At 36.9% G+C, this 288,358-nt stretch overlaps 1 long non-coding RNA gene across 1 annotated transcript; it reads right to left on the bottom strand.

Moving 5' to 3' along the window:
- Positions 1-77,971: 77,971 nt before the first annotated feature.
- Positions 77,972-258,337, bottom strand: LOC108582697. The gene is made up of 3 exons (XR_001896484.3): positions 257,407-258,337; positions 100,558-100,704; positions 77,972-80,824 (listed from the first exon to the last, which is right to left on the bottom strand). It is a non-coding gene; the product is annotated as an uncharacterized LOC108582697 (long non-coding RNA).
- Positions 258,338-288,358: the final 30,021 nt, after the last annotated feature.

Below are 288,358 nucleotides of genomic sequence, written 5' to 3'. Positions count from 1 at the left end.
GGAGAGAAAGTCTTGGAAAAAAAATCATAATGCTGAGGTAAGAACTCAGAGTTCTGGGGCAGAGAACATGTACATACTCAGGTCAGAGAATAAAATACACAAAACAATTCAGTGGGTCTTCACTATGAATAAGCTATTACCAAATGTCTAATGCTACCATTAGAATTATATCCTTAGAATTTTAGATATGAGGAATAATAACATATTCCTTAATTATATATATATATATACGTGTATGTGTATATATATATTTTATATATGTGTGTGTGTATTGCATATTCACTCTATGGCAAAGTCTTTACAAACATTTATTATATTATTCAATCCTCAAAACATCCTTACAGACTTTTTACCATCTAATTATACAAGAGGATAAATGTAGTATCAGCGAGATTTCATAACCAGCCCCAGGTCACCCATCTTGTAAAGTGATGTTTGAACTGAGTTTTCTCTGACTCTGCAACCCATGGTGTTCTAACTATACATCCGACTACACTATGCTGGAAGAATGGAAATTGCTGGGATACGGAAACAGTTCGTTATTTTCCTTTGCTCTTTTCAAATCAGTCAATTTTAGATTAAGTTGTGTTATCTCTACTGAGCTACGGACTGGGCGTCCTAACAGTTCTACTCCTTCACAGCTGTGTGAGCGAGATATATCTCTCAGACTAGATTACTTCCAAGTCTCTATTATCTTGAAAGAGATAAGTTAGAACATATTTATTATATTTGATAAATATATAAATTATACTTGAGGTATAAGTAGATACATATTTTGACACTCAACAGCATAATTCAGTTTATGGAGAGGAAAAGACAACAGAAAAAGAGAAAAACCTCATAAGCAAACACAAACAACCTTCACATCCAAACTAAATATGGGTGGGAGACTCAATAATGATCACTGCACTGACCAAAAGGCAATCCTTAATTTTGCAAAAATATTTGCAGTGTAAATTTTTGGTCAGTTGGAGACTGGCTGCATTTTTCAAAAGCCACAAAATCATAACCATAGGAGTATTTTAAATGTCTATGATAACTACTTAGTGGTTCAGAAACTAAAACTTTTTAATTCAGACTTCCAAGGAAAATGGTTTGTTCTAAGTTTAAAAAAATCACAGAGGGTAAGCAATACAGGATTTTTTTCAAATCTATCTATTTACAAAAAGAAAAAATATATAAGAAATATGCATTAAAACTTTTTAATTTATAATTTATTTTAAACTAGTATTTTCCCTTTTCTCAGTAACATACTATTAAGTTGTAGAGTGGGATAGTGCTGAGGCAGATATTTACATAATTTAATGTGCTACATGAATTGATTTGTAGAGAGAAAACTCTCTGCCATTTTTATTATTCAAATAATTTGGACAAAGTATCTCTGATCAAATTACCTAACTGAATTAGGATGTCTATATCCAACTTGCAAGATAATTTTGAAATCTACATTTCCATCTTGGCACAAGTATTTCAAAGAAAACCCTCCCTTCCATGATAATTGTATTCCTCATCTCATTGAACAGTTTACTCTACAAATTTGTTCTTCACTAAGCACAAATGAGAGACATGGCTTTGAAGACAAAGGGAAAAAATCATAATGAAATTAACAGATCAGAAAGTTAAGTCTTGTTTACAGAGAAATCTCAGTAGTTTAGAATGGAATGGAGATAACTCTCCAACTTTAGTAAGTTTTACTTACACTTGAAAGTATAAAATAACCTTCCACCACCATAAAATGCTTGCTGAGGAGGTAATTTAAATGTTAAAAACAAAATGCCTCACACTTTATTTATTTATCAACAAATTAAATAAAGGACAAGAACATCCTGACGTTCCTCTAATTTCTCCACACTTGAAAGATCCTGAGAGTAAGTGGTAAGTATAATTTAGCTCCCATCCTTTGTTGTAAAGGCAGTTATTTAAGCCATGAGACATATTTGTTAGTTCTAAACATAAAACATAACACATTGGCTTGTTTGAGATTCTATGGTAATCATCCAACCAGTGCCACTTAGAATCACGCTCGGCTTTGAAGCCAAGAAGAGAAAAAAACACCAAAATAAGAACTGAATATAAAAGATGGGTTTGGAGCCAAGTCATCAAGAATAAATGTGAAGAAGTCATCTGAGGGCTACATGCAAACCTATAAACATTGTACATGTGCACGGTCTTATATTCCTTGGGTTAAATAAAATAATAAACAAATGTTGGTAAAGAAGTTTCAGGTCTTGGGTTGGCAACTAAGGGAAAGATAAAAGTGAAGAAACAACAACAAAAAGAATACTAAGATTTGTACAACACAACCTTTAGTTTAAAATGCTGCCTGGCTAGAAAAGAACATGCAGCCTATTCTAATTTACCACCACATACTTCAGAAAACAGTTAAAGCAACAAAACAAAACAGAAAAAATGACAATGCGTATCATTTAAAAATTAAGACTGACAGTAACACTAATACAAGGAACTAAGAGGGTTTTTCATAAAATTCAAAATCTGTTGCTACGTAGAGAATTATAGGCGAGTCTAATAAAACAGACCAAATCCTCAGACTTCAAAAAAGGGAAGCAAACTCTTTTTCTCCTCTGTATATTGTCTCCTTGGTTCTGGTATCTCCATTTATGATTAATAGTTACACTAACATTTTCCCATCATTGTTAATGTAGAGATATCATTGCTAAAAACTTTGTCATTTCAAACATAATAAAGTGCTGTCAAAAAGATATTTCTCTTAAGTTTGTTATTAACACTTGGAGTAGACATTTAAGGGTTTGGCAAATAGTTTTGCAATAGAGGAGATCTGTAAGTCACTGTAGTCACTGGCTGCCACGTATTTGCTGAAGACCTACAGAAACTTAGACCTGAATATACCTAGCAAGTTCTCCAGTCCTGCCATACCTAATGGTACTCAGTTAAATGATAATAGACAATAAATAAATAAATAAAAGTAATAGTCCATTCTGAATTAGAATGCCTTTGATATTGGCTGAAATGTATTAAAAGATTAGTAGACAAGTTCTGAGACCACCACATACAACACTGCCTCCTACCTCTGCCAGGTGGGCAGGAAAATTGTTACATGCTTTAAGGGATTGATATTTGCAGCAGATTGGAAGTAATCTGATTGCATCATCAGAAAAGCATTTGAACATTCCCAGTTTCTGCCCCTTTACCCCTCTGAAAAATAATAACACTAATAAATAAAAATAACAAGGTAAAGAAACGGGAAACTTGGGGCGGCGGTGGGAAAATGGGAAACTTGATGTCCCATTGGAGTTGTCAGTATGAACGAGCTAGACCAAGAAGAAAAAACTACAATCAAACAACACTTTGAGCAAATGAGTTCTCTCACAGACACACACACACACACACACACACAAGAATATATTTCACAGGAAGTACAACAGAGAGGTAAGAGAGACCTTCAGAGAATTAGAAGGAGCTGTTCCTTGCATAAAGAAATGCAATAGAAATTTCAAGACTAGAGAGGAAAAACTGGTTCCATGCCCATCTAATTTATGTAGGCAAAATTGTATCTTGACAGCAAATATGACTTCTGGAAAATAGAGTTAATTAGACTTTAGATTTTATCGTAGACAAACTGAAAAATTTTTTCTACTTACCTCCTTCTCTTTCCCACCGCCCATTTTGACTGCGTCTTTTCAATCAGTTTCTTTCTTTCCTTCTGCTTCTCTCTTCTTCATTCATGGGTCTCTTAATAGAAAATGTAGATAATTTAGTGATCTTCACTATGTATTGCCTGGAAACTACCAGCCTAAATTCATTACTCCTCTAACCCATTTAATTTCCTTCCAGTTCTATGTGTCTCTGTTTAGCTTATAATCTTCCAATTATCATTCAATTTCCTGGTACTTTGATACTAAGAAGAGAGTGCTCTGCATATCAGACATAAAAATAGGGTCACTGGAATGTCTACCCTTCATAAATTCAAATGCTGACCTTTACCTACCCAACTATGTTTCTGAAAACTCACCTGGAAATTTTTATCACTCAAATCACTAAGGACACAAAATCCTGCCCTTGGCTGTAGTCAACTATATTGAGAGTAGATCTATTTTAACCCGGTACCCCGGATATTATGGTCTTTGATACTCAGGTTCTCCCTTGATGAGCAAACACAGTTTCTGCACTTATTTCAGATGTCTCTCCCTGTACTATACATTCCTGAAGAGAGTGTTTGGCATTTGCTCTCTATATGAAGTACCACAGCTTCAACTGAGAGGTAGCCTCAGCTTCTCTGCTCAGTTACAGCCAAATGCATATACCTGGTTCCCCTTCTCCACTTGAGCGGAGGAGCCAGTGTCTTTTGAATTTGAAACAATCTTATGTGAGTTTCATTTCAGAGAATTATGTCCTTATGGTACCTAGGGATAAGCTTAGACTGTCTCCTGAGGTAAACATCTTTTTTTTTTTTTTTGAGACAGTCTCACTCTGTCACCCTGGCTGGAATGCAGTGGCACGATCTCAGCTCACTGCAGCCTCTGGCTCCTGGGTTCAAGTGATTCTTGTGCCTCAGCCTCCCGAGTAACTGGGATTAGGGCACCCGCCACCACATCCAGCTAAATTTTGTCCTTCTCCACATGGTGGCAGGAAGGAAAAGTGCCTAGCAAAAGGGAGAAAAGCCCCTTATAAAACCATCAGATCTTGTGAGAACTCACTCATAACAACAGTAGCATGGGGGTAACTACCCCCATGATTCAATTACCTCCCACCAGGTCCCTCCCACAATACACAGGGATTATGGGAACTACAATTCAAGATGAGATTTGGGAGGGGACACAGCCAAAATATATCAGGAGCTCAAACAGCTCAGTAGGAAAATACTCTGGCGAACATATGGCAAACAGATATGTGAAAAGGTGCTCAACATCATTGATCATTAGAGAAATAAAAGCAAATCAAAACTGCAATGAGCTATCATCTTACTCCCATTAAAATGGCTTACATCTAAAGGACAGGCAACAACAAATGCTGGCAAGGATGTGGAAAAAACATAACCCTTAGACAATGTAGGTGGGAATGTAAATTAGTACAATCACTATGGAGAAGAGTTTGGAAGTTCCTCAAAAAAACAAACAAACAACAAAAACACACACACACAAAAAAACTAAACTAGAGCTCCATATGATCCAGCAATCGTACTGCTGGGTACATACCCAAAAGAAATCAGTACATCAAAGAGATATCTGCACTCCTACATTTGTTGCAGCACTGTTCACCATACCTAAGGTTTGGAAGCAACCTATGTGTTCATCAGCAGATGAATGGATAAAGAAAATGTGGTACATAGACATAATGGAGTACTATTCAGCCATAAAAATGAATGCGATCCTGTCATTCGCAACAACATGCATGAAAGTGGAGATCATTGTATTAAGTGAAATAAACCAGGCACAGAAAGATAAACATTCCATGTTCTTATTAATTTGCGACAAAACAACTGAATGCATAAACACAGGTAGAAGGATGGTTCCCAGAGGCTGGGAGGCATAGTGCGGTGTTGGGGGAAGGTGGGAATAGCGAATGGGTCCAAAAATAAAAAAGAAATAAGACTTACTATTTGATATCACAGCAGCATAACTATAGTCAATAATAATTGCCCATTTTAAAGTAACTTAAAGGGTGTAACTGAATTATTTGTAACACAAAGGATAGATGCATAAGGGAATGGATATTCCATTTCTGTGAAGTGATTATTATGCACTGCAGGCCTGTATCAAAACATCTCATGTGCCCCCTAAATATATAATCTACTATGTACCAACAAAAATTCAAAATTTCAAAAAAATTAAAAATCCTTAGAAACTTAATATGAACTTCCTTTTTGGATTACAGTATTTGTGGAACTACGCTCTGTACCACTTTTCTGCTACAAATGCTTACTCCATTAATTGGTTCATACTTAGCCTAAGGAATTTTGACTGTATGTTTTACAAAGTATTTTTTAATTTCTGAGACACCTATCTGACCATCTAAAGTCAATGGACCATCCAGTTTGACCTTACCAATTACATCTATGTTAGAAGCATCTCCACAGTGGAATTTATACTGTTTATTTGAATGGTCTATATTTCTTAACAAACACAGCAGGTTCACACTGATTGTGATTAGAACAAGAATCTAAATGTTCCTGGTTCTTTTGTACAACGTGCTCGGAGAGTTGGACTGTTTGTTATTGTTATGAATTATTTCAGATTAATTGTGACCCTAAATTAAAGGTGGTAATTTTAAATAGAGATGTTTTCCGTATTAGAATACATATTGAAGAAATTGCTCTTTTCTTTCTCAAAGTCAGTGTTGTTTTCCCAATTTTTCTTACATTAATTACTTAACTGGCAATAAGAAAAATCTAGAATAAAACAATTATCATGCTCTAATCTTCTTCAGAAATGATAATTATTATATCTAATCAACATGATTCACGTTACTATGGATACTTGAAGTTATGGGATACAGAATATGCTTGTTTTCCTGGAGATGAAGTACATTATTAACATTCTGGTTGAAGTTCTTTACATGAACTAAGCAGTTATCCCCAAAGACATTGTATCTATGAACTCACTTTATATTAAAATATCATGTACATATTTACCTATTTTGTCCATATTAAACATGGACATGTAATTTCCTTAGCCCAGAATTTTTTATGAAGCTGTTGGGACATTTCATGGAAAACTGACTTGACATCTCATAATTACACTATTCTAAAAGAAGTCCTCCTTGATGTTACTCTCAATGATTTAGGCAGTGCATTAATATCATAGTGTCTCTTAATATTGTGTTATAGCTATATAAAGCAATATGTGATTGAACAAGGGGTTCCTCATCTGAATTTCGATGAGCTATTGCTGTTGCCTTCACATTGATCCGCCACATGACCATAAGCTCCCTTTGCGATTTACTTTGCCATTCTTTTTCTCCATACAGCCTTTTCTCAAACTGAGAAAAACTATTTGCCACTGTCTGCATACAACCCACATTGTTTTATCTTCATGCCTTTGCTTGGTTTTCCTGCCTATGTAAAATACCTTTGTTCACTCAATCCAAAATTCACTAAGCTCTACAATGTACTAAACAGTGTTCCAGCTTGAGAACAAAGCAGAAGGAAGATGCTCAAGGTCCCCACTCTTAAGGAGATTTTCTTCTGGTAAAGGAGATACACAATAGACAAATACACACTGTAATTTCAGATAGAGAGAATGCAATGAAGACAATAAAGCACAGGAATAAAGCAGAGGAAAACAAAGCAGAGGAGATGAGAATTTCTGGTCTAGCATGACTTTGTCAGGAATGGCTGCTCTGAAAGAGTGAGAATTATGCAGACGGCTAAGTTGTAAAGGAGGGCTAAGTAGGTATACTAAGTCAGGGTTCTCTAAAGGGACCAAACCAATAAGACATGTGTATATATGAAGGGGAGTTTATGAGGAGAATTGACTCACATGGTCACAAGGTGAAGTCTCACAATAGGCTGTCTGCAAGCTGAGGGGCAAGGAAGCCAGAGTCCCAAAAACTCAAGAGTAGGGGGGCTGACAGTGCAGCTTCAGTCTGTGGCCGAAGGCCCAAGAGCCCCTGGCAAACCACTGGTGTAAAGTGCAAGAATCCAAAGGCTGAAGAACTTGGAGTTCGATGTTTGAGGGCAGGAAGCACCCAGCATGGGAGAAAGATGAAGGCCGGAAGACTCAGCAGGTCTGCTCTTTCTACCTTCTTCTGCCTGCTTTATTCTTACCCATACTGGCAGCTGATTAGATGGCGCCCACCCAGATTGAGGGTGGGTCTGCTTCTCCCAGTTCACTGACTCAAATGTTAATCTCCTTTGGCTACACCTTCACAAGCACATCCAGGAACAATACTTTGCATCCTTCAATCCAATCAAGTTGACACTCAATGTTAACAATCACAGCAGGGTAAGGACTGAGACTGAGGAGGGAAGAGCTTGCTAGGCAGAAAGCGAAACATGTATAAAGCTTGTAAGACAGGAACAAACTTGATATGGTGGATAACCAGTCAGAAGGTCAGTGTAGCTGTACCCACAGTTAAGGAGAGAAAGAGTCAAGGGAAATATTTGTGTATAAAATCTTGAAGGCCACACTAAGGAATTTTCTTTTTATTGCAAGTATAAACGAAAAGCTTTAGCAAGAGACTTAAGCAATCTGATTAACATTCTTAAAAGACCATGTTCATTGCTGTGTACAGAATAGAATGGTTGAGAGATATATTAAAATACGGTGAGTCTAGATGGAGAGATGGTGGTGTGAATTTAGGATGATACCCAGAGTTAGCAAGAGGTGACTAGATTTAAGCTAGGCTTTGGGGATAGAGCCCACATAGCTTGTTGGTGTATTACATGTGGGAATTACAAAAATAGACTTGATAAGAATTATGTTGATTATTTTGCCTGAGTAAACAGATGAATGACAGTTCCCATAACTGCCAGAGGAGGAGTATATTTTGTGGATGGGAACCACGGTTCTATTTTGTGAATGCTTATGAGAGATCAATTAGCCATTACCTCAGTATAAGTTAATTATATATCTATATTCACAAATATCTACATGGAACGCCTCTCTCTCTCTCTCTCTCTCTCTCCCCCCACTCCCCCCACCTCCCTCTTTTTTTCTGTCATCCATTTCCACTTCCTACTGAATTGTTTATTTGTATATATGTCTTATTAATCTGTATTAGAAAGTATTCATTAACTTCAAGTCTTCAATACATGAAAGTCAGCCAATATATGAAGAAGATTAAGAGAAAAAACGATGGCTTCATCTAAAAACACAGAGATATTTGAAATGACTGGCTCTCAGGAAGACCTAGAATCAGTCATTGAAGTCCATGATTTCTTTCACTAAAATTCCCTTTGTGCATTTGCTTCATTGTTCTTTATTAGAAGACCAGAAGATTCTTGTCGGTTTTTTAAATACTATTTCTACTGCAAATGTGGAAGATGTTTGCTCATAGCTGCAAAGCGCGCATATTCAAAATCTCAAAAATAGACTCAGAAAATAAATCTATTTCTGTTTCAATTATAAATTCTTAGAGATAGAATTATTTTGCTTTGGTTTTCATCAATTGCTCATCCCTGACCCAAATAACACTGTAAACACTTTATGGTTGGAGATATGTTTGCTAGAACTGTGTAAATCCTCTAAAGTTTAGTGAGTATACCATGGGTAATTTTTTATGGGACGGAACAAATTAATGAATAAACTAATGATCAAATGAATGAATGGATGGATGAATGAATGGCTTCAGGACATCTATGATACAATTGGGGAGAAACATGGGAAATTCACTACACTAAAAGGCAACAGAGTAAAATTTTAAATCCTTAATTACGTTGAAAGGTCCACTTACAGTAGAAAGTAGAAGTTTGGTAGAGACTATTACTTCTATCACAATACCAGATTAACAAACAGTCATACTTTTCTTTGAAATTATCAAAGAGCAGTGGATGCAAAGGAGCCTGAAATAACTAAATTACAAAAAAGGATGAGAAGTCCTTCATACCTGAGCACAAAGCAGGGGCTTCTTTTGTACGTGGAGCAATATTTTAGTCTTAGCATGAGTAGCAGAGGGAGAGGCAGGCCTGATAATCAGAAAATAGTCCATGAGACGATGAGAAACCAGCTGAAATTTAAGAACTGTATGGGTTGACATGATGGATTAGAATTTAAAAGATCTCCAAAAGCAAACATAAATCTCTCATCTGACAATGATCTCTCATGAGGATTTTGTTGAGTATATATCAATGGAAAGAGTGAGAGCGCAGAGAAAAACAGTCTCACATAGTGCCTGAGCCCGGGCACTGCGGAGTTGAATAAACTAAACTAAAACTCAGGCTGCAACTCAGCTCTCTGCCAGCTCAAATCTTGGTAGGATCAAAATGCTCAATCCCCTTTGCTACAATACAGGGTGTTATAGACTGAGAGGAAGGAGAAATATAGATCTCTATAATTGCAATTTAAACTTTACACTAGTTAAATGACCCAGTGCTAGTCTAGCTCTACTCATGGTGAAATCAAAATGATCTATCCCTCACCCTAGCTGCCTGAAAAGGAAAAGGTATGGAAACTCTGGAAGCAAGAAAACAAAATGTGTTGTCTAGTTTAGTCTATTCTATTTTTTTGTTCAAAATGTCCTGCATATAAGCAGAAATCAAAAGATGCAAAAAGACAGGTTAAACTGACTCAAAAATGAAAACAAAAAACAAAAAACAAAAAACAGCAAATACAGGCAGACACAAAGACGAAATGGATGTTTTTATTAATAGACAGGACTTAAACAAATCTAAATATGTCAAGTAACTAAGAGAAATAATTTACCGAATGGTAAAAGCCCTAAAAAATGACCGAATTGAAATTCTAGAAGAAAAAATGTAATATCTGAAATTAAAAATTTATCGAATGATTTTAAATAGTAAACTTGAAGACAATTTAATACATATTACTCACGTTGAAACTTTGAGACAAAGAAAAAATAGCTAAACAGAGCATCATAGACATGTTAGGACCAGGTCAAATAATCTAAACACTTAAGTGGTGTCCCTGAAGCGAGAGAGCATGGGCAAGGAAGTATTTGAAGACATACTTGTGAAGATTTTTCCATACATAGTGATTGAAATCACACATCTCAGAAGCTCAGGGAATCCCAAACACGATAAATACAAAAACAAAACCAACAAATAAAAACCCGGCATTCCTACATGTAGCATAGTCAAATGCAGAAAATCATAGATAAGAAAAATATTTTGAAAGAAATCTGAGAAAAGTAGACACATTACATTTAGGAAATAACAATAAGAGAGATAACTGATGTCTTATAAACCCAAAGTATTTGCAATCTAATTTTATATTTAATTAGCTAATACAAAAGTGTCATCACATTTTTTTTTTTTTTTTGAGACAGAGTTTTGCTCTTGTTGCCCAGATTGAAGTGTAATGGCATGATCTCGACTCACTGCAACCTCCGCCTCCCAGGTTCAAGTGATTCTCCTTCCTCAGCCTCCCGAGTAGCTGGGATTACAGGCACACATCACCACACCCAGCCAATTTTTTTGTATTTTTAGTAGACATGGGGTTTCACCATGTTGCCTAGGCTGCTCTCGAACTCCTGACTTCAGGTAACCCACCGGCCTCAGCCTCCCAAAATCATGGGATTACAGACATGAGCCACTGCGCCTGGTCTCATTGCACTTTTAACCGTATTTATTTATAAAAAGTAATAGAGACATAGCCCAAATTAGATGAAATTTTATCTTGGGAATCTGCCTCACTTTTTCCCCCATTATCTCCCTCCCACCAAAACATACAAAATGGGTTTAATATATGCAGATGTTTATTAAAGAGAGATGATATTTAGTTCATATTACAATAAGTTCAGGAGACTGGTGGCAGAGAGAAAAAAAAAAAAACCTCCAATGCCTTAGTTATGCTTTCATTGTAGTCATTAATTTAAGCTTTTACTTGAAAGATATTACCTTAATTTTTCCATTGAAGAAGGGTGGAAATATTTGAAAATAATGAAACTTCAGGTGGAGAAATTGTAGAACATAGAATCAATGGCTATAGGTTTGAGCATTTTGATGGTGTTTTTGATGTTTTGACATTAACGTTATTTTTTTCAGGGGACAGTGTTGACCATGCTATGAATGATAGTATATTTCATAAGGTGGAAATCTTGAGTTCTGTACTTTTTTTGTATAGTGTTTTTGAAAACAATAACAACAAGTGACACTGTTTATTCTCAGCCTATTACCTTCTAGGAGTAGAAAGTAAAACAGTGAATTCTCATTTTGATTTTTTATTTTTTCATATAAATATGCAAAATTGGGCATTCTTTACTCTGAGGGGACAGAAGTAATTTTATTGTTTTATCAATGAGGTATTGGCAGCATTATGTGTTTTGATGGTATGAGCTATATTTGTGAAGCATGTGGTTTTTAAATCCATACTATAACAAATTTGGTTCTAATCTGTGTTTTAACAGATTATAAGTATTCTACTTTTTCTTTTCCTTAAACAAGATTATTCTTCTAGAGCTGTTTGCTATTCCAGATATACTCTATCTAATTATTATATTAACTTTGCACAGTATTTCAACTGGATCAAGAATTAAGTTGACCATTTCATTTTCATTTAGAAATTTGTTAAATTTTTAATGTTCATGATCAAAAATCAAATGTATAAATAAATATGTAATTAAATAATTTAGGAAGACTCACTACCACGTTCCCAACCACCACCAAGCTTGTCCAGTGTTTTGTAGACTGAATTACATTATATTTACATATATGTAATTCACCATATATTATGACTAATTTTTATGTCTCAAGCTTTACCCTTCTTCAATTATCTAGGTTATGAAAACTAAAACCAGCACTGTCACCAGAACAAAATAACTATTAGAGGGCCTAGAGAGAAATATATAAAAAAAAAACAAACAAAAATAAATTAAAACATATGAACAGTTATAGATATGGGGAAATACAAATAGAAAAATAAAGTACAATAAAGGACAAAGTTCACAGGAAAGAAAAATGTCAAATCAGCTTTTACATCTAGTGGTTGATTACAAATATGGCTATGAGAATCCCACCAATCAAAACAAAGACTTAAATAGGGTCATAGTGTCCATTATTTAAAAATAAACTTCTTTTTTTTTTTTTAAATTTATTATTATACTCTAAGTTCTAGGGTACATGTGCATAACGTGCAGGTTTGTTACATATGTATATTTGTGCCATGTTGGTGTGCTGCACCCATCAACTCGTCAGCACCCATCAACTCGTCATTTACATCAGGTATAACTCCCAATGCAATCCCTCCCCCCTCCCCCCTCCCCATGATAGGCCCCGGTGTGGGAAAAAATAAACTTCTAAGAGGAGTACAGATATTGGAACAACAAAATTAGAAAGAAATACTGCAGAGTGGCACTAAGAAAGGAGCCACTGCTGTACAGTCACAGATGATACACTACAGTAAATCGCAGTATAGTGGACCCTGTCTTTCCCATACAACAGAGGGCTGTATTTTTCTAATATTCCTCAGAAAAGCACAGAAGTGTACATTCAATGCTCAGCTCAGTAAAAGCAATTCTACGAGGAGCCAAAATTATTGGGTGGAAGAATATAGACGTTCCCTAGACTAACATAATTCAAAGATAAAATATTGGGCCGGGCGCAGAGGCTCATGCCTGTAATGCCAGCACTTTGGGAGGCCAAAGTGGTCGAATCATGAGGTCAAGAGATGGAGACCATCCTGGCCAACATGGTGAAACTCCGTCTCTACTAAAAACACAGAAAATCGCCGGGAGTGGTGGCACATGCCTGTAGTCCCAGCTACTTGGGAGGCTGAGGCAGGAGAATCGCTTGAACCCGGGAGGTGGAGGTTGCAGTGAGCGAAGATTGTGCCACTGCACTCCAGCCTGGTGACAGAGTGAGACTCCATCTCAAAAAAAACAGAAAAAAGAGAGAGAGAGAGAGAGATAAAAGTTTAAATACTTGGTGAAATTGAAGTAGTCCATGCATTATAGGTTATCATCAATAGACTCATATTTATTTTTATCAATAGTATTATTTTTAATTGACCATTTGATAAAACACTCTTGAATGAGATTATATTTTCTGGCTGGAATATGAAAGAGGGGAAACTTTATTCCCAAATAAAGGCAAATCCATATTCTTTGACTATCAAATTAGTTGATGATAGAGTTAATATCAATTTATAAAATAAAGTGCTTACAGGTGTCAGGATTAGATAGTAAACTATGCTGAAAAATAAAGATGCTGACTCTCAGTGGGTCAGCACAGTAAGAATTTCTTTCGATGCCAATCTGGATGCTTTCCTAGTGGATTTCTTCCAAGACCATGTTCCTACAAGGCCAGATGGAAGTCTTGGCTTTCATGGACACTATGGAAGAGGAAGAGGAGTCTGAAAGATTCTGAAGAATGATTTTTACATGTTGCCCAATGGGATTAACATCACTTCTGTACACATTTTACCTGCTAGGAAAATTGTTCTAACAAAAATACAAGGAAGGCTGGGAGGCTCAGAAATGTAGTCTTCCAGTGGGTTGTGGGAGAGGAAACAGTGTTGGGAACATAAAGTGTTTTCTTTGTTGTTGTTCTTAACCAGAAAATGTGCCTGAATAGATTTTTAACTCACTTTAAAAAAAAACTAAGATGACTTCTATGCATAGATGATGTTGATGAACAAGTCCCCAAAGATCCACATTAACAGGTTTCTATAACAATGGCTACATTTTCCCTAAAGAGGTTTTTCAAGCATAACAGAAAAGAGATGAAATGTTGCCTCAGTAACCTCTCCAAAAATAGGATATGTAATTTGTCTAGAATATTTAGGTAATAAGTCAATAATCTTAATGTGTAACTGAAAATAAAACACATTGTTATAAACTTCAGTTTGGCTTTATTCATAAACTGAGATACAAAGATGTCTTCATGTAAGTTTTGTACTTGTAATCACTCTTATAAAGCTTATAACAGTAACCAAAGCAGCTATTAAATAATGTCAACATTATGTTAGAAGATTCTGATCTGCCCATTTTTCCAAGCAGTTTATTGCAGAATAGTGTTTAAAATAAGAGCAGAGATTCCAAAATAACTATTGTTAATGTTCTGGTAGGGAATCGCGCTTCTTCTGATACTGGAAAGAATAAAAACTCTTGCATCCAAATAATGAATAATACGAAATTTCCAGAAAGCACCAATGATAACTGATTTATCAAAAGTGAGGAGTATTCATTACTCCAATGTCTCAACATTTCATGAGATTATTGTGACCACAGAGCTCACTCTTGACCATAGATAAAACTGCCGTCTCATGTTACTGTATGTATGTATGTACGTATTTAATCTCTTTGTGTTTGGTCATGAAGGTTATTGTAGAAAACCTGCAAACACTTAAGAAAGACAATCTGACAAATATTCCCACAATCGCACAGCCTTCAGAGGCAACTGTGGAGTTTTGTTTTATCTGATAATTTATTCATAGTTTATATCTTGATGATAGATATTATTGCTGGCTCCTAAATATTGGCTAAATATTTTGACACAAATTTCCTACTTCATTTATATAATTATGTAAATCTTACTCCTGTGTAAGAAACACCATATAATTGTATCCTAATTTCCTTAACCATTCTCCTAATATTGGACATGTAGATATTAAGATACTTTATATTTATTAAGATAGTATTCATCATGGTAGTCTTATGAGAGCTCCCAGAAGAAAAGTCCTGGCTCCAAATGTATGAGCATTTTCAAAGTTTGGAGTATGTATTGCCAACTTGTATTCTATTCATGTTTCTCCAACTTCTTTCTGGAATTCTTAGTGGGTTTTTTTTGCTCTTAAAAAGTGTACAAATCTTAAACTAGTTAACGTATCTTTTCTGTCCTTTAGGTGTAGAACTTTTCATGCTCTACAGTTTATGACATAGCTTTGTATATGATCTAATTTATGCTTCATAAACATGCTTTGCAAGATTAGGATGATATTATTTCCAGTTTCACAAGGGAAGGAAGAGGGATGTTAAATTTCTTGCTTCTGGTTCTAAAACTAATAAGTATCACAGTCAGAATTTGGATCTCTAGCTCCTGCCTCCTACCCCAAGGCTTTTTCAATTACGACAGGACTACAAGGTACAGTGATTCATGGGAATTCATACTGTTTACCTTTCATAATAAAACGCAGCAACATTGGTCCTCACTTTCAAAAGGGAAAGCAACATTATGTCAGACATGATTTAAATGTAGTAACAACTGCTTAACTTGCAAGGCAGTAAGAACATGTGGTACCCTTTTGTGGAGACTTTCTGTTTTTAAAAGTTAAACTACATCAGCTTTTTCTCAGCACTGTATCTGTGATTCCTGAGGAAAACTTAGGATCAAAAATGCTTTTTAAAAAAATCAAGTACTTTTTTTTTCATGTTTTGTAGATTTTCTTTGAATTATAAAAAGAAAATCCTTCTAATGTACGCGTAAGCAAAACCGGCTTTTGTCACTAGCACCCTGTAGAAACCAAAGATGAACATTAAATTACTCTGAGCACATGGCTACTTGCCAGTAATTATTCAATACGAGGTTTAAGCAAGTTTATCTAGAATACGAGGTCCATGTATACACAGCTAAAGGGAAAGACATGGTTAAAGTAATTATTTGGCATATTCCCACAGTATAGACAGTCAGTCTGGCTCATTCAGAGTAAAGAATAATGACCCAGCACATTTCTTTTGCCATTTGGCAAATCACCTCAATGTGCCTCAACAGATGAACATTAAATCTACAAGATGCCAAAAGAGAAAGAAAACATAACTTCCTTGGGTATTGGAAAGTCTGCAGAAAGCACAGCCTACGGGAAGGACGCTCTAGAAGAGAATGGGCCAGAATCGGGGAAATTGCCTTAACACTCTGTGATCCTTTCTGGGGCTTATGAATTAAGTAAGATTCTAGAGTCTCTTCATCATACCTCTCTTACTGCTCCATCAATTCTTCCTATGAAGCTTCTGGTCTTTTCTTAAATGTCTTTTTCTCTAGGTAATGAAGATCTGACTTCTCTACAGACAGTAGTGTCCCTTTATCCAAAACCCCCAGTGGATGCCTGAAACCGCAGATAATACCGAACTTTATATACAGAGAGTCCCTAACTCATGATGGTTCAACTTCATGATTTTTCCACTTTACGATGGTGCAAAAGCATTGTTTTTCTTTACAATATTCAATGATTCATGAGCTAGTCAACATTTTATTATAAAGTATGCTTTGCACTAGACGATTTTGCCTAACTAAGCTAATGTAAGTGTTCTGAGCACATTTAAGGTAGGCAAGATTGATCTATGATGTCTGGTAGTTTAGGTGTATTCAATGCATTTTTACTTAACAATAATTTCAGTGTATAATGGATTTATCTTGACATCACCCCCTCATAAGTCAAGGAGCATCTGTATACATGTTTATTTTGATCTGATAACCAAGACACTGTTAAGTGACTAACTTGAAGATGACCCATACAACATGGATATGTGGGACAAAGGGATGATTCACATCCTGGGCAGGATGGAGTGGTGTGGCATGAGAGTTCATCACACTCTTTAGAATGGCACACAATTTAAAACATATGGTGCTTATTACTGGAATTTTCTATGTAATGTTTTTTGACTATGGTTGATCACAAGAAACTGAAACCATTGGAAGCAAAATTGAAGATGAGGGGTGGGATACTATAATTCCAGAGCTATAGCTTATCTGATGACTAATTAAATCCACTGTATAATCCCATCTTGAAATTTTCTTTTGTGCTGGGCATGAGAAGAAGAGACTGGTTGAGAAGCACCAGGCTTGTTTACTGTTGACAACAATAATACATATCTCAGTACCCTCTGCAGATAATCAGTACCCTTTTTAGTTTGTTTTCCCCTTTGCTCCAATTTCCTTGAGATTATTTTTAAATGAAGCAACATTGATTTACTATAGTATAAATGTTACTTCTATGGACAAGAGTGTTATTCATTCTAAACATAAGAATTTTCTTAAGTTCAGGGGTACATAAACAGATTTGTTACATGGGTAATCTTGTGTCATGGGAGTTTATTGTACAGATTACTTCATCACCCAGGTATTAAACCTAGTACCCAATAGTTATTTTTCCTGATGCTCTCCTTCCTCCCACCCTCCACTCTCTGATAAGACCCAGTGTGTACTGTTCCATTCTTAAAACCAAAACAGAAATGATGGCTATTCTTTTTCTTGCTTAACAGACAGATATTTCTGAAATATTCCATTAGATTTTTCTTTGGCTGTTTATTTTAGTATAGCAGATTGATCAACGGGATGGATTCTAGAGGCAATTTCTCCAGGCTCATATATTTCCTTCACTGTTTATTAACTATATGACTTATCTTTCTTGGCCTTAATTTTCTCATTTTCATAAGAGAGATAATGGTTTCTGCCATGTAGGAGTTCTGTGAATAATATGTAAGATGATTTATACAAAAGCTTACTACTGAGCCAGATGCATGGAAATGTGTTAATACATATTTATGATTAGAGGGAATAGCATGTCAAACATACACACTCACTAGACTTAGATTTATTGTGGGATCTTAGGCAAATAACTATTTCATGTTACTTGTTCTACTTTTCCTTGTCTATAACTTAGAAAGGTAGTCCTGACCCTATAGGTAGTTAGGTGTTACGAGGAATGAGTCAATTCATATAAAGTATTATTATAACATTTTGTGGCTCATGCATGGCAAGTGCTCAAAAAATTAACTACTACAAATATTATTTATCCATCCATGCTAAAAGAATTTTCCAAGACAAACGGAAAACAAGATGGAAAAGCCTGAGACTCTACATTAAAAGGGGCATACTTAATTGTGAATTATTTATAAATATTGCTACATTTGAATATATATAAAAATCAAATTTAAATATCTAAACACAGAAAAAATTATCAGCAACATAGCGTCAATGTCTCCCAGGGGGTGAAATGTAAAAGACCGTACATGATTATCAGTCCCAACCTCTGCATTCTGCTTCTAGAAGCTGATTTCAGGCTTGAGTTATAAAAAGCGTTTAGAAACACTTTAAAGCCCACTTCTCTAATTTCCATTGAGTGTCTATTTACCCAAATTTTAAAGAAAGGCTACTACGCACAAAGTCATTTTAAAAAAATAATGAGTTTGATTTTTTTTTATCACAGTGTACTTTTTGGCTTCTGACTGTACCTAGGCTGATATGCGTATCTTTTGAGATTCAAATGAGGATTGGAACACAATTCCTTTTGAGGAGGGGTTCCTAATATTGTTTCTAGCCCCTATGTGGAATCAGGTGTTGGGACACACTTTTTGCTTTCCCAATCCCTATTCAGTTTTTAGATCCCGGTTCTACTGTCTTGGTTCAGTGTGTAGATGGGCCGCCACCTTGGTATATGGCCAAATATTAAGTTCATGTTTCTCATCTCCAAGTCCACCTTTCAATATTCTGCCCTATGATATTGTGCAGATCACATTTCTCCATTACCATCTGCCTCTCTGGTACATATAATGCGGTTGACGACACTAAGGGGAGATTGGAAGCCTGGAGACTCATGCCTTCTGTTTGCTCCCTGTTGTCAAAAGTACCACTCCCATAACAGGTCTTCACACCAACAGCAGCATGTGTTCACAGTTTCCAGCTTCATCTAGCTTGATGGGTCTAGTTTCCACCTTCATTTAGAACTCCAGGCTGGGCACAGTGGCTCACACTTGTAATTCCAGCCCTTTGGGAGGCCGAGGCAGGCGGATCACCTGAGGTCAGGAGTTTGAGAGCAGCCTGGCCAACATGGTAAAACCCTGTCTCTACTAAAAATACACACACACACACACACACACACACACACACACACAAATTACCCAGGCTTGGGGGCACACGCCTGTAATCCCAGCTACTTGGGAGGCTGAGGCAGGAGAATTGCTTGAGCCTGGGAGATGGAGGTTGCAGTGAGCTGAGATCATGCCACTGCACTCCAGCCTGGCCAACAGGGAGAGACTCTGTCTCAAAAAAACAAAAACAAAACAAAACAAAACAAAAACAACTCCCAGAATCCGTTCAGAAGGTTCCCTTAGAGGTAGTATCCACCAGAGAAGACCCTTTCTCAGAAGTTTCAGTAGAGCTTTCAGTCTCAGGAGCTCTCTCCTATGAATTCCAGAGGTATAGAGCTGAGACACGTCCTCTTCTTGTGTCGGTCCCAGCTGCCCAGTCCTCTCCTCCAAACTTCTAGCGCTCGAAAATATTCAACAACTTCTTCCCTTTCTTTCTGCATCTTGACCAAGATGGCCTTCACATTCCTCTCACCTTCACTAAACTTTAGACAAATTACATCGTGACCGTATGCTTCTGACACGGTCAGAAGCATATGGTCTTTCTTAGAGTATTTACTGTAAAATACTCTAAGTATTTCTTTCTTAGAGTATTTACTGTAAAATACTCTAAGTATTTCTTTCTTAGAGTATTTACTGTAAAATACCAGCAATGGTAAATTCTTTCTCTACCCCTTTTACAACCCAGAAATGTCTTTCTCAAAGACCTGGGAGCCACCCCCTTTGAAATCTAATCATTAAGGAAGACAAATGTATCTTTTTCCCATTCTTTGCGGGAGGGTAGGAGGCTAACCTGAACAAACAACAATTAGCAAACACAGATGCTCTAATGACTTGACCAACTTCCCCTTCCAGTTGCATTTCCACTAGTTTATCCCAGAAATTAAAAACTCTCCTGTTTCTGCAGAAACAAAAAGTGGGAGGGTTGAATTCAGTCCTGTTCTGAAGTCTCTCTCCTTTATTGCTATAACTCGAATAAAGTCTGTCTTGTCCATTTTACCAAGTGTTTAGTGCAATTTCACTTTGACAATCTTTTCTGACAGTATCATCTCAGTGTTTCCCCTTTGCCTTTTTCATCCTCCAATGCCTGAATAATTGATTCTTTATATTACATCCTGTTAAAAAAAAAAACAAACAAATATTCCTGTCTGGAACCTGCCCGATACAGTTAGCCCTCCTTTTTTAGCTGTCAACAGGTGGAGGACTCATCATTTATCACTAATTTCTAAAAAGAAAAATGGACTCCCCCTCCCCACAAAAATTAAATCACATAAAACTAAACTGGTAATAAAAGGTTGTTTTATATGATAAGCTTTAAAAACATTGGGTGGGTAGAAATGTTTGTATCATGCTGATGCCAAGAACATAAAACTGAAGCGTATTAGTGATACAGTTTGGCTCTGTGTCCCTACCCAAATCTCATGTTGAATTATGATCCCAAGTGTTGGAGGTGGGGCCTGGTGGGAGGTGATTGGATCACAGGGGTGGTTTCTAATGGTTTAGCACCATCACCCTAATGCTGTCTCATGATAGAGTTCTCATGAGATGTGGTTGTTTTATTCCTATTTCAAAGTCTTTAAACTTTTTTCATTAAATATTTTGTTTACTGAACTAAAATTACTTATGCATACAAACATTTCTGAACTTCCATGGTACTTTCAGTTAGTATCACATCATTTACCACTTGCTTGGACACTCCTAACTCTATTATTGATTCTTGCATATATCTTGCCCCACACACTATGTTGCAATTCCTCATTTTAAAATTGCCTTCTATTCACTCCATTGGTGAGGAAAGGATTTCTCTATAGTGTTATGGGAATGGCACAATACTAATACTTCACACTCGACAAGTGAGATCAACAGCAGTGTGTTAGTCACATATACTCACAGACCGGGGAAAGGGACACCATGCCACATAGGGTCACATGGAGCCTGCGCTCAGGAAAAGAGCTCCTTCATTCTCTTTCTTCCTCCAGCTCCCACCACCTAAGATGTGCTGCTTCCCCTTTGCCTTCTGCCGTGATCATATATTTCCTGAGGCCTTCCCAGCCATGCTGCCTGTACAGCCTGCAAAACTGTGAGTCAATTAAACCTCTTTTCTTTATAAGTTACCCTGTCTCAGGTATGTCTTTATAGCAATGTGAGAACAGACTAATACAACTAGTTATGTGTTTCAAAGTCCCTTGCTGATTTCAATAAACTTGACCTCCAGGTTCCAATGGGGATAACTGGCTTGCTTTTCCCCTCCTTTCAGGAGGACAACAGAATACACAAATATGTTCTGATGCAGCACAAGTCAGCTCTTGGATTTGTTCTGCTCTTGCCTTTCTGTCTCCATCTGACACCTCTTTTCTCACCTAAATGACTAACCACTGCATTTGCTGAAAGAAAACCAGAGTCCCAAAGGGAAATTTTAAGAAGACAAACCCGGCCAGGCACGGTGGCTCACGCCTGTAATCCCAGCACTTTGGGAGGCCAAAGCAGGCAGATCACAAGGTCAGTAGTTCGAGACTAGCCTGGCCAACATGGTGAAACCCCATCTTTACTGAAAAAGTACAAAAATTAACTGGGTATAGTGGCAGGCACCTGTAATCCTGTGTCCAGAATTGGTTCCTTTTGGTGAATTCTTGGTCTCACTAACTTCAAGAATGAAGCCGCTGACCCTTGCGGTGAGCATTACAATTCTTAAAGATGGCGTGCCCAGAGTTTGTTCCTTCAGATGTTCAGATGTGTCCAGAGTTTCTTCCTTCCAGAGGGTTCGTGGTCTTGCTTGACTTCAGGAGTGAAGCCACAGACCTTCACAGTGAGTGTTGCAGCTCTTAAAGGTGGCACATCCGGAGTTGTTCCTCTGGGTGGGTTAATGGTCTCCCTGACTTTAGGAGTGAAGCTGCAGACCTTCACAGTAAGTGTTACAGCTCATAAACGTAGTGTGGACCCAAATAGCGAGCGGCAGCAAGATTCATTGTGAAGAGTGAAAGAACAAAGCTTCCACATCATGAAAGGGAACCCAAGCAGGTTGCCGCTGGTGGCTTGGGTGGCCTGCTTTTATTCCCTTATTTGGCCCCACCCACATCCTGCTGATTGGTCCATTTTACAGAGTGCTGATTGGTGCATTTACAAACCTTTAGCTAGACACAGAGTGCTGATTGGTGCATTTAATGATCCTTTAGCTAGACAGAAAAGTTAACCAAGTCCCCACCTCATTAGCTAGACACAGAGCACTGATTGGTGCATTTACAAACCTTTAGCTAGACACAGAGTGCTGATTGGTGCATTTAATGATCCTTTAGCTAGACAGAAAAGTTAACCAAGTCCCCACCTCATTAGCTAGACAGCAGAGCACTGATTGGTGCATTTACAAACCTTTAGCTAGACTACAGAGTGCTGATTGGTGGGAGAATTGCTTGAACCCAGGAGGCAGAGGTTGCAGTCAGCCGAGATGGCGCCACTGCACTCCTGCCTGGGTGACACAGCTCCCTCTCCAAAAAAAAAAAAAAAAAAAAAAAAAAAAAAAGACAAACCCCATACAAATAAAGTCTTGTCAGTAAGCAGGCAATTCACAGAAATGTTTGATTTGTTGTGTAGTCACTATCATTACCCTCCAGCTGTTTTCTAAAGGAATGATGAACCAACTATTGTGGTTTTAAGTCAACTGGTGGAGAGGAAGTTCTACTGCTATAAAAAGAAAACCGATCATAATGTTTCTAAATTTTGCTTCAGTTGTACTTTAGACCAGTTGATACAAAGCAGAAAGTAAAATGTTCAAACTCCTGTAAGCTCCCCACTCCGTTTTTTTGGTAATGCAATTTATGTTTCCTTTTAGCTCCTCTAACTCTCCTGTGATCTGAAACCTTTCTAATTGACTTCTTAGAATCACCGTGGTGCAATTTAAAGGCAACATTTTGCAGTTAAATAAAAGAAAGAGGAATTGAAAGGGGTGTATTTATAACCTTGGTCATTGGTATCCTAGGAGTGTTTCTGTTTTAATAATTAATTAGCTTATCAGTTCAGAAATGTTAAAATGACTTTTGGAATCCTGTGCTCTGAGGCTGTTGGCACCATGCATATTTCCTGACTGGTTTCCTTAACTTTCCGTTGAATTTTTTTCTCCCTGAAACTAAAATCATTTAATGAAATCTGACACTTCAAGGCCACCGACTGATCTTCTGAGCAGAAGGTATGCAAAGGTGGCCAACTTCATTAAATTATAGCCCCTGTCCAGGTTAGGAGACATCATTTTAAGGCAGACAAAGTGCAATGCAGCCAGGAATGCTAAGAGACATAACTAATAACATGGAAAAAAAGAATAATGTGAAAAAATCTGAAGGGAAAATAAGTTCAACACACAGAAAAGCGAAGATCAGGAGGTGGGGGAAGGAAAAGGCACTCGTGCAATTTTTTTCCCACTTATTCTATTTCCTTTATGTTCCCTAGTTCAGGGCTGCTGGTAGAAGATTGATACATTTATTAATTCTCCATGCAGAAAGACAAACAGTGGACTCAGTCCATTGGGATTGCAATGTCTGGCCCCAGGTGTCCCTGTGGAATCTTCCAAAGTTGCCTAATGGTCTTTGACCAACACAGACCCATTTAAGAAATACAGTATCCATTTTCTAAAATCTCACTCAGACTCATACATAAAATAAAATCATCCTGTCACAATGCACTGGCTTTCTCTCCAGTTCTTCCTTTTATTTCTCTTGGTTAATTTAAAACACAGGGCTGGGAAAAGAAAAGGAAGAAAAAAAAATTTAAAGGATGTTCAAGGTAGTCTTTGTAATACGATTTTTTTCCCATTCAAATTGCAAGAATGTAGTCAAATACACCATTTATTTCTGTATAGAGTGATAATTTTGCTTTCTCTTTTAGAAACTATTTGAGCAAACATTCATACAGATATTTTCACTTATTTTACCTGTTTTTTAAACTTAAGACCTGACTGAGGGCACTGCAAATTATGAAATCTATTTTATTAGGGTGAAAATTGACATCATAAAAGTGTGGAAATTTTGGTTTACCTGTTTAATATTTTTTGGGGGGTAGAGTCTTGCTATCTTTCATTTTTAGAACTCATCTTGGATATTAGATGCTTATTAGTTTTAATAAATTTCCACATATTAGATGAAGTATAAATGAAATAGTCACATAGCAGGTATTTTTCTATAGTTCCTCGTACAATTCTAATAAAGAGAAACAAGAAAAAAATTTCAGATGATCAGAAGTTACTCTGATTTTAGTTTAAGTCTTGAAAACAGGTAAATTTAGTTCAATTATTTGAGATAACTTTATGTAAAATTCTGGAAGTTCGTCAGCATAAGATGAGAATAACTGTTATGTCTGTGTTACAGAGCACCTAGATTTTGTGAAGTATAATCTATTAGGATATTATTAGAAATTAAAAAATCATCTTTTGAGATCAATTTATATGTGAACCCTAAAAAAATAAACATGCTTTTAGTTTGCATTTTGGATGATGAATTGGAAAGGTTGTTATTTTACTAATGTGTTCTGTTATGTCTGTTTATGTTATTGAGATGAGATAGCATATATACAGTATCCAACTCTGTTTTAAAAGGATAAAATATATCATTTCAAGTAATAAGGTCCATTTATCTAAATTTTATATTTGTTTGGGATAGTTCCTGAAATAGACCATGAAACCAACTTCCTTATAAGATTTGAAAAAACAATCATAATTGAACGTAGACTATCTAACAAATTTTTAGTTAACTACATTAAATATAAAATTATAAGACTATAATTTTATGTATAAGTTTATTTTACCTTTTTCATTTTGTAAGACCCATATTTTGGTAAAGAATGATACATTTGGTGGATAGATGAAATATCGTATTTGTATATATATGTACCCAAGCCTATTATAAAGTAAAATATAACATTTTTTATATATATGCATATGTAGTTATATGTATTTGTATAGTTATATTTGTTAAATATAAAATAAATATTCACAAAAAGACTTTGTGAGGTTATCCACCCTAAAATATAGCTTGTTGAGAGAGTACTGTACTGGTTGTAAGCCCTTAGATTTTGAGGATAATTGTGTAAAAAGTAAACATGTACAATTTTTTAAAAAGTTTGAATTCCTACCTCACTCCATATGCCAAATAGTTAAATTCAAATAGAAATCATTTAATGAAATAAAAGCAAATACAGGTGATGTTGTAAAATAAGCTCTGAGTGAAAATTTCTATTTGAGAACATCATTAAACCAAATAATAAAAACAGAAGTTTAAATTCATAATTCTCACTGAATTAAAACTTAAATTTGTATACAAAAAAAATACAAGAAGATTTGGTAACGAGGACTTTGATGCTGAGCAGGTGTTCCAACCTCACTGCGACCACAACGTAAGAGTCACTTAACCATTCCCCACCCTGAACTCCCAGATATATTCAAGGAAAAGGTGCCCTGCCAGCTAGAGGACTTTCTCTATTGTAATAAACAGCATCAAACATACCAAAGTCTTCAGAACACAGGAAGAATTCAGGGAGGAAGATAGTAACATAGTGAACAAATCAAAGACCGAGGCCAGAAAGAGATGAACATTTGTCCAACCTCAACTCTAACAATGATCAACTCCATCACAATAATATATGAACATACATTATCTCTGTTTCTCATGTAATCATTCATAAATATCTCCAAGACGTTTAATAGATAGCTTTGTATAGGTAACATAGAAGGATGGACATTGGAGACATAGCCCGGCATCTCCTGAGTGATAGGAGTTTAATGTATTTTAGTGACCAGCTGACCCTTGCCTGAGGTTTCTGATTTGCATTAAATGAATAGAGAGTAATTTTAGGTATAAACAGTATCAAAGAGACAATGGGAAACATGTAAGGAAAGAACTAGACAAAATCCTGAATCAGCCAAGATGTAGTAACTCAGCTTTTGGCAAAGGGAACAAGACAGATGTGATGGAGTTTTGAAAAATGGTACAGAGTTTCACAGCAGGTCGACATGATGGTGTATGTTGAGGAGTGTGGCCTTGGCTTCCCTCAGCCTCATTATGTTTACCTGCCTGAAGGAGCAAGTGATAAATGATCCATAAGATAAAGTAGCATTGTATTTGAAACATCAGGATCTTAGAAATATTACGTTCAAACTCTCTTTGTATGTAGAATCCAGTACCAGGGCGTCAAGGGTTGGCATGGATTTAGGCCACTCAGGTTGGTATGGATATCTACCAGAGTAAAAATGGCAACTTTCTAGGTCAGGTAAACCAATCTATAGTCTATCAAAAACTCATCAGGCAAGAAAGAATCAAGATGGATCATGGGCTCATAAAGTCAAGAAGAAAACTGACGGGAGCTCTCAATTTGGCAAAGTCGCCATCCTTAACAGAAAGCTTTTGCCTGGAAGCATAAAACAAGACAGAGTTGTTTGTTGTATGGAACTCAGTGTCTCAAAGAACTTTCCCTAGGCATAGCAAAACCAGGTTAATTAATTAAACAACCACTTGTTGACACCTGCTATGCATGGTAGATTAGTGCTGACATAGTTACACTCTTGGCTGAGAGAAAGTGTTGCTACTAAATTAAGAATAAAGACTGTGTGAACTGTTTCCATTTTATTTCAATTTGCAACTGAAATTTTATCTTTATTTTTAAATTATACTTTAAGTTCTGGGATACATGTGCAGAACGTGCAGGTTTGTTAAATAGGTATACATGTGCCATGGTGGTTTGCCACACCCATCAACCCATCATCTAGGATTCAAGCCCTGCATGCATTAGATATTTGTCCTAAAGCTCTCCCACGGGGAGGGAAACATCACACACTGAGGCAACTGAATGTTTTTACTGGGCATGTATTTTCTGCAAATTCTTAGGGACGCACCAGGCATATATCCCTCAGACCTTTCCCTCAAACCTCAGACTACTTTTCCAGAATATTGGTTAGACTACTACTCACCCCAAATATCAAATCATCTCTCCTTCATTATGCATGGTAAAGCAGCACTGATGTTTGTGCTTCAGAATTTGTATATCCAAAACTATTATGATAATCTGAAAAAAAAACTGTGTGCATTATACACACACACATGCATGCGCGTGCATACACTTTTTTCCTGTTAGTTTCTCACTTCACATTTTTGCACATAGAGCCTCATTTTAGATAATGCAGTACATGTTTATTTAGGTCTACTGTATTCAAGGCACCATCTCTTCCTCGGATATAACAGCTTGACGATTCCTCTTTGATTTAAAACCTCTTCTCTGCTAAGTTTAACACAGAAATTTAACCTGTACCAGGTTCCTTGGTATTGGAAACCACGTGATCACTTCTGAACCAAAACACATTGACAATTTTTGGATCCGTCATCATCATCATCACTCACCTGCTCTGTTCACTCTTCTAATGCTTCACTGGTCCTCAGCTACTCTTCTTTCTAGTCTTTCCATAAGCTTCCTATTTCTTCTGACCAGACAGCTCCTTCCCCAGACAAAGCAGGCACTCTCTCTCATGTTCTTCAAGTCCACGTGTTAAAGTTACTTTCAAAGTAAGGTCTTCATAATCGCCTTGTTTAAAAGTGTAAAAAATCTCTTCCCTTAAACTTTTTTATCTTCGTTGAGTGTTTTTATCCATATCAGTTAACATATTGCACCATGCTCTATAATTTGGTTATTTTATTTTTTTCTTTACTGGAATGTAAGCTGCACAAAGGCAGGTATTTTTGTCTTTTATTGTACAACGACGTGTTTCAGTACTTTGAAGTATATATGACAACCTCGTGGCAATTCAATAAGTATTTGTAGAATAATGAATAAACCATCATCAGCCATATCTCAGAAACTGTCTTATAGCCTTAATATGAGTTGAAACAATTGTCTTGAGTTTTGATAATAAAAATAAAAAGTATTGAAATTCCCCACTCTGAACACTATTTTTATTGGGGGTAGGAGTTGGCATCAGGCTTAAATCTACATTTTAAAAGAATAAATTACTTTTGGAAATGAGCTTCTCTGAAATGTGTAATGGATGTATGGAAGAAAAGGCATAATGCAACTGCAGAATTATCCAAGTAATAGAAAAATAACTGGAGGGATATTATCTTGACATTTTAAAATGTGAAGATCTAGCAAAGGAATAAAGATAACAATTTAAAAAGTTGATAATGATGGCCATTTTTAATTTCCAAAAGTGTGGAGGAGCATAACTCAAGAAGGATACCATTAGCTAAAATACTTGCCCTGTGTGCCGACTCAAGCATGCTAATAGAAGTTTCCATGTTTTAGAACTTGGCAGGGAAATCCTTATAAAAATAAAAGTGATCCACTGTAAGTTTACTGCAACTGGAGCCTCTATAAGTTATGTTCTTGTCTCTAAGCCAGATCAGGGTGGCAATGAAAATATTTGGAGGTAGTCCTGGCACATAACTTTTGACATTTAGGTAAAATTCACTGGGAAAAGAGTCATTTTAGGTTAACCTGAATCTGAAGGCTCATTATATTAGAGACATAAGCATTCATTTTTGCAGCTCTATGTTTGGTCTTCAAGCCAAATGTAGATGTGACTGTGGTCCTAGACGTAGAGTCACAGAATATGTTAACCATCTTGCCTAGAATAATGCTCACCTTTTGCTGCTCTAAAGACTGAAATATAAATATATTAGTCTATATAGATAGGTTATATATTACAATATATAGGATATATATATATATCTTTTCTTTTTTTTAATCAAAGGACTCCATTTTACCTTAAAAATGTGAAGTTGTGTATATATATATCTTTCTGTGTGTGTATATATATATATCTCTTTCTGAATGTGTGTGTATATATATCTTTCTGTGTATATATATATCTCTGTATGTGTATATACATATATATATATATCTTCCTGTATGTGTATATACATATGTATATCTTTCTGTATGTGTGTGTGTGTGTGTGTGTGTGTGTGTATATCTATATCTTTCTGTATATTCATTTTGCTGGAGTAGACTTTTGTCCTGGTATCCTTTCCAAATTGGGAACATCCCAGTCAGAGGGTGTGCAGGGCAGAGTCAATGATAGCTGAATCTTTTTGGCAGCTAGGTAAATGTCTTTGCCCTAGCCAGTTAAATGTCCCTACTGAAGGCTTTGCACATTTGTTCATTCTCTCAGGAAGCAGTTTCAGGCAGAGCTTTTTCCCAGTGGCTACAATGTAATTAAGACCTTACAGCTGATGACGGTATCAGGGGCAATGGCACCAACCAAGCTGGCAAATGTCATGGGATGATGATCTGGGGGAGTTGTCCAAATCGTCTCATCACATGTCATGGCATTGGTGATGCAGGCATACCTCAGAGATATTGTGGGTTCAGGCCCAGACCACCTCAATAAAGCAAATATCCCAACAAACAAGTCACACAAACTTTTTGGTTTCCCGGTACATCTAAAAGTTATGTTTGTACGACACCATAGTCTATAAAGTGTGCAATACCATTATGTCTAAACAATGTACATAATTTGGTTAAAAATATTTCATTGCTAAAAATGCTAATAATCTTCAAAGCTATTATTATTGAGTCATAATCTTTTTCTGGTGGACGTCATGCCTCATTGTTGATGGCTGCTGATTGATGAGAGTAGGGGTTGCTGAAACTTTGCATGGCTGTGGCACTTTCTTAAAATAAGGCGACAATGAAGTTTTCTGAATTGATTAACTATTCCTTTCCGAAATGCATGTTTGATAGCATTTTACCCACAGTAGAACTTATTTCAAAGTTGGAATCAATCCTCCCAAACCTTGCCACAGCTTTATTAACTAAGAAGTTTATGTAATATTTTAAGTTCTTTTTTGTTATTTCCATAATGCTCACAGGAGTGGATTCCATCTCTAAAAACTCTCTGTTCATTCATAAGAAGCAACTCCTATCCACTACAATTTCATCATGAGATTGCAGAAATTGAGCCACATCTTCAGCCTCCACTTCTAATTCTAGTTCATTTGCTAGTTCCATCACATCTGCAGTCACTTCCTCCACTGATGTCCCAAACTCCTCAGAGTCATCCATGAGGGTTGGAATCAACTTCTTCAAAGCTCCTGCTAATGTGGATATTTTGTCCTCCTCCCATGAATCACAAATGTTCTTAATGGTATCTAGAATGGTAAAGCCTTTCCAGAAAATTTTCAATTTACTTTGGCCAGGTCCATCAGAGGAATATGGCATCTACAGCCTTATGAAATTTATTTTTAAGTAGCAAGATTTGAAAGTCAAAAATACCCTTTGACATTAGGCTTCAGAGTGAATATTGTGCTAGCAGAAATAAAAACATTCATCTCCTTGTACATCGGCAGCAGACCTCTTAAGTGACCAGGTACATGGTCAAGAAGCAATATTTTGAAACAATTTTTTTTTTTTTCAGAGCAGTAGCTCCCAACAATGGGCTTAAAATATTCAGTAAGCCATGATGCAAACAGATACGCTGTCCTCCAGACTTTGTGATTCCATTTATGAGTGCAGGCAGAGTAAATTTAGACCCTTGGATTTGGTAAATGGGTACTGGCTTCAACTTAAAGGTCACAAGCTGTGCTTAACCCTAATAAAAGACTCACGCTGTCTATCAAAGCTTTGAAGCCAGGTATTGACTTCTTATCTCTAGCTGTGAAAGTCCTCGATGGGATCGTCTTCCAATATTAGGCTGTTTTATCTACTTGGAAAATTTGTTTTTTAGTGTACCCACTTCCATCAACTTCCTAGCTAGATTTTCTGAATAACTTACTGCACCTTCTACATAAGTACCTGCTGCTTCACCTTGCACTTTTATGTTGTAGAAACAGTTTCTTAAACTTTATGAACCAACACTTGCCAGTTTCAAACTTTTCTTCTGCAGCTTCTTCACCTCTTTAGGCCTTCATAGAACTGAATAGAGTTAGGGCCATGCTCTGAATTAGGCTTTCGCTGTAGGGGACGTGGTAGCTGGTTTTATCTGCTATCCAGACCACTCAAACTTTCTCCATATCAGCAATAAAGCTGTTTCACTTTCTTATCAATTATGTGTTCACTGGAGTAGCATTTTTAAATTTCCTTTGAGAATATTTTCTTCGCTTTCACAAACTTTCAAACTGGTGCAGGAGGCCTAGCTTTTGGCCTATCTCAGCTTCTGACATGCCTTCCTCCCTGAATTTAATCATTTCTAGCTTTTGATTTAAAGTGAAAGACAAGCGACTCTTCCTTTCACTTGAACACTTACAGGCCATTGTAGAGTTATTAATTGGCCAAATTTCAATATTGTTTTATTTCTGGAAATAGGGAGGCACAAAGAGAATGAGAAAGATGGAGAAACAGGCAGTGAGCGGAGCAGTTAGAACACATACAACATTGGTCAATTAAGGTCACTGTCTTACATGGGTAGGGTTTGCAGCACCTCAAAACAATTAGTATAACAACATCAAAGATCACTGATCACAGATTACCATAATAGATATAATCATAATAAAAAAGCTCAAGCAATTTACAGATTCAATGCTATTCCTATCAAACTACCAATGATATTCTTCACAGAGCTAGAAAAAAAAAAAAACTATCTTAAAATTCAAATGGAACCAAAGAAGAGCCTGAATAGCCAAGGCAATCCTAAGCAAAAGGAACAAATCTAGGAGGAATCGCATTACCTGACTTCAAACTGTACTACAGGGCTACAGTAACTGAAACAATATGGTACTGGTACAAAACAGACACATAGACCAATGGAACAGAATAGAGAGCCCAGAAATAAGTCCACACTTACCTACAACCATATGATTTTCAACAAAGCTGACAAAAACAAGCAATGAGGGAAGGGGCCTCTATTCAATAAATGGTGCTGGGATAACTAGATAGCCATATGCAAAAGATTGAAATTGGACCCCTTCCTTACACATGCACAAAAATGAACTCGAGATGGATTAAAGACTTAAATGTAAAACCCAAAACTATGAAAATCCTAGAAGAAAACCTAGGCAATATCATTCTGGACATAGGAACTGATGAAGACTTCATGATAAAGACACCAAAAGCAAATGTAACAAAAGCAAAAATTAATAAATGAGATATAATTAAACTTAAGAGCTTCTGTACAGCAAAAGAAGCTGCCAACAGAGTAAACAGACAACCTACAGAATGGGAGAAAATATTTGCAAACCATGCATCTGAAAAAGATTGAATATCCAGCATCTACAGCAAACTTAAACAAATTTACAAAAGAAAACCAACCCCATTAAAAAATGGGCAAAGGACATGAACAGACACTTCTCAAAAGAAGACATACATGTGACCAACAAGCATAGGAATAAAAGGATACTATCACTGATCATTAGAGAATTGCAAAACAAAACCACAATGAGATACCATCTCATACCAGTCAGAATGGCTACTTTCAAAAGGTCAAAAAATAACAGATGCTGGCCAGGTTGTGGAGAAAATGGAACACTTACACACTGTTGGTGGGAGCATAAACTAGTTCAGCCATTGTGGAAAGCAGTATGGTGATTCCTCAAAGAACTGAAAGCAGAACTACCATTTGACCCAGCAATTCAATTACTGGGTATATACCCAGAGTAATATAAAGCATTCTACCATAAAGACACATGCATGAGAATGTTCATTGCAGCACCATTCACAATAGCAAAGACATGGAATCAACCCAAATGCCCATCAGTGGTAGACTGGATAAAGAAAATGCGGTACATACACACTATGGAACACTACACAGTCAGAAAAAAAAAATAAGATCATGTCCTTTGCAGGAACATGGGTGGAGCTGGAGGCCATCATCCTTAGCAAACCCACGCAGCAACAGAAAACCAAATACTATGTGTTCTCACTGATAAGTGGAAGCTAAATGATAAGGAATAATGAACACAAACAAGGAAACCACAGACACTGGGGCCTACTTAAGGGTGGAGGTTAAGAGGAGGGAGAGGAACAGAAAAATAACTATGGGGTATTACTTGGGCTTACTACTTGGGTGATGAAATAATCTGCACAGCAAACTCCCGTGACATGAGTTCACCTATTTAACAAACCTGCATGTGTACTTCTGAACCTAGAAGTTTTTTAAAAAAAGAAAAAAGCTCTAAATAGGAATTATCAAAATGTGACTCAGAGGCACAAAGTGAGCACACGGTATTGGAAAAATGGTGCTGACAGACTTGCTTAACAAAGGATTGCCACAAACCTTCAATATGTGAAAACACAGTACCGGCGAGGAACACATGTAATTGACTTCCCTCTATCTCTGCCTGAACCTTATTCTACCATCTTTCTGTCAATGAGGAGAACTACCTAAAATCCTTGCAATAACTGTGTCGTCCACCTTAGTCAAATATGAATTTTGTTGCCTGTAAGCAAATATTCAGATAAGTGCAATACAATATGAATGTATTTTTCTCTGTACTTAAGGATAAAGCTGTTTATATGGCTTCTGTTGTGAAAATAATGTTATTATATATGTTAAATTATATATATTATATATGTTACGTAATTTAATGTTATTATATATTATTTTATTACACATAATATACATAATTTTGTAGGACTTTATTGTATTTTCTCTCTGAAGACATTCTCATTTTGCATGTTCTTTGAATGATTACTTGTACATTTTCCTAAAGTGTCATAAGCACATTAACTTACCCCTTTATATTTTAGTGATTTCATTGTTCATCATTATTTCTCTTCTAGCATGTCTTTTTCATCTTGGTATATTTTTCAACCAGTGGAGTACTTTCTTCAGGAAGGGTAATTTGGGCTTAGTCTGATCCCTTGCGTTTCTGAAAATGTCTTATATTTTCTTTACACCTAAGCAATAGTTTAAATAAGCAGAAAATTATTGAGTCTCCTTCTTTAAACCTTACATTTCTTTATATTATACTTCATTATTCCCTGAAATTTAGTTCTGGGAGGAGAAATCTCATGTCCAACTACTTTTTGTTTTCATTCGTATTTTTCTTTGACACCCTTATCTGTAGGTTTTTAGATTTCTTTCCCATTAATCGGTGAAATTTTTTAAAAGAATATGATGTTTGTATTCTGTGTCCTGTAGTTTTCATTGTGATTTCTTGGCACTAGCTGTGATTTTTTAAGGATCACATTCATTGTCACTGTGGAGACTATTTTTCTTTTGCCATTTTGTGTATTGCTTTTGTTTTGCATGCTACGTATTTTCCCCTCAGCAATTTCTTTTTGTTTGTTTTGTTTTGTTTTTGAGACAGAGTCGCTCCATCGCCCAGGCTGGAGTGCAGTGGTGCGATCTCCGCTCACTGCAACCTCTGCTTCCTAGGTTCAAGCAATTTTCCTGCCTCAGCCACCCAAGTAGCTGGGATTACAGGTGCCCGCCACCATGCCCAGCTAATTTTTTTTTTTTTTTTTTTTTTTTTGTATTTTTAGTAGAGACAGGGTTTCACCATGTTGGCCAGCCTGATCTCGAACTCCTGACCTCAGGTGATGCACCCACCTTGGCTTCCCTAAGTGCTGGGATTGCAAGTGTGAGCCACCACGCCCGGCCTGCAATTTCTATTATATGTGTACTAGATCTCTTTTGTCTGTTCTTGTCTCTGACTTTTATCTTTATTCTGTAGCACTCATTTCTTCATTCATTCTTCAAATTCTGAGAGAATTTCTTTAGCTTCTCTTTGCTTCACATCTCTGCAGAGTCTAATGCTCTCTACCTGCTTTATATTTTGATTGAGTTATCATTTTCCTTTTCAGTAGCCTTCTTCCATCACAATATTTCTTTTCATGACTACTATCTCTAGTTTAGTAGGCAGAGTATCATTTTGAGTTTTTGTGAAAGGTGAATTCAACATTTTACAAAATTTGATCTTATATCCCAAACAGTCCTTTTCTTTGAAACTGAAATATACTTTCAGTTTCATGTAAATGGTTGTTCAATATTGGGCAATGAGATGATGTCAGAAACCAGTTAGAATCGTTTTCCAAAATGTTGGTTCAGATAAAGGAGGAGAAAGGAAACATTAATATTCAGCCTAGCTTTATTTTGTCAAATTGCACGTCTGACAGCCTGAAGGAATCTGGAGGGAACAAGACAGGAGACTTGAAGTAAGCTGCCTTTTGGTGGCAAAAAGATCTGTTTTCATTAATATGCAGGCAACCTGCAATGAGCCGTGGAAGGCCGCACCTTCTCTAATTTGCTTCTCATTAGGGGCCTGGTATGACAGGTCCTTCAAATCGCTTTAGGTACATCTGTGGAAGTGAAGTTTGAGGCCTGAGTGAAGAGGCAGGGCCAGAAAGCCTTTGGCTCCCTGAAGATTTGAAACAAACAAAAATGTCTAATGCAAAAATTTAAGTTGTGAATTAAACATAAAATATCACATGAATTATATCCTTAATTTAGTAGCCAGGACTTTGAGCAATAGGGCGAATGTATTAGCACTCACCAATCTATTATTTTTATGCATTTAAAAATCTACATAAGGTCGGGCGTGGTGGCTTACGCGTGTAATCCCAGCACTTTGGGAGGCCGAGGTAGGCAGATTACCTGAGGTCAGGAGTTTGAGACCAGCCTGGCCAACGTGGTGAAACCCTGTCTCTACTAAAAACACAAAAAAATAAGCCGGGCTTGGTGATGCAAGCCTGTAATCCCAGCTACTTGGGAGGCTGAGGCAGGAGAATCACTTGAACCCGGGAAGCGGAGGCTGCAGTGAACGGAGATCACGCTATTGTACTTCAGCCTGGGCAACAAGAGCAAAACTCTGTTTCGAGAAAAAAAAAACTACATAAGAAGATATTTTGAAGTATGCATAAAATGAGACTATTATTTATTATTTCAATTCTGCTTAACCCTGTTTTATTTTATAAACAGCTATATATAAATTATTATTCTGTTGGCTTAAGCCTAAATAAAGGTGTTTCCCACTCCTTCACTTATTTGGCAGATATAGTTGCTGTTGGAAAGTTGCAGAATAGACCATAATCTTAACAAGCAAGTGAAGTTGAAGTCTTTAGAACTGAGTGTTTTGAATCAGAGTTTTATATGATGCACTCCCAGAAAAGTGTGACTGCCTAGAGAGTCGAACCTTTTAATTAGTAGACTGATGATGAAGCAAAGATGGGGATTTTTAGTTTCGGAAAAAGTGGACAGACACTATAGCGAAGTCAAGAGCTTGACATTTCCAATGCACTGAGAAACATGGGGAAAAAGCATCTCCATCATCTGACATAATTTGTAGTTGGCGCTGCAAGGAAATGAATATTCTGACAAAAGCCCGTCATTCTGTATTTCAACATTGTGGAACGTTGTTCAAGAATCATGAAATATCTACCAAAGAGAAACGAAACTATAAGGGGTGGGGAAGAGACTTAAGAAAGAGATCACCACTGCTCTGGTTTTTAGATATTTGCATCATGAGTTGTTTGGTCTGGAGTTTGTAAAGGTGAATGTAAGTGACATTGATAAGCTTCCAGGAAGAGCCACAACTGTCCCTCACTTGCTTATTTCATTACTCAGAGCCATACTAGACTTCTGCTGACGTAGATAGACCCATGAATGGAGCATCACACCAACTGTGGGAGCATAAGGCAAAATGTTCAACAAATGAACGATGCTAAAGAGAGCTCTGAGTCTATAATCTTGCTTATGCATCTTCTGTTACTATTCTAGAGCATCGTATTTTTCCTGTTACTGATAACAAAGGTAAGAGTATATTGTGATAGTGAGATATTTGAATGACTTGCTTTTAGATTTAGGTGAAGATGAAATAACATGATCCTGGGGGTTCTAAGGGCACAACTAGGGTGCGTAAAGCCTCCTGCTTCTTTAATTCCAGAAGCAGGAACTATAAGGGGTCTCCAAGACTATTGTGTCATGGACGACGTCTCTAAAAAGTCAACACAATCACTCAGTTTTTTACCTTTGCAAATTATAAGCAACTCCTGATTTTGTTTTTAAAGAAATGCTATTTTTTAATGGCTGTTGACAAAAAGAAATTTTGTGTTCTCCCTAAGTAAAGATTTTATTAATAAAAAAGACAAGATATGATGATGAGTTTTAGAGTTAATATTAAATTTACTGAAGACACAAAATAAACAAACCAAAAGATTCGTTTCCATTAAGACCAGGTTAGCCTCATAAACAAACTTTTCAGGTTAACCTTATACAAACTTTTTGTGAATAAAACTTAATCATTTTTAGGAGGCCCTATGATCAATGCTTCATCAAGTCAAGTTGAAAATTTTAAATTTCCTTAGGCAATCAAGCTATGTATACTTTAATTCCTCTAAATGTATCAAACACACTTACACATGTAACACATTCACTTTTCTGTTGCATCTAAAAAGCAAAACTAAAGAGCAAAACTCTCCAAAATATTTAACAACTTAATAATCAAAATGCATACATATGATGAAACCCAAGTTGGTTTGAACCTCACAATACGGATTAAATACTTAGCCAAGTTATCTTAAAATCTCCGTTCTTATGGAGTCCTCAGCCATAACTAGGTTGCATACAAAATAATAAACTCCCTAAGAAAAGATATTACTGGTACATAAAAAAAAAATAACAACCCACACAGTGTTAGACATAGCAAGTGTTTAAAATGTCTATGAATTGAAAGCCTTGATTTTACTTATAAGAAAACAGAAAAATATCTAACTTCACAACACATAAGCATTTTTATCCAATTGTCTTCTACCATTTTAAAAAATGTAATTTTCCAACCTCAGTGAATCAAGTTCACCATAATGAGTCAAAAATTCTAGTGAATTCAAGGATAAACTGTGATTTTGCAATATGCAGCATTACTATACTTTAAAAAGAAACATGTTAGCATGAAAGTGTTTTCATATAGTTTTGAAATATGTTTTGTAAATATAACTCAATCTGATTTCCTTGCAAATAAATCACTTTAATAAAAAAGAATATAGTAACTGAATTTACTAGGAAACAACTAATTTTCACACTGCAAGGGATCAAGGGCTTTTCTGTACTTTGCTAAGCCGGAATTAGTTAAAATGTCAGGAACCACAACACTTCTAGAAATACCAAGTCTCCAGTTTTGCCTAAAGTTTACTAGGTTAGTTTAGTTTCCAAACATCGCATTCCCACTGTCTCAGCAACTGTGGCTTTTTTCTTGTTCCTCACCCTGAAACAGGGAATTAGTGTGGATATTTTCCCCATAATCCCGGTAACTATCTCTTATTTGTGAACCAATTGAAAAATCAACTTCTGTAAATAGATGTTTGCATATGTTCTAACTTATTAATAAATACAAGAAATAAAATGAATCCATAAAAGATTCTAGTGCAAAGGTCAGTTACTCAATTATTTATTTTAAATTGGAATGCCAAGGCTACTCTATTACATTATCTTAAAAGTCATCTTTTCTTTAAACATGATAAAACCTGTGAATACCAGTACAGGCTATTCCACAAAATGGATTAGCATCACTGGTGCAGTTTACTTTGCATATTTATAGATCTGCTCAGCATTTTCAGAATTAAGAGACTGATCATTTATACAAATGTTTATATCATTTTTAAAATGTTAGATCCCATCTCACTAGGCTGAAGTCTTTCCTGACAGGAGATTTTTGACTAGAATGCAGACTGGTAAGGCAATTATTCACCTGGCCTTTGCTGGAAACTGAAGGTCATTATTGCATCATTGTGAAGATCCAGACTTGAAGTGCACGTCCTCTAGATGTGTTGCTCTTATGACACAAAATCCCAGAATGTAAGTTACAACACTAACCTACTTCCTTTTTAATTCAAATCTGTGCGAGTTATTTATTTACTTTTGGAATGCTACTCATCTAATATTTACTGCCTGATTCTATTCAAATACTTTTCAGAGTATTCTCGGCACGTGGCTCCCAGCTCTTGTCAATAGTGAAATGTGATTCAGTTTAGATTTTGCCTATATTGCTTGTCTTTCTCTGGCTTTGTGAGTCTCACTAATGACATTTAACAGTCTCCCAAATCACCACCAATGTTTTATATATCTTATAAAGGTAATCAAAATTAACTGCTTTCAAAATAGGACTTATGGGAAACTATCCATAGGACATGTGCTATAAATGAATGGTTAGCCATGAATCCCAAAGCAACAGAATCCAGTGTGCAGCTTTTAGCTATTTAGAATTCTTTTTACTTAAATTACTTGTATGGAAAATGATGTTTCATCCAACTCCCAAACCACCAAACCACAGGTGTTTAAGTAAGTCTTGAACTTCTATTATTTTTGTATTCAAATAGATTATTTGGAGTACCAAGCAAATACTAGGGAAAACATATAACACCAATATTTAGGAGGTACATTTTAGAGTTGGCAGCTCTTCTCACCTCTTTTCCCCTCTCCAGGGTATACACACATAAATCACTTTAACTTTTTTTTTTCTGAGAATTTATATGCTAAATTTTCTGCATCTTGAAAATGTTGAACCATTTATTAACACAAGGCATATTTTCATCTTTGGTCTTTCCACCTACATGCCCCCCTGAAATATTCTAATTATAAAATAATGTAGCCAGAACATTTTCATTATTGTTTCTCCATCATCTCTGGCACTATTCTCAGGGTTTGTAGTAAGGGTTTTTTATACAACCATTCTCTCCTTTATACCTAACAATAGTAGTCTTGAGTTCAAGTTGACAATCAAATTCATGAGACACACAATAGTCTTCACCTAACACCAAGTTTACTTGGTATTGAGAAAGAATAAAGACTGGCAAAAATAGAGCTCATACAGAGAAAGCAATGCAGTGGTCATGGAACTTCCAGGCACAATTGCCATCATCACGTCACCCTACATGGAAGACATGTATGACTGGAAAGACCATACAGGCAGGCATGGATCACCTTTGTTCAGGGAAGCCATAAGTTCTAGGTCCCATCAACATTCATACCTTTTAAACCAGTGGTCTTCAACCTTTTTGGACCAGGGACCAGTTTCATGGAAGACAATTTTTCCACAGACTGGGATAGGGGAAGGGTTTCAGGATGACTCAAGGGCATTACATGTATTGTGTACTCTATTTATATTATTACATCATAATATATAATGAAATAATATCTACCTCACCATCACGTAGAATCAGTGGGAGCCCTAAGCTTGTTTTCCTACAACTAGATGGTCCAGTCTGGAGGTGATGGGAGACACTGACAGATCATCAAGCCTTAGATTCTCATAAGGAGCGCACAACCTATATCCCTCGCATGCACAGTTCACAACTGGGCTTGTGCTCCCATGAGAATCTAATGCCACTGCTGATTTGACAGGAGGTGGAGATCAGGCAGTAATGCCAGCAATGGGGAATGGCTGCAAACAGAGAAGAAGCTGCACTCCCTCACCCATCACTCACCTCTTGCTGTGTGGCCTGGTTCCTAACAGGTCATGAACTAGTATCAGTCCATAGCCCAGGGATTGGGGACCCCTGTTTTAAACCACACAGCTCGCTCAACCTCGGGGTACATAACTAGTGGTCATTCTGTGATACAGCTGCATCTCATCAATATCCATCTTTTCCCTTTCATCTCCTAAGTACCACTGGTTTCCATAGTTCTATGTATTTTTTTAATCTCTTCAATTTCCTTATTTTAAATCCCAGTTTCTAAGAGTTATAGGCACATGGACTTTTTTTTTTTTTTTTTTGAGACAGGGTCTCACTCTGTCACCCAGGCTGGAGTGCAATGACATAATCTTGGCTCACTGCAACCTCTGCCTCCCAGGCTCAAATGATCCTCCTGCCTCGGCCTCCCAAGTAGCTAGGACCACAGATGTGTGCCACCACGTCTGGCTGAGCATTTTTTTTTCCTTTTTTTTTTTTGTAGAGATGGGGTTTTGCCATGTAGCCCAGGCTGGTCTCCAACTCTTGAGCTCAAGCGATCCTCTTGTGTTGGTCTCCCAAAATGCTGGGACTATAGGTGTGAGCCACTGTGCCTGGCTGGCATATGGATTTTTTATGAAGGAGCTTCAAGAGGAAGTTTTTATCAGTCATTTGTTTTTGCTTCTAAATTTTGCTCCTAAATTTCTAACTCACATGGAGGCTTAGGTTACTTCTCAGGGTTCCTTGTCTCTTTGTTTCCCTTTCCAGTGGGAGCACACAGGTCTGCAAGTACTACTGCATTTCCAACTAGCCCAGGAAGCGTTAAGCTGCTCTACGTGAAATTTCCCCACAGCTTCATTGCCCAGGTTTCTTCTCAGTTGACTCACCACTCCAGGTATTCAGAAGTGTATAAATGAATGTTGACTACTGGACACCACTCATCCAAATACGGTAAAGGTACCTGACATACATCCCTGGGACTATCTCAGTCTCATTTAGTTGGCCTAGTTATTTCAGCAATCGAGTGCATAAATATGTCCCATCCAAATTAGACCATGTAAACCATTCACACTCAAAAGGGTTTCTCTCATTCTTGCGCTGGGTCAGGCTAACCATAGTGCTGCTTGCTGAAGGCAGCCCCGGGATAAATGGTGTTTCTCTTGCCTATGGGAAGGATAAGTGCCTCCAACACAAGGCGAAGCTCGAAGTAGAAATACGCAGACACAGGACAGGCAGGGTGAATAATGTTCTCTAAACTTTCACTATTCCGTGAGAAGTTTGCTTAGGCAGGATATGTCTAGCCTCATCACGGGTCATTGATATGTAAAGGTAGTTACTAAATTCCTGCCTCCTCTCATATGTCTAGAGGATTTGGAAAGAAACAAGCATTATCCAACATATTTCTGAGGGCTCAAGTTTCCTTTTTCAGGTATACTAGCAGGAGAAACATGATGTTTTTGCAGGCCGAGTTTTGGGGGAAATTGCTTATCAAAGGCCTCGTACCCCTCCCTGGTGATCCAGCTCAGCTCATTGCTGGGCTGCATACAGGAGAGCCATCTAGGTCACCCAGGAAACCAACTAGGTTGGTTTTCCTCAATAATCTCCTAAAGTGTCCATTGTGGAAAATGTGCTGTCCTCTTCAGGAACCTGACCATCATCATAAACTCCCACCAACCCTTGTCCCTGGCACGTGCTGCTTTCTATATATCCTGGCAGCCAAACCAAATATAATTTAATCTGTATGCTCTGCGAGCAAATGGAGACGCTCTCAATTGCTCTCCAGAAATTGTATTGGTTGTTGAACAATTTAGTACATTAAACATTGTATTTTGAGGATGAGACAAACAGGTGGCAAATTATTTTTTCACCTAACGAGGATTTGGTCTTTTCAAATTATATCTCCCAGTATGTAAGATTTGAAAAGCAGCCACCCAGAATTTGCCAGTTAAAAAAATTAGGTATCTCTACATCAATCAGCTAATACTTCATGAAACGCTAGAACAGACCTTAGTATTATTTCCCTGCCTTTTCCCCACTCATATATTCCATAAATTTTTATATTTATTAAAATATCCTATGCAATACATTTGCTAGGAAATTATATTTTCAGTCTAATTTCTTTCATATGTAGTCCATCTTAAGGCTTACAAGTTGCTTTTACATGAATTATAATTTTGTGCCTTCCTCAACTACCCTACGAGTCAATGCAAGGCAACTATTGCTTTCACTTTACGAGAGAGAAAACTAATATTTCAAAGTGACAGACCTGGGAACTAGAACTCAGTAGTGAAAAATAATAATACTGGAATAGAAGATTCTTACATAGTGTATCTAGTGAAACAGACATTACACTGCTTCCTACTGAACAGAAAACTGTAAAAGATAAATGATTATAATTTTAAAAATTTTAAAAAGAAACATCAGTGATTAAAAGACTTCCAGCAAATATGAGTAGATGGCACAAAAAAAAAAAAAAAAAAAAAAAAAAAAAAACCCAGACCTGACCTCAGAAACAGAAAAAAAGAAAGGAAATTGTGCAGCACGGTAAGGTTTACTCTATGCTGCATTTTCGTTATGCCATTGTTTAATTTTTTTAGTCAAAGCCATTCATCTTCCAGGGGATCAAATAAGCTGGGTGGTAAAAAAAACAGATGGAAGCAAGGGAACAGCGTTATGGGGTAGAGGGTGGTGGGGAGTTTGGTAATTCAGGCTGGTGAGATTTGTTGCTTCAATCTCACCACAATGATCAAGGAAAAATATTGCTTTTCATACGAAGTGAAAATCAGAAATGTGGGCTTCCTCTTAGCAGCACTGCGCACTGGGGATTCTGTGAAAGAAAACCAATTCTCCTTTACTCGAAGATCCATATCGGTTTCAAAGCCATTTATTTTTCTTTTCCTCTCAATATAACAGGTAGTACGGATGGGGTGAATTATCAATATAATATCTATTTCTAGAAGCATGAATTTGTAGCTACTTCTGGAATAGTAGATTACAAAAAGGAGTCAGAAGTAACAGATACAAAATTTATTTTACTTCGCCCCACTCATACATACGAATGCTTCTGTGTACTATTAAAATTACTGCAAAGTTCTGTTCTAACTAATGTAAATTTCCCATCTGAAGACTACAAATGACATTCATTATTGTTAAGAGTATGAACACATTTTTCTTCTCTTCCATATTAGAAATGGGGCAGGGTTTTCAGATAAGGCAGATTATTTCCTTAATAGTACCTCCACTCCTTCAGCAATATTATAAAAAGGTATTCTTTTTGCGGGGTGCAGATTAACTGAGGCCTTTTTCCTGGTATGCTTATGTCAATGAATTGGTTTCCTGACCCGCTTTATACATCCAAACACAATTTGAAGAAGTTCCGGCAGAGGTACAGGAAATATGGAGTCTCTTGCCTCCCAGAGGCTAATTTACATGGAAAAGCCTATTTAAACCAGAAAGAATGAAGACATTTTTCATTGGCAAGTTATAATACCCTATTATGAAAGTGAAAATCCTGTATATGATGCAGGATTTTATAATGCAATGCATCTTGTGAGTACTTTCAACATCTGACCAGCTCTTAGAAACTGTCTTAACAAATGTTGCTAAACTAGACAGGGATAAAAGCTGGTTTCAAAAGGGGAAGGGTATTTAAATGGAGACTAATTTTTTCAGTGTCAATAAAAATGTGAATTTATGACTTGAGTTTTATGTTGCTTCCCTAAATAATTGTGGAAATTCTGGTAATGAATATTTGGACATTGAAAAAAGCTCTATTATGACAAAATAGAAAGTAATTTATTACAGGTTTCCACCCAATTAAAACATTCAAGTGTCTGAAACTATAAGCCTGTTATTCATATTATTGCTGTTGTTTATCCCAATTGGAAAGACTGAAACAAGTAAAATTTCTTTAATTAAGAGTCACTGATTAGATCCCTTATGCAAGACTTTTCTCAGCAAATGAGATAAAATTCTCTCAGCCACTAATGTTTAATCTACACCACTCATTCCAATTCTGAGACTGCCATTGACGTCAGTAGAAATCCTTGATACGAAATAAAAATATGTAAAAACGAAGAAGTATAAAAGGACTCTGTATATTCCATGTTTATAGTACGTTACAGATGTATGTACAGGGCTCTTTGCAAATTGGTCTACTTAAATAAAATGTGTGCTTTCGCTTGTACAAATACAGTTTACTTATAAGATGAATTAAGTACCATTAAGGGAAAAAAAAAAAAAAACCTTTCAGGAACTATAAGTACCTTGAATTTTCCTTCTTTTCTGAGTATCATCTCTAACCCTGGAAACATTTTTTCATGAAGTTGCATCCAAATATTTGTTTAAAAGTGACCCACAGTTTCCACCTAATGACACAGTAAAGTATTGGCACTGAGAAGTCCTTATTTAAATGAGATACTAGAACATGGCTCAGTGTTACTGACACATTATTTTTAGAGAGGAAATTTTCTACCTTGAAAAGTACTTAAAATAGTATATAATTTCCTTTTGTTAGGATCAGAGAGAACTATATATTTGAGAAAAATTATACTTCTAGAAAGTTGTTTAACTGAAGGAATAACATGAGAGATAAATGCAAAATTTTAACGTGATGGTACCTTGGCACTGTGGAAAATTAAAGCCTGCATTTATTGTCAAAAGTTTAGGGACATCTTATAATGTCAAATGTGTTCAAACTTAACGGTTGAGATTTTTCTAGAATCGTAATGAACCATTTTAAATCCATCTTCATTCCAATTGTAAGTTAAGAAGTCTCCTTTGCTATGTATGTGATCTCAGAAGTTATTCAACCTCTGATTCTCACTACCCTTAACTATAAAAATAAAGATATCATAATATACCTCAGAGGGTCACTGTGATGATTAGATGGGTAAAGCACACAGCCAGGTCAATTTGTTTATATATAGTATGCATGCATTAATTAACTATGTCTAGTCATATTTTCAGACCTGAGCACATAGCGTATTTTCACATCTCTCAGATAAAGAATGTCAAATGTTGGTATGCTCTTTGACAACGTATTTTAAATATCATTTTGTCTCCATAATCTGAATTTTTCCAGGAAAAGCCTTTTTTTTTTTTTTCAATAAAACGCCCAGATCATTGTCTCCGTTTCCGATTAGTAAAATACCCTTAGTTTAAGCAACAGCCAGTGTCCATAGAGTAAAGCTAACAAAAAATGTTGGTAGCTAACCTATTTCACATGTGGCAACCACAATTACATTTCATACTGGAGTTTGTTTGCTTTATTTTTGCCTGCCCTGAATGGATTCCACGGTAGCTGGGAACTTGCAAAATTATTGCCAGTTATAACTAGAGGAAAAAACATATTGAGTTTAACTTCATTACAGCTACAGCACTTGTATCAACAGGGCCTGGCATAAAATGGGAAAGCTGCCGAAATTCATCAAGTGACGTTACTGTTTAGAATAGGTGGTGGGGACCGTTGCCGCTCCTGGTTCCAGATCTTCTACTGACCCTGCTTCTGTGGTCTTCTGTCTCAGCAGGCTGTCAAGTCAGAGACTGAGTGCCTGAGCAGGCATGGACCATGAAGGAGAGGAATCTAACACACTGAGGTTGGAGCCAGCCAGTCTGAGGAAGTCAGAGATGGCAGGAAGAAATGGTAAGTATGTACGTCTAGGCAGGCTGGCAAGATCCAGGGTGAAACAAGTTAACAAAGGAGTATTAGTGACCAAATGTAAACACTGATTCTAGTTCAGCACCTTTAATTTATACATGTGTTTATTCCTTAAGTATTTATTGAGTGCCTGATATTTATAAGGCACTGAATTTATGGCATTGATGTAGACCAAGGCAGGGTTCCTCAGCTTCAGTGTCACTGATCCTTTGGGCCAGGTAATTCTTTGTTGGGAGAGGTGAAGGCCTTTTCTGTGCATGGACAGATGCATAGCAAGCATCCCTAGCCATTACTCCCTATATGTCAATAACAAGACCACTCCCCAGTTTTGTCAACTAAAAAATGTCTCTAGATATCGTCAAACATAGCTTGGGGGGCAAACTCTTCCCCCACTGGAAGTCACTGGACTGGAGGGACCAAAAATAACGTCCTTACACTGGAGTCTTCAGGAGCGTAGAAGAGCTTTACTTTCAGAGCTCTGGTTGCTGAAGCTGGTATGCCATCCTAGGCCCACATTATATCCAGAAAGTTTTCTGATAAAAACAGGAGAATCCTTTTCCTCTGGGATCCTTAATAGTGACTCATAAAAATTTCACCAGATAAGCAGGTATAACATGCAGAGTTTCTCCTTCTCTCAAGCTAATCTTACATTAAAGATATTTCTTAATGCCGTCATTATATTGTCCACTCGAAATAATTGGAGATCATGTAACGCTGAACTTCGGGATATTGACTTTGTATGAAACTGGGCTTTCAGAGAGGTGAGAAATCACTTGAGTAATTGGAAACGAAAAGTGTAGAAAAAGAATCTAATTTAAGATAAATAGTGTGATCAAATTCGCTGTGATAAGGGGGACTGACTAAAGAGAAATGCGCATGTTGGAGAATAATGAGAAATAACTTTGGAAATAGAAGCTTGGTGAATCCCAAGAAATTGAGCATGCAAGTTAACCAAAACACCTCCACAGCAGTTTGTCCTCTTGATCTTGACACAGAAAATCCCTGAAGGAAACACTTAATTCAGGACATTGACTCCTTGAATTGAAGCTCAACCAGCTTTTAAATCTCCAGACATAATCTCCAAGCAGTTCAGTCAAAACCACTATCACCATGCTGGAGGATCTGATGTCACTTCCATCATGGAGGAGAAACCTGAGCCTGACTGCACTGGACTTTCTGATCAGTTCACATAAGAGGCCCCGGTTCAAGGCTAACAATATCTGACATGTAAAGTAAATACAGTTTGCAGCCTGTTTGTTGCAACAAGCAGGACTGCAAGCTGAGAAGAGTCCATGCGCTGGGATCATGTGAGCACAGTTCTCCATTATGATTAATGAGGAAGTTGAATTGCAGTGCCGCCACTCTGAGAATAGTGGCTGTCAAAAGAATTCAACACAAAAAGCTGTAAAACAGAACATTAAAACAAGCACTGGGCTGAAATGTACCTCCAGGGGCAGAGAAGGGGCGGGTGGTGAGGTGAGTTAATTTGTTTTTATTTGTAGGTCTCATTCCAAAAGGTGATGTTTGGTTTTGCCTCCTGAACTGGTGCTGGAGAAGAGACATGGCCCATGAAACAGCGGTGGACCTTTCCAAGCACAACTAGAAGACATTTGTCAGAGTTCCAGACATTCGCGAACAACTCCCCAGATTCCCTGAGCTTGTTGTTATTAAAAGTAGGTTTAAGGCTGATGAAAGCTCCCAGGTCAGTAGCCTCCGAAAATTGTAGTTTAACAGCAGGGAAGATACAGCAACTACACCCTCCAGTAGAAAGATAACCCCCCTTTCTTCCAGGCGTGGCCCCCTGCTGAGCCCTAGGCTTTTGGCAAGGGATTTCAACCTCGATTTGCTGGATCCTAGGGGAAGAGAAAGTTATTCCAACTTCATGACACATTCATGCTAGACCTTTATTTCTATAAAACGGCCACTGCTTGTCAGTGACCCTTAAGGTGTCTAATGAGGAACAGGAAAATGAGGAGCAGGAGTTCGCATATGTGGAGAAATACACAAAACAGAAGCTGTGAGTTGATGCAACTGCTAATATATATATAACATAACACAGTGCTTCCAATAAGACTAACAGGTCCTTCCTCATCTTAAATGCTCACAACTTCCCATCAGGCTAAAATCGTCCAACAGCTTCTTCCTTGTATAGTCTTTTTTTATTAGTAGATTATAGTTCTTTAGAAAATTACTGATACATTTCACCTTTTCTCAAAAATAATTTATTATTTTTACCAATAATGGCTTTAGAGCTATACAATAACTTGCTAGCAGATTGTAGTTCTTTGGAAAATTACTGATAAATATCACCTTTTCCCAAAAATAATTATTTTTACCAAAAATGACTTTAGAGCTATACAATCACAAATGGTGTTGTTTGCATTTCTTTGCTCTTCTCCAAACTGAAAACTTAGGCGTCAATATCATTTTCTGATTTTTAAAGTCTCCTCTTTTTAGTGTTTTCATTTGAAGTGTTTTTCTTCAGTCTTAATAATCTGTGCCTAACAACTCATGTGCTGTATAAATACTCTGTCCATGTTACTTGACTCCTGGTGCACACTAGGATATATTTCAAAAATCCTTACCACTTTTTTAGAAGGCTATGGTTTATATTATTTATATTAATTGGTTCATTCTTTATTAATTGAATGACTAATGATGGATTGCAGCCACAGGAGAATTGTTTTGGACCTAAATTCTAGAAGTCCCCAACATAGTAATGATTCATAATCTATTTTACTAACACTTGAGCTCTTCCTGTCTATCCTGTGCTCCAATATGCTCAAAGACACTCCACTCCCAGAACACACAGACACACAGACACACAGACACACACACATATACAAAGCCACCTGAGTTATCACTGCTATTGCTGGCATTCTCTTCTTCACACCTCCTTAGAGCAGAAAAATGTGAAATAACACATATTTGACCACTGGGGCAACATTGTCTTGCTGGTGTGAAGAGTGGAAGGGGAGAAATTATAAAAAATATGATGTTTGTGGACATCAGGACAAAAATTAGTTGGGCATGGTGGTGTGTGCCTATGGCGTCAGCTACTCAAGAGGCTGAGCCCCGGAGGTCCAGGTTGCAGTGAACTGCGATGGCACCATTACACTCCAGCACCTGGGTGACAGAGCAAAACCATGTCTCAAAAAAGAAAAAAAAAAAAAAAAAAAAGAGTAGAGGAGATATTTTGTAAGTGAGAGCTACTTAAGAGAAATAATTTCTAGGAACTAAGTCCTCAAAAAATGCTAGCCTTCTCCAAAATATTTCTAAACAGGGCGTGTTTTGTTTTTAATCTAACTTTTGGCGAAAACCTTAGAGAAGGTTCTCCATGTAGATGTAGGCCCATATTTGAGTTAGCACAACTTTAAAAATACAGTATCTTCTAAGACTTTCACTTTAGTGAGAACAAGTTAAATCAATTGTCCGAATAATAACACGAAATCAGCTTGGAGGATTGGACTTTTGATGAGAGAGAAATACAGGTAATGTTCCTGAAATTGAGTAAACATAGGAACCAGAGAACATTTATGGTAGAAGACTAATCACTTTTGTACTCCACAGCCACTCTAGCAAAGATGAGTGTGGGAAGAAGAGTAAATTGGTTCCTTTAAAGCCCTTTGAATCCTTAGTTTGTTGTAAACTCAATTGCTTTTTGGATGTAGTCCTTCAGCATTATCTGTGATGCCCTTAATTAAAGGCCATAGACTGGAAAGGAAACCACGTAAAACCAAGAAACCACTGCTCAGCCTAGAAACAAGTTCACTACTATGTACGTAAGAGTAAGATGAATCAAACTGCATTGAAAATATCATGCGTGTTCTGACATGCTCAAAATTCTAATTTCATTAGCGAAAGGGAAATGTCAGCCAAGTTGAGCTGCAAAGACATTGATATCCAGAGATTTTGTTCATTTTTCTCTAATTACTAATGTTTTTAAAATACATTAACAGGTTCATTTCCTCAAGACATTCAAGATTTAATTACCTCTGGCCATTTATCTATATGAGTCCCTGTACCAGAATGTAGGTAGCCATCCTTTTATTGTTATTGTTTTAATCCATTGTAAGTGATTTTAACAAAAACACAAAAGAAAATTTACTTTTTACACTTACGTAAAATTTTCAGAGAAATACATGAGCATTACGATATGTTCTGAATTCCTTCGGTTTATTTCCTGCCACTTCCCACAATTAGGTTCTATGAAAGGAATGACTTACATGCTAGTTAGGAAAATTTGTTTGATTTATTTATGATGATTAATACTTTACTTTTATTTACTTGTCTCTGATTTTAACAATGTGGGTCTCCCAGGTCAATGCTATCACAATAATCTATCAGAAAAGTTGAAGTCTCCTGGGTTTAAACAAATTGTGTGTTACTTTTTTGCTAGGTTTTTTTCTTTCGTGTTGAGTTCTCCAATTCATAAGTACAATACTCTGTCAGGAAAGAGGAACTTCTCCTTGTTATGAAATGAGTCAGTAAAGATTGCAAGAGTCCCAAAATCTCAGTTCTTACAAAAACTCTTAAATAACCTATTATTTAGTGTTATCCAGATAATAACAAAATATAATACGCATATATTGGCAGTTCAAGAATCTTTAACTAGGACGGCATACATTCAGTTGAGGAAGAAGATGAATCTTGTGCAAAAGAATGAAAATTATTGATGACGGAGCTGGAATAATTTTATGTGCACTAAACACACCTTAAGAGAAAGGGAGCAGGATGCATTGTTATTCACCCAAATGCCTCTGAATGCAAATAATTAAAGTCATACTTCTGAAAATGCACCTTGCCCCAACGAATCTATACTTTCTTGGAAAAGAAGGCAAAATCAAGTGAATGCTGTATGAGAAAAACCTTGAGGTAGAGTTATTCTGGCCACTGGGTAAGGAGGAATGAATTCATTTGTACCATTTAAATGTGAGGAAAAGGATTGCAAAATCTCGGTGGCCTGGGTGGGCTCAATGTATCTGGTATCCATTAAGATCCAAAATTTACTCGAACCTACAGATTAATTCTCCTGCAGGAACTGAGGCAAACCAATAGCAGCTGAAAGTTAATCAAGCACTGATCTCTTCCAATCCTTCTAATCACAGCCAGCTGTGATTTCAAACCTTTGCACTGAGGTTCCCTGGGGCAGTTATCCACAAGCCCTGGAGTGAGCACCCTCAACTTTTGAAGGGCAAGAAAGAAGTTAATAAAATAAAACTTAATGCCTCCAATCAAGGAACTGAAGAATAGGATCGAGATGGTCTACAGTTTTTTCTGTATTAATCTCTTCCCTCTCTTCCAGCTGCCTATCCCTGGAAGGCATATGCTTTCTTCCGAATGTTTGCTGGGAATCCTTTATTTAAAAGGCTAATACAATTGTGTTCAGTTGGTTATTCACTGGGGCTTCTCCAGTTGTCTCAGGAGAAGGGGTTATTTATAGCACCTAAAGAAATTCTCCTAATTTTTATTGATATAATCATGGAATTCTTGAGTTTGTGTAATAAATGCCATCCAAATGAAGATGAACATTCTTATCTAGGCTTAAAGAGGTCAAAATGTATTCTGAGCACAACTCTCTGAGCCCAACCAGTTAGCAAGCTTTAATTAAACACTAACAAAGCCATACAACTTGCAAAGAAGCTTACTGTAAAGTTGGTGGTTTTGTGATTTTTAGTTTATTGATGTTATAAGCACGCAAGATTGTGACAGATAAAATTCTGTAATTATCTAGCTCTGCTTATTGTCTCTTCCTATCCACAAGGCCTAGGACCTACATATACTTCCTTCATTCAGAGCCAGTTCTTTTCGCTGGGACTGATCTTTCCTGCAATTTAGCTAAAACACCTGAGCCTTCTCTCGCTGCTGACAGAATCCTGCAACTACTTGTATATCTTCTTTTCCGAGTATCTGTAACACCTCTGGACACCTTTTATCTCTCTCCTGGTTACCCATTGTCACCTCTGGACATCTTTTATCTCTCTCCTGGTTACCCATTGTCACTTTTGGCACATTTTTGAGTTCGGACCCTAAATATATATATAGCACTTATTGTCTATTGCCTTGAGCTTAAACATGTCTTATCTGTTAGATTTCTTTGTATCATTAAAAATGAATTTATCTCTCCAGAATCAGCGATATTTAATTGTTTGGATTTATTTCGAGTTCTGGCTTTCCTAATATGCCCCATTTTCTCACATTTCACAAGCATTTACAGCCATGTTCTAAGAAATGACATGCTCCCATGCTAAGTCTTCTCAAATAATTCTAGTCCACAGTGACCCTAACAACATAATATAGCAGAATTCACCAAAGCATCATGCAAGCAGACAGTGAGGCCTCTATATCTTCTAATGCAATTGAGGATTAAACTATAAAATGAAGTCATAATGGATAAACTGAATTCTAACCTACCTAATTATAAAAAGAGAATGGATATAAGAGTATTGATTATGTAAACATACCTGATTGTCTGTGAGTGATAGTTCAGGCACATACGTGTAACTCTTGTCTTGAATTCACCCACCGATAATTCTAACAATCAAAGGAATGTACAAAAGATTGAGAGAAGCCCAGTATCTGATTTAGAAATAAGGAAATGCTACCATTTACGTATACAATTTTCAAAAAATTACATCATATACAAATAAAGCACAGATAAATGAACCCATCATTCACTTCATGGACGGAAGCTGATTAAACTGAAATTACATGGGAGATACGACTCCAGCAGAACCACATCAAAATCTCCTATCTCAAAACTGCAAAATCTGTGGGGGCCATGGCAGGATGTGGGACCATTGGTCAGCCACAAACTGAGATCCTTGCCAATATCTCGGAGAGCTCTCCAGCACAGAGAATTGAGAGGAAAGGCAAGATCCCACGGAAAAGCTCCCTCCTGCTTTTTATTTGATACAGACAGAAATGGTAGGGAATGCAAAGGCTTGGCTGCACCTGTTCTTAATCAAAAAAGCCAGACCTGACAGATAATGAGGGCACTGCCCGAAGAAACTTTGATCACCACAACAAACGCAAGAAACCTACATAATCTCCCAATACTTGACAAGTAGCGGTACATGCGGATGGGTAGAGCAAAAGTAATCAAATACGTAGAAAAAGAGCAGTTGAAAACAGCCGTTTCAAGTCCACATGACGGATTGAACACATGTATTTACTTGCTTTTCTTCCCCAAATCCTACTGAAATGACAATAAAGCTGTTTAAAAATAGTGAGTCCCTGGCAGTAGGAAGAATAAAGCGTACCGTTAGTGATTCAAAAATGGGAAAATTTTCTGAAAGCACAGACATGTGGTCTAAGTTAGATAGATAAACTAGAGCAAAAGTGAAACCTGAAGCTGAGTCGATGCTCCTTTCTTCCACACGCTAGAGGGGCTGGTTGTGGGGTTCAATGGGGTTAGCAGAGAGGCGACCCGGCTATGAGGCTGGGAGCATCCGCGTTCATAGAAGAGCAGCAACATGGGCTTCCTTTCTCCCCTCCGGGAATATGAGTCAGGTGCCTGCTGCTGCTGTTCCCAGGTGAAACCCTGAAACCTGCTCTCTAAATTAAGCAGAAGAATTTTGGGGAGTGGCCTGTTGTGTAGACTCAGGCCTGGAAGAAGCAGCAGAAATGAAGATAGTGCTCTATTTCCTAATAGATCAATTGGAAAAGAAAAAAAAAAAGGAGAAAGGTAAAAACAGACAACAACATGCCATCCAGAAGTGAGTTACATTAAAGAAGCCTAATGTCAAGTATATTATCTCATGTCAATTTACCTATTGCAGCTGTAACAAATCACCTCAAATTGGAGGGGGAAGGATTGCATTGGGAGTTATACCTGATGTAAATGACGAGTTGATGGGTGCAGCACACCCACATTGCACAGGTATACATATGTAACAAACCTGCACGTTATCCACATGTACCCTAGAACTTAAAGTATAATAAAACACACACACACACACACACAAAAATGTATTCTCTTACCGGTCTCAAGTCAGAAATCTGAAATGGGTTGCAATGGGCTAAAACGGAGGCCTCAGCAGAGTGGTCCGTCCAGAGGCTCGAGGGCAGATTCTGTTCCCTGCCTTTTCTAATGTCTGCCGGCTGAATACATTCCTTGGCTCATGGCCCCTTCCTCCATCTTCAAAGCCACAACACAGCATCTGCAAATCTCTCTGACTCTAGCCTTCCAGTCTCCCTCTCTGATTTATGAGGACTCTTATGATCACACTGGGCCCCTCCCAGATTATCCAGGATAATCCCCTCTCAAGATCTTTCACTTAATCAGATATTCCATGTCCTTGTTGCCATTTAACTTAATCAGAATTTCCAAGTTCTTTTGCAATTGCCATTTAGGTAATCCACTGTCGGATCCTGGGGTCCAGGTCCAGCCCATGCTGCAGTCCGAGGGGAGTGGGTGGATGGGCAGAAAGAACACTCCAGGGGGGGGGCGGGCCATAGGCAGGTGAATATAGTTTATTCAATAGCAGTTTTCATCAACAGCTTTCTCACTAACAGCTTACTCTTAAACACTGTTTGCCCCATCTAGGCTGCTTGAGCCAGCCACCCTCACACACAGCTGCGTGGCCAGCTCTCCCTTGCTCAGGATCAACAGCTTAACTCTTTTCTCTGGGCACAAGCAAACCGAGCTGTGCCCTGGCTCCCTCCTGTCTGTCTGCATAGACGGAGAGCTTTGGCTCTCTCTTTCTCTGGACACCCTTGCACCCACCATGTTAAGCCATGTTGAGGCTAGCCGAGCCCCAGGAGCCCAAGAGCCATGTAGGTTGTGCACAGCATCAACAGGGCAGTTACCCCTTTTACAGACAATAGTGGCTCCAAGCCAAGTATGAACTTACACAAACAGGTTATATAACAAGAGGAGGTGTGTGCCAGTGCACCAAACTCGCTGACTCATGCAGGCCTAGATATCCACCTCAGCCTACTCCTTGACCAAAGCACATCCAAATACCTTATACTCCACCCCGCAGGCTGAGGGAGACATAGGTTTTGGATACACAGGACACATATTAGCCTGACACACAGGCTTTGGGCACACAGGCTGGATATACACGCAAAGGTTTGACACAGTAGCTTGACACATAAACTTTGGGCACAGAGGCCCATTACATACATAAGCCTCGATAAACCGCCCAGCTATTGGTGCAGATTACCACAGGTGTCACCCTTTTGGTGATTATTATTCACACTGCCCTGAGTTGAGCTCATTAGCTACTTTGTTTACACCTGGTTTCAAACCATATGGTGTTAGTACTAGGCTGGGCTGTGACCACAGTCCAGGCAGCAGAAGCACCCTGGCTAGACCTATCTGTATACCATACGCCATTAGGAACAGGGGTATGCACATCCTAACGGTGAAGGCTCAGGGTCTAGGGGTGCCTCAGGCCCCATGGCCTTATCTTGAATTAGGACTACAGATCCCAAGACTTCTTGTAATTCTGCTGCTAAGGGACTTATACTCAGCATACTCGCTGCTGTAAGTAGGCACCCCACTTTGCTAAAGTGGGTGTCTGTGCCATCCCTGTCCAGGGGGTTGTTACCCATGAACGCACCCATCCCGCTACTACTAACTGCTTCTTGCTTAAGGAACACCAGAGCTCAGCTCCTTTCCACAGCTGAGACTAACAACAGCCTAGAAGCACCCCTAAGCGTTCCATGCATGGCTATAGGCCCTAGCCCAAACTATCTGTGGTTACATGCACATCAAGTTTAAATGGGCACCCCTGGTTAACCACCCATAGGGATTGTGCCTGCTAAAAAGCCTGCTTGGCTACCAGGAAAGACTGTTTCAGCCGCGTCTTCCCAATCCCAGGCAAGAGGGGCGTTGCCGCTTCTAAACCTGCGAATTGTTTCCGGGTCTTCATGTACTGTCCAGTTCCATTGCCCAGCAGTCCATTGAGTTCGTGATAGACGGCACAGCTGCCAAGCCATGCAAAACATCCATCCCCAGAATCTCCTCAGGCATGGGAGACACATACACAGTGCATAAGTGGAGAGCCAAGTGGCCGATGCTAAGGTGCAAAGACACCGGTTTCACTTTCACTGACCAGCTTTCACAGCCATTAATAAATGCAGCTCTGCCTGGAAACTTATCCGGGTTCAGAGACCAGTGGATTGCCGAGCGCACATGTGGCACTGGCCATCCAGTACCCCGCAAGCCAGGCACAACGGTGGCTCTAAGCCAAGTATGAACTTACACAAACAGATTACATAACAAGTGGAGGTGTGCGCAGGTGTGTGCCAAACTCGCTGATTCATGCAGGCGCCTAGATATGCGCCTCGGCCTATTCCTTGACCAAAGCACATCCATGTACCTTACACCCACACATCCCAAAGGCAAGGACATGACCATCTGTGAACACTGATAGCCATTATTCTGCCCATTTGACAGTTTAGAAACTGCCTTAGTTCTCTCCGTTCATACAATATAAATGGAAATATGATTGTTGCTAAACCCACAGTTATTGGGGTAACCAAGATCTGAACAGCATCAAAAGGAACCCAAATAAGTTGCCTATGCAGACATCATAGCTCATCACTCCCCTATGATTAGTTAACAATTGAAAAGAAAAGAAAAAATATTAATCATATGTTGTAAGATAAATTCATTAATGTAATTAGGGCCTACTGTATGCCTGGGGCAGGGGATAAAAGGAGAAATAGAAATACAAATTCTCAGCATCATGAATTTTGTATTCTGTTACAGTATGGAAAGAAAACTAATTGATTAATTCATTTACTTCTTCAGCAAATCTTTATCGAATATCTTTGATGTGCCAAGAGCTGTCCTAGCCAGCAGTATTGTAACAGGGAGCAAAAGAAAGTCCCTGCCCTCATAAATTTATGTTCTGGAATGAGGAGACAGACATACAGTCTAAAATATAGACGCATGTTACGTGTAATATGTTTTATGTATTTCTAGATACACACACATATATTTTAGTATATTAGGTGGTAATCATGGTTATAAAGAGAAATCAATTAGCATCATAGGTGTTTTTGTATTGAAGATTATCATATAATTTATTAGTCCAATTTATTAAATTATGAGAGTAATAGATGTTATGAATGATTATGGCATGATAATGGGCATAATCTGAGACTACCGTGGGCAGATTGGAAAGTATGGGAATTCCAGATGAGTGTGCATGTATTTGCATTTATGTGTGTTTATGTGTGTGTTTAGGAACGTAGCAGAAGCGTTTTTGAAAAACGGTCTGATGGAACAGAAGGAGACAGCCACGCATAAGTTAAATAAGGAAGGAAAGAAAATTTAGATAATTGGTAGCACTACAAGCAGTCTTAAAACAGGCTGCTTGTAATGCTACCTGTGCTACAAGTGCTTGTAGTATTTGTCGTGCTAAAACAAGAGACTGAGGGCTACTTTAAATCAAGGTCAGGAAAAGTCTTAGTAAAAAGGTGACATTTATGTTGGATCTGAGTGACAGGGAGAAACCATCCATGAAAATATCAGGGAAAAAACTTCCATGAGCTTCCTCTTCTAGTTATGGCTGGTAAACTCCCATTGGACTAACTGTCCTACAGATAACAACTATAAACTCTAGACAAAATACAAGAAACAATTCCCCGAAGGCATTGGAAAGCCACAGAAACAAGGAAGAATTAAGTTGAGGTTGACCCTAGAAGGAAGGAAATGATACTGAAAGTGATTTTTAGATTCACTGCTTCCAGCCTGAGGGCATGTATCATTCTTGATCATGGCTATGGGGGTGATGGCTAAAACTTCTACAGAAAAGCCATAATGATTCTTGTTTCAAGATCCAGAGGACAGAGCTGGAGCATTTTACAAGAATTACAAGCTCCAAATGTAAAGTAAATATGCCATGATTTAGAGCAACAGGTGGAATTTACTTGTTCTTAGTGTTTGGGATCTGGTTCCTTTCCTTCTTCTTTCTTCGTTGTAGAGAATACAGAAACTCTAGATAAAGATCACAGTTCCCAAATTCCCTGCAATTATATATGGTCATATTGCTTCTTTCTTTCTTTTTAACTTTTAAGTTAAAAAAGTTAAAAAGTTAACTTTGTACATATGTAATAGATATCTTATTTACAACAAAATAGTTTTGTTACATACGTAGACATGTGTCATGTGTGTTTGTTGTGACAAATTATTTCATGATCCAGGTATTAACCCTAGTATCTATTATTTTTTTGATCCTCTCCCTCCTCCCATCCTCTACCCTTTCATAGGCCTCAGTGTGTGTTCTTTCCCTCTATGTGTCCATGTGTTCTCATCATTTGGCTCACACTCATAAGTGAGAACATGTTGTATTTGGTCTTCTGTTCCTGCCTTAGTTTGTTAAGGATAATGACCTCCAGCTCCATCCATGTCCCCGCAAAGGACATTGATCTCATTCTTTTCTATGGCTATATAGTATTCCATGTTGTATATATACCAAATTTTCTTTATCCACTCTACCACTGATAGGCATTTAGGTTGATTCCATGTTTTTGCGATTGTAAATAGTGCTGCAGTGAACATATGTGTGCATGTGTCTTAATCATACAACAATGTATATTCCTTTGGGTATATATCCAGTAAGGGAATTGCTAGGTCAAAGGTATTTCTGTCTTCAGGTTTTTGAGGAATCATCACACTGTCTTCCACAACGGTTGAACTAATTTAAATCCCCACCAACAGTGTATAAGTGTTCCTTTTTCTCCACAATCTCACCAACATCTGTTATTTTTTTGACTCTTTAATGATAGTCATTCTGACTGGTATGAGATGGTATCTCATTGTGGTTTTGACTTGAATTACTCTAATAATTAGTGATGTTTAGCTTTTTTTCATATGATTGTTAGTCACACATACTACTTATTTCTAATTAATGGGATGTGAGTAGAAGCAGTATGACAATGTCAAAAAGTATCCTTGAAGGGTTAAGAGCCATGTACCCTTCCCAACCTCTGGTTCTGTCCTCATGGCTAAAAAATGAATATAAAACTGAGCATGAATTCATCTACCTATCTCTGGATTTTGCTTATGTAAGCCTCTAAAACCTTTACAAACATATATAGCATATACAAAATGTTTGCTCTTTGGAGACGCTATGTTTGTTTGTACTATGCTATGTTGAATGTATGTAGCATGGTGGAAATCTCACAATAAGATATCTCTGTTATGTGATCATTTTCCTGGAATTGCAGAATAGGAACGTAAAATTTGTTACTGTATATTATTTCGTTTAATAGTCAAGGTTTTCTGGATATTGTACAACTAAATAAAAATACAGGAATAAATAGTAGATTGGTATGTCAGTAAAATTGCCACTATTATCTATAAGCCATGATTTCAGATATCCCTGTTTATCAGAGTAGCTTCATAGTCTCCATGGGAGAGCTCAGTAATAATCTGAATTTATAAACATTAAATTTAAAAAATAAATATATTAATAAGATACTCCTTTGCTTGTTTCATATAGTAGGACTTCCAGTTAAGATTTTGTGTAAATTATGTTTTCCTATGAAGAATTTAAACATCATGGAGGTAACATAGAATAAGTCTTAAACTAAAATGTATCCAATTTTTACCTGATCAAAAACAGGTTTAATATGGAACAAATTTAAAAGATTAACTTTTTAAGAGAAAAGATTTTGTTCTTCAACATTGCAATATTCATATAATATGTTTATATATTAAACTTAAAAATGTGGCTTCTTTTAAACATGTTGATTATGCCAAATCGATAAAGTACAGGGTAGTTGTATTACATTACTTGTAACGAGTATAAAAGGAGTCATTTGAATGATTTAGTTAACCTACTAAATATGCAATCTCTGTGCAAATTTTTCTAAGAAGTTGCCAAAACCTAGTTATGTCATTTAAGGCATTCTATAATTATCTCCCAGATTCCCTTTCAGATAGCCTCTGGCTACATGCTACACAATGACTGTTTCCATTTTGTACAAACGGTTATTAATAAAAACTAAATCATCTTTTTCTCCACACATCAAAATCTCAAAGAAATCAGAGTTATCCATGGTGAACCATCATTTCATACCCATGATGGTAACAAAGTCCTTTTAAATTGTTGTCAGCTAGCTGCCTTTTTAAGTAAAGGGAAGTTAAAGCACATTATCCTAAATTACTTCCTCTTGGAAATGCTACAGCTTTATATTTGATATCACTTAAATCAATTAGGCACATGTAAGCATACTCCATTTTTTAATTTTTTTCCTTAGACAGAATCTCGCTCTGTCACCCAGGCTGGAGTGCAGTGGCACGATCTCAGCTCACAACCTCTGCCTCCCAGATTCAGGCAATTCTCCTGCCTCAGCCTCCCAAGTAACTGGGATTTCAGGAACCCACCACCATGCCCGGCTAGCTTTTGTGTTTTTAGTAGAGATGGGGTTTCATCATGTTGGCCATGCTGGTCTCAAACTCTTGACCTCAGGTGATCCGCCCACCCCGGCCTCCTAAAGTGCTGGGTTTACAGACGTGAACCACCACTCCTGGCCGACTGTAAGCATAGTCTTTGGAACAACCTAAAGTCATAGCGAGGCTATACATTTTATTTCTCTGTCTGACATTGAAGTTGAGAAGGAAATGACAGTGTTTCCAGTGTAACTATTCACTCTTAGTCAACCCAGTTTCTCAATGTGCTGTTGCTTCCTTCTGACTTGGTCAATGCTGACTTTTCTCTCATCAAATATTCCCTGAGGACTAAATAAAAAGAATGGCATGGGACAAATATTAACTAATTAATTAAGCCTCAGGTCCTGAAAGTCCTTAAAATCGTGATGGGAATGTGATCACATCTCAGTGACTTTGAGAGTGAAAAAAAAGAGCAGAGCTTGCCAAGCTCCACTAAAATATGGAAAAAGGAAGCATTTCTGCTTCTCTAGTTCTTTGTAGCCAGCGTGCTTTGTAGTTCTGCCCCAAAGAAGATTGTCTTTAATCTACGAGGATTTAACCGCCTGATTCTGTCCATTGGAAAAAAATTCCCTGTTTCTGTTCATTTATCAGGTTCTGCCAGCCTGATCATTCTTTTAACACGTTAAAAATAAAGGCTACACAATAAGCAGAATAAAGACCTAATAATCAGTTGAAATTATTATTTTAAGAATGTATCAGATGTTGTTGTGTTTGACTAGCATCCACTTGTAATGAACATGCAATGACAATTTTGAATGACAAACGCTCTAGTTTGAAAATTCCAGTCACGTCTCTAACAGATCATACTGATTATTCATACCAAGAGAGGTAAAACTGGGTAAAATCAAGTAATGTGATGTTGCGAAGTGCTAATGGGTGAATCTTTGATAAGCAAGGAAGACATGTCTTAATTAACAGCTAGATTCAAAATCTGGTTTTTTTGTTTGTTTGGTTTTTGTTTTTTGTTTTTTGTTTTTTTCCAGATCTGCTTTCTTGGTATGTTATTATTGTGCTTTGGTACTTTAGAGAAAAGAAAAAAAAAGTTTTCTTAAAAATTTGAAGACCTAGATAACAAAATATAAAATGTCTTTTTATTTTTCTCACCCTCAGGGTTTTTTAGCCTCGTATATGAATTAATCTCTAAGGTCAAATGGCTCATAATGTGTTTTACTGAAATAAATACTGTTTGATTCCTTATAGGGCATCTGCAGACCCAAAAATGTCTAACAAAGCATTCTTGAATAACCTCTAGTGGGTATCAGCTAAATATATTATGATCACAGTTATTTGAAATATGGGAAAAATAATTTAAAATAAAAAATGGCCAATGTGTGCCTTACAGGTAGGCAACGGGATGCAATTTTAAAGCACTGGTGAGAAACGGAGAACCTTTGAAGCTAAGTGGAAGCTGATGATGACTCTTTATCTTATAAACACATTGTATTTATTAAGCCCCCATGGCTTTCTGAAGCATAAAAGAGAATTATAGCTGGATTTTAAGAATTCTATCCTACCAAAGTAACTTATGTTCTACGCCAGAATGCAGTGAGTTTAGGTGATGATATTCTCTCATGGATAAACGGAGCTCATAAGCAATTCAGACCTGTCCATAGGGCTGATAGAACTAAATATGTTCTTAAATTGAAGAAACATCCCAGTTAGAGTATAAGATGCATGTTTTACGTGAGTAGGCTACATTCCAGCATTGCCTAAACATGCCTTTATTTTAAAAAAAAAAAAAATTCTTTTCCTTCAGAATGAAAAAGTCTGCTTCCATTTATTTCAGGCGACTGCAAGACAATGAAGCAGAAGGAAAAATTTAACACTGGCACGGCAGTGTCTTGGAGCTAATCGTTTTTCACCAAACACACACATGTAGCAGCGAAACATCCTTAAAATGTAAAACATCTTGGTTTTTTAATAACCCCTTGTGGTATGTTTTTACTTTAGCAATAATTGTATTTTCTTTTTTGCACATTTTATTTAACAACATTGCAGTGCCAGATAATCGGTTCCATGTGTTCAGGGCACTAGCAAAGTGCCTAACGGAGAAACAATTAACTTTATTGGGCTCCTGTTATTGGCAGACACAGCCTTACACCCTTACTTGTTCATGGTGCTGAGCTACATATGAGCTGCAAAGAATTTGGTGTCCTAAGTAATCATGCAGCAACCTGAATTTAGAGCCAAGTTGTCATTAAAAAAAAAAAAAAAAAAAAAAAAAAATCATGATCATGAACTAGAAACAGAAGTTAAAGTCCATGACAAGATCAGAAGATAAAGTTCACCTAAGTAACAAAAAGTGCAATGATTAGTCCAGGGCCTGGAGCCAGTGGTTGATGAGCAAGCTTGGACTTTTGCTAAAGAAGAACATGCGGTATGATTTGAAGCAAATATGAGCACTGTGACTGTAATGCAAGCATAGCTCTTTTAGTAATAGGCACTGAAACAATGGTTAAATGCAGTTAAGTGCAAGGAGCAACATAGTTAGGTTTTATCAAACATTAACACTTGTACTGGAGAGTCCATAAAATTCTAATTGGCCTCTTCTGCGGAAAGCAGCCCCAAGAGGTTCTTTATGTACAAAGCAGCTCTGACTCATGCCATGAGTGCTATGAGAAAATAAACCCTGCTAGCATAGCTGCCATTCATTTGTCCAGGGAATGATGCTCAAGCCACAGAAAGGATAAATAGGTCAGGCATGTGGTAGCACAACCACCTCTGCAATGACACAGCCTAAAACTCAGCATTGCATTGGACAAATGGACCTGAACAAATTCTCTTTTATGAAAAGTGAGCATGGCAAGTATACCTGGGAAGGGAGTATCGTTTGGGCTCAGACAATATCCTAAATAAATCTGAGATATGAGTCTGTTGCTTCATGAAGCACATGATCTCTCCCAGGCTGAGAAGGGCACCTGGAGTGCATGTTACCCTGCCTTTGTTGTGTGCCCTTATTTTTTAAAAAATCTCTCAATATAGGAGATAAGCTGGAAAGTTCTCTTTTCTTTCAGAATTTACTTAATACACATTATGTCTGCAAGGCATTCATCTGGGCCTCCGCAGAGAAAAAAACTGTCAATGAATGGAACCATAAGATGGGACTGTAGAGTCCAAAGGAGGGAAATGTTTGAAGAAAGTCTTATTCACTCCAATATGTTTTGCTTTGCTGATTCCTTCACAGTTGGGAGCAGCACAAAATTCAAAGCAACTTTGGGGAATTTAAACAGCTACAAGAATATTGGCAGGTAAAGGAGGAAGAAAGAGGTGGTGAAGACATATTATATTTTTATCCTGCGTTGTTCCTCTTGAGCACTACTAGTGGGCAGATAATATATTTCATGATTAAAATACAAGAATTACCCTTTTATTGTTAGAAATGACACTTGTAACCTATACTACTGTTTCTGGAAGTGCAACCCCACTGAGCTCGAATATGCTTGAAGATGATCCAAAGATTGTTGCTGCTAATGCTGAAATTAACAGTCTTTCCAAAGCTAAGAAAAATAATTCACAGGTAAAATTATTTTAGTTTTAGAGTTTTTCATGAGTTAACCTTGAATAGTCTGTACCTGTCATGTATGTTTGAGTCACAATTGTTGAAATCAGACTTGTGATATGATTACACGTGTAGATTCATTTTATGTTTTTTATTTTTAGGATATTGATATTCTATGATACTCCACATACGAGATTTCCAAGTTGTGGTCACCATGAGAATACGAGGCTCAGACTATCCCTCAAGAGAAGGTCTGCTGACAGGATTATAGGAGGCCAATGGCCTCCAGCTGCCTCATCTTGGGAATGTAAGCTATACTCCCTCTGTCCCTAAGCACAATGTGGCTACCAGTGTACACAGTGAGGGTGCCAGAGCTGAGCCATTCCTTTTAAATGCAGGACTCCACTTACAGGCCATTTTTTCTCTAGGGATCCTCATTAGCCTGGCTGAGATTTTCTCAGAGCTGCACAAGCTTTCCCACCATACCCTTCTTCCTTCCCTCTCTCCTTTCACAGATGTCAGACCTGTATCTGCCAACTTGTAGTCTCTCTTCATTTTCTCCATCAAAAGTGTTTCTCCAATAAATCTTTTTCATATCTAATTTCATCTTGACATCTTTTTTATAGAGGTATTAAATTAATACTCTGATACTCAGGTATTCTTTCTCAATTTTAAGAATTACCTATCTGTAGTGTAAGTTTCAAAAAAAAGGATGAGGCCAGGCATGGTGGCTCACGCCTATAATCCCAGCACTGTGGGAGGCCCAGGTGGGTGGACTGCTTGAGCTCAGGAAATAGAGAAGAGCCTGTACAACACGGTGAAACCCTGTTTCTACAAAAAATACAAAAAATTAGGCGGGTGTGGTGGAGCACTCCTGTGGGTCCTGGCTACTCGGGAGGCTGGGGTAGAAGGATCACTTGAGCCTGGGAGGTGGAGGTTGCAGTGAGCTGAGATTGCTCCACTGCACTCCAGCCTGAGCAACAGTGTCAGGCTCTGTCTAATAAAATAAAAGTAAAAATGACATTATTCTATACTATTGAATAAGCTATTACTTGAAGAAAATTGGAAAAATACCTAATGTCACAAATAACTTCAGATGGACTGGTACAGACTAGTTACAGCAAGAAAACATTTTAAAAGAAATATAGGGATATATATATTTTTATATATTTTTATATATATATTTTTATATTTTTATATATATGTATATATTTGTATTTATATATATATTTTTTCAGAGTCACAGGGCTGGAAAACACATTATAGAGGAATCCAGAGTTCCTAAGTGTGTAATTTATATAACATTCTCTATCATACCAAAATAAGATGTAGCTTTCATACCTCAGCAGTCTCCTGTAAGTAACTGATCCTCATTTCTATGAGATAGTCTATCAAGGAAAATAATAAAATGCTTCATATGTTATCTATGTTTACCAACATCCTCATAGTTACACAGTAGTTACACATGAAATATGCTCATATCCCTAGACATAGCATGGCTTATAAACAAGTTCAGTTTAAACTGTCTGCCATGAATCTTTACTATGACACAGTTACCCAAATAGTTACATCATCATGTTCAGAAATTTTTCTAAGTTATTAGGGTTGGTCCTGGCTCATAGTTTAGCATTCTCTTTCTTCAGCCACTAATACCATTTTTTTCTGAAAGTGGCTCTCATTAAGCATAACCCTCTTCTCAAACTACTTCACCCTCTATCTGGAGAAACGATCTTACTTAGACTCCTGTGATTCTTTAAACAGATGAAACATGCACTAAATCTGTCTCAAAATGAAGTGCCTAAACTAATTAAGCTAAAAATATTCTTAAATTCTCTTGGTCTTCTCTTCCAACCACCCGGAAGACATTGGGGTTTCTAGCAGCCCCAGGAAAACAAGAATCTTTTCTTATCCTCAGGGTGATGTGAGAAGGGAAATTGATTTCATATTATATTTAGCACTTCATTGATTCTGTCTCCCCCGTTGAGAGACCCTGTTAGGACTAAACAAAAGACATCACTTTTATGAACTGCCTATAACTCTATGTCTTTGTTGGATTATGGAAAAGTCTGCCAGTGTGGAAAGCTCGAATTCAGAGTGCTCAGTGAGGCTTGCCCAGTGGAGGCCAACTCAGTAAATCATATCTGACAGCCTTTTGTTAAAGAACTTTCTCAGTGCTCACTGTGTCCCCCTGTACTGGCCCCAGTAGCTCGCCCCCACACCATACCCACAGCTATTGGAACTTGTGTTGGTATTTACTCAGGATGATTTCATGGTCCTTGCCAGCACTGACTTACCTAATACTGATGAGCCTAGCTATAGGCCCCAGTCTTTGCAAATAATTTACAGAAGCCTCAGAAGTCTTTTTGTTGGATTTGTTCTACAGTGATGACACTTGCAATTTTCTTTTGACCTCTTGCTGATAAGAGTTCAGTCATAAATGAAAGAAGATAAAACTCAAATATGACTGTTTTCCACGCACTATTTCCATTACCTTTTGATAGTAATAAAATGATGCAAAAATAATGCATGTCCTTGTAAAGACTCAGAAACCATGTCACCATGGCCACTTTTATACATCTCAATAGGTGAGATTGTCAGTGACTCCAGTTAAGGTGCTACCAACTGTACTTAAGTAGGTTATAAAGTGAAAACTATTTCCTTGAATTTTTTTTTTTTTTTTTTTTTTTTTTACAGCCACTAAGATAGTGACTTTACCTCTACCTGGATGTGTGAGGAAATGTGGTCACTCTAAAATTTCTACCCATCTCTCAGTCCCACCTCTCACCCTTGATGTCTGTTTGTAGAGGAAAATAGATCCCTGTATTTGTCTTTCTTTGTTTGTTTGTTTTTCAGTTTTTTTGGAGATGGAGTTTTGCTCTTGTTGCCCGGGCTGTAGTGCAGTAGTGCAATCTTGACTCACTGCAACCTCCGCCTCCTGGGTTCAAGCGATTCTCCTGCCTCAACCTCCCAAGTAGCTGGGATCACAGGCACCCGCCACCATGCCCAGCTAATTTTTTGTATATTTAGTAGAGATGCAGTTTCACCATGTTGGCCAGGCAGGCCAGGCTGGTCTTGAACTCCTGAACTCAGATGATCCACCTGCCTCAGCCTCCCAAAGTGCTGGGATTACAGGCATGAGCCACCACGGCCAGCCTGCTTGTATTTGTCATATTGCCATTTCATTTTACATATCAGCAATACTATCTTTGTAGTGTGTGAACAGCTGTGCCCACTGTCTATACTTTTTCATACAAGTCATATCCACCCAGCTTTATGTTAAAGAGCTGCTTTAATCTTTTTGTTTATTTGTTTGTTTGTTTTAGATGGAGTTTTGCTCTGTCGCCCAGGCTGCAATCTTAATATGTACGTAGTTTTAGCATCACCAGAGCCATCATAAATGACCAATATTCTCAGATTTTATATACATACAACTGTAAAATAGTTTAACTTGTCTTTTTCTAAAAGAGCCATTTCAGAAAAAGTATTGTTAAAGAATGGAAATTGTAAACCCTGTGATCAAAGACCAACATGGAGAAGATACTCGAGGCAGTTTTTCCAAAACATTTTGCTCTTGTTGAAAAAAAACCCATCAACATAGATGAAAGTTAGATGGTAATATTGTAAGTTGGTTAGTTCTTAGGTGGACAGGAGAGCTATGGACACACTCCAGGAGCATGGTTTCCTGTGCTCATAACTCCCTGTCTATACCCAAATTCTTAATGCTATAGTTTGTCTCTCCTTTTAGCTTTTTAACATAATAAAAATTTTAACAATAAAATTGCACAGGGCTGGGCACGGTGGCTCACATCTATAATCCCAGCACTTTGTGGGGCCAAGGTGGGCGGATCATGAGGTCAGGAGATGGAGACCATCCTTGCTAACACAGTGAAACCCCGTCTCTACTAAAAATACAAAAATTTAGCCAGGCGTGGTGGCAAGCGCCTGTAGTCCCAGCTACTCGGGAGACTGAGACGAGAGAATCACTTGAACCCAGGAGGCAGAGGTTGCAGTGAGCCAAGATCGTGCCACTGCACTCCAGCCTGGGCGATAGAGCGAGACTCTGTCTGAGGACCAGAAAAAAAAAAAAAAAAAAAATTGCACAGAAGCCAAAAACATACATAATGGATTTAATTAATGCCAGTTGGCCAGGAGTGAATCATAGAGTCTCTCTTTGAATTTCAGGAGTTCTGCATAAAAGGCTACTAAGGTGTTGTTCCCATGGGGGAAGCACGTGGATCACTGAGAAAATTACCTTCATAATTTGGACTGAGAAATACTGAGTATTTTAGGCTTTTTTTTTCTTAAATTATCCAGTCTTTCTCTCTCCATTAATTTAATAATATGAGAGGTATTTATTTTCTTTGCCACTTCTAACAGTAATTGCACATCAAGGACTGAATTAAGACCGTTTCTGTAGAATCAAAATTACCACCAAGTATCAGGTCCCTAAATGGTCTGCTGCCCCAAATAAAAGCTTTAGAATCCAAATGGCAAAGGTAAAATTCTGATTTAGCACTTAGCCATTATAACATTGGGAAAGCCACTTAACCTGTTTGAGCTTCGTGGGGCTGAGGAACCATACCTGTCACCCTAACTAACCAGGTTGTTACTGAAATGAATGAGAAAATCTACAGGGAAGTAATTTGTTATATGTCATGTAAATATCACAGGTTATATTTATAGAAAATACATTTTGTATTGTTCAAATACTAAATAATCTCAAATCTTTTGTTTTTAAACTATCATCACTCCTTCTCCATCTCTAGAAGTGCTTTGCAGTTTTAATAATCAGGAAGAGAATAACAGCTTAAAATGGTGTGCATTATTTTAAAAATAAAGTATGTTGAATGGTTTTTAAAGCAGACCACGAACCAAATCTTCCCTGCAGCCAGTTTTTGTAAATACGGCTTTTTTGGACCGAAGCTACACCTATTCATTTACATATTGTCTACGGCTGCTTCCAAACTCCGTGGACAGAACTCAGTCATGGCAACAGAGACCATATGGCCTGCAAAGCCAAAAATATTTACTATCTGGCCCTTTACAGAAAATTTTGACCAACTCTGGGATTAATAGCACAAACAGGGAACAAAGCAGTTTCATTTAAAAATGCCCTTTTCATCTGTTAAATATTTTGTAGATTCGTACTTTAAAAATCTTGCTAAAGCTATTGAGAGCTGGTGAGAAAATGCATGATGTTACACACACACAAAATGTGGGTTTGCCTGAAAATGTGCACCTTGTCTGACTGCAAATTTGGTTACATTCAATGGCTTAAATATTCTGACACTGAGCCAGAAGGATTCCATGGTGATACTGAAAGCAGTGCCTGCCTCACAAATGAAACCAATTGCAGCTGTCAGCCACTGTCACTTTGGCTTAATTATTAAAATAAAGACAATTGGTTTTGAGCACACAGAACATTGGAGATTTGAAGATAATTGTTATGAAATAATTCTGCCTAGAAAACTAGTAACAGTACATGATTTTTATTGTGTGCCTGTCAGTGCAAAAATCTGACTGTCAAGCCCACTTTAAATATGGACACAAATAATAGGAGGTTGGCCTGTGCCTTTGAATTGGTAAACTGAAAAAAGAAACACACACACGCACACACACACATACACACACCCCTGCAGAGGAGCAGGCAAATAACCTTTAAGTGCAGTACAGAAACACTATTCCTTTAAGTGAAAAACTCAATATAAAAAAAGAGATTTTGTAGGGGTAGAATTCTGTACAGTTATTTCAATGTTGGGAGAGTATCCGTCCGTGGCTTTTTTTTTCCTGGTTTTTTTTTTTTTTTTCTCAACACAGATGTTCATCTGCATCCCATCTGATCTGAATATTCGGCTTTCTTGGCACACATCTCTTTATCTCCACTGTGTGTTCTTCCTCTGGGCCAAACTCCAGTGTCACAGATGTGCAGAGAGAGAAAGGAAAGAGAATATTAGGGATGGAAAGGCTGAGCTCAAATTAATCAACAGGTCCTTATGAGGACTGTTTATTTCCCTAAATTCCCACCTGCGCTGTTACAATCTAATAGCCAGACAAATCTGGCAACAAATCGCCAATCCGTGAAAGGATTTTTAGAAATTTATACCTTACGGAAGTAAGACTTATAAAAGTTGAGCCCAGGATAAACCATCCATAAATCCTTTATGTATTTACTTATTTTGCATAAAAATGGGGTACCTAATTCAAAATTTAGTGTTCCTTGCAGTAAATGTGAAAATCTGATACAATCAATAGAATCGTACTTTTAATGCCACTTCTTGAATCTAACACTGGATAGTATCAAAGAATCATTCTCCATTATTCTGTTCTGGTGAATGAAAGACTCTAGGCAGTGGCTATTTAGTCAACATTCATAAATTTTCACTTTTCTAATCTCTCATCCAACCAGTGAAAATTTCCAAGTAGCTCTTTTTTTTGTTGTTTAAAGAGATATCTGAATTTTCTCAATGCACACATTTGTGCTACACACGATTATACATTAGTCTTGTTATGTTTTATCATGTCTGCTTTTTTATCTCCTACAATAAGACTTAGCAATTTTTGGCCGGGCGCAGTGGCTCAAGCCTGTAATCCCAGCACTTTGGGAGGCCGAGACGGGTGGATCACGAGGTCAGGAGATCGAGACCATCCTGGCTAACACGGTGAAACCCCGTCTCTACTAAGAAATACAAAAAACTAGCCGGGCGAGGTGGCGGGCGCCTGTAGTCCCAGGTACTCGGGAGGCTGAGGCCGGAGAATGGCGTAAACCCGGGAGGCGGAGCTTGCAGTGAGCCGAGATCCGGCCACTGCACTCCAGTCTGGGCGACAGAGCGAGACTCCGTTTCAAAAAAAAAAAAAAACAAATAAAAAAGACTTAGCAATTTTTCCTTCTGTAAAGGGTGAAATATGATCTCTGTTGAAACTCAATTTGCAATCGTAGGACCATAGTAGTCATAGATAATATATAAATGTATAGACGTGGCTGTGTTCCAATAAAACTTTACAATGCAGTCAGTGAGCTGGACTGAGCCCCAAGGGTCATTGTTTGATGAACAATGCTGTACTAGATTCTATGTTTTTGAGGACAGTTTATTTTCCTGGAAACTATTTCCATCAAGTAATACTTTCCTTCAGCCTGAATAACTTTTTCCAGCATCCTTATAATGTTGATGCCCATTCTCTCAGCTTTTGTGTGACTGGCATTGCCTTCGCATCTCCATCATTTGTGAAGGATATTTTCACTGAGTACAGAAGTCCAGGTCAGCTGCTGTTTTTCTTCTGTTACTTCACATTTGGTGTTTGATTGTTTTCTAGCATCCATTACTACTGATAAGAAGTCAACTGTTTTTATATAATCGTTCCCCGAATTGTCATCTGTTTTGTTTTGTTTTTGCCTTTGGCACATTATAAAATGTTTCATCTTAGCTTTTTATGATAGCAGCATGATTTTGATATGCCTAGATATAGAGTTTTTTTTTTTTATTTAATCTTATTGGCATTTATTGAGCTCCTTGGATATGAAAGGTGGTTTTTTTTTTGTTTTTTTTTTTTTTGCTTTTACAAGAGTAGGAAATTTCTTCAAAAAAATGCTTTCTGCCCCTTCTTTTTCTCCTTCCTAACACACAGTTGCGCGTGTGTCGACCACTTCACATTTTTGCATAGGTCACTGAGGCTCCATTAATTTTATTTATTTTTCTTTTTAATTGCTTTTTAAAGTTATGTATATTTTATTTAAATAATTGTAACAAATAATAATTGTATATATTTATGTGGCACACTGTGATCTTTTGACACACACACACAGTGGAATAATTAAACCAAGCTAATTAACATATGCAGCACCAAACATATTCCTTTTTTTTTGTGGTGAGAACCTTAAAAATCTACTCAGCAATTTTTTAATACGTTACATTGTTACTAACTATATTCACCAGTTTCAGTTAGACAAAAGGAATAAGTTCTGCTAATTTTCTTTCAATCTTTTTCTCTCTGTTTTTTTAGAATGTATATCTTGTGTTGATCTGTTTTTAAGTTGACTAACCTTTTATTGTAATCAACGTCTAAACTGCGCTTAAACCCAGTAAGTGATTTTTTTTTTTTTTTTTTTTTTTTTTTTTTTTTAGATACTGGACTCTTCAGTTCTGTAATTTCAGTTTGGTTTTTTAGTTTTAATTTCTCTATTGAGATTTCTCATCTGTTCACGCACTGTTACTTTTTTTTTTTTCCTTTAGGCCCTTGAACTTTAAATGGCTCTACCAGTTAATTACAGCATCTGGAATATTGCATGATCTATTTGTATCGACTGTTTTTTTTAAAAAGTCACATTTTCACTGGTTTTTTTTTTTCCCCCGCATGCCTAGTAATTTGTATCTTATTCTGGACATTATAGTGATGTGTTATAAGACATCTGGATTGTGCCAACTTTCTTTCTTGACAACATGTTCAATTATGGGCAGATCCTCCTGTCATTGTGAAGCTTGATTTTATTATTTTTTATGACATAATGATTTCAATTTTGAGTTGATACATAGGATGTGGCCTTTATTTTAGAATGTAATCTTTATTAATATGTTGTTAATTTTCTTGGATCTCACTTGAATATATTAGTTTATTAGAGAGGTTTCTCTGCTCTTCCTGGACCAAAATTATATCATCCACACTTAAAAGGCCTTTGTTATCATGATTCTGCCATCATCTCTGTAAGAAAAAACTTCTGCTGTCTCACAGTTGTTTATCCTATGCCTGTACAACTTCTCTCAGTCAAGACCCCATGGTAACTTCTCATGCAGACTTCTGGGTCCTTTACTCTATGTAGCCCCTATTTTCTGGGATCCTGCTCAGCAAATGTCAGCTGTTTTAGTGGCCTGGAACTCATATTTGCCTTAGCAGCTCAGAGGTATTGCTTCACTACTTGAGCTCTCATTTGATCTGCCTTGAGGTATGAACATATCCCCAGGCAGAAAGCCAGGGAATATGTTTACGTTCTCTTAAGAATTGGAGGCTGGGTGTGGTGGCACACGGCTGTAATCCCTGCACTTTGGGAGGCCGAGGTGGGCGGATCACCTGAGGTCAGGAGATCGAGATCAGCCTGGCCAACATGGCGAAACCCTGTCTCTACTAAAAATACAAAAATGAGCTGGGCATGGTGGCACACACCTGTAGTCCAAGCTACTTGGGAGGCTGAGGTAGGAGAATGGCTTGAACCCGGTAGGCAGAGGTGAAGTGAGCCAAGGTTGCGCCACTGCACTCCAGCCTGAGCGACAGAGCAAGACCCTGCCTCAAAAAAAAAAAAAAAAATTGTAGACTTGAATTTCCTGTTATCCAATGCCTGAAAACCATTGGTTTCTACATTTTGCCACTTTTTATACTTTTTTACTCTGGACAGACAAATCATGAACAAAAAATTAAAGGAGGAATCTAGTATCAAATTGTGAATTAATATTCATCTAAAGACAGATGAAATATAAAGAATGCATCTATGTCTAAAAAGTAGTAAGAAATTTAAATGAGAAAATCTAAATTAAAAAATATTGTGATGAAGTAAGAAAGCTCACTAGTAGTTAAAAAACAGACAAAACAAGACATACATGCAGTCACCAAGCATATGAAAAAAAGCTCAGTATCACTGATCATTAGAGAAATGCAAATCAAAACCACAGTGAGATACCATCTCATGCCAGTCAGAATAACTATCATTAAAAAGTAAAAAAAACACATGTTGGTGAGGTTGTGGAGAAAAGAGAATGCTTATACACTGTTAGCTGGAGTGCAAATTAGTTCAACCGTTGTGGAAAGCAGTATGGTGATTCCTCAAACTGCTAAAAGCAGAACTAACATTCAACCCACCAATCCCATTACTGGGTATAAATCCAGAGGAATATAAATCATTATACCATAAAAACACATACATGTGTATGTTCACTGCAGCACTACTCATAATAGCAAAAACATGGAATCAATTCAAATGCCCATCAATCACAGATTGTATAAATAAAATGTGGTACATATACACCATGAAATACTATGCAGCCATAAAAAAGAATGCAATCATGTCTTTTATAGGAACATTGATGGAACTGGTGGCTATTATCCTTAGCAAACTAATGCAGGAACAGAAAATCAAATACCGCATGTTCTCACTTACAAGTGGAAACTAAATGATGGGAACTCATGAACTCAAAGAAGGAAACAACACACACTGGGGTCTACTTGAGGGTGAAGGATAGGAGGATGGAGAAGAGCAGAAAAAATAACTGCTGTGGACTAGGCTTAATACCTGGGGGATGAAATAATCTATACAACAAACCCCTATGACATGAGTTTACCTACATAAAAAAACTTCACAGGTCCCCCTGAATCAAAAGTAAAAGTTTAACAACAACAAAAAACCCTCACACTTTTAGTCTTTTCAAATAGCTTGCTGAGTGTTTATGAGCAAGTTGAGTAATGAGAACATAAGGTTTTGCATCTGTATTTGCAAAATGATTATCATATGCCTATCCTGTCTGCTACATAGGCTTTTAGATATGACATAGCATAGTTTTTACATGGATAGCTAGACTTACAATCTCACTACTACAAGATCTTGGACAAGTTATCTATCCTCTCTGATCCTCATTTTTTTCTATAACTGGGATAATAGTAATTGCCTTATAATGATATTAAATATTAAAATAAATAATTTTTGATAATTCCTTTATCATAATAATTGGTACATGGTAAACACTCAAGAAATGTTAACTATTTTATCAATATACTATTATATAAGTATCATAAATATAAATAATATAAGTAAAGTTGTGATTGTAATAAATGACCATGTATAAGTAAATAATACAATAGGAAATTGAATGTTATTAATATTATATTGTATAATCATAAGACTATTTTCTTATATTTGAAATGACAAATGAAAGTAAACATTTTAAAAAATTATTCTTCTTTATCAGGTGTGGTGGCTTATGACTGTAATCCCAGAGCTTTGGGAGACCCAGGTGGGTGGATCTCTTGAGTACAAGAGTTCAAGACCAACCTAGGCAACATGGTGAAACCCTATCTCTAAAAAAAAAAAAAAAAAAAAAAAATTAGCTGGCCATGGTGGTATGTGTCTGTGGTCCCAGGTAGTCGGGAGGCTGAGGTGGTAGGATGGCTTGAGTCTGGGAGCCGGGGGTTGCAGTGAGCCAAGATTGCACCAGTGCACTCCAGCCTGGGTGACACAGTGAGACACTGTCTCAAAAAAACAAAACATAAAACAAACAAATAAACATTTATTCTGCTTTGACTCTGGCTATCTACATATATAATTAGACCCGAACCTATCAAAAAGAATTTTGATACTACTTATCAAATAATGGGAGTCCTCAGAAAAGTATCTGTAAGACAGGCAAAGCAAAGAGGGAAGAAATCACAGGGTACTAAGTAAAATAATCACAAACAATAAGTAAGTAATAACCAAAAAAAAAAAAAAGAAATGTTTTATTAACATACTTAAATTTTTAAAATATTGTTTTCTTATATTTTATTACTTCTTAAAGAGTTTTTTGTGTTTATTATTTTTCGGCTCTAGTGATAAGGCTTCAGCTTAAACTATTCTCTAGATTTCTTATGGAAACACAGAAATTAAGAAAAAAAATAAAAACATTTGGGATCCATTATTGTGCCCTATTCGTCCATTTGAAGTGTGATGCCTCTCCAGTTGTCATGTTGTTATTCTAATAATTTCCTGTGCTTATTCTCTCAGCTCTCCTTCTCTTTCTCTCTCACCCTTTAAAAAAAAAATCCTCAATACTAATTAAGGCAGAACTTTATCACTGAGAATTTCTGAATTACAAGAGAATGCTGAATTTTACAGGATGAGGGAAGAGTTTGACGTTGCATAAACAAGCAAAAAAAAAAAAAAACGCTAACTCACATAACAGAATTTGTATGAATACATTCTGATGATCTCTTTTTGTACGGGTTTTGAATTTTGCTTTTGCATTATTGAAAACAATCTTAAGCAGAATATAGTAATAATAGTGCTAAATAGCTGTTCACTGAAACATTGTCTATATAATAAACTTTTGAGGATTAAATGCTAAAAGTAAAAGGAAACTAAAATCTGTGAGAATGCCGAGTTACACGTTGTAAAAGCCAAATAGAATTTAGAACTCATAGGATTCATATAAATTTCATTGTAGACCTCCTAGTTCACAGAAGTGTCAACCTAAAGATCTTGCCAACCGTAGAATAACACTTTAAGACTATGGGAGACCCTAGTAATATGACTGAAGGAAAAGCTATGGAATGGCAGTTCCTTGGGCTTCAGTAATCTATCTAAACTTGAAGACTAAAATAAAATGATGTGCTTTTTATTTTGGAGAGCCATGGTTGCTTTGTTTATAGTCAATTTTTTAAAAGTCTCATTAACTTTGTTGTTTTTTGTAGGCAACATCTTTGTTTTGTCAGAGATCCAATGCAATAAGAAGCACTATCCAAGTTTCCAGAAAGTGTGAGCACACACCTTGTACTGATTTAGAGTTGAACTGCATACTCTAAGTTTTAATTACGAGTTTAAGACAAAGACTGAAATTGACATTTTGCATTTTCAGCAAGATGGTAAGAACTGCAAATGCTTTATGCTACACTCATTAAATTGTGGCCACTTGGATGAATTAAATAAGAGTAGCAATAATATTTTATGTTAAATTAAATATTTGAAATGTTAAGACTAACATTTTAATATTATTTTGATTTTAAATACAATATTTAATGTCAAAATATATTTAATACTAGTATATTTAACATTGACATCACATTGTGAAACCACTAACAATGAAAATTTTCTAAATGATATTGTGAAATGGGCATTCATCTTAGTTTTCTCATCTGAAACATGCAGAATACAAAAATGTATTCATCAACACATAACAAATAGCAAAGTCTTCTGATTCCAAACCTGCTTTGTACTCCCATTTGTCTGTATTCAGCAGTCACTATTTACTTTGTAGCATATACAACATCTAGCATAGAAGTATACACAAGGTGTTAGTAAACATGTATTGATTGATGCATTTCCTTTGATAGAGATAGAAAATGCTTGAAACATATGTTTGATTAACAAATACTTATTAAAAACTTGTTACTCAGCAGATTTCAACAAGAAAAATAAATTGTTAAGCTCTGTGTGTAGCTGAAGAGATGGACAAGAAAGAAAATTATAATGCATATAAAATGTGTTTTGATATAAAGGCAAATATAAGGGTGTCTTACTTCGGCTTAGGGATGGGGTGCATTATGTAAAGGTGAACCAGTGTGTTCCTGGAACAAGTCAGTTTGCTGATGTTTAAGGTGCAAGTGGATGAATGGAGGATATGAAACCAGCAGAGAATTTGATTATAAAGTATTAGTGAGCTTTGTTAATACACACATACTTACAGAAATACATACCTGCAACAAAAATAAAATACACCAAAATGTTAATAAAGTCCATCCCTGTATGTCATAATTGGGGGTGGTTTTTAAATTTTACAAATGTTAAATGTTTAATAAACATTTTACGGTGTTTATATTTGTGAAAAACGACGTAGATTATTTAAAATCAGGAGCTGGTGAGACAAAGTAAGTACAAGATTAACAACAAAAACAAAACAAAAATATGTGGAAGGTACCAGCCAAGCTTCAAAACTAAAGTGTTTAGAGAGAAGAAAGAAAGAAAGAAAGAAAGAAAGAAAGAGGGAGGGAGGGAGGGAAAAGAAGGAAGGAAAAGAAGGAAAGAAAGAAAAGAAAGAAAGAAAAACAGACACAGATGGAGATTGGTGTATATTAGCCCAAAATATTCTGCTTTGAGATAAGGCTTATTTTAAGCTGATGGCAATTTAGGAATAGCAAATACAGAAAAAGCTCTCTGCCCTCCAGCTTTCTGTCTAAAAGTGGCACATAAATTTTCCTTTGTAAACATAACACAAATTTCCATTTGTAAAGATGTCTTTCTTTTTTGTATCAGAAAGAGGAGGACAGCTCTGTCAGTGGAGATTCCTCTTATCAATGGAGAAAGCACTTGAGTCTATATAACACATCTTACTCAATAAACTTTATATTCCATTAGTTTTCCTCATACTTACATTTCCACAATTTATATTCCCTAGAGGTTCGGTGCCTTCCCTTCTTTTGTATAGTTACTTCTCCACAATTTATCATCCTTTGTTAAGATGGTATATGAGCCCCAAATTCTAACCATTTCCTTTTGACACATTTCTGTGTGAATGACTGTACATACATATGTAATTAAATATATTTTTTTTCCTTGCTAATCTATCTTTTGTGAGTTTACCTCACAGGTTTGCAACTACTAGATCTAATGAGCTAAAAGTATAAGGATAGTTATCTACTAAATTGCAAAAGCATAACAAAGGGAGGGTAAATATGCATATGCCCATTTTTTCAATTAGGCTTGTTGGTGTATCTGGAAATCTAACACAGAAGTCTGTGATGCAGAATCTTGGTAAGATATTCGCATACCCATGTAAATAGAAAGGCAGAACAATATTTTGTCCCAAAGTCAAAGTTGAGCTGGGGTATCAAGGGATAACTTCATGATGACTAAACTACAATATATGTGAAATAATAGGCACATAAATCTTGTGGTCTGATTTTGAAATCTAACATATAATGAATCTAAAACCCATAAAATATTAATAAGGGCATTTAGAGGGTTGAAAAATATAAAGCAATTGAAAAGAAAAATTTAAAGTAAGTCTCAAGAGATGAGAGAGGAGGGGAAATATTAAGCAGCACCTACAAATATACCAGGTATTGAAAAGAGTAAGACTGGAAGAAAGTTATTTTGTAGGATAGAAAGCATTATTAGAAAATGGTAGACATAAGAGATTTATCAGGTCATCTGAGAAAATAAGAAAGTGATGAAGGTTTGAATCTCATAAATGAAATTTTTAAAGATAACATTAATAAATATCAAAGCCAATATCAACAAACGTCAAAGGACTATATAATATCAATTGTAGAAAATATATTATAATCAAGTGGGTTACTGGATAAGCTGTACTAATTCTATTACACAGAAATTTCCAAGATATTTATTACTGTGGAATTTCCCCACCATGTCTATGAAAAACAGAGAGGGACACAATCAGCATTCAAATAGAAATCACTGAGTCACATTTAAAATCCATAAAACCTTTTATATAAAAAGTCAGACTCTGGTTCACATCTAATGTCCAATTTTTAAGCTATCCATTTGCATTGAGTGCTATTATTTCTTTATTGCTAGGTATGACCATTAGTAAAATGCATTTACCTATAATGTGATAAAAACTATGAAAGATGTCATAGCAATCATGTTTGAAAATTAGTTCTAGTCCATTTGATGAAAACTTCCATTACCGTAATAAACAAAGAAATAGGTTAAAATTCCCAACTGTGAAGGCATATGAGGGAAATGTGGGATGTTTCCTGTTATAGATTAAAATAAGTTCTCTTTTTGTACTCAAAAAGAGATTGCTAAAGTTAAGGTGCATATTTCTGGGGATTATTTCATTCCAGGTCTCTGATTCAATTAACAATTTATTTTAATAACGATAATAATTATATCCAATATTTATTGTAGACTCACTGTGGTCAGGCATTAATCTAAGCTTTCTAAGTAAGTGTGATCAGTTAGTGTGCATGTCTTTCAGTTCTCACAATAATTAAAAGGGGTACATGCTATGATTTTCATAGTTTTAAAGGGCAAAACAAAAAAAAATCAAATAACTTTAAATTGAGGAAGTTAGCTGAGTTGAAACTCAAACCCAATCAACACCTAAATTCATGGTTTTCATCACATATCATACCTCCTCCTCACATATTAGGAAATTTATAATAATAAAAAAAGTAGAAATAGCCTCTCCAGGAAACAGAGTTAGAAATAATTGACCAATACAAATAATTCTATCATTCAGCCTAATACAAACTGCTCAGGATATTAAAAGACTTATATAGAAGCACTGTGTTAGAGAGGTCACAAATCAGATGAATGAAAGAAGACTGGTTTTACCCTGTAGTCAGTAGAATGAGGTTCTGTAATTCAATGTGCAATGGGCCAGTTGTACATGTCCTTACAAATTTAAGCAGTGCACACATGCCATATGTGTGTGCATTTGTGTGTGCGTGCGTGCGTGTGTGTGTGTGTGTGTGTGTGTGTATGCAGGGCAAGGGTCTTCTTTTTTTCTCTTTCTTTTCTTCTTTATTTTCTCCAGGCAAGAGTTTCATGCCAAGCCTGTTTACAAAGTTCAGCTTTGGGGTCGTGAGAATTTTGCTGCAAACAACTGACAGTTTTATGTTCCTGAGACTAACAAAGCTTTCATCCTCTTCCTGGTCTTTCTTTACCGTCATGTCTCTTAACCTCTTCTTCTTGACCTGCCCCAACTATTGTTTGGAATCATATAGGGGAGTCTGGACACAGAAAGCTGGAAATTCACCTTATTACCTGAATTTTATTGCTGGAACACATTTGACAATATTTCAGTCCATTTTTCCTGCAATGGGATCTATTCAGGCAGTCAGATAATGGTCTCCTTTTGAACAAGCTAGATCTCTGGAGATAAATGTAAGTATTAGAGAGAGAAGGCTCTACTGAAGTTTTTCTACAATCAAACAAAAAAAAAAGTAATGAGAAGGGGATGACTTAGTAGTCTTAAATATGATTCCCTGTTTTGTGTCAGACTTCACACACAAATCAGTAAATTGTGATTTCAATTGATAACTTCAAAAATAACGAAGAAATTCTCATGGAAAGAATGGTCTCTGTAAGACAGAGATCTAGAAGGAAGTCTTTCTTAACTAAAGGTCAGGCCACAGTTTCCGGCACTGGGTATATTGTACTCTCAGGCAATTCATGACTTCAAGACACCAACTGGCTTTCAGGAGTGAAAACAAACAAACAAGAAACTGAATAGACAATCTTCAACATACATACAAACTGCTTTGGATTTGTTTTTACACTAGCTGTTTGAAACTTGGAACACATTTTTCCCATGAAAACAATAATATAAATTGTGGCTAGGTTCTTAAGGTAGTTGAAAAGAAGGCTATTTAACCAATACTGTCTTTGAAATAGATCACAAAAGGCATTAACCCTAGATCCAGTTTGTGGTTACAAGTAAGGATGGGGAACCACTAAATGAAAGAATATGGGAAGGGAAATTTTTCCCATTTTGATACGCAGTACTGAATCATATATAGATATAGCAAAATAGCATTTGTTGATGGCTTTTTGTCTTTGTGTTTTGAAGTTTGAAAAAATAAGAAAATTTAGTATCACCATAAAATTAGAAACCAGCAATAACCGCCATTAATATATTGGTAAACAAAGAAGCCAGTTGCAAACAAAATACATGGTATAAATTGTTTGCCTCTCCCTCTCTCTTTCTCCCTATTTGCATATAAAAAATTTTAGAAAGATGAAACAAATTTTATTTAACTTTTTCTTTGTAAAAGTTAAATTCTGTTAAAATAGTTGTTTGGGATATCAATGATGATTTTCTGGGTATGAAGTCTTCAAATTGTATGTGCTTAGACAGAGTATCTGTTATTTAAGCCTTTCGATAGGTATTCCCAAATAGCTCTCTAGGAAAGTGATTGTAAGTTGCATTCTCACCAGAAGGTCATAGAAGTAGATGCGTAAAAATTTTGTAACAGGTTTGTTTGTTTTCAGGACTATTTTCCTTTCCTTCCCTTCCCCACTTTGGCTGCATTTTTTGTCTCCTACCTAAAAGGACCTGGTGCATTCTAGATTCTCAAAGCTTCTCTTCTACCCCACACTGTGGGGTATTACACCCTTACCCTATTACACCATTACTATGACTCTATTACACCATTACTCAGAAATTGCCCCTTATTCAAAACTCCCACCAGATTTCCAAAACTTGCATCTCATTCTCTGTAAAAATTCCCCGATGAAGGGCATTCACAGAGCTAAGATTTGTTTTAGGCATTTGTCTACATTTTGAGGTTTAAATATTTTCTACAGTCTGTTTTATCCATAATTCCATGTATACTAAAAGTACCATTTCAAAGGAACAGCTGAAGGAATGGATTAAAAACTACATGGCGGCTGGAATTGGTGAATTATACTGAGATAATAGTTTTCAATAGCTTTAAGATATTTGTATGTTTTGTTGAGATCACCCATTTCTAAGACATAATCAAGGATGTGATCAATGACTTACGTAAAGGAGTTTCATTCCGGGTTGTTTAAAATATCAGATAAAACTAGACACAAATGCCAATTATAACGCATTTATGCGAAGGAATAAACACTTCTAATCATACCACATAGGAAGGATGCTAATGGCATACAGAATGATAAGGATACAGAATTAAGTAAAAACTACAATATAAGAGTTCACAGTCCCACGAATTTGTTATAATTAAATATATAAATAGATCCATCAAACAGATCCATAGATACATTTATCCTGATTAGTAGTCATTTTGGATGTTGACTATAAATAGCAATTTTGGTTCTCTATTTCAAATTGCTTCACAAAGATTTCCTGTATCTCTCATAATTCAGGCTATGAAATACAATTTAATAAGATTTTATAGTTGATAATAAACTCTCCCAAGACTGTCTCTAAGAATTTTTGTGTAGTGGATGAAAACTTGCTATAAAACAAAAATTCAAGTAGTATGAGTGGATCTTTTTTGCCTTTGCTATTTTTCATCCCTGAATGGGGCAGGTGCTTGTTTTTTCTTTTTTCTTTCTTTTTTTTTTTTTGTTTATTATTATTTTCCTCTCCTCTATTGCATAGAATAAAAATAAATAAATAAAGACACACAAGCTCCTTGTCATTGCTATGCTGGGCAACAGGCATTTCAACTGGGGTTTATGAGGTAATAAATTATTGTTCCCTGTCCTGGCAAGTTACTTTTTTGAAAGGCCACATCCGGTCCTTGGGGCACCAGCTTTTATTATGCATTTCATATTGAACCAAAGGTCAAATTAATTGACCTTATCTATGTGAAAAACCAGCTGGTTGCCTAGAGAAATAAAATCTTTTACAGAGACTTGCAGGACAAGGGGAAAAAAAAAAAACACAGGAAATCTCAATCCCATGGCAGCTGGAACGTCCAATTAGAAAAAGAGAAAATTTGGAGGAACTTAATTTTTTGAATGATGAGTTAGAAACAATAACAATTACATTTTCTCTAAGGAATGGCAGAGCCAATGAGATCCCACATCATCTGCATCTTCACACATATTTTACATACCACAAATTTGAGGGAGGGCAGAAGAGAAGAACCATTCATTTGGTGGACTCTGAGGCCTAATGTGGCAACTCATTTTATGGGAATAAGTAAACCATCCAGGTTCTGAAAGAAATCATTCTTGACCTAAAAGAGTCAAAGTGAGGGCAAATCTCCACCTCCCCCAACCCAAATGCAAAATAGATACTCTGTGCCTTCTGAAACATAGTGACTTAATAGAATAGAAACAGAGACGAATTCACTTTTCTAAAACTTCTATACCTCCACTTCTTCATCTGGTGAATGGGATAATAATTCTTGAATCTCATTATTATACGTACGAATCAAATCAGACAATATAGAAAAAATCTTAGCACTTAAGTTCTGGCAATAAGCAATGAAAATGTTAGTCTTCTACATTACTTAAAAGAAGAGATAAAATAATTATTACTGGTTTCACTCAGAACCACAAAATATTATTTTGCTTTACCTGTACTATAGCAAAATAAATACATTTTTCTCTACCTGCAATAGGCAAAAATAAATAACTAAATAAATAAGCTCATGTCGCCATTTCTTAATTTATTGCTTTATTTCTCTTCTTTTCAGTTATGCATGCAAACATAGCCCTTGACATATTTAATGTGAAAAATGATTTAGAATGGTGAGGATAGGTATTTTGACACCACTGACAATTTGTGACTCTAATATGTGAATTTGATTCAAATATGTAAACTTAGCATGTGTCTGAAGAAATAGTGAGATGAGGGACATTGATTAGGCTTCCTTGAAAAAATTCTGCTAGATACCCCATACCAATCCTTGTGTCTCTTATTTTAATGACTGAGCAAAACTCATGACTCTTCTCTCTGAAAAAAAAAAATTATTTTAAATTAATCATATGTAAACAAAGAGGACAAATCAGATTTGATGAATGAGATTTGTATGCTGTATCAAAGCCCATGTCAGGTGGAGGCCTGCTGTATCATCTAGTATGGAAAAGATTAAGTCACACAACACACATCTGCTTGGTGAAACGCTGAAAAAGTTAATGGCTGTGAAAAAGAGTTTGAACCTCTAGCTGAGGTCAGAAACGGGGTGATTTAGTGACTTCAGTAAACAGACTTTCAATGGGGGTAAAATGAAGTTTGGTTTCATTTGCCCAGTACATACAGAACATCAATAAAACTATTGGTGTCCAAAGATAAGTTCAAAGCCACTTAGAAAGTGAACTATTTGTAAAAATCAGTCAATTGTTATATGAACTAAATCCATAATTAATAACTTCATCTTTTAATCTTATCAAACCCAGGATGTAATTTTAGAAATGGAGAGCTAAAGATGAAATTACTCAGCCAGCTTAGAAAAAAACATAGAAGAGAGAGATGACCCTTTACTCCTGAACACTGAGCACACAAAGGTTGAACCAAACACTCTGAAACTAACAGAGCTGACATTCATGCCTTTTCTAAATTCATATGGAAGGGAATGTGATCTTCCTATGCCAATTCACATGCAAAGTTGATTTAACTTTACAAAACTATGGCAATGGATATGCTCTTTTCGATTCTTAGTTTTTGTTTCTCGGGTGGGATTTGAGGTTCAGGACAAAGAAAGTCAAATCAAAAGAAGAAAATGACAGAAGTCAGTTAAAAAAAAATCAAAAGATTAATTTTGGAACTGAGGATTTGGTGAAGAGCAGGATTAAGTAAAACTAGATGCCTCTGAAAAGAAGGATTTTCTATGATTTCAAAGATGTAATGATAAAAATTCTGTCTACTTGGTAGAAAGGACTGATAACGTATCTCTAGAAACGCATGTATGGATGAAGGCATAGACATATTCTTTAATGAGAGGCTTTGCTGGATCTTGAGCCCTAAGGTAGATCTGTTGGCTTACCATATTTACAGGAGCAATCTGACCCAGTAACAGTGGCTGCTATTTCAAAGGCATTTGTATTTCCTTATGAGTCTTGGAGAAGGAGCAAGCATGGTGTCTTTGGGGGTGTAAAAAGACCAACTTGGGGATCTGGAGCGGATCAGATTTCCTTGGCCTCCGTGTCTCCACGTTTCCTGGTGGAAAGCAGGAACGTGCGTGAGCTGCTTTGACTCCAAGTACCCCAGGAACCGTCAGTGAACCTGAAAGCCCCCACATCTGGCTATGGCTTACTCTTGTTTGCTTTAAGTTCTGCACACAGACGACCACCCTGACTGTGAATTCAGGGATGGCCCAGCCTTCTTTATGCACGGCCAGTGAGGTGCAGAGTCTGAAGGCTCACCTGGTCTGAGGGTGAGGTCCACCACATTTTCAACTTGCCTTTGTTTTTGTTAGTATTACTCCTTTTGAAAGGGATTTTTGCAGGGGAAAGCATACATTCATCATCATCGCTCCTTGGCCTATTCCTTCTCCATTATATATAAACTATGTCCCAGCAAAGAAATGGTCAGTGCTTTACAGCAATACCCCAGACACATAACACTGAAGAACAGAAATTTCTGATTTAGATACCTCCAATAACAATTTACTTCCAAGGAGCTTCATTTAGCTTTATGATGGTTCAGATTTTTTTTTTTGTTCCAAAAAAAATGTTCTATCTAGGAGTATAAATTGAATAGAAAAACAGATTTCCAAAGAATCTTAAACAATGATTAAGTACAGTATACTGCACTTAAAAACCAACATATGAGCATGAGATAAACACACACTGTAGAAAAGAACAGTGACCTGAATGATCAGGTAGTTAATAGTTAGAATAATGAATCACTCTTTAGTTTTTCAGAAACTGATTAGTGTTTTTTTGTTGTTGTGGATGTTGTTGTCGTCCTAGAAAGCCATCAGTTTTTGTTGTTTCTTTTTGTTGTAATAGCAAATAAACAGAACTGAGAAAAAAGTAATTAAGCAATGTCCTTAAAAAAATAAGACAATGAAATGTCTACCATTTTTTTCCTTTTCTTTACAAAAATATTTTCTATGAAAACCCTGAAATTCCAAGGACATAGCATCAAAACTACTAGTAAAAGGTGAAAGTTTTACTTATTATTTTGCCTATCCTAAAACAAATGACATATTTCTAAATACAAATGACAGAATATTTTACATATTAAAACATAATAAATATGTATGTATAATATATAACTATGTATATAATACATGCAATATGTAAATATATAATACTTATGTATGTGTGTGTATATATATATATACACACACATGCTTTATGCCTTTAAGTACAATATTGAATAACCGAAATTTTCTGTTGAATAAAGGAAAACAGAACAAAAATAGAACAACCAAATCACCAACCACGTTTTACACTTTATTCCTTCATATTCAAAATATGTATTAGATAACACAGGTTGGAAAAAAATATGGGTTATGTTGAGGACTCACAGTACTACTGTGTCTTTAGCCACATTTTCAGCATCTCAGTCCTCTCCCTGCTGAATAGTTCAGAACGGCTGTGCCCCTTCTCTTTTGTTGCCCTGGTAGATCCACGGAACTCCACCTCACTGCCTTCCACCTAAAGGGTCCTGGTTGGCAGAATTCGTCCAGAGTTTGATTTCCTTATCTTTCTGGATTGTAAGTGTCTGTAAGTCATACTCCAGGTGTCCTTTGATGAAAAATGCTGTTTTGTCATTGTCCAAAGGTTGGCAAGAATTTTTAACAATTGCGTATGTTCGTTATTATTAGAAAATTGGTAAGGAGAGGCAATGTTCTTTTGAGCAGAAAGGACGAATTCAGAGTGCCCTGAATTCCTGGTAAAGAGCTCTCTCCACACCTAAGCGTCAAAGCACTAGAGGTCTTGATCTATTAGATGTGAGCCCTGGAAAAATGCCACTTATTGGAATTTTTGTTCCAAATAACCAGAATTAAGATTAAGTGGATAGGTATGGACATAAGAAAAGAAATCACGAAGCAGAATGTTGTAGTTGATCACTGATGAGGAAATCAAATGAATCTGTTTAAGATTTGTATCATCACTGTGTCTGTGGTCATCAGTCAACATGGAAAACATTACTCCAATGTTGTCTAAATTTTAATTGCAGAGAATATGTGTACCAATAAGTAAAAACATGTAGACCCTATTCTTAGAAGTAGGGTTGCCTGTTATTATAATCTTTTAGTAATAAAAGTTTTAGTTTTAGAATGATACTTTCTAAAATATTGATGGTAAGCCTTCTCTATTTAAAAGATTATAATGATTCATCCTTTTTGGTCTAATTTCCCAGGCCTCAAAAGTCTTTTTAACTGAAAAGCAGGCAAAGATGCACTTTACACCGGACACATATCTGAAAATTGGTATAATTCAGAAAATGGACAAAGGCAAATCATTATTTGTTTATTTCAGTAGCCTGATGTGCATCTTACAGAATGTGGTATGTGAAAGTAACTCATCAAATTGTGACTGAATCACTAGATTTCACCTTATATTAAATAGTGTCTAATATAATATTTTTGAAAAAATTCTGGTTCTTCCCATACCTGTATCAATCTTTATTGAAAGAGTTTATACAGAATGTTGAGAATATGATTGACATAAAATTAGATATAACAAATGCCTGATTATTCAAATTAATGAAAGAAACTGACAGATTAGAAACTACAAAGCAAGCCTCATTTTTGGATAGAAATACACTGCAATATCATTTTTATTTTTATAATTTGCCTTCCTAATTAGATACTGCATGGGGTGACACAAGAAAGTGCTTGTATTCCCTGAATGGTAGAAAATGTCATCACGAAGGCAGCAGGGAGAATGTAGACTGGGCCGTCAAATGGTAGCATTCAGTCTAAATGGTTCTCCTGTACTTAGAATATCACCCATACTGAAAGCACTGACAGCATCATACTGATCAGTTCAGCTTTCCATGCCTTGGTAGTTTCAGACATTGCATGCTACACTTCTGTCTGGGCTAAGATAAATGTCCGTTAATTCTCCAGATGTTGCTATCTGTTCAACTTTCATCCATGTGCACTTATAGCCATGTCTGGAAATGTTTAAATAAATGGTAAAATTTTTTTTCACTTTCTTTCTGGATATCTCAGTGTCCTGGAGTCCTGTCCACAGCCAATTTATATCTTTCTTGATTTTCATCAAAATACTGGGAATTCTTCCTCTTGTTGTATATAATAACATCATATCATAACATTAAAAACCGTTTTCAAAGGGTAGTTTTTAAACATCCCAATGAAGAACTGATTTTAACTGATGTGCTGATACCTCCACCTGGTGGCTGAAGTGGAGAATACATCCTTCTCATGCTGGGAACTAAAGACAATTAATTACTCATTGGTGTTCTATAATTCAGCGACTTGAGCATTTTCCATGTGCTACCCGCAGTAAACAAAATATGATGAGTAAAGTCTCATTTTTGATGTAATGATAATATAATTAATTTAGAAATCACTTCAGTATACTTACTGAAAAATATAATTATTACTTTTATTTTATTGTTTTTAATAAGCATTTTATTTTTAGAATAATTTTACATTTACAGAAAAGTTGCAGAAATAAAACAGAGAGTTCACATATAAGTATAATCCAGCTTCCACTTATGCTAATTGCTTACATGACTGTGGAACATTTGTCAAAGCTAAAAGAACTTGACTTTGGTTACGTTACTATTAAATAATTCTATTGACTACATTCAGACCTCATTTGTATTTCACTAGTTTTTCCACCAGTTTTCCATTTTTCTGTTCCAGGATCCAGTCCAAGTTAGCACATTTGCACTTTATATAATGTCTTCTTAATCTCTTCTGGTTTTTTTTCAATGTGCCAGATTTTCATACCTTTCCACAATTATTATGTTGATAGTAATAGAACAATAAGATGATCAACAAGAAAGTGAATACACTATGAGTAGTTATGAGACAGTTAATCATTATATTCTTATGTGGTGATTTTCAAGGTTTGAAATATTTTAAGAATATTGGGGAAATGACAATGTTTGAGAATATAGACTAAAACTATGCTGAGTTCATTTAAAACTATAAATCTAGGGAAAAAATAGTCTTTGTTTCTTTCTGGTTGACTTTTGGGCATCTCTAACATGGAGCTGTCATTCAAAGGCTGGAATGAGTCAAGTGCTAAGTGACCAAACTGCTACTTAAAGAAGAAGGTGAATGGGAGGAAGAAGGAAACAAGTATTACATGTAAGGAGATTAAAAGACACACTGACATGTTAAAATACATATATACATATACATATATATATATATATATAAAAACATCATTTCAGTGTCCAAATGTAGGCCTGTATTTAGGGAGACTCAGTCTCTTTAGCCCACAGTGACTTATACCTTTCCAGGTATTCAGAGTCTACACCATTTGTTTGGCAAATTATGATTTCTCACCTAGCGAGAATACATTGTTACTTTTATATTTAACTCACAAAAACTAAGTTGTCCAACCCACCCTTTTGTAATTACTTGTAAATAAGAATAATGCCTCTTAATTTTACCCTGTTATATGCCTAGCATAAATATACACAGAAAGACAAAATTATTTATTTCACTCATTCATTAATTTCATCATTCATCCCACAAATAGTTAACATATACCACGTGGAAGTCATTGCTCTAGTTGCCAGGCATGTAGAAAGAAATATACAACAGCCCTGATCTCATGAAGCTTCACAGATTCTGAGCTGAAAATAAAAACCTTTTGATGGAACATGAAAGAAAACACCTGTCTACACCATTATCTTTCTCCTTTTTCAATGCATTTGTTCTGTCACTACTTTTCATGAGAAAGTCCAAGAGTAGTTTAAAAAACTGTTTTATGATCAAATAGATAAACTGGAAATATTCAGATGTAAGACTACCTCTAATTATATCACATAACTTGATTTTTGAGTTATACAAGATGTGTAAAAGAGACTCTGCCAGCACTTGTATTTTTAGGAAAAAAAAAGATGGAAATGCCAAGAAAATTATTACTAAGTGTTTTGGATAAAATTAAGGTTGCCTAGTAATTTAGTTTATGATAAAGGAGATATTTAAATAAGTGAAGAAAGGATGAACTCATCAATATACATGAACGAAAAAAATTCCTTTCTTTCAGAAAAGAAGTAACAGACTTTTTCTAAACCACAAAACCTACATAAAAACAAGTTTTTGATCAACGAAATAGTGTTCAGGGGAGAGGACACCACTTGACACCTAGAAAAAAATCTGAATTTATTGCTTAAATAAGGGAGAACTATTGTTTTTTCGGCACCATCCCCCTGATTGCAAAGCAGGAAGCTTATGTTGTACGAGGATTTGGAAGAGGAAGAGCTCAGGGATTGGCCGACTTTCAAAGTCAGGAGTTGGTTGATCTCAGTAGTGGAAATGTGCTTACTCAGGTAAGCTATTTGTTGTTTTTTCCAGAAACAGGGTCTTGTTCTGTTGCCCAGATGGAGTGCAGTGATGGGATCAAAGCTCACTGAAGCCTCAACCTCCTGGGCTCAAGAGATCCTCCTGCCTCAGCCTCCCAAGTAGCTGGGACTACAGGTGTGAGGCACTACACCCTGCTCAGGTAAGTTTATTGTTTGGCCAGCTTTCAGAAATGTGTGCATGGAGTAAGGCTTTTGGTTACTGTCTGACTATGAAAAATAGGTGACTTCTGTGATTGACTGATTTTCAGAAACATGACCACTGACTACAATGCTCGTCAGTCTTGAAACAGATTCTACAAATAACATAACTAAGAATGGGGAAAAGATCTTAATAGATACTTAACCAAAAAAGAGATACACAATAGCAGATAAGCCTCAGGGGGGAAAAAGACACTCAACGCTGTTAGTCATTAGAGAAGTGCAAACTAAAACTGCAATGAGATACCACTACACATGCATTACACTGGCTACAATGGAAAAGACTGATCATAATAATGGAAAGGACATGGAGAAACCGGAACCCTCATAAAATGTCGGTCAGAATGTAAAATGCTACAATTGCTTTGGAAAACAATTTAGCAGTTTATTAAACAGTTAAACATATGCCAAACATATGCCAGCCATTCTGCTTCTAAATATTTAACAGAGAAAACCGAAAGCATGTTTATACCCAGGCCCATACACAAATGTTCACAGCAGCTTCACCTGTAATGGCAAAAAGCGGAAACAACACAACTGCTCAAAACAAGTCTGGGTAAAAAAAGTTTGTGCTGTAGCTATAAGATGAAATACTACTAAACAATGAAAAGGAATGAGCTATTGATACAGCCAACAAGATAGATCAATCTCAGTAGTTTAGCTGTGCTTAGTAAAAGATATAAAAGGGTGCATATTGCATGCTTCTATTTATATAAGTTTCTAGAAATGCAAACTAACTTTCAGTGACAGAAAAAGATTGACACTTATCTGTAGACAGGTGTGGAGGGTGGTGGAGGAGATTACAAAGAAGCCTGAGAAAGCTTTTGCAGTGATAGAGACGTTTATCTTCTTGATTGTGATGATGGTTTTACAGGTAGATATCTATTTTAAAACTTATCGAATTGTGCATAATAAATATGTGCACTTTATGTTAATTAGACATCAATAGAGATGCTAAAATTATGACCTCAATTTGATCATTACTCATTGTATTCATGTATCAAAATATCACATGTATGCCATAAATATGTACAAGTACTAGATATCATTAAAAAACTATAGATGAATATATTTATAAGAATATATTGGCCGGGCATGGTGACTCACGCATGTAATCCCAGCACTTTGGGAAGCTGAGGAGGGCAGATCACCTGAGGTCGGGAGTTCAAGACCAGCCTGACCAACATGAAAAAACCCGCCTCTATTAAAAATACAAACTTAGTGGGGTGTGGTGGTGCATGCCTGTAATCCCACCTACTCAGGAGGCTGAGGCAGGAGAATCGCTTGAACCCAGGAGGCGGAGGTTGCAGTGAGCCAAGATCATGCCATTGTATTACAGCCTGAGCAATAAGAGCGAAACTCTGCCATATATATATATATATATATATAGAGAGAGAGAGAGAGAGAGAGAGAGAGAGAGAAGTAAGGACTTCCTAAGAAAGAACCAAAATGCCAAAGACATAAACTAAAAGTATCCTGATTATAAAGTTTTTAAAGTTTAAGTCAGATTTGGATACATAAAGAAAAAAAAGAAAAAATACTGTAAACAATATTAGCGCGGAAAAATTAAAATTGGAGAAAATATTTGCAAAACATTTAATAGACAAATGACCGGTATCACGAATATACAACATGCTCTTATAAATTAGTATAATGGTAAACAATAATAGAAAACGGGAGCAGGATATATCAGAGGAATTCTGACTAACCAATAGCATATGGAAAGATATTCAACATCAGTGGGAACATCGCATAAGACAATATATGTCTATTGGACCATTTTAAAATTACCCAGTTACCTGCTTGTCTTCTTTCAAATAGAATCTAAAGGCAAGGTGTCTTGCTCTTGGTAACATTTAATCCCCACGATTTAGCCCCGTGTCTGAGAAATAGAGATTTAAAAATGATTCATTCAATGAAAACCCCTCCTCCCTCTGTCTTTTATGACATAGCCTCTCTTTATTTTTTGGCTCTCTTCAGGATCTTGTGTTTCCTCTTCCCCTCTTTTCAAAATCTGTGAAAAAGAAGAGAAGAGTTTCTTCTCTTCTTCTATAATACATATTATATAATAAGATATATACATTATATATATATATATGCGCGCAGTATATACACACTGGGCTTCACACTGTTCCCAGTGCAGCAAAAGTTCTTCCTCTTAGCCATTCATTTTTCCCTCTACCCGGTTAACTCTCATTCTTACTTCATTCTTTGTATTAAATGCCACTTTGTCATGGCGGTCACGTTTGACTTTTCCAACCTTCAATATCAGGGCAAATCCCTTTGTTTAAGGACAGTCTACTTCTTTTCATTACGTTCCTCACATTTGTTTCACTTCCCTTGTGAAATGTAACTTTCATGTTATAACATCGTCAAAAATATTCATTAACAGAGCATAATTGCTGTAAAAACCTGACGCTAGTGAAGAAACAAAGAATAAAACAGGTGTGCCAAAGAATAGAAACCCCTCCCTTTTAGTTCATAGATTTTGAAAAGGGGAAGAGGAAAAAAAGATCCTGAAGAGAGGCAGGGATAATATCTGCCTTGTCTACTCTGATATCCCAACACCTAGCAGGATACTTGGCAAATGAGTGGTAAGTACATTAGGAATTGAAATGAAATTTTTACTCCTTATCTCAACCATCATATTCCCTCCTTCCACTTCTTCTACCACTCTACTCCCCCCGCCCGTTTTACTCTGCCTGGCTAATTTCTATCACCCTTTTAATACTCAGCTGTAGTGTTTTCTCTTTTTGTAAGTCTCTCTCCATGGACCACTCTGAGCTAGGTGGTTCAGCCAAAGGATTTCTAGAACATCTCTCAGTCATGGCTCCGATATTGCAACAGCATTCATCATCAGTTCTACCTCAAGGACAGACAATATATTCTTATTAAGCCATGTGCCTCCAGGACCTGACACAGTGCCTATACGTGGAAAGCACTCAATAAAAGGTGGAAATAATCAATTAACGAGTTTCTTCTTAGGAAAATAAAATTGCGTCAATTTATTTGCAAAACAAAATCATCAAACTTGTTGAATACTGTATATGCTAATAGAAAGCTCTTCTCTCTCTCTGTGTGTGTTTTTTTAAATTAATTTGTTTTATTTATTTGCCATGAACCCATGGCATTAGAATAAAATTCATTACACTTGAAAATATAATATAGCTATGCTACCACAAGATGGCAGGGGAGTATCATGCTTGCCATGTGCATGTATATTATATAATAAGCATTTTATATATATATATGCAGTATATACACACATATGTATGTATGTATTATATTTCATGTTTTTCCCTGAATAATCAGTACCTATTAGTGTAGAATAAATTACTAATACATGAATCCTGTTCTAAGTAAATTATATAGAGGAAAATTGTAGCTAACCTTTTTACTCTGCTCTGACCAAAATTCAAGGTATAATGGCTTTCCCAACTCTTTGTTTTCTTTCCTAGAACTCTAGTGGGTACAAATTGATGCATGGCTGCTATGGGCCAGGAATCAGTTCCATAGACAGTTAATATCTATGGTTTTTCAAGGGGAAACTGAAGCTAAGAAATGTTAACTATCTCACCTAAAATCACTTGATATAATTTTGAGCTTAGAATTTAAACCCAGGTCTTTATATAATTTAATTTCAAAACTACCATTATTTCTGCTAGGCCATTCTGCCTCCATAGCTCTCTGTGTGTGTGTGTGTGTGTGTGTGTGTGTGCGCGCGCGCGCGCGCGCACACGCGCACGCACGTGTGTGTATGTTCTCTTCCATAGTCCTATCTTTTTACTATTGTCTGTTTTTGAAAGGTAAAATTACGATCCAACCAAAAGATTTTTCCTCAATCAAAACTTTGAAATGGACTTGTGCTCTCTGTCCCAATCCCAACCCTTTTACATTCAGTAGTCTCATCAAGATGGGCCAAGCTAGGGAATATTCTGTGTCTTTCTCAGAGCTACAGGAGGTCAGGGGTAATGATGACGCCTAAACTGAAGTCAAGAGATCTGATGTTAGATAACTTGAGATCAGCAAAGCTGAGAAAGATAGCACTTTTAAAAGCAATTCTACTTGGACATGGTGAAGTTGGGAAGAATTCTCTTACAAATAAATATATGACTAACAAATTTGATATCCAAGCATTTTATACAATAGGAATGGGATTTTAAAATAAAGATTTAGAGATGAATGGCTTGTTTTAACTGTAGCAGATTTTGGACACAGTCAGTAGTCATTTAGAAATCTGGGGGCACCATTTTCCAGGGATTCTGAATTTTGCCTTCTTATTTTTGGATTAGATGACTCTCAAAGTCTCCAGAACATGGATAAATGAAAGAATTTATATATTAGACAGATAGCAAAGAGCTTGAATCTTTACTTTTGTGATTCTGAGGAATAAGATTGACATATATGAATTTTAAGAGTCTGTAGAAGAAGCACAATCTGGTACAGAGACAATGACAAATGTCTTTACTTGAAACAATTAAAAAGAGATTTCACTAATGCAGCACCAACGTTTTAGAAAGCAGTTGGAAAAGTCTTGTAATTAAGGATAAGTCAGATATCTCAATACAAGCAGACTCAGTCTATCTTCGTTGAAAGCTGAAGTTTAGCTCATCTTACAGTCTGTCAATGGTTAAAACAATTGTCAGGGCCTCTTAACCAGCTCAAACATACACACAAAGTAAGTACAGGGATGCATCAGAAAATTAATGTTTGCAGCAATGTATTATCTACTAGTAAAATTAAACTAATGAATAATGTTGCTTCATCAGTGGTTGGGAGAAGAGAAATAGCCACTCACTGAGAAATTTATTTACTCAATAATGGAAAATTGCATTTTATAGATTTTAATGGATATCTAATAATGTTGCTTTTATTAAATATGTAAATTGCAGATTTAATAATGCATAAGAAAAATAGGACATTAATTATAATTAAAATAGTGTTGAATATTCTAGAAGTTATAGTTGTTTTCTTAGAAAACTAGTAATGTTCAATATTAAAATTTTAATCTTAAAGAGAAAAAGCACCCTTTAATTGGGTCTCAAATTCCCTGAACCCTACCATGATGTAATGCTTTCCCAGGAGCAGATTAAGCCATATTCTCCCATCTGTATGGAGGGAAGCAAACAGATAGTTTTAAAAGCAACATGAAATTACCTGTTCCACACAGAGTAATAGCACAATGTATGAACTTAAGCCTCCAACTGTCCAGCACTGGGCCAGACCCATTCAAGTTGTGCTGTAAAGGTGAAGAGGTACAAGGTGAACTACCACACTCCATCAATTCTCCAAAACCGGGTGAGATGGAACATGTGTCACTGGTAGTTTAATTTTCCCACTTTCCTGATTGCTGTGCAGCTGTTAACAGGCTGACTGTGGCTTTACCTAACCTCCTGTTAGAAGAGGGCACCTTAGGAGAAACCTCAAGGAAGGCACAGAAGAATGGAGGTTGGTTGTGTGGAGATGGAAAGTTCACTGAATCCCTGCAGTATTAAAACGTTTATGGCTTACACGATGCATCCTGACATGTACTGCAGGATGTGATGTTCAAATAAATCAGGCACAACTTTTAAAACTTAAATTCACTGTAAAGAAAATGACAGGCTGAGCAGGGTGGCTCATGCCTGTAATCCCAACACTTAGGTAGGCCAAGGCAGGAGGATTACTTGAGCCCAGGAGTTTCAGACCACCCTGGGCAACATGGTAAAACCCCATCTCTATAAAATAGAAAAATAAATAGCCAGGCCTGGTGGCATTTACCTGTGATATCAGCTACTTTGGAGGTTGAAGTGAGAGGATCGCTTGAGCCTGGAAGGTTGAGGCTGCAGTAAGCTATGATTGCATCTTTGTACTCCAGTCTGGGCAACAAGCAAGATCATGTTTCTATCCACACACACAAAGAAGAAAAAGTATGAATAGGAAAGAGATGCTAATCGTTTTCAGAAGCAGGAATCCTCTGCATTGAGTTATTAATTTTAATGACCTCTGTTTAGTGCCACTAGCTAATGGGCCTCTTCCAAAACCTGAGGGTTTTGCTGTGGTTGTTGCTTAAATAATATAATACTGTTGAAGGAATAAAACAATGAAACAATGTTTTCCTTCGGATCATTAGCATTGGAGTGAATAAATAAAACAAGGCAAAACAAAATCTTAAATATCCTCTGATGATATCTTTTAAACTGTCATTTGTCTGGGATTAGTAAAAGTAACTACTCATTAATGAAAATATTGTTTCTGGGAAAACAGCACATCTAATTTGTAGGCATTTTAGGCTTGAAGGTGAATATGGTCTTTGGCAAAAGGATCATTTAGAGAATTCTTCATCATGATTAAAGTAATGAAATTATTAATACAAATAAAATGATTAAACAGTTGATGGTTTTCTCATGAAATAACAGAACAGCTGGGATTGACCTGGTAAGATTTTAGGCAACGCTGGTCACTAATGACTTTCAGTTTTCCTATTAATAGCCCCAAGAATGATCTGGAAGGAGTAAACTTCTTACAAGTCCATGTTTTCTAATTAAGTCCATTACATACACACACAGTAGCTTGTTGACTTGTTTTCCTACTCCAATATTATTCAGAACTGCATGTTCTAAGCTATACCAGTCTTTTTATGCAAAACCATCATTTAGCATTATCCCCATTTGTGCTTAAAACCACTAGCCTTGTGAAGACATCTTTCCAAGGTGAAAACTTAATAATTCACAGAATGACTATAGACACAGTCCTATTCTCATGATAAATTTTTGGTCCCCACTTTCTCCTCCCTTCCCCTTGTCATCTGTTTCTGATTCTAATACAGTCTTCACTAAGATCAGTATATTTTTGACGCTCTGAATTTTTGAGTTTCTTGGAATTTCTTTTTCTCCCGATCCACAGAGCAATATTTCAGTTAAAGTCTTAATAGGTGTGTGCTTTTTAGTTGGTCTCCAAATTTTCTTAAGAAAAGGCAGAGAAATGTTGGGCTTATTTCAAATTATTTTTTTCAGATAATTGCTATATAATATATTATGCATAATTTTACATAACTTTGCTAGACACTACAGTAAGAATAAAAACAAAACCCTCAGTTCTATCTTGTGTTCTGCATTACTAAAATTAATGGAGGTGTTTTCAATTTAAGAATTTTAAAAATTCTTAAAAAGGATGGGTATTTTCTAGTCATATCCAAGTACTTTCTAAAAACAGTAAAGATTGGAACATTTTTCAAGGCGTCTGAGAAGACTAGTTCACACACTGAGAGGACAGTAAATTTAGCCAGCCTATAGGGGGAAATGAATTGCAGTGTTTTAGGGAACTCATAGTCCTGTAGAACATTCCCTGAAAGCCTTATTTCTGTTTAGAAAAGCTGTATTTCTTACTTTCCATCAGACTCTTTCAGGTATGTTTATCATCATAAAGTCAATCACTAAACAAAGTGATTTTTATGGAAAAGGAGAGAGGCTTTAAAGTGAGACTTAACTGTGAATGCTTTGCCCTCTTATTTGACAACACGGTGCACTGGGGTCTGACGTTCATCCAAGGAAACCTTAAGGGAAAAATATAAAGTTACAGAGGCTGCTTTGGCTGGTGGAACAGGGGTGAGTTGCTTGTTTATTTCAGGAGTAACTGCACTTCCCTTCCATGGTAGGCCAAGGAATATGTCACTGTTTTTCTAGGACCCAGTGCAGACTTTTGTTGCAGAGAAAACTGGCCCGGAGCTATTGAAGTCCTGCCCAAAATGACTATCAGGAAGAGGAAAATGGGACTCCAATAGCTGAGAGGTGAGATGTGCTATGAAGTGAGCCACCCAAGGACCAGGCTTTTGGAAGGGAAATGTCTGAAGAGGAGGCAGGGCACACACCTAGAATTTGAGTTGGAGGGCCCAAGTTGAATCTCCTCCAGTGAACCTAGGAAAGCACCCATGTTAGACATTGTTCATGCATCACATCAGATCCGCTAAACCTCTTTGTTCTCTGATTTTGGCCACAGCTTCAGCGATGAGCTGTGCATGGGCCCCAAATGACTTTCTGCAGGTGCATCTTGGCACCACCATACATCAAGCCCATCCAGCATTCCTGTCGCCCATGCCTGGGCTTTTCTGTGACATGGCAGAAAATTATTTTGTGATCATTCTTGTTCATCGTGGAACTCTAAGGGAGCTAATGTCTCACGGGATGAGACTTTGGATAAATGTGCATAGAAACCAACAAACAAAAGCTTCTCCTTCCTCTGCTGAAGGACTGATCCTAAAGCTCATGCCACTCAGCTTTCCAGAAGATGTGGGAGTGAACATCCAGTCATCCTGACACTGACCATCTTGAAACATCCTTATTTTGAACCTGCCTGGTTTCACTACCCCTGTCCCTCACTTTCGGGGTTACAGTTCCCAATAAATTATGCAGGTTCTACATTCTGAGAACCCAGCTAAAACAGAATCCTTTGAGATTAAGAGAAGTCTGAGCTGGCACAAAACTCATCCAAATAAGAAACTTCTCATCTCCATTCCCACATTTCATGCTCCACACCCCACTTCTCAATTGCTAACCACTCCCATTCAAACTAATAACTGGAGGAAGACTCAAGTAAGAGAGAGGAAGTGCTGTGTCACTGTTGGCAATGGTGTGGCCAATTTCAACAGCCCAGCTAGGGAAGGGAAGAAGATTTAATATTAAGTCAATCCAGACATGTGAATGTTACAGACACCTGGACATTTCAGCTTCCACATTGAATCTGAGTTGTTACCTAAAGTGATTGGAGAAACTATTTGACACCTCCAAGCAGGCAGAAACTCAAGGGCCCACCCGACTTTCCATCTAGAGTCATGGGAAAGCCACGCCACTGAATAGATTTTGAAAGAGAGGTTGGGAACAGAACTCAAGTTCCATGTGTTTATAACTCATTGATCATGCTTTCTCAACACGTAAGTTACTTGACATGGGGTGAGTTACTTGGTTTCTTAAGGTTTTAAGTATCCAGTTTTAAAAATGCATTACACACACCTTGCCTCGTTAGAATCGTAATGAATAAGATCATTTAGGTAAGCACAGCAAAGCACCATGAGCATTCAATCCTTCAACTTGTGTTTCGTAAGTGAGGACCCACGGGACAATGGCGCCTATGTGTGAGCAGAGGAGATACTCACACTTTGAATGTTCCCTGTAGTTCCATACTTTCCCATTGTCTTATAGTATCTACAACGCTGCATAACACAAAATTCTAGTAGCCTCGCCATGCCTGAGAGTCTACGAAGACTCAAGAGTACAGATAAGCATGTACCATTCCCAAGGGAGTGAGCAGGGACTCTGACATCCCTAGAGTCCACATATTCCATTCAAACCAGAAGTTGCTTTCCAGTGGAGAAATAAGACAACAGCCTTCTGGGAAACAGAGAGGAGCAAGGAACCTAGGAAAGCCATTCTGACTCCTGGTACTTCCTTCCATGTGCCAGCCAACCACTTAGGCTGAAAATGAAGACAACATTGGAATATAGGAGCAGCCATGGTCTCCTTACCTTTAAGTCCTTCTTTATTCACCAGTAAACCGAAGATAGAGAGGGTTGATGGGATGTGTATGTTTCCAGAAGTAAAATACAAACAGAAGAGGTGGTTTTCTGTAGCATTTCCTTCTGATAAGAAGGAAATGGGTAGGCGCGTACGACCTACAAAATAGAAAGTGGATAGTGTCAGTGATTCTGCGTAACCAACAAAATGCGTTTACATTTGTATTAAAAACTGGCATTTCACAACATAAAGATGAATAGGGACATGAACACTAATAATTACGTTTTAAATTTTTCTTTGCTTAGAATTACACTAAATCAATAACATGAAGCAAATAAGGACACCATGACAATTTCAGAGAATTCATGGAGAGAGAGAAAGAAAAAAGTTTCTGTTAGTACTTTTAATAACATCTTTTTCTGCTTTCTGAAACAGAGGTCCTTATTTTTGTTCTCTACTGGGTCCCTGGTGTTTGTTCTCTTATCTATAAAATGAAATATTTGTACAAGAATGCCTCTTAGGGTCCCCCATTCTATGCGGGGTTTCCACTAGAAAAATTGGCTTCCCCTCTGAATGACCACAACCCACCAAAAGAAAGCGGGCAGCCCCTCTGTTGAGGTGGCCAACAGATGGCGCCTTTGTGCTGAGAAAAAGGGACCCCTTCTTGGGGAGGTAGTAGCCTGGCTCCTGGGTGCACAGTTGGGTTAGAGGAGACCAAACTGCATTTTAAGCTTCCATTTGCTTCGTTGGCTGGGTGCCTTTATGCAGAACAAACCGCACAGCATTACATGGCAGTTTTGGTTCCATCCGTTCAAATATTTTCCTCTTACTATTGGCAACTTCGACTTTACCTTTTTAATTTCGACCCCTGTTCTATGAATCAGGGTTCAAAGAATTGCTGCTATAAACACGTGTTTTGTTTCTGTGCTAAAAAGAGAACAGAGCCAGGTTGAAACGATGCTTCTTGCATTGTCATCCGAGTTTTGGCAATTCTAGCTAGTCCAAGGGGTAGCTGGATGAAATGTTATTAACTTTTGGGGAAATAGTAGGAATGATATGAAAACATAACCCAGCTGACTTTTATTCTTTGCTGTTGGTGTTCTTTTTTGTTGTTTGGTTCAAAATAAAAATAAAAAAATTCTTCTTTGGAAGTATGTTTGAAACAGAAGGACTCTTTCAATGACAGCAGTTAAATATGTATCAGTGCGTTTCAAGGGAAGGATGAAACAAAAGATTGGGTCTCTTGATTTCATTAAAAATTCACTACGTTCGCTTCCAGAGCAGGTCTGTTGACTAATTAGATGCTCTCGATTCTAAACTATTATCTTCTGCCCTGGTACCTTGCTCTCCCCAGGGAAGTTTAATTTAAGTATATTGCTGGTCTTTGCTTCCCTCCCACACTGTTGTGAAGTGTTGCTATGAGGCAGCTGAACAGCTGCTGTGCCTTTCCCCAGAAGTGGCTGCATTCCAATAGTGGGCAAAGTGAGTTATGTAAAGGCAGTTTTTCAGGGTTTCCTAGGAAACTAGTGATGGTGGTCCAGTTTGGATTTGACATGGAAACAAGAAGATTAAGTCTAACTTTGGAGGGGCTGGGGGTGGTGAGGGGCAGAAAGCTCTGGAGGGTACTTCCACACTAGTTTGCTGCATTTTTATTTTGAAAGTATATAAGAACTTTGGCTTCGGAGGGCTGCGATAGTCCAAACAATAAAATAGCAGCCCTGGACTGAAGTTCATGACCTCACCCACATCTTCACAGTGACCTAAACCGAGTCCATTAGAAATGAGGGAGAAATTAAATCCAGCATGTGTCCCCTACTGAATTTATAAAACCAACCAGAATAGAGGTTGTAGCTACCATTTGATTATTCAAATATGTAAAATGCCAAACTGGGCTAATTCAGCCCTAATGCTCTTGTAATTTACAGATTCCATTTAACTACAATATAGAGAGAACTAACTTTGTACTTAGTACTGTGTTAGAGTTTGAGAGAACAGAAAGATTCTAATGAGAATTTACCTTCTTAGAGCCTAAGGATTAGGGAAAGAAGAGAAACTGAAACCATAGTGTAATATAGTAAACAGCTCAGGAGTGTATGGGAACCAATCAGAAACTCTTTCTAATGAGGTTTCCCTGCTTCTCACTGGATATTTCTGACACATCCAGTGTCTGACACGTGCTATCAACTATAGCATGACACTTGTTAAATGCCGGAGAAGGCCGGGCACGGTGGCTCACACCTATAATCCCAGCACTTTGGGAGGTTGACATGGGCGGATCGTGAGGCCAGCAGATCGAGACCATCCTGGCTATCACGGTGAAACCCCATCTCTACTAAAAATACAAAAAAATTAGCTGGGTTTGGTGGTGCATGCCTGTAGTCCCAGCTACTCAGGAGGCTGAGGCAGGAGAATTTCTTGAACCCTGGAGGTGGAGGTTGCAGTGAGCTGAGATTGTGCCACTGCACCCCAGCCTGGGCAACACAGCGAGATTCTCCGTCTCAAAAAAAAAAAAAAAAAAAAAGAAAGAAAGAAAAGAAAAGAAAAAAAAAAGGCCGGAGAAAAGTCATTTAGATTTGGTTCTAAAAATAACTATCTACATGATACCAGACAACAACAAAAAAAGTCAAACAACCAGTTGCTTTGCTACACTATGCCAAATAATTCATGGTCCAAAATCTATTTTGCTGAAGTGGCTCACCGCAGATGGAATGGACTGGAAGTTTTGGAAGTGCGAACATAACTAATAAGGCAGTCATGACTCTTTTAAAAACCTTCCATCTAAAGAAATGAACACTACCTAGAAACACTGATGATAAAAAAGAAGGTTCAAATAACTTCAGAAATGCACAAAAATTACATTTTTACAAAGGTATAAGAATTTACGATTCATTGTCATTATCAATATTATATTCCAATTTCTTTCAGAACACTTTTTATTACACTGAAGAGAAGAATTTATTTTGGCACCTGCCTCCAGTGACGGACAATCGGCTTTTATAAATAATTCATTTATTCTTTTTCAATATTTTAATAATTAAAATACAAACAAACCTTTATATTTCTTGTTTGATTGGATTTGTTATTTTTCACTCCAAAAACAAAGACGTAGACATTTCTAAAACAGAATTAATATTTGGCCCAGCAATCCCATTACTGTGTATTTACCCAAAGGAATATGCCATAAAGACACATGCATGCATATGTTCATTGCAACAGCATAGACATGGAATCAACCTAAATGCCCATCAATAGAAGACTGGGTAAAAAATGTGGTACATATACACTATAGAAAACTATGCCACCATAAAAAGAAATGAGATAATGTCTTTTGCAGAAACATGGATGGAGCTGGAGGCCATTAGCAAACTAACGCAGGAACAGAAAACCAAACACTGAATGTTCTCACTTATAAGTGGGAGCTAAATGAAGAGAACACATGGACGCAAACAGGGGAACAACAGACACTAGGGCCTACTTGAGGGTGGAGGGTGAGATAAGAGAGACAGAAAATAACTACCGGGTACTAGGTTTAATACCTGGGTGACTAAATAATCCAAAATAATCTATACAACAAACCCCCATGACACGAGTTTACCTGTATAACAAACCTGTACATGTATGCCTGAACCCAAAATAAAAGTTAAAAATAAATAAGTACAGGCTGGAGTGCAGTGGCGCAGTCTCGGCTCACTGCAAGCTCCACCTCCTGGGTTCACGCCATTCTCCTGCCTCAGCCTCCCAAATAGCTGGGACTACAGGCGCCTGCCACCACGCCCAGCTAATTTTTTGTATTTTTAGTAGAGACGGGGTTTCACTGTGTTAGCCAGGATGGTCTCAATCTCCCGACCTCGTGATCTGCCCGCCTCGGCCTCCCAAAGTGCTGGGATTAGAGGCGTGAGCCACCGCGCCCGGCCCCAGAAATTTCTTTTTAATGGATCTTGAAATAGAAGAATTAGGATTTAGTGGCTTTGACTGATAGATTTAGTAAACATTGTTTTCTTCCTATGATCCTATGTCTTCATTTTTGGCAGAAATAGACAAAAAGTAGTTAGCATTTGAATTTATCACATTAGAGTGTAGTGTGAATCATATCTCCTTTGTTATTACTAAGAATTGATCAGGGTCATTTGTTTCCTCCTTTTATTTTCCTCTTCCTGCTTTCAAAACGCACAATAATTCTTTAGGTGTTGTCTAGGTCTTCACATGTAATTTAGGCAGAGTTGAGTAACTCTGTGAGGATGTTCTGGCTTCCCCAACAAAGGTCTCCAGAACTCTCTTCTCCATTCTGTATTTCTTTTGGCAAACGCTCGTGGCCTAAATCCAAAGATTCTAACTATTGCACTTGGGAGATCACATTCTTATAAATTATCCCTTTTCAAAGCAGGCTAGGGGGTGGGTGGCTTCTGGTTTGTAAATACGTACTGTTAGTTCTGCTCATTTTGAAAATATGAATTTGTTCCAGTGTAATTGGTGTATTATCACCAGTTTGAGGATAACATAAATTTTGCATTTGTTTACATGCGTTGTCATCCATGAGAAGCAGTAGGTAAACACAGAAAACTGCACTCAGCTGAAGGGAGCCACCTAGAAGTTACACAAAGCACAGCACACAAATGTACACACCTCACGAGGACCACAAGCCACACCCGTCTACATCTGGCGTTATAGCTTTCTGTCTGGTTTCAGAGGATGCTCCTTCCTTCACTTCACAGTAACTCAGAGCTGTCCACAAGCAAACTCCAGGTGCCATATTGAATGTGATATGTGTTTCTTAACCACTTAACATGGATAAAATTGTGATGCCATTTTTGTTTCAATTCTAGCTTTTATCTTAGATACAGGGTGTGCTGCCATCTTTATTACATTTCTATCTTTTCAAAAAATGTGTCACTGATTATGAGTGTTGCGTGCCTAAGCCGATTTATCCAAAGCTCTGTGGTTTTAATTGCATGACGTTACACAGAACAGCGATTCTTAGGAACACATATGTTGCATTATGGCAGAAATGACTGTATATGCAAGCTGACTAGCCAGGAGTGGGGCAAGGGGTGTGTAATCAATAGCAGGAAAGAGTGGAACTAAGACACTCACTGACCTTTTGTCATATGATGTTAAACATGTAGGTACTGGTGATAGGCTAATAAGCATGCCGTCCTAAGCCTTTTACATGCATTACCAAGTCAATCATCATGGCAAACTTATTAAATGGGCATTGCTGTGTGGGGAGAATGCTTTCTGCCTGCTTTTGAAATTATTGTTCGTGTGAAAGATAATGCATGAGTAGAACACCTCCAGCTTCTCACCATCGAGGTGCTGGCTGCTCATGCTCCTTCCCGAGCCCTGAGATGTTCACTCTGTCTCTTCCCACTCATTCTTCCCTCTCCCTCCAACCTCCATCTGGTGTGTTCTGTTGGACTAGACGACTCTCATCAGCTCTCCCAAGGACCCACATCCAGTCCCTGGGAAGCATTTGTGCTTCTTTGTTCTTGGAAATAACTGGAAAAGCAGGGCAATCCCCATAGAGAAAGATCTCTATAGACCATTCGGAAGATCTCTCATGCGCCAGGATTCTTGGGCACAAGGAGGATTTCAGTCGGCTGTGCCCCTCACCCATGGGAGTAGCCTCTCCAAATTACACTTTGGAAAACAGGAAACCATTGGAAGGATGAGCGAGGTGGATGGGCCGACCTCTCATGTCTGAGATGGAATCAGATGAGACTCATGCCTCCAAAGAAGGCACTGTCATAAATTGATTTCTCCTTATTCTCTGGTTCTTTCCTGTTCCCTCCAAAATATTTCAAAAGAGAATTTGTTATTGGAGTGAAATTGAGTTTGATGTGTCCATTGGAAATCACATGGTGATTTGTGACCTCCTGATATATTCTCTCTCTCAATCTTTTTAGATCAGAGCATATATGGAGAATGAGGGTATCAATTCCCACGTATCCCTGGGGGCTTGAGCAGAAATACTGAGCAATAAAGAAAAAGAGAATAATTAGAGAAGCTGAAGATCTCCATGAAGAGGTTTTTGATGTGGGTAAGAAATATGGTTTGGGGCCATGAGTTTAGTGTGTGGGAAGAACATTCTTATCTTGGTGCTTTGTAAAGGCGTATACTAGCCCAGGCAGATTTTTTCCCTTGAGCCTTGGCTCTTAGCTGCTGTGGACAGGCCATAAGGCTTCAATGAGTTGTGCTAAATGTTTGGTGCTGCTTATTGTGGCTTTTTCCAGAGTGAAGTAGCTATTTTCATAATATCAGGGGTATTTGCATGAGTAGCTTCAAGTGAATGGTGCTCAGGCTTTAAGTGTCTCTGCCAGTGAGGCTTAACCTCTATGCAAGGCCCTGACCTTGAGCAGAGGAGGGCTTCTGAAGATGTGTAGGCAACTTAGGCCTCAGGCAGGGCGTGCAAACAATGTTATAGCTTCTGCATAGTTATGGCTGCCTTATAAGGACCTCAGCAAATGCTGGCCACATAGATGGCAAAGATTCAGGCTGTGTTTGGATCTCAGCAGTCACCAACTTGCATTATCTACTGCAGAAAGCCTCAATGGCAAATTCTTGTAGCTTACCCTAGAAGTACCGCCTGAACAGCATAAAATCTGTCACAAGAAAAACAAACATTTTGTGCACTTGTGTTTTAGAGGCAAGAGGGTTGAGCCACATTTTTTGGTGCCAGACTGAGTTCTATGTGCATTAATAAGATTCAGTCTTTAAAGTGTAGATACTGTGGATACAGACTCCATAACCACCTCCCCACTTGTGGTCTTATGGTGGCTCTGACTGGGGTGAAAATTTTCCCTAGAAGACTGGTGTCTTGGACATAAGTAATTCAAAAATGGGAGGCAGTGGAAAGGGTCACATTGATAAATGCAGAGGCTGACTCAATTTGGAACTTGGGTGGCAAGAACATGAGACTCAAGGTGTAAGTATAAATGAACAGATTTTGAAAATATGGATATAAAAGAAAAAAATAACACAAAAAACGATCTTGGAGCTGGGACTGCACCACTGCGAAAATGTTAACTCGCCAAGAAAGCAATGATATCTGAGAGAACAAGGAGTGATAGCAAATGCACAGTTCCAAGGGAACCATCTGCAAGGAGCTTCCTCCCAACCGAGCAAGGTTACAGATTACAGATTCTGAGCAACTGGTATGAACTGAGAGGCACTCAGCTAAAGATAAACCCAAGGCGTTCTTCTTTTGCTCAGATAATATTGGATATCTTCTCCAGCTTTTGGCAATACCAAGTGCTAGGTTCTAGGAATATAATATTTCTCACAGTAAGTCTCTTGTTTTCTAAATATGTTGGTGATAATCATGTGGCTTTACTTCTATGGGACTCTTTAAAAAGAAAATCATGGGCACCAGAGTCTTGTTGTCGAACTAATTTAACTTCCAAAGCCCTGAAGAAAATTGAACCGATTCCTGAGAAAACAGCCCAGGTTGCATCTGCTGAAGGAACACTAGCTCTATATTGGCATCACATGCCCTTTAGTGAAGTCAGAGAAGAGTAAGAAGCAGCTTTGACATTATGGAAGACAGTGGGGTGATTCCTCAAAGACCTAAACACAGAAATACCATTTGACCCAGCAATCCCAATACTGGGTATACACCCAAAGGAATATAAGTCATTCTTTTATAAAGACACAAGCACGTGTATGTTCACTGCAGGACTCTTTACAATAGCAAAGACATAGAATCTACCAAAATGCCCACGAATGACAGACTGGATTAAAAAAATGTGGTACACATACACCATGGAATATGATGCAGCCATAAAAAGAAATGAGATCACATCATTTGTAGGGACATGGATGGAGCTGGAGGCCATTATCCTTAGCAAACTAACACAGGAACAAAACACCAAATACCACATGTTCTCACTTATAAGTGGGAGCTAAATGATGAGAACATATAGATACACAGTGGGTAACAATACACACTAGGACCTATCAGAGGGTGGAGGGTGAGAGGAGGGAGAGGATCAGGAAAAATAGTAATGAGTACTAGGCTTAGTACCTGGGTGATGAAATCATCTGTACAACAAACCCCCATGACACAATTTTACTTATGCAACAAACCTGCACTTATACACCTGAACTAGTATTATGTACTATACATAGTTGCCTGTGCTAGACTTTTGTAAGACTGGCAGAGCAATAGTTGTGTTTATACCAGCATCACCACAAACATGTGAGTAATGTATTGTGTATGACTACAAAGGCTAAGAAGTCAGCAGTCTATAGGAATTTTTCAGCTCCATTATAATCTTATAGGACTACTTTCATACATGTGGTCCATCCTTGACTGAAACATCATTATGTGGCACATGACCATATATATATATAATCTTTCATTTGCAAAATTATCTGTAATTTGCAAATAAAAAAGAATTCGATGAGGGGTTCTTTTGGACTATTATATTATATACAAGAAACAAACTTTAACAAGGGAAATGCTATTTGAATTAACTTCTTTCTGGAATCTCTAGTTGGGGGAAATTTTATTATTGACTCATGAGGTTTTCATTCAAACTTTTTTGCAGTGCCCTAGTAGGCTACATTGAATAATATGGCTGGACATAGTTCGAGGTTAAGAAAGAGATCAGAGTATGAATTTTCAGCTTTGGGTAAAATACCACCTCAGAGTCCATTTACTTAACATTTTATTGTGACTCATTCCAGAGTCTTCTGAGAACAAAATGTACAACAGCCACTTGTAGGTCTAGAAGACAACCCAGTGGAGGTATGGCTGGTATTGGAAAAGTACAAGAACCTGGACACAAGGCTGTTGTTAAAAAAAAAAAAAAATGCTGCTCTCCTTCCCTGAGTGGGTGGCGCTTATTGACTGAGAGTAAGTGCAATGTCTAGACACAAAGCGTTAAGACCTCAGAAACCTGGGGGAAAATTATGGGGGAATAGTTCTTTCCAGCCCCTAAAGTTTCCCCCGATATAAACACTTCTGTCCTTTTCTAACCCTTAATCACTATTCTACCAGAAGTAATAAGATGATTCATTGAACTACTAAGTTTGAGGACAATAATTTGGGTGTACTGACTTCAGCTCTTCCTTTTTTCTTTTATTTACTTCTCCTCCTCTCCCCTCAAAAAGTCAGTAGGTGACGTACCTCCCTGCCCGATGTGTAACCTTTGTGGTCTTTGCATTTCAGGTCCGGCCTGGCATGTGCAGGTGGTTAAATGTCTCCATCTGATATTTACCTGGTAGGTTTATTTGGCTCAGACACTAAGCTACATCATCTCACTTAGTCGTTATCATGAGTCAAGGTGAAAATTTTGACTCCATCTGCTTCTTTTTTCGTATTTTCTCAATTTTTTTAGAACATGGATGGGAAAGAGGGATGCTATTTATTAAACCTGCTGAATTCCTAGAAAACTGACATGAATCCCAGTTTGCAGATGGAAAGATTGAGTCTTTTAAGTATGAATGACCAACCAAGTTCACGTCATTAGCAAAGGAAAGGAGCCCATATTTGAAGCCACCTGTCTGGTTCTAGAACCTAGCCTCACAGCCACCTTGCTGATTTTTTGTTCTTTTCTTGTTCCTGGGTTGAACACATACTTTATTTCCTCATTAATGAAATCAGGTTCTTTCTTTCAACTAGTTAAGTACTTATTTGGTAACAAAAGGTCTTAGAATGAGTAGAAGGTCTGAGAATCCATTGCTCTTCTAAGCTAATGTTAACTCAAACAGAGATTGAGAAATGGAAAGAGGGAACAGGAAGAAAAGGGCAAAAGAAGAAACTTGGGAGCTGGAGAAGAGGACATCTGGGAGGATGGGGTTTTTGCAAATGTCTGTTTATGCTTCTAACTCCCCATGGTGAGGAAATGATCATGAAAAATGACAACAATTTCTCTTCAAGTAACTTGCGTGGTAAAAGTGGAAAAAAATAAGGGGCTTGGTTAATCATTATGTATGTCATTAATTACCACACACACATATGTACATATATATATAGTAAGTTTGAGGACAATAATTAGGGTGCACTGACTTCAGCTCTTCCTTTTTTCTTTTATTTACTTCATCTTCTCCTCCTCTCCCCTCAAAAAGTCAGTAGGTGACGTACCTCCCTGCTTCATGTGTTACCTTTGTGGTCTTTGCATATCAGGTCCGGTCTGGCATGTGCAGTTGATATATATGTACATACATATATGTACACACACACTCATATATATGTACATATACACATAATTTTTATATATATATACAGGGTCTCACACTGCCACCCAGACTGGAGTGCAGTGGTGCAATCTCTGCTCACTTCAGCCTCCACTTCCTGGGTTCAAGTGATTCTCGTGCCTCAGCCTCCTGAGTAGCTGGGACTACGGGCATGCCCCATCATGCCTGGCTAATTTTTGTATTTTTTTGGTACAGACGGGGTGTCACCCTGTTATCCAGGCTGGTTTCGAACGCCTGACCTCAAATGATCCTCCTGCCTTGGCCTCCCAAAGTGCTGGGATTACAGGCATGAGTCACCATGCCCAGTCCATTTATATTTATTTGTAGTGATGGATTAAAAAATGATATAAGACATCTTCATCTCTGACATAGTTTTTAAAGAACATTTCTTTATGGTCTATATTCACTTTCATGCATTGAATGAGCTAAGGAAAAATGTTCAAACTGAACGCAAGACTGGCCTAAGTCAGAGAATGGGAAAAACCTTTTCAGCCTCGTGGAGCTGCTGATGCCAGATAGCTCATTAGAAGTCAATCAACTAGAAACCACCAAGAATTGAGTAAAGATTTTTTTTTTTTTTTTTTCATTTCTCAACACAGAGGCATGGTTTAGGCAGTTAGAAAGAAGGGCCAAGAAGCATCCTTTCAAAATAACTGGTGTTGTTAAGTATTCCTGCTGTCTTAGGATTGACAGTAAAGGGGAAAAGAAGTCCAGAATTACAGAATCCATGCAGCAACTTAGAAAGGTTTGCAGAAGGCAGGAATGACAGAGTGGGATTGCCCCGTAGAAAATATCCAGCTCATTCCGCGTATGCTTACTTTATAAAGTTCTAGAACTCTCTGGTTTAAATATATGAAGGTTTGGGTTTTTAAGGAACCTTGAAGAGACTACAAGAAGAGATTTGATGATGCTCTATTTTAAAATTTTTCAAGAGTTTTTGAATGTCCACATTCAATAAGTGATGAGACAGTTCAAAGAAGCATCACAAAAACAAGTAATAATATCCACCCCAATGTTTGTTTCTACAGTGTACTGAAAAACAGAAGATTTGGTTAAAATCTTCTTAAACTGGCTTCTTTAGCATATTATATGTCATCTGTTAACCAAGCCAATTTAAGATGCTTTTGACTAAATTTTGTTTATTTGATAGTATGTGTATACACAAAAGCCTTTCAAAACCTTTATATGTACATATATCAATGTACTATATATAGTGTATATGTGCTTACATATACTAATATGTATACTAATGTATACTAATATTAGTATATACAGCATACTAATATATAATATATAAGTAAATTATATAAGATATATTTATATAGAGTTTATGTATGACATATATACTAATATACATACTGATATATTAGTATATATCATATTATTATATAACATATAATATGATATATGTATCATATATCATGTATTATATCATATATAATGTATTACATATTATCATATATATTGTATTATATATAATATATAATATGATATATACTAATATATCAGTATATATATTAGTATATATGTCATACATAAACTCTATAAATATATGTATACTAAGATATATGTATACTGATACATATATAGGTGTACATATATACACATATGTATACACATACATACATATATATACATATATATATGTTTTGAAAGGTTTTGTGTATATATGTAGGCTTTGTCCCATATCCAGAAAGTGACCTACCTTCATATCTGGCAAATCTCTTTTGCACTACAGAACAATTCTGACATGAATTGTTTGTGTTTTGATTTATTCGAGCTTCTCACAGGGAAAATGTTTTAAAAATACATTTCATTTTTTAATTACTGATTGGGTACAACATATACTATTTGAGTGGCAGGTACACTTAAAGTCCAGACTTCACCACTCTACAATTCATCCAAGTAACCAAAAATCCACTTGTACTCCTAAGGTGATTGAAATAAAATTTAAACAAATAAACAATTAAAAAGTACATTTCTTTTTTGCTTGCTGCTACCATGTCATTTGGCTTGCTTGTGCTATGAGAGCACATAGCCAGTTTAATTTCTAAGAATTTGCTGGCCCTGACTCCAAGGAAGGGGAGGTCTCTGAGAGTAAGTCAAGTCTCACTTTGTTGGCTTGTTGTCTCTTGTTCTCACAGGGACACTCGACCAATGTTTTGTTCCTCTTTTCCTATAACCTAGGAAAAGAAGTTTCCTTGATGAACATAGTTTTGCATCCCTTTTTTCCAGCTCAGTCTTACATAGGAAGAAAATATTCTTGTCTAATAGCGCCAACACCCTTGCAAGAACAAAATAGACTTTCGGATAACTTGATTTAGCCAGCATGGTAAGTGTGACGATGTTAATGAAATAATAAATGATAGGTTGTAATACCATACTTAGCAGTTTCTAATCTGACTCATCCTCCTATTAGCCATGAAATCCTAGGTAAGTCATGTTAACCTCTCCATGCCTTATTTTTCCCATTTTAACAACCTTAATAACAATAGTATGTACTAATTGGGTTGATGTGAAGATTAAGTGAGAAGGCAGCTTGGGGAGTGCTTAGAATAAAGTATATATTCACTAAGCGTTAACTATTTTTGCTAAAAAAATTAGTTTACAACATGCACTATGGAGAAAATAATATATCAGACTTCTTCAATACAACTTGTATCTTAAAACTAAACATTTGAGTGAATGAAGGCATTTTATTTATTTGGATATTTTGAAAGGGGTGTAAAGTGATGAATTTGGGGTCAGTTTCTGTATTGTTCATCCATGTTGAGTGATACATAAATGGCTGCTCTGCTCCTGACAGCTCAAGGCAATTCCATACTCCTTTGTTAGGCCAACCTGGCTCTTGTCCCAGCACCTAGTGCTGATCAGCCAGCTGACTGAGGCACACAGAAGATCCCAGTCACAGAAATAAAATAGGATCTGAGACAGTGTCCCATTGAAGAGCACATTATAATTCATCTATTCATTTCAAAACAGAGTGCTTTACTTTCCTTCATAACGACAACAACAAAAAAGACAAAGCACAATAAAGTATTGTTCTCAGTTGTTGATTTGTTTTTTTTTAATAAATCAAGAATTATTTGTTAGGCTATCCAAATTTATTGTAATATTTTGCAGGCTCAAGAAGAATAAAATATAAAATGGGATCACAATAGGAAAGCACATAAATACAGTGATTTGGAAGTTAAGGGAACAAAAAGTCTGAGTTTTTAAAATGAAATCATTTTAAAACATCCACCTTGCTAGTGTAGTTACTGTTGGGTTATCAACTGCATTAATTAACTCAACTCAGAGGCCTTGTACCATCTTGTTATGCATTAATTTTAACTGTTCCAGCTCTATTTTTTTGTCAAGCATCCGGCTTTACATTGGGTATAACTTTCATAAACAATAAATAAGAACATTAGAACTTAAGCTGAAACTCTTATTTTTTATGGTCCCAATGGCCAATGGGTTTCTTCAAAAGTCAGCATGAGGTTCACATCATGAGTTGAATGAGTTTCAGGTACTGATGGGAGGATCATGTTTCAGTGACCGATCTGAATCCAATGAAATGGCTTGTAACAAAAGGTAGTCTATGGAATATTGTGGGTAGGAAGATTTAACATAATAGAGAGATTTGCTTATATGCATAAAGGCCTTCTAGGGTAATGGAAACAACAGGGCAAGCATGTCGAAAGAAGCAAGATGTTGAAACAAACAACAAAAAACACCAGCACGTGGGATAAAAAAACATACATTCTAATCCCACCTTTTTCTTCTTACTAGGGATTAATGATCAAGGGTTCAGTATTTTCTATAATTAACCTCATTTTTCTCCACTGTAAAGGAAGCAGAGAATATCTCAAGTATTAATTGAAGGACCATAATTACAAAAATGTTAAAGTATACTTTAAAACGAGACATTTTCATACAGTAAAGCATGTGAGAGGGTGGAAAAAACATAGTGTTGAGAGCAAGATGAATTTGACTTCATGTTCAAGCCCACTACTTATTTACTGAATGACCTTTCTGAGACTTTTGCTCATCAGCAAAATGGAGATGTTTGGAGGTTTGCTATGAGGCTGAAAAGGCACATGAAGTTCCCAACACAGTATTTATACCCATTAGATGCTCAGTAAATGTCAGTCTCCATTCTTTTATGCCCTTATTACATAAGAAGATCAAGAAAACTATGGATTAAAGATTTGCTTAGTCATACCCTTCTCCTCAGAAATACCTTGCATATTTTCCCTGACCTCAGGAGAAGGGTGACAAAGAATTGGAAGACTCAGAAAGAAGTCTGATATGAAAGAAATGAAAGATACATTGTGTTATTGTAGTTAATAAAGAAGCAATTTAAAAGTTATCTATCTGCAAATCATCTTCCAGTTCATGCACACTGACTGGCTTGGGGTAAGGCTACTCAATGTTAGAGTCTGTAAATGCTTTTGCAAGTAGATAAGAGAGATTTTTAATTAGGATATTAAGTAGTCACAAAAGAAGAAAGAAATTATGACAGTCACTGAATTATTGCTTCCATGATTTTAATTTGATTTCTATATTCTCTTTCACAGATATTAAAAAGGCTAATTTCACCAGATTCCTTTAGCAGGTTAAACTGTTAAAAATTTAGAATTATTGTACTTCAGGTAAATGAGGTTTTGGTATATTAAGTTTAAACTCTTTTGTATATATATAAAATGCACTTGCCACTTGCAAATTTAAAAGCCTACTTTTTTTGTCATGATTTATTTTTTATTCCTCTACACTAAGTGGTTTTTTGGGGCTTTCATTTAACTTATGCTTAAAGAGTTAGAAATAAAATATTTGTTTCTGCAAAAATAAGACATAGTTAAAAGGGACACGTGTCTACATTGAAGTTTAACTGTTATTTAAGATATGAACATTCAATGATGTATTTGCTTCTTATGTGGATATTCTTAAACTTTATAGAAAGAGAAATTATATTTTTATATAAATTTTAAAGGAAAGCATGGCTTTGGTAAATCTCCAGATTATCACAAGTTAATAAACTCTAACTTGATAAAGCTTTTCAAAAATACTTATCCACAAAAGACAGACCTTTTCCCAAGTGCATTAATAGCTTCAAAAACTGTCAAATGTTTGCAAAGAAAGAGGCCCCATGGTCCAATGTATTTGGGAAATACTTCACTAAAAAAGATGAATAAATGTATTCTGCAGAACTTACAAGAACCTTTAATCTGCTTACATATACTTTGATTTCCTAAGTAAATCCTAAGATTCCTAAGATCTAGTGTGTGGTGTTTCCCAAATGTATATGACGATGAAAGTCAATTGGAGCATTCTATGGAGTTAGAAATCAACAGAACATGTCTTGGAAAAGGTTATTCTGGGCCTTTAACTCAAACATTATCAACACATCATAAATATGCAATTACTTTGGATTTATTCTAAATAATTAGAACAGCATTCATGATAATCTGGGAAATGATAATTTTAAATTAATCTCAAAAAGTAACAGGTCAAATCAGTTCAGGTCAGTTGCACTGAACATTTCTCCAAGGAAAAAGTCATGCCCCTTTACATCAGAATTATCTAAGACACTAAGAAAAAAATTAATGTAATTTTCCACATTAAAGTATAAAGAAAAAAGTATAAATATATGAATAGATCTAGAGAAAGCATTTGATAAAATTTAGCACCCACTCACACAAAAAGAAGTAGAAATAGAAGAAAACTTTCATAAATAAATTATATATGATAAAACAGATTAATTTTAAGAGGGACCTACCCCAATCTTGGTGCCTGATATATTCCATAGGTCAAAATAACTATACATCATTTTGCAAAATAATTGAATGAATTTGTATATTAAATATAAGCAACATTTTTTCATGAATTATTTTAGTATAGAAATATTTTTAGAGAAAAAATATAAATGTTAAATTTTGCTTTGACTGTTTTGGATTTTTGTCATCGTTATTTTGTGTTGATTTGGGTAGCTGCTAGGAAAAATCTAGAGTACTCTATTCATGGATAAACTCTTAATTAAAAAATTATGTTCAGCCATGTTGAAAGCCAAGTTCCTTTTTAATTTTCATTTTTCCAAGTATGATATGAGACAGACCTACAATGTACAACGCAAAGGCTGAGCTGCTTTGTTTCAAGTGGGAAAATAGAACCAACCTGGATTACCTCTTGAGAATCCCTGCAGGAGTGATCTTTAAGGATCTTCTGCAAGTCACAAGGTTATAGCTAACAAAGTTTGAGAACTATTTATGCAGAGAAAGTTTTAGAACATGGGAATGGGAGGAGGGAGCTAAAGAGAGGATTGCTTGGCTCGGAGAGTCTTCATTTCCTTAATGGAATAATAATATGTGCTTTAGCCCCTTGGGGATAATGGGAATGAGCAAATTTGTGATTATAAAATACCCTGCAGTTTGAGAGTTTTTGTTTTCAAAGCCTTGTTGGAAAATATAGTACTCAAAAGTTGAATCACTTGAGATACTTTATTTCTTTTCAAGATGTATGTGGGGGGAATGTGATAGAAGGAATATTAAAAACGTGCAAATGAGAAGAGAGAGAAATTTTAAACTAGGACTCTATTTGCTTAAACACAAAACTGCTTCTGTTGCTTTGAAGACAGAAATTAAGCTTGAAAATCAGAACGTGACAGTGTTACCATAGGTGGGGTGCAGACAGAAAAATGACAGGGGTTTGGATTTTGGATTGGGGTTGAAATGGAATGTATATGTAAATTAACTGAGTTATAAAAATATATTTATATCCAAAACAAACATTGTGAAAGGATAAGGGGGAAGCTCATCAGACATATCCAACCACTGTAATTTAACGTTTTTAAAAGAAAATAAGGATTCATTTAGAACTTTCAAAATTGCTTTCGGTTATGACTACATTTACTTTCACATTACAATCCAAAATAATTCATTTTTAAATACAATTGAAATTATATATGAGAGTTTTCCCATCTTCATTTTAAAAGATAAAAAATTGCAAAATAAAACCATGCTATTGGAAAGTAAATACAAGTATATGCACACATGTGCACGCACACACACACACACACACACACACAATGGGAGCAAGGTAACTAATGTGAGACAGTAATAAAGTGGGGTGGAAAAATAAGTGATACGCATTAGGAAGTAATTATTAAGCTTCAGTGATTATTAATGAACAATAGCAGAGGGAGCCAAATGAACCGCAAGTTTATCAAAAGACCTAAGGAACCGGGCATTGCTTTATTGTCCTGAAGGGCATTCACTTCAGTCATTTCTATCTGTGGGGATTTTCAGTTAACTTCCTGCAAGTTGAAGCTGATGTTCTTGCTAAAAAAAAGTGACATTTCTTGAGAAATACATTTTATGCCTTTTTTTTTGTTGGAGGCAATTGTTCTTAGATATTGCATTAGAAGTACATATGTTGCCTGTATTAATATTCTTAATTCAAAGAATTAAAATAAGAAAACATTTAAAAATAAGAAAACATTTTACTTACACTTGAAAAATTTAAAGACAGAGTGAGCTCTAAGTTTGGTTTGATCCAAAGTTTACTAGGATTCTAAGTCCATTTCACTACCCTTTTTCTGAAGTTTGGCTCAAGATGGCTACTAGCAGCAGTGGCGCCATCTGCAGGTTTCCTCATGTGACTAAACAGTGAAGCAGAGAGTACTGTTATTCCAGGGACATTGCAAAGTATTCAAGGGCATAGAGGAAATGCATGTGTTTTTGTTTTTTCTTAGTGTGTTTTTCCAGATAATGTGAAGATGTACTGTCCTATGATTTACGGTACAATAAAGAAAGCTCAGGCATTTAACCAGTGGGAACAAGTCTATTACTAATCATGAAAAGAAGAAACAAACAAACAAAAAGTTCCTCCAACAAGACAGAAGGGATTAGGATATGCATATTCAAGGCTAAGAGGCCAACTTACCAAGAATTTCCATAATGTTCATTGTGATCCAGTTTTACTGATTCACATGAGAATATGCTATTATCAGAAGACCTTGGTCATGCATAGCATTAAAGTTTTGGATAAGAAAGGAAATACTACAAAACAGCAGGTTAAATTATATTTCATTTTTGATGATGTACTATTTGATACTTAAAAGAAGATATGCAGAATATATGTATGTTATCAGCAAAATTCAACAAACATTTACACTGGGATCCATCAGAGGGTAGAGGAGGGAGGAGGCAGAGGATCAGGAAAAATAACTTATATGTACTGGGCTTAATACCTGGGTACTGAAATAATCTGTACAACAAACCACCATGATACAAGTGTATCTATGTAACAAAAACACACTTGAACCCTTGAGCTTAAAGTAAAAGTTACAAAACAAAAACCCTAAGTTTGTTTACAGGGACGTCTAGTGCCCCCCAAAGCCTCTGTGACCTCCCTGACCTCCCCCTTTGCTCTCTCATTCCCTCACTAAAACTTCGCCTTTCCTCACACACGTCAGACATAGCTCCACTGTATGGCACCTACTAGCTATGAAAGGCAATTTTCCCAGATAGCCTCAAGGCTTTCTCTCTTACCTCCTTCTGGACTTTACTTAACCGTTCCCAAGTAAGCTTGCCCTGACCAACTTCTTTAACATGGAACCATACCTATCCACCTAATTCTAGCACTTTACAATATTTTTTTAAAAACTTGGCTCTGCCTTTCTTCCTTTTATTTCTATAGCACTATTTTCCTAAAGTAACATATAATTATCTTTTTATTATATATATTTTTGCTTGTCTGACACTGCCAACTAGAATGTGTACTTCAAAAAAGGCAGTCATCTTTGGCTATTTTGTTTACTGATGACCACAAGTGCACAGAACAGCACCTGACATTTTATACAGATCAGTAAATGTTTGTTGAATAAATGAATGACTAAATTAGGTATCTACGCAAATGCTAGATGACCATCCTACATAGATAATGTACAGGTCATTTCTGAGGGGAAGAGAATGGCTAAAATTCTCACAATCCTTTCATTTTTACAAGTCTATTGTTTCATGACTTTTGCTTCAAATAAACACTAGAATTGCACTTTGACTGGGTCCTCAGTTTTGTTTGTTTGTTTGTTTTTTTGATAAAAGAGTTTAAACTTGAAAGTGATGAATTAATGAGAATAACTGAATGCCACATTCTATATTTTTAGAATGCTCAGTTGAAGACAATCATGGGAAGGAAAGACTGTCTCTAAAAACTATTCTGTCACCTCTGAAAGGCCCATTTGGATCCAGGGAGCCTCAGGGACAACCTAAAGCTCATGCTGTCACACCTAGCAGCTATACAGGGTATGCCTACAAGGACCAATGGACGATTTCCTTTTCTGTGAATCAATAAAAGAATATTAATCAAGTTGCCTTAAAATTGGCCAGTCATGAGGGGTCACCACCATAAATCCTGGGGTGATTTAATTGAATTGTGATATTTACTGAATTCTTTTAACATATTGAAGCACATGGCGAATATTTACTAAATTGTAAAATAACAATTCCTTATGTTTTTTTTTATTCTGAAGACAACTGTGATTAAAAATTTTTTCATCATTTCATATTCTGAAAATAAACTTCTTCTTATTCCTACTTTGGTAACGTTAACAAGAACACATTTAGAGTACCAGGTAAGAACCAAGCATTGACAGATTTTTTATTTTTATTTTTTGAGGCAGGGTCTCACTCTCTCACCCAGGCTGGTGTGCAGTGGTGTGATGTCAACCTCCTGGACTTAGGCAATCCTCTCGCCTCAGCCCTCCAAGTAGCGGCAACTACAGGTACATGCCACCACAGCCAGCTAATTTTTCTTTCTTTCTTTTTTTTTTTTTTGTAGAGATAGTATCTCACTATGTTGTCCAGGCTGGTCTCAAATTCCTGAGCTCAAATGATCCGCCTGCCTCAGCTCCCAAAGTGCTGTGATTACAGGCATGATCCACCACACCTGGCTGGGAGAGATTTTAGTTAACCAGGAAGCAAAGGCTGGAACCTTCAGTCACTCAATGCAAGATCTGAACCCAGACCTCAAGCTGGGATAGAGCAGTGTTTATGTTCATATCCTCAGTCATTGACTATTCCAGAGGTTTCAGTAGAAAGAGATTGACTTGTAACTGAAGAGACCAATTCATTGGAAGTTTTCTGTGTGCTGTGGAGAACACCAGTCCATATACACTAAATAAGGGGAGTCTACCCGGATAGTGTCCTTGAGGTGTGAGTGGTGCTGAAGAGGGTAGTGGTTAGACTTGTAGGGTGGAAATTGATTAAAGCCATCTGATTATGGACTGGAGGTCTTTTGAATGTTCCTGTTGGGAGATTTGGATGTCCCCATTGAAAAAAAGCTTTAGAATGAACTGCATCCTGAAACAGTAGAGTCTGGTTTAGTTGTAACAAATGCATGCACTAATATGTGAAGTTAGGAGAGATGCTGAAAAGGACTCTTATGATTGCTGAGTCCTGACTCTAGCCAGAGGCTTATGTTTGAGGCACACAACCTTAGAAAAACATTGCCTTTCCTGACCTAAGCCACCCTAGTAAGGATTCCAATGCCATCTCTGAGTTCTTTATTCCCTTCAATTGAAGATGAGTTTTGTCTCTTAACATTATTTGGAAAGAGGTATAAGAATCTCAGATTCATCATCAAGTTGAGAAAGGGTCAGATGCAATAACGAAAAAGGGCAGTATATAAACATAAAACTAGGAGCTTACTCCACTTCTAAATCAGCCTTTTAAAATTGCAGACAGTAAATTATCACAGTGGAATGGCTCTGAGGCTTCTCTGATTTTAATCATGTGCTTCTCTTCTGCTTGGATGTGCCTTCTTCAAAATGCCAGCCAGACCCAAGATTCTAGTTCTTAAGGATGTAAGGCAGGGAAGGGTTGTTGAGACTGCACCCTGCCACGTGGCAGGCAGGAGTGCCCCAATTCCAATAGTTTCCATTTGGTTTAGCTTCTAAGTCTCATGTTTAGACTTAATTTTGCTTGTAATTAAAATTAAACAAACAACAATGACCTTTGCCTCAGACACAGCCACCCTCTTCTTTAGCAGGTAAGGACGTTGCTCATGAATTCAAAGCAGGAGTAGCATACAGATAGGGTCACTTCCACCATTTACCTTTTCAGCATATAAAAAGACCTGAAATGGCTCAGATGTGAAGATAAGTGAATTTAAGAACTAAATGGGCCTTCCACTTGGTCAAAAAATGTCATAAGTACCAATGGAGAACAAGAATGTCAATAGCTTGAAGAAGGGGTGAAGCCAATAGCATTGGATACATAAGGTGCTGCAACTCTTATCGACCTGAAAAACTGATGTCCCACAGGAGCGAGCAGTCTTGGTTTGCAAAGGCTTTTCTGGATTAGGAGTCAGAGAGATTCATATAAGCTTTAAGTCTAATAATTAAAAGAGTACAATGTGGTGATTTGTTATGAAAATAACAATCTTATTTTTATGTTACAAATGGGAGACATCATTGCACCAAATGCTATGCTTTGACTGACTGGCACATCCATACCAATTATCCAGGCAATAGAGACAGCACTGAAGTCTGCGAAAATCCTACATGTCTTTTTTATTTGCTTGGTTCCTTACTGATGTTTTGTAGCTCTGTTACACCACAGTTTTATTTTCTTCTTGTTTTATGACTGCAATTTTGTGAGAGCAATGGGTTTTAAAACAGTAGATATCCTTAGTTAAATTTGGATTCTTAGGATTTATTTAATTTTCTACTTTCTTCAACTGAGGACACAAATCCCCTTTGCTCAATGATGTCTTGACACAAAGATGTCTGAACCATGCAGAACAATCCTTTATTTTGCTTGTTTGATTGACAACTTTGTTTTGTTTGTTGGTTTTGCTTTCCAATTTATCTGGTCCTTAGCAAAAGGTGTCCATTGTTAACCAAAAATAAGATCACTGGATACAATTCTCAATGATAAAACCTCCAAAATCGGACTGTTAGATATTTAGTAGGCCTCCATTCCATAAGATGCAATAGTATTAGGCAAGCTAATTGAAAGGGAAATCACCAAGAAGGAATTATATAACCTTATCAAAATTTATCCTAGAATCTTGTTCTTCAGAGGCCTCATTGTCTAATTCAGGAGTTCCCAAACCTTAGGCTACAGACCAGTGCTGGGCCACACAGCAGAAGATGAGTGGTAGGCAAGCAAGCAAAGCTTCATCTCTATTTATAGCCACTCCCCATTGCTTGCATTACCACCTGAGCTCCGCCTCCTGACAGATCAGCAGCAGCAGTAGATTCTCACAGGAGTGCAAACCCTACTATGAACTGCACATGAAAGGGATCTAGGTTGCACGCTCCTTATGATAATTTAATGCCTGATGATCTGTCACTGTCTCCCATCACTCCTAGATGGGACCATCCAGTTGCAGGAAAACAAGCTCAGGGCTCCCACTTGTTCTACATTATGGTGAGTTGTACAACTGTTTTATTATATATTACAATGTAATAAAATAGAAATAAAGTGCACAACAAATGTAATGTACTTGAATCATCCCCAAACCATCCCCAACACCTGGTCTGTGGAAAAATTGTCTTCCATGAAACTGGTTTCTGGAGCCAAAATGAGTGGGGGCCTCTGGTCTTATTTCCATGATGCTATTAGACATCCTTAGGTCAAATAGACTTCCAAATGATCTAGAAAGCTAAACTGGTCTCCATTTTCAATTTGCCCTTCTTAGCCATTGCTACTGGGCAGTGTATATACGTGTAATTGCAGAGCAAAGAGCTCCTGATACTCCTAAGGGTGACTTTGTCTTTGATATGTGTTCTCTCTCAAGAAAATATTAGTTTTGAAGTCTGATATGGGTTTCCTTTTTAGATTTTTTATTATTTTTTAAATTTGTGTGGGTACTGAGTAGATATATATATGTATAAATATATATTTATAAATAAATATATAATAAATATAATTTTTATATATCACATTTTCTTTATTATTAATTAATATTAATATTAATAATATTATTAAGGGCAGCCAGAGAGAAAGGTTGGGTTACCCACAAAGGGAAGCCCACCAGACTAACAGCAGATCGCTCGGCAGAAACTCGACAAGCCAGAAGTGAGTGGGGGCCAATATTCAACATTCTTAAAGAAAAGAATTTGCAACCCAGAATTTCATATCCAGCCAAACTAAGTTTCATAAGTGAAGGAGAAATAAAATCGTTTACAGACAAGCAAATGCTGAGAGATTTTGTCACCACTAGGCCTGCCCTACAAGAGCTCCTGAAGGAAGCACTAAACATGGAAAGGAACAACTGGTATCAGCCATTGCAAAAACATGCCTAAATGTAAAGACCATCAATGCTAGGAAGAAACTGCATCAACTAATGAGCAAAATCACCAGCTAACATCATAATGACAGGATCAAGTTCACAGATAACAATATTAACATTAAATGTAAATGGGCTAAATGGTCCAATTAAAAGACACAGACTGGTAAATTGGACAAAGAGTCAAGACCCATCAGTATGCTGTATTCAGGAGACCCATCTCACATGCAGAGACACACATAGGCTCAAAATAAAGGGATGGAGGAAGATCTACCAAGCAAATGGAAAACAAAAAAAGGCAGGGGTTGCAATCCTAGTCTCCGATAAAACAGACTTTAAACCAACAAAGATCAAAAGAGACAAAGAAGGCCATTACATAATGGTTAAAGGGATCAGTTCAGCAAGAAGAGCTAACTATCCTAAATATATATGCACCCAATACAGGAGCCCCCAGATTCATAAAGCAAGTCCTTAGAGACTTACAAAGAGATTTAGACTCGCACGCAATAATTATGGGAGACTTTAACACCCCACTGTCAACAACAGACAGATCAACGAGACACAAAGTTAACAAGGACATCCAGGAATTGAACTCGACTCTGCACCAAGTGGACCTAATAGACATCTACAGAACTCTCCACCCCAAATCAACAGAATATACATTCTTCTTGGCACCACATCGCACTTATTCCAAAATTGACCACATAGTTGGAAAAAACGCACTCCTCAGCAAATGTAAAAGAACATAAATTATAACAAACTGTCTCTCTGACCACAATGCACTCAAACTAGAACTCAGGACTAAGAAACTCAATCAAAACCACTCAACTACATGGAAACTGAACAACCTGCTCCTGAATGACTACTGGGTACGTAACGAAATGAAGGCAGAAATAAAGTTGCTCTTTGAAACCAATGAGAACAAAGATACAACATACCAGAACTGCTGGGACACATTTAAAGCAGTGTGTAGAGGGAAATTTATACCACTAAATGCCCACAAGAGAAAGCAGGAAAGATCTAAAATTGACACCCTAACGTCACAATTAAAAGAACTAGAGAAGCAAGAGCAAACACATTCAAAAGCTAGCAGAAGGCAAGAAATAACTAAGATCAGAGCAGAACTGAAGGAGATAGAGACACAAAAAACCCTTCAAAAAATCAATGAATCCAGGAGCTGGTTTTTTGAAAAGATCAACCAAATTGATAGACTGCTAGCAAGACTAATAAAGAAGAAAAGACAGAAGAATCAAATAGATGCAATAAAAAATGATAAAGGGGATATCACCACCAATCCCACAGAAATACAAACTACTATCAAAGAATACTATAAACGCCTCTATGCAAATAAACTAGAAAACCTAGCAGAAATGGATAAATTCCTGGACACATACACTCTCCCAAGACTAAACCAGCAAGAATTTGAACCCCTCAATAGACCAATAGCAGGCTCTGAAATTGAGGCAATAATTAATAGCCTACCAACCAAAAAAAAGTCCAGGACCAGACAGATTCACAGCCAAATTCTACCAGAGGTACAAAGAGGAGCTGGTACCATTCCTTCTGAAGCTATTCCAATCAATAGAAAAAGAGGGAATCCTCCCTAACTCATTTTATGAGGCCAACATCATCCTGATACCAAAGCCTGGCAGAGACACAACAAAAAAGGGAATTTTAGACCAATATCCCTGATGAACACTGATACAAAAATCCTCAATAAAATACTGGCAAACTGAATATAGCAGCACATCAACAAGTTATCCTCCACGATCAAGTGGGCTTCATCTCTGGGATGCAAGGCTGGTTCAACATATGCAAATCAATAAACATAATCCATCATATAAACAGAATCAAAGACAAAAACCACATGATTGTCTCAATAGATGCAGAAAAGGCCTTTGACAAAATTCAGTAGCCCTTCATGCTAAAAACTCTCAATAAATTCGCTATTGATGGAACGTATCTCAAAACAATAAGAGCTATTTATGACAAACCCACAGCCAATATCATACTGAATGGGCAAAAACTGGAAGCATTCCCCTTAAAAACTGGCACAAGACTGGGATGCCATCTCTCACCACTTCTATTCAACATAGTGGTGGAAGTTCTGGCCAGAGCAATCAGGCAAGAGAAAGAAATCAAGGGTATTCAATTAGGAAAAGAAGAAGTCAAATTGTCCCTCTTTGCAGATGACATGATTGCATATTTAGAAAACCCCATCGTCTCAGCCCAAAATCTCCTTAAGCTCATAAGCAACTTCAGCAAAGTCTCAGGACACAAAATCAATGTGCAAAAATCACAAGCATTCGTATACACCAATAACAGACAAACAGAGAGCCAAATCATGAATGAACTTTCATTCACAATTGCTTCAAAGAGAATAAAATACCTAGGAATCCAACTTACAAGGGATGTGAAGGACCTTGTCAAGGAGAACTACAAAACACTGCTCAATGAAATAAAAGAGGACACAAACAAATGAAAGAACATTCGATGCTCATGGATATGAAGAATCAATATCATGAAAATGACCATACTGCCCAAGGTAATTTAGAGATTCAATGCCATCACCATTAAGCTACCAATGACTTTCTTCACAGAACTGGAGAAAACTACTTTAAAGTTCATATGGAACCAAAAAAGATCTCGCATTGCCAAGACAATCCTAAGTCAAAAGAACAAAGCTGGAGGCATCACACTACCTGACTTCAAACTGTACTACAAGGCTACAGTAACCAAAACAACATGGTACTGGTGCCAAAACAGAGATACAGACCAATGGAACAGAACAGAGCCCTCAGAAATAATACCACACATCTACAACAATCTGATCTTTGACAAACCTGACAAAAACAAGAAATGGGGAAAGGATTCCTATTTAATAAATGGTGCTGGGAAAACTGGCTAGCCGTAAGTAGAAAGCTGAAACTGGATCCCTTCCCTATACCCTATAAAAAATTAATTCAAGATGGATTAGAGACTTAAATGTTAGACCTAAAACCGTAAAAATCCTAGAATAAAACCTAGGCAATACCATTCAGGACATAGGCATGGGCAAGGACTTCATGTCTAAATCACCAAAAGCAATGTAAACAAAAGCCAAAATTGACAAATGGGATCTAATTAAACTAAAGAGCTTCTGCACAGCAAAAGAAACTACCATCAGAGTGAACAGGCAACCTACAGAATGGGATAAAATTTTTGCAATCTACTCATCTGACAAAGTGCTAATATCCAGAACCTACAAAGAACTCAAACAAATTTACAAAAAAAAAAAAAAACAACCCCATCAAAAAGTGGGCAAAGGAAATGAACAGACACTTCTCAAAAGAAGACATTTATACAGCCAACAAACACATGAAAAAATGCTCATCATCAGTAGCCATCAGAGAAATGCAAATCAAAACCACAATGAGATACCATCTCACACCAGTTAGAATGGTGATCATTAAAAAGTCAGGAAACAACAGGTGCTGGAGAGGATGTGGAGAAGTAGGAACACTTTTACACTGTTGGTGGGAGTGTAAACTAGTTCAACCATCGTGGAAGACAGTGTGGCGATTCCTCAAGGATCTAGAACTAGAAATACCATTTGACCCAGCCATCCCATTACTAGGTATATACCCGAAGGATTATAAATCATGCTGCTATAAAGACACATGCACATGTATGTTTATTACGGCACTGTTCACAATAGCAAAGACTTGGAATCAACCCAAATGTCCATCAGTGACAGACTGGATTAAGAAAATGTGGCACATATACACCATGGAATACTATGCAGCCATAAAAAACGATGAGTTCATGTCCTTTGTAGGGACATGGATGCAGCTGGAAACCATTCTCAGCAAACTATCGCAAGAACAGAAAACCAAACACCGCATGTTCTCGCTCATAGGTGGGAACTGAACCATGAGATCACTTGGACACAGGAAGGGGAACATCACACACCAGGGCCTGTTGTGGGGCGGGGGGAGGTGGGAGAGGGGAGTGATAACATTAGGAGATATACCTAATGTAAATGACGAGTTAATGGGTGCAGCCCACCAACATGGCACATGTATACATATGTAATGAACCTGCACGTTGTGCACATGTACCCTAGAACATAAAATACAATAAAAAATAATAATTATTATTTTATATATTATATATAAATATATAATAAATAAATGTATATAAATAAATATATATTTATTTATTTATGGGGTAAATGAGATGTTTTGATACAGGCCTGCAATGTGAAATAAGCACATCATGGAGAGTGGGATATCCATCCCCTCAAGCATTTATCCTTTCAGTTACAATCCTATCATATTCTTTATTTTAAAATATAAAATTTAAAATTATTATTGACTTTGAGTCATAGATGAGGGTGAAATGGTTTTAACTTTGAGGATTAGGTGAGCAAAGAGACAAATAATCAAATGATTGCTAAAGATTCCATTCCCCTTTTTAAACTCCTTTCTACATGTTTTCTCAGTCTTTCTTGTACATGCAAGCTCATTCCTTATGCTATTTCTGTCTTCAGTAGGAAAACCTTTGGCCTCTTCTACCTTGTAAAAGACAATATTACTCCTCATGCTGTGACTCTCTAGAGTTACCATTCATTTTATTTGACACCCCAATTTCTCAAACATGTGTTTGCCCTAATTGCCTTCATTTCCATGTGTCAGAACCCTGGCTCCATAGCAAGGTTTCCGCTCCCCTTACTTTACCAAAATGATATTAACAAGGTTGACTGTGGCATACAAACTATCAAATACAGTGTCATTTTTTTCAGGGCTTTTTGATCGTTCAATATTTGTATGTAACTTCTTGGAACTATTTTCTTCAGTTCCAACAATGCACTGTTTTATGTCCTTGGAACCTGGCCATTTCTGTTTTATTTTTTCCCCCTCCTTTCAAATTCTAAGGTTCAGCTTGACAAAATCTTTTCTTCATTAAAACTAAATGTATCATGGAATTATCCATCAGCTCAATATCCATAATTCTTTATTGAAATTATTCCTAAATATGATTTTTTCATACAGTGGGAATGAGGACTTCCTTGATTTCATTTTCCTTAATCCATTACTTCACATTGAATTAATCATCAAGTTCTGATGATTTTTTTCTATATACTGTTTCTCATAGCTTTTCTTTATTTTTCACTATTAGCATTTGTTCCAGTTTGTTTTATTATATCATAGAGCAATAAAACTTCTAACTTTCACATTCCACATATGCTGACGATTTGATCATGTTAGAATCATTACTGATTTCTATAGTTACTAAAATTCCTTCTCATCTAGTCAGATTTCCTTATAATGCAAAGTAAACTATTTGTTATTCAATAAATAATTATTTATTGAGTGTATATTAAATGTCCTACCTGGGCATAATGGTAACTTATAATAATAATTACAAACCTAACTTTGGATATAGAAACTAAGACATAATCCCTCAGCATGTAAATACAGATGTCTAGTGACTCATTATGGCACTTATTATTGGTGCGATTACAACAATTATCTTTTGATGGTTTCACATTGGGTATGATCCAACATCTTATGGGAACAATTTAAAAAGGTGGTTTCCAGGAATAGCATGAGGAAGAAGCCATGGATTTATGAAGTTCTCTGGTTAGACAAGCTTTGCCCAGTCATCATCTCCTAGGTAGTTTTCCTTTTATAAACAATCTTAGTTTCAAGTAGAAAGAAATGTGCTTTTCTCTATCTTGCCATAGACAACAATTGCCTCTGTCTTTCCAAAATAGATATCATTTCCTCTGCAATGTTTTATATTAACTATCTAAAATTAAACAAAAGTTATATGTTTAATGTTCTTGTATATAATAGCAAAGATAAATGAGTTTCTTTTTTAATGTATTATTTAATATGAGTAAATCTTGATTTATGAGGATTGTTAGAGAAAAAATACACATTATATCCAATAGCTCAAACTACCCTTAGTAGACTCTATAAATAATTAATTCTCATGAGAAATGTATTTATTTCAGCTGTGCATAATTACTACTCTTAAATTTAAAAATAATATACCAGAAATTTGCTTTCACCCACAGAAAAAGGAAAGTATACTAGCAAAAAATGCTCTTTTAATGTAGAATTCATAAAAATTGGCGTGTGTACAGTGGATTTCCTAAATACCAATCAAACTTATCAGTAACTATTTAAGAAGTATAATGAAGTCTGGATTTTGTATTGTTTTGAAAAGAGTTGATTGACAATAACAATTAAAGTGTATTGTTATGCCAGGCAATGCTTTAAGATGAGGTCAGCAAACTGTTTTTCTGTAAAAGGCCAGCCAATAAATATTTCTGGTTTTGTGAGTTACCCAGTCAATTGCAACTACTCAAATATAGTTGCCTTTTTAATAGCAAAGCAGCCATATTTAATATGTAAGCAAATGGATATGGTTGTGTTCCAATAAAACTTTATTTATAAAAATAGGTGGTGAACAGGATTTGGCCTATGGACTGTATCTGTGAGCCCTCAGCAAAGTACTTTATTTCTAGAATTTTGTTTAATGTAATTGCCTTAACACCTGCCTGTGGTAGAAACGATTCACTTATCTCATTCTTAAATTAATTTTATGATTGATAAACAGTAGAATTTTAATATTTAAGAAACACAGATATGTTAAGTGATCTTCAAGTCTGCAAGTGTTATTTATTATCTTAATTTTACATATAAAGAAACTGAGGCTCAGAAGCAGATAATTTGCCCAAATTGCATGGCTGATAAGGGGCAGAGAGCCCCGATTCACATTCTGACTTTTAGTAGAAGGAACAACAGACAACACAATATTAGATAAAGAGCTGGGTGTTCAAGATTGTAAGTCAACACATAAACAGAATGAGAAATGAGGTAGAACTTATAAGAAATTCACAGGATCGGGAAACTTGGTAAGATGGCACATATCTAATGGAACAAAAACAGAGTTGGAGATTCCCAGAGCCAACTTATAATATCGTAGTAATTTTTTATTTAGGTTCATTTACATAAACCAGAACAGTCAGAGAATTACTTCCCAAAGTATCCTCTTTCCTATTTTTAGTGCATAACTGAATGCTTCGCAGAGTAAACAAGGAAATATCTACTTCTTCCCCCACCCCCAGCTACTGCAATTAGGTCATATTAGTAATCGGGTTCACTGAAAGTGTCTCCATAAATAGAATAAAATGGAAAGTTGAGGCGCTATCTGCTCTAGAACCCTGAACAAGTCTTTTAATCCCTTTGTGACCTCGGAAATTAAAAAAAAAGTGGTTTGAGATAAATCATCCTAGAGAGGCTGTTTGGCTTAAAATATTTCTGATTATATATTTTTAAGGCAGTAAACTTAGATCTACCTCACATTTAAAAGTGTGTTGGAATATTTCAAATAAAAGATTTTTAAAATGTCATCATTTAATACTTCATACTATTTCACTATTAAGCCTTAAGAAAACATGAAGATAATATAACAGGTTCAGCCACTTTTTTCTCCGAATAATGCTAACCCCCTCTTACATTCCCCACCTCATTCTGAGACTCCAATTACAGGTTATTTAACACATTATAAGTATGTTCTATATGTCTCTTACGCGCTTTTCTATTTTTTTCTCTTTCTCTGTGCTTCAGTTTGTATATTTTACATTGATCCAGTTCAGAACTCTTGTCATCTGTGTCTAATCCATTGTTAACCTATCAATTGAGTTCTTAAGTTCATAGGTCACATTTTTGTTTCTAGACTGTTGTTCTAAATCTATTTATAGATTCTAATTTTCCACTGAAATTCCTCATTTTTAAGTCAATATTTTTCCTTTTTTTTTTTCTTTTGTATATTAATCTCAAGTATCTTAAGTTCTTATCTGCTAACCTGGAAATCAGAATCTGCTTGTATCTTTGTTTGTTTCTTTGTGATACTGGCATATGCTCCTATTGCACAAGTAGAATAATTATTAATTGTATGCTATTTATTTACTATAAAAAATGCAGGCATTAGATGATGTAACTTTCACCAGAAAAGGTTTGGAAATTGATCACCTTAATCCAACTGGGGCCTGAGCATGGGTAAGGTTGGTTGCAATCCTTAGGACTCAGTCTCCTTGTGGCTTACCCTTCATCCTTAACACTTGGACCTTTGAGGATTTTGGTTGAGAGTTTGGGGAATGTGTCCGTGTCTCCAGCACACCAAGACTGTAGGAGTTTTACTGTGTTTCCAAAATCGTTTGCTTTAGTCTCTTGCTACCAGAAGCTTCAGAACATGAAGCATGTCTTTGGGAGAAAACCAACTCTGTGTTTTAGACCCCACTAAGTCTCTGATTTTGTGGCTTTGTGACTCTATCTTTGCAAAACTACTAAAACCTCTACTGACTTTTTTTTTTTTTTAAATAGGTCTCGCTCTGTCACCCAGACTAGAGTGCAGTGGCGCAATCTTGGCTCACTGCAACCTCCGCCTCCCGGGTTCAAGGGATTCTCTTGCCTCAGCCTCCAGAGTAGCTGGGATTACAGGCGCATGCCACCACGCCTGGATAATTTTTGTATTTTTAGTAGAGACAGGGTTTCACCATGTTGGTCAGACTGTTCTCGAACTCCTGACCTTGTGATCTGCCCACCTCAGCCTCCCAAAGTGCTGGGATTACAGGTGTGAACCACTGTGCCCGGCCTCTACTGACTTCTTATCCCCCAGGAAATGTCTAATGCCTGGGTAAAGCCAGTATTCTCCACTTCTGCCTATTCTGAATGGGCAAATGCAACCTGGAAAAGGCCAGTGCACATCCTCATTCACCTTTGAACAGCTCTATTCTCTCTGGAGTTTCAGTCACTTTAATCCTCATTATTTCTTCTGTCCTGTAATTCCTTTAGAAATACGACTTTTGTCATTTATTCAGCTATTCTTATTGTTTCAGTAGAAGCCCTGGTCTAGTTAGAAGCAGAAGTAAAATTTTTTAATCTGATAAGGGTTATTTTCAAAATTCTACAAGTACACATCATGCTAATGCTACAGTTTCAAAGACTTAAATCCTGAGATCAAAAACTAGAGTGGGATGTCATTAATCACCACATCTCTTCAGTGTTATATTGAAGGACTTTGAAAGTGTAATCAAGCAATATATGCAAACAAACACTAAAATATGTAAGAACTGGGTAGCAAAAAAAGTCATTTTTTCAGAAGACTTAACAGTGTACAGAGAAAATTCAAAGAATCTACAGGTATTACTCAAACTAATAAATGAATTTTGAAACCAACAATTAGAAAATAAAATGCCAAGAAAAGAGACAGAATTGATCATAGATTGATAAAAACAGATACTACACTTGATCTTAGCCAATGTCCTTTGTAGGGACATGGATGCAGCTGGAAACCATCATTCTTAGCAAACTATCACAAGAACAGAAAACCAAACACCGCATGTTCTCACTCATAGGTGGGAACTGAACAATGAGATCACTTGGACTCGGGAAGGGGAACATCACACACCGGGGCCTATCATGGGGAGGGGGGAGGGGGGAGGGATTGCATTGGGAGTTATACCTGATGTAAATGACGAGTTGATGGGTGCTGACGAGTTGATGGGTGCAGCACACCAACATGGCACAAGTATACATATGTAACAAACCTGCACGTTATGCACATGTACCCTAGAACTTAAAGTATAATAATAATAAATAAATAAATAAATAAATAAATGGGGAAAAAATGAAAAAAAAAAAGAATTGATCATAGATAGCTTGGCAATCTCTCTTGAGAGATGTAGAAGAGTTGTGTACAGAAAACTACACAGTCCTCAGAGAAATTAAAAATCTAAGTAATGTAAACGAATCATGCTTATTCCTAGGTTAGAAGATTCGATATTGTAAAGATGTATCATATCCCAACTTATCTACACATTTAATACAATACCAATTAAAGTTCTGGGAGGGGTTTGTTTGCATTTGTTTGTAGAAACTGACAAGCTGATTCTAAAACTTACAAAGAAGTGCAAAGGGCCAAGAACTTTATAGAGAATCCTGAGGAAGAAGAAAGTTGGAGGATTCATCCTGCAGGATAGCAAGACATATTAAGACTTAATACAGTGTTGTATTAGCAGAAGAGAAGAAAAACTAGACCAATGGAACAGATTAGAAAATCCCGAAACAGATGCATACATATAGAATCAACTTATTCACAGCAAGGTATCATACTAGGGGAGGTGCAGTAAGGGAAATGTAGTCTTTTCAATATATTGCACCGGATCACTTATATATTTATGTTCTACATTTATGTAGATTAATAAACATGAAAATGTTTCCGCCTTACAGTTTAGAAATGTTAAAAAAATTCTATAATATAAATAAATTATGATACTGGAGTTGTACAAGTGTTTCTTAAATAGAAGAGGGAAAGTACTAATCATAAAAGAGAGAAGTGTGAGATTAGACTTTTAAAATTAAGTTCTTCTCTTAATTAAAACTCAATATTAAAAGTAAACATGTAAGCCACAGGTTGGGAATATGCATCTATATATAAATACTATAAAATGTATGATATATCGGTAATAGAGACATACTTCTTATACATTACTTCATTTAAGAATATAAAAAACTCAATTTTTTAGAAAAAGTGAAAATATTGAGTGAGCACTTCACTAAAAATGAATAGAAACCACATAAAAAGATTGCAATACACTTAAAAAAGATGTACATTATTAGTTGTTAGGAAAATAAAAAGTCAATTTTAATTAAGCCACAATAGCAAAAATCAAAAATAAGTGACAATGTGTAATATTGTCAAGATAGTGTAGCAACTATAATTTTCATATACTGCTGGTGGAATTTAAAAACTAGTACAGCCAGTTTAGGAAAACTGATAGTCTAATGAATTTGAACATGTTCATACTCTAAGATTCAGAGGTTCTATTTACACATATAACACACTTGTGCTGTAAATGATGTCTAAAAATATTTGTAGCAAATTTTTCATAATATCATGAAACTGAAAACAATGCAAGTGTTCATCTATAGTAAAATGAATAAATTATAATGTATTCATACAATAGAATATCATACAGGGATGAGAATTCTATGGTAACGTTACATGTAACATGGATGAATCTCACAGACATGATTTTGGGAAAAAGAAGCCAGATACAAAAAATGTATGTACTATAATATTTATATAAATGTCAAATAAAAGAACAAACTAATCTCTGATGCCAGAAGTCAAAATAATAGTCGCTTTAGTAAGGGAGAGGGTGAGAAGGAAGGACTCTGGAGTATTGCTAATAATCTCTATTTTGATTTTAGTGGTTAAAGAATTTGTTCATCTCGTAAAATGTATCAAGGTTGTAATTTAAGATCTGTTCATTTTATTTATGTGTCATAATTGAATAACAAAGGTTTACTAAAAGATGAGCTAGAAAGAGAATGAGTTGCATCCCTGTCACAGACTCAGTGTGTAGTGAAGTAGAATTAATGGACTCAGCCCTCGTTGTGACATTAACAGAAGTGACTCAGATTCACCTGAATACAATCAACTCAAGAACAGGTATGTACAAAAGGAAGCACATGAATTATTACAAAAATGTTACCTGACAGCACGCAACTACGTGATACCTTTCTTTCTTTGTTCCTTTTTCAATAAACGCAGGCAGAATATGTAAAATAAAAGTCGATTTACTTTTAAATACATGAAATTTATAGGCATTGATTAAATAAAGGATTAAATAGATAAGGGAAAATATTAGAAAAGACAGTCATTTTCTTAAACATGTGATTGAGTGTTCCGTGTTTGTGTGTGAGAAAGAGAAAACAAAAAAAGAAAAGGGAGAGAAACAGATCACTCAACTATTTTTTTCAGTGATACATATTCATCAAAGACAAGTACAACTATATGAATATATGAATATGAATTATTAAATTCTGCAATACAGATGTTTTTATTGGGCACAGGTAGACTATATCTTTAAATTCATGCAGATAAAATAAGTGATGGCTCATGAAATTAGCAGAACTCTTTATATTCTTTTCTTTCTATGAAATCAAGTGATTGTGCAAGTTTGCCATTACTCTATTCACTGGGTGTCGAAATAATGAAAATTCACTCATTCTAAAATGCTAGTGTATTTGGTTTGTTTTTAATATTATATTATTATATTCATAGTTTCTTTAGTCAAAACAAATATTTGAATTTTTTTTAGTGCACTTCTCGTCACTTTGACTTAAAAATAATTAATTTTAAAGTGATGACTGTAACACTCTAGAAGATCAAGCTTTTCCGGAACTGCACATTCCAAAATTCCCTATTAATTAAATAAAAATGAAGTCACACTCTTCCTTCTCTTTTTGTCTAATTAATGGTTAAGTAATGGATTTTAAATGAGCATAATTAGATGCAAACTTCTTACTGTTCTTATAAAGTCTTTATCCCAATTTAGCTATCAAATACCTGTTTAATAATTTTTCATTTTGTCTTTGCGTAGAGTATATTGCTCAAATTTTGGAAGAGCCTTCTAGCTTTTCAAATAACATTTTTGCATCCATGGAGACCTGGTAAGACCCAATATGTAAATATCTTTTAAAATATATTATTTACTGTTCTTTTGTAAAATATCCAACAGCCTTTGCTCCCGACCTACTGTGTGAACTCTGTATCAGAAACTTACGGAGATTCAAGTGGAGACATGAAAAAGTGGACTTTATGGACGGACGAGGTGGCTCAGGCCTGTAATCCCAGCACTTTGGGAGGCCAAGGTGGGTGGATCACTGGAGATCAGGAGTTCGAGACCAGCCTGATCAACATCGTGAAACCCCGGTCTCTATTTAAAAAAACAAAAATTAGCCAGTCGTAGAGGCAGGCACCTGTAGTCCCAGCTACTTGGGAGGCAGAGACAAGAGAATTGCTTGAATCCTGGAGGTGAAGGTTGCACTGAGCCAAGATCATGCCACTGCACTCTGGTCTGGCTGACAAGACCGAGACTCCCTCTCAAAAAAAAAAAAAAAAAAAAAAAAAAAACTGGACTTTACAATTTGCTTGCTATAGTAATACTAGCTAACATACATTTCTTATTTTTGTGCCTGGCACTGTTCTAAACATTCTACATATGTTCATTTATTTATTTCTTGCAATAACACATAAGAAACCTACATTTTATAGATGAAAAAATGGAGGCATAATTACATAATTATATACAGGCTCTAGATATTATGTGCTGTATAGTGTGATTATACAACTACGATAAGCCAAGAGAAAATTAGAAAGTGGGCCAGGCGCAGTGCCTCACGCCCGTAATCCCAGCACTTTGGGAGGCCAAGGCAGGAGGATCATGAGGTCAAGAGATTGAGACCATCCTGGCCAACATCGTGAAACCCCGTAAACCCCGTCTTTACTAAAAATACATGGCTGGTGCATGCCTGTAATCCCAGCTACTTGGGAGGCTGAGGCAGGAGAACTGCTTGAACCCAGGAGTTGGAGGTTGCAGTAAGCTGAGAGATCACGCCACTGCCCTCCAGCCTGGCTGACAAGAGGGAAAGAAACTCCATCTCAAAAAAAAAAAAAAAGAAAGAAAACAAAATTAGAAAGTAATATAAGAATATATATAAAAAAAAGGTCTAACCTCTTTTTATAACTTCTAGTAATATGGAAAGAAAAAGTAATATTGAATACTCTGTTTCATTTAACAATTTATACTTTTAGAGTGTTCACCCAAATATTTGATAAAAGCAGAGGATAATATTTATTAAAAATAAATACCTGTACAGATTACTACAGTAAATGAGACTTCTTCCAAAAAACTGATTACGGAAAGTAACTTCCTTTTATTGGAAAACAAGTATTTTGAACAGATTTTATAACCTGAAAATGATTCTATCAGGACACGAGCAGTCTCCTGCATTATAGTTCTGCTTTAGAATTTTATATTAAAATCCTTTTAAAAATTTAGCCATATTACAAACTGCAGTACAATCCACCTTCCATATCCAAAGCTTCCACATTCATGGATTCAACCAACCATGGATCAAAATTAGCAAAATAATAAAAATAAACAATGGCCGGGTGTGGTGGCTCACACCTGTAATCCCAGCACTTTGGGAGGCTGAGGCGGGTGGATCATGAGGTCAAGAAATGGGGACCATCCTGGCTAACACAGTGAAACCCCATCTCTACTGAAAAAACAAAAAATTAGCCGGGCGTGGTGGCAGACGCCTGTAATCCCACCTACTTGGGCGGTTGAGGCATGAGAATCGCTTGAACCCGGGATGTGGAGGTTGCAGTGAGCTGAGATCGCACCACTGTACTCCAGCCTGGGTGACAGAGTGAGACTACATCTCAAAAAAAATAATAATAATAATAATACTAAAATAAAATAAAATAAAAATAAAAATACAATAATAAAAAAATTAAAAATCAATACATCATAACAACTATTTACAGATTAGGCACTATAGGTAATCTAGAAATAATTTTATTTAAAGTATACAGGAGAATGTACATAGGTTATATGCAAATATTATGTCACTTTACATGAGACTTAAGTAATCTTCAATTTTGTCATCCACAGGGGGTCCTGGAACCAGTCCCCCGAGGATGCCAAGGAATAACCATACTTTATGCCTAAGCTACAAAATAAATGCTTACACACACACACACACACATTTTAATGTGGAGATGTATGTGTCTGCATTTTTCCCACAAAAAGAGCTATGAGAAACCAGATTCTTAAACTGAAGTGTATAATCTTGAAACACAAAAAATGTAATTCATGAAATCATGTTAATTATTGGATTAGATGCATTACGTAGGAAGTAGAAAATGACATTTTTCAACAGAAACATTTTCTCTTCTTCCTCTGTGAAGGGAGTTAACACAGTGTTGGGAGACACGCCATGAATCTCTCCTGCTCTTTTGTGTTTTGGGGCCATGGCCGTTCTCAGGATTGTACTTGCAGTGAACAACCTTGAGAGATGAGGCACTGTCTCTCCACACCTCGCACCTCCAAAGTGCAGGCTTGCTTACTTCTTGCTTTAAAAGTACATCAATGTTTTGTAGTTTTCCTTGCAATGACCTTTCACCCCCTTGGATAGCTGTATTCCTAGGTATTTTGTTAGTTTTGTAACTAATATAAATGGGATTGTGATATTGAATTGATTTGACTCTCAGCTTCAACATTATTGATGTATAAAAATGCTACTGATTTTTTTAACATTGATTTGGTATCCTGAAACTTTAGAAGGCATTTATCAGTTCTAGGAGGCTTTTGGCAGAGTCTTTAGGGTTTTCTATTATCAGCAGCGAGATAGCTCGACTTCTCTTTTTGTTGGATGACTTTTATTTCTTTCTCTTGCCTGATTGCTCTGGCTAGGACCTCCAGTACCATATGCTCATGTAACAAACGTGCACCAGTATCCACCAAATCTAAAATAAAGTACAGGTTTTCAAGATCTCTATATTATTGTAGTTTACATTCCAGCAAGAGAGGCACAAGATAAACATACAAAAATAACTACACGAACCCAAGCAAACATTAATTTCCAAATAGTGATATGTTCTATAAAAACAACAGAGTGTAATTCAATAGAAACAAAGCAAAACCATATCGAAGCAGTGGATTATTTGTTTACTTTCCATATGGGCATGGAAGGGAAAATAAAGAAGGTCAAGAAAGCATGGCTTGATCCTGGCAGGGTGACTCACACCTGTAATACCAGCACTTTGGGAGGCCAAGGCAGGCAGATCACATGAGGCCAGGAGTTCAAGACCAACCTGGTCAATATGGTAAAACCCTGTCTGTACCAAAAGTACAAAAATTAGCCATGTGTAGTGGTGCATGACTAATCCCAGCTACAGTGGTTAGTGGAGATTGAGACCATAGATAAGGTCACAGTGGAAAGCTGTTCTAATTAGAGACTGAATGAGGAGAAAGAATGAGTCATAGTTTTCTAGACAGGGGTGCAGTGAGCATAAAAGTCCTAAGTGGTAGAATGAGACTCATGGGTTGGAAGAAAAAAAAACAAAACACAGACCTGAGTGGCTTGAGCCATAACAGCAAAGCATAATGTGGGAACAGAAGACATAGATTAGGTCACATAGAACCAGATGGATGATGAAGGCATTGAATTTAATTCTAAATGTAGAGGAAGGCCATTGGAAGACCAAGCAAGGTGATTAACAAGATTTGATTTTACGTTTCACAGAAGATAACTAGTCAGTCTCAGAATGTACTTTTTTTGTCTTCTCTTCTACCTTTCATCCACAAGGTAACGAATGAATATATCTTTTTAAATTCAGTTAATTCAGAATCACTCCTTTTCAAGATGTCAACAAAATAAAATAATTCAAGAAATAAAATAAGTCAACAGAAAGGCCAAGATAAACTGTTGTAAGTTAGTGAAGTTGTTTTTTATTCCACTTCCTGCCAAAAAAGAGAGAGAGAAAAACATTTCTGCTTCACAGAGTTCTGAGCATGATCATGTTATGTCTTAGCTAAATGGAACATGAACATCTGAAAAATAGTTAAGTCACAAAAGCATCCACCATTTCTTTAAAAAAAAAAAACTTGGCTGGGCGCAGCAGCTCACGCCTGTAATCCCAGCACATTGGGAGGCCGAAGCGGGCGGATCACGAGATCAGGAGATGGAGACCATCCTGGCTAACACGGTGAAACCCCGTCTCTCCTAAAAATACAAAAAATTAGCCGGGCGTGGCGGCGGGCGCCTGTAGTCCCAGCTACTTGGGAGGCTGAGGCAGGAGAATGGCTTGAACCCAGGAGGCGAAGCTTTCAGTGAGCCGAGATCACACCACTGCACTCCAGCCTGGGCGACAGAGCCAAGATTCCATCTCAAAAAAAAAAAAAACCTGTTCATCAAATATAACCTTATTGCTCTGAAAAACAAATCAGAATATTACAATATAATCAATATAAGATGACTATCCCTATTTTTTCCTTTTCAAAAAGGAAAGACATGTCTATACGATTCTCAGTTTTTTGAAAAAAAAGAGAAATTATCTAATTGTCACTCTTACTAAGGCAGAAATAATTTGGGCTTAATATTACAACTAGAATCCCTTACCATACTTACTTACCCTGGTATAATTAATATGCATTGTATATCTGCATCAAAATATCTCATGTACCACATAAAAATTTAAAAGAAAACTAGAAATCTTGACTTTGATTTAATAAAATGCTTCTTGACATTTGTGCAAAACAAAATAGAATAACAACATCCTAATAAAGTTGGAAGGACAAAATAACTGGGTTATAGGCTCATTATGGGATATGTTCATGAATGTAATATCCATTTTTTTCCTGGAGGTTTAGATTTACAATTTGAAAGAAATAGGTTGTGCTTTGTGGCCTCTGGCATTCCATAATTCAAAGTTTGAAAAGAAACATGACTTTAGGGCAGGTAAGAAAGTAGCAGGCCATTTTGGTAGGGAAGTAATGGAAAATTTACCTTTCCCTTGGGGAGCACCATTCTGCAATATAAACACCTACCCACTAACACACAAGATCCAGTTAAACTTGTTAAGATCCAGTTAAACCAGTGTGGGAGCATAATTGTTTAAGGATCCTATTTTATCTGAAAACTTTTACTCTTACTCTTCAGTTCCCATCCTAAAGTAAGCCCAGCCATAGTTCTTGGTCCACAGAGTTACTACGGGGGTGCGAACAATGTAACTCAATAATGCTCAATAATGTGCTTTTTTATTTTCTTTTTTTAACCTGGACTTTAATGTCTAAATAACATAAAGATTCTGAGTTTAGAATAATTATGATTAGCCATTTAATGCTTTAAAAGTGTTGCTTGATTGAATCTCCATTATCAAAATTTAGTGTTCTAAGACTATATAGTATAATCATATCACACAGTGCATCATTTTGTGTTAATCATTTTCTGGCAGGCAGCCTGTGAGATCCGCAGTGATCTCTGCCTTCTGGTATCTGTGCCTTATTTAATCACTTCACCTCACTGTACCTGGTAACTCATTTCTAATGAATAGAATATGAATAGAATACTACAAAAGTGATGGGATGTCATGTCCAAGTGTAAGTTATAAAATGACTGTGGCTTCTGTCTTGTCACTTCCTCTCATTTGCTGCCTCTTAAGACCCTCTAGCTGAGGAAGCCATCTGTCATGTTGCGTGCTCTGTATGGTGGCCAATGGGGGTGAGTTTGCAAGTTGATCCTTCCCTGGTCAAGCATCGAGATGACTGCAGCCTTGGTTGGCAATCTCATTGCAACTTTATGAGAGACTCGGAGCTAGAGATACCCAACAAAGTCATATCTATAGAAGCTGTGAAGTAATAAATAACTTATTTCAGGTAACTAAAACTGGGAGTAATTTGGTACACAGTAAAACAAATGCAGTCTTTTAAAATATTGTTGTTAAAGCATTTTCATTAAGAATTTGCTATATAAATAATAATCAGTGCCTATGTATTCATGGATTCCTAAAATTCCATGAAATTTACCCATTCATTCTTACCCCTTTTGCTCTATTTACTTTCATTAGTCATGGGTTTATTTTGTACTGTAATATTTATTTGGGAGTACAATTTGATGGTACAATTAAATCCCTTAATTTTTGACAACATTCTGCTTTTAATAAATGTTCAGTACAAGGTACTCCTCACATGCTTTCCGAATCTGAATACAGTTCTTTAAAATAAATAACAGTATACCAACAAATTATGTTACCTACTACCAGCATAAGTGTAAATTATAAAAAGAAAAACAACTCGATTTCCTAATGCCTCCTGTTTATCTAGTCACTGCTCAAAAATTCAGAAATAATAATATAATGATTTTGTTCTTGCTTTATAATCTGGAGAAACAGTAATGACCACTCAATTGCAATCAAGTAATAGAAACTTGAACTTGGGAATGGCCATCAAGCCTTCTTGTTTATTATTGTCTCTGCTTTTCATTTTTGGATGATGGATTTGTTCAAGAAATGCATATTTTGTGATTAAGAGCCAGACTTCTCCCTGGGTTGTGTTCCTTTCTGACTACTGCTTTCAAATACAGTTCTGTGCTACATTAAATCCAATGAACAAACTTATTTTTCTAAAGCTTGTAAGGCTAAACTTGCTCCTAAACACAACAGGTTCAAGCACACTATTTTACATACATTTTATCTAAGAACTACATGTAAAAATAATATTTAGTATCAATAAGATATTGATAGTGACAGGAGGCAGCCAATTGCCTAGGTAGATAGGGGGGGTACCCAGTGAAACCCCACCTCCAAGCTGAAGACCGTTTAAAGCCTGAAAGCCAAAATACAAGTGAAATCCTCAGACTTGATTGAGAACTTGTCTTCCTGTTTAGTGCGCTCTCCTCTGATTGACACCCACCCTCCACCTCTTTTACATACGCTTTCCTCTGATTGATGCTCACCCTTTACCTATTTCACATATACCTTCCCTTTCCTAATTAGTTTTCTACACTGTTGTGCCCAACTTTGAGTGATGCATTTTACTTTAACTTTTTTTTGCATACTCACAAACCAATCAGCACGCACTTCCCATACTGTGCCTATAAAGACCCTGGATTCAGTTGGTAGAGGATAAGATGACCTGACTTCAGGTAAGAGACAACCTGACTTTGGGGAAAATGACCTGCCCTTCCCATCCCCTCTCCAGCTCCCCTCTCTACTGAGGGCTGTTTTCATTGCTCAATAAAACTCTCCACCTTCACCATCCTTCAACCGTCTGTAGGGCCTCATTCTTCTTGGACACTGGACAAAAGCTTGGGACCCACTGAGTATGGGTACCCAGAAGGGCTGTCACACCAGCCTTTTGCCCTTGCCCACAGAGGGGAGTTGCCCCACACAATGAGGCAAGGGGTCAATTAAGCTGCTAACACACCACCATCCGCAAACAGTGGAACTAAAAGAACACTGTAACACCCCCTCTGGGGCTTCAGGGTTGCAGGCACCCTCAGCTGGATGCCACCGCATTCCCCTTGAGGTGACACACCTGGTCTGGCCACAGGCCCTGCACAGAGCTCATTTCTGTGTAGGTGCTGGAGTGGCCTGCTGAATTCCACACTGGCTCACTCACATGCTCCCTCCTGCAAGGGATTGAGTGCCAGGGGACGAGTATAGACGGTACCCCTGCAGTGAGTCTGGCAAAGGGCCCAAGAAAAATCCTGCATCAATGTTATTATATATTTTTCTAAAAGTCAAAGGCTATAGGAAAGCCAAGTAAGCCTTCTAGGATTAATCATCAGGAAAATCAAGTCACCTAAACGTTTACGTTTAAATTATCTCCACCACACTCCCTTCTACCTGATGGCCAATGATGAACTGTGAATTTTTAAGATTATATAAATCAGTGTTTTTTCTAGAAAAAAAAAGTTTCAAGGCCTCCAACTGCTCTTCCCTCCAAAACTCTAATTAAATAGATCAAAAATAGACATAAAGAAAAGTTTATGAAGGTGAAAATGGTAGGGCTGGCTTCTAAGTTTATATTTTAAATTCTTGATATGGGAATATATATTTATAGCCAAACATTTTTCGAATTGTCTTTGATTTCCATTGCAATTCACAGTAAAAGTAATATCAAAATAATTTCCACAATATTTTATTTGCTTTTGGCATGAGATTAAAACACAGAGATCAAACTTTCCCCAAACAAAATTTGATCCTGATAATAAATAACTAAACTATAATTTATATGTAAAACAAAATTTATTCAATAATCTTGTGGTAAAATACAAGAACCTACTTTAATCACTTTTAGCTGAATACACAGGTCCATCTCTAAGAGTGCAGGGTGAAAAGGAGATGATGTAAGTGTCAAATGAGAAGTTTTGAGACCTAAAAGTAGATCGTTGAAGAAGGTTACATGATCCCTTGTGCAGATTTCAATCTGCATTAAATATGTTAAATGTAAAAAAAGGGGTGTTGTTTTGGTTTCAAGTGGCAGACAGGATATATGCTACACATTTCAAAATAAGGAAGGAGATATTTGTGATAACTGTCTGTATCACTAAAATCCACTAAAGAAGTCTGGAGAAAGAAACCACAGCACAGGATGAATTTAAGAAAGCAAAGATGCTAAAAGAAGACAGGAGGAATGAGGCCCAGGACCAATGAAAGAATATAAAGCTGTTAAAGAGTTTGGGGTAAGTGTTAGGCATTGTCACTGCCTTGGAGAAGGTGGGTGTAGGGAGATTCCCACCTAATGGGAGCTAGTGCTCTCAGTAGAGGGACACAGCCAACATAGGGAACAAAGAAAAGAGAGAGAGAGAGAGAGAAGAAGGAATCAATGGCCATTTTCTCACTCACCTCTTGCTCCTTGTACTCTCAACAGAGCTTCCCATTGTGAAACCAGCTGGAACCCAAAGAGCAAGGGATGTTGACCTTAGGGGTCAGCCGGGTGATGCCCAGAGGCGAATAAAAAAAGTAGTAGATCTAGAGGGAAAAAGAAAAGAAATCCAGCAAAGTGACCTGACTTGAAGCATTGGTAGGAGAAGCATCAATACCAGTGAAAAGCCTAGCAGAGTATATGGTAAAAAGTAAAGGCTCAATTACTGATACTCATAATATTATTAGTTATCATTATTCTTTTGTGAAAAACAAAAGAGATTTAAAAAACGGAAAAAGAAAAAATAAGAGGAGGAGGAAGGAGGGACTTTTCAAATTCACTGTGTTGCATATTTTTGACTAAGTGTTGGTAAAATCATGAGGCCACAAAATGCATTTAAATCTGTTCAGTCCTTTTATGTACTGAATATTAATTAACTTAATGACTTTCTTAATATCATGAAGGGGAGTTTCTTCTTCTCTGATGCCACAAAGAACAGTTTGTTATCTTGACTCTTCTTGACTATAGCATTTTGAAATGAGAAGAAAAATCTTTCTATGTGAACTAACGTATCTATTTTTAAATAACCACCATTTTAAATGGATTTCATTAGGATAAGTCCTAAATATAAGTTTTCTTAAATAACTTTTAATGACAAATATGTTTTGCTTCTACTAATTCAAATAGAAATAAACATTTTAAAACATCTTTCACAATTTTTGAACAATTAAATGAATGTTTCAGTATGCATAAGCAAGAATACATTTCATAAGTGAACAATATAGCTCAGAATTATAGTTCATAATAATCACTTTATGTAAACTTGGAAACAAGAAACAAAATATGTGCCAGAAAAGCATAGGATTAGAACCCCACACTTGTGAAATATATTTGATTTCAGAACCAGAAACTTTGCATGTGAGAGAAATATTTGAGAAACTTTTGTCTTAATACTTTTGACACTTCAACACCTTATGTTGACAAAATGACTATTATACATTGTTACAAAAGTTCTCTAAAATGAAATAATTGGTATGTGAAAATTAGGAAATATTGTAATCCCTAATGTTTCTGTTATTTCCTTCATATAGAGAAAGCCTGCATGTTAAATTTTTCAAGACCTACTATCTTACTAAAGTTTTGTTTGAATGGAAAAAACATTCTATTGGCACTTGCTAAATTCATTCTTTGTGTCCAACTGTAATATCTCAAGACACACACTTACCTGCTTCTGATAGTTGGTGAACATGCAGAGTTGGACTTGGCTCTGGGGATTAACACCTGTGTATCTACTGATTTAATCAGTGATTTCTTGTGCTGATCATTAGAGTACTGGCAACAAGACTCATCCTTATATCAATGTTTATTTAGAATGGCATCATGGCAATGCTGAATTCTCACCATAAGTAGTTGGGAGACAGAGAGAAAAAGGAACCAGGGGCAAGGGAGAGAGGGAGGAAAAGATTATAAAGGACATCTAAATGGAATAAAGTTTATTGGCTCTTCTCTTTGCTTGGTTTTTGGTACTGTTTTTTCCTCTGAATCTTAAATGACACTCATGACCAATCTGTTTTCTGATCAATGTTTAAACTGAATCAGTGTTTATGAAAACAAAGGAAGTGCTTTGATTTGAAAAACTTCCTCTGTACAGCTGATGGTGTTTTAACACCCAGGCATTAATCTATGCTGGGGCCTCTAATGGTACCAACAGTTAATCTTATATGTGTTGGTATACTTGCTCTTGTTCTTCCAGACTTAACATTCTTTTATTACAGAGTCAATAGAAGGAAGAGAAAGAATTCTCAGTATAGATGCACATTACAGAATTTACTGACTGTATTCCTGGATTATTGTTCTGATACTGACTCTGAGAGTTCATCTCAAATTGTGCTTTTCCTATGTCTTCTATCCCAAAATACATAGATGTGCAAACACATTTTGTTGTTGCTGGTGAGGTGGTTGTTTCGGATGGTAGTAAAGAATAATTTTGGCATTAGGGAAAAATATTTCTGTCTATTGTGAGGTGACTCTTTAAGTAGAGTTCTTGATAGCTTGTTATATACACCAGCTAAGAGGCATCCTTACAAGCCCAAGTCTGGATGGAAACTCAAGATGATGATTTAGTCAGTTTTTGCATTGCTATAAATACATACCTGAGACTGAAACATTTATAAAGAAAAGAGTTTTAATTGGGTCATAATTCTGCAGGGTGTACAGAAAGTATAGTGGCCTCTGCTTCTGGGGAGGTCTCAGGAAGCTTCCAATCATGGTGGAAGGCAAAGGGAAGCAGGCACATCTTACGTGGCTGGAGCAGGAGGAACAGAGAGAAGGGACAGATGCCACACACTTTTAAGCAACCAGACCTCATGAGAACTCTATTACAAAAACAGCACCAAAGGAATGGTGCTAAACCATTCATGAGCGATCCACCACAATGATCCAGTCACCTACTATTAGGCCCAAGCTCCAACATTGAGGATGACAACTTAACATGATATTTGGGTGGGGACACAGATCCAAACCATATCAATGGTCAGTGGCGTCACTATGAAATATCTGTCCATCATATTAGTCCTCACACTACTAATAAAGACATAGTCAAGACTGGGTAATTTACAGAGGAAAGAGGTTTAATTGACTCTCAGTTCCACATGGCTGGGGAGGCCTCACAATCATGGTAGAAGAGCAAGAGACATCTTACATGGCGGCAGGCACAAGAGAGAGCATGTGCAGGGGAACTCCTCCTTTAGATTTCATGAGATCTAAAACCATCATATCTCATGAGACTTATTTACTATCACAAGAAAAGCATGGGAAAGACCCACCCCATGATTCAATGACCTCCCACTGGGACTCTCCCATGACACGTGGAAATTGTGGGAACTACAATTCAAGATGAGATTTGGGTGGGGACACAGCCAAACCATAGTATCCATTCACCCCTCTTTAGACCCATGATGGTATTTGGAGGTGCATTGTATATTCTAGATGAGCAGAAGCACATTCAATGTGTTTTAACTTATGGGTTGATTGATTGTTTCTTTCTTTTTCCAAAAAGTAATTAGGCTCTTTGGAAATTTAAAGTTAAGCTAGAAATAAAACCTTACTTGTTAAATCTTACAGTCTCATGGGACAAAGAACATATCAGTAAATATATAGCTAGCACACACCTATTATGAATCTTAGAAAAAAGACAGGTACTAAATTAATAAATGTAAATAAATAATGACAATATACATGCTAAAATGAAAGTATGTATATGCTAATAGGAGTGATATAGATAGGAGTGAGGAGTGGATGCTTTGATGGGGGAAGAGAAAAGCTCAGAATTTAACAAAAAAGTTCTAAACTAATCTATGGAGGATACAACATTTGCTGGTTGCTAAATTGAGGTAGCTTTTTCAACAGAAGGCATAACATATGCAAGCATGGAAACTCATGATGTGTCTGAAGAACTGCAAATAGGCTAGTATGTCTTATCCGGAGGACACAATAGAGAGTGGCTGTAGACAAGATTCAAGAGGCACTCAAGTACCGAATGATGGAGAGACTTGTTTGTTATCTTATTTGAGCTTTAGCAGAAGAAGATGAGTAACTGTGAAAGGAATCAAAGGAAAACAATGGAATTTTCAGCTTTAAATTTGGAATGATCACTCTGAGAGAATGTGGACCAACGACATGTTAGATAGATCTTTTTTCTCTTTACCATTTGTGGAGTCAAAAGAATAAAGTACAAGGCTATGATGGCTGAAAAACCCCCGTCAACAGGCTCATATAGCTCCTCTCATGTTACACATGGGAAAACTGAGACTTACCAAGGCTGCATATGTTTATGTCATAAACGGGAGAATCAGGCCTCTCTGATTCCAAAGTCTGAATGTGTTTTTTACTAAACCACAGTGCTTCCCTAATGTGACCGTTTCGTCCTCAGAATCACCCTCCCTCTTTGAACTCTCTTATGGTGTTTATTTTGTTCTACCTCGAATTACTTAAAACTGTTGCCTTCTTTTAAGCCACATATTTTGAGAGAAAAGGCTATGTATTGTCCATCTTTTAAAATTATTGGTGTTTTAGCACATTTTCTTATACTAATAGGTGCTTGACATACCTATTAAATAAATATATAAATAAATTTAAGTAAATATAAATGTCATCAAACATGAGCTGAGCAATTCGGCCCTCTCTCATTTGTGTTAGTAAAAATGTCATTAGGTAGAAAGGGATAGGGTTAAAAGCCTTCTATTGTTTAAAAGATCAATAATAAAACTGTCTTGCTTTCAGGCCACAGATTCCTCAGATGGTATGAACACTCCAGTGGTCAAAGTGTCAGGGTGTTAGAGAATCCATCCTCCATTTAAATTCATTAATTCTTTATCAGTTTCTTAAATTCAAGATAACAAAGCAATTTTCTTTCTTCAAATTTATCATGGAGGTAATTACTGTCAGGTGTCTTGAAGAGATAATGTGGATTAGTAGCACAACCGATTATTCAAATTCTGGAAAGACACTCTTAGCAGTAACTTCACATTCCATTTAGTATAAGAAAATGCAAGACAATTTATAACCTTTCTTACATAAGCCAATTAACAAAAAACTATTATTCTTTATTTTTATAACATAATACCATATGTACTTTGGACGATAATGATTCACAAGAGATGCATTTATTCATTTATTCCTTTAGCACATGCTTATTGGGTGCCTATTCTGTGGTAGGCTCTGCTAAGTGAACAGAAATATACTTACTCAATGCCTTAATCGAGCTTATATTATGGGAGAAGTTCAGTGTAGTGCAGGAAGAGGTGTGCGTAAGATGGTAAGAAATATTCAAAACTTCAAAACTATAATAAGCACAAATCAACAGGCCATAGGGCCCTAAATGAGAGTGTCCTTGGCTGGTTAGCCAGAACGTTATTTGAAAGATTAGCCAACTCACCTGTACCTCAGCAAGAGTTGTTGGTGCACTTTGAAAATGAAGAGCATACTCTTGTTACGGGGAGGGTCTTTGTTCTTAGAGCTCCCAAGACGTGGTGGGCTGCTCCCAAGATGGCAGCAAGCCTTTTGTTCTCTGACCTGGGGTTCTTGGCCTCACGGATTCCAAGGAATGGAACCTTGGGCCATGTGGTGAGTGTTGTAGCTCTATTAGAAGCTGTGGGTCACGGAAGAGAACCGTGGAACGCAGCAACTAGTGTTCAGCTCAATTAGGACGAACCTGGACACTTAGCCTTGCAGGAACAATGGCGAGCCTCTAGCCCAATCAAGAGCAGCAATGGGCGCCTCCCTGGATCAGAACCACAGCAGACACCCTGCCAGATCCCAAGGGGTGGAAGTCAGCGGCGGGTCTGTGACTGCGGCAAACAGCAGTGGTGGCAGCGGTGGATGGCAAACAGAAGCTCAGCTCGAGCCATAACAAACACGGACCAGAAGAGTGTGCAGTTGCAAGATTTAATAGAGTGAAAACAGAGCTCCTATGCAAGGGAGGGGACCCAAAGTGGGTTGTCGCTCCCTGCTGGAATGCCTGGGTTTATATCCCAATCATTGTCCCTCCCCTTGTGCTCTTAGGCGATATATGATTTGACTATTTCTTTACCTCCTGTTTTTAGCCTAATTTGTATTTTAGTGAGCCCTCTTTGCTACCTGATTGGTTGGGTGTGAGCTGAGTTACAAGCCCCGTGTTTAAAGGTAGGTGCAGTCACACTTCCCAGCTAGGCTTAGGAATTCTTAGTCGGCCTAGGAAATCCAGCTAGTCCTGCCTCTCACCATGGAAACTGACCATTGAAGATGGTGGAGTATAGCAGGCTCCAAAACCCAGTGAAATGAAATCAAAGGTTAAAGATAGGAAGGAAGAAAGTACACCAACACACCTGCAGAAAAGTGAGCAACCAACCATAATCTTGTAAAAAAGAGAGGTTGAAAAAAGAAATTAAAACGTCTGGTACTTTTTACAATAGCTTTAAAAACTCCAGAAACAGTCCAGAAAAGAGAAAAATGTTAAAATTTTTATTTAGAGTTTTATTTCTGGGGAAGGAGAATACATGAGGGATGGAAGGGGGTTGTATATTCGTTCGTTTTCATGCTGCTTATAACAACATACCCGAGACTGGGAAGAAAAAGAGGTTTAATTGGACTTACAGTTCCACATGGCTGAGGAGGCCTCAGAATCAGGACAGGAGGCAAAAGACACTTCTTACATGGTGACAGCAAGAGAAAATGATGAAGATGCAAAAGCGGAAACGCCTGATAAAACCGTCAGATCTCACGAGACTTATTCACTACCACGAGAACAGTATGGGAGAAACCGCCCCCATGAATCAAATTATCTCCCTCGGGGTCCTTCCCACAACATGTGGGAATTATGGGAGTACAATTCAAGATGAGATTTGGGTGGGGACACAGCCAAACCCTATCAGGCGATAGGCACCTTGTGGAAAACCAAGAAGAATCATCAGGGTAGATCCACTCACTTCTATAACAAGGCCGCCCCGGAATTTGGCTGTCCTGCCAGAGGCGAAAAAACCCATGGTGGAAGTGGACGGAATGCACTCTTCACTGCTTGGAATGGGCACTGGCACAGGATGTTCAGACCCCAGAAGAAAGACAAGAATAAATGTCCACGAGCAAAGAACTCAAAGTGGTTTCAGAGGCTCTCTGGCTACACCCACCACTATTTCCTCAGAGAACAGAATGGAGATAAGAAATCAACTTCCAAGACACTAGTAAAGTGCAAGATGCAAGTCCAGACTGGGAAGGACCAACTACAACTTGAGTGTACCAGGGCAGACACAAGGTTGTTCTGCGAAGAGAATCTTGTTCAATGTGAACAACTATATAAAAAGGAAAGTTCTGATACACATGCAAACATCATCCACACACATGAATAAACACAAGACATACAACACATACACACAAAAATTATGTTTAAAAATGACCAAAATCTTTTTTTTTTTTTTTTTTTTTTTTTGAGACGGAGTCTCGCGCTGTCGCCCAGGCTGGAGTGCAGTGGCGGATCTCAGCTCACTGCAAGCTCCGCCTCCCGGGTTCACGCCATTCTCCCGTCTCAGCCTCCCGAGTAGCTGGGACTACAGGCGCCCGCCACCTCGCCCGGCTAGTTTTTTGTATATTTCAGTAAAGACGGGGTTTCACCGTGTTAGCCAGGATGGTCTCGATCTCCTGACCTCGTGATCCGCCCGTCTCGGCCTCCCAAAGTGCTGGGATTACAGGCTTGAGCCACCGCGCCCGGCCAAAAATGACCAAAATCTTGAAGAAAATGTAACCCCTGGCACATGGTAGAGAAATAGTTCCCCGATGAATACTTTAAATAATTTTAAAAACTTAATGAAAATTCAATAAAACACATTCCAAAACACTAGACTACTTAAAAAATTATTTCATAAACCATAAAATATTTGAAAAGATCAGCAATTATTAAAATATAACAAATACATTAATAATATGTAGAAACCAGAACAAGAGAGCCAAAACCTTCATTAATGTCATGATGTTGAAACCTGAGATAATGGCAATAAAGAAAAAAAATAGTGATTCTCACAACTACAGAGATGATAGCTTCAGAAGATAAAAACAGTATGGTCTAAGAATCCTTGGCATCCTTAATATAAAGTATCCAACAAATGTGGCAGAACTATTCTGAATATAATATAGGCAATTGTTTCTGGAACCAAGGAGAAACTGAATTCACACATTTTCTTCTGTGTTAGAAAAAGAAAAAACACAAAATAATTGGCACTAAAGCATATTCTGGTTAAGCTTTTGAACATCAATGATAAAGAAAGACTAGTTTAAGTATCAGTAAAAATAGAGCAAGTCACCCACAAGGGATAAATATCATGCTAGCTTTGGACTCCCCTGCAACTTTCAGTGCCAGAGAAATTAGATTACTGTCTATAAAATTCAGAAGAGAACCAAATTTGACCAAGAATATATTCTAACCAAGCAAAATTTTATCCAGCAAAGAAGGCAAAATGAAATATTAGCTCTTCCAAATTTAATATATATTTAAAATACATAAACTTATTGATGTTTATATCCAGCCATCCAAGAGATCAAGACAAAGAAGTTAAAAGCAGAGAATAATTGATAAAAATACTGCTAGTAAGCACTACTTTCATTTGAATATAGAAGATGAAACAACTGCATCATTTTAGCTCAAGAGTAAAGTGCAAAATGATAAACTATGATGAATTAAAAATAATTACAGCAATTAGAATGGGAGAGAAAGGGGAGAGGTGGTGGCAGAATGACATTACCTATTTTCTTCTAGAAAATTGGTATTACTTACACATGATAGATAGATAGATAGATAGATAGATAGATAGATAGATAGATAGATATGAAACTGTAATGATTTAGATATTTCAGTAGGCAGAATTCCTAAGAGAGCTTCTAATATACTCACCCTGTAATGTTAATGTATAATATCCTGTATAACTCCTTTTTTGAGTTGGATATGATGAGATGTCACTCCAATAATTAGATGATGTTATGTGGAACAGGTGAAGAAGTTTTGAAGATGTAATTTCTTTTCTCCTTTAAATTGTTTATGTCTGAATTTGTGTCTTCTTCACACTACTAACAATACAATTATATTCGTTATTGTAGTTGTTAGTAGTGGTTATGGTGATCAAGTCTGAGCCAAAGTCAGTAGCTTTTTAGAATTCTTATGCTTTCTGTGTATTTTCACAACCAAGCAACAAATACACTGAGAGAAGTGTAAAATAGACATTTGAAGATTAGGATGTCCTTTAGTATTCATTGACCCAGAGACACATAGGTGAGCATGAGGATGTTAGGGCCTTCCGGAAGTGATGTCACTGAGATTCCAATTTTGACTTCCTAAGTATTTTTAGTTAGGAGAATCTAGAGGGATAGCCTCAACTTAGCTGCTGGTAGAAAAAAGAAGAAAAAATGATACCAAGGTACTTAATGAAGGTCTCACAAGGAGGGAGGGATTCAGAGCTGGCTCTCCAAGATCTACACAAAGGTCGAAGCATAGGTGGCTGGTGTCTGCATAGTACGTGGCTGTGTTTGAAAGCCATGGTACACGGCTGGTTTCTGCACAGGTTGTAGATCCTCTGAATCCCTCACTCCTGGTTGGGGGAATGCTTAGAAAAAAAGGATGGTCATTGGAACATGAAACAAAAGATCTCTCATTTTGGGACACTGCGAGAGCATCAGTGCTCTTTACTGCTGTTTCCAGGGTATAGATCCTCAAGGGCAACCCTGAGTGTATCAACTGAAGCAAAAGTGCTAATAAACAGGTTGGATTTTGCAGATATCTGTCTTTTGGCTTTCATTCCACATTTAGAATGAGAAATGATTGTTTTTAGACAGAAAAACCATTGGTGTTGCTGGACATGTGATAGAAAAAGAGAAAAACAGATAGGGAGGGAAGGAGATAGATAGATGGATGGATGGATGGATGGATAGATAGATAGATAGATAGATACTGATAGATAGATAGATAGATAGATAGGGCTACACATAGGATAGATAGATAGATAGATAGATAGATAGATAGATAGATGTACACAGATATAGATAGATAGAAATGCATGCATACATATACACACACTATTGTTCAATTCTTGTAACGACAGGGGGAACTTCAAGGAGGAATGTCTATACTTTCTGCCAAACAGGGACTTCAATTAGTAATTAACAAAACAATGTAACAATATATGTGGCAGCATTTATATCTTAAACTTGTGAACGATTTCCTATTGGTTACCTAAAAAAAACTGGAAGGACTTGTCACTCTGTTTAACTCAAATCTATACTATCTCCACTCAGAAATTCAGAAGCAGTGCATTATCCTTCTTTTCTATATATCTACAACTTCTTTTTATTTTAAAATTTCCCATAAAGAACTGTATTTTCTAGCTTCTTTGTAAGTAAGGTCCTCCCAGCTAACTTCCCAGTCTCCTAGCCAGCCTTTGCCGGTATTTTAAGCTTTAGCAACACAGAACTTCTTACGTTTCTCTGGAAGCATTTTCCTTACTGAGTGCAGTTTCTTGTGCTGTCCTCCATGTTCTTGCCTCCCCTTGACATGAGGCTAGACAGCTCCAGGTACAGTTTGCTATGATGCACTCAATATTCACCTTTGGTTCAAAAGGTTTCCTGAACTGATTGATTCCTCATACCTAGGCTAGATTTAGCGGGTTTTTTTTTTTTTTCCTAATTGTTCCCAAATGCAGTCTCCACCATTGCATGGGATCATATTTTATGTGTATTTGCATGTTTTTGTGTGCTGAGAACAGTATCTTACACATAAATGCTTTCTTAAATACTTTTCACATAGAAAACTTATTAGGTAACTGGAAATATGCCATTCAAATTATTGCCTATGCTACCTTTTTGGTAGGATTTTTCGTATGTAATTATGCTTGCTTTGAATTGCTTTACTTTGAATTGAAAGAAAATTCAAAACAAGTAAGTTTACATCTGAACAACTCCCTCCGTTTATTTAACTATTGAAACACTTGGAATGAAACCACATAGCTCACGTATTTGTTTGTTAAAAATATGCGCTTTTAAATTATCGTCCATATTTTACTTTGAGTAATTCTATTTGACCAGGAAACTCAGTATATTATTTTTCAAACTCAACAATTCATGTAGTCCATTCTCACAGGAGCAGTCACTATTTTGATAAATACATTGTCACATAATTGAAGTCGGCTGCACTTTGGTGATAATGGTAGTTACTAACTTCTCTAAAAATGCCAGAAACATTGTGAGAAAGCAAATGTGCATGGATCATAATTTTATTTTATTTTGTCAGTATTATAAGCTAATGATGGGAAAGAACCAAACTACTATGTACTGGATCAATGTGCAAGAAAAATGTGCATGTTTCCAAGACTTAGCAAACATAATCTTTAGAATTGCTTCTATAATCATTTTGAAATATTAGACGAATGACTACAGCTCTCTGGCAAAAGTAACCATAGGAATTAGTTTTTTCCAGAGTATTAGCTTCAAATATACCTAGTACTACCTTGGCAAATCTAATTTTTATTAAGAAAACAAAGTTGAGGCAAACTGCAATCAGGTTTAGGATACCTTTAATTTTGAAAGAAAAGTAATTCATAATCATCTATCTAGACTTTAGCCAATGAGATTACCTATAATGACAGTGACTGATAAATACTATACAACACTGAAGAAATAGTTAAGCCTCATTAAGTGAGATTAGTGTGAGCCAAGGAAGGAGACCAGGAAGCAAGAGGCGGTAATAAAGAGAAGGACATAATTCTTTATTCTCAAAAATGGTTAAGAATTGTAATTTATAATTATATGTAAGATGTAAATTCTCACTATGAGAATACATTATCACTAGTGAGCTGCCCATTAAGTTCCCATTTAATATCGATTAAATTGAATTGGAAATCATTCTAGTATGCCAGATAGTTGCAGGATTCTATTTCACAGCAAAGTTCTGAAATCAAGAAGTTAAATAAGTTTGTGAAATCTGTCTAAGACAAATATATTATCTTATGTATCTTAAATCTAAGAAACCACTGGCATAGTGTTAAAAGTAAACTTAGATTTGTTTTATGAACAAATCTTTTTAGATTTGCAGGTCTGAACTGAAAAAAAAAATTCTTCATGAGGTCAAGCTCTTTGAGATTTGCCTAAGCAAAAAATGGTATCACATCCGACTTAAAATAGATGCCAGACACAGAGGTCTAAATATCTTCCTTCCTATTCACTGCCATGTACTCACACCTGCCAATTTCCTTTTTAATTTGTCTACTGAATATAAAATGTGTTGTGTAAGGGAAAAATGAGACACTGGGAACATCATAGCTTACACAGTTCTTGTATTTGCAAACTATCATGCTCTGAATTAGACTGTTTTGTTCAAATTAATTGTATAATATTTGTCATAGATTATCATACCAGCAATGCATTATTTTGACCTAGAAGACCATACTCAGCACATGATAGATTGCATAAAACATTTGGGGTTAACAAATTATCTGGAAGATGGTATTATTCTTCACATTTTCTGTTGGAGTCAGATACGTGTCTATATAGTTGAAAAAGATACACACTGTAAATAGTGCACAGATTATAATTTCTACAGTAAACTTCAAGAGTGACAGGACCCGTTAGATATTTCAAAGGTCAAGGAGATTTCTGATTGAGAATACAGATTGAATAAAAGCAATAAAAATTCTGAGGAATTTATGTATATTTAATTTTCCCCAAGAGAAGAGCTTTAATATGGAAAAAATAAGAGATGTCTTCCTTTCCAAGCAATTGAGTAGGACATTAAAAGTGATACATCTTCAGTTTTTTCACAATATGGGAAAAATTGCCATTGGCATTCTCTTCTGAGACGTGGATGACAATAGATGGGTTTTTAATAACAGCTCAGCCTTCCAAATAAATGCACATGTCTGTCTGAAATGGTGTGAAATCTTTGGACACATTTGTTATCAGCACCAAGGTCTACCATTATAATTTCAGAAAACATTGTTTTCCCCATTATATCATTTAACAGAATATAAATATTTTATTATCGGGAATGAATTTGAAAAGAATGGAAAAATGCTGTTTTCCTTTTACTCATGTAAATTAAACCTGAAATGTTAGCTGTGTAAATTATTAGCCACAAAGGGCACATGCGGTTTAACTCCCAGTCATGGGATAGGAATGGTAGTGCTTCAAAAACTAATTTACAAGTTAAAATAATACTGAAGTGCAGATGAAAAATTCAGAAAGCACATACCCATTTTAAATGGGAAAAATTAATCTGGGCTATATAAAATGGATAGTTCTTGTGCTTCATATAAGAATTACCAGGCCGGACGCAGTGGCTCACGCTTGTAATCCCAGCACTTTGGGAGGCCAAGGCGGGCGGATCACCTGAAGTCAGGAGTTTGAGACCAACCTGGCCATTATGGTGAAACCCCCTCTCTACTAAAAACACAAAAATTAGCTGGGCGTAGTGGCGGGCGCCTGTGATTCCAGCTACTCATGAGGCTGAGGCCAGAGAATCGCTTGAACCCAGGAGGTGGAGGTTGCAGTGAGCCGAGATCGTGCCACTGCACTCCAGCCTGGGCAAAAAAGCAAGACTCCATCTCAAAAAAAAAACAAAAAAAAAAAATTATCTAGATAATGTTACATAGTAAAATCTTATAATTTGGATGGTTTAATCAGGTGTCCCTATTTTATCATGAACTAAATGTCCTACTTGTCTTTAAAATATCTGTTACATAAAATTATGCCATTTAAAAGACCATTTCTCAGAAGTTTTATATTTAATCAAGGAGCATTCATTTAATTGTGTGTACAGAGAGGTCCCAGAAAAAATGGTCCTACTGACAATGAAATTCTGCTGTAAAGTTATTTTTCCACAGGCTGAATCTACAATATATTTTTGCTCACTCCTATTTGAATTGAGAGTGAACATGGAGTGGGGATAGCTAAAACACCAATGGTGGAAGAAGTTATTCCACCCCACAGTATTCAGCCTTATCAACAGGGCTTAAGGACAGCTTCTGATAGGCATTATGTGTCTTCGATTCATGGTGTTTACTGCAGAGTCTGGGTTGTTGCCCTGGAAAAAATATTTCTTCCATAAAGTGTAACTAATAATATATATCAACTCCCTCTTGTGTACCATTTACTGTTGTATATCATTTAAGTAGACAAAGTGCTTTAATGTAGAATAATCAAAGATTTCTGAAAATATCTGTGTGGGACTGAACTAATCAATTTCATTGGGTTGGTTACTTTCTCAGACTGTTTATATAGCTTCCTACTAGATCATAGATAAAAATGATGGGCTTAACAGTGGGTAAATTAAGTAGAAAACACAGATACTTTTTCGCCTTCTTTCCATTCCATTTTCAGCTCTTTACCTGTTCCTTACTTTAATGAACTAGATCTCCACAGTAAGATATGCATAGTTTTAAAATTCTTTTTCTGACTCATGAACATGGCTGTATTTCCTCGTGGAAAGTTGGAGTAGAAATGAAAGAACTCAATTATTGTCATCCTTTGATAGGGCTCATATTAGCATACACACACTCCCAGATGTAGAATAACTATTCTAACATAAAAAGTAACTTATTTATATTTAAAGATACTTTATTAGTCTTTATCATTGAGTTTTTTTTTTTTTTTCTAACACACAAAACACATCTCCAAATGATTTAGGTTAGCCGAAGACAGTTCGAAAGTATGTTAATCAGATGATGTATGTTTTCCTTTTTTTTTTTCTCTCTCTCTTTTTGAGATGGAATCTCACTCTGTTGCTCAGGCTGGAGTGCAGTGGCAATATCTCAGCTCGCTGCAGACTCTGCCTCCCGGGTTCACGTGATTCTCCTGCCTCAGCCTCTGGGGTAGCTGGGATTACAGGCACAGGTCGCCACAACCAGCTAATTTTTGTATATTAATAGAGACGGGGTTTCACCATGTTGGCCAGGCTGGTCTCGAACTCTTGACCTTAGGTGATCCACCCACCTCAGCCTTCCAAGGTGCCAGGATTATAGGCGTGAGCCACCTTGCCCGGCCAGATGATGTATTCTTACTTCATTATTTTTTTAATGAGAAAAATAAGACTGAGCAAACAGAAATGACTTTCTCTTAGATACATAGCATAACAGCATCTTAAGTTGAAACCTCCTAAATGTTTCTGCTTATACAATAATGCTCAACTCACACACAATTTTTGGAATTCCTTTTTGGATTTGCCTTTAGAGCCATTTTTGAAGACAAAAAGAATCTATTTTCATAGGTATCCATTAGTCTGTATGCTTTGGTTTTTGCCAAAGTAATACTTCTTAGCTCAACCCCCTACTTACTCATCAACCTTGGCTATGTTGGGACCTCCTTGTGGGCAAGTATCATATTATATTGCAACAGTCCTTTAGTATAATAATTGTTGCATTGTTGAATTGATTATATATTGATAAAATATATGCATAGTATATGCATTCTTTTGTTCAAAACTGAAACTAAAAGGGTAGGGACTGAAATATTCTTGATTAAAATTATTCTGAGGTCTTCTCTTGCCAAAACCTTGAAAGTCAATCTATATATGTTTGTCTTTAGGACATTATTATTATTATTCATAGATTAATTTTGAGACTCAAAAAACAGCCTATATGAATGAAATGCTAATCTAACTGACTGAACACCTAAAGGTGTTAATGACTGGATTAGAATATTTTCCTATCATTGTTATTCCATGCCTGAAACATCCAGTGCTTTGGACTTATGTCTCTATAAATAGCACAAAAAGAGTCTTTACAGAAGATCCTAAAATGAATGTGTGGATTTCAAAGAATGTTTTCCGATGGAAAGAAAGTGTAAATCTTTTATGTAGTTGAGTGCTAAAACAGATAATTGATCAACATTAACAGGTGGAACTAAAACAAATGGTCCTAATCTATGCCCCTGTAAATATATTAAACACAAGGCTGCTTTTCTAATGAATCAAGAAAATTAAGACAAGATTGTTTTTCTTATCCGTTCAGTGTCCCATACTGGAAGTCAGAAAGTCTAAAGGAATCTTCTTTGGTATATTTGAAAAGTCTAGGTCATATATTTTGCCTGGAACTCCTTATAGAGAACTATGCTTGCCATTTTTAGAAAATAACTGTGGTTACTTGGGCCAGTGTCAGGGCAACACTTTCCAAAATACAATGAAGAGGAAGATTTACACGTCTCAAAAATATTTGAAGTTGATGGAGTCTGTAGCTACTTAAAGATCAGCAGCTCGTATTAGATTAAATAGAATTGGGTTATGATCTGGGCCCACTGATTGTGAATATTCTGAACTCACTCATTTTCTTCACTGATCTCAAATGCCATGATGCCTAGTCTTTCCCATTCCAGTCCTTTTTCTCTAAGATATAGGTTGCTCAACCTTCTTAAAACTGTCACCTACCATTGCATATTACTCCCTGGGCATTGATTGACAAGCACAAGATGCAGGGACATTATCATTGTCTATTATTACATGGGCAATACATATAGGTAAACCAGAATATGCCAAGCCATTACTAAAGGGTCAATAAATGCGAGCCGTTCTTATCACATGCTCCCCACTGCTCTTGCTTAGCTGTTGAATCAATCTTTTATATATAATGCTGACTGTCAAATAAAATGTTTCCTTTGGGTTTTTAGTGTTCTCTTGGGGGGATTATTTATCTTTTTTTTCTACTTTTATTTTAGGTTCAGGGGGTACATGTGCAGATTTGTTACATGGGTCAATTGAACTCTTTTCAATTCAATCTTCACCTAATCTGTATTTCAGCAGTTGATTCCTTGGACACAAAATCAAGAATTTTCCATTAGTCATTTCTAATTTCCAAGGTGGGTGGATCAACTGAGGTCAGGAGCTCAAGACCAGCCTGGCCAACATGATGAAACCCTGTCACTACTAAAAATACAAAAAAAATTAGCCGGACGTGGCAGCAGGTGCCTGTAATCCCAGCTACTTGGGAGGCTGAGGCAGGAAAATCACTTGAACCTGGGAGGCAGAGATTGCAGTGAGCTGAGATTGTGCCACTGCACTCCAGCCTGGGTGACAAGAGCGAAACTCCGTCTCAAAAAAAAAAAAAAAAAAAAAAAAAAGAAGTAAAGACTGAGCTACTGAGCTATTTATATTGTTAAAATTATTTCCTACTTGTTATAAAGTACTACCCAAGCTTCAGAGAAGAGAAACATGACATCATCAAGTTGAATAGGCATGCTTTTTTGTATTTTCTTGTGGTTTCCTTCATAGGACTTAGCATAATTCTGAGTATGTTATACAGTATGCTTAAGCACTTTTTTGAGGATGAATGAATTACATGGAATAAAAAGGAACAGTGAAAGAGTGAACCAAGACATTGAAGAGGACTTTCTATGGTAACGTCCTACAGACAAGGGACAGATTTTCAAAATCCTGGATAAATGTCTTGGGGGCAGAGATTTACTGTATAAGAAACTGAGATGACCACACATTGAAAGCTGAGAGGGTTTTTGAAGATATAGGAAATACATTTCAGTTCAATTAAAATCAGACAAAGTAAAATGTTCAAAGCATTCTTCTCTTTAATTCCCCTGATGTCTTAAAATTACTTTCTTCTTACATTTTCCATAAATTATTATTAAATCTATCATACATGGTAAACTGGATTGTAAAGAGATGTTTTCTCCTTATATAGGAGATGGTCTTCACAAACAGAAAAACAAGCTATGCCACAGATGTCATAACAGGTCTGTGTTCTATCAGTTCAACACTGCTTAGAACTGATAAAAATAGAAAACTAAAACACAATGGCTTAAATAGATTAGAAGTTTATTTTTCTCTCACATAAATTAAATTTAGAAGTAGACCACCCAAAGCTCGTATGGCAAGCACATGGTGATTGAAAACTCAGGTTCCTTGTAGATCTTCTTTCACTATTTCTTGTGCTTTCAAATTGGCTTCCTTATTCCCCAAAGAGAGGAGCAAAATGAACTTTTCACACAAATCTACTCTCATGGAGCTTTCCGGAAGCCCTCATTCATGGGACACTCACTCATATTTCATTGGCTAAAGCCTAATCACATGGTCACCTACAACCTCAAGTGAGGTTAGGAAATGTTTTTAAGGTAAATCAGTGTCTCCTCCAACAAACTGAAGGGATGTTAATAAAAAATGTCAGTAGAAAGTCATAGGGAATGTTTACGCCTTACGTGTTGTCTCTTTTTTTTTTTTTTTTTTTCAATGTTTATGTTAATCTATCCCCTTTAATTTTCCTGGAACCTGCTGTAGAAGTGGCCCTTTTCTGGAGCATGACGGCTATTGAGGAACCTGGTTGCCAACCAACTTTACCTCGTGTAGCCCTAGCAGTTGACTTGCTGCTCAATATGGGCCTTCGCTGTGGTGTCAAACATACTTCTTTTGATTATACTCTAAACTATTTTTCATTTCACAAAATTTAATTCACAAAATAAAAAGCACCCAAAAGTACTGTAAGATTATTCCACAATTGCTTATCTTTACTAATCTCTTTCCATCTACTCTTGGTTATTCATTAACTGTCAACTCTATTTGACTCCATTTATGAATTATTTTCAATTAGTAAATATTCCTAAAAGTAAATTTAAAATATATATTTTTTTCTCAATGATGCAAACAAAAAGGAAACTCTATTTGTCTTTCATTAAGTTACTTGGTGCACACATGACTGTCCACATTATATCATTTTAAGATACAATTTGTTTAACACTCTAGAATCACAATGGCCATCTTGTCAAATCCCTCATTCAAAGTATGTATCTCATTGGAAGACTCCCAGGCGTTTTTTTCCCCTAATATTTTCAAATTTGATTTACTTCCTGCTTGAAGAGGCAGAAATTTCCATTTTTGGATGCTTCATAATTGGAAGTTCTTCTTATATCATAACAATTTGCTCTGTCACTGTTACTACTAGCCTTGCTTCCATTTATATTCTGGGCATTTGACTGAACTGAGTCATGCATTTGGATGATGTGAGATCACATAAAAAATTACTTTCCTGAGTGAGTACTACGGTCCATAATGTCTGTACTGTTTATATAATCTCAAGTTTGAAGGTTTTATATACGGGACAGTCTTAATTTGTCCTACACTAACATTAAACAAAACCACAACCTTGTGGCAAAGTCTGTTGAAACAACAAAAGTACTTCATTATTTGTAAAATCTCTGGCCCAGAAATATATTGAATGTCATAGTTAAAAGCTATGTGAGGAATTTCATTTAATAAAATATTTTTACCTCTATTTTCTCAGTATTTCTTGCCTATCTATTTCATGCCATTTATTATGTGTAAATTGTCTGACCTTTGTCTGACTTTTTGAACTTAGGATGTTTCTATAATTAAAAAAATATGTCTCAAGAAAATAAAGCGATAAAACTATTTGTGTCTCCTCTACCACCATATCTCATTTGTGTCAATAATGTAACACAAATCACAAATTTGGAGACAAGTTTGTCTGTGTGTTACTTGTGTACCTAGGAAAATAATTTATTTTTTTCCATGGATGTTAAGCATTGCTAAGTGAAAAATAGTCCCTCCAGAGTCTCTGGATTATGTTTTTCTATGACATAGTACCCTAGCACTTTCCCTGATGGAACTCACCCTCTTTGCAATGAACTGTAGTCACTTAAGTAATCTTCTTTAAGACTAAATACTAGAACAGATGGTCCAGACAAGCATTAAGTTCAGCTGCCCATTCCATAACAACTGTACTGCTTTAAATGATTAGGGGAATTGTGGAAGCCAGGAAATGTTTATTGTTTTGGAAAGAGGGTGGGCCAGGATGGAATTTCACTTTCACTTTTTCCTAGAGGAAAGTATTCATCCAGCAGATTTTATGTGACATATCAGAACCACAGCCTACATTTGCCAACTGTCAAGACATCCAACGGTTAAGGCAACTGGGAAAGGTAGCAAAAAAATATATTGACTCCCAGCCAAGCAAATGCCAATTATAGTTTGTTTTAAGAGTGCTAGAAAGGATGGCAGAGAGCCAACAGCATGGTAGATGGACGGGGCTGCTTTAAGGGCACATAACAAAGGCTGTGGCCTGTGAAATTCCAAAGAGACATGATTGGCACATTGGCACATATTGTGGGGGGAGGGTGGTCAGGCTCTTCAGGCTCTCTCAAAGATGGGTCTGTGCCAATCAAACAGTTCTTTTACTTATAGTGCAAAGTCTTTATCATGGGAGTTGTGGGACTATGGGGATGGTTTACAGTAGTCCCCTTTTATCCCTGGTTTCAGTTTCTATGATTTTAGTTATCCAGGGTCAACCATGGTCTGAAAACAGGTGACTACATTACAGTAAGATATTTTGGGAGAAAGACAGACCACATTCACACAACTTCTATTACAGAATATTGTCATAATTTTTCTATTATTAGTGACTGCTGTTAATCTCTTATGTGTCCAATCTATACTTAAATTTAGTCGTAGGTGTGTATGTATAGAAAAAAAAAAACAGGGTATATATAGGGTTCAGTACCCACAGCTTCAGGCATCTACTGGGGATCTTGGAACACAGCCCCTGTGGATAATGGGCAACTCCTGTATTCTAGGTGTTAGCATGCTTTTAATTAGGAGAATCACCATATAATGATCACTAGCTTGGCTTTGTCAATGGGCAGTCTAAACCACATTTGAAGAAGACAAGGAGAAAAATGTGTTCTCTGGTGTGGCTAACTTTCTGGTTCAGAATAAAATGAAGCTACTGCAAACTTCAAAAAGCAACCTGTATCTGGTTACCTTTAGGTAGGCACAAATAATTGTATCACATTAAAAAGTAAAGATGCAATGGTTCTTACATGATGTCTGAAGGCTTTTCTTTGTTAAAGAGATCATAAGAGTATTTGATTAGCATTTTGGCATTGGGTGGTTCATATTGACTAATGTGTTTTCCTAAATGTAATCCATCAAACTATTGTATTTCATTGAAGAACAAAATCTATTTAATTGGGGGAGATATTGCAGGGTGTACACGATAGGTAGAGGATGCCACATTTACAAATAAGAAATAAGAACGTTCTTTAAGTTGCTTTGCACGTGAATTTTTACATGGTCTATATTAGCAAAATTTAAAAATGGAAGGTTATCACTAAAGTAGAATTCCAACCATGTAAAGCAGAAATGCACTCTATCAAGTACTTTATACATTCAAGTGGAATATCTTAGTAAGTCTTCCCCTCTTAAAAAAAAAAAAAAGGGAACTTTACTTGCTGAAATACATGCAAACATCCTGAAAAGTTGCATATAGAATCATTTTTATAAATTAACTGCATTATGAAAGTTCATTACTTACAGGTACATTATAATGATTTGAGGAAAGCTGATATCTCTTTCATTGAACCTACTTAAATAAAGCACATTTTTGTGAGGCATATATTTTAGGCTTTATTTCTTTGGTTCAACCAAGATATTCATGCCAATACATAGATAAAATTAGTAAGTAACAGGACTACTTGGAGGATTCTACATCAACATCATTTTATTAGGTTAAGTACAAAATTAATTAGTAATTAATTTTGCCATGCAAAGCATAAAGATATGCAATTTTTCACAAGGTAATAAGATCAAGGCAAGCAATTATGGCAATGCACCTGAGACAATCTTGCTTATTCAAGGAATTTTGTACAAAGGAAATAAATGTTCTTTCAATGCTTTGAAATATTGTCAGAATGACATAGATGTACAACAAAACATCAGACATGCAGGCAGTGGAGCTCTCAGATGTGCTAAGGATGACACAGAATAGACCAGAAGATCTCATCCTTGGCTACTCATTGTGACTACTTGGGGAGATTTAAATAGTACTGGTATCTGGTGTTCATGCCTAGAGATCCTGACTTAATTGGTCTTAGGCGTGTCAAGGGCACGGCGATTTTGAAAGCTCCCTTGCTGATGCAAATGTACAGCCACAGCAGAGGATCTCTGGTTTAGATTGATCTAGCAATTCTTAAATTTCTCTAGGTGTAAGAGTCTCTTAGAGGCTTGTTAAAAAGTGCGTCTAGGCCGGGCATGGTGGCTGATGCCTGTGATCCCAGCACTTTGGGAGCCCGAGGCGAGCAGATCACCTGAGGTCAGGAGTTCCAGGACAGCCTGGCCAGCATGGCAAAACCCCATCTCTACTAAAATAAAAATACAAAAATTAGCTGGGCGTGGTGGTGGATACCTGTAATCCCAGCTACTTAGGAGGCTGAGGCAGAAGAATCACTTGAACCCAGGAGGCAGAGGTTACAGTGAACTGAGATTGTACCATTTCACTCAACCTGAGTGACACAGCAAGACTCCATCTCAAAAAAATAAATAAATAAAAGTGTGTCTAATCAGCTACCCAGGGGATTTACATTCAGGTGGTCCTTGAGCCATACCCTAGGAAAAACAAAACAAAAACCTCTTGTCTTGTGTTAGCTTATTTTTTAATTCCTGGGCTTCTCACTTGGTGATGCCAACCTAAGCTATGTGAAAGTTCACTCAGAGTGCATAATGCTCAATTTTGGCAGTTCCCAACACTCATGGAAACAAAAACTTTCACAAAAGCTTCTGTACTATTGTGTTGCCACATGCAATGCCAAGGGCAATTCCAAATTCCCATAAGTCAGGCAAGTCTCCAGCCCCCCGCCAAAGGAAAAAAAAAAAAAAAAAAAGGCCAAAATAATGAGGTAGATTATACTCAGACATAAACTACTAAATTCATGGAAGATCTTTTCTTTTTTTAATTATTTTTACTTTAATGTGCAAAACTTTATTTTAAAAATGTATTATGTCTATGACCCAACAATTCTACTCTCAGACGTTTATCCTAGAAAAATGAAAACATGTGTCTCCCAAAAAAACTTGTTCAAGAATTTTTATTCATAATAACCAAATACCAGAAAAAAACTAAATGTTTATCAACAAGTGAATGGACAAATAAATCGTGGTATATGTATACAATAGAAGACTACTAAGCTGAAAAATAAAAATGAAAAAACATACAAGCAACTGATAAGCAAATAACATGAACTAATTCTCAAAGACATTATTGTGAATGAGGGAAGTAAGAGGCAACAGAGAATGTACTACATGAATCAATTTATATGAAGTTCTAAAATAGATAAAATTAATCCATGATGATAGAGTACCAGAGGATGGACCAAATGTAGTGAGAGGAAAAGTTACGAGAAGATGGAAACATTTTATATTTTGATTGGGGTTGTGGTAACACCCCACAACACATGGGTTATGGAAACGTACTCAAAAACTACAATAACTAATATGTTGCCCTTAAAAACACATAGTACCTTTCTCAAGACATGCCTAATGATTTTTCAAAAGAAATGCACATAAAGCCAGATTGAAATTCAAGTGTTTCCTCTGTCTATCCCTTTTTAAAGGCAATATTATAGCTAAATCATTACATTAAAAAATTCTTTAAAAAGGTTTTTCAGTTCAGGAAGGAGCACAGAATTTTAGCCTAACATATGAACCAGTTGTTCCAATTCTTTTATTTTAGAGATGAGGGAACTCAAGCCTGCAATAATACATTCAGCATCACCCTGGAAGTTGCTGGTGTTGCTTTTTACACTCAGCTCTTGTGACAATATATCTATTGTTGCAGGAAGTCAGGGACCCCAAACAGACGGACTGGCTGAAGCCATGGTAGAAGAACATAAATTGTGAAGATTTCATGGACATTTACCACTTCACCAATCAATACTCTTGTGATTTCCTATGTCTGTCTTTACTTTAATCACTTAATCCCATCATTTTCATAAGCTGAGGATGTATGTCATCTCAGGACCTTGTGATGATTGTGTTAACTGCACAAATTGTTCATAAGGCATGTGTGTTTAAACAATATGAAATCTGGGCACCTTGAAAAAAGAACAGGATAACAGTGATGTTCAAGGAACAAGGGAGATAACCATCAGGTCTGACTGCCTGAGAACCAGGTGGAACACAGCCATATTTCCCTTCTTACAAAAGTGAATAGGAGAAATACTGCAGAATTCTTTTTCTCAGCAAGGAACATGCCTGAGCAAGACAATGCATTCCTAGGGGGAGGTCTCTAAAATGGCCGTTTGGGGAATGTCTGTCTTATATGGTTGCAGATAAGGGATGAAATAAGCCCCAGTCTCCCGTAGTGCTCCCAGGTCTATTAGGACGAGGAAATTCCTGCCTAGTAAATTTTAGCCAGACCAGTTGTCTGCTCTCAAACCCTGTCTCCTGATGTTATCAACGACAATGTGTGCCTGAAACTTCATTAGCAATTTTAATTTCGCCCCAGTGCTCTGCCCCCATTTGCCTTGTGATATTTTAGTGCCTTGTGAAGCATGTGATCTGTGACCCACACCCTATTCGTACACTCCCTCTCCTTTGAAAATCACTAATAAAAACTTGCTGGTTTTGTGGCTTGAGGGACAACACGGAACCTGCCAACATGTGATGTCTCCCCCAGACACCCAGCTTTAAAATGTCTCTCTTTTGTACTCTTTCCCTTTATTTATCAGACCAGCTGACACTTAGGGAAATAGAAAAGAACGTACGTGAAATATTGGCGGTAGTTTCCCCGATAATCTACTACTTTTTCTAATGCACAGTCTATTCTAGTTTGCATTAATAATTAGGAATACTTAGCTAGTACTTAATATATGTGTCTTATCAAATCTTGAATATTCATGAACTACGTCTAACATGTCACCTTACAATATGTCATAGCTTTTCTCCATTGATTGATTAGTGAGTCATATATTTAAACTCACAGTACAACTTGGATATATATATGTGTATACATAGATATACACACACATATATATATATAAATAATATATCATCTTTATTTTGTGAATCACTTATCTAGCCTTCTGTCTTTAACCCTGCCTCAAGGGTAGCAGAGTAAAATAACATAACTAATATACAATTAGGTAACTCAAACTAAATTTTAAGGTGATTCTTAGTTTTTCTCGAGAAAACATTTAGTTTCCTATAAAACCTTATAATGACCAAAAAAAAGGGAAGTCAATATGAGCTTACTTTCTACATCTGTATAAAGAATACATACACAGTATAAATACACATACTCACATACTGCATGTTGGAAGATGAATTAATATTCTAACATGCAGCATTTTTCATGAATACTTTGTATAATAAATCTTAATTTTTTCACACAGATGTCCCCACTGTACATTCACAAAGATGAAAAGCCTTATAAATAAAATAGCAAAAGAAGAAACATCATATTAATAATTATAAAAATCTCATCCATGATAGAACTAGTTATACAGAAAACAGATATTCAGATTCTGTTGTATTCCAGGCACAGGACTTTACAGTGGGGATGAATAAGTTCCTTGTCATCACAGTTCCAGGTCTGGTAAACATACAAATTGATTAGTACTTACCAAGGAATGTGGTAACTGCTAAGCTGAAGGAAACACATGGTGCTTTGGGAGGAAGTAGGAGAGATCTCTAACCAGACTGGGGAGAACATGTAAGAAAGAGACCAAGTGGGGAATTTAATGAATAATAAGAAAACTGTAGAAAATTTGTGAGGTGTACATGAATATATAAGGGTTTGGGTAAGGAATTGAAAAGAAAGCTAAGACAAGAGAAGTTAGAAAAGTCGATACGAAAAATTGGGTTAGATATGTTAAAGATTAGAGGGATGTTATCTGTCTGAAATGGTAAGCCTTTAGAGTAAAAATTTTTTAGGCATGAGACTTTTATGATTATATTTTTGTTTTAGAAAGACTACTTTAGATGCCATCTTTAAAATATCTCAAATGCATATACTTAAGTAGCATCAAATAAAATTGTCTCATGATCACTTTTTGGCACTACCATTTCTCCCTTTAACAGCAAATAGTAATTTTGCACAATTTTGTTTATTCTATAAGGGGTATTATACAATATGTATACTCGAGTCTGGCTTCTTTTACTCAACATTATGTTTTGAGATTTGTCCATGTTGTTACATGCATACAATTATAAATAATTTACTGCCATTGTTGGATATTACTCTAATGTGTGTTTAGACAACAATTTATATATCCATTCTATTGGCAATAAATATTTGGGTAGTTTTTACTTCATAGTTGACTGTTAGAACTATTACTTTAAATTATTTGAAATAAAAATCAATCTTGGATGTCACAATATTTATAAGTTCAACTTTCATCCAAGCTGGCCAAGCTACCATGTGCCCACACCTTGGGCTAGGGTAACAGGCCTACCCACCTCCAGCACTCACTTCATTCCCCAGTGGCCAAGCTGCTGCATCCTCATGTTCTTGGCCAGAGAAACAGCCGAGCAAATGCATCCAATATGGCCTTCCATCTGAACTAGATGACCTGCCAGATGTCTGCATGCCTATACCCCTGGTAAGAGAAATATCTCAGTGACCTTACTCCCATGTGCATGTACATGTCTGTGGCCTGAGAATCAGCCCAGTAGGCCCAGTAGGCCCAGCTGGCAAAGCTAAACCACCAGGACCACAAACTTCTACAGTCTAGGCCACTTAGACACTTGCAAACATCTTGTTAACATAAAATATACCCTAAGAAATTGCATGAAAACTAAACTACATTACTGTGTCAACCCTGAACCAAAATCAATGCATCTTACCCAGCCAATATGCTAGAGTTCATCTACAGGAATAAGTCTTTTCCTACAAAAGCTAATCCATAAAACTGAAAGAGGCAAGTGTTCCACGAGATGTGCAGATATCAACACAGGGACATAAGAGACATAAACAAGCAAAAAAAAATGACAACTTCAAAGAAACACAGTAATTCTCTAGTGACACACCCCAAAAGAAAGAAAATTTATGAAATGCCAAAAAAATAATTCAAAAGAATGATCTTAAGGAAACTATATGAGATAAAAGAGAATACAGATAGACAATACAGCACAAAAAAAGAAAAATTCATGGTTTGGGCCAGGCATGGTGTCTCATGCCTATAATCCCAGCACTTCGGGAGGCCGAAGTGGGCAGATCACTTGAGGTCAGGAGTTCCAGACCAGCCTGGTCAACATGGTGAAACCCTGTCTCTACTAAAAATACAAAAATTAGCAGGTGTGGTGGCGGGCACCTGTAGTCACAGCTACTCAGGAGGCTGAGACGCTTGAACCCAGGAGGCAGAGGTTGCAGTGAGCCAAGATCGCGCCACCGTACTCCAGCCTGGGTGACAGAGCGAGACTCCATCTCAAAAAAAGAAAAAGAAAAAAAATTCATGATTTGAAAGGAAAATTCAACAAAGAGATAGATACCTTTAAAAGAACTAAACAAAAACCTTGGAGCCAAAGAACATAATGAAAAGCAAAAATATATAATCAATAACTTTAACAAGAGACTAAATCAAAAAGAATTTCTGAACCTGAAGACAAGGCTTCTAATGTTTATGGCAGCACTATTTACAACAGCCAAGATATGGAATTGACCTAAATGCCCATCTACAGGTGAATGGATAAGGAAATATATATACAGATACATATATATATATATATATATGTACAATATGTAAATTGTACAATACAACATATACAATAACAAATTAGAAAACCTAAAGGACACAGATAAATTCCTAGATACACATAACCTATAAGACTGAACAAAGAAGAAATAAAAAAACTTTTACATATAGATGTGGTTTTATATATACATATATAATTGCATTATTTTCCATATGGCTGTATATACATATACATACACACATACACACACACACATATAAACAACTATATTATAAATACATATTATTCCATTCTATATAATTATAATATAGAATGGAATATTCAGTCATTAAAAAAGAGTAACATTCTATCATTAGTGGCAATGTGGATGAATCTGTAGGACACAGTGTTAAGCGAAATAAGCCAGGTCCAGAAAGATAAACACTGAATGTTCTCACTCATATATGGAAGCTAAAATGTCAATCTCATAGAAGAAGAGAGTAGAATAGTGGTTACTAGAGGATGAAAAGTGAGCAGGGATAAGGAGACGCTGTTTAACAAATAGAAAATTACAGCGAGATAGAAGGAATAAGTTATAGTATTTTACAGCATTTGTAAGATGACTGTAGTTAACAATTTATTGTATTTTTTAGCTGCCAGAAGAGAGGATTTTGAATGTTCTCAACACAAAGAGATAATAAGTACTTAAGGTTTTGGATTTGCTAATTACCCTGATTTGATCATTACATATTGCACATATGGATCAAAATATCACACTGGTCCCCATATATCTGTACAATTATATGTCAGTTAAAATAATAAAAGTTTATTAAAGTTATTAAAGTTTTGGTGAGGCTTTTATATTTTTATTTTCTGGGCATATTTATTTTTTGCACTGGGATCAAGAGTTTAATTAAAAATCATTATTGTGAACCAGTTATATGCCAGTAACTGCACTGGACAAATGTGTGAAAGTACATTGTTTAAGTGTTTCTTTTTAAGAGAAATCTACAGATCTGCTAAATATTCCTCTCTCCCTGTCTCCCTCCTTTCCCCCCTCCCTCACTCTCTCCCTCTCTCTTCTTTCCTTCCTTCTTTTTTCCTTCATTCATTTCTTCTTTTTCTTTTTCTTTTAACTCAGGAGAAATACTAGTGCCTCAATGAATATATGCTGAACTGCCAGGGGTTAAAGCTGCTTCAGAAACAATTATTAGCATTTGTAAACCTACAGATTCCTTCATAACTGGAAGCCAAATACAACGGTCAGTGAAGTTGATGTCCGGCTGAAATTAAATAGAACTAATTCCAAAAGGTTGCAATCAAAGGTTTTCCTTATAAACAGCCCATCAAATGCAAGTGCCTTCATATAGGAAAGTCAATTGTACACAGGAAATTGAAGGGATTCCTAATAACACAAAAAATCACATTACTTAAAATTTTTTTTCTCTATTATAATTAGTTTTAGATTTTTACATTTTCAAAGTGGAAAACGACAGAGTTTTCAGATCACAGTTCAAAGTCATTTTAGGATATTAGGGTGATTTTGCCAAGGTTCCACTAACTGTATTTTACGGAGCCCTTCACCTATATAGTGATAATTCAACTTAAAACAGTTCCCAGGATTTGCATAATGCAAACTTTCTTATTTAAAATGTTGTAGAAAAAAATGAATATAGAAAATACAAACAAAATTTAAAAAACAAACAAAAATGTTTTAGAGATACCTTTTATTTTGCTCTGAATCTAAATTTGCTCCAATCAACATCCTCCAACCCACCCACCACTCTTCCCACCACCAAATCAAAATCGCCATGTTAGAAAATGCATGTTTCAGAAAAATCTAGGCACAATCTATAAGACATTTCAGATTTCTCATTCTGTGATTTATTCATGTTTGTTAAACATATCTTATGTTGTTTGCATTGTGTGAATGTGTATTCTAGCTTTACATATCTAGCTAAATAAAGATCTAGCTATATATAAGGGGTTGTCAGAAGCTTTATGGAAAATGTTTATTCTGTAAAACCTGTGTATAAATTTCAAAAAATGTTTTGCACCAAATAAACTCGTACTAATTTGTTACAACATGACTGAACAGGATCTAATTGGAGGCACTAAGAATTACAAAACATGAGTTTGAAATGATTCCCTATCAAAGCAACATGAATTCTTCCAAAATTGAAGCAAGAGCAAACATCAAATTTATGGTAAAGATTGGGTGAAAGAATGGCAAAATCATTGTTACTTTATGAAGAGATTATGGAAACAATGTCCAAAATAAATCAGTAATTTACAAATGAATAACTCATTTTAAATTTTCAATGAGATGATGCTGAAGATGAAGCCCATAGCAGCAGACTATCGACATCAGTCTGCAAGAAAAATATTAATTTTGTTTATGCCTTAATTGAAGAGAACCAACGATTAATAGCAGAACCAATAGCCAACACACGAATTTCAATTCGTTTAGTTTACACAATTCTTTTCTTTTCTTTTTTTTTTTTTTTTTAAAAGATGGAGTTTTGCTCTTGTCAGCCAGGCTGGAGATAGTGGTGCAATCTCAGCTCACTGCAACCTCTGTCTCCCTGGTTCAAGCAATTCTCCTGTCTCAGACTCCCGAGTAGCTGGGATTACAGGCGCCCACCACCACACCCTGCTAATTTTTTGTATTTTTAGTAGAGATGGGGTTTTGCCATGTTGGGCAGGCTGGTCTTGAACTCCTGACCTCAGGTGATCCGCCCGCCTAGGCCTCCCAAAGTGCTCGGATTACAGGCGTTAGCCACACAATTTTGACTGAAAAATAAACGTGACTAAACTCTCCTCTTGATAGGTGCCAAAACTGTTATGCACAAATCACCTGCAGACAAGATCAGAGCTTTCAATGAAAATTTTAAACAAATAGGATCAAGGTCCTGAAGTATTTCTTCGAAGAATTGTAACAGTAGAGGAACATGGCTTTACTAGTGTGTCCTGTAGTCAAAGCACAATCAAAATAATGGCTACCAAGAAGTGAGAGTAGTCCAGTCATAGCCAAAGTAGACCAGTCAAGAGCAAAGATCATGACAACAGCTTTTTGAGATGCTTGAGGCATTTTTTTTTTTTTGGAGGGCCAAAGAATAATAACATCTGCTTATGATAAGAGTGTTATGAGAAAGCCAAAGCTTTAGCAGAAAAACACACAGGGAAGCTTCACCAAAGAGTGCTTCTCCACCATGACAATGCTCCTGCTCATTCCTCTAATAAACAAGGACTATTTTACGAGAGTTTTAACGGGAAATCATTAAGTATCCATGTTACAGTCCTAATCTGGCTCCTTCTGACTTCTTTTGGTTTTCTGATCCTAAAAAGAAAATTTTAAGGTACCTATTTTTCTTCAGCTAATATGGAACAAAACACTGCATTGACATGGTTAAATTCCAAGGACCATCCATTTTTTAGAAGCGGACTAAATGGCAGGTATGATCACTTACAAAAGTGTCCTGAACTTGAGGAAGCTTATGTTGAAACAAAGCTTGTATTTTTAATTTTTATCTTTGATTTCATTTTTCTCTGAAATTTTTATCTAAGTCCTCTTGTATATGTCATGCACATATAAGACTTAATCAGAACTCTAATTTTATGGAATCTAGGTCCTTAAAATCTGTTGCTTAAGGAACATCTAATCTTCATTGAAGTGCCCTTTTGTTACTGGATTCCTGTTCTTTGTTAACAGTGTCAGTCACAACTATTTACACTTGATATAATTTAATGACAGTTTGCCACGAGAATGGCCAGGCTCTCTTTCTGTCTCCTAGACACAACAAAGAGGGAAACGGACAAGTTGCTTAAATCCTGACCAGGCATCATTCAATGTATTACTGTGTAATCAATCACCGTTTTGAAGTAATTGCGTGATTTGCCGTTTCTTTTAGAAATTCTCCTTCTAGTGGCAAAAGGATTTTCTATCAAAACACCAAGAAGGAGCAGGACCTCAGAGCCATCCCAAGTGGAGTCACTATCTTCCAAATCTCGGAAGTATTCTGACGACAGAGGCATAGTGGAAAAGTTCCTGAAAAGTGATGGAGAAAAACTGGGAGAAAGCAGACTTCTCAACCATTTGCAAAACTGATTAAATAAGGCTTTTTTTCTTTCTTTCTTGTTCAGCGGCTAACACTTCTAACTAAGGATTGGGGCATCTTGAATACAGCTCTGACAAATGGCACTTAGGATCCCAGTTATTCCTGTAATTGGCATTCTGTGATTTCTTCAATCTTTCTTTAATACGATTTTTTAAAAAATGTAACCACCAGAGGGCGTAGGACATTACATTTCAAAGGGCTTAAATTTATGTTTCAGCCACTAACTCAATCTCCCTAAGCACACTTGAAAGGGGGAACCCTCTGCTACACAATGGAGCCTTTTTCGTGTTCTCCTTGCCCAACCCTTCCGTGCTGAACACAAGTCCCTCACCAAATCCGCTGCCTCTTTAAAGCTTCCATCAGCAGCATCATTTCTGCTGTTTGCCGAAGCGGTTTTCTTACCAAATAGATTGAATTTTTTTTTTAACATTCTACTTTCATTAAATTAAGCTATCCCTTATTCCTTGATTTGGGTCACGTAAAGTTCAAGGCAATAGTGAATTATTTTGGGGCTCTTTGGTTTGTATGCTTATGCCAACAGGACATTCCTCTACCTAAAACGCAAGGAAAGCATTTGTAAAGCCGTTTTGCCAGGTGCTCACTAACTACATTTCCCTGTTGCTTTATGAACATTCTCACCCAGTTCCTGTGTGTGTGGATGTGTGTATACAACTTTACACTGGCTCATCGCTTCTCTGTTAACCCTTCAGACTTAGCGCCCCAGGTCAAGATTAGCAGCCTATGTTTTGACAGACTTGAAAATTCTTATTTGTGTCACTACATCATTCAAAAGTGACTCTCAGCTCTTAGTTTTCATATAATCTCCTCCAGAGCATTGAATGCCTGTGTCTGGGAGATCCATGCCTTACCGAATTCACGTACCCTTATTAGGCAATGGACTCTTTAAGAAGCTCAAATATGGCATGCAAGGTGGTGTTGCTGGTCTATGTTACTTTAAAACCTTTAGGTCATAACGCTTTAGTAAAGTGTCATAGGCAACTGTTTTGGGGCAAAGAAGAGCTTGAGTGACTTGACAGGCTTCTTTCTGTCTTATTTTGAAGGTACTCCTCCTTTAAATTATATTTACTATGTTATATGATTATGACATTATCCAGGTTATAGTGGACATCATCCTTGTGTCTGCTGTCGGCATCTAGACTCACTACTCCCATTCTCCCTTGTAAGGAATGATGGCTTCTGCCTCTAATACCTTCTACTTCTCAGCACATCAGTGCTCTGGAGGAGGATGGCACATTGATGATCCATGGGTTGCTGCTCCATGACACTTTATGGAGCCGTTGTGTCCAAATTCAGGGTACATTAGAATCTTTTAGAGTACTTTTAAATATGTGGACACCTGAACCTAATTCAGTAATCCTGGGGAAGAGTTAAGGGCTCTGTATTTTCAACAGGCAAACAAAAATTGTTATGACATAGTGTGGCAGACATTTTCTATTACTGTTATAATATATACACCTGGAAACACAGGCTCAATTAATAGGTCAAGAGCAGGGAGACATCAAGAACTTAAAGAAAACAGACCCTGTCGCTCTGCTTTCAGAGGATGAATCATGATTGGCCTAAACCAGGGTATCATTTAGGGTAATGGTAGCTACTATAACAGATGGACCCCTAGAATCTCCTTGAATTAACAAAATTAAAAATTCACTTATTCTTCACATAGCAACAGAAGTGGGTACTTGTCAGACAATGTTCATGAACATCTTATGGCTCTCCAACTTCTCTCCTGACCTCAGCTTTCTTCTAGCTTCCATACACACACACATGCACACACACACACACACACAGAGTGAGATACAGAGAGAGAGAGAACAAGGAAAAAGGGGATATCCACTCATTCACTGCTTCAGCCTGGAGGACCCAATATTCTATTGGCAGGACCTAGTCACACAGCTCTACCTGGATTCAAGAAAGGCTTGGGAATGTGCTTTCTTAGCAACCATTCTACACCATGAAAAAGAAACAGAAATCTTTGACAGCCAGGTGGCCACCCTGGCCATGAGTAGTCGTGGTAATCTTGTTACCCTTTTCCAAAGGTTTATTGATGGTAGCCACGTGACTGAATCCTGTCTAGTGCGATTTAAGAGGAAAGCTCCTAGGAATGTTTTTTGTTTTTCTCATAAAAGGGAAAGACTCCACTAACATGACTCTTAACCCCTTTTTGCTTCCACTTTTCTCCTCTCTGGAAAGAAGATGCAGTCACAGAGGCACAGCAATCATCTAGTAACTATGAGGGAAATGTAGAGAAGCCAACACACAAAACTTACTGTAGTTTACAAAAAATAAAGAAAAAAAATCCATTCTTGATTGTGTCTCTCAGCTACTTAGTCTTGAATATTTATCCCTAGAATTTTCTATGCCTAGAATTAATCCCGACCATTACTTAAACATATAACTCCAATTGCTTTAAGATATTTACTGTATTAGTCCTAGAAGACGGTAGTCTACAGATCATAATTTGAGAAATACTGATCCAAAGCATTTCAACCCATCCCACATGTGGTAGACACTACATAGGAAATGCTACCTAGCTGTTCTATGAAATACACACAGTGAAGGTCCACGTGCAAAGCTTAAGTGACCTAAAAGGACCTTATCACAGCTATAAACATCACTTCCTATTGACTTTCTTGACTAACTTGGGTATGCTATCCTATATTCCAGTGTTCCACTCCAAAAATATTGGATGGGGAAGCCAAATAGATTGTCTAAGAACTGCAAGAGTCATGGAAACATTATGAAGGACTTGGTTTGTTGTGGTCAGGAGGAATGGGGGATTGAGGCATAAAATATTAACAATCATGGGAAAAAAATCTTCATCATAGAAAATATTTACCAGTACTCCTGTTCATTCAGACAACTCTGCCTGGGATAAGAGTTCTGAGATGACAGAGGATGCGCACTTAGTGTGGATATGTGTTCCTGTTTTCCCAAGGTGGACCTGACTCCGTATTTCTCTGCTTTGTTGATCACATTCCCTTTCATTGTCAAATCACATAGTTACCCCTTTAGATCCATAGGCTATGCCTTATACTTGCAGGGAAGACTCCATGTATATGTATAGAAACTATGTTCAAAAATTCCAAATCACATGCTCTTCAGTTCAGAGAATTCTTTCAGTCTTCAACATGCTAGCTCCACGTAGTTCTAGATGCTCTAGGCCAGGGCTTCCCACGATATCCCAGGGTAACAAGCAAACGATTTTAAGTACATGGTACCATGTACTTGGGAAAAACAAATGAGACTGAATAAGTCTCATTTCAAGATCCATCCCAAGGGTTGAGCTAATCAGCATCTCAGCACATTTGAATCTGCATCCTATGGGCATCATATGTACCACACACTCTGGAAGGAAAGCCATGCTGTAGGCGTACATCTTGTGTACCTCTCCCTCAATATTTCCAGGTTGTAATTTTTCTCCTGAATGCCTGATTCACAGTTACAAATACCCTAAGTAGGGAAACATTATTAGAATAACACAGACTTCGGACTACTCAGGCCACCACCTTGCCCTGTCCAGACATTAAAATCCACGTAGGTCTCCAGCTCTGGCTGATGAAGGAGGTCCAACGAAGCCAATTTATGCAACAGTGCTGCAGGTGTTCCCCTTTCCTGCCAAAGTTAAAGAGTAGCAGTGCCTTTTGAAGATAAAGCTTCAAAGGAATAATTCACTCAAAGATGGTTTTTCAGTTGCCTTAGGCAAGGCTGAATTTGTCTCACACTATTTACATAAAACTAAATAAAAATGTGTCTTCCTTCCTACTCATAGGGACTATTTTACAACTAAACTTTTCGAAAGGCCAGAAGCTCATCATTTGGCTCTAACAGGGCAAACTTGCTTACTCCTTGTCTATTTCAGCAATCCCTGTGCCTCAGTTCGATCCTCTGTTGATTTAAGGATTGGATTAAATGTTTCCAAAATTTGTGAGAGGAGGTACAATGAATTTGGGCTTAATTTCAGTTTTGCCATTTAGTCAGATGGTATGTAACCCTGGAAAGTCACTGAACTTCTTTAAGTGTCCATTTTCTAATCGGTAATAAAATGAAGATAATCCATGTACTTATCCTGTGGGTACGTAAGAATAATCATAAATCAATTTGCTAAATTGGCTGAATGTAATAGAACACAATTGTTACAGGAAACGGGTCCCTATCCCGACCCCAAGAGAGGGTTCTTGGCTCTTACTCAAGAAAGACGAATTCAGGGGAAATCCACAGAGTAAAGTGAAAGCAAGTTTATCAAGAAAGTAAAGGAATAAAAGAACAGCTACTCCATAGACATAGCAGCCCCGAGGCCTGCTGGTTGCCCATGTTTATGGTTATTTCTTGATGATATGCTAAACAAGGGGTGGATTATTCATGCCTCCCCTTTTTAGACCACATAGGGTAACTTCCTGACGTTGCCATGGCATTTGTAAACTGTCATGGTGCTGGTGGGAGTGTAGCAGTGAGGATGACCAGAGGTCACTCTCATGACCATCTTGGTTTTGGTGGGTTTTAGACAGTTTCTTAATTGCAACCTGTTCCATCAGCAAGGTCTTAATGACCTGTATCTTGTGCCGACCTCCTATCCCATCCGTGATTTAGAATGCCTAACCATCTGGGAATGCAGCCTAGTAGATTTCAGCCTCATTTTACCTAGCCACTACTCAAGATGGAGTTGCTCTGGTTCAAATACCTCTGACACAATTGAAAAAGAGTCTAAAACTATACACTAGGGGCGGGGCATGGTGGCTCATGCCTGTAATCCTAGCACTTTGGGAGGTCAAGGCGGGTGGATTGCCTGAGCTCAGGAGTTCAAGACCAGCCTGGGGAACACGGTGAAACCCCCCAGCTCTACTAAAAATACAAAAAATTATCCAGGCATGATGGCTTGCACCTGTCATCCCAGCGACTTGGGAGACTGAGACAGGAGAGTTGCTTGAACCTGGGAGGCAGAGGCTGCAGTGAGCCAAAATTGCACCATTGCACTCCAGCTTGGGCAACAGAGTGAGACTCCATCTCAAATAAACAAACAGAAACTATATGGTAGGATCTTCCTTATGTCTCCCTTACATTTATCATTATGTTTAGATCTAAGAACAATATCCTATTTTAATTGTTATAAATTCCCATCCAGTGTAGAAAAAAAAATAAGCAAATGAACAAATAGATACCACCCCAACACATACATATAAAGATATCAGTTCAGGCCTAGTTTGTGGTCTGCAGGTATTAGGGAGAACTGTAGCTCTGCCAGACGTGTCTGACCCAGAGTAACTTCATTTTTAGCTGTTTTACATTTAAACTCCTAGGAAAAATGTTAATTCCATAAATATTTCTGTAGCTAACAACATTCAGAGTCTAGAGAATTAAGAAGCATCACCATATAACATATCACCTAAGCCAGGTACTTTTGAGGGTCCTGGGAAGTAGCAGAAAAATTGCAAGACATCACTGCAATTCAGGACTGTCCCAGGTAAAAGTGGAATGACATATCCTAGGTTAAAGAGGAGGCATCAGAATAACATTCAGCAGTGAATCTCGGAAACCCAAACTAACAGAGGCTTAAACAAAATACAATAAAATTTTGTTTGGTTCTATGATTAATTTTTAACAATTCTTTTCTCAAATGACACTGTCGATGGCTGATAATATGAAACCATGCAAATCCCAGTTTCATTTCTGGTCTGAAATGATTGATCGTGCCCCAGCCATAAAGCTTCTTTTGGAAAGGATGAAGACCTTGCCCTAAACCTTTGAACAAATGTTGCACATAACACTTTGCTTACATTCCATTAGCCAGATCTAGTTACAATACCGTATCTAACTATAAGAAATTCTCTGGCTATAAAAGTAAAAGAGACAATATTTTTAGAAACTAGCATTTTTTTTCCTTTTTTTCCATTATAACATTTACCATTAGGTATGTGAATGGGCCAGATATCGACTCAATATTACAGAAAAAATGGCGAAACTCTGTCTCTACTAAGAATACAAAAAAAATTAGCCAGGTGTGGTGGTGCACGGCCTTTAATCCCAGCTACTCGGGAGGCTGAGGCAAGAGAATCACTTGAACCCGGGAGGCAGAGGTTGCAGTGAGCCAAGATTGTGCCACTGTACTCCAGCCTGGGCAACAGAGTGACTCCGTCTCAAGAAGAAATAAAAAAGAAAAATCTGGTAAGAAAGTTTTATCTGGTCCTTTTAATTATTTTACAATGTTCACTCTAACATTTGTTGCTACTCTCAGATGTTCAGGAGATGATAACTACTATTGAAATATAGTTCTTTCTGTTCAAAAAGCTTAAAATACTTGTAGTGAAAGAAATTAACAATGCATAATGAAGAAGCACACACACACAGACGAAGCACACACACACAGACCACACACACACACACACACACACACACACACACCATGCACGGAGTGTGCGATGTATCCTAATTATTCCAGGGATGAGATCACACAATGTGTCCTGAAAAGGAAAGCTTCTGCTAGTCCTTGGACTTTATTTGGGACCTACAGAGAGAACGCTTTGGTTACAAGAAGAATGAGGCAGATAATACAAATGGGAGCAATAACTGAGTAGAAGTACAATAGCAAAGTGAGCCCAATGGGAGAAAATAATAAACTTAGAGCATAGAGTACTTGTTAAGAGGTAGATGTGAGGCCAGGCATGGTGGCTTATGCCCGTAATCCCAGCACTTTGGTAGACCAGCCTGGGCAACACGGTGAAATCCCATCTCTACTAAAATACAAAAAAGTAGCAGGGCGTGGCAGCGTGCAACTGTTGTCCCAGATACTCAGGAGGCTGAGGCAGGAGAATTGTTTGAACCTGGGAGGTGGAGGTTGCAGTGAGCCGAGATTGCGCCACTGCACTCCAGCCTGGGCGACAGAGTGAGATTCCATCTCCAAAAAAAAAAAAATGAAGAAGTGGAGGTGGAAGTAAAAGGAATGCATGGATACAGCAGACTTTGATTCTCCCACAAGTACCTGTTGGCAGAGCTTTTGCATATATCTACATAAATTATGCAACCATTTGTGTGCATTCTGGTCACCAAAATAAAGAAAATAACTTATCAAACATTTAAATGTATGAGAACATTCCTAACGTTTTTAATCAATGGAGCTCTGTATCCATTATCATGTGAATAAGTTTAGGTACAGTGATCTCACACACATTCTTTAAGTAAAACATTCCCCTCTGCTATTTTGGGGACTCATATCTTCTAAGACGTGTTCTGAGATGAAGAAAAAGGTTGTAGGTTGAAGGTTCTGAGAAGAAAAAGGTTGTAGGATGAAGCCGAGATTCTTCAATGCCTTTGCCTGGCAATTTGTCAAACATGTTGTGCAAAGGAGAATTCTCAAGATGTGGTTGGAGAAACTGATTTTGTAGAGGAAGCAAACAGAAATAACTCCCACATTCAATGACAAGAATAGTTAGTTCAATCCTCTCAGTCCTGTATTTGCTCATTCTGCCAAAATCAAGAAGCTTCAAGAAATACATTTTTAAAAACCTAAAGAGAAATCTCTCTTTTTTTTCCCTACTGCTTTACATTTGAAATTCAATTCCATCTTTTCTTTAGCTAAGTAATTAAAATGCTACGCCCAAACATGGATAAACCTAGCTTGATATTTTGGGTCAATAAAATCAGAAATAGGAGAACAAAATTCAAATACTTACTAACTTTAGGGTCACACTTGTGTCTTCTATGAATATTTGTCTACATTACTTTTTAATTTTCACTAAAGATGGTCATTTTCTTTCCTCAGTGGATCAAAAAACTTTTCCAGGAAATAATTCCCAGCTATTAGCCACCAAGAAAGGCAAAAGTGAAATGGCAACATCAAAGAATGTCAAATAACAAATTACATTTTTCTGCTGCAGATCAAATAAAATTAAGTCATTTGAAACACTGCATTCTGAATTATGATGCCTATCTTTTTCTCTTCCTGGTTTAAGAAGAGGTTTTTAAAAAAATATTACAAGGTGAGGCACGGTAGCTCATGCCTCTAATCTCAACATTTTGGGAGGCTGAGGCAGGAGGATCACTTGAGCCCAGGAGGTCCAGGCTGCAGTGAGCCATAACCATGCCACTGCACTCTAGCCAGGCTGACAGAGTGAGACTGTCTCAAGAAAAGGAAAATAATTTTAAAAGAAATATTACAATATTTTAATTTTAATCTTTATTTTTTCTTATTTGTTGTTCAAGAGGCAATTATAGCAACCTGTTTCTAAATGTAAAGGTTATGCATGTTATCATTCAGTTTCATGTCATTGTTCAGTTTCAAAATAAAGACATCTAACTCCTTTTTCCAAAGATGATTAGTTTGCAATAGATGTCCTTAATGAAGAGGGATTTGGTGGCAAAATAAATATGAAACTAGTAAACTCTCAGCTTTTTAAACAAATTATTAGATTAAAAAATTTGACTTCCTATTGAATTGTCACCTAAACCAGCAGTATGGTATTTTTTTAGTTTAGAAGCAAAGAATACATGTGCTTTTAAAAATGTATTTGGATTTTGTTTTGCATAAGGTATTCTGAAGCATTTATTTTAATAAAACAAAATGAACTAAAAATAATGAGTACTTGCTTGCTTTCAAGCACAGTATGTATGAAATACTGGAATTTAATGACCTCCCTATATAAAGGCGGCCTACATTTTCAAACTGCCAAGTTACGTGGCAGAGTTTCCTGAAATGGCAATGCTTATAAGCTTTTACTGTTATTTTGGATTACACCCCCCTTTCTCTTGCACCCCTCTGCAAACCAATTTCAACATTATCCTCTGGGGCAACTGAACCATGCACTATACACCTGAAATTGTCCATGGGTTTTTAAGGAATTTGCCTTTTAAATTGAGGAATAGATATAGAAAGAAAGTCTTGCAAAACAAAGACAAATACGTATGTGGGAAGGAAAAAGAAATGAGAGCTTGCATCTTTGGTCTCCATGAACATCATTTACTGCCACTGAGAAGTTACACTGGGAAAGGAATGCAACCAACCAGAAAGGGAATCAACCAGAACTTTAAAGATATTAGCTACATATATCTGCATCAGCCACCACTGTGGTAAAATAATAAAAGCTCCAGCTTATCCAAAGCACTGTAACTCTGACTTTCTTTTTGCTTTGTCTTTGAGTCTTTCTGACTTCACTAAATTGTGGAGAAAAGAAGATGAGTTAACTGACCCAACTGTTCATGAAAGGAAGGCTCTGGTAAGAACAGGACTACAAAAGTTTTCTTGGTTTGATATTAGCAAATGACACTGGCAGCCAAGTCCTCCAAAGAAGAAAATCTAGGCTGAGAGTGGTTTATTAACTTGTTTTTTTTATTGAGTATAGGTCCCAGAATACCTTCTTAATCATGATAATTTGCCAAGTCAACAGCTATGTTTGCCCTTCAGCTTCCTTCAAATTTACCACCATAATATGTTCTGTCAGAGCCAATATATAAGCTCATTTTCCCCAATTTTGTTAATTACACAGGAAACTACCATCACATGCAAATATACTTGCAAGATACTAAACATCACTTTTACTTAGCCAAAGATTTCAGAGTGAGAGAGAGACACGGAAAAAGTTGTTTGACTCACTGAATTCATTATAGTCAAAGAACCCTACGGCAAAAGCTGATAAACATGATGTATGATTCTGTTTTTATTTTTCTCCAGCTTAGAATGCATCAATCTGCTGAGGCATTTTAAGGATTTGAATTGCTTTGCCAATATTTATTTGAGATGCGGCTAGAACCTACAAGTGGATTATGAAGCCAGTAAAAGTAGAACAGCAACATTTACTGGGCTAAATAGATGGAGGACAAGTTAACTCACAAGATAAAGATAAAAATAAGTGAAAACAGGCTGGGTGCAGTGGCTCACGCCTGTAATCCCAGGACTTTGGGAGGCCAAGGCAAGTGGATCAACTAAGGTCAGGAGTTTGAGACCAGCCTGACCAACATGGGGAAACCCTGTCTCTACTAAAAATACCAAATTTGCCAAGCATGGTGGTGCATGCCTGTAATCCCAGCTGCTTAGGAGGCTGAGGCAGGACAATCGCTTGAACCCGGGAGGTGGAGGTTGTGGTGAGCCGAGATCACGCCATTGCACTCCAGCCTGGGCAACACGGTGAAACTTGGTCTCAAAAAAAAAAAAAAAAAAAAAGTGAAAATAAACTGTTAGTAACATGTGTTATTTAGTTCACAAATGCAATTGTATGTTTTCTTAAGTTGAATATACAGCATTCTACAGCAATATTACATATATCAGTGTAAGTTTTTTTAGTGATGAATATTATGCACCCTGAAAATAATTGTGCAGTGAAAAGAAATGAGGTTTTATGCAATTTTGGATAGAAAAGACCCAGGGACACCTTCTTGGTGTAAGATCCTCTTCTACAATTTATTTGACTGAAATTAGTTTAAAATGTCTTAAAAAATAAATAAACCTAGCACTCTGGGAGGTCAAGGCAAGTGGACTGCTTGAGCTCAGGAGTTCAAAGCCAGCCTGGGCAACATGGCAAAACCCCATCTCTACCAAAACAACAAAAATTAGTCAGGATTGTGCCACATGCCTGTGGTCCCAGCTACTCAGGAGGCTGAGGTGGGAGGATCACTTGAGCCTGGGAGGCGGAGGTGCAGAGAGCTGCGATCGCACCACTGCGCTCTATCCTGGGTGACAAAGTGAGACCCCATCTCAAAAAAAAAAAAAAAAAAAAAGACAAAACATAACAAACTCTTCTGTCTACTGCTGATCTGCTTTTTCAGTTTATATTACTGTAAGGTCATAGTAATTTGGTGGAACACCCAAAAAGGAACCCTATATTAAAGCCCCATAAAAATCTAACTTTGCCGAAAGAAATGGAAGGTACCCAAAAAATAGTGATATAGTTTGACTCTGTGTCCCCACCCAAATCTCATCTCAAATGGTAATCCCTACATGTCAAAGGAGGGACCTGGTAGGAGGTAACTGGATCACGGGAGCGGTTTCCCCCATGGTCTTCTCATGATAGTGAGTAAGTTCTCACAAGATTGATGGTATTATAAAGGAACTCTTTGACCTTCACTTGCTCTAACTCTCTGGCCTGCTGCCAAGTAAGATGTGCCTGCTTTCCCTTCTGCCATGACTGTAAGTTTCCTGAAGCCTCCCTAGCCATGCAGAACTGTGAGTCAATTAAACCTCTTTCTTTATAAATTACCCAGTCTCAGGGAAGTTCTTTACAGCAGTGTGAAAACAGACTAATACAGATGGAGACAGATGTCAAGAGCAGCTGGCTGAGATGGACTTCATTCCTGCCGGGAAAATAGAATGTTGTGATTTTTCTATGTCTGGCATTGCAAGAACTGACTATCAGAAATAACTTCTACCCTAGCCAGGCATGTAGAGGTAGTGTTCTGATTAATACTCAGTAATGGAGTCTTCATCCAGTTACATAGAAAGGAAAATGTGGGAAAACAGAGCACTGATCAGAGCTCTGCAAGGCAGGGCACCCTGCAGAAACTGGAACCAGCCTTCAATGGTCAGGGAGAGACCTCAGTTTGGTTATTAGCCCTTCTCTACATTCTGAATGGTATGAGAATTCCTGAAAGTTATTGTAATTCCAAGATATTGAACTTTCTTGCAAAGCATTTTTCAGGGTTCCTACCTAGGCCTAGCTTCCACCTGTTATGTATGTGGCCAACATATCCAGACCCATTATCTCCCACCCACATTGAATAGTTATAGTTTAGTAGCAATGGTGACACAGCATTCCTGAGACTCTTTTAGGTTAATGATACGAGAAGAATTACCACTGTTATTTGAGAGTAACAGGCCACTAAGAGAGATGGAGAAAGGAAATTATAAAGCACCCCAAACATCCATCCCCATTCCATACTTAATTTAAATTCCAAGAGTTTATTGTTCCAACTGTCCAGTTGGTGAATTATAATAATTACCATAATAACAATTAGAAGAGTTTTAATTTAAATCTCTGTTGTACAATCTTGAGGTTCTGTGGCTTGGACAATGCTTCTTACCATAGACAGAAGTTATAGCTAGTGAAATTCTTGAATTCATTCCAAGTGCAATGAAAACCAAAGAAACGTCATGTAAATCCAATTAACATTAGCATTAGAGCACTTTTCCAGTACAAGTTAGCTACCACCTGAAGTAATAATTGCATATCTAAATAGAATATAATAAATAACTATTCATAAAAAGTTAATATATGGAATACATCCTGATATTTATAAACATCTATTGAGGACCTACTCTGGATCCAGTGTTGTGGGTCTAGGGGTAAACACATCAGATTTGAATACTCTTATTCTGAAGCTTCTATTCTGGTTGAAGAGACAGAAAGCATAGGAAGAAATATATAAACCAAGACATTTCTAATTTTGCTTGGTGGTATAAAGGAAATACATGTGTAGAGAAAAATTGGAGGTAAGACCATAGGATGATTGAAAATTCTGAACTGCCCCAGTAACTTATATTTACTGGTTTGGCAGTTGGGTAGGACTAGAGATAATTTACCTGACTTGTAACAGAGACTATGAAAACAAAGAGTAACAAAAATGTTCACTGAAAAAATATCATTTGCCAGGAGCTGTATCTTATCTCATTTAAATGTACGATTACGCCCATTTCACAGATGAGTAAGAAGCTCAACAAAGTTAAGATCCAAGGTACCAGAGAGTAAGTGATGGAACTGGAATTTCAATGTTGAACGATTTTATGCTCAAATTCTTCACAGGATTCCTTCTTTCCCATGAAAAAGAAAGGAAGCATTTTCATCAGTAAATCTTATTTTAAACTTATAAAAATGATGACAATTTGGCATTTCCAGCACAGTATATATTTATACAAACATATATAAATTAACCACCTCACTGTCTGACAGCATAAAACTTAGTTGAAAAAAGTAGTCAACAAATTACGTTATGAAGACTGAAAATTGTAGACTACAGTTGTTCTTCCTACTTGGGTGCCCTTTTCAAAAGACAAATGATAAAACTTCTATTTTCAGACAAATTCCAAGGAGATAGCTCTGAGATGACTCCTGGGTTGGTTTATGTTAAAATAAACAGTTTTAAACAATTCTTTCTTTATTGAGGAGGCAAGTAATAAATATAGACCCAGAGGTTGCCTCTCTTTCTTTCTCTTTTTCTGTAAGTATCACATTTTAATTGAACTGTTCAATCCCCAAAAAGTTCCAAATATGGAACTTTTTATTAAGTAAACTACTTTAGAGGGATGTAACATACATTAGAAGTAACTACCGATTATAATAACCCTTTTTCATTGTTCAAGATGATTTTGGGACTTATCACTAAATTTCCTTAGAAGTACAGAACTCCGGCCGGGCGCGGTGACTCAAGCCTGTAATCCCAGTGCTTTGGGAGGCCGAGGTGGGCGGATCACGAGGTCAGGAGATCAAGACCATCCCGGCTAACACGGTGAAACCCCAACTCTACTAAAAATACAAAAAATTAGCCAGTCGTGGTGGCGGGCGCCTGTAGTCCCAGCTACTCGGGAGGCTGAGGCAGGAGAATGGCATGAACCCGGGAGGCGGAGCTTGCAGTGAGCCGAGATCATGCCACTGCACTCCGGCCTGGGTGACACAGCAAGACTCCATCTCAAAAGAAAAAAAAAAAAAAAATACAGAGCACCTCCACATCTGAATTTTCATCAAACAAAAACTTTGCTGACTCTACCATTTTTTCCCTAATTAATTCATTATATATCTGATACCTATTGATTATCCTCAAGGAAAGCAATGGAAAGTTGAGGAAGTCAGTAAGCATTTCAGTCCTCACAGAACTTTCAGAAACTTTCATCAGCTACATTAGCCTAAGTCTCTCCAAATATATCTATTTTATTTTCCTTTACCAGACATCTTTATTATGTATATTTCCTCTCCTCTGGTAATATTCTTTTTCATATGAATTCATTCCATAGGTAGCAAGCAGATTGCATATCTGTGTATCCCTCAACAACAACAACAACAAAAGAAAATAATGTATAAAAGAAAAGGCAATAAAATCTGTTTGGATAGTAAGGTTTATTTCTACTGTTTTAATTTTGAGGCAACTGAAGCTCAGAAAATGATAAAAGGTTAAATTATTTTCCCAAGAATATGTAACTAAAGTGTTACAAAATCAGTATTTAAATCAACATTTGCCTGGGTCCAAACCCTGACATTTTAAAATCATACTGAACTGTCTTTCATACCTGTAAATTATCTATAATAACCTGCCCCTTGGGCAGTTGTTAAGATAATTAAGATGTTTATAAAGTACCTAGCTTGATGCTGGAAAATGGGAGACACTGAAAAAATGGTAAATCGATTTTGGTATCTAGAAATGGAGAGATGCTATGTAAAATAAATGCCAAAAAATGTAGAACTGGCTTTGGAAATGGGTAAGGGGCAGAGGCTGGAAGACTAGTGAGGAGCATAGTAGGAAAAAAACTTGTATTATCTTAGAGAACGTCTACATCATTGCAAACAGGGACGTTAAATGTGTTGGTGGTGAAGACACAGAAAGAAGTGAAGAGTATAGTAGAGAAAAGTTATATCATCTTAGAAAGTAACTAAACCATCACAAATAGAGTTTTAGTAAAAAGGTGAATGTTAAAACACTGCTAGCGAGGGCTCAGAAGGCAATGGAAACTATGTATTGCAAAGTGGAGGAAAAGGCATCCTTGCTACCTAGTGACAGAAAACGCAGCCAAATTTTGTCCTGAGGTTAGGTAGAAAGTTAACACTTGTAAATGATGACTTTGGGTATTTACCTGAAGAGATTTTCAAGCAGTGTAGAAGGGGCAACCCAATTATTTCTCACTGTTTATGATAAAAGATGAGAGGAAAGCGTAAGTTAAGGAAAGGTCTGTTAAGCAAATAGGAACCAGGACATTATGATTTGAGAAATTATCAGCCTATACTGACTTCAAAATATGTTAAAATTAGTTTTATTGCCAGGAACATGAGCTCTGAAGAGAAACGCAAGGGTTAGGCTGGGTAACACTTTGCCAGTGCCTCACAAGGACTGAAAGTCAGAGAATTCAGTCAAATAAAAGGATCTTTGAAGAGATTGGGCATGTGGATAATTATTTCCACCAGTCATCTCAGCAGAAACCCAGAATGGAGATGTGATTATCCAGAAAACATTTGTGAAGAAGCCTTTTGTCTAATGAAGTGAATCTCCAGATATAAATGGGAGATCCATAAAGCTTTTGATAATGTTATAACAACAGAAGCACTGCAGCTTGGACAGAAAGGGACAAAGTGAAGATGAAATGAAAGGATGTGGCACCACTCACTTGCCCCCATCCTCCACCCCTCCACCCTCCACCCCCCGCAACCCTCCACCCCCTGCCCCCACCCTGCAGCCCCTACCCTCCATCCCCCACCCTCCACTTCTCCCTACCCTCTCACCCCCCTTCCCCCCCACCCTCCACCTCCCACACTTCCCTCCCTCCTACCTCTCACCCCTCCACTCCCCCAACCCTCCACCCCACCACCCCCTGAGCCCAGCCCCCACACTACACCCCCTGACCTTCCACTCCTCCTGCCCCTGCCCAACATGGCTATTGGCAGGAAACAGGCTGATAAAACTACTCAGCCGCAAATACCCTTCAAAAAGAGGAAGGATAACACCAAGGGCTAAGCTGCAGCCCAGAATGCAACTACCAAGCCACGGAGGTTTATTTCCAGGAATTGGATTCTCATGGTATTTGCCCAGCTGGATTTTAAAACTGCTTGGAACGTGTGACTTCTTTTTTCCTTCTATTTTATCTCCCTTTGGATCAGAAATGTCCATAACTGTGATCCTATGCCTGCTCCACCATTGCATTTTCCAGAGCAGATAACTTGTTTTCTAGTTTCACAAGTCTACAGATGGAGAGAAATTGTTCCCCATGGTACTTTATACCCAGAACCTCATCCAAACCTAATTTAGGTGATGTAGATGATGAGATTTGGAACTGCAGAGACCTTGAGTATTTGAGCTGAAAAGACTTAGATAAGATTTTGGATTTGAGTTGATGGTGTAATGATTGAGACTCTGGGGTACCTTGGGAAGGAGCAACTGTATTTTCTATGTGGGGTGAACGTGAATCTTTTGGGGCCAGATTGCATCCTGTGGAGCAGGCTGAATAAGGATGCCCAAAGATGTCATGCCCTTTTCCCTGGAACCTGTGAATACATCACATTACATTATAAAAGAGGCTTTGCAAAAGTCATTAAACTAGGATTTTGAGATGGGGAAATTATCCTGGATTATCCAGCTGGTCCCAATTAATCATGAGTCTTTATAAGCGGTAGGCAGTAGTTCAGAGTAAAAGGAAATGATGTCATGAGAGAAGCAGAGATTGAAGTGTTGTGTTTTGCAAATGGAGAAAGGGATCACAAACCAGAGAATGCATTGACCTCTAGAATGTGGAAGAGTTAAGAAAACAGACTCTCCCCTTTAGCCTCCAAAAGACACACAGCTCTGCAGATATCTTGATTTTAGTCCATAAGACCCATTTAAGACTTCTGACCTCCAGAACTGTAAGACAATAAATTTGCATTGTTTTAAACCCCTAAAGTTAATTTGTTACAGTGATAATAGAAAATGAATATAATTGTTATTGTGCCTTATAATTAATATACTTAGTGATTGTGATTGATATCCTTTTATATACATTATTCAGATTATTATTTTTTTTTTTTTTTTTTTTTTTTTGAGATGGGGTCTTGCTCTGTCACCCAGGCTGGAGTGCAGTGGTGCCATCAGGGCTCACTGCAAACTCCACCTCCCAAGCTCAAGCTATCCTCCCACCTCAGCTTCCCGACTAGCTGGAACTACAGGCATGTGCCACCACTCCTAATTTTTATATTTGTAGTAGAGATGAAGTTTTGCTGTGTTGCTCAGGCTGGTCTCAAACTCCTGAACTCAAGGGATCTGCCCACCTCAGCCTCCCAAAGTGCTGGGATTACAAGTGTGAGCCATGCCACCTGGCTTATTATTTTATTAAACAGAAAATACTGAGCAGAAAAGGGACATTTCATTAGAAGGATCCGGATTTTGTTTATTGCCTGATGTATTGTATTGTAATAAAAGTGAGATACATATTAACTTGCCCCAAATAGAATATTTTAAAGATTTAATATTTGGTTTCTGTAACATTTTTTAAAAATATTTTCATCCATATCGGTTCAAACTTCTTGCTAACATCATTTTGCCTCCAGCAGTCCCTTTTTCCCTTGCAATTTAGAACAAATCTACAAGTATTTGAGTAGCTACAATAGCAGCAGAGTTACTATTTTTTTTTCTAAAATTGAAGTGGAAATACAATTTTATAAGGGATTTTTATTTGACTAAATAAAATTGACAAAAATGTATGTAAAATAAAAAATAGACATGGTGAATTTTTGAAAGAAATCTGTATACGGATCTTTGGAGGTGGTCTGAATTACAGAAGCTAGATGCCTTAATAGTTGAAACATTGTTCTTAAAACTTCTTGAATTGCACATTCCTACCACTGCATACTTTAAGCACAAACAGAATATATAAGAATGTAAATTCTTATATTTATATACTATATACACTTATTATGTTATACATATTATATCTCATATACACAAAAATTTAATGAAAGAAATAAAGAAAAATTGAAATGAACCTCTTTCCTATTTTCTTCTCATACCCCATAGGTCTTTTTAGATATCTGCAGGAATGTACATAGCCAGTTTGAAGACTGCCATTTGTAAAACTTGGAGGTAGAGGCAAGCAGCTCTTGTTTTATATTGTTTTTTTTTTTTTTTTTTGAGCGAATCAATTCACTAAAAGAAGATCAAAGACTCAGCATTGCTTCTGGAAATTAGAAAGAGCTTAATAATCTTTAAGGTAGTCGTTGTGGTTATTATTATTATTTTTGTTTAAGAAAACTTACGAGACTTTTAAATTGTGATATTTTTCCTGGGTTTCAGTTCTGTTTGAGGGAAAAAAATTGACTTTAGGAGAAGCCAAAAATTCATCATTCTTGAGTAATGCATTTATTTTAAATTTTGACAGACTCTCTCTACCTACATCTATCTCAGTCACACTGACATTGTTCTGATCACTCTGCCTTCCACCAACATTTGTGATTTTATTTAGTTTCACTTATATTTTAATGTAGGTTTTGTATTTGCATGTGTTTTTCCATGAGATGGTTCTAAAGAACAGAAAAGCATTTCTTGATTCTATACACTCCCAGTCCTGTTTGTAACATAAGCTAAAATATACATGTTTTCTTAGTCAGATTTTAAATTATAACAAGCATTTCCTAGGATGACAAGATACTATTGCTTTAGTGAGAGGCACACTTGACATTTACAAGAAAAGAAAAAGGAAAGAAAAGGTATTCTCCTGTTTTCTCCATCTTCCATGCCTTCCAGGTTCTCAGCAAGCATTATCAATAAACCCTTATTTATTTTTAAAAGCTGTAGTTCTTTATTAAAAAATTTTCTAGAATAGTTTTCAATGTATTAAGTGTTTTCCTTTTGTGGGAAGAGTCCTATCAGTTCACTTCACGCTAGCAGAATGTTTTAGTGGAAAGACAGATTGCTAGCTTCTAATACTTGAGTCTAAGAGATTTTTAGTCCTTTGTGTTTTGAAACTAGCATTTCCTTCTTCAATCTTCCACCCCCTCCTATAAACACACCCACTCAGAGCAGTCAGGTGTAAAATTAGAAGGAACAGAAATAATAAAAGAATGGAAAATATGAGATAACATTTCTAAAAATAATTCTTGTCACAGAAGCAGACCATTTTGAAACCAGTAAGAGGGCGTTAAGTCCTCTCCTGACTGAATTTCTCAATTGTCCTTCATGGGTGCTGCCGTTAGTGGTAGACTGGGACCTTGTATTTCTCAATAACCTTTCGAGGTCAACCACCTGTGATTTGTATAAGATTGCCTAACATGAGGTCAAATTTCTTTTTATATTCAAGATAAGTACATGTTCCCACTATACTTCCTTCATTGCTTCTTTCTTCCTCTTACTGCCACTCTTTACCCCTGCCCGATGTGCAGTGTCAGCCTTTAGTGAAGTTGTGAAATTCGTAAATTATCTTTAGGCTTCTTCATTTTTTTTAGCACATCCCTACAGCAAGTTGATGAGATGTCCTGTAGAAAAAGTATTAAGCTCGTTTTCTGTATCTCCTAATAATTACAACTAGAATAAGTTGTAGAGAAGTGTTTTTTGTTGCTGTTTTTTTTTTTTTTTTTTTTCTTTTTGAGACAGGGTTTCATTCTGTTGCCCAGGCTGGAGTGCAGTGGCATAAATATAGCTCACTGTAGTTTCAACTTCCAAAACTCAAGTGATCCTCCTAAGTAGCTGGGACCACAGGCACACACCACCACATCCAGCTTATTTTTTATATTTTGTAGACACAAGATCTTGCCATGTTGCCCAGGCTTATCTCGAACTCCTGGATTCAACCAATCCTCCCATCTTGGCCTCCCAAAGGGCTATAATAGGTGTGAGCCACCATGCCCAGGAGAGATAAATTACTGGAAAAGATAATTTAGATTAGAAAGAGAAAACCCTGTTTAATAACAGACACTGCCCAAGAATAAGAAACCTGACTCAGGTAAGGTGAGAACACAAAAGAGTTTCCAGGTGACTACTTAAAACGGTAGCTGGGGAGGGTTTATGTAACACATGTGAGTTGGAACCCAGGAAGTCAAAAGACATATATATTGGACTGTACTTATTAGGATAGTAATGCATTCTCACTGAAAAAAATAAGATAAGTCAGAATTGTAGGAAAAAAGAAAAAAAAAAAAAACCTCTAAAATATATATTTTGTTTTTTCTATCCCCTGAAACTACAACTCATTTAGTGTATGTCAACTCACCTTTTTTTTTTTTTTTTTTTTTTTTTTTGAGATGGAGTCTCACTCTGTCACCCAGGCTGGAGTGCAGCGGTGGCAGGATCTTGCTCACTGCAATCTCCACCTCCCAGGTTCAAACGATTCTTGTGCCTCAGCCTCCTGCTGCACACTGCTGCTTCAATGAAAGTTACTGTCTAGGCCGGGTGTGGTGGCTCACACTTGTAATCCCAGCACTTTGGGAGGCCGAGGCGGGTGGATCACCTGAGGTCGGGAGTTCGAGACCAGCCTGACCAACATGGAGAAACCCCATCTCTACTAAAAAACACACAAAAAAATAGCCAGGTGTGGTGGCACATGCCTGTAATCCCAGCTACTCAGGAGGCTGAAGCAGGAGAATCACTTGAACCCAGGGTTGCAGTGAGCCACAGTCATACCACTGCACTCCTATCCTTTCCTTCCTATCAAGTCCCCTATCGCTGGGACTATAGTAGCGTGCCACCATGCCCAGCTAATTTTTTATATTTTTAGCAGAGATGGGGTTTCACCATGTTGGCCAGGCCGGTCTTGAACTCCTGACCTCAGGTGATTTGCCTGCATTGGCCTCCCAAAGTGCTGGGATTATAGGTGTGAGCCACTGCACCTGGCCCATCTCATCCCTTTTCTACATTTATACAAATACATAATATTACAAAAGCTAGAGGAATCATTGTCAAGCACAGTTTACTAGTCTTGTGTTCAAAACTTCCCTATGGCTTCCAGCTGCATGCAGAGTACAAGGCAAAGTCCAGGGAGGAGGTGGCCTCCCTAGTACAAATGACCTCATCCCCTGCCTCCCAACCTCACTTCCTCTGCCTTAGCTGCGCTATTCCTCAAGGTCTGAGACACACGAGATTCTCAGCAGGGATCAGGCCTCCTGCAAGTGTTGCTTCTCTCTGCCTGGATTTCTTTTCTCCAGTATTCATCTTTATCTTTATGTAATCCCTTCATGTTTATGTCTTTGCTCAGATATCATTTTGTCATTGATTTTTTGGTTTTCCTACCCTAACTGTTCTACCTATGTTTACAAAGGGATTACAAACCTGTGTCACTGCTGCAACCATCTTCCCAGAAACCTACTGCTTGCTTGCTTTTAATTCAACCAACAGATAGGACCCATGCTAATATAATTCATGTTCTGAAATCTTTTCTTCCAGCATACCCTTTTAAAATCTCACTCGGCCTTAACATTTTATCATGGAGTCATTCACTTGGCAATGTCTTCCTTTTCTCTCCTTTTTATTGAGATTCTCAACTTGCCATTTTTCCTGCTGAGTCCTTCTGATGGTGATGCAGGGCAAGTGAACCCCCAAATTGAGACTTGGCATGGGAGGGATTTTGCCTTTGCCCAGGAAGGAATTCAAGGGCAATCCAGTGGTATTAGACAGCAACTTTTTTTTGAGATGGAGTTTTGCTCTTTTTGCCCAGGCTAGAGTGCAGTGGTATGACCGCGGCTCACTGCAACCTCTGCCTCCTGGGTTCAAGTGATTCTCCTGCCTCAGCCTCCCGAGTAGCTGGGATTACAGGCCTGTGCCACCACGCCTGGCTAATTTTTTTTTGTATTTTTTAGTAGAGACAGGGTTTTTCCATGTTGGTCAGGCTGGTCTCGAACTCCTGACCTCAGGTGATCTGCTCGCCTCGGCCTCCCAAAGTGCTGGGATTATGAGTGTGAGCCACCGTGCCTGGCCTAGACAGCAACTTTCATTGAAGCAGCAGTGCGCAGCAGCAGCAGAGGTCCTGCTCCTGGCAAAGCAGGCCTACACCATAGCCAATGTGCCCAGGAAAGCCGCTCAAGGGCAGTTCTGCAGTCAAATTTATGTTCACTTTTAATTACATGCAAATTAAGGGGCAGGTTGTTCAGACTTTTCTAGAAACAAGCTGGTATTTTTCAGGTCACTGCCTTGGAAAGGGGTGGTAAACTCTGGGTGTCGCCGTGACAATGGAAAACTGAGATGGCACTGGTGGATGCGTCTCCTGGAGAGATGCTTTCACCTCTTCCTTGTTTCAGCTATTCTTCAATCTGGTCTGGAGTCGAGTCCCCGCCTCCTACCTCAACTGTGTGTTTTGTGCTAGTCTTGCTGATTGTGGATTATGTCTTTCTGTTCTTTCCTTCCTATCAAGTGTATCTGCTTCTGTGGGAAACGTTTCCCAAATGGCAGATCCATTGAGGAAAAAAAAAAAAAAAAAATCTAAAAAACTCACCTATTTTCTTAATAATCCAAATGAATGCATTTGAAATGGTGGGATTCAGACATCAAAAGCAGGCATTTCTCTTGCTTCCTGTAATGTATTTTTTTTGTACCCTACCAGCCAAGGAATAGAGAAAGACATTGAGTCTTGGAAAATATTTCCTCTTTCATTACATCCAGGGAAATTCAAAAGAGTTGGAATCCATCATGATGTCTCAAATATTCGCTATCACTTAAAGCACATGTTACATACAGATATGAGAGGTTAACAAGAAAGATGGCTTTCCGGTCCTTAACTCTTTTGGAGTCGTTACCTTTTCATCCAGTTCCTGAAAGCAAGAAACCAGAGAGTAAAAACAGTGTGCGCTCCTTACAGCTGCAGTACTGAGATAACTGCAATTCCACAGGAAGAGACAGGTCATAAGAATTGACACAGTGACTCGAATTAACTGAGGTAGACTTGACACCAATCATCCTGTTATCTTCCTAGAGTTACCTACTGCCGAATTCCTTTTCTTACATTTTTAAAATGTTAACTAATTTGTTTAATATTTCTTTTTTGCCAGAGCAAAATTAGAGAGAAGTAAAGTTTTCTTTGATCCCTAGCATCTCTCCACTATTCTTTTTGATAATATTCATCATTCTGTTGGCCTCCATCACAATAATACCCCCTCTTTTTATGGGTAAATGAAATAGAACATCTAATAGTAATAGATTGACATCCATGATATCTCCAAGATAGGGAGGACTGTGAGTGAATTTATAAATGTTTTAAAATTAGGCAATAATATTTAAGATTATTTTTCTAATAAAACGTTAAAGCTAATACTTTGATTTCCTAATATGAAGCAAGAATTTTTTTTTTTTTTTTTACTTTTCAACTGTCAAATAAAACTCTCAAATTTTCCTGGTGTGTTAGTTCAAAATAAATGTGCATTACTTCATTGTCACAGGATTCTCTAACTACCCTCTCCATATTTATTTCACTAATATGATAAGCATTGACGTCAATACTCTTTCCTTGCTTCCAACTCTATTCACTCCATGATGGTATCAAATCGTTTCCTGAATGAGAGAAAAAATCATAAATATTTTATTGTGGTCGAATCATTATGTCAAGTGCTTCCTGATTGTCTCTTTGAACTATTTATTTTTTGCTTTTTAATGGGCTGTGGTTTGGTAAGAGTGTGTTGAATGAATGAGATTTTTGGATGTTGACATTAGTCATGCCATTTGGAATATTTCAAACACGAGTTTAATTTTACCTGGCCTAATATTTTTATTTTCTGCAGGTATATTACTTCTAATATATAGCAAATATTCATTTGTTTTATACTTATGAATTTTATTTTCACTTTGTATCCAACTTAATGTCTATTGAGGTATAAATTTTCACTTTGTATGCAACTTAATGTCTATTGAGGTATAAATTAGTTGTTTTTAAGGTACTGTGTTCAATGACTTGCACCAGCCAAAGAAGGCTTCTAGCCATTTACCTTTGACTACGGTATTTTACTCCCAGAAATTACAAGTTTAGTTTTAGGAGAAACAAATCTTCTAGAACCTTGATAGCTTCTAACAGAATTGTTCAGCATCATAATACACTAGCTAATTTTTAAAAGGCAGTTTGGAACGTCTTAGGAGTCAGAAAAAGATTATTTAAAATGCAAATACTAAAAAGTAGTCAGCATTTATCTAATGTTAATGCTAACACTAGACCTCAGTATGAAAGTCCAAGCAGCCAAGTTGGGATTGAAAATATCTGCAAAATATTCACAGTAGCATAATTAATAGGACAATTTCCAAATAGGTCACATTTACTTTAAAATTATAATAATAATTATTATTTTGTAATAATTATTATGTTCCTTTTCAAATAAAGCTCTAAGTTTTGCTAAATCATAATAGTGGATTCTTCTACAGTAACCATTCAAAAACATATACATGTCTAAGAAGTAAATTAGATTTCTGTAAATTACTCAATTTTCACTTTATTGATACAAACTCTAAAACCGATAATTAAATCAGAATTCTCTGTTAAGAACTATATCTAAATTAGTGATGGCCTGTTTGATGGAAAATGGACTTTTTACTGTTCAAAAGCAAAACATAAATATTTAAAGGCTATTCTCACAAAGCACATCAGTCATAAAATATAGTACAGAGTCAAATATCCAACTCCAATCCACATCAGTCCTCTAACACAGTTAAAACTCAAAGATCCAAGTTTCAATCTATAGAACTCTGGGGCCCCTTATAGCATTTTTAGGGATTATTTGAATTTTAAAATGTTAAATTCTGACTTTATAATGCTAGCAAGAACTGTAGTTTATGAAAAGTAAATGGAAATTCTGGTGTGCTTGTCCACCAGTACTATTCACTCCTTACCCATCCCAATTCACTCTCTGTCTGTTTTCTGCCTAGGAAGCTTAATTCTAAGGACTGCACAGCCTAGGGTCTTTTTCACTGGTTTTTGCTGAGATCACTCAGTGAGAGTTACCAGGCAGAATTAATAGTAGTCATATATCCCCTTCCACTTTTTGGCTGGCTTGTCTGTCTTTAACCGTAGCTTTTGAAGGATAACCCTTCTCCACCATCTATAACTGTCGTAAGATTTGAGTAACACAAATTTCTCTCCTCTTATCTGCAGGCTTAGGAAGTTTCTAGCCGAGCTTCCTACTGCTGGTGAGTCTCTGGGCACTTTGCCATCCCTTCATGATTCTGTTGAACCTACCCTTACATCAGCAAATATTTCTTTTATTGAACTCTCTTCGATTAGCCCTTTGAGTTAATTCATTGTGTCATCTGTTCCCTACCAGAACTCTGCCTAGTACACCTGGTTTGGTCTTCCTCATTGCCACCACCATATGAATTGGTCACTCAGCTACTCAGCACCATTCCTTCCATCAGTAGTGTCATAAGAACAATAATATCAGCAAAACGATACTAGCTTATTACATGCCAGAGTGAGCGGTTCAGGCATGCTAGAAAATCTGCCAGGTATTTTATCATTATTATCTCAATTACATGCTCACAGGCATCCTAGGAAACAACTACAGTCGTTATTTCCAATTTACAGATGAGGTAAGTAACTTAACCGAAGTCTTGGCCAGTAAATTGTGAAGCAGAGCTTCAACCCTTGAACACTGACTGTAGAAATTGTACTTTTAACTGCTTGACTCTCATTCTTGTCTGTAACCAGCTTCCTACATGGCTGAAGTAACTGGCGAAACAAGGAGATTTTTACCTTAAAATCTGAGCATTCACTTTGAATCTAAGCATTCCCTTTATCTTAAAAAACCAAGCATTCCTTTTATCTTAAAACTTTATACCTCCATGATTAAAATGTGACATCCAAAATACTAAAATTAAATGAAGAAGCATCTCTACTATGAATCAGATGTATTATCTACAAATAGTTGGTAACTTGGAAGCACAGAGTGACTGGCATACAATCTGAATATATGTGCCATTGGACAGAGAAGATCTCATAAAAACGACTATTTCTCACATAAACAAGGATGGCAGCGATGAGACTCAGACTTGCAGAATGTAGCTAAAGGCTCCAAAGTTGTAGGGGAGTAGTGGAAAAAGGAAGGACAGACCAAAAGAGAACCCATCAATAGCAGCTCTTCAGAGTTTGATAGCCTGGGTTGGAGGATACACACCACCTGTTTTGCATGCTTGTCCAAGGTCTTTCTTTCTAATGTAAGCTTCTATTTTATTTTCCCCAATATCATCCACAACAGTATTTGTGAGTTTCATGAAATGCTGAAGGATATAGTCTTTTAGAGCAATGGCCCTGCGAGATTTGTATTACCATCATCAAGAATCATTTTTAGCCTAAGGATTTTAGAAATAGAGCCAAAATAATCTGTTGCTTTGGGTTGGATTGGTATCATCATTTTAAAGGGTGTCCTGCAATTCTGTACTTTAAGGTGAGACTTTTCCTTATTCTTTGTATTCTTCCAATTTTTATTTTCTTTTCTATTTTTTTCCTTTCTGATTTACTTATTCTCTCGTCTTTAAGACTTTCTTTCCCTGAGCTTCAGCTGATACAATTTCAGGAATCGGAGCTGCCTATCAGTTGAATGCTTCACCGATGACAACAACAATGACAAGAGCACCTGGAAGCCCTGTTCTCCAGGGTGAGTAATGCTAGCCCTTATTGTGTTCCCAGCCTTTTATGTTCTCTCCTCTTATCAGGAAACAATGTTTCTCATTCAATGTTAAAAGTCAACAGATTAGAATGGAAGTCAGACAAAAGCAATGCTGTAGACCGTCCAGTTCCAACTCAGCTTTTATGACCAGGCCTTTGTACCCCTTGGACAAGGGTGTATTTAGAATTTGAATTTAAAAACGTGCCTGTACTAATATGATTTCCATCTGATGTAAACAAGTATCGTTTCCTCAAACAGCACTTCTCTTTAAAATAAATAGTAGCATGATATATTTCAGGATTTTTTTTTCTGCTTTGACTATTAGAACAAAAAACAAAGAGCTGCCTAGATAGTCAAAAAACAGTGGGGCATCTGTTCTTGCCAGTTAAGGCATCTCTTTAATCACTTGGAAAGAAAAACACTGACAATAATTTTTAAGACACGTTGTCAGAAGTGTTCAAATGAATAAAACCTTGGGAGTACCTAGTACTAAGGAAAATGGCGTGAGAGCCTAAATCAAAATGGAGGCTCACAGAGAAAACCTCACTTCTCCCATCATGTGTTAACCAAGCGTTTCCAAAAAGGCATAGATGGGCCTTTTTGATTACGTGTTTATTTTAATGAGTTTTAGAAAATATTTAAATAACCCACTGAATTTAGGTTTCACTATACTGAGGTTATATGACAAAGAAATACATTTACATTACATTAGAAGTTTCACTTTAGAATGTCAGTATCGACAACATGAACATATAGTAAACCCATGATTGTATATGGTTGACAGAAATTTAGGGACCATGATCTATCCTAAGCATTAGATATACATTGCCACCTAACTTTAAGGCAAAACAAACCTGCTCTATTATAGGAGCATATATTAAGATACTCTCAAGTGAACACACGTGTTAAAGCCTCAGTTGCATTGTCATGCTTTAGTGTTTTGTTGGTTCACAAATAGCGATTTACACACAAGTCATTCATTTTAAGAGAAAATTATGTTTTCTTTAAAAAAAATCAAAAACAGGAAATAAAAACATTTTACTAGAAACAACAGCAACAAAAAATTTCCTTAGTGGAATGCTAGACTTCTGGTCTTGCCATCACGTTGTAAAATCACTCTTGCTTTTGTGGAAGTGGTTTTTCCACAGTGCAAAGATCTGACTGGTTTATTTCAAAAGGTCAGTCTTGATTTTTGAACACCAATGTCTGTCTGTCTGTCTGTCCACCAAAGAGCTGGACTTCATTTTTTATATAAACAAAATGAAAATGAATGTGGAAGAAATGGGAAAAGGGATGAGCTATAAGTCATTATTCATTCTTCGAAGAAATAAAGATATTCTTCCACGATGGTTGAGGGGCAAACAGTTGGTAAAATTCCAGAATAGCAAGTCACAAAGCAGAGGTACTGGGGATTTTAGATGTTGATAGAATCCGGAGTAAAAAAAAAAAAAAATAGTTGGCAGCAAAGGAAGAGGAAAGGAAAGAGAATCCTGTGACAAGTTACTGTTCCAAATAATTCCAGTGGCCACCCTTTCCTCACCCACCCTCATGTAGAAAAAAATGGGGAAAAATGCAGACCATTGGGCAGCTCATCTAAGCTTCTTTGAGCTGAAAATCTACAGTGGAAATTTCATATAAAAGTGTTATTTTATGAGATTATCTTTTATTTTTATTAAAGTGGCCAAACATTCCCCTAAATAGACCTTTCCCTGGAATCTTGGAGTTTGGATTCTTGTCCTGGAAGCAAAATGCATAGAGACTCACTAAAGAGGAAGACACACACACACACACACACACACACACACACACACACGTCCCTAAACATTACCTAAACTTTGATTTTTAAAAAAAATTTTCTGTCTTACCCAGATAGTTCCACTTCATTCCTATTCATCCAAATCCTGAAGAATTCTAAAATATTTTATATTATAAATTGGCCTGAGAGGCGTCTATGTTGTGTATATTAGTTGACATTATACAGAATCCCAAGAAATAAGATGTATTTACATTTATTTCTAAAAGGCACTTATACTTCAAGGCTGGGCACAGTGGCTCATACCTGTAATCCCATCACTTAGGAAGGCCAATACAGGAAGATTGCTTGATCCTAGGAGTCTGAGACCAGCTTGGGCAACACAGTGAGGTCCCATCTCTACAAAAAATTTAAGAAAATATTAGCCTGGCATGGAGGTGTATGCTTGTAGTACTAGCTACCCAGGAGACTGAGGCAGAAGGATCACTTGAGCCCAGGAGGTCAAGGCTGCAATGAACCATGATAGCGTCACTGCACTCCCGCCTGAGCAACAGAGTGAGACCCTGTCTCAAAAAAAAAAAAAGAAAAGAAAAAGTACACTTTCAGAATGACTTCCAAAATGGTATCAGGCTTCCTTTGTTTAGACCTTTAAAAGGCAGAATATTTATACATTTTAATTTGTGATCTGTTACCACCAAAGCATTACAAAGACATAAATAAGTCATGTCCTAGTTTCTATTAATGTCTCTTTATTTCAACAATAATTGATTTTTCTAACTTTAAAATTCCCCAACACATTGATAAAAGACATACTCTCTTGTCATGAGTCATGTTATCACTATGATTCAGGAAGTTTATTACAAAACTAACTAAAGACACGACGTATACGAGGAAATGATATGCTTGTTTAAACAACTGGTGTTAGGAAAAATGGGGAAAATACATTACATTTGTTTGTCATTGGTAAACAGCGGTCTCAAAACATAGATGATCAATCTTTGAAATAATTAGTAATTCTGAGAACTATAAAGATAGGAGAACAAATTTTCTTTCCATCCATCCTCCGGACAATCATTTTCCTAGGCTCTTCAGAAAATAATACGCTGGATGTTGAAAATGGATGTAGTACGTATGGGAACCAATAAGGTTGGATTGGAAAATGATCTTAGACTTTCTTCACATTGGGTATTGAAATGTCCTGTAACATAATAAAGAAGGATGTGTGAAATCCAGCTGCTGAAACCACATCTGGTGGCAGGACTACTCGTGCACTCCCCTGCTAGCTCTCTACCCAGTTCTTTTATGCACTTGCCTCTTTGATCCTCTCATTTTTAAATCCCCTTCCACTTAAGGTATCTTTGCATCATGTCTCTATTACTTGTTAGTGTTCATCTTGGAATATCTCAATTTTGAATTTTGTGTGTGTGTGTGTGTATGTGTGTAAAAAAGAGAGAGAGAGCAAGAGAGAGCGAGATTCCTGCAGTATAAAATTTCTGAGGTCCTTAATATGACACCTGGTCTGGTTCAGAGCAATGAATAAAGAGGGATCGTACTAAATCCTGGAACCAAGCAGCAGAATGTGGTGTTAATGACCATGTGGCATGAAATTTCTGTCTGAGCACCCAACTTGAAAGGGTGGGAACATAATCGATAGTATCTTTATAAATCAAGTACCAGAGTGCTGCTGGAGTAACCTTCCTCATGAAGATTCCTCGGAAACAGACAGTGAGGTATTCATTTGATTTTGATTGTATAAGTACGTCAAATGATTGTGCTAAAACCAAAAATCACTACCTGGGTTCTTTTATCTTTCCTTTAATTTTAATCTTTAGTTTTGGGGTACTTGTGCAGGATGTGCAGGTTACATAGATAAATGTGTGCCATGGTGGTTTGCTGAACCTATCAACTCATCACCTAGGTATTAAGTCCAGCATGCATTCGCTGTTTTTCCTAATGCTTCCTCTCCCTACCCCACACCCCTACAGGCCCCAGTGTGTGTACCAGGGTTCTTTAGTGTTGTAAGGGTTAGGTACATGACCTGATGATTCCAACAATAATTTCCCATTTGTTTCCACTCTAATTTTTACTATTTTTTGCTGTCCTTTCAACCTCTATACCCCACTGTCTCAGTTAGGCAACCTAAAATAACATACTGGAGGATGTTATTAAAGAAGACTTAGACTACTGGGAGGTTTATATTCACATTTACTGTCAGGTTCTTTGGGAATTTAAAAGCTGACAGATATCACTGGATGCCACTTCAATTTCACGGATGCCCTGTAAGTTATTGCAATTTTTCACCGGTTATATACAGCAGGGACTGAGTGGATCACGGCATGGAAAACTAAATAGTAAAAGTAATAACTTTTTCCAGGTAGTTTCCTAAGACCATTTTTCCCCACTAACTTCCCAGAGGCAATGATCTTATCAATCTGCTCCTTCAATCTTTGCTGTTCTGCCCACTTACTTCCCCTGTCTGCAGCTTTTCCTTCCCAGTTTAGAATTCATCCCTGGGCTTACAGATCTCATGACAAATCAAGGCTTATAATTTTTTTTTTTTTTTTAAGGTGGAGTCTTGCTTTGTCTCCTAGGCTGGAGTGCAGTAGCGCAATCTGGGCTCACCGCAACGTTCACCTCCTGGGTTGAAGTGACTCTGCTGCTTCAGCCTCCTGAGTAGCTGGGACTACAGTTGTGTGCCACCACACCCGACTACTTTTTGTATTTTTAGTGGAGACGGGGTTTCACCTGCCAGGCTGTTCTCGAACTCCTGGCCTCATGTGATCCGCCCACCTCGGCCTCCCAAAGTGCTGGGATTACAGGCGTGAGCCATTGCGCCCGGCCCAAGGCTTATAACTTTTACCAAATTCTGCAGTGTATCAACTTTATATCTACTTCGAGACTTTTTAATCCATAAATAATGAAGATATGCAATGAAAGAATAATGATCATCATCATTGTTATATCAATATAAGATTAGCTGTATTTGTTTTAGGAAACATATTTAGGCTCAACAGGTGGGACCACATGCTAATATATCCCTAATCACACTGTTTCACAGGGAGTCTTTAATTCACAGTGGGTCTGGTTCATTTTAAAGTGATTTCACTATTAGCTAGCTGCACCGTATGCATTATATATTATTTACCTGCTCCATTACTTAAACTATTACTTTTAATAAACATTAAAACTGGAAGAGGGCAGAAAGCAAAATAGCATATAGTCTAAAAAGGCTGTGATAAATGTAAAAGCATTATGGAAATACACAAAGCAGTGGCTTATAATCCAAATCTCTACACCACCTATGTTCCGATTTATGATACTATTTAAATTGGTAATTTGTTCAAAGGAACAATTCTGGGGGATTCTAACTTGCGAGATCCAGAGTCGAAGGTGTAGTTTAGAAATCTGTATTTGGAAGCTTCCAAGTTTATTCTAATTACAATCATGTCAAGGAAACGCTGGTCTCAAGTAAAGGACAATGCCCAGGCTGAGTCAGAAAACGCTCTGGTAGGTTTTAATGATCCATTGTTTAACAACAGAGGACTGGATGCCTGGAGAGGCGTACCATCCCAAAAAATAGCAAAAGCAAGGAAAGGTTACTGACAAATTTTAGCTAATTTGTACTTTTCATAGTAGCGGATTTCATTATGTTATGTCGGTTCTTTTGGTTTACATAGCTTCAAGGATGAAAGTGAGCCTCAGGTTTAGCTACTTGAAACACAAATATTGTTCAGTCTATCACACCAGTCTGGGCAAATTATTCATTTGATAAGAAAAAGAACTACCAAATGATTACATAAAATGGAATATTCTGTAAAGCGCATTTAGCATATTATGTCCCTGAACATAATCCCAATGGAAAATGTAATCAGAGGGCCATTTAGTAATTAGAGGGCCAAATAGCCAAAGCTTGTTTAATGTAACTAAAATAGGCACAAAACTCTTTGATTAAGATTCTGTCTCAAATGCACCATGCAAGGATGCACTCTGCTCATGTATCTCTCTTTTTTTTTTTTTTTTGAGACAGTCTTGCTCTGTCGCCCAGGCTGGAGTGCAGTGGCGCGATCTCGGCTCACTGCAAGCTCTGCCTCCTGGGTTCACACCATTCTCCTGCCTCAGCCTCCCGAGTAGCTGGGACTACAAGCGCCCGCCACCACGCCCTGCTAATTTTTTTTTTTTTTTTTTTTTTTTTTTTTTTTTTTTTTGTATTTTTAGTAGAGACGGGGTTTCATCGTGTTAGCCAGGATGGTCTTGATCTCCTGACCTAGTGATCCGCCCGCCTCGGCCTCCCAAAGTGCTGGGATTACAAGCGTGAGCCACCGTGCCATATTTCTAAGACTCAATTTTTTCCGTGTTCTCAGGCTGAATATTTTTCGTTGTTCTAACTGATGTATTTTTTATAGAGATTTTAATATTTTATTTTGTTTCTTTTTCCCTTTTTAAAAAATGTCCCATTCTGCTTATGTGTAGATTGTAATATTTTATATTAGGCTAGTGGTGTAGACCATAGAAACAATTCCGACTTGTAAATATCTCCACCCTGATTTATTCTGTATTTCTCTGAAAGCATAAATCTTTTTGTCATGTTAATTTACCAACATCCAAGGTTAAATTATCTCATGTGCTTGTAAAGAGAACATTAAGGATAAATCCCAAAGTAACTCCCCTCTTGGCTTGACATGGTCCTAAATCTACCAGGGAGGACCAGCTACATAATTTGCAGGGCCCAGTGAAAAATGCAAATGTAGGACCCCTAATCAAAAAGCAGAGGAAAAAATGCTTTGGAGGTATTAAAATATACAACTTTTTCTTTAAAATATATAAACTTACAAAATGAATAGGGATAATAGTGATACATGAGTATATCATAACAATGTAAACTTGTAAATTACATTAAAGTGATTTTGAGGTCATAATTTATATAATAAACTAAATAATAATACTTTGTAATGTGATATCTTAAGAAAATGTTTTTGGTTCACTTTTCTGCAAATATATTTGTGCCTCAAAATGTATATACTCTTAGCAGCTACGTTTTCAACTGGTATGATTGAAAGTGGCATTATTTGCTCTTAGAAAATGCAAGTTTGCAAATATGTTTTGAAAATTTTTAATTTTGAGAAGAATCTCTCTGCTAGTGTAACTATTACTGGAGCTGTTAGAAGTATTTTGTAGGCTGTGACAATTTTAGTGCATCTAGAGCTGATGATTCTCAAGGAAAAATCTTCCTTAAAAAATTTAACTATTCATAGAAATCATTTTTATGGAAGTTTGAATTTAATTTAAATTGTGAATTTTATTGTGAATTCATGCAATCACCTTGTAATATATTTCCTTTGTTATCCTACAATTTGTTGAGTCTTATAAGCTGAAAGTGGCTTCATGATTTGCATATAATTCAGAATTCATATTTATGTATTCTATCACTTTATCTTGATTAAAGGAAAATATTAAGTTGTCCTTCTTGTTAGTAATTGATCCACGGGACTTCAAACAAAAATAGTGCTCTTTTCAGTTGAATGCAATAATCTTTCAATTTAATTTCTGTTATTGGCGGAATCATGTTCCCTCCCAAATTTATATGTTGAAGTCGTAAACCCTGTAATTCTTTTTTTTTTTTTTTTTTTTTTTGAGACGGAGTCTCGCTCTGCCGCCCAAGCTGGAGTACAGTGGCCGGATCTCAGCTCACTGCAAGCTCCGCCTCCCGGGTTCACGCCATTCTCCTGCCTCAGCCTCCCGAGTAGCTGGGACTACAGGCGCCCGCCACCTCGCCCGGCTAGTTTTTTGTATTTTTTAGTAGAGACAGGATTTTACCAGGTTAGCCAGGATGGGCTCGATCTCCTGACCTAGTGATCCTCCTGTCTCGGCCTCCCAAAGTGCTGGGATTACAGGCTTGAGCCACCGTGCTCGGCCGGATTATTGGTATCTTTTTTTTTTTTTTTAGACGGAGTCTGGCTCTGTGGCCCAGGCTAGGCTAGAGCGCAGTGGCCGGATCTCGGCTCACTGCAAGCTCCGCCTCCCGGGTTTACGCCATTCTCCTGCCTCAGCCTCCCGAGTAGCTGGGACTACAGGCGCCCGCCACCTCGCCCGGCTAGTTTTTTGTATTTTTTAGTAGAGACGGGGTTTCACCGTGTCAGCCAGGATGGTCTCGATCTCCTGACCTCGTGATCCGCCCGTCTCGGCCTCCCAAAGTGCTGGGATTACAGGCTTGAGCCACCGCGCCCGGCAACCCTGTAATTCTTAATATGACTGTATTTGGAAACAGGGCCTTTAAAGAAATAATTAAGGTAAAATGAGTTCATATGATTCCTTAATTTGATATATTTTGTGTCTTTATAAGAAGAGATCAGGACACAAGGACACACAGAAAGAAGATCAAGTGAAGACACAGGGAGGGGTAAACGGTGTCTACAAGCTGAGGAGACCGGACATAGAAGAAACAACCCAAGGATACCTTACTCTTGGACTTCTTGTCTCCAGATTTGTGATGAAATACATTTTTGTTGTTTCAGGCACCTGATTTGTGGTACTTTATTATAGCATCCCTAGAAACTAATGAAATTTCTGTTTCTAAATCTATGGATATTTGCTTTGAAATGTTGCAGCAGTTTGCAAACCTGAAGATTTCCTACCTTCTTTAACAACCATATGCTGTTTATGTTCTTAGAATCTTGCTTCCTAAAAATAACAGTGCAGTGTCAAAAGAATGTTTTATATGTTCATTTTCTGACACTAAAAATCATATTTTATTATTGTTAGCATATCATAAAAATTCACACACTGCTGATATTTATATTAAAATTGCACTGAATCTATAGAAGAAACTGGGTAGAATAAACATCATTAGAATACTGATACTTCTATCAGTGAGACTGTCTCCCTTTATTTAGGTCTCTTTTAATGTCTGCATATTAGTTTTACAAATTTCCCCTTAAAGGGCTTTTGTAGGATCTAGGCATAGATAACTGTTGATTCTCTGAATTATATCTTTAGTTAATTTTTTTTGGTCTGTTTGTCTCAGGTGTATACAACTGCATTTGATTTCTCTCGTCAAATATAGATCCAGCAAAATTGTTTAAGTCTCTTGTCATAATTTTCCTATGCTGTTTCTCCTATACTTTTATATAGCCAATTATAGAATGTGTTAATATAGCAGATGTTATTCCTTTTCATTTTTATATCATTGACATTCTTTTTTCTTTTCATTATTATGTTTTTTTGAGATGAAATCTTGCTCTGTCACCCAGGCTGGAGTGCAGTGGTGCCATCTCAACTCACTGCAACCTCTGCCTCCTGGATTCAAGCAATTCTCTTGCCTCAGCCTCCTGAGTAGCTGGGATTACAGGCGTGCACCACCACACCGGCTAATTTTTGTATTTTTAGTAGAGATGGGGTTTTGTCATGTTGGCCAGGCTGGTCTCGAACTCCTGACCTCATGTGACCCACCCACGTCGGCCTCCCAAAGTGCTGGGATTACAGGCATTAGCCACTGCACCTGCCTTTTTTTTTTTTTATCTTAAGTACCCTAGTTAGAACCCCAACTAGAATGTCAAATAAAAATGATAATTATAAACATCTTTGTTTTGCTACATATTAAAAAGGAAATGTTTTTAATGTTTCATTAGTAAGCTTGTTACTTCTTAAGATATAGGTTATATTCTATAGCATGTTTAAGATTTTAACTTCTTTCCCTAGTTTGAAATCAGAATTTTCTTCCATGACCTTTTTTTAAGTTTTTAATTGACATATAATAACTGTGTATGTTTATGGCATATAGAGCTATGTTTTGATACATACAAGGTATAGTGATCAGATCAGGGTAATTATTAATAGTATATCCATCATCTCAAGTATTTATCATTTCTTTGTATGGAAACATTTAATATCTTCTAGCTATTTAAAGGTATCTATTACTGTCAACTACAGTCATCCCAGATGCTATAAAGCACTAGAACTGGTGCCTTCAGGACCTTTTATTCTTATTGTAGGACTGAGGGGCATGAGGTTTAAAGAGGTTACATGTTTTGCCCGAGTTGAAATCATAATTCCAAAAGGATGTTTTCAAATGCAAATCAGCCATTCATTCTTGGGATAAACTTCAATCGATCTTGATGTTTTACCTTTTTCACTTAATACTGCATTACATTAGCTATTTTGTAAAAATTTATGAACTTACATTGATATATACAATTGGCCTGTCTACCATATAAATGTAATTTTCTCTTTTCATTTTATTATGTTCTTCAATGCATTAATACTTTATATTTTATGATTCAAAGTCTATCAGTATATTCCTTTTTAAAATCCATTTGGATAGAACGCTTATAAAAGCCCTCTCAAGCCCAAAGTTATAAATTCTACTTTTTTTTTCCCAAATACTTTGGTGGTTTTATATTTCTTCTCACCATTTTTATCTATATCAGGTCTGTAATTTAGTCTTCGGTAAAACAGAATTAATGGATAACCTCTTTATTCCCACTGAAGTGCAATCCATATGATTATTAACCCATATATAGTAATATGTGACATAATGACGTTGTGGTGAACAACAGACTGCATATACTACAGTGGTCCCATAAGATTGCCATATCATATGTTTACTGTACCTTTTCTATACAGATACTTGCCATTGCGTTACAATTGCTTATGGTATTCAGTACAGTAATACGCTGTACAGGTTTGTAGCTTTGGAGCAATAGGTTGTATCATATAACCTTGGTGTGCAGTAGGCTTTATCGTCTAGGTTTGTGTAAGTACATTCTATGATCTTCACATGACAAAACTGTCTACCAACACATTTCTCAGAATGTTCTCCTGTTATTAATAATGCATGACTGTGTATACCTGGGTATATTAGTTATCCGTTACTGCATACAGCAAGTGATGCAGAAGAAAGCATGGCAAAAACCGTAATGTCGTTCATGGCCTAACACCAGAAGCCACATGGTCATTTCAACAATATCCTATTTTTCACACGGTCAGCACTATTCCAAGTGGGAGGAGAAGAAACCAGAACATGAACAAATACCAGGAGACAAGGAGCACGTGGGGACCATCCTGAAGGCTGGCCGCCATGTTGTATCTATTAATGATTATCCATTCTTTTCCATTAAACTGAATATCCATTGTGAGTCCAAACATACAGTATTTTATTACTTAATAATTTCTCTCAAATTATTTCTTTGTTGCGTTTTTCATTTACTTAGTCTTTTAGATAAATTTTAGAATCATTTTGTCAGTTGTAAAAACTTGGGAAGAATTTCTTACATATAAAATAATTTACATATAAAATTCACATATTTTAAGTGGGTGAGGACATTTATTGGCACTGCTCTGAAGTATATTAAAATATGAAGAACTGACATCTTGAGAATATTATGGCTTCCAGCCTGCACTCGAATATCTTTCGCTTAATTTTTCTGTTTGATTTTTCAGTACGTTTTATTTTCATTCGTTAAATGAATTTTTGTTACATTTATTCCTAGGTATTTTGTATTTGCTTCCATTGTGAAGGAGATTTCTTTTGTAACCTTTAATATTGTTCTACAAAAAAAAAAAAAAAAAAAAAAAAAAAACTATTGCTTTTTCAATTGCTTTAGTGTTTGGAATGGCTTCACATATAAGCCTTTTGAATTCTCACAATAACTCTATTATCTACAAATTACGACAATTTCATCACTACCACTTTCTTTTTTAAAGTCTGATTTAATATTAAGTTCCGGTAAATTGAATAGCACTTTAGGGACAAAATTAAATGTGTTTACCATCTGCAACTTCCTCTTCTCTGTTATTAAGAGGTAATGATTACAACTGAGAACACTTACATAGCACTTATTTTCCAGGAGGCACTTCTTTAACTACTTTACGTTGGTTAACACCGTATTCCTAACCATAACTTTATGAGGTGAACACTTCCAATTTTACAATGAGAAAATGGGGACAATGACAAGTAAGGTAATCAATCAGAGTCACAGACCTATTAAGTAGCAGAGACAAGATTCCAGTCTTAGTAATCTGGTTCCTTACTTGGTTCCCTTAACCATTGAGCTATGTCACCTCTCAAGGAACTATCTTTGTGGAATCTGAAATCTTAAGAAAGGCACCCAAAGGAGTTAGAAGTGGGTAGATGTGGTGTAAAGAAGGTGACAACCCCTGCTTTGTTAGGGAGTTCATTCCCATCTTCAAGATGTCTTAGATCAGAAACTGAAACTGAAGGCAACCCTAGAGACCAACTAGCCCTACCAGGTAGACTGCAGATGAGGAAGAATTAAGAAGAAATTCACAGGGAAACTGTTTTTCCTAAAGTCGTGCAAGTACCCAATGGAAGCAACTGGGCTATTGAAAGATGGCTGAGTAAAAGAAGGTGGAGTTATAACTCATGCATTTCTACTGATGTGTCATTAAATGCTCTTCTCTATTCAGAGTGGTAAGTAATCAACAGAAATGATGGGAGATTGAAATCTAATGGAAAAGGATGGAAAGATTTGAACTCGTGTTCCTGGAGAGAACAATCCTAATCCCTGGGTCCTTAAGAATGGGCAGCACACACACTCGTAGGAGATTTTAAAATTATAGCAGTCTCTATTTGTGCACAAGTGTCAGCTGTTTTCAAAGTATGTGAATGTTCCTTTTATTTTAAGCAGAGGATACAAAACAAAAATAAAATACAGATAAACACAAAACCTTGAAGTTATCTAAAAAAAAAAAAATCTGGGCTTATTTAAAATTTCAGACAGAGCTAAGCCTGATATTCTAGCTTTCAATAAGGTTCACGGTGTTGGCTGTGATTCTTGATTTCTTTTTTAACTTTTTAATCACTATTTTGATCATTGATTTTGTTCATAGTGTTTGGTGAGGAAGGGGAGTTTTACCAGTCCTACTGGAAAGAACGTGTTGTTCTTTCATAAACACATGGAAATTCTTATTTTCACTAACTTGCTTTTTCTTTCCATGGAAGACTCTTTGGAAACAGAGCATCTCATTTGGAATGGCAACTAGTGGTGGAAATCCGTTTTTAGCCTTTAGCCCATCATTTCTGCATGGCCAATATTCAACTCTGGAAAGATGGCATCAACCAATTCCTCAAAAAGCAGTCCATGTTCCTTAAAATAGTTCTAGGTTACCAATCTCTTGTTGCCATTTATCCTTACAAGAAGGAAGGGGTTAATTATTTGACTCTATTTTATTTGAGTCTTTCTAATTCAATTTCCAGGTGTACAAAATTGGCCCTTAATAAACAAAGTACTGCAATGATTACTGGTCTTCCATAACCTATTTTCTCCCTTTACTTTAATTTGGATTATAAATCCAATAATAAACCTATTAGTAATCTCACTAGGAACAAGTGTAAAATGGTCAAATGATATACAGTTTTGATTTCCTCGGTGCATAAATTAGATCAAGTGCATAAATTGATTGGAATATTCTGAACTTTTCCCCTTTAAAAAGTATATGAGGGGAAAACAGATTTGGATAAAATTCTATGTTTAAAATATTCTGCATTAACAATTTAGACAACTTCTTTGGTAAAGAGAATGGAAAGTTGGCGTGGAGCTCCAAAATATATACTGCAAACCATGGCAAAATATCCAGTCTATTTTACACATTGTCCACATATGGACATGCAGTATTTTATAGAGTTTTATGAAATTCCCAACATTAGAGGCAGTGTATATTTTTATAAGTGACAAGTAATAAGTCAATTTTTGCATATATTATGAAAAAGAACATTAGAAACTGGATATTGTGTGTTTTTTTTTAAACTCTGATCTGTATAGAACTGTGAAAAATATTCAGTTTATTTTTCAGGTAAAAAGTAATTCCAAAATGAATAAAGTAAACCACAAATTTAAAAATTCACTAGAAAATTTGAATTGTGTAGGCAATTGATCTTTCTCTTTGTAAAAGCACTTCCGTCACATTGTTTAGGCTTTTTCAATAATTTGTAGGTTGTGTATGTGTGCACGTATGTACATGTGCATGCTTTAATTAGCATCACAATATTTTCAACAGATATAGAGACTTGTATCTGTTTTGGAGAAATGTCTGTCAATCAACAAATATAATTAGACTAAATATTCTCTTAGATCAATATGTGTATTTGTATACATTTAATCTGTTTGAATATCAATTTATTGGTATGTCAAATCCTTAGCAGAAATCACTTTGCTTTAATTATAGTTCACTTGTTATGAGTCGATACTTTTAGTTTAATGTTCAGTTTATAATGTGATAGGAAGGATGTGGTGAACACTCTCTCTTTTCATAGATAAATGGTAGGCTAGAATAACATTGTGTATATATACACACACACATGCACATACATATACAATATTTATATGTGTGTATATATGTATATACATCTGCCTAAGTTAAAGGATTATATAAACATATATAATTTGTATTAAACATGTAAACATGGAGAATTTACAATGTTTTTCAGAATTTCTATTGATTTGTTTGCACTTCATGCTCATTCATATTCCCCACACACAGAAATGTAGCTATTATTCCTAGTCTAAAAACCAATAGTCTGTTACACACACTTGGTAAAATACAAAGTATAAAATGTAAAGGGATGAAAATTAAGACACAATGGAAATACCCCCATTTTTCTATGCTTTGGAAGACGTGAAACAAAGAAACAAAATAACACTTTAAGAGTCCCCACTTCTACAAACATTACTGACCAGGTAAAGATGTTATCAGCCATGCCATCAAGTTTATACAGAATTGGAATGGAGGTATAGAATGATTTTTAAGTTATATTTTCTATAAACAGAAACTCTTTTAACTTCCCAACATAGGATCAATAAATTAGAAGAATCAAGTAAATCAAATAGTAAATTTGATTTTCTATCTATATAATATTTCCTTTTATTTTCCAAGGTGATTTTATGTAAATCAGTTATTTCGTATCAGCTTTCTTAGATAAGTAATATAGATATTATCAATATTCTGGATCCTAGGTATTGTAAGTGAATTCAAGCATCTTTATAAAGTAAAGCAATGTAACTATGATTGCTTAACTTTCTACAAGTATCTTACAAGGAGAGAGAAGGTATTCTCTTGTCTTCAGAGAAGAAAACAGAGGTTTTGAGTAGAACAGATTGTATGGTAATGTGTGGCAAGCTAGGGCTAGAAATGTGGTCATCTAACCTCCAATCTCATTTCCACTCTCCAGAGTTTACCCAAATTTCATTCCCTATTTCTCTGAAAGTGTATAACCTATGTTAGCCAAAGATAAACTAGCTTCTTCCTCAGAATCCTTTAGGCCCTCAATGAGCATAAGAATCTCTGAGAGAGGGAATTCGCATGAAATGGGATCTTAAAAACTTTTTTTTCCTCTTTCTCATTGACTTCCTGTTAAAATCTTGTGGAATTGGTGTTTAGTTAAGAATGATTTGAGAAACAAAGCACTCTATCTTTGAAAGTAAAAATAGAAAAAAAACCATTTTTTCTCTTAAAGTGTTTTGTTAAGGTTTTGGAAAAGTAGTGCCCGATGTGCTGAAAGCAAAGAATGAAACCTCAAGGGCATTGTTCCCACTTTTCCTGGAGCTGTCGTTTTCTGAGAAATCCTGAGAGTTCCTTGGAGATACTTCCAGACTCCTAGACCTGGCTCCGGAGTCCAAGAAGCTCCTTTTTTGTAGAATGTATTCTTATTATTACCTTTGTTCAGCATCTGTATTTTTTTCCTAGGGCTGCCATAGCAAATTATAACAAACTTAGTGGCTTAAAACAACAGAAATTTATTCACTCATAGTCGTGGAGTGTAGAATCCTAAATCAAGGTGTTGGTGGGCCCATGCTCCCTCTGAAGGCTGTAGGGAAGAATTCTTCCCTGCCTCTTAGCTTCTGGTCGATCTGGGCAATCTTTGACTTTCTTTGGTTCCTAGTTGCACCTTTCCAATCTCTGTCACTGTTTTTGCATGGCCTTCTTCTCTGTGTGTCCTCTACTCTTCTTAGAAAGACACCAGTCTTGGATTTAGGATCCACACTTACCCAGTGTGAACTCACTTGATTAGCAAAGGCCCTGTTTCCAAATAAGGCCACATTCTAAAGCTCCAAGAAGACATGAATTTTAGGGGACACTGTTCAACCCACTACAGCTTCCAAAACACATAGTGAAAGGAAAGTTGCAGCAACTAAAAATAAAGTTTAAAAATGATAGTTTTAGACAGAGAAAGCAGAGGCAACTTCTTAAATTATCATGCAGCAAAACAGTAACAAGGAGAATTCATTTAACTACATAAAGAAATGGGACATTGCTGGATATAATTCTGTTCATGTTTTGCTTAAAAGAGAAATGTAAGTTCATACTAAGATCCACATTATCTTTGCCTAAAACTTTTCACTGATATCTTTGAATGGCAAGTAACCTGTTTTTGCAGTGATTTTCACATTGCGTAAAAATTGAAGATTTTCAATAGACACAATTGCATCAGTCACATGTTGTTTGCCATGTCAATAAAAATGGTTTACTAATTCAAAATGCATACCAGAAGAGCATAATTTAACCCTCTCTTTCTTAGATGGATAATAGATGGATAATGGAAGAGGTTGTTATGATACGGTTGTTTCAGATACAGAAAAGCCATCTGCACAAGCGTTACAGGAATCTTAGCATTGGGAGTTATTTGCATAGAAATATAAACCACAAATAAATCACTGGGAAATTTTATTGAGTAGAAACTGTTATTTCCTATTATTTATTGATGTAATTTCTCATAGAAAAACATAAGGGAGTATAAATACATTATGTTTCTTGTTCTAAATCAGTGGTTTTCAAACTTGAGCCTGCATCAGATTCATACAGAGAGTTTGTTCATGCCAAGATTGCTGGGCCCTGCTCCCAAAGTTTAAGATTCAGTAGATCTGGAGTGGAGCTCGACAATTATTTGTCCTTCAACAAATTCTTGAGGTGATGTTGATGTTACTAGATTGGGACCACACTTTGAGAACTACTGGTTTAGATGAATCAGTTAAACATCAAATGAAATGGAATAAAATAGTCATGAAATACCAACTTAACTTTAACCCTTTCTGAGGATTTCTTAAAATCGTCTTTCCTTCATCGAGATGATAAAAACTCTAAATTGCAAATGTCAATACTCAATATTAACACAACTCAAGAGCTGCACAGAGACACATTTGAAAAGGAACTCATAGGGATTAAAAAAAAATAAGGAAAAAAACCTCATAGAATTTCCACATTTTGGTGAGATCTTTATGTTTCTTTAAAAGTTCCATATGTAATTTTTTTTCTAGACAGAGTCTTGCTCTGTTGTCCAGGCTGCAGTGCAGTGGCATGATCTTGGCTCACTGCAACCTCCGCCTCCCAGGTTCAGGTGATTCTCCTGCCTCAGCCTCCCAAGTACCTGGGATTACAGGTACACGTCACCACACCTGGCTAATTGTTTTTGTGTATTTTTAGTAGAGACGGGGTTTCACCATGTTGGCCAGGCTGGTCGCAAACTCCTGACCTCAGGTGATCCACCCACCTCAGCCTTCAAAGTGCTGGGATTATAATGTAATATTTTTTATTGTACTAATTGTAAATTAACTCATTATTGCATGACTCATAAGCAAATGCATGAATACATGCAAAGTACTGAGAAGGGGGTCCGGCAAATAATGAAAACTTTGTGTTAATTCTCATTATGGAAATACTCATACAACACGGACTATTAAATAAATCCTTCAATTTCTCCTCTGCTTCTGCCCATTCTGCTTTTCATATATAGAGTGTTGGCAGTCTGCCATGTATGCCTCTAGATTTTATCACACACACATGTATATACACTTTTGTTTTTCTATAGTTGGGTTATTTGAAATATTTCTATTATTTTTGCACCTTGCAGTTCTCACTGAAATATCATGACACCCTTACTATGACAGTAAAATGTTCTTAATTTTGTAGAGGTCCTGTCATCATTATTTTTACGTAGTTATTATGCTAATTTTATTAGTATTACATAAAATCAATATGTACATATAATTTTAAAAATAAGTTTGAGGGGCCGGGTGCAGTGGCTCACGTCTGTAATCCCAGCACTTGGGGAGACCGAGATGGATAGATCACAAGGTCAGGAGTTTAAGACCAGCCTGGCCAACATAGTGAAACCCCATCTCTACTAAAACTACAAAAAGAATTAGCCTGGCATGGTGGCAGGTGCCTGTAGTCCCAGCTACTTGGGAGGCTGAGGCAGCAGAATCGCTTGAACCCGGGAGGCAGAAGTTGCAGTGAGCCAAAATCGCAGCACTGCCTGTGTGACATGGAGAGACTCTGTCTCAAACAAACAAATTTAAAAAAAAAAATAGTAAGTGTGAGGGCTTACATAAAATGCAGTAAGCTTCCTTTCTCTTCCACTTTCTCCCCAACCATGGCGCCATCCTTTTTGACAGAAGCAACCTCAGTTTTAGATTAGTTTTTTTCTTTTCTTTTTCATAAAAGCAATTAGCACCCTTATATTTTTCTTTTTTTAAAAAAAAATCTTGGTGATATACCCTCATTTCCTGATTTTGTAGAATTTAATCAGCCAGTGTTGGACTAGTGTAATCATCTTTTTTGGATGGCCATATAACTTTAGAAATGTAACTCCTCTGGAGAAAAGCTGCCAATTCCAAACAAAATAAGCTCTCCATCACCATTGCAAATAGGACAAAATCCTTTGTGAAAGATACTTTCTTAGCGTAGAGAGAAAAAAAAATCAACCTTATTCTCAACCACCCAAGCGGTTAAAAGTAAGAATAAACTTTGAATTATACATTACATGTTGTTTATAAACCTTCTAGATGGGCTTATGTGTGGAGTTCGTGTGAATGAAGAAATATAGAATCAAGCTTTTTTTTAAAAAAAACAAAAACATGATATAGATTCTGTTTGGCTTCCAGAAAGTGAGTAACAATTACACTGCAGCAGAACATAAGTGCTATAAATCTCAACTTTATTTCAAATTTAAACTTTCAACCAAACATGGCAAAGTATAAACATAATTGCTCTTCAGGCCTTAAAACCTTGTTGGCTGAAATGAAAAAGCGGAAGAAACGAGTCTTTAATTTTGTTTTATAAACCTGAGGAGAAAAATGGAAACCTTTTATCTGAAATTATTATGACATTTTTACAATATTTAAAGTGGGGGTTCTCAAATGCATGACTGAAGTTCATTCCAGCAAATCAAGGGTTTACACATGTTAAAATGTCTGTGAGATTAGGATATTCTCTTAGACACTCAGATTTATCTTGTAGTGTAATATTCAGGTAAATTTATGTAGCAGAGTTCCTTGAAATTTCTAGATCTTCTTTCTCTTTCATCCCAACCTCAGTGGAATCCTTTCACATCCACTCCAACCTCTTTATCTGGACCTACATGATAGAAAACTTGATGTTTTGACAATGTCTTCTCTGGGTAGATACAGAAAAGAGAGATTTAAAAAAAAAAATCAGAGCTGGATGCTACGTGGGGGAAGAGAGGTTGTCTTAGATCCAAAAACAACTTAATATTGTAGAACACAATGGTTTAAGATCAACATTTTAAATAAAACTTGTTGTTATACTTTTTTTCCCCCAATAATATACGTGCTGGTCTATAGCTATAGTCTTTATATTAGTTTAGTTTTTTCCTATCCTTTCTTCCTGTAATTTAGTTTAATTGTTAAGAGTCTTATGGTATCAGAAAAATTTTCCAGGTCTTAGAAATAGGTGGGCATGAGAGACTACTGGGTGCCCTTTCAGTGGAGATCTGGGCATTGTCCTGAGGCCACTTCCTAGGAATTGTCTGATTCTACAAAGGTGTGCATGTGTGATTGATTTGCCATTATTAGCTATTTGGCCATTTTAAAGGGGTAGAAGTTAAGTTGTGGGAAATTAGAAGCAATGCAAATGTTTCCTGCTCATTGCAATGCAAATTAACTTTCTCTGTTAGAAAATATCTATTCCACGAATCACGTTCTCATTTGAACCAGTTTTAACCTCTTAGTATTTTCATCATTAATTAATGAGTTGAATGAAATCTTTTAAATGTGTTTACTGTATTGTAACATTTTAACTTTTTAAGAACACATGCTTTAACAGTTGTCAGTCATTGGAGGCTCTATATTTCTTGAAGTTTAGAAATCACTTACTAAGCAGCTAATTACAGGACACATAAATCATAAAAGCTGAACTTCTCACTTATTCTTTGGACTCCACATGTCTTGTCTCTCAGGAATACAATTGTCTAACATTTATATTTGGAAGCAATTTACATCTTAATTTCAAGTTTCTTTAGAAAATGCAAAAAAGAGGCTAATACCTTCTTAATGCACAGCTAAACTTCTAAATATTCTCATTCTTCTATCTCTGCCACAAAGGTGAGATCTCTGTCTTTTTGCTCCTCCCCCCCTCCTCTCTACTTTCAAGTCCGAGCCATTGCAGCAGAACAACGTAGAACTCAAGCACTAGCTCCAGTATCGCCACACTCCAGGTCCGGCTCTCAAAATCAGCATTAGGTTGGTGCAAAAGTAATTGCGATTTTTGCCATTAGTAATGGTAAAATAAAATGACAAAGTAATGGCAAAGTAATTACTAATGACAAACCCACAATTACTTTTGCACCAACCTAATAGCTGTAAGTCTTTCAGAAAACTGCTTAACTACTCTCTGACCCAGTTCCCTTATTCATAAAAATGGGATGATGATGATAAAAATAACAGTAACAATAATTCTGTTGTCAGAAAAATTTAATCAGCTAATAAACATAAGTGCACTTCGAGAAGTACTTGATGCATTGAACCTCGATGAATGGAAACTGTGGTTTAGGGTTCTTCCCCTAGTAAGAACAGACTAGAATGTATTGTCTGTAAAGGATCTTCTAATGTTCTGTGCCTGAATATATGACTCTAATCTCGAAGAGGCATCTTTCAAATTTAGCAATACTTTTACCAGTTCTGGATCAAGATTGTGATTTCTTAAAGTATTTAACCAAAATAAGTCAAAGCTCCACAACTTCTAAACTAATGCCCAAACCCAAACAGGTAACTTCTTTATGAAGCAGCACTCCTGTATCTTAGTGTCTTGTAAGTGCAAACCTCTTTAAAGTTAATGTTAACAAAGTTTCAACACTTAAAAAAAATTACTGCTGCAAAAATAAAACCAAGATTTTCTCATTATCTTCGACTCCACATAAGTTCTGCAATTGTGCCTTGGTTCTTTAATTTATATTTAAAATAAACATAGTTTCAGTTACATGGTTCCTCTCACCTTAGATATTCAATATTAAGTCTTCTGCAAGAAGTTTTCTGTCTACTTCTTTCTCTATGCTCTCAGAAACCTTTGTACTTCTTTAATTCTAGCATATAACAGTTTTTCTTCTTTGCATTCTCGATAGATTTTATTGCTGATTCCCTAGGGTGTGGACTCTGTTTTCTGATCTGTACATAATAGGCATCCAATAAATATTTGTAGATTGAATACAGAGAGGAGAAGATGGACGCATGAACTATGGGACTAACATGATTTCTATTCCTTGTCCTATGCAAATCCCATCCTCTCTTTGATGTCTTTTAGGAATTTCAACTTGTAAATGAAGACCTCCTTGTTTATCCCAGACCTCAGGAATATTTTTTTCCTAAAAATTTCTCCAGAATTAGAATCCATATTTATTTTTCCCCTTCTCTTCCTTCTTTGTATTATTACTATGATGCACTCTTGAACTGAGTAAGTCTTCCTTCTACCCAACCCCTGGGAAAGTTTATAAGGTGCATAAGGACAATGAGCTATAACTTGGTACCATCCTCAATAACTCATGCAGTATTACATTCAGTGTAGGCATTCACTAAGTTCAGGCTTAGTGAAGGTTGTCACTTTTCCCATCAGCTCAGCAGGGAGCAAGGAGCCTCTCTGAAAGTAAGAAGCCAGGACTCAGGACCCTCCAAGGAATGTGTGATTTAATTAACCTTTTCAGGCTTCAGAGTAATTCCTTGCTGATCAGCAATATTACTATTTTGAGTTTCCAAATTATAAGCCCCATTAACTCTAAACAACTACACCCTTAGAAAAAAATAGAGGAGGCAGTACAGGAAAATAATGTACAAGTTAAGAAAGTAGGAACATACGGCCATTCAGTGCAGATGAAAACACAGACAGAAGGCTCACAGTACATTTGAAACTAACATTGAGAAAGTGACTGCTGATAAGCAGATGTGCACAGAGCCTTACTCAATAAAAAGAGAAAGTTATATTTTGACTGTAGGAACATTTGTTCTACAGGACTGCTGCACTTTTGAAAGTCTTGGGTTATTATTTACAAATATACTTACATAGTATAAAAACAAAACGACACACAGGAATAAAGGCTAAGAAGTAGTCTGGCTCCAGAGCCCAGGTCTAAGTTCTGATTCCTAAGCTCTCTTTTGTTCTTTGGGTTTAGATTGTTTTTCTTTCAGCCCAGGGATGAAAAAGATTAACAGACAGGCAAGGTTCCAATTTTCCCCACAAACTGTAGGATACCCCACTACCATTAACTACAGTATACTTTCTATATTTCTTTTTCAAGAGAAGTGTTGGATTAAGAAATGTACAGGATCATCAAACAAAGACAGAATTCTGGCTACCATTTGGACCTCACAAGATATTTTTGGAAAGAAATCCTGGAACTGTGAGTGGAAAAAGGACAATCTAAGAGCAAGGCCCATCAATGAAAAAGCAAATCCACAAGCACGTTTGATTCTGAAATCCCATCTCGGGTCTAAAAAAGATTTTTTTAAAAGTATTTTTCATTTTTCTTGTAGCATGTCAATCACTTGTTAGACATCAGAAAATAATTATCCTTTTTATTTTCAAAGTTTCTGAAATTATAAAGAGAAAAGTGAGTAAAACAATAACAGGCCTGTTATTTGGCAGAGGATAAAACATGACTTCGAAAAATAGTAAGACCTTTAAAAAATGTGAAAATGAAAACAATGCCTAGACTAGCACTGAGACACAATCTTTCACAGATAAACAATTTCATAGGTTTGACTACCCTAACATTCATCATTTTCTTAGGTTGGGCCTCAAAAGTCACAGTAAATATAAATCTATGTCAGCCTTGTAGCAAAATATCATTTTTTAGAAATAAGTTAAAAGTAAAGCTATTTAAATTGTTATAATTTATTTGGCATAAATGACAGCATGCAATTATTTTGAGTTTTATCTTTTATTTTACATGTTTCAGTTTATTTATCATTGAGTAAGTACCCATTGCTTCTATTATTACTTAATCAAAGAAAACTTTAGATATGTGTGTCATGAAACCATTACAGTATTTCTTACGCATCAATGCCAATTTCAAAAGCTTCGATTGCCTGAATTTGGATAAAAATGCAGTTCAGCATCATTACCATCATTATTACAATCACTGTGTTTAAAAAGAATTAAGATGCTGATGTAAAAAGAACATTTCATGAAATAACTGAGAAAGTGGCAGCCATTCCTTTAGATCCCACTTAAGATGTTTCTGCTTTTGAGATGCTGACTCTAAAGGTGTATTAGTTGGTTGTGTTATTAATCTGTTTACCCTTCCACCTACAGATGAATATACAGAGAGTTTCAGATCTAGTGACCTGTTCACCCATCCTTAAAATAGCTTCCTTATATTGCTTTTAGAATGAAAAGCAATAGGAACAATGTAACGGAATGAGGATGTGCTATGGGGTCAGACTGACCTGGAAGCAAAGCCCAGCTCTTTTAACAATTATATAATCTCTCTTAACCTTAGTTTGTTCATCCGTGAAATTGGGATATGAAGACTGGCCCTGCTGCCAAGTTTCAAGGGTTTGAAATAATGTAGGTAGTGTTCAGCAGATAATAAGCTAGTTTTAAGATAGCATTTCAATGTGTTTGGTAACCACAATTGATTGATTAGGTAGAAACTTCTGTTCTACATGATTCTATTGTGCTTATGTCCTGTGTAGGGTTTCCTAGACAAGATAATACATGAAGTCGCAAACATCCCTTCCTTACAGGTAAGTTTCCTCTGGAGATGTATGGGAATACTCCCCTGAACACTGGTACCTTCAATTGCCGGCAAACAAAGATCAGACTCATCTTATCAAAATAATGAAAATAATGTAATCTAGAAAGAATTTCTGTTTTCCCCAAGAATTTCTGTCTCATTCCCCAGAAAAGACAAAATCGATTGCCAAACTGTAGTATTGCTAACAAGCTATGGAAAGAGGAAAACCCAGCACCTTCCAGAAGATATTTTACAAACAGTGGAATCACTTTAATTATTTTCGAAACACAACCAAAGGTCTGCAATATTCCCAGGAAGTATTTTGGGTGGAACTATTTAACCCACTTATTGAAGGGATAGTTTGGACCTTTGCATAATCTTAACAAAAAATTTAGGTGTACTCAAATTTCCAAATAGAAAATGTGGCATAGGAATTCTATCTAAACTTGTGATGCACGTGAAAAAACTTTTGCAAAGAAGAGCTAAATATATCTAAAGAAATATAATTTACTGCATGTTATAACATATACTACATAATTCTTGAAAATAAGAATATTTAAATTTGCCCAGCACCTATGAAGACCTCTAGGATGATCACAACGACATATCATTTTCTTGTTTCTCAATTTAATAATATAAAGGTAATTGGCATCAAACGTCAATCTCATCAAATATGACTGATTTGCTTTTCAATGCTTCTGATAAGAATGAACTAGTGTACATATTTACCTCTTTAATTCATATTGCCCTGAAATTTTCAGTCATGTGTGTTGCTGTTTCAGAGCAATTAATTTACATCTAAGATGATTCCTAAGAGTTATTGAGAATTCTCAGAATTGATGTAGCCTATTAATCACACCACCTGCCAAAAACAAAGACCTAAACACTTGCAGAATATTAGAAGCAGCCTAATTTTAGAGAGATTATCCACAATCCTTTAAGTGAGTTGTGTTTCCCTCATAAACAAAAGAGGTGAATTACTGTATTTCAATGAGTAAATGAAAACTGTCTCTGACAACTGTGTTGCTATATAAACAAAAATGGGTTTATCTAGTTAATTGGGTTAACATATATTTTTATCTTTTGTTTTTTTAATTCAGCATTATTAAGGTATAATTGCCAAATAAAAATTGTAGACTACATATTCATGGTATACAAGGTGATGTGTTAGTATATGTATATATTTTTTAATGATTAACAAAATAAAGCTAATTAACATTATCCATCACCTTACCGTTAACTTTTCTTTAGGTAAGAATATTTAAAATAGACTTTCCTAGCAAAATTCAATTATACAATACATTATTGTTAACTATAGTCACTATTTTGTAAGCTAAGTTCCCAGAACTTATTCATCTTGTAAGTACAATTTTATACCCTTGACCCAACATGTCCCTTTTCCCTGACCCCTCAGCCTCTGGCATCTCCCATTCTACTCTCTGTTTTCTTTTCTTTTCTTTTCTTTTTTTTGAGACGGAGTCTCGCTCTGTCACCCAGGCTGGAGTACAGTGGTCGGATCCCAGCTCACTGCAAGCTCCGCCTCCCGGGTTCATGCCATTCTCCTGCCTCAGCCTCCCGAGTAGCTGGGACTACAGGCGCCCGCCACCTCGCCCAGCTAATTTTCTGTATTTTTTAGTAGAGACGGGGTTTCACCGTGTTAGCCAGGATGGTCTCAATCTCCTGACCTCGTGATCCGCCCGTCTCGGCCTCCCAAAGTGCTGGGATTACAGGCTTGAGCCACCGCGCCCGGCCTCTACTCTCTGTTTTCTATGAGTTAAACTACTTTAGATTGCACATGTAAGTGAGATCCTCCAGTATTTGTCTTCCTGTACTTGGCTTATTTCACTTAATATAAGGTCCTCCAGCTTTATTCATGTTGTCACAAATGTCAGATTTTCTGTCTTTTTTTTTTTTAAGACTGAATACTGGTACAGCCATTATGAAAAACAGTATAAAAATTCTCAAAAAATTAGAAATTGAACTGCCATACAATCCAGCAACAGGCTCCTCCATGTTGTTAACAATGTCAGGATTTTCTTCTTTGTAAAGGATAAAAGTATTTGTTACATTGCATACACACGTGCATGCATGTGCACCAGCACATGTGCAAGCACACACACACACTAGACTAAAATCACTTTATTTCTAGTGATTTTAGAAATAAAATCACTAACTTGAACAGATATCTGCACCTCCATGTTCATCATAGCATTATTCACATTAGCCAAGATATGGAATAAACCTGAGTGCTCTTCAACACACAAATGGATAAAGACAATGTATGTGTGTTGGTGGGGGGGAGTATGTGTGTGCATGTATAGGAAGATTACTCAACTTCAAAATATACTTTAAATGAAGTATAATTTGCAAACCTGAAGCAGACATTCTATTTAACTATGTTTCAAATGTGGTCCGGAAAAAGAGAAACAGAAGGACAACCACATGATACATAAATGAAAAGCATCCATAGAATAAAGGTAAAGAAGGAGAAACGTAAGTTCACTGCAGAATGACATTTTTTGACCATGTCTTTAGAGTTTATGGATTTAGGAATATGGGGAATGTTACCATTTGAAATGTCCATGTTTGTTTTCAGCCTGCAAGTGCCTGTTCCTCAGAGAACCTCATGTAGATTTATGTCCTCCTCATTAGGCCACCATGATGCCATGTTCTATTACGACTAACACCCTTATTGTGTGTAGAAAATACGTGAGACAAAAGTCCACACCCCCTCTTTGATTCTAATTAACTCTGTTGCCCGGGACTTAGCATTAAGACTCTTTGGCTTAACTTCCCTACTTTAAAATGGAAATAATGATGTATCCGTAAGACCCAGGGACCATTCTGAGGAAAAACTGTAAGTACTGTCTAGTTCCAGAGACCAGTGACAGTCCTCTGTTACAGTTTCAATGCGATTCTTTTATCCATTTTATTTTTCCTGCCTAACACTAGGATTTGGTTCTCATCTTCCCCATGGACACTACTTTTTTTATAGTGGCATAAATATATTTTCTCTTTCTTTTAAAATTGTTTTCAGGATTTTGTTTGGTTTTGGAGACAGGGTCTCGCTGTGTCACCCAGGCTGGAGTGGAGTGGCGTGATTATGGCTCACTGCAGCCTCAACCTTCAGGCTCAGGTGGTCCTCCTGTCTCAGCCTCCTGAGTAGATGGGACTACACGCATGCACCACCACGCCTGCCTAGTTTTTTATTTTTATTTTTGTAGAGATGGGTTTTGCTATGTTGTCCAGGCTCGTCTTGAACTCCTGGGCTCAAGCAATCCCCTTGCCTTGGCCTCCCAAAGTGTTGGGATTACAGGCATGAGCCACCACCCCTGGTCCATTTTCAGGTTTCTTAAGTTGCAATTAACAAATAAAAGTTATATATATTTATGGGGTACAATGTGATGTTTTGCAATATGTATATGTTGTGAAATGATGAAATAAAATCAATGAACATATTCATCACTTCACATACTTACATTTTGCAGTAATAACATTTAAGATTTTCTCTCTCAGCAATTTTCAAGTATACAATACAGTATTACTAACACTAGTGACCACACTGTACATAGATCTCCAGAACTTACTCACCCTGCATAAATGAAACTTTGACCCCTTTGACTAACATCTCCCCGTGTCCCTCCAGCTCTCTGCCAGCCTCTGGCACTCACCATTCTACTATCTATTCATGAATTAGACTTTTAAGATTCCACATACAGACGAGATCATGTAGTATGTGTCTTCTGTGTTGGCCTATTTCTTGCCTAATATAATGTCCTTCAGGCTCCTCCATGTTGTTAACAATGTCAATATTTTCTTCTTTGTAAAAGATAAAAGTATTTATTCCATTGCATACACATGTGCATGCATGTGCACGTGCATGTGCAAGCACACACACACACTGCATTTTCTTTATCCATTCTTCCCTTGATGAACATTTAGGTTCACTCCGTATCGTGGCTTTTGTGAATAATTACGCAATGAATGTGGAAGTCCAGGTATCTCTTTCAGACAGTGCTTTTATTTCCTTTGTATGTATACCCAAAAGTGGAACTGCTGGATCATATGGCAGTTCTATTTTTAATTTTCTTTCTAAATTCTGTACTACTTCTCCATTTCTGTGGGATACAAATTACAATAGTTCTCTTGGCTGCTGAGGACATTTTCTTGGATCCATTTATAGATTTGACAACGCCCACCCTCTTCCCTAGACTCTTCATATATATTGCACACCATGATAAAGCATTTTGAGCAATTGAATGGAAGGACTCCTAGATAACACAGAAGGCAAAAAGGAAACTCATCTTGGACGGAAAAGAAAATGAATCATCAGAGACAAGATAAATGCATACAATAAATATAATATTGTACCCCAGGGAATGACAGAGCATTTCACCTAATGGCCATAAAGTATAATAAAACCATAAAAATAAAATAAAATGATGCACTATTCCCAGTGCATCGACCCACCCACAAGTTGCTACAAGCCTAGCAGCACTAGCAGAACTGATGACATTTCCATGATGCATAGACCACCAATGAGGCTCACAGAGATATGATGTATTCATGGTTTTCTCATTTATCTTTTAAAAACAGCATAGGAATGTGACTGTGAATGTAGAAAGTAATTTCAAAATCCTAGGAAAACTTAAGCTGCACAAAATTTACAGTCAAACAAGGGAGTATGCATGCTACTACTAAGATCTAAACTGGCTGTTATTAAAGGACAGGTAATAAAATGAATGTGTCTAAAGGATAATTACCTCTTTTCAAAAAAATATAGTTTCCAAATACATGTGTATACACATACACACACTTTTAAAATTTTGAAATATAATAAAGAAATAAAGATTGCATACACATAAAACAGTGTCATACTCAGCTTAATGAATTGCATAAAAGAAAATCTGTATAGTTTATACCCAAGTAAAGGAATAGAACATTTCTGTATTCCAGAAGCTTCCGTGGGTCCCTTCCCTATTATAAATCATTCCCTCTCTCCTAGTGGCAACGACTTTCCTAATCTTTTAATAGCTTCATTGAGGTGTGATTAACTACACATATTTAAAGTCTGCAATTTGATCAATTTTGACATATGTAGATACTTGTAAATCAATGATCTTAAAAAACCTTGTAAATCAATGATCATAAAATTGTTTTGATAAGAGCTTGGGTGATATATTCTGACCTCCAAAAGAAGGGTATAAATCTTCATTTCAAAGCTCATAGCAACAAATGATATTGTCCCACATATTTGAAAAAGCTTAGGGAAAACAAGACAAAGTTAAATTTCCTCATGATAGAAAACTACACATGTGCACTTCTAAACCCATAAAACTGAGATGAAGGGGCTAAGAGAAAGCAAAGTCGTTTTAAATTTAAAAGATAAAAAATATACACGTTCACAATGTCAGACCATATTTTCCTACATTATGTAAATTATTTTCCTAATTCATATAAATTTTACTGGAGTTATTCCTTTTTAATATTTGTGATGAAATCATCTACCTAATCATAACTACAAAAGGAGGGTCCAATGACCTAAGACATTCTGATGTCCAAAGAGATGTCAAGTTTGTACATTTTTGCTTATTGTTGATGAGTCCATGTAGCCAGTAAATAAATTTCATTTCTCTACCCATGATATCCCAATTTGTGGGCTGCTTAAGTGTTCTACACTTTATGCCATTTTAAAAGGGAAAACCAATATACAAATCTTGACCAGGATTTATATATTTGTCCAGGATATCTTAAAAATTAAAAGATACATTTAAATTATTTTTTTTCTCATCATACAAAGGATTACAACAAAATACAGAAAATGGATTTTTTCCTAATTTAAAAAATTAGTAGGTTTTTTCCCCTGCTGCCTTCATTAAAACTAGCAAGTCTAGAAAGAACCGTCTTATCAAATATCTGAAATAACCATGAACTTCTATATTGTTTTCAGTCACATTAGCATGAAAATATTTAAAAGGTAAACTGACTAAGCTCTACTGTCTATTTCTCCAGAACAACACTTTCAAAAACTAGAAATGCAAACAAACATCTTTAAAATCTGAGTTATGTATACCGCTTGCTTTATGCACATTCTTTCAATTAGTTTACTTTAGAGCTAAAATGATAGGAGAATCTGTCTCCCTGGAAAACAAAATAAAGCACTATTTTGCATTTGCAGGACTTTTTTGGGGGAAATATATGAGAAGAAAAAATAAACTGTGATCAAAAGTTGACAAGAAATTTAAGGTCTACTGAAGCAAATGTGAACAGACATGAAAAGGTGGTATTGCTGGGCGCGATGGCTCACGCCTGTAATCCCAGCACTTTGGGAGGCCGAGGCGGGCAAATCATGAGGTCAGGAGATCGAGACCATCCTGGCTAACACGGTGAAACCCGTCTCTACTAAAAATACAAAAAATTAGCCAGGCGTGGTGGCGGGCGCCTGTAGTCCCAGCTACTCGGGAGGCTGAGGCAGGAGAATGGCGTGAACCCGGGAGGCGGAGCTTGCAGTGAGCCGAGATCATGCCACCGCACTCCAGCCTGGGCGACAGAGCAAGACACCGTCTCAAAAAAAAAAGAAAGACAAGAAAAGAAAAAAGAAAAAGTGGTGTTTTACTGGATAAAGATGTATTTTGGTAAGCTACATTGAAATACTTCTGTTAAAATAATTATATCCCATTTAAACAAGTAACATTATTAATTAATATTAAGAACATAAACTTTTGGAAACAAAAGACCTAGATCTGTAAACCAACTTTTATGTATGACTTGTACAGCCTTGACAATTTATTCCAGAAATTATGATTACATTAGTGCACATGAAAAAAAAATCACACCTCAAATTGGTTTGAATAAAAAGACTGAAAAAAAAAAATCACCAACAATTTAGAAATAAGAAAATCCTAGGAGCGGTTGGATCAATTTTCAACAATATCATGTCAGATTCTTTCCAGCTCATCTGACACACTTCCATTCTCAGAGTGCCAGCTTGTCTTTAGGAAGGTTTCCAACAGAGACAAATAATCACAGCAGTTTAGAGAATCATATCTAGAGTTAACCATGCCCAAAGAAAGAAAAATGAACATCGGTCAATAAAAAAGATGAATAACATATTTTCATGTAAAAAATACTCGCTGTGAGCACTGAATTCAAAGTAACTATAGTCCCAAGGTTAAAACAAATGGACAATTGTTGTTACAGATAGAAAGTAAATATAGACCCAACAGCACAGAAACAACGAAATGAAAACCAAGTTAGGAGGAGATGGGGGAAAAATTGGGGTTGAGAGCATTTAGAATTTTTTATGTTTTATTTATTTATTAGGTTAGTCTGATATCATTTGAAAGTGATCAATAATGCAAAAGATATATATTTTACGGTATAAAATAGAACACTAAAATAACTGAAAATTTGAGTGATGAGTAAATGTCTAAGTGGCAATATTGTTTATCTTGTTGCTAATAGAAGAAATCAGTATATATTGTGTAAAGATATGGAATATAAACTGCATCATGTATAATGTATTATATAGAATTATACTTAACTATTAAAACAAAAATGCTTTCCAAATCATCAGATAAAAGCCACAAACAAAACAATACAATAAAACAATTTTTAAAATAGAATATCATATGTAAAGGAGGAATTAAAAACAGAAAGCAAAGCATAAATGTGATGACTGCCATAAGATCAACTGAGTCTGCTTTCTCAATATTTAATTAAAATGCTAATATAAGAAAAAATAGATTAAGTCTCAAAGTGAATACTATATGCGATAAGCAGAGGATCTTTTTAAAGTATTCTGACTTAGAAGGCTGGGAGTAAGAGTTTGTGCAGAGGCCTAAGAATAAAGGAAACCATCATTCTCAGCAAACTATTGCAAGAACAGAAAACCAAACACCACATGTTCTCACTCATAGGTGGGAATTGAACAATGAGAACACCTGGACACAGGAAGGGCAACATCACATACCAGGACCTGTCGGGGGGTGGGGGGAGGGGGGAGGGATAGCATTAGCAGATATAGCTAATGTAAATGATGAGTTAATGGGTGCAGCACACCAACATGGCACATGTATACATATGTAACAAACCTGCACGTTGTGCACATGTACCCTAGAACTGAATGAAAAAAAAAGCAAAAAAAAAGAATAAAGACCTGTCAAAATAAGAAGCAAATGCTTAAATTCTCATTTAGCTCTCCATCTTAATCTACCAATTAATCTTAGCAATAACTGCACAATTTTAACCTAAACCAAAACATAATGTATCTTATTACTTTTAAGTAGTTCAGTATTTTCATATTATCAAAATAATATACAATCTCACATAATATTTTTTCCAAAAGAATAAATGGAAGGAAATAGCCCAAATAAAATGTACTCAATGGACATGATTTAGGAAGTGGTGCATTATTCTTTTTTTATGGTGAAATATAAATTATTTATACCATTTGCTTCTGTTGGCTTATGAATATTTTTGTTCTTCTTGGATTCTTAAAAATATGCCTCTATTAGATGAATGATGACTGCTAGGAAATTCTAATAAGAAGTAACATTATAAATGGTATTATAATTGTAGTGATATGGATCTATAATTCCTATTGTCCATTCATCTAACAAAATTGCTTATATTGACATTTTGATGATGGCTGTAGTCTCACATCTGCAGAAAAATAAAACAAAAGTAGGAAGAAAACCTCCCCAAACACATCCAGTTGCTCCCTTATTTGAATGTTTACATTGAGAAGAAGTCAAAAAAGAGCACACTGAGCAGCTCAAATGTTAACATCTCCAAAAGCTGACCAAAGGCAGATGTTAAGAAATTCAACTATGGAGAATCTCTTGTAGACTCAGATTCCATGCTATTAAAACTCATTTTTCTGATAATGCTTATATTATGTCTTTGGTCTTATGAACATAAATCAAGCTGGACATAAAGAATTACTTCATGACATTGCTGTATATATGTAGTTCTAGCCCACTAGAGACATTTCTGCCGCTCATTGTTTTCCAGTGATAAAAATAAACGTAATTACTTTCTTGGCTGCAGCTCACTATATGTATTTTTTTCTAATTGTCAAGGTAATATGCTTTTCTAAAAATGAGTTCATGCTCCAAATGGTGGTTGCTGCTAGACCATTTCTTGGAGAAAACAGGAAATGATAGACAATATACCTGTGTTGGGAACTCAGAAGATAATTTTGTGAAATGACAACGTTAAGGTCCCAATGATAGCAAAAGTCTAAATCTATTGGGAGGTTATCAAACTTTTAAAATATTGGATGCATCATCATTATCCAAATAAGAGTGATTTTTAAAAAAAGACTAAGGTGGAAAAGAGAGTCAATGAATAAAAGAAGTTAAATTTGACAGCCTAGAAGAAAAACAAGAAAATACAGAGAACAAAAAGTGATGATCATCATATCCTATTACATTTATTTAGTGATATTATGTATTTATAATAAAAATAAACCTATTATTTCTCCCAAATTTGGGGTGGCAAAAACTAAGGCATGGAGAAGTTACATGTCATATAGGTGTTATTGAACAGAAAGAGAGCCTGAAACAAGGATTATGGTGTATGTAATTTATGGAGGAGTGCTCTCAGAACAGGGATGAACAAATTAAGAAAGGAAGGAAAAAAAGAGCCAGGCAAGAATGTGGTGTCACCCAGAGATGAATTTTAACATGATCCTGAGTGGCCTTCTAGGGTATAAATTACACCCCAGAGATGGACTTAATTTGAGGTATGAGCTCTAGTCTCATATGTCACCATCTCAGCCATCAGGTGAGATGGCTGTCACTCACCTGAAGGCAGTTCTCCAGAGAAGGGGCAGCTTTGTGGTGTTAGTGGCTAATGCTCACAGTAGCTGGGGACACTGGCTCAGAAAAGGAGATCTTGTTGGTAGCACAGACAAAATCCACTACGTGAGACGATTTGCTCAACGCCACCAGCTAGTTAGCAGTGGAGTTAATACATAAGTGAAGCATACTGACTTCAGAACTTGAGCTCTTAGCCACCAACATAAGTACAAAAAGTCCTTAATAGGACTTCATTCTCATCAGCATCTAATTTAATAATTGTAAGAAATGACTTTTTAACAGCCAGATGCTCATCAATGGTATACAAAACATTTCCAGGAGGCTAAATGTTCATGTGCATTTACATGAAGACAGGAATAATTTCGATCAGAATTTATCTAATCATTATTTAATAAGTGTTTTTTATGTATCTTCAATATATTATGCACCATTCTGGGTACTGAAGATTCCATAGTGAACCGACTGACAAGGTTTCTCCTTTTTCTAGAATTTATATTCTATCGAGAAAAAAAATAATAAGTAAAATAAATACATATATGCAATATAATATAAATAAGATATTTTGAATCAAAATAAAACAGTGTAAGGGGTAAAAGAATTGTTGTGAATTTTTAAATTTTAGGAGTGAGAAGAATATACTAGGAAATTTTATCTTTGTTTTCTTTCCAACAACTCTTTGCCCAATGGAATTATATTTTCCTCCCTAGAGCAACGCCTAGGAAATTATTTTATCTTCATATCCCGAGTGCTCAATTCCCTATCATCAGCAAGATAAAGGTTATGGATTCTTGGAAATAGTCAAATGCAGTGTTTCACTATGGAACTAATTTTTGGTGGGAGTTTTCCACCAACTGTTGACAATATTTCATCAATGCATTCAGAGTATTTGAGAAAAAATATGAAACTCTTCTTTCAATCAATTAAAAATAAAAATCAAATTCCAATTTCTCTTTAGGGAAAATAAAATAGATTACCATGTCCAGTAATCTACCTTGGAGCTAATGCCGTTTCAGTTAGAATTCAGGTTTCAAGTTATTTATGATGATCCAAGACCTCAGTGATGATATTATCAAGTTGTCTTTGAAAGAATATCATGTATAGCTATTTTAAGTTGTTAGTGTCAGTAGCTGTATTGTTCTGTTGTTGTTTCAAATAGTTAATCTATAAAGTAGTGAGGTCAAAACTGAAGACAGTGTGCAAGGCACAAGAAGAGTACAAAATGAGGCTATTATCTGGACCTAAAATTCTTTAACTACATTAAGCTAAGTATTTGTTATATTCTCTTTAGTTTGAGAATCACATGATGTTATGTAACAGAAAACCGTAAGTTTTTAGCCCATTAATTTAGCTTTGCTGAGAGGTCATCAAACTGAAGCCAGAATGAATAAACACATACACAAATGCACACACACATGCTTAAGAAAACAGATTATAGCATAGGCGCTTTAAAGAGGTAAAGCCCTGAGCTGTATCCTGCTTACTATGGTTAAAAACTAGCAATGTTTGCAAACCATTTACCTTGAAAACACTAAGCATACAAAATAGAATCCATGTTGGAGTCATTTCCTATCCAATTAATATTTGTTCCACATCTTGTTACCATGAAAGCTTTACAACTAGTTTACAAGATGTACCCTTGAGACATCTTGGTTTTAAGAGATTTTTGTTAGTTGCTGTGAAATGTAACCTACTTTTTATGACTCCACTGATGGGACTCTGCGACTCAGCTAGTATATACATGATGTGAATTTACCTAGTCAAGAAACATCCAAGAGCTTTTCTCCCTTTTTCCATTCATGTTTGATGGTAACAAAAAGTATACTCTTAACAGATCCCTTTTCTAAAAACACAAATAATAAAAGTTTTATCCAACAAAGTAACCTTTTAGACACTGTATTTACTATTTGTTTGCATCTATTAAACATCTTATGATAAGGGATGATACTCCGTAAGAAAATATGTTTAGAAATAATGAGATACAGAGAAAATGTTTCTTTCCTAACAGAATGTCAATAAGGAAGAGTCAATTATAATCTATTCTGCTTCAAAAAGCCAGAAATAAAATAATAGTTAAAAGAACTAGAGCTAGGATAAGAGGATCATTATTTAATGAAATCATGTTTGCAGTGCCCTGACCAGAATCCCAGATTCAGGACCCAAACACAATCCTGATCTTCATTCTAGGTGTTGGATGCGATGACTGCAGAACAACTGAGTTCTTTCCCAGGACGGCCCTTGGCTAAAGAGCTGCCTCACCCAAGTTTATACCTTCTCCCTGGGGAAGCTCATTCCAGGGATTTATCTATGCAGTAGGTCTGCTCTCTTTGCCCTGACTTGAGGTATCTTTTCTTTTTTTAAAAATTATTTTTATTTTTTAAATTGACAGATAAGATTGTATATAATTATTGTGTACAACATGATGTTTTGAAACATATATTTACAAAGTCAGATGACTAAAACTAGCTGACATGTGCATTACCTCACATAATTATTATATTATTTTGGGGGGAGAACACTTAACATCCACTCTCTTAGCATTTTTAAGAATATAATATGCTGTGATTAACTATAGCTACTGATGGCAGCGGGCCATCTGGAATGGCCATCAAGCTGGCTGCAGCAGGGAGGCATGGCCGGGAGCCTCACCCTCCTTAGGTTCCACTGAAGATGCCCTGGTGGGCTCCAGACTTTGGTGTCTATGTGCTTTGGGGGGCCCAGGAAGGCCCCCTTTCCCCCTACAGCCTTGGAAGTGCCTGCTCCCACTGCCTGGTTTCTCCCTGCTGTCAGTGCTCACTTTGATCTCAGAGGCATGGCCAGAGCTGCACACTCCACAGAGCCCATGGGAGCCAGGGACAAGCGGGAGCCCTGCCCTTCTAAGCTGACCAGACAGGAACTCCCCAGGTGTGGGTGCAGCTACAGCCTATCCAAGCACAGCTGTAGATCCAGACAGCTCTGTGCTCTTGGGGGCCCAGGAAGGCCCCACTTCCCCCTGCTGCAATGGGTTCATAAGTACCTGCTCCCACAGTCTGGCCTCTCCCCACTCCAGGTGCCCAGTCTGATCATGGAGCAAGGTTGGGGCCAAGGCCTGTGCTGTCACAGCACAGCTGGGTAGGCACACACTCAAGATAGTGCTGACACACCAGCCCCCAGCTGCCTCAGCTCCCTCTGGACTTTGGGCACCAATAAGCATGGGGAGCACCTGAGGGCAGCTCAGTACTGGCCTGCAGGTGCCCCTTGGTGCAAGCAGCCTGGGTGCCATGGACAGTGGCAGGAGGCAGACAGGCTCTTGGGCAAAAGTGGGTGGTCCCCAGTGAGGCCTGACCTTGAGCCCAGGGAGGGCCTGAAGGGGCTGGGGGCCAGGCTGCCAGTCCCACAGACTGGCGTGGGAACTTGTGGTGCCTTTCAAGCCTGCCCATGGACCAAATGGCATGTGCTTCCTTCCCTCTGGGGCCCATAAAAGCCCCAGGCTCAGCCACAGCAAAGCAGACATCTGGACGATCAGCTGCAAAGAGGAGCTACCCTCTCCAGGGCCTCCTCCCTGCTGAGAGCAGCAGATATCGGAACAACCAGCTCCAGAGAGGGGCTACCCTCTCCAGGGCCTCCTCTCTGCTGAGAGCTGCAGATAACAGGATGACCAGCTGCGGAGAGGAGCTACCCTCTCTGCTGAGAGCTGAACACTTGGGAAGACCTGCCCGCAGAAAGAAGCTACCCACTGCGGGTCTCCTCTGGGCTGTTCTAACACTCAATAAAGCTTCTCTTCATCTTGCTCACCATCCACTTGTCTGCATACCTCATTCTTCCTGGATGTAGGACAAGAGCTCAGGCAAAGGTGCCACCAGCCACAGAGGTTTCCAACCAGAAAAGCAACACCCCAAAGATCCCAAAACATTACCATGTTGTATAATAGATCTCTCAAACTTCCTCCTATCTAAATGGAATTTTGTATCCTTTAGCTAAAATCTCTGTAACCCTTCTCCCCCAACCACCCCAGCCCCTGGTTACCACCATTCTATTCTCCAAGTCAATAAGATCAGCTTTTTAAGATTCCACACGTGAGTAAGATCATGCAATATTTGTCTTTCTGTGCTGAGTTTATTTTATTTAATGTAATGTCCTCCAGGTATGTCCATGTTGTCCCAAATGACAAGATTTGCTTCTTTTTATGGCTTCAAAATATTCCATTGTGTGTATATACCACACTTCATTTATCCATTCATCTGCTGATGGACACTTCAGTTTACTCTACATCTTGGCTGTTGTAAATTATGCTGCAGTAAACACGGTAATGCAGATATCTCTTCAACATACTGATTTCATTTGGTTTGGTTATATACCCAATAGTAGGACTGCTAAATCATATTGTAGTTCTATTTTTAATTTTTTTGAGAAAAATCCATACTTTTTTTTCATAATGGCTATACTCTTTTTTATATTCCCACAGTGTGGAAGAATTCTTTTTCTTCCCTTTTTTTTTCTTTTATTTTTGGAGACAAGGTCTCACTTTGTCACCCAGGCTGGAGTGTAGTGGCCCAATCTCAGTTCATTGTAGTCTCCACCTCCCAGATTCAAGCTATCCTCCTGCCTCAGCCCCCCAAGTAGCTGATAATACAGGTTCACACCACCACGCCTGACTAATTTTTGGATTTCTTTGTAAAGACGGGGTTTTGCCACGTTGCCCAGGCTGGTCTTGAACACTCAAGCAATCCCCCCGCTTCATCCTCCAAAAGTGCTGGGATTATAGGCATAAGCCATCGTGCTCAGCCCTTTTCTTCATCTTTAAGGAGTAATTCAGACTTTGGAGCTCCTGTGGGGTTGGTGGAAGCCATTGTTGTACCTACATCTCTTTTCCAACTTGCCTTCTGCTCAGTCCTGCTATCCTTGTTTCTTACAGGTGACAATCTCAAGAGATGTCCCTAGTACAGTTTTTGCATACAAATCTTCATCTAAGCGTATGTTTCCTGGTTAATTTGACCTACAAAATATGAGTTATATGAAATAGGCAGCACTTTTTCATGAACATATTTGACTCACTTTTCATCTAAGATCAAAAATATCATTTTTGTCATAGAACATTTATTTTAATCAGTATGCAAAAATTGTGCTTGCCACCACTCTCAACATCAAGTTTTCATTCAACTCTAAAAATTGTGGTAAGTTATATGACCCTAAAAGAAACTAGTGTTTCAGTGCCCTGACCAGAATCCCTGCATCAGCACTCAGACTTATTCCTGACACCCATTCTAGGTGCCAGGAGTGATACCTAGGTTGCCTTGGATGTAGTCCAATGGTTAGAAGCCAGTTGCAGGTCCCAACTGTACTACAAGAGTGCTAATACTACAAGACAGTAGTTATAAGGGAGAGGGGATTGTTCTCAGGGTCTGTCTACCACGGAGACTATGGTTTGCTATGTCACAATTCTCTATTTTTGGATGTGAGCTCTGCCCCTGCATTCTTAGAGCCTCTCAGATTTGCTCAATTATGAACCTCTAGCCTCTTGGTCAGGGTTGGGTTGGGGAGGAGGGTGAAAGACCATTACCTGATTCTGCAGGCTTTGGAATTTCAAAGGTTATCTGTCAAGTGCAACCACTTTCTATATATTCAGTATTGCATCTTAACTCACCCTGGGAATTACCTGTGTTCTCTAAGAGGCTGAGTTTGCATGAGCTTTTTAGGGTCTGTTGGCCTACTTCTTTATCAAATTTCCATCAGACACCTAATATTGTAAATTCTTATTCCCTGCTGAGTCAGTTCCTCTCCTGCATTTGTGATTTAATCAAAGTCTGTTGAAATTTCTGAATTGCAGTTGAGTCCACTTCAATTCCCTTTTGTCTTTGTGAGGTTATTCCTTCTTTTTATGTTGTGCTGGCATTGTTTTAATGAGGCTAGTGGTGGGGGAGACAACATAAACGTGTATGGTACATGTGTCATATTTAACTGGCTGCTTCTCTTTCAAATGTTTGATTTTGTCTTTCTTCATGCTGCTCCAGTTTTCCCTGTACCCAAATAACCCCTGGGACAAGACCAGGATCGTTTCTACATACCCTCACAATACAGGAAGCATCTTTAACTATTTTTGCCTTATCAAATACAGAACTAAAATTTAAACAAACAACAATGACAAAGATAAATAAATAACTGCAGTTAGGTATGGAAATATGTAGGGCAAGGAACAGTTATGGTCAGAGCCAGTATCATCTTCAAGAGGAATGTGATGGGGAGCTTTAAAGCTTGCAATGCCTATGTTCTTCTGAGGAAGTCCATTTCTAAGCCAAAGACATAGTCTTGTCCTCTGGCCTCCAATAGGTCACTATTACATATGAGGCAACAGTTTGTCATATTTCACAAAATTAAACTACGCAAACTTTGTAAATACAATACATGATATATCAATAATGTTGAACTGTTACAAGTTGACTGCTATCCTTTCCTAAGTATGAGAGGATCAACAGGACCGCATTCCTTTTTATTGTGTATCAGCATCTCTGCTCAAAATCACAAATGACCAAGTGTATAATATGCTCAGAATCATGATCTTCCCTTAAAAAAAGGCAATATAATATCAGCAAAGGAAATGTAAATCAAGCAAGAGGAAAAATGTTTGTGCAGACTTAGTTCTGATAAACACAACCAACTTAAAGGGTTAGAAACTCTGTATAAGGTGTCCTGAGTACCCTCTGTTTTGGTCAGTTTGGGCTATAACAATATACCATAGACTTACAAACAACAGACATTTATTTCTCACAATTCTGGAAGCCGGGAAATCTAATATTAAGGTGCTAGAAGACTTAGTGTCTGGTGAAGGTCATCTGTAACTTCAGGTGGCAGAAAGGGATAAACAAACTCCCTTGTTCCACTTTTATGAGGGCACCAATCCCATTAATTAGGACACACCTTCATGATCAAATCATTTCTCAAAGGTCACACTACTGATACCATCTTGAGGATTAGAACTGCAACGTATGTATTTTGCGGGGACACAATTATTCAGACCACAGCACCTTCCTCACTCCAAATCAACTGGCATGTACTGGGTTTGAACTTACATGACTAAAATCCTATTGAGGTGAAAGTTTTATGGTCCACAAGCAAGCCAGGTGTCCCAAAATAAATTCAAGTTTCCATATTTTGGGCTAGAGAGAACGCTTACAGATTTAACATGGTAGTCTTTCTAGGTCCCAGTATGAAGGATTTTTAAATATATTGAGATCCATTCTCATTCATTGTCTTAAGAGTTATGGTAACACATGCAACATATAGGAGTCATGTGTGTGTGTCTGTGTGTGTGTGTATTTGCGGAAAGTTTATCTTTTAATTATTATTTGCTGACTGTGCATCTAACAACAATTATCTGCATGTTTCATACGAGAACAAAGGAAGAAATTCAAGAACATGATTTGGCCAAGTTGGTGGTACTCTGATTAAGTCCTCTTGTTCCAATATTTATATTCTTATCACAAATAGTTCAGGCTCATAAAGAGATGGGGCTAAAAAAAAAAAAAACAGTATTCTGCTTTTGTAATTAACATAAAGACTTACGGGGACCATAGATTATTCTCATCGTACCCTTGTGAGTAAATGGTCTCAGACAGATTCACCTGACCTGTGGCAGAAGCTCAAACTGAAACAAGAAATTACCACCCCAGTTTGGCATCTCTGTTAACTTGATAACGTTCTGTTTTCTATTTGCTGTAAGCTACATCTCAAAACTTCAAAATGTACTTTTAAAATTTCCATGTTCTTATTCAGCAATTCAGAAATCCTCGGATGATTTTTTTTTCCGTTGACTATCAACTTCATACAGTGAATACTAATCTTAGTTTTAGAAAAAAATGCAAATCCTAGCATTTCTTTAATCTGGTATGTCTTTTAAGGGAGCTGTTGAACCTTAGAAAGGAAAAAAATTGACTGCACCCAGTGATTATTTGGAAAAAAGAATGACCTTAAAAACTTGAAGCTAAATGCATGAAAGGAAATACATCATATATTTTTTCCTTTGGGTGATGACAGGACTTAAAATGCAAAATGCTACACTTGCCTGGAAAAACTACCTATTTAAAAAAAAATTAGATTTTAAATGATCTCCTGGGTACTACTATGTTACTCAGGACTGTCGACACAGAGAAATGAGGCATTCCAGTTACTGAAATGTTGAGAAATGGCCCAAACAGTGCCAAGTGCATGTCCCTTACTGTGAACCACTCCTCCATTCCCTGCACTCTGGCCCAGTTACGAGCAATAGCCCTTAGTATGCCAAATATGGAGAGCTGAGCTGCCAGGCCAGAAGTGTCCCTTGATGGTTTCCCGTGTACTCATTCAAGAGAATGAACACAGAATTGTTTACCGTGATAAGTTGATACTTTAGTCACTCTTGTAAAAGCCATCTAAAAGAATCTTCAAACTTTCCAGCACCATTTGAAGAGTGATATGTATTATTTAATCCGTGCCAAACTCTAATTTACAAAGCCTTATTCCTGGCAATGACTACAAACAATTTCCATTTACTACGAAAACTAAAAGGACACACAAAGTTTCAGTCTTCTTCTCTGGGGTGTTTTCAATGGATACATACAATGTGTGATTTCTGAATAAATACATCCTTCTGTTCTTTTACTGAATCCTTTTTCATATGAGAATCACCAATAATATATAAGGATAGTTAAAATTAACATTATTTTAGTGCATAAAACTCTACTCGTGGAAAGAATATTAAAATATGTACTTTGACTGATTATAAATGATCATTTAGTATGGCAAATTTAGAAAACAGAGGACAATAAAAATATGACAGCAAAATATAACCTGAAATTCCTACATTCGGAATTAATTAGAAGCAGTGTCATCATTTCTGTGCATTTATTTTCAAATGTGTGTGCATGTGTATGCACACATTCTTTGTATATATGCTTCTGTGTATTTACCTCATCACAATTTTTAAAATTACACTGTGTAAATTAATATTTAAGTTTACATTTACAAACAAAATTTTAAGGTACCTGAAATCTTGTGTGCAGATAAACTTTGCAAAATGCTTTAGTAAGAAAACATCTATTTATAATCATAAATAATAGTCAAACAATGTAATAAGCATTGGTCAAGCAATGTTATAGAGTAACATATATGTAATGACTTAAAAAGTCTTTATATCTTAAGGCCATTTTATTCAGATCGGAATATTTGATTTAATGTACAGAAGTTCTGACCTTCATTTATCTGCTTCTATAAGATAAATCAAATAAGTTGAAGACATCACATATTTTTCTTACTAGGCCTCAGTAGATTCAAAACATTTCTTTATTATTATACAATTTACATACACAAAATTGCACCTATTTTAACTATCAGTTCAATGAGTTTTGACACATATGTACAATTGTGCGATCACCTCCCTTACCAAGATATAGAATATCTCCATCATTCCAAATAGTTCCCTTATGCCTCTCTGCAGTGACTTTCCACCCACAACTAGCCCAATGCACTACTGGGCTGCTTTCTGTCATTATATATTAGTTTTACAAAGGACTTGTGAAATGTAGTTTATTTTATAAACAGTCCCAGATGGACCCCTAATCAAGAAAGAATTTCAGTTAAGCCAAGAGGTCACTATGAGAATTAAATTCTCAAAGTAAAGAGAAATATAAAATTTCTTACTGTTCTTCCCAGCATCAGATATTAGCCACTACAGAAAAATACCATTTTGTGAATAATAGACAAGAATATAAGGCTTTGCCTTGTTCTTATTTGTAGTCTCCTTTAATACTTAACAATGAAACAATGCATTATTTTAATAGTCTACAGATAACATAACATCTTTATGTCTTCTCAATAAGTTGAATTTTGAAAATTAGTAATTTCAATTATTACATTAGACAATGGTGGGAAGACATGTTTTGCCTCTGGTTTGTCTGAGTCCAAAGTATTTCACCTTTAGTAGATTTCTCAGCCACAAATGTCTCTCTCTCTCTCTCTGTCTCTCTCACACACACACACACACACACACACACCCTAAGACAGAATGCAACACATTTTTTTTATGGCAATGAAAAGAAACGTTTGTTTGCTTTGGGAGTATGATTTCTAAACCATGGATCTGTTTAAATTTATTATTATTATTATTATACTTTAAGTTCTAGGGTACATGTGCACAACATGTAGGTTTGTTACATATGTATACATGTGCCATGTTGGTGTGCTGCACCCATTAACTCGTCATTTACATTAGGTATATCTCCTAATGCTATCCCTTCCCCCTTCCCCCTCCCCCCTCCCCACAATAGGACCCAGTGTGTGATGTTCCCCTTCCTGTGTCCAAGTGATCTCATTGTTCAATTCCCACCTATGAGTGAGAACATGCAGTGTTTGGTTTTCTGTTCTTGTGATAGTTTGCTGAGAATGATGGTTTCCAGCTGCATCCATGTCCCTACAAAGGACACGAACTGCCTTCCTCAACCCCTCAACTCCCAACAAAGAGTTCTCGGGTCAAAACTTCAAAAGGACTAAAAAAGGATGAGTCCGTTTAAATTTTTGACCAGATAATTCTTTGTTGGGAGTTGCTAATCAAAAATATTTCTGGATACTGCCAGTTGTCCTCTGATAGCAAAATCACCCCTTTGGAGAACTGCTTTATACAGTTTGGGATGTATACTTTTCCTTTTTTTTTTTTTTTTTTAAATCTATTAGGATAGCAATAAGCCAGGAAATAATCTATAGAATCAACATGCAGCTTATATACGTATTGCATTCATGCTCTCATACATTAACATTCTTTGCATACAAAGATGCAATGCTCATCTTTGATGGTATGCTCATAAATACGGTGGCGGTATGTACTGTGGGAATGACAGATAAAGCTGGACTTATTTAACTTATTTATTTGCTTTTTAATAAGAAATGTGATGGAAAGATTTACTGCCTCTCTTAAAATTCCTTAGGAAAAGCTTCCAGAAGGCAGAATAATAATTTTTTCTTGTGCGGCAACAATATAAAATAAAACAATCATAGGGTGTATTGAAGTTTGATTTGTATGTGAAACAAGTAGTTTACCTGAAACATTCAAATCACCAAAACACTGTGGCTCTGTTTCCTCTATGTAGGAGCAGACAGAGCAGATTTCCCCTGACTTGGCCCACTATGTACAAAGGTAACAGGTTCACTCATGGCAGTGCAAAGCACTTGGAGAAACAAGCAAACAAGAGCAAGCCATTGAAATTTTGCAGTGGAGGAAGCCCTCTTTAAGATCACAAAAGTCAGTATCAGCAGCTTATATTTAGCAAATTGTTCAGAAGAGTGCTTGTGACTTCATATCAGTACAAATTGGAGATAACCTTTCACTATAATAAAGAAACAATTAGATCATCACTCCTGAAATACACACATGAAATTAAGATTAATGTCCATATTTTAAATTCCTTTAATTCATCTCTATTTTTCCCTTGACTCGGAATCCAAATTATTTTACCATGAGAGGAAATACTTCAGGACAATTCACACTCTTGTGCTTGATAACTAAGGTCTTCTGAAATCCCCCATTGGAAATTGACTTATGCCTTACTAAGTAAATAGGGTGCTGAGAAAAGTATTTTACCCTTTTACTCAGATGATCACGTTTGCCCTCAGCAATTTCCAAATAAGAATTTATTCATCTTAGTCAGGCACAGTGGCTCACGCCTATAATCCCAGCACTGTGGGAGGTCGAGGTGGGCGGATCACAAGGTCAGGAGATTGAGACCATCCTGGCCACCACAGTGAAACCCTGTCTCTACTAAAAACAGAAAAAATTAGCCAGGCGTGGTGGCAGGTGCCTGTAGTCCCAGCTACTTGGGAGGCTGAGGCAGGAGAATGGCATGAGCCCGGGAGACGGAGCTTGCAGTGAGCCAAGGTTGTACCACTGCACTCCAGCCTGAGTGATAGAGCAAGACTCTGTCTCAAAAAAAATAAAAAATAAAAAAACTTACTCATCTTTTAACCTATGCTGTTGTCATAGTTGCCATCTCAATATACCTTGAGAGTAGAGGTGTCCGCACCATTGTTTTTTAGTAGAGTAGCCTTTTTAATAAGTTATTTTCCATTTAAGTCTTCATAATGATGTTAAAGTTGCTATGTGGGAAACAGTTCAATGCTGCAACTTTATTTTCCTTTTAATTCCTGATAATATTCTATTAATAAAAATAATTTAAAGAGCATTTCAAACTTCCACCTCCAGTCACACAGTCACACACAATTACAATTTGATAGTGTGTTTTCCCTGCTCAACTCTTTTGCTTATATATACTAATTTAAATATCAAATTCACAGACTAAAGAATGGTATGCATTAATAAATGTATTAATTATTCACTCCTTCATGAAAAACTAAGACTATTTCTTTTACTCTTAAAAGCACAGATAGCCTTACATAGAATGGATTTATATCAAAGGGGATTCCCTAACATGTGATTTGATTGTTTACTCTTGCTGTTTTTAGAGCTTCCTTTTTGTCTTTGAATTTTGACATTTTGACTATAATGTGACTCAGACTGTACATTTTTGGGTTGAATCTGTTTGGGAATCTTTGAGTTTCCTGTTCCTGAATGTTTATATGTCTCCTAAGACTTAGAAAAATTTCAATTATTATTTTATTAAATAGGTTTTTGATATACTTTGAATATGTGTCCCCACCCAAATCTCATGGCAAATTGTAATCCCTGATAAAAGAAAAACTTTAGCTGAATTAAATGTAAAGGAGTTTAATTGAACAACGAATGCTTCACGAATCAGGCAGCCCCCAGAATCACAGCAGGTTCACAGACTCCAGCACAGTCACGCGGTGGAAAAAGATTTAGACACAAAAAGGGAAAGGACGTACAAAAATCAGAAGTGAGGTTCAGAATGGCTGGATTGGTTACAGGTTGGCATTTACCTTATTTGAACACAGTTTCAGCGCTTAAAAGTGTATGAATGGTTGAAGTACGGCCACTCGGATTGGCCAAGACTCAGCTATTATTACAGGTGCATACTCCTCAGTTAAGTTTTCAATTTTGTCTACCTATTAAGCGAGACTGCAGTTCGTCCACAAGGACTCAACTATAGAAGTACAGAGTCCTTCTCAGGCCATATTTAGTTTACTTTAACATCTCCAGTGTTGGAGGTTGGGCCTCATGGGAGGTTATTGGATCATAGGGTGAATTTCTCACGAATGGTTTAGCACTATCCCCTTAATGCTGGTCTCATAATAATAAGTCCTCATGAGATCTGATTATTCAAAAGCATGGATCAACTCCTCCCTTGCTCACTCTGTCTCCTGATCTGGCCATGTGATGTGTCTGCTCCCCCTTCACCTTCCACCATGATTTTCAGTTTTCTGAGGCCTCTCCAGAAACTGAGCAGATGCTACTATGCTTCCCATAGAGCCTCTGGAACCATGAGTCAATTAAACTTCTTTTCTTTGTAAATTACCCAGTCTCAGGTATTTCTTTATAGCCATGTGAGTATGAACTAATACAGTTTTTGACACATTTTTTCATCTCTTCTTTTTCTGGATCATCCAAAATGCAAATATTTGTTTGTTAATAGTGTCCCATATGTCATGTAGGCTTTCTTAATTCTTTTTTTTTAAAACTCTTTTCTGATTTTTTTGTCTGACTGTGCTATTTCTAAGGGCTCATCCTCAAGTTCAAAAATTCTTTCTTCTGCTTGATCTAGGCTACTGTTGAAAATTCTCAATTTTATTTTTATTCCATTCTTTGAATTCTTCAGTTCCAAGAATTCTGATTGGCTATACTCTCTTTCTGTCTCTCTCTCATACATATACATACATATATATATAGTGTATATAGTGTATATATATGTGTATATATAGTGTATATACGTGTGTGTATATATATAATGTCTTTGTTGAATTTCTCAAATTATAAATTGTTTTTCTATTGTCACTGAACTGTCTATCTGTGTTCTCTTGAATCTCGCTAAGTTTTTTAAAGATTATTATTTTACATTCCTTTCCATACATCTTATCATTTTATTGTCTTTAGGGACTATCATTAAGAAATTATTAGGTTGCTTTGGAATTATCATGTTCTTTTGCTTGTTCAAGTTTCTTATGTCGCTACATTGACATCTGTACATCTGATGTAACAGTCATTTCTTCCAGCTTTGTGAGGTAGGATTTTAGGGAAATATTTTTTCCTGTATATGTATTTCATGGTGTCCGTTGGGCAGGATGTTTTTGCTTTGGTTCTGGGTGGGCAGAGTAATGTGGTCTCCCTAGAATTTCTTCAGCTGTAGTCAATGTCAATAATGTTTGTTAATGCCTCGGTGGCCTAAGCTTTGGTTTTTTGTGAGGGTTGTGGCTCAGCTTTGCTGGGGATGGGAATGCCAAGTAGGTTGATCCTCAGGCTCCTGAATGACATGTGTATGTGCTGGTGGTGGCAGTGCAGGCCCAGGGTAGGTTGGTCCTCAGGCTCCCGGGTGTCATATGAGGATGCAGGGCAGTCCAACTGCTGGAGGGGTAGGCTCACTGGCAGTGCTAGCAGCAGGCCCCAGGTGAGCTGTTTCTGAAGCCACTGTTTGGTTCATGCACATGCTGGTGGTGCAATGCAATGTCCAGGCATCCGACTTCTTCTGCCCCTGGGTGGTTTGCATGTGCACTGGTGATGTGGCAACAGGCCCTGAGAAGCTGGTCCTTGAGCCTCTAGGCAGTGTGTGTGGGCGTGCAATGTTCCTGCCACTGGAGGGGGCAGGTTTGCAGGCAGCGGTGGTGGAGAACTCCGGTTAAGTTGATCTTTGGGCCACTGGGTGATATATGTGAATACTGGTGGTGGCAGTGGGGGACCCAGATGAGTCAGTCCTTGGACCCTTCAACCACACACACAGTAGTGTAGTAGGCTGCCACTGGAGGGTGGGGCCTTGGTAGCTGGCAATGGTGAGCTCTGGGCAGGCAGGTCTCAGACTCTGGGGAGCCAGGCGTTGGCTCCCTCTATACTTGGGGCAGCCTCCCTGCTGTGCTGGACCACCTATTTCAAACCTAGGTACAGGGTGCTGTAGAGACTCACGTGTTGCTGTAGATGTACCTCTAGGTCCAGTTGGTGTCACAGCCCTCTGTGTAGATGTGAAGGAATGCTGGTAGGGCCCCCAAAATATGGAGATGATGGAGCTATTGGGCCCAGGGTAGGATGCACTTTGGTGGTGCTTCTGCTCCCAAAGTTGAGATGTGCTACGGCAGCCTGGATCCTGGGTGTAGGAAGGCCTAGCATGAATTTCTTCTCTGAAGAAATCCAGATGCATGAACTTCAAGCAGCTCCCTGCACTGGGCCCAGGGCCATGGGCATTGAGGGGCTCACCCATAGCTAGAAGTGCTTGCCTCTGTGGTAGGAACTGGATTTCTGTCAATCTCCTGCTTACCTTTTCCCTGTGATGGGGAATCCCTCAACTATGCTGCCATTTTGAATTTTTGTGTCTCGGGCAGACTTGCCACTTTCTTGCTGAATTCCAGTGTTCTCCCCTAGATATTCAATTCAACCTGTGGTTTTCTGTTTCTCCTTTTGGTCTTTGCAGAGAAGGAGATGCATGCAGGGTGCCTCTACTCAGTCATCTAGATCTTAGAAATAATTTTTTAAATTTTACCAAATTAGATAAACCAGAAGTGAACTGGAAATGACAATATGTTAAAAACAGCAGCCATAATTGGGTCACCCTTTAATACATTTTTATCTAATCTAGTACCTATGAATGAGAACCATTAACACTGCCATGATAATTCAGGTCTGGGAAGACACAGCTGTTGGTTTGAAATTTTAAGAAAAGTTTCATGGAGGTAATTGGACCTTAAAGAATCACAGGGATTTCAAAGTATCAAGAAAAGATGTTAGGAAAGTCTTGGAAAGTGGCAGGTAAGAAGGAAATAACAGAATTTTACAATCATATCAGGGCCATTCAGAGGGCAGATGGTGGGAGGAGGGAGAGGATCAGGAAAAAAATAACTAATGGGTACTAGGCTTAAAACCTGGGTGATTAAATAATCTGAACAGCAAACCCCCATGACACAAGTTTACCTATGTAACAAACCTGCACTTGTACCCTTGAACTTGAAATAAAAGTTAAACTATAAAGCAAATAAGTTCACAGAAATTAAAAAAAAAAAAAAAAAAAAAAAAAACTCTGTTCTCCTTGAGAAGATATTAACTGGACTTTAGTTTTTGGCTTCATTCATAACCTGTTCACGATAAGAGGAAATCTTGTTAAAATTAAATCTTCTAAGCATAGGCCTTGCAGATGTGGAAAAAATGTAATAGAAAGATATTTTCAATTCCTTCTTGGCTAAATGTACATACTTGTAGCCAATATTAAAAAAAAAAAAAGGAGGAAAGAAGAAAGAATTGTTTTCTTATGCCTTAGAGTAAGAAGAATTATCTCAACGTTCTCTCTTCCAACAAATGGTGACCTGGCAGTATAGAAAGGTGCCCCCTGGTAGAACACATTCTGCAAGACTTTGTACTTACATAAAATAAAAAACAAAGTCTATGGTTTAGCAACTGATGTTTATATGCATCCAGATTTTATGATGCCACATGAATTACTGCTGAGATGACAATAGAACTCAACCTACATAAATACATTATACCCCAGTCCTCTGAAACAGAAGTTTGTCTCAAATTAACACACTTACTTTGTTATCTATGAAGATCCATCATCTTTGAATTAGATGTTATCATGAATAACTAGGGAATTTAATTCAAAATAACATCATTTCTGAAGCAGAAAAAAGAAGTAATAGAGACCTATGTTCGTTTCCACTACACCGTGTCATCTACAAAGAGTGGAAAACAGCCCATAGACCTAAATTTAAAATAATTTAAAAAAAAAAAAATTCAAGTAACTAGTCAAGAGAGAACAATACTAGACAGGCCAGGAGCTTAAAAAAAAAAAAAAGGAAAATTACTCTTTTGGAAACTGTAACACCTGGAAAATAGATCTTATAAAATAACAGACACAAGAAATAAAAGCCTAACTGGCCTAACTCTACACGAGAAATAAAAGCCTAACCAACAATATGGTGACTCCAGTTGGAAAGATCATATGTTGCCTTTCTACAGATTTTAAGAGCAGAAAATTCCAGGGAATGTAGGTTGGGAGGAAAAGGATTAAGAACTCATCACAGCAATTAGACATAGATCAGATTAATATTAAAGTAGCATTCCCCAAAACAATCTGTGGTTTGACTTACCAATTAATTGTAACTTTTCAAGATATTCTACCCAAATATAGTATTTTAAATTATAACTCTGAGATGGATTAATATGATTTAACAATTATTCAACAACCCTTATTATGTGCAATTTATTGATAAAACTATTACATTGTTTAGAACTTGTTTCTCAAAATTGCCATCATGTATAACATCTTTATTTTCATTTATAAAAAGTGAGTTCATTAAGTTAAAGCAATTAATTATTTTCTACAATGACCTGTGTTAGCCAAGTATATTTAGGTTATTATCACCTGAATCAAGTGTAACTTGTTTAAGATTAAAATAAAAAATAAGAGTATCTTTGGGAGTCCAGAACTGGAATGTTGCAACATGGAACTAAGAAATAGAAACATTCCTGTAATCCCAGCACTTTGGGAGGCCAAGACGGGCGGATCACTAGGTCAGGAGATCGAAATTATCCTGGCTAACACGGTGAAACCCCGTCTCTACTGAAAAATACAAAAAACTAGCCGGGCGAGGTGGCGGGCACCTGTAGTCCCAGCTACTCGGAAGGCTGAGGCAGGAGTATGGCGTGAACCCGGGAGGCAGAGCTTGCAGTGAGCCGAGATCCGGCCACTACACTCCAGCCTGGGTGACAGGGCGAGACTCCGTCTCAAAAGAAAAAACAAGAAATAGAAACATTAAGGAGCTGAGGGAGACATTTGTTATTTTTCTGGACTTGTTCCTCATTTTCACTTTTTAACTGATAGGCATTTTTTGCTGCTATTAAATTGAGACGAGACGCCATGCCATCTCAGAACTGGGACACGGCAACCTCAGGAACCTTTCCTTGCCTCTCTTCCTGATAGCAGCCCAGGCTGGAGAAAACATCAGAGCATAATTTCAAGCTTCATAGGGAGTAGATCTCCACCAGCTCCACTTTTGTCAAGTGCTACTTTCATCCAATCAACTACGTTCTACTTTGGATGGGGAGACATATTCCAATGGGTAACATGAACAGAAAAAGAAAAAAAAAAGCTATTTGTAGCTAAGCACACATCACCAATAGTGTCCTTTTTTTTTTTTTTTTCAAGTTGAAAAATAAAAATAAGACTCAGGCATTTATATAATTGTTCAAGACCCCACAGTTGGTAGTAGAGTTAATTTTAGTCTAATATTCTTACTATTACAGCTTCAACTTCAAGATGTCTGTTCATTGGTGAAAGAAATATGTAAAATCATACCTAACCTAAGATAAATTGTTTCTCCTGCTTTCTTTTATCCAAAAGGTTGATATCTTAATATTGTACAAATTTACTTATTATGTCAGAAAGATTTAGCTCCTTTTTCCTCCCTTTCCCACTCGTGTGTTTGTGTGTATGTGTGTGTGTGTGTGAGAGAGAGATATGGTTGAAGAGGAAGAATGTGACTATTTTGAAAGATTTATCATTGAAATAATATTTATCACAGCATTATCAGCAGGTGACCTGTTAGATGTTCTTATCACCAAACAGGTCTAATTCAATTTCCTTTAGACTTTAATGTAAATATGGAGTTTCTATCCTCAAAATGGTATTTCAAACCTATATTTGGATATCTTACCACTTATTAAAAAAAAGATGGAAAGACAAATTCTTTGACGGCACAATTTAAAATTCTAAATCCTGAGGACATGATCCTGAAGCTCCCTACTAAAAAAAAATATTTTCCTAGGGATTTTACAGTATTTGGTAAATCCTCTTTGTCTTTTGTCATGATGCATGAGTCTATATGTTTTTTAGCAATTCTGCTTCTACGTATATTGGGGATCTAAGAATGTAAACATAGGAATGGACAATAAGTATAGTTTGTTAAAATATCCAGATCTTGAAAGGTAATTTTGAAGGATTATTCTGCCAATTAGTAAGTATTTCCGAAATGACACAGCAGACAGGAGATAATTCACTGAAATGTCATCCATCCACCCTTTCCCCTTATGTCACAAGGTGTTTAAGTAACTTTGTGAAGGAAAGAGGAAACAGCTGTGCTAAAATTGCAGATTTTATGTCTTTCCCTGTTGTATGTGAAGCTGCCAAAATGAAAGTATTAATGAAATTGAGACTATGTGAGGTTAGAGTATGCAAATAAGCTCATTCTTTGAGTGGGGGCTCTAATGTGCTCTTTTTCTTTCTCACTGTTCACACCGAATACTGAGGGCTAATGTGTCAAGAACTGTAATTTTTAGCTTAACTCCTAAATCTGGAGTCATGATTGAGCTAAACAAATATAATAATTCAGTATAGGGTCTGGCCAGTAGCTTATTTTCCCTATGGCTATTCTACTCATTGAATATAAATCAAAAGCATTCAAAACACTTTCAATGTATTTAGGTGCCTGGGGTACAATTTAGTACAGGGACAGGATAATATTTTCTAAGTAAAATAATAGATATCAAGACACTCTAGGGTTTTAAGATCAGAATCAGAAAACTAGATACATACATACATATATCCATATATCCATATATACATAGAATATGAATCAATGGAGAGGTTTATAATGATCACTACAAAATGAAAGTATAAGAAAAGTGAGGTCCCAATCTCAATAAACAAGTTTAGCTTCCTGGAATCTTAAATCGCATCTCCAAAAACAATATTCAACACCCAGTGAAACAAACATAGTAGCCAATCTTCGGTATGAATATGCAAACAAAAATAAGAGCATTTAATTTAGAAACTATTCAGAGAAGGCATCAGCACATTTTAGACTCATTTCCAGTGGTTACAGGATTATAGACTTCTAGCACCAATAAAAAGCTTAGAATTTAAACCACCACATCATTGAAGATAGGGGAACCATAATTCAAAGAATTCAATTTACTTAAACAAGATCATACACCTGGTAAATGACAGAGCAAAATTTACATCTTATGTCTATTCTATTTCCAGTGTTGTTTCTACAAACCTAGGTTGATGTTCGATGTCTGGCACTACACTTTTCACTACAAGAAGGCAATACTTCAAGAAGAAAATAAATCATGTATCTTTTACTACTGAGATTTAACAGACATTGAGGAAAGGTGATTTTTGTTATCAAATTTACAATGTATTTGGGTATATAAATAAAATAAGTGTTGGCAGGATCCAGAAAAATGAGTATCATAAATCTGCAGCTACATTATAATTTAACACTATTTTGTTTGCTTTACTTTCTAGTTATAATCAGTGTTTAGAATTGAAATACTAATCTAGTAACTAGGGATGGTGGAGTGAGTAATTCAAAGAAGAAATAGAGAGAATACTGTAATGATGTCAATGCTTACAACTGACCAAAAGAAAAATGAAAAAAAAATTAGCCTGCTAGAATAAGTCGATTTGGAATTCATCCCACAAAAACTAACATGCGTTTATCCTCTTCATTCCTTCTTCCTTTTAACACTTTGAAAATATTGCAAAAAATACATATACCATAATTATCTAAAGAAAGACATTGGGAATACTGCCTAAGAAAATGACCAAAAGTACATTTGCAAACATAAATCAACAGAAGGCTTGTAAAAACACAAAAGAAGGACTGCATTCTTGGGCATCAAACCAGAGGGGTGTTGGTTGCTTCAGAAAGTATTTCTCCATTGTGTCTTTTAAATTACCAATAACCCCGGCCATACACTTTTCAAACATCAATAACTAAATGCACATGTTAATGTAATCTTGAAACACCAGAAACGAAATCAGGCAGTTTCATATACAACATACCTTATCTATGCAAAGCAAAAACAGAAAGGGTAGAATAAATAAAACTAGCATCCATTAAGTACATACTATATCTCAGACATTTAATCCTCAAAACACCAACTACAATATCCATTTTATAGAGAAAGCTCAGAGAGCTTGAGGGTTTTTTTTCCCCTAGAGTCATATAGCAGAAAGTTAATGTCAAGATTCAAACCTAGGTTCACTTGAGTTCAAAGTACAAGGTCTTTTCAGTATACTTTTTTGTGAAATGATAGATACATTTCTGGTCTCTCTCTCTCTCTTTTCTTGCAGGTTTGAAATGACATTCACTCCAGATAAATTTACAGTTAATAAGATTTCCTTACCAGAATGATGGAATTAGGAACTTGACAAATCATTTCCTCAAACAAATGTGAACCATAAAGCTGAACAAAACTGTCAATCATTTCAAATTGCTGAAAATCTGGAAATCAAGCAAAGCTGTACATTAATGTAAGAAGCATTCGTGCTTGAGTACTACTATATTTGGGTAAGACTGGCATGAGCCTGCGGTGTTCTTGCCCAGGACTCCTCCCATTCCCCTACTATCTCTGTCCATGATATTCCAACTAGGGAAGGACAGGCTGTGAAAACCAGCAGTGTCCCTGTTCTGCCAGTAAGGGTACACATGATTTACAGCACTATTATTAAAGGTGCGTGATGGTTAATTTTACATGTCAAGTTGACTGGGTCATGGGGTGCCCAGATAGTTGGTTAAACATTATCTCTGGGTGTGTCTTGAGGACATTTTCAGAAGAGATTAGCATTTAAATCATTAGACTGAGTAAAGCAGAGTCCTCTTTAACGTGAGTGGGCATCATCCAATCTGGTGAGGGCTTGAATACTACAAAAGGTGGAGAAAGAGAGAATTTCTTTTCTGCCTGACTGCTGCAGCTAAGACGTTAGTCTTCTACCCTCAGACTGGGATTGACATCATTGGTGCTCCTCCTTCTCAGGCCTTTGGGTATGAACTGGAACTACACAGATCCTGGCACTCCTCAGCCTCTGTAGTCTGGTAAAACACTCCTTACAATAAAGCCCTCTCTCTTCCTTTCTGTCTGTCCCTCTCTCTCTGTTTCTCTCTCTTCACATACATATAGATGGATACATAGATAGATAGATATGTGGAGATATATACAGGAAGTCCTCATTTAACATTGACAGGTTCTTGGAAACTGCCACTTTAAGTGAAACAACATAACAAAAGCAGTTTCTCATTTACATTATAACTAAACAGCATTGAAAAAAATAAAGTTCTTTGAGAACCTGCTATATATATTCAAGGACCACTATATATATAAAATATATACCCATATATATCACATATATATATACACACTATGGTACATATATATCATACACACACACATATATACTGTAATATATATTTATATATGCTGTAATATATATACTGTAATATATATTTATATATACTGTAATATATATATTTATACATGTGTGGGTGTGTATGTGTATGTGTGTGCGTGTGAGAGATATACGTTTAGTCATGCACTGCATAATGATGTTTTGGCTAACAACAAACTGCATATACTATGGTGGTCTCATAAGATTATAATGGAGCTGAATAATTCCTATTGCCTAGTGACCGTAGCTATCATAACATCACAGAGTTACACATTACTCATGTTTTTGGTGATGCTGGTATAAACAAACCCACTGTGCTGACAATCCTAAATAGTACAGCACATACAACTATATACAGTACATAATACTTGATAATGATCATAAACAACTATGTTACTGGTTTATGTATTTACTATATTAAACTCTAATCATTTTTTTAGAGTATACTCCCTCCACTTATTTGAAAAAAAAGTTAACTGTAAAACAGCCTCAGGCAAGTCCTTCAGGAGATGTTCCAGAAGAAGGCATTGTTATTATAGGAGATGATAGCTCCATGCACGTCATTGTTCCAAAAGACCTTCCAGTGGCACAAGATGTGATAGTGAAAGACAGTGATTATCGATGATTCTGACACTGTGTAGACTTAAGCTAATGTGTATATTTGTATCTTCGTTTTAAACAAAAAGCTTTAAGAATTAAAAAAAAATGTTCAAAGTACACAAAATCTTGTAGAATAACAATATACAGAAAGAAAATATTTTTGTACAGCTGACCATGTGTTTGTGTTTTAAGCTAAGTGTTATTACAAAAGAGTCAAAAAGCTTTAAAAATTAAAACATTGATAAAGTAAAAATTAGTTGCAGTAGGGACATGGCTTGGCTCTGTGTCCCCACCCAAATCTCATCTTGTAGCTTCCACAGTTCCCACATGGTGTGGGAGGGACCCGGTGGAAGGTGATTGAATCATGAGGGCGGGTCTTTCCTGTGCTGTTCTCGTGATGGTGAATGGGTCTCATGAGATCTGATGGTTTTAAAAACGGGAGTTTCCCTTCACGAGTTCCTCTTTTGCCTGCCACCATCCATGTAAGACGTGACTTGCTCCTCCTTGCCTTCCACCATGATTGTGAGGCCTCTGCAGCCATGTGGATCTGTAAGTCTAATTAAACCTCTTTCTTTTATAAATTGCCCAGTCTCGGTATATTTTTACCAGCAGCATGAAAACAGACTATTACAAGTAGGCTAATTTATGATTGAGGAAGAAAAATACTCTTAATTTAGTGTTGCCTAAGTGTACAATGTTTGTAACATCTACAGTAGTGTATAGTAATATTGTAGGCCTTCACATTCACTCACCACCCACTCACTAACACACACAAAACAACTTTCAGTTTTGCAACCTCCATTCATGGTAAGTGCCCTATACAGGTGTACCATCTTTTATGCCATATTTTTACTTTACCTTTTTAATGTTTTGATATGTTCACATACACAAACACTTACCATTGTGCTACAATTGCCTGCAGTATTCAGTACAGTAACGTGCTACACAGGTTTGTAGCATAGGAGCCATAGACTACACCATACAGCCTAGATGTGTAGTAGGCTATGCCATCTAGGTCTGTGTGAGTACACTCTACGATGTTTGCACAACAAGAGAATCACCTAAACAACACATTTCTCAGAGTATATCCCTGTTGTTAAATGATGCATAATTGTACATATATACATACACACATATATGTGTACATACTATAATGGTTAATTTTAGGTGTCAATTTGATGGAGCTAAAGAATGCTCAAGTGGCTGGAAAAATGTTATATCTAAGTATCTCTGTGTGTGTTTCTAGAAGAGATCAGCGTTTGAGTCAGTAGATTGAGTACAGAAGATCTGTTGTCACCAATACTGATGGGCAGCATCTAATCCACTGAGGGCCCAAATAGAACAAAAATGCAGAATCAGGGCAAATCCTCTTTCTCTCTCTCCTCTTGAGCTGAGAAATCCATTTCTTCTTTCCTTGGACATTGAAGCACCTGGTCCTCGGGTCTTTGGACTCTGGCTTACACCAGTGCTTTCCCCAGCCCCCATTTTTAAAGTCTTTGGACTTGGACTGAATTACAACTCCATCAGATTTCCCCTTTCTTTGGCCTGCAAATGGCATATCATAGGACTTCTTGGCCTACATGATTGTGTGAACCAATCCACACAATGAATTCGATCGATCGATCGATCTATCTATCTATCTATCTATCTATCTATCTATCTATCTATCTCCTACTGGTTCTGTTTCTCTGAGAACCCTGACTAATGCAAGTGATTATCTTGGTGGCAAGTGAAAAGGGAGGGCCAGTAGCTCTGCTAGCTTGAATTTGAATAGCTAGATATTAAACAAGAAGCTCCAGTAAGTAAGGCAGACTTAATGGGATTGGTAAGAGTTCTGCATACCCAGCATTAACCAGAAGTTGTGTGCAGTATAGGCTAGAGTGAACCCAAGCAACTCACATATCCTTGGCTTGTGAAGCCAGTGCACATGCTCAGGAGACACACAAGAGAGCTCCATGGAAAGTAAAATGGGCAGACTTCTTAAAACAGCCTCGTGCTTGAATGTGCTCTCCAGCCCATACAGAGTCATCAGCAGGGAGTGGAAAGCTTTCCTGGCTTTAGCTGTTGACTGTAACCCCTAACTAATCTTTGGCTGAACAGTAAACTATGCAGACACTGGGCCATCCCTAGGAAAAAAGGCTTAAACATAAAAACAAGACAAAAATAATAACATCAGAAAAAATTCCAGCAGAAACATCAGTAGCCACACATTTTGGCAGAGACAGACTTTTCAGATTTAATGAGACGGACTTCTCAGATTTAATAATGAGAAACAAATAAAAGCCAAAAAAACACTCATGAAGGAAAAAAGTAAAAATCAATAGCAAATATTAAAAGAATCAAAAAGCAATATTATACTGCTATAATATATTATCTAAAAATATAATCCTCACTTAAAATTATGTGAAGAAAGAAGAAAGTGTGACTCATACTCAGGAAAAAACAAAGCAATCAATAGAAAATGTGTGATTGAACATCCAACCATCACCAACCCACCGATTTTGGTTTTACAAAGACTTCAAAGGACTTATGTTAAATATATGTTAAAAATAACTTTACAGCATGGCTATTTTCATGATATCGATTTTTCCTATTCATGAGCATGGAATGTGTTTCCATTTGTTTGTGTCCTCTCTGATTTCCTTGAGCAGTGGTTTGTAGTTTTCCTTGAAGAGGTCCTTTATTTCCCTTGTTAGCTCTATTCCTAGGTATTTTATTCTCTTTGTAGCAATTGTGAATGGGAATTCATTCATGATTTGGCTCTCTGCTTGTCTACTGTTGGTGGATAGAAAAAGAAGACATTTATGTGGCCAAAAAACATGAATAAAGCTCTACATCACTGATCACTACAGAAATACAAATCAAAAGCACAGTGAGATACTATCTCACACCAGTCCAAATGGCAATTACTAAAACATCAAGAAACAACAGATGCTGGTGAGGCTGTGGAAACAGGAACACCTTTACACTGTTGGAGGGAATATAAATTAGTTCAACCATTGTGGAAGACAGTGTGGTGATTCCTGAAAGACCTAAAACCAGAAACACCATTTGACCCAGCAATTCCATTACTGGGTACACACCCAAAGGAACATAAATCATTCTGTTATAAAGAAACATGTATGTGTATATTCATTGCAGCACTATTCACCATAGCAAAGGCATGGAATCAACCCAAATGTCCATCGATGAAGACTGGATAAAGAAAATGTGGTACATGCACACCATGGAATACTATGCAGCCATAAAAAGGAAGGAGAGCATGTCCTTTGCAGGGACATGGATGGAACTGGAAGCCATCATCCTCAGCAAATTATTGCAGGAACAGAAAAGCAAACACCACATGTTCTCACTTAAAAGTGGGAGCTGAACAATGAGAACACATGGACACAAGGAGGGGTGCAATGCACACTGGGGCCTGTCAGCAGGTGGGGAGAGGGGTAGGGAGGGTGCCAGGAAAAATAGTTAATACATGTTTGGGCTTAATACTTAGGTGATGATTGGTTGATAGGTACAGCAAACCATCATAGCACACATTTTCCTGTGTCACAAATCTGCACATCCTGCACATGTATCCTGGAACTTAAAGCAAAATAAAAATAAATAAATAAATAAAGTAACTCTAAAAAGCATGTTTAAAGAATTAAAGGAAAGTCTAATGATAATGACTCAATGAATAGAGGCTCTTATGAAAGCGATAACAATTATAAAAAGCAAATGGAAATTTTGATGTGAAAAGTAAAATAATCCAAAGGAAAAATTCAAAAGAAGCTCCATTAATGATTCATGTGGTCAGAAAAAGAAAAAGATAGATCACTATAAACTATCTGAAAACAAAACAGAAGAAAAAACAGGAAAAATAAACAGAATCTCAGAGATATGTGGAACATTATTAGGCATACATATGTGTAACAGGAGTCCCATAATGAAAGAACAGGGTGAAAGCAGGGAAATATTTGAAGAAATAATGACCCCAAACTCCCAAAATGTAATGAAAGTCAATAATCTGCTCATCCAAGAAGCTCAGTAAACCCTTCCTTTCTTCTTCCCTCCCTCTATCCCTCCATCTCTCTCCCTCCTTCCTTCCTTCCTTCTTTCCTCCCTCCCTTCTTTCCTTTTCTTTCTTCCTTCCTTTTTCTTTCTTTCTTTCCTCTTTCTTTCTGTTTCTTTCCTTCCTTCTTTCTTTCTTTCTCTGTCTCTCTCTCTCTTTTAATGTAAACTCTACATTTTTATAGGCATCTGTAAAATAACTCAGGCACGTACACCAGGCTTAAAACTATTTGCAAAATATGTAGGCAGATCATTATTGGATCAAAACACTCAATGTCAAAGAAATAGCTATTGAAGAGGTAAGATCATGGTACATCTGTTTTAACTATCTGTTTCCACTGGACATTACCACCAGCTTTTCTTAGGTTTCCTCTTCAATGCAGAGGAGGAACTGGGAGCTACATTTTCCAAAATTTGCTTCTGCATATGGTTCCTGAAATAAAGCTAGAGTTTATGAAAGGCAGAGGTTGAAGTCCAATTGGGAAGTCTGGAAAGAATAAGAGGCAGGGGGATACGGGACTAGATAGAATGCTTGAAGCAAGCAAGTGAACTTTTGATAATCATCCATATTGGAGCCTCAAACTGATAAAAATCATTAGGAGATACCCAGGAGTTCTTGAGATCTGCAGAAATTTTCAGTCAAGCTACTGAGAATCACTTACTTTGATGCTGAAGCTAAGACTTTGGATAACAGTTTTTTTAGGCTTCATTTATCTACTCCTTCACTAGTTGTATAAGCCTCTAATCTCTTATATTAAAACTCTTCATAATTTGAAAAAGATGCAGTAATATTTCAGTCTTAAAATCATAGTTTATTTTACAGTGGTGTAATTCATACAATCCCTGAATTATTAGAATGCCTCTAAGTCACCATTACAAGAATAACCATCACTGTACTTTCCACATGTAGGATAGAAAACTCCATTTCAATAAAGATGAAATATCCAGATCTTGTAACGAATGCCATCCCTAAAATGAGGCAACTTAAGTGACCATATTTTTTTCTCCTAGAGAACATTTATTTTTCTAAACACAGTATCCAAATGGCTGCTCTAATTCTTCACTTCATTTTGTCTCACTACATAAATTTTGGCCACAGAAGTTTCCTTTTTTTTTTTTTTAAACTATTTGAACTTACCCAGAGATGCTAATTTTGGAGATGACTAGAGCTAGATATAGGCAAGTAGAAAAGGCAAAAATCTGAGTTCTACAAAAAGTACAGGTTTTAAAATAAAACCCATTGGTGAGAATTAAAATTCCTTTTTCCACAATATTTTAACATACATTTACATTTTCAATGTCCTGTAACTATCAACTCTGTTTCACCTGCCATCTCTTTATTAGAATGCAAGTGAAGAGAAGGCAGCTGTTGATACATTTGTGTTAGAGAAACGCATAGGTGATAACCAGAACGAAGACTCCAGTATGCATCTACTCATTGCCAGCGTCTATGAAAAGGAATGCTTTTATTGTAACTCTGTTGCTTAATAATTTTGAATAATTAATAATTTATAAAATTCTTGAATTCTCAAAACTAGTCCTTTATTCCTTCATCATAGTATGATAGAAACTGAGGTAATAAAAAGGTGTTTTTTTAATGACTTAAGGACAATGTGCAAGGAAAAATCTATTAAACCACTTGGACTTAGAAAATCTGGTCATTACTTCTCAAGACAGGTTGACAGAGGCCAGGCACGCTGGCTCATGACTGTCATTCTAGCACTTTGGGAGACCTAGGCGGAGGAATTGCCTGAGCTCAGGAGTTCGAGACCAGCCTGGGCAACAACGGTGAAACCCCGTCTCCACTAAAATACAAAGACTTAGCCAGGCGTGGCGGCACGTGCCTGTAGTTCCAGCTACTTGGGAGGCTGTGGCAGGAGAATCACTTGAACCTGGGAGGTGGAGGTTGCAGTGAGCCAAGATCGCACCACTCAACTCCAGTCTGAGCAACATAGCGACATTCCGCCTCCAAAAAAAAAAGACAGGTTCACAGAGAGAAGTCAGTAGCATTATCTTGCAATTGCAATTGCTATTTAGTATGAGCATATTGTGAAGATTTTTTTTTTCCTTTTAAGTAGACTTTATTTTCTAGAGTTGTTTTCAGTTCACAGAAAAATTGAGCAGAAGGTACAGAGATTTCCCATATATCCCTGCCTTCATACACACAAAACTTCCATCACTATCAACATCCTGCATCACAATGGTACATTTGTTACAACTGATCGATCTACACCAATGCAGTGTTATCACTCAAAGTCCATAGTTTACATTAGGGTTACTGTTGCTGTTGTGCATTCTGTGGGTTTTGACAAATATACAATGATGTGTATCAACAATTTATAGAACAATACAGAAGAGCTTCACTGCCTCAAAAAATCCGTGGTGCTTCACCTATTCACCCCTCTTTCCACTTCCCCTGGAAACCACTGATCTTTTTATGGTCTCTATAGTTTTGTCTTTTGCAGAATGTCATATAGTCAGGATCATACAGTATGTTGCCTTTTCAGATTGGTTTCTTTCACTCAGTAGTATACATTTTAGCCCTCTCCATGTCTTTTCATGGCTTGACAGCTCATTTATGTTAGCACTGAATAATATTCCACTATCTGTATGTACTACAATTTATTCATTCAGTTACTAAAGGATATCTTGATTGTCTCTAAGTTTTGGCGATTATGAATAAAGATGCTATAAGCATCTGTATATAGGTTGATATGCAGACACAGGCTTTCAGCTCCTTTGGGTAAACACTAAGCAGCATGACTGCTGGATTATATAGCAAGAATATGCTTAGTGTTGTTGGAAACTGACAAACTGTCTTCCAAAGTGGCTGTACCATTTTGCATTCTTACCAGCAATAAATGAGAGTTCCTGTTGCACCACACCCTCACTAGCATTTGATGTTGTCACTGTTCTGGGTGGCCATTAAAAAACAGAGGTTAAGGAATTTTAATGAATTCTAAAAACTTTCCAATTTTGCCATGTTTCTACTTTTCTTTAAATCAGAAAGAATTATAGAAATACCCTACCCTCAATCCTTGTATAAAGGATTGTGTAAAATTAACATATTATCATAGGAACGTCATGTTTCCTACCCCTCAAAACCTAGGAATCCAGGTGATCATAGTTTGGCTATTAGGAACTTGAAACAAGTTTGCTTTCTAAATCTTCACATTCTAGAATGTTTTACACAGAAACACTTGCTTAAACCTAAAACAAACAATAACAAATAAAAAATAAATTTAAAAACTTCCATAAATTATTTAAAAAAATAACCACAACCATGACTGTTCTGACTCAGTTTGCAATTTATGAAAGATGTCAAAATTTTATCTTCCAGCCAAGTGCTGTGGCTCATGCCTGTAATCCCAGCACTTTGGGAGGCCAAGGCGGGCAGATCACCTGAGGTCAGGAGTTTGAGACCAGCCTGGCCAACATGGTGAAACCCCATCTCTACTAAAAATACAAACATTAGCCAGGCATGGTGGTGGAAACCTGTAATCTTAGCTACTCGGGAGACTGAGGCAGGAGAATTGCTTGAATCTGGGAGGCAGAGGTTGCAGTGAGCCAAGACTGAGCCACTGCACTCCAGCCTGGGTGACAAAGCAAGACTCCCTCTAGGAAAAAAAAAAAAAAAAAAAAAAAAAAATATATATATATATATATATCTTCCCTACCATATTATAATTCACTCTCCAAACAGCATAATATCAACAGTATAAAATCAATACTAACTTAAATATTCTTATGTGTATATATGTATATACATTTCAAAAAAATTCTACATAGCTAACAGAAACCAACATTAAGAAACATTTAAATCCCAGCTATGTCCAACCCTATTTTGAACACTTCCTTCCAAAAGACAATGACTATTCAGAGCATACTTTATAAGTATCAAAAAGATGTATAAGACCTGCTCAAATAAAAATTACTTTTATGAAGACTGCATCAGGTATGAATAGGTAGAATATCACTTATCCCCTAAACGGCATTATAAACCTCAGGCTGGTGTACATTTAGTAAAATTATATTTAAGAAACAGTGTAAATTGGTAGTCCTTTAAAAAACAATTTAGAAATATATATATGCAGCCATGAAAGATGCAAATTTGTGTGTGTGGGGGGGGGGCAATAATTTTACTCTTGTTCTCTTCCGAAAGATTCAGATTTGAAAATTCTAGAGTGTAAATTAAAATTCTCCCATCCTCCATGCTCCCAGTTACTACAGCTGTCATGCTGCTTGTTGTTACTTCTATTACCTTTCATAAAGGATTTGACTTCATACGGAAGCACATTTCTTAACTGCTTCACTTGTAAGTAGGCTAAGTTGTGATAATTTGCTATTAGAATGATAGTGCTACTTTCAACATGGCCATCAAGACAGATTTTGTGTAAGCATAGCTACCATACAGAAAATAGGGCACTTCTGTTCAATGGCCCTCAGAAATCTTTATATACTAAGGTTCATCATTTATTTATAATCTTTTTCTCAAAAAATATCACAGAACAATACTTTGGAAAGAATAAAGTCCAAAAATTTTCAAGGCTGGGCTGAAAATTTTGCCTTCTCAATAGATCCCCTCCCCTCCCCCACTTTCCACTCCCCCATTCTTCCCCTTACCCCTTACCCCTCCCCCTTCCTCTCCCCTCCCCTCCACTTCCCTTCTTTTATTTTTTGGATGAGGGGCTGGGAATGTGAGGCAATTTATTTAATTTATTTTATTTTTTTGGATGAGGGGCTGGGATTGTGAAGGCAAGTCATTTAACCTGAATTTTAATTTCTTCTCCTGTAAAAGGAGGTAACAAAATCCACCCTGAGCAAACTTGTTGCGATGGTCAATAAGCTATTATTTCTGAACTTACTGTGATTATTCTTCAGAAAGTGAACATTTAAACAGTTTCTAAGTAAGCAAACTGGATGTTTTGCTGTTAAACTGTGTTTATAAAAGGTGTGGAGAACTGCTGTAGGTATTCAGTGTCCTTAGCAGATTATTCCTTATCATCAAAGCTAAGAAATGGTGCAGAATTCCAAATACAATTGTTTCCATTTTTAAATTTATTCTTCCAGGAAAGGCATAGTGTTGCATCTGTCATTAAAAATTAAATTAATTAAAATTTTATTTTAAATCTTAAGAAACATGGGGAGCTAATATCCAAACACAAGTTGTTTTAAATAATTCCCTGATTTCCCCCTCTCTGCTCTTCAGCTTTAGGAACATGATAAAAGATCTAAACCCTTTGCCCAAGAAAAACTTTCTATCCCTAACGTCCCTTTGATGGTGACACTGAGATTCAACTGTGACGAGGTGTATTAGGATGTCTTTTATCATCTACAGTTGCTGTACTCATTTATGGGGAATGCTAGAGCCGGCTCAGGCAAAGCTCAGAGGACATCTTGTTCTTTCTAAAAAGGCTTCAGTTAAATGTTGGAAATGTAAAGGCAATAGCTCGGTTCCCTTAGATGTGGCAGTTCTCACAGCTATGTGGTTGGACCCACTGTTCTTTAGTACATAATACCGTACTTACAAAGTTAAAATTTCCAGGGTTCTAAGGAATGATTTCATATTAAACTGTTTCCATGCATTTGTCTTAAAATAAACACTTTCAATTTTCTGATATTTCCAAGGAGCTTCTATATACAATCTCTTGGAAAAAGATAACAAAATTCAATAAATTCAATTAAATTCAAGGTAGGAAGGTCCTGGGGCATAAGCCTATCCAATATAATATTGGGAGACAAGGAGAGAGGGTATTGGGAATATATAGACCTGATTTCAATATGGACTCTATGAGGCTGACTCTATGAGGCTGTTCTGGTTTATCAAGTGCTATGGGCTGAATGTTTATGTGCCTCCAACATTCATATGTTGAAACTTAACCCCCAAGGTATTAAGGTGTTGGTTTTAAGAGGGGCTACCTTTCGAAGGTGATGTGGTTTGCCTGTGTCCCCACTGAAATCTCATCTTGAATTCCCATGTGTTGTGGGAGGGACCCAGTGGGAGGGAATTGCATGGGGGCAGGTCTTTCCTGTACTGTCCTCATGATAGTGAATAAGTCTCCTGAGATCTGATGGTTTTATAAAGAGGAGTTTCCCTGCACCATCTCTCTTCTCTTGTCTGCCCCCATGTGAGATGCGCCTTTCACCTTCCACCATGATTATGAGGCCTCCTCAGCCATGTGGAACTGTAAGTCTATTAAACCTCTTTCTTTAGTAAATTGCCCAGTCTCGGGTATGTGTCAGCAGCATGAAAATGGACTAATACAGAAGGTGATCAGGTCATGAGGGCCCCATCCTCATAAATGGGATGAGTGCCCTTATTTTAGAAAGGCCTGAGGGAGCTTGTTTTTCCTTTCTGCCAAGTGAGGACTCAGAAAAGAAAGAGCCATCTGGGAGACCTGGGGTCTTACCAGACACCTGATCTGCTGGTGCCTTGATCCTGGACTTTCCAGCTTCCAGAATTGTGAGCAATACATTCTGTTATTAAAATTACTCAGTCAAAGGTATTTTAATATAGTAGTCCAAATGGACTAAGAACCCAGAGATTAAGTTTTCCTGGAAAAAAATTTTCAGTGCTAAAACCCAGAAAATTCTAAACAAATTAGGATGAGTTGGTCACCAAAATAGCACCACTTTCTTGGGCTTATCTCTTAACCTGTTCTTTCATTTGTTAAATGGCAATGAAGTATACTTTTGTTTCCTTGGGGGATTTTGAAGATGAGCTCAAACTAATAACCACAGTCATTTATTACATGCCGTGTATCATGTTCTGTCGGTATTTATGTCTTTAATTTTATTTAAACCAAAAAGCTTAATAAAGTGGCCAAGGGCTCCATTCTCTCTGCTTGTGTTTGAGTTCTGGCTCCACCACTCACTAGCTGTATAATCTGGGCATAGCCTTTAGCCTCTAACACATTTTTCTCAACTGTAAAATTGTAAATCTCAACTGTAAAATTGTAATAGTTTCAACTTCGATGTTGCTGTTTGGACAGAGAAAACAGACGTGATCCCTACCCTATGAAGCTTACGTTTTCATGTGGAGACTAACCCCAAAAACTAAAAAGTAAATAGGTAATTCTGGAATGTGATATGCACCTTGAAGCAAAATATGTTTTGTAACAGAAAACCACTTCTAAAGATGCAGTGGAGGGAGGCGCTCCTTAGAGTGTCATGTAAAGAGAGCCCGTCTGAATAAATAATATTTGTACTAAACTTGAAACATGAGAAATGGACTGGTTATAGGAAGAGCAAGCTGATCATTCCTGGCAGAAGAAATGGCAAGTGAAAAAGGTCTGAGGCAAGAATACTTTTATTGCAGCACAGGAATGTAAAGGAAGTTGGTAAGGTTTGACTCTTGACCAAAGAAAGCAATGCCATGCCATCTTGGGAATATGGTTTGGCAACCAACAGAAGCACTGATATTTAATGACACAAATCATAGGCAACAGAGGATCAGGCCTTCTTTCTATTTATCCTAGACAGTGAAATAATTCTCAAACAAGCTAGGTAGCCAAGTGTCAGCAACATCTAATATAAAATGACCCAGAAACTATCTACAGAAATAGATACAACTTACAAAACTTACACATGCAGCATTACCCAAGCATTTGGGGAGGAGAGTGGGTGGGATGTGTGGTGTGGGTGAAGGAGCTATAAGAACCCAGTCTCCTCTTTCACTTAAGTATGCTTAACTCTTTTTACCAGGATAAAACAAAAGCTCTGGCTACTTCTGAGGAAGCACATAGAAATTGATGTTTTGTTTTGCTTTCTTAGAAATGTTTCTGATTTTAGGGCTAGACACGGTGGCTCATGCCTGTAATCCCAGCACTTTGGGAGGCCAAGGCAGGCAGATCACTTGAGGTCAGGAGTTCAAGACCACCCTGGCCAACACGGTGAAACTGGGTCTCTACTAAAAATACAAAATTAGCCGGGCGTGGTGGTGCACGCCTGTAATCCCAGCTACTCGGGAGGCTGAAGCAGGAGAATCGTTTGAACCCCAGAGGCGGAGGTTGCAGTGAGCTGAGATCACACCACTGCACTCCAGTCTAGGAGATAAGAGCAAAAAACTCTGTCTCAAAAAAAAAAAAAAAAAAAAATCTGATTTTATAAACTATGAACTTTAAATGCCTCAGGCTTCACTTTTTCTAAAGAAAATATCATTCATTCCATTGCTCCTCTCTCTGCTGAAAAATTAGATTTCCAATGAAAAGCAAACATAAGCCTTTTTATTACTGACGTATGTGCTCTTGGGGATAATATGAAATAATTATCTCTCCCTTCAGAAATTTACATCAACCAAATATTACAGCAACTGCGATTCCACCACTAGCGATCACCTGATGCTAACATGGATTCTCCATAAAAATGCACATATAGTACTAAGCTGACACCTAAAATTGATTTTTGGTTCTAGGCCAAAAATAGATTTTTGGTGTTAACCCAGTACTATGTTGAAAGTGAGCAGCTCTCTGATGACAACAGTAGGTTGGAAGAAGTTGAAAGAATGAGAAGCATCTTAGATGGTTTAGATAAAGAATGCATAAAACATTTCAGAAAATGAAGGTAGACAGTGAGTCAGATGGTTCTTAAAATGAGGGCAGCAAATGGGAGATTAAGGGAGATCCAGGGCAAATGGTTAGTGTTTAATTATTCATGTAAAATCTTATTATATCAGCCAAAGCTGTTCTAACTTTCCTGACAAATTTGAAGTCTCTGATACTGTGATTCTGTGAATTACAAACTCGCATTTCCAAAATCCTCACTGGGTTTTAACTTTCAGATGTTCCTATCCTTTACCAAAAAAATACTAGTAAGCAGTGATTAACATGACCTGGCCATTTCTAGAACCACAGACAGACAGACACACACACACACACAAACACACACGTGTATGTATATGTATATATTTATATGTGTATTTACTGAGTATCTGTCATTCTAATACCTGTTTTGACTCTTCTATGTTCTTTTACAGTTTTTATCCAAATGTTAAACACCAATTATTTAGCTGTAGATATGATAAATCATAGTATAGATTCATTTTTAACTTTTGACTATGATCTAATTTTAGACTTTTAGAAAGGTTGTAAAAATACCAAATCTTCCCATAACCCTTCACTCAGCATCCCCTAATTTGAGCTTCTTAGATAATCATACTAAAATGATCAAAACCAAGTGTAATACTATCAGTATAATACTTGAATCCAGAATCCCACATCATATGGCTCCTTGATTACTTCCAACTGTAACAGTGCTTCATCTTTCCTTGTCTTTGTCATCCTGACACACTTGATGACTACTGGGCATTTATTTTGTAGAATGTCTCTAATTATGAGTTGTCTGAAGCTTTTCATGCTTAGAATAAGGCTATACACTTTTGGCAGAAGTACAGTTGTGTCTTTCTCAGTGCATCATATCATGGGATTTGTGATATTATGTCTTAGTGGGTGATGTTAACCTGATCTCTTGGTTAAGGTGTTATCTGCTGGGTTCATCCACTATAAAATTACTATTTTCCTGTTGTACCTTAGGCAAGATAATAAATAATCTGAGAAAGATACTTTGAGGCCATGTAAATATTCTGTTCTCAAAAATGTGCTCAACAATTTTAGGACTCAATGATGGGTCTTGCCTGCAACAATAATTATGGTGTTTGTCCACTAGTAATTTTTTGTTTTTCCTCTTTTTATATGTATCAGTAGAATTTTTCTGCAACAAATAACAGACTCCTTTCTGCAATTTCTTTACTTGTTCAGTTATTCAGATTAGTATGGGTTCATGGATATTTATTCTGTCCTGTGGCTTATGGTCCAGTACTATTAGTTATTTTGTTGCTCAGATTGTTGTTCCATATTTGGCCATTAGGATTCCCTTCAAGTTGGCTCCTATGTTCTTCGGGTATGTCCCACCCTTTTCTGAAAACTCCCTTATCATGGCATTGCAAGTTGTTCCGGCTCATCTTGTATTCTCCTGGCCCGGTTCCTGGAATCAACCACTTCCGCAGTGAGCCCTGGTTCCTTTGACAGAAGAATGGTATTTAGAGACCAAAATCTGAATGCTAGTTGTGCTCATTGTTCCTAGAGTTTCATTGCTCCCAGCCCTCTCAGCAGAGCTAGGAAATGTATGTGTGTATGCCAACCCACACATGCACACATGCACATCTGTTTTTGTGTGTACATATGTGTATCTATTCAAATATATTTATGTTTCTGGTGTGTTATGTGTGCATATTTGTTATTTGACTATGATGTACACTTAAAGTTGTTACAGAATTGCTAACACACTTCTGTGAGAAATAGAGAGTATTTGTTTATAGATCTGTTTATCTCTTGACTTACAGAATCCAGTCAAAACATTGTTTCTAAAGTTATTATTTTAGTTACTGTCTTCTCCATTTCCCCAGAGTGGACTGTATTTGTAATATAGTCAGACTCATCTGGTACTGTTTTACTGCATTTCTAGGTTCTTGCCCTATATTGTGGTTAATTTTAATAACTGCATAATTGGGAGATATGTGACATATTACTATAATTCTAAGAGCCAGAGCTCTACAAAAGAATACGCACAAAGTTGTGCCACTACCACCTCCTCTCTACTACCCCATACTCACTTATCACTTCTACTACTTTCAGTGATCCCTCTCTATGTACCAACTTCATAATTTCTGGTTTATTTTTTCTGTATCTCTGTTGTGTAAATGAGTAGATTCATGAGTAGTTTTTTAGATTTTCTTCCTTGTTACATAAACAGTAGCATATGCAAGGTAATCGTTTATGTATTTTCCTTATCAGTCTGTTTGGAAATCACTCCCCATTAGTCCACAGAGATCCTGAACATTTTTAAAAATAGCTTCATTGCCCTTAATTAAGTGGATATATTGTAATTTATTCAATCATTTTTCTAGGTATGGACATAAAGGTTTTCACAATATTTTGCAATCAAACAGTACTGCAAGGAATAACCTTGGAGATATGCATTTTTCAGGGTAGGTTCCTAAAGGTGTATCTTCAGGGTAGGTTCCCAGAATCAGAATTGTTGAGTCAAAAGACAAGTGCATATGTAGTTTTATTAGATAGTGTCACATTTCCTTTCAGAGTGATTGTACAAAGTTGCATATTTGTCAGCAAAGCATGGCAATGCCAATTTCCTCACAGCCTTTCTCACAGAGCAGTTATGGGTTCACCACAAAATTGGACAGAGAGTTCAGAGATTTCCGGTATCAAGGGTCCCCAACCTTTCTGGGACCAGTTTCCTGGAAGACAATTTTTCCACGGGGGTGGACAGTTTGGGAATAAAACTGTTCCACCTTCAGATCGTCAGGCATTAGGTTCTCGTAAGGAGCACGTAACTTAGATCCCTCACATGTGCAGTTCACAGCAGAGTTTGCATTTCTATGAGAATCTATTGCTGCTGAGGAACCAAAAGGAGGCGGAGCTCAGGCGGTAATGCTTGCCGGCCCACTGCTCACTTCCTGCTGTGCCGCCCAGTTCCTAACAGATCACAGACTAGACCGGTCTGCGGCCCAGGGGTTGGGAACCCTTGCCCTATATAACCTCTGCCTCAGAGAGGAATAGCCTCTCCCTTGATCATCATCCCCCGCCCTAGTGATACATTTGTTACAATTGATGACCCTACATTAATACATCATTATCACCCAAAGCCCATAGTTGATACTAGCGTTCACTTTTAGTTTTGCATATGGGTTTGGACAAACATACAAGGGTATGTATCCACCATTATGGTATGACACAGAAGTTTCACTGCCCTAAACATCCCCTGTTCTCTGCCTGTTCATCCTTCCCTCCCCAAAACCCCTGTCAATCATTGATATTTTTACTCTCTTTATAGTTTTATCCTTTCAAGAATGTCATATAGTTGGGATCATACAGTGGATAGCCTTTGAAGACTGGCTTATTCCACTTAGTAATATGCATTTATGTTTACTCCATAAATGCATTAACGAGACTTGAAATCTCATTTCTTTTTAGCAGTGAATATTATTCCCTTGTTTTGGTGCACCACAGTTTATCCATTCACCTACTGAAGGATATCTTGATTGCTTCCAAGTTGCTACAAATATTGTGTATAGGATTTTGTGTGAACATGTTTTCATCTCCTTTGGGAAAATACCAAGGAAAGTGATTATTGGGTCATATATTGTATCTGACACTATTTTAATGTCAGTCCAATAGATAAAAATGATATCCCTGTTTCAACTTATACTTCTCTAATTATCAGCAAATTTTAATATTTTATTGAATGTTGGATGCTCATTTTTAAATATTATTTTCAAAGTTGTCATTTCATATCTTTTTCCTGTTTCTATCAGGTCATTTGCCTGTAAAATATTTGTTCCTCAATTTTTCAGAATTTTTAATACATAAGAATAGTAGCTATTTGTCTTAGATATATGTTGCAATTATTTTTTCCCAGTTTACAAATTGTCTTTTTTGACTTTGCTTTTGGTGGCTTTTGGGATGCAAATTTTTCATTTTTATGTAGGGAAATTTACCAATCTTTCTTCTATTGCCTTTGGATTTTGATTCACAGAAAGTCTTCTTTTATACTAAGGTCAAGAAGGAACTCATTCATATTATCATATATAAATTAAACACTTTTGTTTTTTACATTTATATCCTTGTTTTATTCTTGCATATGGTGTGAAACATAAATGCAGTTTTGTTAATTCAATCAAAATGGTTATCCACTTATGCTAGCACAATTTAAAAAAAAGACTTTCTTCACCACAGAGATATGAGAGGCTACCTTTATCATTTATTAAATTTCTTTGTGTATTTGGTCCATTTCTGAACTTTCTGTTCTTTCCCACTGGTCTATTTGTTCGCATACTGATACCACAATTTTTAATTAAGGAAACTTTACTGTACATCTGATTGTAGTTAATTCACCTAGTTGTCTTTCTCCCATTTTGTTTATATTTTCCCATATATTTTTGCATGTTTTATCTAAATAAACTATTTTCAGCTTATCTAGCCCTATACATAACTTGCTAAATTTACAGGATTTATAAATTAACTTAGGAAGTTCTGACATACTTGTAATGTTGAATTTTTCCAAGCAAATGCTTGCAATGTAATTACAAAAAACTTGTAATGTTTAATTTTCCCAAGCAAATGCTTTTGCATTTAAGTCTACTCTTACATTCTTCAAACAAACAGTGTTTAAAATATTTTCTCACGTGGGGTTTGCACATTTTTTGTTGTATTTATTCTGAGGATTTAATCTTCATTGATTCTACTTTATTTTTAAATCTTTTTAATGTTTAAGCATTTTCATATTGTTACATGGGGAACATTATAATTATTTCAATAGTTTTGCAATATTTTATTAGATTTATGTGATTCTAATGTGAGGAATTTTGCTTCTTCTGACTCCAATTACATATAATGCTGTATTAGCTACTTTCTATAATTTTTTCTTATCTTAGGAGAACTTCCAGGAATGGGTTATTATTTTTTGAAATGCAATTTAAAGGACTGTATCAATCTACAGTGTGAATGACATTCAATAACTTTTCCAGCTTTTTCCCATCTTTAGCATTGATCAAGGGTCAATTTTAAATTTTGTTGACAGGGACAAAATATCACTTATTTTTAGCTTTGAATAATTTTGATGTCTAACACTGCTTATCACATTTATGACTTTTGTGTCTTCTAGCTGGAATGGTTTATTAATTTGGTCTAGTTTAAAATTTTTATGGCACTTAATGTAATTTTAAAAGGCTAAGAAATTTGTTAAACTTACCTAATAACTTTGTGTTTTAAAAAAATCAGATATTCTCCCAGAAATATAAAAACAAAACCATCATTTAAAATGTGTTCTTTAATATGTGTTACATATAAATATATTCATATCTTAAATATGTGACTTTAGTTTCAAACTGAAATATAGCCTTTGGCTCCATTCTTGGCCCTTATCAATGTTTAGCCTTGTTTTGAGTTACCGCTTTTAAACTCGTACTGATTTTTCTTCTTCATATAAATTACCTGGAAAACTTGTGCACATGAATTATTTCACTTCATTCTGAATCTTGTTTCCCTATTCAGTCCACTGTTAATGTATTACAGATAAACTGTTTTTGGTCCTTTATTGGCCCGTATGAAATCTAAACAAGTGCTGAAGTTAAAACAAACACCTTGAATGTATGCTCCCTATTATATATGTGATGTATGCAATCAAGGTAAGTTTTGGAATGTCCTAGTTCTTCCTCACTGCTAGGTAAGTCAGTTAATTATTTGCCACTCTGTCTGTCCCTTAGTCTATGGGTCCCCAAACCTATAAAAATCAGTTGTGTATCTTTAAAATAGAGTTAATGCAGTTTTATCCATATCTCTGAACTAAATTTTGCCTAGGATCAGCCTTTATGCACACTCATATCAGAAGGAACAATCTGTTTTGGAAGATTATGGTATTTCTGAACTGAACAATGTGTGCTTTTCATCTCAAAGGACTGAAAATGTCATCTGTTCAAACTGAAATTTTTCAATCCATTACACTGTTAAGCCAAGATTTTTCTGTTGTACACCAAGGTGGAAATACCGTGTTTCTACACACCAAGATGAAGGAGAGACTGACAGTTGTGTGGATTTGTTGGAGTGTATGTATGTGTGGGGAGTGTGTGTGTGAGAGAGAGAGTGCTCACAGGAAAACATTCTTCAATTCACACAGAAGGAACAATAGTTGGAAGTGTTCTTACACACAATAACTTGTGTAGTCGCCAACCAATGTCCTTCAAGAACACTTTCCCATGCTTCTTACCAATAAAGGCTAAGAATTTTAAGCCACGCATGAAATAAATCAATGCAAGTATTGAAGCATCTCTCTGCAAATTGATTGCTGGCTTCTTTGTATTATTACTGATGTGTCATGAGATGATCTGTACTATAAATGTGGCACTGAATATTTTTGTGTAAGTCTTTATAGTTCACTAATGTTTCGCATAACTCACTTCATTTCATCTTCATAAAACTACCAAGACACTCTATAAACTTGATTACATATTTCAGGAAAGATTATTCATTCACTCATTTAATTGTATATATCCATTGAAGCATTAGTCCATTTAATCATTAAATATTCATTCATTCATCTTTTTCTTCATTCATTTATTATTTATACCATGTCATGTCTACAACCGATGTAAGATGACTGGAAATATAGATTATGTAGACCAATGTCTCTTAAGTTTTATAAAGCACATGAATAACCTTGAGAATCTTGTTCAGATTTGTCATTTCTAATAGGCTACCTGATACTGTAGATGCTGCTGGTCCATGGGTCACCCTTTGAGTAGTAAGGCCTATATGGTCTTCTCTCTTCTTGAGGGGTCCTTGGGCAAGGAGATATAACACATACCGGACATTCAGTAATTAAAATTAGCTTCCCAAGCTTCTACTTGTGTCTAACAGAGTGTGGTTTGGGAAGTGTTTAATACTCTTAGACATGGTATGTAATGTTTCTGTATAATAGGATTTTATATTCAAATCTGTTTTCAAGAAAAAAGTAGATTTCCCAACTAAAGTTGCTATATCCATCCCACTCACCTTCAGAATACAAATAAACACTGAAAATAAACACTGATCCAATAGAGAGACCAGAGTGTTCCAAAAGACCACAATCCTTTGTTAATCTACTGTACTTGTTTCAGCAATAAACCGGCAAATATTAAGAAGCATCTGTGATCAATGAGAATTATATTGATGCCAGAAACTGTGCTCTCCAAAGCATGTGGGTCACACAGCCTGAATGTCCCAGAGCCATTCTTTATCACCCAGCTCAAGAGCTGGCTCCAGTCACTTAAAGAAGGAAACTGATTCTGAAATCAGCTCTATGTACCTTGTCATGTGTTTTTAATAAATATGTGTGATTCTTATTATAGAGGATGGTTTCAGTGAATTGAAAACCACCTGTTATTTTGCTTTTCCTTTTCTTATTTTTGTTTTTTTCATAAAGCGTCAGTTTAAAGAAAACTTCTGCCAATTATTACATATATATGCCTGGAGAGTCACACCCTAACTGAGTGTAAGAACCAAGCTCTGCAGCTGGGAAACTACAGGTTGTGGTCCAAATGTGGCCAAGAACCTGTGTTTGCAAAAATAAAAATAAAAAGGAAAACAAAAGTTTTACTGTAACATACGCACACACATTCATTTATGTATTGTCTATGACTTCTTTTATACTACATGTCACAGACAGCATGTGGTCCACAAAGCAAAAATATTTACCGCCTGACCTTTACAGGAAAAGTTTGCTGCTCCCAGTCAAGATAATGGTAAAAATCTAGATTAAATATCCTTCCTTGTAAAATTCCATATCATTAGGGCTGTTGCCACATGGTTGGCTCATATACTGTAAACACTGTGTATGTTTGCACACACACACACACACACTCTCATACTTACTAGGAGAAGACACACATATATTCCTAGTAAATAATAACTTTTTGATCTTTTTTTCATTGTATAAATAATAAATCTACTTCCAAGGAATCATCTTAAGCAAAAAGGGTGGGATACTGAGGGCTTTTAAAAAGTCCTTTGACATTCAAAGTAGGCTATCACAATATAGTGTCCCCAGAGATTATGCATATGCATGAAGCAATTAAACACACAAATGAAAATACATCTGCCACAGATTTAACACACAAATCCTGGGATAACATTTAAGTTTGATCAATGCAGCACAGGAAACAAGGCCGAATTCTCCGTGCCCTCTTACCAACTCTCCTTCCTCTTACCCACCTTCCCAACACCTCAAAAGTGATTGTGACTCATGTTTTTAAGGTGTCTGGGAACAAATACAGGAAGGGTAATAACAACAAACAACAGGAGGACAAGAAACATAATTGAGGTGCATTTAACCTAATGGGAACGTGAATGAAGATTGTGTCCTTTCTGTTATAATGCGATTGTTTGCGTCCTTCAGAGTATCCTGAAAACACAACCAGGGAAAACCCATGCCAAAGAAGGCAGAGAATCCCATGGGGTCAGAGAAAAAATAACATTGCTTTGTAGAGGTTGAGGAATACATAGGAGGAATGAGAGTTTGTAGGTCTCTAGTCACTGTCAAAATCTGGTAAATTATGCACCAGTGCTACATGAATCTTCTGCTACAATGTTGTTATCCATGTGGCTATATCATGTCTCAGACTTGAGTTGAGCTATGACGTAATCACCACTAAAAGCCAATTGGTTTACCAAACTGATAGCTTCTCTGCTGCAGTTATCTGAGCGTCCTTTTGTGTTGCCCTCCTAATATTAATACATTTTATCTTGTTGTTGTCTAAATCTGATATTAACTCTGTGTGTGAGATTCAGAACATTTTCAGAATGCCTTCCAACCTGCTTGAATCCAAGCGCATTCAAGTACCAAGACCAGCCTGGCATGGTGTTCCAAAAAGATGACAAAACTTGAATGCTAAAAGAATTTGTTTTCTAGTCTACTGAGAACATTTTGCCCAGCTTCTATTATCTTCAAATGAGAATACCATCAAGATATTTATTAAGCAAGCTGCACATCAGTCACTTTCATCTCAAACCCTGGCCAAATGAAAGAGAGGACTCCCTTCTACCAGGAGCTCAACTTAGCTCAATTTCAAAGTGATTGCAAAAATTAGAGTAAGAACGTCAGTTTACCAGTGCCATAGAATTAATATACCTGGCATCTACTCAGTGTCTATCTCATTGTGAGTGATTCTTGTGTGCCCAAAAACTTCTTCATTTCCAGTGTGCTGGCACAGGCCATGAGATGGGCCTGGTCCCCTGGTTTCCTTGAAACCTGTGAATTACTTTTGGCACTGGAGCAACGTTGTGACCTCAAACCTGCTTGCCACCTTCTCTAAGTAGCTGAATTCTGCTTATTGTCCTTCCAAATACAGCTTTTCTCCTATGACTTACTTGATTATCTAGGACGAGATAATGACTAGGCATTATCATTCAGGACATAGGCATAGGCAAAGACTTCATGACTACAACACCAAAAGCAATGGCAACAAAAGCCAAAACTGACAAATGGGATCTAATTAAACTAAAGAGCTTCTGCACAGCCAAATAAACTAGCATCGGAGTGAACAGGCAACCTACAGAATGGGAGAAAATTTTTGCAATCTACCCATCTGACAAAGGGCTAATATGCAGAATCTACAAGGAACATTAACAAATTTACAAGAAAAAAACAACCAACCACCTCAAAAAGTGGGCGAAGGTTATGAACAGACACTTCTCAAAAGAAGACATTTATGAGGCCAACAATCATATGAAAAAAAGCTCATCATCACTGGTCAATAGAGAAATGCAAATCAAAACCATAATGAGATATCATCTAACGCCAGCTAGAATGGCGATCATTAAAAAGTCAGGAAACAACAGATGCTGGAGAGGATGTGGAGAAATAGGAACACTTTTACACGGTTGATGGAAGTGTAAATTAGTTCAACCATTGTGGAAGACAGTGTGGCGATTCCTCAAGGATCTATAGAACCAGAAATACCATTTGACCCAGCAATCCCATTACTGGGTATATACCCAAAGGAATATAAATCATTCTACTATAAAGACACATGCACATGTATGTTTACTGCGGCACTGTTCACAACAGCAAAGACTTGGAACCAACCCAAATGCCCATCAACGATAGACTGGATAAAGAAAATGTGGCACATACACACCATACAATACTATGCAGTCATATAAAAGAACGAGTTCATGCCTTTTTTTTTTTTTTGAGACGGAGTCTCGCTCTGTCACCCAGGCTGGAGTGCAGTGGCCGGATCTCAACTCACTGCAAGCTCCGCCTCCCGGGTTCACGCCATTCTCCGGCCTCAGCCTCCCTAGTAGCTGAGACTACAGGCGCCCGCCACCTCGCCCGGCTAGTTTTTTTTTTGTATTTCTTAATAGAGACGGGGTTTCACCGTGTTAGCCAGGATGGTCTCGATCTCCTGACCTTGTGATCCGCCCGTCTCGGCCTCCCAAAGTGCTGGGATTACAGGCTTGAGCCACCGCGCCCGGCGAGTTCATGCCCTTTACAGGGACATGGATGAAGCTGGAAACCACCATTCTCAGCAAACTAACACAGGAACAGAAAACCAACCACTGCATGTTCTCACTCATAAGTGGGAGTCGAACAATGAGAACACATTGATACAGGGAGGGGAACATCACACACCGGGGCCTGTTAGGGGATGGGGGCTAGGGAAGGGATAGCATTAGGAGAAATGCCTAATGTAGATGATGGGTTGATGGGTGCAGCAAACCAGCATGGCACATGTATATCTATGTAACAAATCTGCTTGTTCTGCCCATGTACCCCAGAACTTAAAGTATAATTTTTTACAAAAAGTAATCTTTCTCCCCTGGGCTTCTGCTGCTGTTATTTCACATTGTAAATTTACCTCCTCAGTTATCAAATTTGGCCCAACCCAAGCCTAGTTCTACCATTGTTCTAAGACCTCTATATTGATTCCCCTGTCATCTGCATAAAGGGCATTACCACCAGAATGTCAGCTGTCTTAGCTCCTACTTGACCAATGAAGCTGTGCCATTATTCTGACTTGTTCTTTGCTCCAAGTTTCCTAATTTATAAATCAGGTGTTCTTACAGAGAGCAAGCCATTGAAAATAAAATTTTCCTGAAGGATCTTACTCAAAAGAATATCAATCAGCAAAGATTCTTGGTTACAATCCACAGAACCTGATTCTGGTTAATTTAAGAAGAAAAGAAATGAATTACAGGGATATGGGTAGTTCACAGCTTAGAGAACCAGGTGCCAAAAATGACTGATAATCAATGTAGGCAAGAAATATGAGTATTGCCCAAGGTGGAATAAGCATGGGCACAGTCATCCCCTGAGAACATTCTCGTTAGGTGACTTTTGACAGTACCACACTTCTGGTACTGCTGCTATTAAATGCTAAAGCCCATCACATCTAAATTCCTGGGGCTGCTACCTTTGCCACACATCTCACAATTCTCACAGCCACTATTACCATTGCCACCATGAATAATGTTTATCCCCATAAAATTAAAGTGCTCCGCCAAGATTCAAAGTCCAGGGTGGGTGCAGCTGGTTGGCTTGTGTTCTAGCTGTCAAGGGTGAGAGAAGTGGTGTTTCTAGAAAGGGAACTGGGGTTCTGGTTTTTACCCAGATTCAGACAATGGGGAATTTCTTAGAAAAAGGAGAATGGTCTTCAGATAGGGTAAATTCACTCATTCCCTCCCTGACCAATACTACAATTGGACTTGTGATTGTAATAATGGCCCTTAAAGATGCCTATATCCTAATCCCTGAAAACTGTGAGTATACTACATATTGTAACATATGTAGGATACATACTACATGGCAAAGGGAAATTAAGGTTGCAAATGGATTGAAGGTGGCAAGTCAGCTGATCTTAAAATAGATTATCCTGGATTCTCTGGGCAAACCTAACATAATCACAAGGGTCTTTAAAAGTGAGAGAGTCAGAAAGGAAGGTCAGAGTGATTGTCACATGAGGAGGTCTTTGAAGGTGGAGGAAGGGGTCTATGAATCAAGCCAATATGACTATTTCTAGAAGCTGAAAAGGCAAGGAAGTAAGTTCTGCCCTATAGCTTCCAGAAGGAAATGTCAACATTTCCAGAAGGAAATGTCTGCCCTGTCAACACCCCGAGTTTAGCCTAGTAAGACCCATGTCAGACTCTGAGTGCAGAACTGTGAGGTAATAAATTTTGTGTTGTTTTAAGCCACTAACTTCGTGGTAATTTGTGACAGCAGCAGCAGAATACTAATGCAGGAGTCTTTGACTTATGTTCTTTTGGAGCTAATTAAATTTTCTACGTAAGGTGGCATTTTTTGTTTTCCTACACAGCCATTAACTTACATTTAATTAACAGGCAAAGACTTAGGCTATTTTGTTGCTATGGATTTTTCCCCTTATAATTGTGAGAAAGGATTCCAGTTTTAATACCTACTCAAAAATTATATTTCTTACAATAATATTTAACCAATGTATGAAAAGAGCTTAGCATATTCAAAAAGCAAAGAACAGCTTCAGATAACAGTGATGCTAAACAGGCAATCAAAAGATTATTTCAAATACTCAGTACTATAGGGCAGTCTAGCTCTTAAAATTTTTTTTAATGTTTAATTGACTAAAAATAGCTGTATACATCTATGGGGTACAATGTGATATTTTGACATATGTATACATTATCAAAATATTAAATAAATCTAATATATCCATCACCCCACCTACTTATCTTTTTAAATGATCTTTAATATCTACTCTTACATTAATTTTGAAATTTACATTGCATTATTATTAACAATAGATGCTGTGCAATAGATCCCTAATTTTACTGCTCTTAACTGGAACTTTATGCTCTTTAATCCCCTTCAGTGAAACAGAGCTGTGTTTGACCTCATAGACTTTTAAAATTTCTCAATTCCTTTGCAAGTTACTGATTTTTAAAGGGCAGAATGGGACAGGTAATGATTTCTTATAGAGACCAAATAGTGAAAAATGGTGAAGACAGTAGTTCCCCCCCTCCAATCGCCAATTGCCCACCATAAGTTGTCAATTGTGGAGTGTATGATTTGGTAAATTAGAGACACATATGTAGTTTTAGAAAGCTATTCATCCTAGGTTTAATTCGCTATTATGGTTTCTTGATCAGCGATCAACAAAATTTTCTGTAAAAGGCCAGATAATAAGTATCTTTGGCCTTGCATGCCAGAAGGCTCCTGTCATAATACTCAGTTCCATTGTAGCAAGGATACAGCAATGTTCAGTACACAAAGGAGTCTGAGGTGCAGCCTAGATGTCACAATTTCTAACAGTTCCCATGTCATTCTAACTTGCACCCAGGGTTAATAAACACTGCCTTAAGAAATGGCTCCTGGTCAGGCATCGTGGCTCACACCTGTAATCCCAGCACTTTGGAAGGCCAAGGCTGGTGGATCACCTGAGGTCAGGAGTTCAAAACCAGCCTGGCCAACATGGCAAAACCCAGACACTACTAAAAATACAAAAATTAGCCAGGCATGGCATTGGGCGCCTGTAATCCCAGATACTCGGGAGGCTGAGGCAGGAGAATCACTTTAACCCGGGAGGTGGAGGTTGCAGTGAGCTGAGATTGCACCACTGCATTCCAGCCTGGGCAACAACCAAGACACCATCTCAAAAAAAAAAAGAAAGAAAGAAAGAAAGATGAAGAAAGATAAGAATAATCTGGAGACATACAGGTACAGTGAAAAAATATGCAAAGTCACACAGGATCTTGCCATATCAAATGACTCAATTTCTGATGGAGAGGTCAGGCAATATATAGCATTTTAAAATTCTCTATAGGGAAATTGGGTGTTTAAAAACCACTGTCTTAAAGGAAATGGAATGTGTGCCACTAACGATTTCTTTCTTTACCATTTACATGTATCTTCCGCATTAAGTAATAATTTTCTCCAAGCACCTGCATATTATAACAAAGATAGTTTGGAGGTGATGGTTTAAGAATTTAAAAATCTTAAATTCGGTTATCTGGATTTTGAAGGAATATCGGGCACGTTACTGGGCAGACTGTTATTTTCCTGAAGCAAGGAGAAAGGTCAGCCTATCTTTATTTTCATGTAGCATTCAGAAGGTCTATAAGATAATATCTAAGGACTGAACATGGGCACAGAAGGGGAGGAAGAAGGGCTCTTTGGAATAGATGCTCCAATCTACCTTGAGAAGACTGAGGAAAACATTATCCTGCTGTGAGTTATTTTAAAACATATTGGTCTTGGCCGGGCGCTCTGGCTCGCACCTGTAATCCCAGCACTTTGGGAGGCCGAGGCAGACGGATCACGAGGTCAGGAGTTTGAGACCAGTCTGACCAACATGGTGAAACCCCGTCTCTACTAAAAACACAAAATTTAGCCAGGCATGGCGGCGCATGCCTGTAATCCCAGCCACTCAGGAGCCTGAGGCAGGAGAATCACTTGAACCCGGGAGGCAGAGGTTGCAGTAAGCTGAGATCTCGTCATTACACTCCAGCCTGGGTGACAGAGCCAGACTCCATTTCAAAAAAAATAAAAAACAACAACAACATATTGGTCTCTATGTTATCTTTAACAAACTTTTTGTTGTATGTATGTATGTCATATATTTTTAAAATTTAGTCACAGGACTTTAAAAAAGACCACTGGAGATGAGTACTGCTTTTTGCATCTGTAATGGCCAGGAATGGGGTCTTATTTATTTTTGAATACTAAACACTTAGTAAAAATACCCAGAATATAGTAGGCACAATAAAAGATTATTTAGTGAATGAATTTAGGAAGGACAAAATTCCACATGGAGGACAAGATGCATTTTTAGAATGCCAAAATTCTGGAAGAGTTTTAGGGGGCTGAGTCATGGATATTTCTTTGTCCAAAAGGGCAGGTTTCCAAACAAGTTCCACACATATGTTGCATTGTCCTTGGAGGAACATAAATGTAACATCAGACTATATAGACATGGCTAAATCGTATGCATATTCCCTCTTGCTGACTGACATTCCTGGAAATCCCATTCAAAGCATCTCTATTTCTTCCTCTCCATATCTTTAAGATAAAAGCAAGATTTACTGTGAAGAATTTTGCAGAACACTTGATTGAATAATAGAGTTCTTAGTTACTTTCATTTGATTTTCGAAAATGGGTAGTTAAAGTTCTCTTCCTTTCAGGCTGGAACAGTAGCTCACTCCCATTTGGGTCTTGAATCATAAGGAAGAAATTGACCCATTTTCAGAATTTCAGTGCCTTAGTTATTTATGGCTGCCTATAAACCCATTCTTCTTCACCTCCTTGGATAGCAATCGCAAGGCTCAGGTGCCAAACTGGGAAATGTAATGTATTTTTCCAGGAGCAGTTGGCTTCTTGGGAGCATTCTGGCAATGATATGGTCCCCTTTGAAATTGCCTACTTCACTGACTTGTGTTTTTAAAATGCATGATGAACTGTTTGGGCTGCTGTGCTATTGTACATGCTATTTTCCTTTGACTCACCTCGAAATAATGAGGAATTGATATCCATTTAATCCACATGGAGAAAAAGCTACTGAGTACAACTGAAAAAAAAAAAAAACAGTCCATATATGGAATTTCCACATATTTATATCTTAATGCTGGAAGGGACATAGGGGCCACCTAGTCCAACATCCTACCCAGTGCAGGAATTTCCTCCATAATGACCCTGGGCAGGAATCAATCAACATCTGCTTAAAAGTTTCTGAAGACAGGGCAATTGCTACTTCTTAAGTCAAGCCATGTTATCACTGAATTCCTCTAATTGTTTAAAAGTCCTTCCTAATACTGAGATGAAAGCTGCCTCACCACAGTGTTTTGCACCAGTCCCACCCCTGCCTTTAGAGCAGCACAGAATAAATCTGATCCCTCTTCAACCTAAAAGCTTCCCAAATGTTTCTCCCCCTGTATTCTTCATTTTCCAATGTCACCATCTCCAGTTGTTTCAACTACTCCTATTGCCTAGTCAGACAAGCCTATCGGTGTACATTTTTAAATATGTCATCTACTTTCAGAATAGTTCATTGGGGTTTACTACTGCTTGTCATTGGAACATTATAATTCTATCAGTCTAGACTCTTAACACGTAAAGCTTCTGTTAGCAGTCTACACATTGCTGGCTTCAGTTATTCAGGAACTATGCTAACCTCTTGTATGTTTTCTACTCTCCAGTCGTGTCTCAACACCCTCAAGACAGGTACCATTATAATTCTCAATTGTATTTGAGAAAAACGATGGTCAGAGAGATTCAGAAATCTGCTCACAGCTAGTTCTGACTATAAAACCCTTAATTAATAACCTATATTGTCTCTCTTACAATAAATGCAACTAAAACTGAGTTATTTCTAAAAATAAGTTGCTGTTAGACCAGAATCTCTTCTTCCTTTTCATTGTTTCCTGCGTGGTTCCTTAGTGGCAATCATATAATAGGGAACTTTATCATGATAATTCACTTCCACATACAATTAATGAATTTAATTCTTACAGCAAATCTACAGGATTTCGTTTTGTTTAACTGTATGTTCTATGTTGAAACTTGAAGCTCAGAGCTTCCCAAAGTCACACTGCCAGTAACGGGATCATCACTGAGCCTGTTTCTATTACCCATTTTGTCTTTCGATTGTTAATTACTGTTTGCAACTTCTTTGCACATATATAGTACTTTTAATTGATTGTCGGATATTGTAGGTGGGACGTTATGGATGTTCTGTATTATGTCGTC

The sequence above is a fragment of the Papio anubis genome, chromosome 17, assembly GCF_008728515.1.
Source record: "Papio anubis isolate 15944 chromosome 17, Panubis1.0, whole genome shotgun sequence".
NCBI lineage: Eukaryota > Metazoa > Chordata > Mammalia > Primates > Cercopithecidae > Papio > Papio anubis.
This window is presented reverse-complemented; position numbering and strand designations above follow the sequence as displayed.